This window comes from Lemur catta, chromosome 2, assembly GCF_020740605.2.
Source record: "Lemur catta isolate mLemCat1 chromosome 2, mLemCat1.pri, whole genome shotgun sequence".
NCBI classification, from domain to species: Eukaryota; Metazoa; Chordata; class Mammalia; order Primates; family Lemuridae; genus Lemur; species Lemur catta.
Window position 1 is genome coordinate 75,382,307 of NC_059129.1, and position 280,191 is coordinate 75,662,497.

At 37.1% G+C, this 280,191-nt stretch overlaps 3 protein-coding genes, 1 long non-coding RNA gene and 1 pseudogene across 6 annotated transcripts; 2 read left to right on the forward strand and 3 right to left on the reverse strand.

Annotated features, from left to right (window-relative positions):
• Positions 1–18,059: 18,059 nt before the first annotated feature.
• Positions 18,060–21,892, reverse strand: LOC123633005 (cytochrome c oxidase subunit 7A2, mitochondrial). Its single transcript, XM_045543902.1, has 4 exons — positions 21,682–21,892; positions 20,407–20,496; positions 19,553–19,637; positions 18,060–18,262 (listed from the first exon to the last, which is right to left on the reverse strand). Exons 1-4 carry the CDS (start codon positions 21,697–21,699, stop codon positions 18,204–18,206), a joined length of 252 nt encoding a protein of 83 aa, XP_045399858.1. The 5' UTR covers positions 21,700–21,892; the 3' UTR covers positions 18,060–18,203.
• A 419-nt stretch (positions 21,893–22,311) lies between these two features.
• TMEM30A (transmembrane protein 30A) lies at positions 22,312–64,117 on the reverse strand. Of its 2 annotated transcripts, none has more exons than XM_045543904.1 (7): positions 63,567–64,117; positions 43,956–44,063; positions 41,364–41,471; positions 38,726–38,813; positions 37,393–37,536; positions 36,644–36,766; positions 22,312–22,424 (listed from the first exon to the last, which is right to left on the reverse strand). In XM_045543904.1, the coding sequence occupies exons 1-7, from the start codon at positions 64,095–64,097 to the stop codon at positions 22,327–22,329; spliced, it is 1,200 nt and encodes a 399-aa protein (XP_045399860.1). In that variant the 5' UTR covers positions 64,098–64,117; the 3' UTR covers positions 22,312–22,326. The 2 variants fall into 2 exon arrangements, with proteins under 2 accessions (XP_045399860.1, XP_045399859.1); XM_045543903.1 differs by lacking the exon at positions 22,312–22,424 and adding an exon at positions 30,721–34,098 and having other exon boundaries at positions 36,560–36,766; positions 63,567–64,113.
• Positions 64,118–72,876: 8,759 nt separating this feature from the next.
• On the reverse strand, positions 72,877–240,547 carry FILIP1 (filamin A interacting protein 1). 2 transcript variants are annotated; one of them, XM_045543906.1, is made up of 7 exons: positions 240,501–240,547; positions 175,473–175,754; positions 132,719–132,892; positions 125,324–125,502; positions 91,034–93,839; positions 87,734–87,791; positions 72,877–75,120 (listed from the first exon to the last, which is right to left on the reverse strand). In XM_045543906.1, the coding sequence occupies exons 2-7, from the start codon at positions 175,746–175,748 to the stop codon at positions 75,080–75,082; spliced, it is 3,534 nt and encodes a 1,177-aa protein (XP_045399862.1). In that variant the 5' UTR covers positions 175,749–175,754; positions 240,501–240,547; the 3' UTR covers positions 72,877–75,079. The 2 variants fall into 2 exon arrangements, with proteins under 2 accessions (XP_045399862.1, XP_045399861.1); XM_045543905.1 differs by lacking the exon at positions 72,877–75,120 and having other exon boundaries at positions 87,451–87,791.
• LOC123633009 lies at positions 122,788–132,861 on the forward strand. The gene is made up of 3 exons (XR_006733525.1): positions 122,788–122,824; positions 130,603–130,655; positions 132,741–132,861. It is a non-coding gene; the product is annotated as an uncharacterized LOC123633009 (long non-coding RNA).
• Positions 216,897–217,289, forward strand: LOC123633008 (annotated as a pseudogene).
• Positions 240,548–280,191: the final 39,644 nt, after the last annotated feature.

A 280,191-nucleotide genomic window follows, 5' to 3' on the forward strand; every position in this document is an offset into this window, starting at 1 on the left:
TGTTAGTGTTTTACGGCTGCTATAACAAAATACCAGAGACTGAGTGGCAGAAACAACAGAAATTTACTTTCTCACAATTCTGGAAGCAGAAGTCCAAGATCAAGGTGTCAGTGGGTTTGATTTCTTCTGAGGCCTCTCTCCTAGGCTTGCAGATGACCACTTTCCCACTGCATCCTCACATGGCCAGCCCTCTGGGAGTGGACGTGTCTGATACTCTCTCTATGTTCTAATCTCCCCTTCTTAAAACAACACCAGTCGTATTGGATTAGGGCCCACCCTAATGCCCCCTTTCAATTTAATTACTTCTTTAAAGCCTTATCTCCAAATACAGTCACATTCTGAGTGAGGTACTGGGGGTTAGGATTTCAACATGTGAATTTTGGAGGAACACATTTCATCCCACAGCAGCTGGCCATCATGGATTATTAAAATCAGACAAAGACGGACCTCATTTCAACCAGTGACAGCTTTTGATCACAAAAATTATCAGAAAGAACTATCCAACATGGCATTTCATGACTTCACTTTTGAACTCCTAATAAATTTCCTACACAAGGAAATTTACAAAAAAGAAGGAACAAAAACAGATTCATTTACTAATTTTCTTCTGCTTGCTAAAGCAGAGCCCGTGTCCTCAAGGGCAAAAAAACAGCAAAATATTTCCTGCTTTTATTAAGCACTAATTTTCTCTTCAGCTTTCTTTCGTTACTTTTTGGAACTGGACAAACACATGGCAAATGCACTAAAGGATTTAAAATTTGGGGAAAAAAAGACAAAACTCATTCCTCAGAAGCAACACTATATCAAGTGTATCAGTTGCACTTTTGGCTACCAAATAATAGGAAATTTTACTAACAAGGATTTAAATAATAAGGACGTTTCTTATATAACAAGAAGCCCAGGGGCTGGCAGTTCCAGGTTGGTTAATTCAGAAGGAAAATAAAGATGGAGCTAGTGGTCTCCCATCTCTCTGCCGTGTCAGGAATTGGTTTCTGTCATCTCATGGATGCAGGTAGATGCCTGGCATCCCCCTGCACACAAGCACACCCAGAGGCTAGAAGGGAAGCTTTCATCCTTCCAAATCTTTTTTTATCAAAGAGGAAAATTTTTCTCAGAAGGGTACCCCTTACATCACATGGTCCTGTTGTTTCCTAGAATACCCCTGATAAAGAGAAATGAACTTCATTCCATTGCTTTTCACACTCGTGCATAGCCGAGATGGACACATGCTTTTTGACTAATTTCCTCACAAGGGCACCATCCACTTCAGCAGGAGGCAATCAATTTACATTTTACCAGAATTTTCATGAGAGAATTTGAGTTTATAAGTATCATGATTTGAATGTATCCTGCAGCGATTTAGTGCCTTGTTCTAGTTATCTATTGCTGTAGCTTTTTAGCTACCCCCAAACATGGCTTAAAACAGTTAATCATTTGTTTTTCTCATTGATCTCGGCTGAATGCATTCAGGTAGGCAGTTCTCCCTTGGGGCCTCTAGGCAGTTGCTGTCAGATGGACTGGGGTTATCTTGAAGGCTTCTTCATTCATGTTTGGAAACTCACTCAGGCTGGAAAGATCCAAACAGTTGCAGGTTAGAACAGCTCAAGCTCCTTGGACATTTCTCTCTTTCCTTCTAGGAGGTCTCTCCACGTGGCGACTTCAGGGTAGGTGGACTTTCTCATGTGGAAACTGAGGCTCCCTAAGCAAGTGTCTCATGAGAAACTGTCAGAAGCTGCATGACCTTTCCTAACCTAGCCTTGGAAGTCACACAACATCATTTATGCTACATTTATTCATCAAGGAAGCTACAAGACTGCTCAGGTTCAAGGGGAGGGAATATAGACTCCACATCTTGATAAGAGGAGTGTTGAAAAATTGGGGAACATATTTTAATACTACCACACACCCCTTAGAGGTTGGCCCCCTTGTCAACAACTCAGCTGGACCACTGCTTAAGTTACCTGTGACTCCACTAAACCTGCTTTCCCTGGCCATCTGAACCTCCAGCCCCTCATCTCTCATTGTTCTCCCTGAGGCCAATTCCCACATTCACTTTGCAGACCTCCTTTTCGAGGATGGACTATTTGGAGGTAGAAATCATGGTCTTTGTGAAAAGGGACCAGGTCTTCTAGTTAACCCCTAGTTATTTTGATAAAGCCAAAAATCAACCCTACTAAGACAATGACTCTCAACTCCAGTGTTTCAAACTAGAAAATGTATAAGCCGTATTACCTCTCATACTTTTTGGTCTCCAAAGGCGGAGTAAAGTACAACAATATCCAAATAGTAATGCGGACTATTGCCCTACACCAATGAAGCCCAAGACTACCTGGCTACTGGGTTTGTCCATCCTGTCAGTGGGCATGAGCAGAGAAACAGAAAGCAGGAAGGCCAGTGTGGAAGGAGTTCCCGCCTTGGTAGGCCATTCTGAGCCTGCCTAGTATCCTACCCCTCTGAAGATGGAGGGTTGGTTTTAATATTGTTTTGCTCATCTAGTAAAAAGGATGAGCATCTGCAGTCTTATCTCATTCATTCCTGAATGCCTGAATGCCTCTGCTCAGTATCAGTCAAGCAGACTGATCTTTTCTTGAAGGAAAGATTACAGTGAGAGCCTGCAGATCTGAGTATTCCTCAAAACACTTTCACAGAGAAAAATTAAAGAAAAATTCTTAGCGATGGCTTGGCTATTTAGAAAAAAAAGAAACATATTTTACATAAATTAGAAGAAGGAAAGGAAAGGAACTCAATGATGCTTAATCAAGGGCATATAGTGCACTGTGTGTAAACAAGCCATTCAAGCCCTAGTATCTTTGATTCAGTCTTAAGTTACATTAATGTTATTTTTTTGTTCATTTGTTTGTTTTGTTTTATTTTAAGCAGGAATGTTCAGGGAAACAGGCAGTTATTTTTGCAAGTACTTTTGAGAATGCAAAGGACAATATCTGTAACTCCTTTATTTCAATAAAATAGAATTGAGAATATATACATACTATTATCATAAAATGTAGGTAAAATCTATACTTATTCTGTATTTTGTCATCACAAAATTGAGTTTCTATCTAATTCTGTAACTGAGATGAGGAAAAAGTTTTCCTCTAAACTTTAAAAATTTGTCTTACTAGTTTTAAGTATTTCTATTTGTAACCTTGATGTTATAAATATTTGTTTTTGGAAACTGCATTTGTTACACTGTTGTAGAAAACTGCTCATGAAGAGTTGTAAATTCTGTTTACCAGGGAAGGTTGATTTTATCCACTAAATTTGTGCAATTGGTCCGCTGCTTTTGACTTTGCTGATCTCTCTCTAGCTAACTCAATCAATTAAAAAATAGATAAAATAAAACAAAAAAACTACATACAGTTTCTTAAAATTAGAAACCTTGCTGAAAACATTCCTACTCATAAAAACTTTATTATACAAAATAACTCTAACAGATTAAAACACAGTGCAAAATGTCTTGACTTGCCATGACCATGGCATGGACCATTTTATTAGGGGAGCCCTAGTGGACTCCTCTGCCTCTTTCATTTTCTGACATTCCTGCCTTGCAAATCTCAAATTCTGACTAAGAAGCACATGGAAAGGATGGTTGGAGGGTCAATTTCAAAAAAAAAAAAAAAAATCTGTGAAAATTTTAGAAACATAATAGAAAATGAAAAGAGATTAACATAGGGAACTAAATTGTGAAACGTCTCAATTCTATTATTTTTTATGACTGCATAAAAATTATATCAATATTAAAAGCAAAAATGAAGGGAATCCATAAGTGCCATCTCATGATGATTCCTAACACCACCCTGTCAGAGAGCTCTCCTTACTTCTAGCCCCCAGCACTGTGGTCACAGTGAGGTTTGAGTACATGGCATTAGGGACATTCTACAAGACAACCGACCCAGTGTATTTACACATTGACAAAAGAAAAAAGAGAGGAGGAGAGGAGCACTGTTCTGGCTTATAAGAGCCTTGGGACATACAAACAGATACATTGTGCAGTCTGTGGTAAGATCATGACTTGAAATATATAGAAAAGACATTTTGGGGGTCAATTGGAAACATTTGAATATGGACAGTATATTAGGAAATGGTTGTTCATTTATTAGGAGGGATAATGTTCCTATGATACATGGGATAATGGGCTGAAGTATTTTGGAGTGAAATTTCATATGATTTACAATTTAAAATATTTTACTGAAAAAATACATAGATGAAGGATATGTGGTAAAGTGATAATTGTCAGATATAGATTGTTAGGACTTAAGTGTTGATTATATTCTTCCTTCTAATTTTCTATATGTTTGAAATTTTCAAAATAAAAATTTTTTTAAATGAGTATTATTCCTGACCCCAATTTAAAGTATTCTTAAAATAAGAAGAGAAGATGCGTTAAAGTTGGTTTAAGAAAATGGAACCTGTAACTTCAAAATAGACTTAGCAAATATAGCAAAGTACTTTCCTTCAGATGAAAGGCCCTCATAATTAAAACAAAACAAGACTAGAAATTTTCGATCACCTTCGATTTTCGTGGCTTGGTAAGATCATACCAACAGCACTTTCTTCATGCATGTCAACCTGAAAGTTCAAGATATAAATTATACCCTAGCAGCCAACCAAGTCCACCAATAAAAAATGCTAGACTCTTTTTACTGATTTCAGTGTTTCTCTCTCACAAATTGAATGAAACAATTAGTCAGAGTAAATCTCTGTGGCATGAAGTGAGAACAATGACAATGAGTAACATTATCAATAGTAATAATAATGCCTAACATGTATTAAGCACTCAGTGAAAGGCATGATAAATTGGTAGGGACATTAACAGTGGAGCTTCAGTATCATTGGCAGATAAGGCATATTGCACACACTAAGATATGTAGTAATTACGGATAGTCTTTCCTTAAGCCAGTGTCCAACAAAAGTTTATTAAGTCTCTTTCTGTAATACTTTCTACTTTGCATCAAAACTTCAAAGTTGTAAAATAATAAAGAAAGTTTATGAGATTTATGGGGCAGCATCAAAAGAGCAAATATTCAAGTTGTAGGAATTCAAGAAGGAGAAGAGAAATGGGTAGAAAGCTAAGAATAAAAGTGAAAGGGTGACCAGATACAGCGGTGCACTCCTGTCGTCCCAGCTATTCCAGAGGCTGAGCCAGGAGGATCATTTGATTGCAGGTGTTCGAGGCTGTAGTGCACTATGATCGTGTCTGAAAATAGCCACTACACTCCAGCCTGGGCAACATAGCCAGACCCTATCTTTAAAAAAATAAAAATAAAATAAAAAAGTTTTTGAAAAAGGCAAAGTATGGAGAAGGATATTCCATACAAATGGAAACCAAAAGAGAGCAGGGGTAGCTATACTTACATCAGATAAAAGAGACTTTTAGTCAAAAACTGTAAAATAAGACAAAGAAGGGCATTATATTATGATAAAGGGATCAATTCATCAAGAAGATATAACAATTGTAAATATAAATGCACCCAACATCAGAGCATCTAAATATATAAGCAAATATTAATAAATCTGAAGAGAGAGAGAGAGATTGCAATACAGTAATAGCAGGGGACTTCGATACCCCACTTTCAGCAATGGATAGATCATCAAAACAGAAAATCAATCTGAAAACATTGGACTTAAACTACACTTTAAACTAAATGGACCTAACAGACATATAGAGAACATTCCATCTGACAGCAGCAGAATGCACAATTTTCTCAAGCACACATGAAACATTCTCTGGAATAGATCATGTGTTAGACCACAAAACAAATCTTAACAAATTTAAGATCAAAATTATAGCAAGTATATTCTCTGATCACAATGATATGAAACCAGAGATCAATAATAGGAGAAATTTTGGAAATTTTACATATATGTGGAAATTAAACAACATGCTTCTAAACAGCAAATGGGTTAAAGAAGAAATTAAAAGGGAAATTTAAAAATTTCTTGAGGCAAATGAAAATGGAAACACCACATATCAAAACTTATGGGATGCAGCAAAAGCAGTTTTATTAATAAAAGGGAAGTTTATAGCAATAAATGCCTACATCAAAAAAAAAATCTTAATTAAAACAATCTAACATCACACCACAAGGAGCTAGAAAGAGAGGAAAAAACTAAGCCCAAAGTTAGTAGAAGAAAGGAAACAATCAAGCAGAAATAAGTAAAATAGAGACTAGAAAAATAATGGAAAAGATAAAAAAATTAAGAGCTGGTTTTTTAAAAAAATAAACAAAGTAGACAAATCTTTAGCTAAACTAAAAAAAAAAAGAGGGAAGACAAAAAAAATAAGAAATGAAAAAGAAGACATTACAACTGATACCACAGAAATACAAAGGATCATAAGAGATTACTATAAACAATTATATGACGCCAAATTGAACAACCTAGAAAAAAACAGGTAAGTTCCTACACACATACAATCCACCAAGACTGAATCATGAAGAAACAGAAAATCTGAACAGACCAAATGAGTAAAGATATTAAACTAATAATAAAAAGTCTCCCCTTAAAGAAAAGCCCAGGACCTGGTGGCTTCACTGCTGAATTCTACCAAACATTTAAAGAATAATATCAATCTTTCTCAAATGCTTCCAAAAAGTTGCAGAGGAGGAAAAATGTACAAACTCATTTTATGAGGCTAGCATTGATACCTAGATACCAAAGCCAGACAAGGACAGTATAAGAGCAGAAAATTACAGGCCAATATCTTTGATAAACATAGATGCAAGAATCCTTAACAAAATACTAGTAAACTGCATGCAACAGCAAATTAAAAAGATCATTCACTATGATCAAGTGGCATCTACCCCTGTGATGCAAGGACAGTTCAACATATACAAATCAATAAATGTGATGCACAACATTTACAGAATGAAGTACAAAAACCACATAATCATCTCAATAGAAGCATTAAACATATTCAACAAAATTCATCATCCCTTCATAATAAAAGTTCTCAACACATTAGGTATAGAAGGAATGTACCCCAACACAATCAAGGCTGTATATGACAAACCCATAGCTAGCATCATACTCAATAGCAAAAAGTTTAAATTTTTTTTTTCCTAGGTTAGGAACAAGCAAGGATGCCCACTTTCACCACTTTTGTTCAACACAGAATTGGAAGTCCTATCCAGAGCAATAAGGTAAGAGAAAGAAATACAGGCATCCAAACTGGAAATGAAGAAGTTAAATTGTCTCTGTGTACAGAACACATGATCTTGTATTTATAAAATTCTGACGATACCACTAAAAAAACTGTTAGAAAAAATAAGCCAATTCTGTAAAGTTTCAGAATGCAAAAGCAACATACAAAAATTAGTAGCATTTCTATATGCTAACAACAAACTATCTGAAAAAAAAATTAAGAAAAAAACTCAGCTGGGCACCGTAGCTGACACCTATAATCCCAGTACTTTGGGAGGCTGAGGCTGGAGGATCACTTGAGGCTAGGAGTTCAAGACCAGGCTGAGCAACATAGCAAGACCCTGTCTCTACAAAAAATAGAGAAAATTATCTGTGCCTGGTGCCACCCTGTAGCCCCAGCTACTAGGGAAACTGAGGCAGGAGGATGCTTGAGCCCAGAAGGCTGCGGTAAGCTGTGATCATGCCACTGTACTCCAGTCTGGGCAAAAAGCAGACTCTGTCTCTAAAAGAAAAAGAAAAGAAAAAACCTCATTTGTAATAGCTAAAATAATAATAATAACAATAATAAAATACTCAGGGATAAATCTAACCAAAGGGGTGAAATATCTGTACACTGAAGACCATAAGACATTGATGAAAGAAACTGAGGAAGACATGAAGAAATAAAAAGATATCCATATTCATAGATTGGAAGAATTAATATTTTTAAAATGTTCATACTACCCAAAGCAATCTACAGATTCTTATCAGATCCTATCAGGCACATCCCAATGACATTTTTCACAGAGATAGAAAAAAATCCAAAAATTTATATGGAACTACAAAAGACCCTGAATAGCCAAAGCAATCTCAAACAAAAGAACAAACTTGAGGCATCAATATTACCTGATTTGAAAATCTACTACAAAGCTATAGTAATCAAACAGCATGATACTGGCATAAAAACAGATACATAGACCAATGGAGTGGAATAGAGTGCCCAGAAATAAATCCACTCATTTATAATCAATTGATCTTCAATAAAGACACCAAGAACACACAGTGGGGAAAGTACAGTCCCTTCACTAAATGGTGTTAGAAAAACAGGATACCCGCATGCAGAAAAATGAAATTAGACCCTCATCTCACACCATATACAAAAATCAACTCAAAATGGATTAAAAACTTAAAAATAAGACCTGAAACTGTAAATCTACTAGAAGAAAACTTAGGGAAAAAACTCCATGACATTGGTCTGGACAAGATTTTTAAAATATGACCCCAAAAGCACATGCAACAAAAGCAAAAATAGATAAATGGGATTACATCAAACTAAAAAGCTTCTGCCCAGCAAAGGAAAAACAATCAACAGAGTGAAGAGACAACCTATGGAATGGGAGAATATATTTGCAAACCATATATCTGATAAATATATAAGGAACACAAACCACTCAATAGTAACAAAACAAATAACCTAATTTCAAAAATCAGCAAAAAACCTGAATGGATATTTCTAAAAAGAAGACTTACAAATGGCCAACAAGTATATGGAAAAATACTCAACATCACTAATCACCAGGGAAGTGCAAATTAAAATCACAATATTACCTCACATCTGTTAAAATAGCTATTATGAAAAAGATAAAAGACAAGTGTTGGTAAGAATGTAAAGAAAAGGGAGCCCTTGCACACTGTTGGTGAACATGTAAAGTAGCATAGCCATTATGAAAAATAGTACAGAGATCCCTCAAGAAATTAAAAATAGAACTACCATATGATCCAGTAATACTACTGGGTATACATCAAAAAGAAACAAAATCAGTAAGTCAAAGAGATATTTGCATTCACATGCCCATCGCAGCATTACTCACAATAACCAAGATATGGAATCAACCTAAGTATCCATCAACAGATGAATGGACAAAGAAAATGTGGTATATACACATAATAGAATACTATTCCGCCTTTAAAAAGAAGAAAATTCTGTCATTTGTAACAATGCAGATGAACCTAGAGGACATTACATTAGGCAAAATAAGCCTGGTGCAGAAAGAGAAATATCACATTATTTCACTTTTATGTGGAGTGTGAAAAATGTCAAACATAGAAATAGAGAGTAAAATGGTGGTTACCAAAGGCTGGGGTTTGGGGGAGTAGGGCGATGCTGGTCAAAGGGCACAAAATTTCAGTTATACAGGAGGAATAATTTCAAGAGGTCTATTGTACATCATGGTGACTACAGTTAATAACAATATATTGTATATTTAAAAATTGCTGAGAGTAGATTTTAAGTTTTTTCATCACAACAAAAAAATTATGAGGTAGTGCTTACGTTAAATAGCTTCATTTAGCTCTTCCACAATGTATACGTATATCAAAACATCATGTTGTACACCATAAATAGATACAATTTTTACTTGTCAATTAAGCATAAAACAACTTCAAAATTGCATTTTTATAAAAATTTTCTCAAACATTAACTCAGTATGCATTCAGAGGATGCTCAAAAAATATTTGTTACTTCAACAAATATTATGTTATAGACTAAAGAAGTACAAGATAGCCCTTATACTTCAAGGAACTTGCAGATGAACAGGAGAAATCATGAATGCAAAACATGCTTACTATTACATATATTTGTAAGCAGTGCTATAGGAGTTCAAAAAAGCTCATGAATTCTGACTGGCAAGATCCTGATGTATCCTATTTTCTTTTCTTTCTTTCTTTCTCTTTCTTTCTTTCTCTCTCTCTCTCTCTCTCTCCTCTCTCTCTCTCTTTCTTTCTTTCTTTCTTTCTTTTCTTTCTGACAGAGTTTTGCTGTTGCCCGAGCTAGAGTGCCTGGTGTCAGCCTAGCTCACAGCAACCTCAAACTCCTGGGCTTAAGCGATCCTCCTGCCTCAGCCTCCCGAGTAGCTGGGACTACAGGCATGCGCCACCATGCCCGGCTAATTTTTTCTATATATATTTTTAGTTGGCCAGATAATTTCTTTCTATTTTTAGTAGAGACGGGGTCTCACTCTTGCTCAGGCTGGTCTCGAACTCCTGAGCTCAAATGACCCACCCGCCTCGGCCTCCCAAAGTGCTAGGATTACAGGCGTGAGACACCGCACCCGGCCTTCTTTTATTTATTTTAATTTTATTTTTAAAGATGAGATCTCGCTCTGTTACCCAGGCTGCAGTGCAGTGGCGAGATCATAGCTCACTGCAACTTCCAACTCCTGGGCTCAAGCATCCTCTTGCTTCAGCCTCCCTAGTAGCTGAGACTACAGGATCCTGGTATTTTAAATTTAGATTTATTCAATTATTATTTAAGTCCATGGAATGTGGTTTCCTTTTCCTCCCTGTCCAATACTGCCCTCTAGTGGTAGTACGGGTCCTTTGCCGCGCCTCCCTGCTCCTTAATGGGTACAGAAAGGAATCTGGGAACTTTCACTACATCAACAAATTGTTGCCGAATCTGAATTGACTTGTGAACATAGTTTCAAGTTGAGCCATTTTAAGCCTTGTTTCCCTTAGAAATGACTGTTGTAATCTTCCAGAAAAACTGTGTCTTACCATAAAAGTACCATGGCTTATGGAATCCTTATCACAGGATGCACTGGGAAAAGGCAGTGATCCCTGAAAAACAAGATATAGAAGGAAAAGGTAAACCTTCCATTGCTTTCATGAAAAATCCAATTCCTGTTCCCAGGCTGCTGTTGAGAGACTGCGAAGGGAAGAGGAAGCTCACAATTCCCTGAGTTTGAATCTGATGGAAACATCATCCTAAGAACTTTGAAATCTAGATGCATGTATCAAAAGTCAAAAACCCCGTCATGTCAAAAGTGGAGTTATTTTCCATTTTGCAAGAGGTGGCAACTTAACTACTCCTTTAGCCAAGTATGTGAAGTAAAGGGCAAGCTCTGACCTGCCAAAACCTTCCCACAGGCCAAGGAAAAAGCTGAGGCTCCAGAATTGTGTGAAAGGTTGCCAATGCAACAGGCAGAATTACATCTTTGAATATTGTTGTTCTGTGAACAAAACAAAAATGTGGACTATTTTTTAAGTATGGGTTGAGGCATTGTGTGCCTAGAAATGGTTTCTTCCTTCTATGGCACATGAGGGTTTTATTGGAGAGATGCTGGCAGAGGTGCTAACAAAAGCCCAACGCTGGAACAGTCATCCTTGCCAGAAGCTTTGCCAATACAGTCGTCCCTCAGTATCCAAAATCCACAGATGCTCAGATCCACAGTGCCCCCTGTGGAACCACGGATAGGAAAATTGGGCCCTCTATATCTGTGGATTTCTCATCCCTCAAATACTGTGTTTTTGAACCACCGTTGATCCAGTCCAAGGATGCTGAACCTGCAGATATGGAGAACCGACTGTACTCTGACCTCCCTGCTGAGGAAGCATGGCTCGGAATGTAACTCCCCGAAAGCAGGGACTTTGTCTGTATTGCTCATGGATGTACGCCCCAGGGCCTGGAACCCTGCCAGGTCACATCATAGATTTTTCAATGTTTGTGGAATGAATACATGAAGGAAAAGTGCTCCTCCTTTCTCCATGCAAACCAGTGCTGCCCTGGGACACAACGAAGGGTAGGTTTGGGAGTATCTGAAGACAGAACCTTGGGCAGAGCAGTGCCTGGATGAGTTAATTTCTCCTGGAATTAGTGAAGCAGTGGACAAGAAGGGATGGGGTGGGAGGAATATGGAAAATCATGTTCCTGGGCATTTGTGATGTGCCAGTGACTCACAAAAATGAACTGAGATAATTTGAAGGGTAGCAAAGTTCCTGTATGGACAGATGGGACCTCAGAATCATGGTTGTTTGGATACTAACGTAGATGTGACCTCAACTGGCTCCCAAGCTGATGTGGCCTTCAGCATAACTAGCACAACACGGCATTAACCACCTCATGTTTCCTGAGCCGCACTTTTCAGTTCTACAATTCCCATATTCTTAGACTCGAGTATCTGTCAACTTTCTTCAAGGAAAATGCTGCAAGTGTAAATTATAACTGCTGGTCCTAGATCATCTCCACTGTCAACTTTCCTGTTTTCCTCTGATTATTGTGAAAATTCTAAGAATGATGTAGCCTACCCACTTTACAAATTTATCCATTTTCCTACTAATTTTGCTCTCTTTTGGGGCACTTATTTTGCTTTTCACAAAAAATATAATTTTTAAGACATTAGGTTATTGTTAATATTTTTTTACTTTTATTTTATTTATTTTATTTTTTTTTTACTTTTAATATTTTTAAAAAATCCTTTATTTTCCTCTTTTTTCTCTAAACACTATTTGTTTCCAGTAAATTTGTTAATATTCTTAGTACACCTCTAGCCACCCTAACTTCCGTCTGAACTGACAACTCACTTCCCTAAATATTTTAAAATCTTGCATAATCTATTATAATATCCTCCTCATTAGCCATTTTATCTCCACTTTGGTCCATCTTATATACTACTGCCTAAATCTTAGGAATTTCTCCAGTCATATTTTCTCCTACCCCCCATAGTGTCCTATAAAAAAATCAAGAAATGCAGCAATGGATTTTTGGATGTCAAAATATCATAAATTTCATATACTGTACATTTCAGAATTTCTCTTTCTCCTGCCACCAAAACTTTAGCAGAATATTCTACATTTCCAGAATTAACTTATTTTCCACCTTTCTGTTAATCTTATAAAAAAAGAAACATTCTTTTATGCTTAACTTCTATTCACCCTTGATTGAACATACCAATTGCATAGAGTATTATAAAAGGGGGAGGTTTAATCTGTGGAAAATTTCAGGGTATTAGCTCCTTAAGAAGCCACTGATTGGCAAAGAGTGAGCCCTAAAGCAAATTGTGCCAGCAGTGGTACCCTTCCGCTGACAGATCCTAAGCCAGTCAGAGCCCTTTCTTGAAACTTTTGAACTTGGAACCAGAAATGACCCTCATTTTTTTTTTTTTCACATGTATCCTGACAAAATTCTTGTGTTGAACTCCTAAACTCCCAGTGTGACCACATTTGGAGATAGGGCCGATAAGGAGGAAATAAAGGTTAAATGAGGTCATAAGGGTGGGGCCCTACTCCGATATTATTGGTGTCCTTCTAAGAAGAGGAAGAGACACCGCAGCATGTTCTCTCTCTACACAACGGTGAGGAAAAGCCATGTAAGGGTATGGGGAGAACCGCTGTCTGTCTGCAAGCCAGGAAGAGAGCCTCACCGGGAACCCAATAAGCTCACACCTGATCTGGGACTGCTAAGCCTCTAGAACTGTGAGAACCTAAATTGCTATTGTTTAAGCCATCCAATCTGTGGCTCACCAACCCAACTAATACGGGTGGTGAAGCTGAGAAGTGTGAGTTACCGGAGTTACAATTCTTTTACGCTGAAGAAGGGATTTTGAAAGCAAGAGCCAAGATAAGAGATGGAAGCAGAGTCCTAAAAACAGCCCTGTGCGCTGGTTATTTATTCACAGAACAAGACTAGAACACTACAGAGGCATCCTTCTTTATTTTTCTTTGTACCTACTATATGTATGACTGAATTAGTTTTATAATCAGAAAATATTTCAAAAATAATATATGCATGGAGTACTTATTAAGTGTTCCATAGAAGTCCATTTCTTTTTTTTTTCTCAGCATACTTAATAATCACCTATAATAAAAAGCCATTTTTACCAATTAAAAAGTTGATTTGGAAACCAATTATCACAAATTTATTATTTTTCATTTTTTTTGTTCTTTTTTTATTATTAATTGTACTTATTAACCACTTAGAGATCCCATCAAATTTATTATTTAAACTAGACAGCTACAGCTTTAAGAAACGAACATAGGGAATCTTTCAAGTCTTGAAGAATAAACCGATATTCAAAATTACTTTTTGAGAAATGTATCAGTTTGTTTGCTTTTCTTTCAGTCCTGTAAAGGAATTCTGTTAGTTGCTTTTCGTCTAGACTTTTATTGATAAATATGGACAGAGGTAAACAAAAACCAGAATCTTAGCTCCTCATCCTTGACTTCCTGGTCTACTTTTCTTAGTATGTTCCCACTAAAGTGGAAAGAAATCTTTTCTAAAAATCATTTTGATGATCATTAGGATAGAATTAAGAAGAGACAATGGCACCTGTAAATGTATGTTTTTGTGACCAAAACCGTCAAGATGGTTCATCGCATACTGATTTCCCAAAGCAGATACTGTTTTAGGAAAAAGCGTTGTGGGAAGGGCATCCAAACATTGATGGCCATGGACTGTTTTAGTTAACTTCATTAACTGAGGTAAAATGGGCAGGACAGAGAAATTACAAGGCCAAACAAGGACACTAGTCTTTAACCATCAGAATAATGCCAGAGAATATTCTAAGCAACTCAGGGAAGATGACAGACAGCCTCTTACAAGAGGTCGGTAAAGATCTGGCATAATCTCAGAATTCAAGAAACAGCTCATCCTTCATTATATTAATGGAACACTCCTAATTGGAAATCAATACTCAAGTCCAAAGTTATATATATACATACATATATTCTAACACTGTTTGCAAAATCCAATATTATGTCTTTGCTTTCCTTTAGCTGACTTCCTATGTGCTTTAAAATTATCATTTCAGTAGGCAGTTCTCTACTTTCCAACCAATCTAATTACAAACATTTAATCATGTTTTTCCTTCCAGTGTATTACACTAGGATAAAAATTTAGAAAATGTCTTGGGTTTTGATTGGTTTTCCTCGTTAATTAGATGAGTCCTTCAAAATATCCTTGACTTGTAGAAGCTTTTTTTTTAATGATAAATATCAGCTGCAAAACTATAATTTTAATAGAACTAGGCAAGTGGAGCAAACATAGGGCCAGATTCCTGGGAATCTGAGAGAAGAGAAAGAATAAAAAATTGCCAGTTGTTATGAAGCCAATTCATCAAACAACTAGTGATACAACAGTGTTCAAAGGGAACAAAGTCTGTGGGGAAACCAACCAGCAAAGTTATCCTAAGTACTTTTTTCCTTCTTTCCTCATCTAGGAAGTAACATGGTACATAATAAACAATGGGCTTCAGAATAAGACAGACCAAGGTTTGAAATCTAGTTCAAATGTAATTGTTATGTATTTGATCTCTCTAACTGTATTTTCTCAGCTTCTAATTCTTACTAATAATAGTAACAATAACTGGCTGGGATAGAATGACCATGTTAGTTTATGTTTGGTATTCTTGCTAAATCAACATTATGGTTATCAGATGGTGTTGCATAATATTATGAAAACAAAAGATCAATCTAGACCTTGTGTTTAGGGGCAGGGCGATTTGCTGTGTTAATCACTGGGGAAGAGATAACAATTGCTGTTTACTCCAGCTCCCTATTTTCCAACAACACTGTTCTTTCTGCACTTCAACCATGCAAAGCAATTTCCCTTTCCCTGGAACGCTTTTCTCTTGACTTATAGCTGGCTCCTTCTTTTTTCCAGTCAGTTCAAATGTCACTTACTCTGAGCCCTTTTCTAGCTTGCACCTTACTATTCTTCCTAATAGATCACCTGTTTATCAGCGGTTCCCACTATAGGACATTATCATGCTTGTGAACTAATTTATTTGTTGTCTATTTCCATCGAGAATGGAAGGTCCATGGAGGAGTTTGTTGGTCCACTTCATAGTTGTATTGTGTGAGCCTTGAATAGTGCCGTATGCAAAGTAGACTTTCAATAAGTAATTGTAGGATGGACGGATGATGGATGGATGGATAACGAAGGGTAAGGTCTTAAGGTAATAAAGATCTTACTCTGTTCATAACCTGACCACTTCTCATCACCTTCATGGCTAACACCTGCTCTTAGCTTCAGTCGTCTCTCACCTAGGTTGCTGCAGTAAGCATCTTAATGGGTCTGTGTTTCTACCATTGGTCCCCTATGGTTTAACACAGGAGCCAGGCTAATCCTCTTTTAAGACATGGAAGTCACTCTCAAGTGAGAAATCCTGTGATGACTCCCCATATCACGTGGAGTAAAAGCTAAAGTCCTCACAATAGCCCACAAGGCTCTACTTGGTGTGGCCTGTCCTTGCCTCTCTGACTTCCTCTCCCTCACCCTCTCAGCAGTATCTGCTCCTGCCTTCCTATTCTTTGAACATGCCAGGCACCTTAGGGCATTTGTTCTAGGCTTTTCCCTTTTCCTAGAATGCCTTTTCCCCAATACTGTAAGCCCTCCATATCCATGTGTTCCCCATCTGTAGATACAACCAACCAGACTGAAAATATTCAGAGAAAAAAAATGATCATTGCATTTGTGCTGAACATGTACAGACGTTTTATTGTTATTTCTTAAACAATGCAACTATTTACATAGCATTTATACCTATTACTTAGGTATAAGTAATCTAGAAATAACTTAAAGTATATGGATGTGCAAATATGACACCATTTTATATAAGGGACTTGAGCATCTGTGAGTTTCGCCCCATCGACACTGAGGGACAATTAGATATAATTGACTAGCTCACCTATTGCCTCTATTTAATTCTGACATTCCTATGGAAGCCTACCCTGACCACCTTATTTAAAACTGCAATCAGTCACCTACCCCCAATGGCAGCTTTCCCTTTGGTCTTTCCTTCCATAGAATTTATCTTCTAACAATCTGTACAATTTCTTTCTTTTTTTTTAGTATTAACTATTAATATCTTCCCTGCCACCCCTCATAATATAAACTCTGTGAGGGCAGGAAACCTGTTTATTTTGCTCACCAATGATTCCCAAGCAGCTAGAACAGTGGGTGGTACACAGTAGGCATTCAGTATCTGCTGACTTGAATCATCAATCTTGATACACATATAGAAGGAAAGTCCTAGGTAGTGGTTCACAAGATGGTGCTCTGCACATGGATGCATACCAGGATCCAGCGAGTCCCCAGACTAGACGGTTATGAAATCCCAGCTCTGAGCACAGCTATCTCAGACAGCAGGAAGGATTCTGCAAGCCCTGAACCAAACTGCCAATAGCAACACCATAATTCTTTTTGTGATTTTTTTTTTTTTTTGAGACAGTCTCACTCTGTTGTCTGGGCTAGAGTGCCGTGGTGTCAGCCTAGCTCACAGCAACCTCAAACTCCTGGGCTTGAGCAATCCTCCTGCCTCAGCCTCCCAAGTAGCTGGGACTACAGGCATGTGCCACCATGCCCAGCTAATTTTTTTTTTTTAATATATATATTTTTTAGTTGTCCAGCTAATTTCTTTCTATTTTTAGTAGAGACGGGGTCTCACTCTTGCTCTGGATGGTCTCGAACTCCTGAGTGCAAACAATCTACCCACCTCAGCCTCCCAGAGTGCTAGGATTACAGGCATGAGCCACCGTACCCAGCCTTTGTGATTCTTACATTCTCTGCATCTATTTACATTTTGTATTCCCTAAATATATCTTTTTGAAACATTCCTGTTATGAAAAAACAATAATGGCTACTGTTTTATTAAGTACCTAGCTACCTTTTAGGGTAAATGATAGATTTGTAGTTTCATTAGATGGTATGATAGCTTGGGAACCCAGGAAATCTTGCCTTGGTTGGTTCCTAACTTGAACTCATTATGTGTGGGGGAAAAAAAATACTGAATTATTTTACAGCCATTCTGCTAAAGCCTAATTCTAAGCTGTGGAATATATCCAATATTTAAACGTACTTTCACATAGCTGAGAAGAAAAAAAAATTTATAATTCCAGGAGCCAAAACCAACCTGCTTCCACTACTCACAGGTTCGTGGTGATGAGAACGCAAGATGCTTTCAGGTGTCAAACTCAACTGAAGTTGAAGACTATCCATTATATAATTTTGAGCCGTTAAAAGTAAAATTTCACTAAAAGAACAATAATGACGCTTTATATTTAATGACAAAAGATTATTTTTTTGCTCCTAAGATTTACAAGGCTGACCAAAAGCTGAAATTATTGGTGTCATATATCCTAAGTGATAAAATCAGACAAAGCATGGTAAAGACTGCTTTATTGGAGACAGTCAGTACAAGTCAATAAATATTGATCCCCAAAGAAGAGCTCAGTTATTTAACAGATATACTGGTCCATGAAGAGCTGAATGAAATTGAACCAAGTGATTGCTGGGATGACTGAAGTTAATCCTGCTTCTTGGGAAATGAAGCCATAGCCAGTTGATATATGGCATATGCTGTTCCTGAAAAATAAAAACAATGAAAGAACTTACCAGTAACTGACATTTAATTATATAAATCTAACATTTAAGCTCAAAAGTTATGAGAATGGCCAAGTTTGCATTAAGACTACCTTCACGAGAACACAAAAAAGTATTTTGATAGGTGTTAGCAAAATTTTAAATTTAATATAGTTTTAATATTAGTTCAATTTTATAAAAGTGATACAGCAGAATGATGTATTTGTCAACTTAATAATATATAAAATTTTGAAAAATAAGAATAGAGGTCAAAATATGCAAGCCTTCCCTAAAGTGTATTATTAATGTAAAACCACGGAAGTTAAAATAATGAAATTTAATGTAAAAATAGTTAATAACTAGAATTTTATCTTTGAAACCGTGTACCAGAATGTCTAATAGTCACATTGACTGAAAAGAATTTAGGACTTAACTTATTCAGAAAGCCCAAATATTACTATCTGGTTGTTGTCTTGATCAATAAATACCCCTTCTACTTAACTGTATTCAATTCCAGCCAAACAAGGCACCTTGGTATGAGCAGGGGAACTCTGCAATTAGAGTTCAAATCCCAACTTTTCCACACAGAAGCAATATAATTTAGGGTAATTAATACAATTGCCTCATCTTTAAAATGAGGATACATTACAGACTTCATGCAAGAGTTACAGAAGTGACAGTATGTGGCATTCCTATCAATGTAATCTGCACCCGGTAATCGCTCAAATCTTGCTTTCCCTCCTTCCCTAGAAAGCAATCATCTGAATCCCTAACTATGCTCCTACTACATCAATTTGTGATATGCCACTGCTAATACTAATGGACCTGCTTAACCCATAGAAAAAAATGTCAGAGCATTTTGCATAGGTAAAAGTTAAGTATTATTCGGTACAAGTTTTGTTTCAGTTATGTACAGGGTTTAGATATAAAATATGCTTTTATTATGCATCAAAGACAACATGTTTAAAAGCCCCTACTATAGGAGCTGGGATAGAGTAGTTGTTTTTGGCTAAAAAACAACAGCCTTCAGGGCCACTAGTGGTACACTCAGAAAGCCACCTCTATCACAAGATAATCATCAAACCTTATTGATGTATTTTTTTTAGAAGGATATCAAAATGCTCGTATACAGTATATATCAATCACCCTCTTGAGTACTTATGTGAGATGCAGAGAAATGTCCGATTCTGGAGACAAACTCTGTGTTAAAATACTGGCACAGCAAAAGCAATGAAGTTGTTAGTTATTATTACCATCACTTTTATAAACCTTCAAACATTCCAAATGCCTTACCACCAACTGTAAGAACCATGGTGATTCTATACAGGAGGGCATCAGCTACCCCGCCCTTTAGATGCACTGGAATTCCATCATCTTGCTAGGTAAAAAAAAAAAAAAAAACATTAATAGATGTGTCACTTGTTTCCAACTAAGTTTCAAAAGACTAAGCATTCATATAAAATGAAATAACGCCTTAAACCTCTGAAATGAAAATACTTTAAATATCAAAATTAACTATTTTCTTCTTTCTCTACTCCTACTACTTTAAAAATAAGAACTCCTAAAAGTGAGCAGTCTTCTTTCAAATTTGAGATCCAATAAAGATGGTCTTTCCCAGGAATATATAAATGTTAAAACTATAAAATATACGCATTGAACTCAAAAACTCAAATATAAATTAAATATAAAAGAATCATCACGCTTTAGATTTAGTCATATGGCACACTTTTTTCCCTTAAAAAAGTGAGGAAGAGATTTTGGTTTATAGTCCTAAATTATATCCCTACCATCTAATCCAGCCTCTGCCATACAGTAGATATTTAGTATATCTGTTAAATAAAGTATTTTATTTCTATGTAGTATATAAGATACAACTTTTTTATCACTTGAAATTTTATTTGGGAAAAACTAGAAATCACAGTTTTTTAAAAAAATCACTCATAATCTATTTATAAAGGCATATCGCTCTGCTCCACTAAGTCTTTCCCCAAGAGATAACCAATACTAACACTACAGTACATAACCTCGACTATTTTTTTAATGCCTATGTTGGCATATCTTCTAATTTATACACATGCTTGTTTATCCTATCTCCACCTTTTGGTAATCTAATTGCAAATAACAATCTCCTATAAATATTTCAGTACCTGAAACAGCTTTTGCTTCTCTGGAACTTTATTTTCAAAATGCCTGCGTGAAGCAGTGCTTATGGTCCTCTGGGCAATCTGACGGAGAGCCTGAAATAGAAAATCTATATATATTAAACAGATTTAGAGCCTAAAGAAACCTTCAAAACCAACCATTTCCAACCTTTCAGAGATAAAGCATATGAGATTTGTCAGTAGCAAAGTCATGGACCAGCACCCAAGTTTTTCAATTTGTTATCCATCCTCTGCTCTTCATATTACATTCTTCAGTATCCAAATACCATATCTGAGAAGCAGTTCGTGCACATTGTAACCAAACAGAACCATGATCTTTACCTGAATTGAACCAATAGCATGTTTTATCCTTGAGGAAAACATTTATTGATACACACTATTAGAGAAAAAATAGCAAACGAAAATATACTAAACTCAAATGTTGTCATAATATTCTACCAATGTTATTAAAAATCTGTTGCTTGACAGCAAAATACACTGGCATGATTCCTACTTAAAATGTTTCCCTCATTCCATTTTTTCCTAGGAAATTTTTAATAGAGCATAAATCTTTTTCAAAAGAGACTTGCATTACGTATTTAGTTAAATTAAATAATGAAACAAATAGGCAATCTACTTTCTACAACCAATGATACCGAGAAGCTAAGTAAAACTTCACTGAATAACTACAAAAGAAAATAATCGTCGTTACATTTTCCTTTTCTTTTTCAAAAATTCAGGAAAATATTTCAAGTGCTCAAAGTCGGTGGAGGGGTGAAGGGCGATGCAGAATCGCTTGATGGAAGCAATACTGCACTTTGGCCATGCCTACTTCTAAACTCCCATCCAACTGAATGATGCCAACTGCCTTTTGATGCTCGCTAAGCTCAGAACCATTGAAAACTTGAAACTTCCCAAAACCAGAGATACACAGTTCTGCTTGATGCTTCCGGGTATCAGAAACTTCCCATCTCGTCCTTCGCTTTACTCAAATCAGACCCACACGGTTAGGGGTGGTAGCTAAGAACCCACGACGAGTCAAACCCACAAGTCTCCGGTCACCCTCCTGGCCTCTCCAATCCCAACATCCACCCAGCAACGGCCTGGGGTGAGAGGAACAGATGGAAGGGAAAGTAAGGTCAGGGGAAAAAGAACACCAACCAAGGTGACTCCAGAAAACGCCTTCTGTCCCCGTTCCAGAGAGGGTTATCTGTCGTGGTCCCTCAGCCTACGCTCCCCAAACCCACCCCGGTCCCGAATGCAAGCGGAGAAGCTCCTCACCAACAGATTGCGCAGCATCTTGGCTCAGTTACTGCCCACCAACCGCAACAACGGGACACCAGCAACGAAAGATCGCCACGCCGGAACCGGAACTCCCTGCTGGCCTTGCGCAAGCGTTCGGGAACACAAAAGTTTCCGGGCGGAGGAGGGGCTTGCGCTCCTAACCATAGAGAGCAGCAGAAACAGCGAGAGCGGCGGTACAGCTCGAGCCGCTCTAGCCGGCCCGGCGGTTGTGTCCCGGGATCCCGCCGCTAACTTTTGCCGAGCACTTCTGGCCGCCGGCTCCTGGAGCCAAGCAGGGGGGACGCAGGGGATTTTTCAGATCAGAGAGACGGGGAGTACGTTTTAAGTACTGTTTTAACAAAGCTTAGATAAAAGTAATGTGAGACCAGGCTATCACAGAAAATTAATGTGTTTTGAGCGAGAAGGAGTAAAACTGAGCAATCCCTGAGCCACTGTTTAGAGGCTGAAAGAATACCGATTTGGCCAAACTATAGTTGCGAAGCTGGATGAAATACAGAACAAAAAGGGTAACTAACACCTCTTACACGGATACAGTTTTTTTCCACCGAAGAAACGGTAGAAATTGTTCCTTGTGCTGAGAATATGCTGGAAAGAAATGTGTCGGGAATACCAATTTTTATCTTATACCTTCAGATGCTGCAGAACTCCCCACGCAAGAAGTTCTTCCAGTGTCCCGAAACGGTGGGAGCGGGTTGCTCGATTCTGAGTCCGGGGAAATGCTGAAAAGGGAAGAAAATTTAATTGGGGGACAAGAAATGGGATGCAAATCTGTACTCATAAATCTTGCTGTCTCAGGTCCAGCAAGCCACTACACTACATTCCTTGGCTGGAGTTGCGAGGCATAGCAATTATTTACTGTACAGAAAGGCCGACAGTGTATCTTGCATCAATCTTGCTTAATCTCCAAGTGTCTTTATTCCGTGTGCTCACCCTCAAGGGTGTACAGATATCTACCCTGTATAAATAGCTTTCCACCTTTCTACAAACTTACAAATTATTCCATTGTCGTTTCAAATAGAAGCTAATAATATATGGGTTCAACAAAGGTGAAATGTGTGGATAAAAATTAGTAATGTTGAAATTATTCCTTGTAATTCTTGAGGTTTCCCTCACAATCTACTGTATGTTAATAGGCTCACCAAGTTACCAGTCCCAGTTCAAATTCTCTTCCTCACCAAAGTTTATAAACACCCAATTCATGTCTGACTGAAAGGTCCTAGTTTTCTACCCCCTCTGACTTACAGTTACCAAATCTTTGAGCACAGTTACCACGTGGGAATAGCTGGGACATGGGCATTCTTTTTAAGTGGATTGTCTATAACTTGAATTTGTTAAAAGTTGTATGTGCTCTCTTACTGTGTTTTCTCCATTTAGCCAACTAGATTGTAAATTTCTCAGGAATAGAGATTATGAGAATTTCTTACCAATCCCCAGCATTGCTTAAAGGGGAGTATTCACTAACCAACACGTGAATTAATGACACATTATAAATTGTGTGACAGATCTAGAAAGCTTGTCCTAAGAACCAAGAATTCACATTAAATAGATCCTAATGTAGATGTAGATCCTTATGTGCATGTCACTTTGTTCAGTACAACTTTCCCCTTTTTACTAGATCATTCTATCAATACATTTCCAAATTAAAACAAAAAGACCCTACTTTTATTTCGGTTACCATCCCATTTCTCTTCTCCTTCAAAATAAAACAGAACTCTTATACTTGTCTGTCCTTCTGATCTTTTCTTAATCCTCTTTTGGGCAGGCTTTTACTGCTCTTGTTAGAATCACCAATAGCTTCTGTATTGCTTTAAGTATCTCAATTTTCATCTCCATCTATTAACGTCATTTAACATAGTTGATCACTCCCTCATAATATACTTTTAATTTTTAATTCAGAGATAAGCCATAAATACAATACAGTTTAACATGATGGACAGCTTGAAACACAGTCCTAAGGTGGTTCTGTTTTTACAGTTGCTCCTTTTAATTTCTTTTCCTGGATCTTTATACTCTCAGCCTCTAAATTTCAGAATATCTCACCTTTTTTCTACATTCATCCCTTTTGTGATCTCATGAAACCCCATGGTTTGAAATACCGTTTGTGTGCCGACAACTCTCATTTATCTCCAGCCTGACCTTTCTTTCCTTTTAACTCAAAACGTCTTCAAGTAAATGTCTAATGAACATCTCACACTTACCAACAAAACTGAATTCTACTTTCCACTCTTTATTCCCAAACCTTCTCCTCTACAATTTTCCTTATTACAAGCCCTAAACTTTGATTGTTTTCTTTCTATCATATCATACAGCCAATTCATTTAAAAATGCTGTTTAACGAAATGTTATAGGCTGCACCTTCAAAATATAATCTGAATCGGACCACTTCTCATTATCTCCAACAATACTACTATGCCAGGCCAGGCTGTCATCATCTCTTGCTCAGAGTACTGCAAAAGTCTTTCTAACTGGTTTCTCTGTTTCCACTTTTCCACTTTCACTTGTCTATCTTCCACACAGCAATGACCCTTTTAAGAACTTAAGTTAGATAATATGACTCTGTTCTAAACTCTTGTTGTGTTCACTGGTGTATCTCCAGCATCTAGACTAGTAACTGGCGTACAGAAAATGCTCAGTAAACATTGGTTAAATTAATATTATGCTGCACAAAAGAGGGAACTTATTGAGCATAAAAATTTTTTAAATCTTTCTTAATACCTTCCAAATATTTTTCAGTCCCAGAGTTCCTCATTCATTATCTCCTTGCTCCTATTCTGAATATTGTGATTACCCTGACATAAAAAATATGGCTGAAATTTGCCTGAATGCCTGTCAGACTTCATTGGTTCTTTCCAAGCACACTTGAAATGCGTTACCAGATTTCTAAATTCATCCTCTGAACCAGAACAGTTACTTTCGAAATAGGTTCCTTTCTGAAACATCAATTTGGAGTTCTTTTGTCCTTGTTCTTTTGTAATATTAGAAAATGGTTCTTTTGAAAAATACTTCCTCCAGAGGGTTCTGAAACAGTATAACAGAATTGGCAGTATGCTATATAGAAAGGTAGATAATCTGAGGTAGGCAGTGGTAAATCTAAGTCTTGTTAATAAGATGCACATCAGATGTGAAAGTAGTAAATGAAAACATTTCACAATTACTGATGCAAAGTTACCAAACAAGTTACCCAATCTTTTATTTTTCCTTTAAAAAACAAACAAGATGACAACTCTGATTTTGATCCTGCCTGTAACATCTGTAAATCACAAAAACAGAAGAAAGCCAGAACAGAGTTTTGTGTGATTTGTATATGTGGTATGTGTGTCCATTAATTCTGGAACCATGTTTAATCTACTTCTAATTTTACAAGATCAATATAATAGAACAGCTTCATGTGAACTTTAATGTGTAACAACCACTGGTTATATTAAAAAAGACATCATTTCAATATAATTCCATATTTTCTTTATCACATAGTTCTATGGATCACCTTTGGAAAACAGGAAACATATGCTGTCTATAAATTGCTGTATTACTTATTAAATAAATAATCTACCTAATTGCAAGCCTCAGTCTTTTCATCATTAAAGTTAAGGGGTTAGACTAATGAGCTTTATCTCTGGCTCTAAAGTCCTTATATGTGATAAACAATTTCATAAAACATATAAACACGAGTCACTTCCTGTTGAACAATAATTTATTGGCTACCCATTAAAAATGTAACACTTTGCAATACATTTGGGGGAATATTTTTTTAAAGTCCCTGACCTTTGAAGCTTATAATCTAATTAGGAATATAATATACACATAATAGTAAATGTAATGCAGACATAAATGACATTTCAGGTGACTGATACAACAAAAGTTGCTATAAAAATTTCAAGAGAAGTAGCTAAGGTTTTGAAAGGAAAAAATTTTAGCAGAGTCTGGTAGAATTAGAATAAATGGAGCAGAAAATTAAAACACATTCCAGATTCTGGAGAACATGATTAACAATCTGAATGTGTATCGGGGATTCGCGGAGCCCCCGATATAACCAGGTCCCCTGGCAGTGTGCGCTGCAAGAGATGGGAGAGACAAAGACATGGGCACAAAAAGTAAGGGGAAAGGGTGTGGGCAATTCAGGGGACCACCAGCATTCTCATGAGCCCAGTGGCACTGACTGAAATCAAGCACCCATTTTAATTCTCTTTTTCATGCTATAGATTACAATGATTTCATGTGAAAAGCTCGTCGGTTACAATGTGTACAAGTTTCAAGTCTCCCGTAATAGTCACAAGATGTCTTAGCTAATCACTCTTTTATCTATAGAAGCAGGAACACATAGCTCATTACTAAGCACAACTACACCTTAAGGTAGGTATAGATAGTAGCTCTGAACTCAGCAGCTGTGGCCCATTTGCTTGAGGAACAAAGAGATTGGTACTTCTTACTGGGAGGTTAGCTCCCCATTAACTGAGGCGTTCTACTGAGAAAGGGGAGGGCAGGAGCTCAACCTGGTGTTTGGAGTTGGAGCCTGGGGCCCTTCTCCCAGGCTGACATTTTGCAATCTTCCTTTACAGCCCTGGACGGCTTTCATGTCAAGCAGCTCAGAGGATTTTTAGGCATGAGTCCTCTCAGGCTTTAAGGTGGGAGTCTGCTTTGCTGTACCCCCAGATGACTGGAATGTTGTCCCCCAACTAGACAGTTAACTTCTGCCCTTATCTCCGGCTCCTGCTCAGGCAGCATTCCTTCATCTCCTCTCCTCCCACGGCCTCAGAAATGGGATCCCTAAGCCCTGGTGGTCTTATCCCCATCAAATTTGGAATCGAGCATTGATGTATTGCAGGAACTATAAAAATAGAGGCCTAGATGGAGTGAGAAGAGAAAAAATACTGTTGGAGAGTTAGAAACTTGGAAGTCAGATCCTGAATCTGTCACTTATTAATAGTGATGTGACTGAAGGCGAGTTACATAATCTATTTTCAGTTTCTTTGAAATGGATTTAATAGTGTTCACCATCATTGGGTGATTGTGAATATTAAATGAGATAACTCCATAAATGTTAACTGTCATTATGGGAGAAAAAGGCTGGGTAAGGAGAAATCAAAAGAAGAAAAATCTAGGCACAAGGTACAGCATATGCAGAGGCAAAGAAGATGGTGTGAACAGATGTCTTGGGGAATTGCAAATTGGTTTGACAGAAGATGGAGGATTGAGGTAACAGTGGAAGGCCAATTTCAATGAATTTAAATATCTTGACGATGCCTTAGGACCATTTAAAGGTTCACGCAGCAAACTGTTAAAATCAGAGCTCTATTTCAAAATCACTCTACTAGTAGTGAAAGGCCAAACTGGACATGAGTTACTAGTGTCAAAGAGTCAGTAAGAAGGCGAAAGAAAACCTGAACTAAATCAGCAGCAAAGATGTAGATAACGGGATGGATGAGAGAACCAACTAAGAGGAAGTACCTTCAAAATTCAATGGAGTGTAGTGATTTATCGGATTGGGCAGCTGGAGAGGAGAGCTAGGGTTTCTGGCTTCTCTCAAGGTGTTGCTCTTATCATTCACTATGTTGAGGAATATAAGAGAAATCTCAGGCTAGTGTGAGATAATTCCTGTTTTGGCTTAATAACCTGTTTTGGCCTTATATGGTGAGCATAACTAAGGAATACATAAAGGAGACTAAGGAACAGATGAGTAAAAAGAAAATCAGGGGTTATTCACAGAAGCCAGATGCTAAGGATGGAGAAGGAAGGAAAATGCCTATCAAGTAGAGCAAAAAGATCAAGATAAGGGTGAGTTCACCTGATTTGACAGAAAGGATTAGGACTTGTTCCTGGAGTGCCTATTATTCTATATTTTGTGTTAAGTGCTTTTCATCTATCACTTCCCTTATTCCTCAAAACAAAATCTGTCAAGTGAGCATTGAAATCCCTATTTTACAGACAAGGAAATGGTAAATGGTTTAGGACATTAAGCAATCAGAAGGTACTGTTTGTATGTATAAGAACCATTATCAACCTACTTCTAAAATCTATACTCCTTCTACTGAATCTTTCAGACACAGGTGACGATGACAGTGAACAGTGCAATCTTGACATGAAAGCCTGACTGAAGCTGAAAATGACAATAAAATATAAACATACTGTTTTACAAGCTTTGCTGTGAAAAAGAAAGACAACACATCCCAGGGATTATTTCAGACCACTGATTCTCAAGAGTGTGGGTTGGAGGCAGGGGAGGCAGTTCAGGCACAACTTGACATATATTTGTAAAGCTACTTTGTGTGTATTTCTGGTGTTTGAACAAAGTAGCTTATCAGGCTTAGAAAGGATGTATGGGGAGTTCAATCATCTTCCACATTACCCTGGATAGAAAAGCTTGTGATATATAGACAAGCTCCCATTTATATCACTTAAAGTATATGTTTATCTTGTAAAGATTTTTTTTTTAATTTATAAAATCACCAAAAAGTGAAGGGCATATTTGATTCAAGGTTTTTCTGGGTTAAGACAGTGCATTGGCCCTAAGAATCTCTCTCTCCTCCCGCCCACTGCAGTAAAATGACTGGAAATCAAAAGGTATGAGAAAGACTACTGATAGACACATCATCTTGGATGATTCTCAAAGTCATTATGCTAAGTAACAGAAGCCAGTTTCAAAAGGTTACACATGATATTTCCATTTATAATATTCTAGAAGATAAAACCATGGGGATGGAAAACAGATCAGTGGTTGCCAGGGGTTATAAGTTGGGGGGAGAGGTGACCATAAGGGATGATATAAGGGAGTTTTTTGGGGGGTGATGGTACTTCTCTATATCCTATTATGGTGTTAAAACTGTACACTACAAAAAAGAAGTTTACCATGTGATAATCTAAAAAACAATTTTTTTTTAAGATATGGGCCTGAAATTTGGCAGCAACAGATAAGCAATTTCAACAACTTTCTGGAAGACAGAAAGCAGATAGAATATGGCTATTCTGGACAGAGGAAACTGCAATCTAAAGGGGGATACCAGTGAGAAGTGGGCTGATTGGTTCTACAACCCCTGAGAAGCTCAGATTTGGAGGTAAAAGTTACAGTAGAGACAGGGACAGGCCTGAAAATGACATGTCAAAAATCACATAAAACAGAATAGTCAAATCCCCAAGTCCTCTGCCCTCTCCCTCTCAGTCATACAAATAGGATCTCTCAGCTCCATCACTGTCTCCCACGGGTAGAAGACCAGAGAATTTTTATCTGCAGAAATTAATGGAGACAACTAGATAGAAGGGAGATGGAGGAAGTGGGTAAAAGGGAAATATGTGTGAAGTAGGAATCAGAATGTGAGGTCGAGGACAGGAAGACGTAGAGTTAAAAGCAGTAAGAAACATAAACCCCTGGAACCTCTTTCCTTCTGCAGAAAACTAGAGAATTCTTCCCCAGAGAAACTAAAAATCTCCAGAGAAAAGGTCCTCAGCCAAAGGATCTATTCCCTACCAACCACTCCCTGGCACACTGCGTCTCAAAATGTGGTCTACCTATGGAGGCTGACCTGCCAACTATTTATTACTTGTCTAAGCTTTTTATCATGAACAGGGTAACAAATAATTACTGAATGGTGCTGTGCCAATGAGGCCCATCACTTTTCAAGCACTGCCCACAAACACAGAGCTTTCAAATAGTTTGCGAGGGTTACTCATATGTTGTCGAGACTAGCTAGAAACACCAGGGAAGTTGTCTATGTGAACAAGATAAAAAACAAGTTAAAAATAGCAACAAAAAAATCTTGGTGTTAATAGAGTACGAAACAAAAGCAAAATACATATGCATATCTATATGTACACACACACACACACATACATCCTCAGAAAAATAAGATACTCTGTGAACTAAGACTAGGATACTTTGAAAACAGAATAGAAATGAAAGAAGTCTTAGAAATTAAAATATTTTTAGAAATATGTTATAAATTTAATAGAAGAAAGATAATGTTGAAAGACCAAACTGAAAAATTCTCCTAGAAAACAACAGAGAAAATAGCATATAAACAACTGGAGGAAAACAGAAGAAAACCAAGCATCAGTCTAGGAGGTCCAACATCTGACTAAGATAGGATCAAATTTCTTGAAAACAACAATGGACACTAACAAAGAAGGGAGCAATGCTTTCAAGACTCTGACAGAAAATTATTTTTAATTTGAAATTATATGTGTAGTCAAACTATCAATGAAATGTGAGGGTGGAATAAAGACGTTTTAGACATATAAGAACTCAGAAAATGTACCTTTCATATACTATTTCTTAGGAAACAGGTTATAGGAAGCTATAAATACTTTAGAAAGTGTTCTAGTAAACAAGAGAGTAAACTAGGAAATAGGAGGTCCAACACAGGGGGGCGACAAAGGGAGGTCATGGGATAAGCACTGTATAGCAGGCCAAGAGAGCAACCAGTACAGACTGGCACACAAGGACAACTACAGAATAGACCTCTCTAGTAAAAATGGGGACATTATCTGAGATTTGGGTACAAACACCCTTCAAAACTAGTGATGGGACCATGGCAGATGTGACAGAGAAGCTGAAACAATTCTAATGGGTTTGTAGAAAATTACATGGCTGTTAAAAATGAGGCAATTATTAATTCCAGGAAAAATAAAATTATGCAAAAAAAATAATCATGGTACACTGCTTTGCTCTGTAGTAAACAATTATAAACTCAAAATTAAATAGCTAACACATTTACTAAATATTATGCTGTAACTATATGTGTGTTAGAGAGCTAAAACATCATGTAACATTACCAAGAAGATAATATCTAAAACTGCATCAAGCAACAGAATAGGCATATTACTTAGACATACTGAGATAAATGACAGAAGAAACAACTTTTGGAGTCAAAGTGATTGTGTCTCGGAGGTAAGGAAAGTTCAGGCAGGGACTACTGCTTTTCATCATAAAGCGTTTAGAACTTACGGTCTGATGTTTTAAACTGTGTACACAGTTATTTTGATAAATTTTATAGATATATGAAAGGAAATAAGGCCACCATGGTCTGATTTTAGAGAAGATATTTATTTTGAAATTTCAAATGACATTAGGAGAAAAGTGATTTTTATGTTTACTGAATGGTGTACTAAAAAGGGGTTCTGAAACACTTCACTAGATCATCCAGACTCTACAAGAGACACTTAAGCATCAAAATTGTTCTTGTAATGGCAATACTTCCGTATTCCTTCTATCCTCCCCAGCCATGTTTACAAAGAACAAAACTTTACAGCTTAACCAACAAAGATGTCTTATATAATAATTCTAAGGCAATGTTTCCACAAAGATAGGAGGTAGCAGGCTGAACAGCACTCATTAACCCAACCTTTCCACTGCTCCTCACTAGTCAGGCTTTTCATTTCCTGTGTGTCCCACTTCATTATTTTCATTATCCTTGCCTCTCTATTTATTAGACATTCCCCTGGATCTAATACCAAACTTAGCCAGTCTGTCTATAACTCAGGTGACAATCTGACCACTTTCTGGTAAGAACAGATGGTTAATGTTGTCAGAGAGATCAATAAATATAAATATGGTGATTAATTTAACAATGAATGACATTTTATCAAATCTAGGCATAGAGAAGTCAAACCTGGACTCGTTGACCTTGGGTTAAAATTTGGTGTTAAACATTAGTAACAACACTAGGCATTGTTATTTTAGCAAGATACTTAAACACAGTGAAATTAATTTTATTCATTTTTATTAGAGAACATACTAACAGAATGTTATCTTTTAACATCATCAAGGTTACAAATAGACTCTGTCACTAACCAATAAACAAATAATATTCACTTAATTCTTCTCTTGGTTGAATGACTCTCTATTAGGTAGTACACAGTTATTTTTATCAATTTATTCTGAAACTACCTTATGATTTCAATGAAATTTCTTAGCTTTTATTTATTGAATAATTTCTTCTATTGGAAAGCTTTTCATATGTCAAAATATGTTCTAAATATTAATACATTCTTCAATGCCTTCTACTTAATGTAGCTGCCTTAAAATGCAACATGATTCTTTAGAAGATGAATATGACATCAATGTTTCCAAAAGATGAGCATAAAGCTTTTAAGAAAGAAAAAGAACTGTTTTCCCTTCTCCCACGCTTCACAGGGGTGATATGAATGTTCCATATTCTTCATTTTTGCAACAGGAGTCCCTCAGAGCTCAAATGGCAGAAGATGGTAGCACGGAGGGGGACTTAGGCCATCAGTGTACTTGTAAAATAGAAAAGACTCCCAATACATTTTAAAATCCATCTTCTCCACGAGAAAAGTGTTAGAAGGGCTCTTCAACTTTTCTTTAGCAACACCCTCAGTCCCCCAATTAGAAAAAGAGATGCAGGATGGGAGTCCTCTTTACACAGCACAAACTCAATCTGGAAAGACTGGAAGAAATTCCTCCTTCCCAATGTTGCACCCCCGAAAATAAACTGCCATGTACAAGAGGGACAATTTCAGAATAAATAACATTCTGAAGGACTGACAAAACAAAGAATATTTTTAGACAAAGAAGATGCCCTATGTACTCAAATGTCAGGGTAACCATACATCAAGTACTTCATGCAAGTAATATTTTTACCAGTTAAAAATCATTATGAATTACAAGTTCTTTGAACTGAATTTCATGTTACACAAAACTTAAAAAGTGTGGCACATTTCTACTATTAACTATTACATTGTTGTTTCTTAAAAAAAAAACATATATTAATCAAAATTGATACATTACCCAGACCTTTTGATTTAAAATATAACTCAAAAAAATCATTACAAACACTGAATAAACAGGCATTCTTCTACACAAACATGAGTTACTTTAGCAAAAAAAAAAAGCAATTTCAATGCAATTAAGCCACCTCTGATTAATACATACATTTTCATGCATTTGGAAAAATAAGTTTACATTCACTTTAATAAGTTCCATAGCAAACAAATTACAGCATTTATTCAATAAGGAATATTAAAATAATTCCAGTTAGTAAAAAATAAAATTACTTCAACCATATATATTATAATTTATCATGTACATAATCCAAAATTTCCAGAAATTAGGTATAGAACATCTTTCTAAAGTATGTCTTAGGAAAACCAACCAAAAAAATTGGTACCTTAACTAAAGAGAATGTGCATACATATCTATATTTGACCTATATGCAAAAAATTGAATAAAACACAGAGGAAATTAGGTTACTACTTTCAAAATTTTCTGGAATATAATATTAGTACTTCAGTCAAAACACTTACCTGAAAAATAAAAACAGTTTGAGATATTTCCAATGCTGAATTAATTTTCTGAATGTTAAATACCACAAGAATGAAAATAGTCTCCTTTGAACAATCACATCTGATTTCTAATTGAGGCAGAAGATGAAGATCTGCCAAGCAGTTTTTCCATCTCACTTGTATTTTCTTCCCTTATGAAGTGTAAGCTTCAAGGGAAGTGATCACATTCACTTCCAGTAAAAACATTCCATGTGACTTGGGGTTCCTGACTGTAACATTTGAACAAATGGAAAGAGGAATTTTAAATTCTCCAACCTGGGACCTACCTGACCTTTTCAGACATGAGCATTATTAATTCCTATGCCAGACACAAAGGTTACATATTCTTTGAAATCAATGCTAAGCTTGACAAAGAACTGTACTGGATAAACTGAATGCATGAACCACCTCAACAAAGATGGTACTTTAAGCCTTATGACAACATGAAAATGATGAAGTGTTTTATTTAGATTTGGTCATTCTTCATCTTTCTGTAACTCTGAATCCTGAAAGGTTAGCAAGTCATTATACTCATACATCTTGTAATCCCTTTCTTCACACAATAGGCACACATATACAGCATTATATGTCAATATAATCATCAGTACAGCATAAACATCGAAGCAGTAGACGCATTCACATGAAAGAGGCTCTATGCATCATATGGCCTGTCCCAATAAAAAACAAACATTAGAATGCCATTTCGGCAGTTACAGTGTTGATATAATCAATATAGCTAATTTTTTTATACCCGTCATATATTTTCATAAGTCATCCATAGGGGAGAAGCAAAGGACAAAGACTGTTTTTAAAAACAAGTATGTGCCAACTTCAAAATGACATACTAACCAGACATCAGCATTCGAAAGCTAGTTGAACAGGACTGGCCTTGATGCACATGCAGTAGATTTGTTTTCAGAATATAAAATTAAATGGTAATGTCAGCAGTATTACTACTATTTCTATATTTATGATTAATTACTAGCAGTACAACTCCCAGAAAGAAAGAGATGGATCCAATAGCGATGTAAGCAATCCCCAAAAATGGATTTTTTCCTCCCATCCATGAAATAGTGCTCAAGATCATCCGTTTTCGTCCATCAAAAGAATGTACAGGATAATCTGAAGAGGGTATAGGAAGACTTTTCCATCTCTAGTTATTTGATGTATAAAACACGATTTAAAAAGCTGACATTTAATTGCTTATAATTCATTTGTATAATTCTATGATCCACAGGTACCTTACTCATATGTTGTAAATCACAAATCAAATTATATTATCATGAAAGACTGAGTTAGCAAATTAAATGTTAGTAGTAAAAGTCAAAATATTTTACAAAACAACCAAATTTAAGGGTTATATCATTTCTCAGGTGCTTTTGCTCTCATTACACAGGAGGGGCAAAAGGCCTCAAAGGAAAGTAATGTAAAAAAATACTTCAAATGAACAGCAATGAAGCCCACACAGGAAGAGGAGGTTGACAGACCAGGAGAAAATGGAAGAATCAGGGACTAGAAGTCTCTGTGAGCTCAAAGAGCCTGTGTAGCAAAAGTGTAGTTAGGAGACTATGAGAGGGCTCTGAGCACAAGGGCAAAAAGCATGACACTAATGTTTCAACTTGCTGATTTGGAGCAATGACAACACCCATGCTGTGACACAGCTAAAATGGAGTGGAAATGAAGGGTGGACTGTTAAGGATATTTAAGAAACAGGATACCAGTGTATTGGATGAATTATCTATGTGGACCAGTTCTAGGATTTTGGTAAGAGGTAGGGTAGAGAAGATAGAACTAAGTCCCTAGGCAAAAAGTTTCTAAATTTTTCAAAAGCATCTTTTGAGTCAAGGGTTAAGTTCCATCTGTTTCTGTAGCTTCAGCAACATTTCATCCTCAAAGATGGGGCCCTATGACTCTAAATAGCAGGCTAAGTTCTGCTAACATTTTAAATCAACTCTACCCTGAGGCAGGAATGATTTTTTTAAGAGTTCTAACTAACCCAACGTGTTCTGGGTGATGCAGTATCAAATCACTAGGTATCCCAATCCTTAAAAAAATGGGCTTCTGCCTTAATTCTAATATTTAGTTCATACCTTACATCCAATTTTGATGATTTAACCTTTGATGTTTTGCAGGCCCAAATTCCTGTCTTCTCAATGTGTGAGACTGCAAGATATCCCGCATTCGTCCTGACAGTTCCTTTTTCAGTGCTGGGGCCCTGCTGTAGACTTCCTGAAAGCAAACTGTCAACTAAGAATTCCCGGCACTCCACAGAAGTCCCTCTATTGTGCTCTAGGCTACAAGCTGACATTAGCCCTTACTCTTTACTAGATCCTTTGGGATGCTAATTGTAACAGAGCTGCCCTCTATTTTGGCTATCCCCTCAGGATAATGTTCTTTCTACCAGCACCTGAACTAGGTCTATCTGTTCAAAATTGGTCCTATGTGAGGCTACTTTCAAAAACTTGGTCACTTTCAGTCTGCCACTAGCAGGCCATATTCAGTTGTGTGTATTCAGGTGCAATATTAAGAGACCAGGGTCCAAAAAAACCTTATTTTGAAATTGGGTGTATTAATTTAACCATTTACTAATCCATTATAAAAGCAAAACTATATACTTATGACTCATCAGGATTATGAAAAATAAAAAAATGCAAGATCAGCAAACATTTAAAATTCTAATATTTATGAATCTTTTCATTCACAACATATGTGAAAAATAGGCTAGAGAGTAAAAGATGTAAGGATTTTGTTTAGAATAAAAGAAATTACCCAATATTTCTCTCCTAAAAAAGGACTTTACGTCTATGCAGATATGGGCTGGTCTGACTACCTGAGTGAACTAACTGAAGATGCAGCCTATGTTTGGCAGTTGATGGTAAAGTCATGGCCTATGGCGTCAATAACTTAGTTATGAAGGCCTTCTAATTATTACCTGCATAACCTCAAGCAAGTTACTTAAATGCTCTATTTTCCTGTATTCTTGTCTATAACATGAAGATGTGTTACTGCTTGAATTAAATAGTGAATGGATAGTACTCACACAGTGTTGACATATACTTAGAATGGAATAAATATTTTTCAGCACTGAAAATGAACCCAAGTTATAAATATGGAACAATATAGCTAATGATAAAAATGTTTTGATACTATGATCAGATCAATAATTATGAACAATTATGTTGATGTGAATTAACACATCTGATTTTTAATATCTAAAAATATATATTAAAATAGCCCAGTACCACCAACACTTATTTAGTATTAAGTATACTCACCGGCCTTTGCATTAAGCTCAATTATAATCTTCCCTGTAAAAATACATAGCTTATTTATAAATCAAGCAACTACATTTTAAGTAATTTCACTAAATGATATGCCTGAAACCCTAGTACAAAGTATATACAATTTAAGACATGTCTAGAAGATACAAATTAAAAGATACATTCTCATACATGCACACATACTCTTGTAAAAATGCAGAGATCAAAACTAAAGCACAAAGTAACATGCCACATAACTGAGATAAGGTTGGACTAAACTCCTTTCAAGCTCTATGAATAGAAACATAGCCAGAAAAGGATACTGTATGTGATATTCAAATAGTAGCGTCCAGCTGGTAATGTTGGATGTAAATCACTTTTCCTCTCTATAAGACGATATAACTTACGAAAATTAGGTAAGGCTGCAGTACGCATCCAAACAATAAAATCCTCATTTATGAAGCCATTGTTATCTGGGTCAGAATCCAGCATGTATACTGGGTTAAGCCAGTTCACTGGCTTTGTTGTACCTTAAAAAGGAGTAGGGAAGGGATGAGACAAAATATTCAATGAAGAGTTTCACACTCTACTAAAACAAAGATGTGCAACATAATCTGAGTATTTTTCTTATTTTTCAAAGGTATAAATATATTCATATTCTAAGAAGCCTAAAAATCTAGAGAAAACCATTTCCTCATGGAACAACTTAACAAAAAATTACAAAGACTTGGTTAATATCTCAATTAAAGAATACTAGAAAAGTAAGATATTGAGTATATATCAAAAGGCAGATTATTTAATGCAAAGATACAATGTTAAGAGATATTACACTGTGAAATTAAGGCAGCATAGAAACAAAAATAAATTTAGATAATAAATAACAGGGGCTTGTTCCAAAGGAACTTTTGCTGCAGTTTTAAAAGATTATAGCTGAAATGTTTATAAGAAAACATCAGAAAAATTGTATTCATTATTAAAAGTATACATTTTCTTTAGAATTTTAGTATAACATTTACCTAACTTGGTATGAAGCTGAGGAAAAAAGATTTGTTGTTGTTTTAAAAAGCATAAACTTTTTTAACATTCTAAAGAAAATTTAATGTATTTCATTAAAACCTCTAGTGTATGTTTTTAAAGGATATTAGTAATGTTTTACCTTTAAATCGTTCTTCCAGGCTTTCTTCTCCAGGGGGATTTCTGAATTTTACATTTTTATCTGTCCACCAAGCAATACTTTTCTTTTTCAAAGTAATAGGTGTAGGATAAGAATCATTGCCCATAAGAAACAATTCTAATGTATCTAAACACAAGAAAAGAAAGATCTTACTAAATGTCTATTGAAAACCCATAGCTGCTTAACTCTAGGAGAAATAAGGATCTGGTATTTGCTCTTAAAAGTGGTTGTGACAGAGTATGCGTATGGTACACATTTGTTCTTTATTCATATGTAGATTAATCATGGCAACTTTATAACTCCAGATGGACGTCTCTTGCCTCAGTAGAGTTGTAATTCACTTCTATATATGGCTAACTGATATGTGATAAGATCAAATGTTTTAATATTAACCCAAATATAACTGCAAGGTAAATCTGCCTCTCCTCTCTTCCACTAATGCATTCCTAATAACTTCTAACTTATCCATTTATTTGCACTAATATGGTGGCTGCTAGGCACACATGGCCACTAAGCCCTTGAAATATGGTTGGTTCAAATAGAATATGTTTTATAAGTATATGCTATACATCACATATCAAAAACTAAGTACAAAAAAAGAATATAAAATATCTCAATAACTTTTATATACTATTATACGCTGAAATGATTTTCTTTTTTTTTTTTGAGACAGAGTCTCACTTGATTGCCTCAAGTAGAATGCAGAGGAATCATTATAGCTCACTGCAATGTCAAATTCCTGGGCTCAAGTGATCCTCCTGCCTCAGCCTCCAAGGGTGCTAGAATTATAGGCAGGAGCCACTGTACCTGGCCTGAAATGATATCTTGAACACACTGAGTTAAATAAAATATATTACTAAAATTAATTTCACTTGTTTATGTCAGTGGTTTTTAATATGACTACCAGAAAATTTAAAATTACCCACATGGCTCAAATTTATGGTTTACATTAATTTCTATCAGACAGTGCTGCTCTAAATGATCAACTATAGCTCCTTTTCAATGGTATAAATAAAATCAGTGAAAAGACAGCCTGGCTTTTATTTTATCTTATATGAAATAGGAAGGCTATCAAAATGTTTCTGCTCCTTTCTTCTCGGAGACAGAAATCCATTCTTAAATATGTCTGCTCAAAAGAAAGTGACGAAGCATTATATTACCCCATTCAATACCTAATTGATCTATTTATCTTAAAGTTACTGAATTTCTCAGTTTCATTCATGTTTACTAAACTATCACATCTATAATAAAATTATACAAATTATCCTAATTATATATGTTTATATCTATGTCTATGTTTGTATCTATATCATACCATTAAACATGCTGTTGGCAATAGCTCCACAAGGAGCAATTGGTTTGTCTTCATTTCTTCGATAAGGTTCACATTCCTTACTGGGATTCTAGGTTTTAGAAGGACAAGAAGAGAGAAATTATTACCCAGGCATCTGGAGAGAACTATGAGCTATCCCTAAATTACTAATTAAAAATTCAACCTCTATATTTTTCTCACTTGTAATGCATAAGTCTGTAATGTAAACAGGCTATAAATACACCATATTTAAATACTCAAAATGTGTATTCCTTAACATTACTATTTACCTTTTTAATGTAACCTTTACTTCATGTTTTATCATATATGCATAGATCAAATTAACATCTTTTTGATTTTTATAACATAGAAACCATAACCACAAAGAGTTTTTCGCCCAAGAAAAATTGAGAAATTGTCTATTGTTAGTCCAATAAAAAAAATTTAAACTTAAAGAGACTAGAGGCTCTAGTTCCTTCGGCAAGTCCCTTGATTAAACTGGGCCTCACTTATAAAATGAGTATGTCCAACTAGTAATTTTGGATTAAATCTCATGTCTAAGAAAGGAAGGAAGGAAGGAGTCTAATGAAGATTCCTAGAATATACCACTTTTTAAATTGTGCATCCAGGTCAAAGGAAAACAAAAATGCTATCAAGACAGAACATTTGCTTGTCCTGCAGATTTGGTTTTGACTCAGTCCCTACTTAAGATCTCAAGGAGATGGGGCAGTTACGGGTTTCAACTGAAGATCATACCAAGTCTGAGGTTAGGTATATGTGAGTTGTTCTTCAACTCTCAGGCCACATTAAGCCATGTCTCAAAATACATAAATAGACCACGGTAATCTCAATTTGAAATTAACTAGACCCTAATTAGACCTCTTAAGACTATTTCATTACCAGCTAATCTTGACTTGTATCTACATTTTCTGTTTTAACTGGAAAAAGCATTTGTGTGAATGGAAAAAACAGGAGAAGGCTAAGTAAGGAAACATACGGCAGGGACTTCTCATAACGTCTCTTCAATATTTTGACCTTTCAGCTTTTTGGTCCCTAAGCCATCTATATTGATAAAGTTAGTACTCTGAGACCACGAAAAGAGACAATATATAACTGGCTTATTACTTTCTGAAGGTTTTGATGAAAACTGCGATTTCAAAAAGAAAGGTTATAAAATGTAAATAAACTCACAGTAGGGTTAAGTATATTTTCTAGCCACCAAATTCTTAAGTAGTGTTGAAAGAAAGGAAAAGTATTATTTACTGCCTATGTGTCAGGTACTAAAATAAACAATGCTAGGTACTTTGCATTAACTGGCTTAGGAAAGCTATTTAATGAGTACCTAATATGTACTATGTGTCATGCAAGGTACGAGAAACAGAATCAACCCCTGCTTTTACGCAACTCACAATGTAACAGAGGAAACAGATCAATACATAACTAACTATTATACAAAATAAGAGCCATGATAAAGATGTCTATATTCATTCAACAAATATTTATCAAATGCCTTCCATGTACTAAGTACCAGGCAGGTGCTTGGTAAATAGTGATTAAAGAAAGTCATGCTCCCTGCTCTCATGAGCTTACAGCACAGTTGCAAAGACAGATAATAAATAACTAAACAAATATATAATTACAAATCACAGTGTTATAAATATGCTATGTGAGGGATTAATGGGGACAGGATGGGAAGAGCTGCTTTAGAATCTATGGTAATGAAAAGCTTGACTCTGGAGGAAGTATCATGTGAGACCTAAAAAAGGGTAGGAGCCAGCTGTGTGAAGAGCAAGCAGAAGAGAGTTTTAAGCAAAGAGAACAGCACATGCCACTAAGAAAGAACTTGTTATTCCTGAGGAAGTAAAGTTGAACGTAGCTGGAGCATGACAAGATAGAGAAATAATATGTGATAAGCCTGGAGGATTATGCACAGCTCAGATCATCTGTTCACTGCATTGGCAACAATAATATAAAATACTTAGATACTAACCACTACTATGGAAAGTTGAACAACAGTCAAGAAACTAAGATCCCCTAGTCTACAGATTCCCAAACCAGGATGGGCATCAGAATGAGAGCTTATTAAAAACAGATATTATAGAGTTCCAACCTTACAAATACCGACATATTAGACTAAAAGGAATTCTGGAATCAATTGTTTCAAAAAGCTCTTCAGACAGTTTTTCAGTAATCCACCTTTTGAACTTTATTGCTCAGGTTTCCCACAATGGGGAGGTATGTTCAATTTTAAAACACAACCCCAGAAATTAAAAGCAGCTAGTTTACATGTTCTCTTACCTAGTGCAGTAATAATGAATAAACTCAAGCAGATCATATTTACAAACCAGAATGTTAGACTCATCAAAATTCTATTACAAACAAATTAAAGAAGAAAAAATCCCAATGACACTACTAAAAACAAGCAGGTAGTAATGCATCCTCTGGCTGCAGGAAGTCATTATCTGTGCAAATTCCGGGAAAAAAAAATTTTAACTACAAACCCTCACTATACAAACTATAAATGACAAGTAACACTTTAATTTCATCCTAACATACAATACTTTAACAAGTCTAACCGAACAGTTACTACATGTTCTTATTTCAGAGATAACACATTTTCCTATTTCATCATTTTACTTACAAGCAAAGCACTAGAATCTCCATTTAGTTGACTATCATCTCGAGATTTCACATAACGACGATGGTTTTGATAGAAATTAGATAGTGCATAATACATAAACACATTGCCCTAGAGAAACAGAGAGAAAAAATTTTCATATAAAAACTATTATGTATAAACTTGTTTCATGTATACATAAAAGCTATGTAATTTAGACTTTACTAGTTTACAATTTGTGATGACAGGTGTAGTGAATTCTGTCAGCACTTAGCAATCTAAAATGGTACAATTATAAATAAGGTTAAAGAAGTATGTCATAAAAGTTCAAAAGTAAACTTTGAAACTATCCTTAATGACTTCAAAGAAGTACTATTTATACTAAAAAACAACCTTCTGGCCTAGCACAGTGCCTCATGCCTGTAATCCTAGAACTTTGGGAGGCCAAGGGGAGAGGATTCCTTGAGCCCAGGAGTTCAAGACCAGCCTGAGCAAGAGGGAGACTCCGTCTCTACAGAAAGTAGAAAAATTAACCAGGTATGGTGGCATGTGCCTGTAATCCCAGCTACTTGGGAGGCTGAGGCAGGAGGATCGCCTGTTGCTAGACGTTTGAGGTTGTAGTGAGCTATTATGATGCCACTGCACTCTAGCCCAAGCAACAGAACAAGACCCTGTCTCAAAAAAAAAAATCCAAAAAAACCAAATCTTCACTGAATCTATTAGCCTACTCTGAGCTACTTTCAATTTAAAATTTTCTCCAATTCAGACTGATCTTCACCCAACTAGCACCAACTTTTCAGAGGGATAATAATCAAACTTTCATTTTTTGTCTAAGTAAATTCTGAACTTGAACTGGGATATAATAAATTTCTCAATAGCACACAATATAATATTAGCAATTAAACTAGTAATTAGTAAAGTATCTAAGATAATGAGTCACTTTATAATTAAATCAAGAAAAGTATTTTTATATATTTATTTAGCGGAGCCAACTTCAAAATAACTTGGGAAAGAAGGGTAACATACATACACTATAAATATTTAGAAGATGCTAAGAAGCCATCCGGAATGACTAAAATTTTTAGAGGTAGCAAAAACATTAAGCTATTTTCTTCTTTCTGGTCACGAGCTCTATTTTCTATATTCTTATCCTAAATTAAAAGGAATTCAGTAACATTATAAGTATCCTTTGACTTGCTACCTTCATATACGGCATCATTTACTTAAAGCTTGATTTTCAAGTGTCAAACCATGCAAATTTTCCCACTCTATATAAAGGAAATGTTTACATGAAAACCTTTTGGGGGGAGCAGGGAGTATCAAAATTACATCACACAGAGACAATGAATATGCTTTTTAAAAAAAGTATTATCTCAATTAAGAATCCATACAGTAAATTCAATTTGCAAATTGAAACAGCAATCCTTTCAATGAATTCTGAGTTAAAATAACCTACCCGAAGTTCCCTGAAAAGGCTTTAGTCCAATTTAAAATTTGGGCTTGTGAAGAAACAGAACTCACAAGAAAAAGAATATGAGGTTGATCACCTCTACAGAAGAGAATTTCTGGAATAAGTGTTTTCTGAATGGGGAAGGGGACTAATGGAGCTGCTAACTCATTACAAGTATCTCAGTACTTCAATTTTGCCTTTTTTGACAAAAGCAAAACTTACTGTATCTTTAGAGTTTGCCCATCACATTGAAAAACAATGGACTTTTAAAGATGCTTTACATTTTTATTTTATCTCTGCTGAAACAAAGTTAAATAATTAAATTTCTGTCGTCTACCAAATGTGTTTCCATGTTTTCTTCCAAAGGCAGCATTATCCTGCCCTTTATCTCCATGAAGGAGCATCTATAGCCACTAGATGGCAACCATCTACCAGAGATGAACAAAGTCATCACTGCCTTTAGAAAATCTCAAGAGTAGAAAATCTAAAAAGTTGGTATGTATTAAAGCAGTTTTACTTCCTGAGTAACAACTTTCAGGTAGAAGAGAGTACAAACTGGTTTTTCATGCCTATTCTGAATCTTTATGTCCTTTATCATATGTTCAGTTACCAAGAAGAACGGCAGATCAGTGTGAACACAAAAGACATACACACATGCACACACAGATGGATTTCTAACTACGTATCAAAATAAAATCAATAAGGTTTTAATAAGTGTGTGCATTTTTTATAATTCTTCATATCTCATAAAAATTCAATTAAATGATGGGAAAATTAGTATTTATTTTCTAAGGTAAAATTTGTTTTAGTACTAAAAGTATATAAAACAATTTGAGCAATAATTTAAAAAATAAAAGTATACACAGACATAAAGCTGATACAAAATTGATTTGTACGGTTATAAAATTTTCCAGTGAAAGGATAAAATACGATGTTGCCTTCAATTTTATCTGCAAAGTACTAACTAAACCATTCAAATAAATGTATTTAATTATCAGACAGCAAAATGCAACAGCCAAACATAAAACAATCTTCCTCAAAAGTGTATGGATTCCAATAAATTAAAGTGACTTCTCTACAAAAACACCTAGTAAAAAACATTTAGTATAACATCAGTATTTTCAAAAGTATGTTTTTTTCCTAACACATTACTTGGAAACACAGACCTCAAATGACTGTTCCAATGTGAAGTTGATGGTACAAAAGCAAGGTGTCACATCAGGAGACAAACATTTATTGCAGGGACTAGAAGGCTCTGTTCCGGTATAATCAATCTGCAAGAAAAAAATATAAGCATTTCCTTGAACAAAGTAGATACCTAAAACGCTCTGAAATACCTTGCTATTAAAAAGGAAAATAAGTCCAATGAAGCAAGCTAAAGCCCAGACAAAACTGTTTTTAAGGTCATCTGTTTATTTAGACAGTGTGAGGTAGTAAAAACTATAAAGGGTCATTCCTCTGTTGTTTTACTGGTTGATCTTTCCAAGTAAAGTCCTCTCTCCTTTTTACCAAAAAAAAAAATTTATGCATAAAATCATAAAAGGAAAATTCAAAACTGCATGATGTATAAAGATTTAAATAGCTATAAAGTCTAAACTATTAAAATACTAGAATAATAAATCATCATTTCTTCTTAAATCTTTGAATCTTAAATACTTCTCAGTCACCCTAGCTATCCATGGTAGACTTTCAAATGCAAAAAAAATAAACTCTTAGGTTTTCAAGGGCTACTATTTTTTCAAAACCTGGTGTTGAATTTGTCTTGTCTTCATCTTGGGCTCCTGGCAGGAAGTTTTTACCCTTGGAATTTCCCAGGTGATAGGAGTGTCTTTGTTATTCATAAGCCCCTTGATTCACATCAGTGTTTATGTTAATGAGACGGCTCAGGAAGGCAGCTGGTCACCAGAAAGACCCAGAAAGACCAATGGTATGACTAGAGGCTTTGGCCCAGCCCAATCTCTGGGGAGGAGAATAGGACTGGAAATTTTGTTCAACCAGTTAGCCAATGTTCAATCAATCATGCCTACATCATGAAGTTCCAATAAAAACTCTGAACAATAAAGTGAAGGAGAGCCTTCTGGTTGGTGAACTTATCGATATGCCAGGAAGGTGATGTGCTCTGCATATACAGGGAAAGGGTAGGAAAGCTCTGCGCTGAGGAATCTCCCAAACCCCACCATATGTGTCTTTTCCACGAACCCCCGCTGAATACACAGCCAGTTGGTCAGAAGTGTGGATGACCCGGAGATCCCCAAACTTGCAACCAGCACCTGAGGTGAAGCAAGTCTCATAAGGAGATAGCAAGGAGGGTCTTGGGAACAAACTCCCTGGATTTGAAGTCAGTTGGAAAGATGGGTGAGTGGCCTGGGGACTTGACTTGCAGTTGGGGTCTGAAGCAGGGGCAGTTTTGTTAGATACTATGCCCTTAAACCTGTGGAATTTGATACCGGGTGCTTAGTATCAGAACTGAATGGCAGTATACTGGTTGATGTCACAAGACTTGGCCTGATAACTAAATTTCATATTATGAACATGAAAATTTGTACATAGACTTTATTTTTTATACTTTTAGGATCACAGCAAAACTGAACAGAAAGTACAGAGTTCACACATACCCTCTGCCCTGCACCCATGCAAAACTTCCCCCACTGTCAACATCTCATACCACAGTGGTACACTTGTTATAATCGATGAACCTACACTGACACATCATCACCCAACGTCCAGAGTTTACATTAGGGTTCACTCTTGGTGCTGTATATTCTATGGGTTTTGGCAAATGTATAATGACATCTATCTACCACTATAATATAACACAGAATAGTCCCACTGCTGTAAAAATCCTCTGTATACTAAAAATCCTCATCCCTCTCTACTTGCTAACTCCTGGCAATGACTAATCTTTTTAGTGTCTCCATAGAGATGCCTTTTCCAGAATGTCATATAGTTGGAATCATAGAATATGTAGCCACTTCAGATAAGCTTTTTTCACTTAGTAATATGATTTAGGGTTCTGTGTCTTTTCATGGGTTCATTGATCATTTCTTTTTAGCACTGAATAATATTCCACCGTCTGGATGTTTATTTATCCACTTACCTACTAAAGGATATCTTGGTTACTTCCAAGTTATGACAATTATGAATAAAGTTTATATAAACATCCATGTGCAGGTTTTTGTATGGAGGTAAGTTTTCAACTCACTTGGGTAAATACAAAGAGTACAATTTACTGGATCATATTGTAAGAGTATGTTTACTTTTGTAACAAATTGTCAAACTGTCTTTCAAAGGGGCTGTACCATTTTGCATACCCACCATGATTGAATGATAGCTCCTGTTGATCCACATTCTCATCAGCATTTGTTGTCAGTGTTTTGGATTTTTAACACTCTGCTAGGTATGTAGTGGTATCTCATGGTTGCTTTAATTTTTAATTCCTTAATTGTTAGGTAGATAGCAAGGGATTCCGGGTCTCCTAGGGATGAAAGTGGGTGCTGCTAAAATTCACCCCCCAACAAAGGGCTTTCAGAGAGGCTCATGGAAGATCTGCATGTGCAGTAAGACTCAGGTCATGCAACTCCCAACTGTCCAATCAAAGTGGTTCCATGGTCACGTCTGAGCCATGAGGGAGGTCTCAATCCAGGCACTAAAAAACAAGATGTTGACCATAACCAGGCCCTTTTTGCATCCTTCCTTTTGCTCTCCCTTTGCTGAGACAATGGGTCTGGTCCTCATCTGTGGCCTACGTATCACACTCTGTAAACCTATATCTTGCTCTTGCCCTATAATCCTATCTTTCTCTCCTCAATAAACCTCATTTTCATGCTTGCCTAACTTTGGCATGTCTGGTCATTCTTCAGCCATGGGTGCACCAAGAACTGACATTTCAGACTAAAACCTGACATAATGATGGATGATATTGAGCATGTTTTATATGCTTACTTGCCATCTGCATGTTATAGACTGAATGTTTCTGTTCTCCAAAAATTCATATGTTGAAACCCTAACTCCCAGTGTGATGGTATTTGGCAGTGGGGCCTCTGAAAGGTAATTAGAGTTACATGAAGTCATGAGGGTGGAGCCTCCATCACAGGATTAATGTCCTTATAAGAAGAAGAAAAACCAGATCTGTCTCAATCTCTATCATGTGAGGATAAAGCAAGAAGACAGCCATCTACAGGCCAGTAAGAGGGCCCTCACTATGAATAGAATCTACCAGTACCTTGATCTTGGACTTCCCAGCCTCCAGAATTATGAGAAATAAATGTCTGCTGTTCAAGCCACCCAGTCTATGGTATTTTGTTATAGCAGCACGAGCTGATTAAGACACTGTATGTTCTCTTTGGTGAGGTGTATATTCAAGTCTTGTGCTCATTTTTTATAAGGTTGTTCATTTTCTTATTGTTGAGTATTAAGAGTTCTTTGTATATTCTGGATAATCATCTTTTATCACTATGCCATTTGCAAATATTTTCTCCCTTCTCATTTTCTTGATAAGTAAGAATTTTATGTTGAACAGTACGAATTATCCATAACTTAATAACATAAAAAATTATTCACCTTTATTTCTGAAAAAAAAAACTGAACATATAAACTTTACATCGGTGTTCAATTTCTTGGTTTTGTCAAATTCTGATAGATTCTCCTTAAAAATACTTTCCATCAAAGCTTATTTGTTTACTAGTGAATTTGTTTAGAGAAAATTTTCTTTCACTGCAAAGAATCAAGGTACATAACTAAAACAAACTAATAACACAGGACTCCTAAATGAAGAGAGGCAAAATCTATGTAATTTTTCACTAGACCTACTAGGCCACAACTTTGCATCCAGGGTCTATTCATCCACAACAGTTCACTTAAACATCATGTTTTATGACATTGAAGGGATGAAAGCTGAGACGATTTAGAAGAACTACATTTTTAAGTCTCTGTACATTTTCTCCCTCTTTCTTAACACTAAGGATTTTTTTTTTAAAGTTGACAACTGGGCCTATTTCCATATTGTATACTTTTGAACAAAAACCTCTCAAATCATTCTTTAGAATTAGTTGCTAGGGCAAAGTCTGAAAGAGATCATCAGTTGTGATTAAGCAAGGAGATATATGTTTTATTTAACTGAATAAAAATAATTTGAAATCTAATAAATTATGCCACAGGATAATAAAACTGAACATTTTACTGGAATCAAGAATAATCACTGAATACTAAATTACACTTGAACAAAATCAAAGGATAGTTATTATACTTTCATCACAATCTGCTGATTACAATTTTTTAAAATGTATTATAAAAAAATTACATGTCTTCTGATTCCAGGAAAATCTGAAAAAACTGTCTAAAACAATCATTATCCTTAACATATTAAGCCTTTCTATATGAAAAGCATGACCTAAGGTTCAAGATACATACAAAAGCAATCATACATTAAACAGTTTACATAGCCCTTTCTTTCATATACATATATCATCTGATCCTCACCAAAATCCTATAGTGTTACCTCCATTTTATATAAAAACAACACATTCAGAATCTTGCCCAAGGTCACACAAAAAGCAATAGCTGGTGCTAGGCTAGGACCAAGAATTTCTGACTCCAAGTCAATATTCCTTCAACTAAATTGCCTTTGCCTCAAGAATAGTCAGTTCCTTTTGCCCTCTAGTAGACTACTTTATCAAAGATAGCATATGAATACAAAGAAAACTATTAAAATTCTAAGTGATAGCATAAAGGGACTTTCTTACTGAGAAGAAACGAGGATTTGAACAGAGCCATATATAAAAGAAAGATGGAAAAAAGAGAAAAAAGGGGCATGTGGAGAAAAAAGAAAGTGGAAAGCACAACATACATTTAAGAACAATGAGCATAAATATTTTGGATTTATGGAGAGTTTTCATGTTGGAAGGAAATGAGACAAGGCTAAGAAGGTAGACTGGTACCATAATTACACAGTGTTTCATTGTTGGGAGTTAGCTATGCTCCCAGCAAAACAGGTCCCAGGCAGGATCGTTCCAAGAGATTTGGAAATAATAGAGATAGAGAAACAATAGAGACAGAGAAATAACCGAGACAGAAACAAAGTATAGTTTAAAGTGATGGGGGAGTCAGGGGTCCTCCAGTATTCCTATGAGCTGTGAGGCCCTGAATGAAGTCCCACATCAGTATTTATTGGTTCAGCAATTAGTTGCAGTGGTTACAGATTTATGTGTACAGATAATTCATTTAGGTTTTAAGGCTCCCCCAAAGTTTCTAGAGGTCCCTTATTTAACTCTATCTACGTGAGCAAACTGTTACAAAATTTTTCTAAGATAAACTTCTGAGCCCTAAGGTAAGAATAGATCTAGCTGAGTGTACAAGTTAAAGATAAAATTGTCAATTAGCAGAAAACCTAAATAGAAATATAGAGGGTACATATTTCTTTATCTAGTTTCTTATTAACTGAGACAAGTAGTCAGGAGTGAAGCATCAACTGTCCTTGAGGCTAACTGGCTTTAGCTGCAGGTGTCCGCTGGGCTGGCATTCTTTGATCAGTCCTTAACCTGTGACCCCATGTCGAGCTCTGTCTTACACAAGCATCAGGCACTGGCCTCCAGGCGCTGCTTTGTGTATGTCTCTGACCAGTGAGGTGCCCTCCTGTGGCTAGGCAGCTTTTGGTCTCTGAACTAACATGTTCACAGATTCCTTTAAGGCAAAGCCCTGCAAAACTCCTGAAACCTTTCATGTCTCCTATCTTCCAACATTTCACTGACTGTTTACTGAATGTGTACTAACTGCCAGGCATCATAAGCACTTAATACGTATCATCTCATTTTAAAAGTATAAGAGCCCAACAAAGTATTTTCCTTATTTTAAACTAGGCAACTGTCACTTAGGAAGGTTTAGTAATTTTCCCAAGATCACCCAACTAGTAATTCTGAGAAAGAACCCAGCCCTGCCTATCTCCAACACTATGCTCTCTCATGAAATAGACATGTCCTTTCTGATATACAAACTCAGAATCTTCAGATTGTAAGAATGAAGAGAAACCTCTGATGGATAATTACAATTTGTTTTATTGTTGTTGTTAAGTTGCCTAGCATCCAAACGCAAATGCAAGTATTGTGGAATTCTCCACTGTGAGAGTTTTGAAGGCCCCACCTCCTACTTCAGAAGCCAAAGGAAGAGTTGGGTCCTTTCTCTCCCTAACCTCATGGTAGGTAGCTAGTACAAAGGCACAAGATCTAGACTCAGCAGATACTCCCATATAAATCACTGAATCTTGGGAGACAAAGACAAGAGTGGGTGTGATTAAATTAGGAGCTACAGCAGTAGTTGAGCAGGGAGAACTCTGCAGCAGCTGTGGCATGTGGACCAGATTGTTTGTGCTTTCAAATCTCCCTTGTTTTTCACCTGTCTCCAAACCTCATCCTTTGGACTTCCCACCCATTTTGTGTGAAAGCTAGCCAATTCTCCTCTAATAAATTCCTTTCCTGTCTAAACTAGCCAGAGTTGGTTACTGCTGCTAACAATAAAGTCTCTGAAAGCTAGGTAACCCTGAGTGTTAAAATGTCCTGCAGGAAATAAAGAATTGGAGAGATTTTTGAAGACTGTAACATAATCAAATATTTGCAAATAAACAGATTAAAAGAAAATCTAGGAAATGGGACTTTCATTTCTTCCTGAGTGTCCCATCATGATATACTCTTCATTTACCTACTATTTAGTGAGTGCCCATATATTCCAGGCATTGAGGATTCAGCCTAGTACCTGACCTCCTAGAGTTCAGTGTCTAATACATAAAATAGTTATTAAAATGGAATAGATATTTTGATACAAGAAGTAAAACACATGGAAACACAACCTAGTCTAGTAGTCTGCAAATTTCTCCATGAGAACTGTTGAGAAGATGTTATCTATAGGGAGACAGTACAAAGAAAGACTATATCCAATTGAGGACTTAGAACATGAATAGACCCAAAGTGTACATGAATTTAGGATTTTAAATAAAATTATGAATTAGAAATAAAAATCTGAGAATCAATCAGGGGTTCTCAAGTTATCTAATTTTCTTATAGTATACACCTATAAAACAATTGTAATCAGTAATAAGAAAAATTTAGGTAAAAAAAAAAAACCACAGTGAATTATACTGCAGACTAGAAGCTAAAGGGACAGCTTTCGTGACTTTGAGCCACTATAGGGTAGAGTAGTATGGCTTTGTAGCCCAGGTGACAAAACGTGGAGAGGGCCATTCCAAAACTCTAGAATTCCTGGTAATGGCAGCACTGAAAAGTTCAAGAGATAGCACCCTTCATAGTGACACTGATACCTCGCATGAAGTACAGAAGTGTCAAAGTGTCAAAGAAGCTCGTTCAGGTGACAGCAGGTATTGCAGACATCAGCTGGGGCTAGGAAGATCAAGACATTAACCCCCCTCTAGATGATCAGAGCAGAAAATGTTAGTTTTATGAGTCATACTAGTGCCACTAGTGTGACACCACAGTAGCAAATTTTTCTGCATTGTCAGGCAAAAAGAGAAGGCTGTAAGAACTGAGCAGCTGTCCATGTTCTTGCCTAAGAGGAAGTAATGTAAGTTACACTTTCCTTTCTACCCAAGACTCAAAAATTAGTAATACCACTAAATTTTCCACAGAGGTTACTTAGTGTAGACTAACTAATTTGTATAATCTAGAACCTGATATGAGAGAAGGTGGGTATGGATTTTGAGAGTAAGAGAAGTAAAAGAGGTACAATAAGGCAGCAGGATATCCTGGAGTACTGAACATTTTTTAAGTTTTTTAAAATTAATCCCATGACAGGTTATACATTTAAAGTCTGTAAAATGCTTTCTTTTTATTAAACAGATAATACATCAATGTAGCAAAATACCCTCCTCCCCCTCAATTACAGATAAACAGGAAAGCACCAGATTAACCTAATTGCTCTAAAAAGCAATGATAAAACTAGGATTTGGTAATCTGATAAAGGGAGTAGAAGAAATAAATAACCATATTTAAATTATTTAGAACCTTGTAAAAGTTAGCAGTTGAAATGACTTTTCAGAAAACTCATAGTCACTCTAGATCATTTTATTTTGGAGATAAGTTCAAAAATATCATTAAAAGCTTAGTTCTAAATTTATAACTACAAAAAAGTTTAATCTTTTATATCCTAAAAAATTCTGTGGGTCATATGAAATTTATTGTGTTTCTATAAATTAGAAAATCTAAACAGGTACCATAAGGCAAGGCTCTTATTTCTAATCTAATCAGTAAGTCACAGTCTCAAACTTGGAAATGATAAATGAATTGGGTAATACATAAATGTAGATTGTCTTTGGAAAAGGACAGCAACAGCAAAGCCAGTAATCATTTCCCAAATACCCACTCCATGCCAGAACTGTTCTTAGTCTTTTACAGATGACAAAAGTGAGATTCAGAGGTTAAATGCCCAAGACCAAAGCTAATATGTGACTACATCAGTTTTCTAGGACTGCTGTAACAAATTACCACAAAATGGATGTCTTAGTACAAGAGAAATATAGTCTTTCACAGTTCTGGAGGCCAGAAGTACAAACTCAAAGTGTCAGCAGGGCCATACTCCCTTTGAGGCTCTGCGTAAAAACTTTTGTTGCCTCCTCCTTGCTTCTGGCAGTGGCCAACAATTCTTCGAGTTCTTTGGCTTGCAACTGCATCGCTCCATCTCTGCCTCTGTTATTACATGGCATTCTTTCTACATTTCTGCCTTCCCTCTGTGTCTGTTTCCTCTTATAAGCATACCAGATATACCAGATATGGGCCTACCCTAATGGCCTCATCTGCAAAAACCCTATTTCCAAATAAGGTCACATTCACGGGTACTAGGAGTTAGGATTTCAATCTGTCTTGTAGAGGAACATGATTCAATCCATAACAGTGATAGAATTAAACCTGTCTAGCTCCAAAGTTGCTAGACAACTTTGACTGCACTGCCACCTACCATAATCTTAAATAACATACCATAATTTAAATATGAATGTCAGTTTAAAAGACATTATATTTTAAAATAAAATCAGTACCAATCATTAATATGCTAAGATTTTAAACAGTACTATCAAATATTCATATTTTTTAACCTAAAATAAAGATTAAAAACAACTTTGTCATGATAAATAGCCATCATCCCAGGACCAATTTGACTATTAGAGTTGGAATATAATTTTATATACAAATTTATATACACAAAGTTTTACATATGGCATGTATCTCATTTCTACAAATAAACAAAAAAAAAATAACTTCCATCATGAAGTTTTATTGAATCTTATTGAATTACCAAGTTATAAAAATTGCTTAGGACGCAACTGATTTGAAAAGGGCTTCATTAAGTATGCCTCAGCTATAAAACAGGGTAGATCAAATAAATAAATAATTAATAAGAATAAAGTAGGGCTTCGTATTTAAGGAAATATATGGTCTTTTCCATATAAAACACTGTTTTTGTATAGTCACATAGCCACTGTTCTAATAGTAGTGGCCACAGGGCCAGGCACAGTGGCTCACACCTGTAATCCTAGCACTTTGGAGGCCGAGGCAGGAGGATCGTTTGAGCTCAGGAGTTCAAGACCAGCCTGAGCAAGAGCGAGACCCCATTTCTACTAAAAAAATAGAAAGAAATTAGGTGGACAACTAAAAATATATACATAAAAAATTAGCCAGGCATGGTGGCGCATGCCTGTAGTCCCAGCTACTCGGGAGGCTGAGGCAGAAGGATCGCCTGAGCCCAGGAGTTTGAGGTTGCTGTGAGCGAGGCTGACGTCATGGCACTCTAGCCAGGGTGACAGAGCAGGACTCTGCCTCAAAAAAAAAAAAAATAGTAGTGGCCTTTACCTTTGTATCCAGGGTTACTCCTCAACAATATTCTCATGCTGCCTCATGTCATATGCCACCCATTATATCACCCCCTCTAAATCAACACTGGTCTTATCTCTATATCTAGTCCTATTTTTATGTGCCTAGATGTACTTGGTTGAATACATCTTCCTTTCCACTTGACTCTCCTTCCATCTCTATTTCAAATCCACAGTGATATTTTGAAAGATATACCATACATATATGACGTGAATTTTCTTTGGTTATGCTTCACTAAACACTTGACTCAAAAAAAAAAAAAAAAAACCCATGATAGTTCATTGGATCCCTTAACCTCACAACTGACCTGTGTTTGTTTGATTGATACCTGTAAATGGTACCACCATTGTCCCAAGCACCCAACCTCAAAATCTTGGCATCATCTTTGACAAACCCCACATGCTACTAATTCTTCCTCAGCAATATCCTTACTATCCTTGAATTTCACTTTCATTGCTTCCACCGTAATTCAAACTCTGAGACCTCATGCCAGATTTTTAAAAGGGAGAAGAAAAAGTACATTATGTCTTTCAAAAAATCAAGATGAAACAATTTCAAAACTAAATATAATTGTATATAATGTAACACCTGAAAGCTCAGAATAAAAGCCAATTTGTTCAGTATATTGATGAACAATGCTATTAGATACTATTAATGTCACATATTCATACACTTTAATTAATTTTAGAAATTAAAATATAATTGATGTAATTAGTGGTTAGCCTAGAATTGCCAATTTTTCAGAATTAACAAATATGTAACAGTATTTCCTTCTAAAATAAGCCTCAAAAAATATGTGTTTGGGAGTATTTTATGCCATTTTTTAAATCATGCCCTCCCCATCTTTGCTGCAGTAATTGACAATCAATGTGTTTGTTAAATTTTCAGCAATCCCTCTATTATTGTTCAACAAGCAAATTTGTTTTGCTTTTAGATATAGATGGATATCATAGTTACACAAGTTTGATCTTATAGTATGCAACATTTTCTTTGGCTAATTTTAGTAACTCCTTCAGAGCCGTAATACCATTCAGATGATCAATAAACTCTCAGTAAACTGTTTAACGATGTCTGGATTATATCAAGTTTCTTTCATTAATTCATACTTCAGTCTGTGTTAGGTGAGGCACTGTGCTACAGGATGGGAATACAAAATGGAAAAAATATATTGTTTGTGCCACAAAAGAATTTACAGACCACTGGGACAGAAAGTCACATTTATCAACCATTATAGGATATACTATGATAATGTTATGACAGGCCATAAGCTAGTACCTATAGAACCTGGAAGAAGCACATCTATCAGATGGGGAAAGAAAGGAATCAGCGAAAACTTTCCATAATATTGACAGGAACTAACTTTCAAAAACATGGTAGAATAAGAAAAGGGAAATTATTTCAGGTAGATCTATCAGCATGTCACATTCCAGAAACTAGAGTAGTTTGCTATGGCTAGAGCAAAAGGTAGGGGAGTGACAGGAGATGAGGCCAAAGAAGTAGGAAGTCACCTATCATGAAGAAAATTACATTCGATGTTAAGGGGTTTGAACAGTATTCTGAATGCTAGATGGAGCCAGCCATAAAAGAAATTTTAAGCAAGAGAATGAAATATTCAGACTCACCTTTTAAAAATATCACTCTGGCAGCAATGTGGAGAGGGATTAAAAAGAATGCCAGACTAGAGGCAGAGAAAGTAGACAAAATGCTAGTGTAATAATCTAGGTGAGAAATATTAAGAATATAAACTAAGAAAGTGGCAGCAAGAATTGAAAAGAAAAGACAGATTCACAAAATATAGAGAAGTAGAACCAACAGAATTGAATGTCTAGAGTTGGGATGAGGCAAATACATTTAGGTTGATTTCCAGGGTTTCTGGCATAAAAAAACATGTGGATGATGATGCCATTTACTGTGAGGGTCATCACTGCTTTTAATGTCACTAAATCATAGGTCAGCTCTCAGTCTTGCTCGTCTGTGAACCATGAGCAGCAGCATTCGGCATGATTGTTCACATGTTCTTCCTTGAAACTGGTTTCCAGGATACCATACTTTCCTTGTTTTTCTCCTACCTCCCTGGCTGCTCCTTTTCAGTCTCCTTTGCTAGCTCCTCCTCATCTCCCCATCCTCTAAACACTAGTGTGACTCAGGGCTGTCTTTGGACCTTCTCACTTTTCTTGGATCTGTAAATCACTCTCTCTTGATTTCACCCCATCTTATGCCTTTATACATCATCTATGCTGGTTAACTTTCAAAAAATACTGTATAACTATGGTCTCAACCTCCTCCTGAACTCTAAACTCATATATTCAACTGCCTATTCATTATTTCCAACTTAGATGTCTAAAGGCATCTCATTCTAATAAGTCAAATATTGAACTCTTTGTTCTGGTTCCACTCACAGCACTTTTCACCAGCTAACAAACTTCAGATGTCCTCCTAAGCAGAAGTCCTCATCCAAAAAAAAAAAAAAAAAAATCAGAGAAAACAATGTTACCCTTTTAAGTGTCACTGTATCAACTCGCGTAATGAATGTAAAATTCTTGGCAGAGTAAACTCTCAAAAAATGTTAGTCATTATCAATAGCTTTATTATTAAATAAAATTAAGATAGGATTATTTTGGTTTTTAAGAGGAAAAACTAGAACACATTTCTATGCTGAAGCTAGTCATTATTAATAGCTTTATTATTGAATGAAATTAAGATAGGATAATTTTGTTTTTTAAGAAGAAAAACTAGAACACATTTATAAGCTGAAGAAAGATGGAAAAAAGAGGCTGAAGAAGATAAGACGATGGTAATGATATTCAATATTTCTTCTATAACTTGTTTAAAAAAAAAACAAAAAAACTTGTCAGGTACAGTGTCTCAAGCCTGTAATTCCAGTGCTTTGGGAGGCCAAGGCAAATCGCTTGAGGCCAGGAGTTCAAGACCAGCCTATGAGACCCCATCTCTACAAATATTGTGAGACCCTGTCTGTACAAAAAATAAAAAATTATCCAGGCATGGTGGTGTACACCTCTAGTCCTAGATACTTGGGAGGCTGAGGTGGGAGGATCCCTTCAGCCCCGGAGTTCATGGCTACAGTGACCTAAGATTGCACCACTGCATTTTAGCCTGGGTGACAGAGTGAGATCCTATCTGCAAAAAAAAAAAACCACCAAACCAAACTTATCAACAAAGCCACATACCTAATTTATTTTTCACATTAAAAAACAGCAATTAATGCCTTTTACTATGAAATCGGGTTCAACACAATATTATAAGCAAGGTAAAAATGTAACCATTATTAACTCCAGTTTCTAAACTACTAGATTCTCACATCCAGATGATCTAGCTCTCATCCAGATGATATACCATTTTACCACCAGATAAATATTCCTATAACCCCGTGTTACAGAGACTGCTAACAACCCCCACCCCAATTTCTGTGCTACCTTTCTTTTTTTTTTTTTTTTGAGACAGAGTCTTGCTCTGTTGCCTGGGCTACAGTGCCGTGGCGTCACCCTAGCTCACAGCAACCTCAAACTCCTGGGCTCAAGCAATCCTTCTGCCTCAGCCTCCTGAGTAGCTGGGACTACAGGCATGCGCCACCATGCCTGGCTAATTTTTTCTATATATATTTTTTAGCTGTCCAGATCATTTCTTTCTATTTTTAGTAGAAACAGGGTCTCGCTCTTGCTCAGGCTGGTCTCGAACTGCTGACCTCAAGCAATCCTCCCACCTTGGCCTCCCAGAGTGCTAGGATTACAGGCATGAGCCACCGCGCCTGGCCTGTGCTACCTTTCTTTCACAGTATAAAACTCTCAGTAGCTGAGAACATTGTTATCCAAATAAAGACAATATCTGTTCAGCCTTCCTTGCAGCTAATCTGGCCTTGACATTATGTGGAGGTGGTATGTGGCAACTTTCAAGAACCTTCTTTAAAAGGCATTTATCCCTCTGTTCTTCATCCCTTTTTCCACACTACTGCTGGGAAAAGGCAATCAGAATCCTAACCTCCATCCTGGAACATGAGCCTGAGAGCCAGTTCCTAAGAATGGCAGGGCATTAAACTAAACAGTGAGGACTCAGCAAAACAGAGCCTTCATATCAGTAGCACACTGTGTTCCTAAGGCATTTTACATGAGAATGAAAAATCTTAGTTATTCATTGCTGAACCCAATCCTAACAAATACACACTGTATCAATCATGTCACTTTCCTAATTTAATATATTCATTATCAAATACCCAAGACTATCCACAACCTGGCATCACAGCTAATTTGCCCTTACTCCTATTTCCTCTATATACCTTTTGATTTCCTGCCACTAGACCGTTGCTCATGTTAATCACCTTTCTTGGAATGCACCCAAACCTCTCCTTTAGAAGTGCTTATTTATCCTTGAAGTTCCAGCTCAAAGCCCATTTCCAACACAGAGCTTTCCATGGTCATTAAAGTCAGATGTGATCTCGTCTTCCTTTGAACTACTAAAGGATATTCTGTCTGTGCCACTCACTTAGGAATGATTAGTTTTCCTCTTACGTGTTTGTCTCATCTTCCCCAAAAGATTCCAGGCTCCTTAAGAAAGGCCCTCCGCTTTAAAAAGAGAAAAAAAGAGGTCCCATCCCCAAACTTTTCCTATTGCTTACTATGCCCAGAGATGTACTTTGTACACAAAAAAATGCCCAATGTTGATTAAAATCCTTGATAAATTTAACTCAGTTTATGAGTTTTACCGCCAAATACCCTTTATCTCCTAAAATTCCTAAAGGGTATACCCTATACCCTTTATCTCCTAAAATTCAAGGGTAGCCTGACCTAATGTCAGGATTGTAATAAAATCTTTTGGGTATAACAGCCCATCAGCTTTCAAAAAACAAAGTTCATACTAAAGTAAATAGTTCCTATCTTGGAAAGAAAAAAGGTTACCAAGTGGAAGAGGAGCTACAGTTCCATTATTTTAAAAAATTAATGTTTATTAAATGTCAAAAGCATATGAGGCCAGTGCAGAATACAATGACAGTCTGGAGACGGGCCCATTAGCTTACATCCAAAGACAAAGAATCACAGGCAAAACAGAACAGATGTAGATGAGTAGATTAGTTTAAGAGTTATCCGATTTCTCAGCTTTGTTTTGCTACCACCGTAATTGTTTATCTAAATCAAATTGGTATTTCTTCTTAGTACTTCTAAAAATATATCCTATTCCTAACAAACAGACTAAGAATTTAATGCTGTAGGAAAGGTGAAATTTAAAGGACATGGATTTTTTACACTGTTTAGAAGGACGACTGGAAACTTCCATTTTGAATGTAAATCTGTCTAAAAGGAAATCAATAAGACCTAAACAGGTCACTCAACAAAATGCTGAATAATAAGGTAAATCATTTTAAGCATTAATCAAATTAAGTTAAAAATGGCATTTTAAGTATGCCCTTAAACTGACTACTCCACACTAAAGAATTTACATGGAGTCTTCTGTAGAGGCTCTAACTAAAGAAGACAAAAGGTAACCAAAGTATAAATTTCAAAAGCAACTTTCTTTAGGCTGCTTGAATTTTATCTGACTGTGACAAAGAAATGAAGAATGATGTTACCTGAGCCAAGATTAATCGTAAATTTAGCTAAAGTATTTTGTATCTACTTAATCTGTACAACAATAGAACACAAGTAATTACCAGGGATCATTACACCTATCTTGAACAATTATTGAGGATTAGAACGCATACATTAAATACGGCTATTTTTGTAGCAAAAGTTAAATTTGCTGGTATGTTTCTTTAAAGCTCTAAGTCAGAAGCAGACAATTCTTTTCTCTAGAGGGCCAGAAAGTACATATTTTAGGCTTTGCAGAACAAGAGGCAAGGTCAAGGATATTATATAGGTTCTTATGTAACAAGAGGGAAAATAAATTTGCACCAATTTTAATTGATGAACTTCAAAATATAATAATAATGCATACAACTTTTTTGTAACATAAGTCTACTAATGAGAAGAATGTAATTCTTTTTAGGGGGATAACATTTCACATAATTGAGATTCAAAGTTAGCATTCCCTGTCATCAAATCGATTGCAAATGTTCATCTGTAAAATCATTCTCAGTTCCTGTGCCATACAAAACATTTCGGCCAACCATACTTACTCTGTCATCCCTTGCTCTAAGTATAAAAGTTACTTGAGAAATAAGTTAAAACACCAACACCACAAGCTTTAATTTCCAAACATCTGCTTCTAAGTAACTAAAATCAAGTTGAATATTAAAATCTTCAAACTTCTTAACATAAAGCGCCTAAGCTTTAACAACTGTTTCTACAAAGCAACTTATTCTTCCTTGACTCTTAGCTAAAAGATAAGTATAAACAAAGATTACTAAACACTGAAGAGAAACTTCATCTTCTTAAAAATCTTATAATCTAAGAATTCAGCTTACACAGGAGTAAAAATATAGATAAAAATACATTTTTATCAGAAACTAGGGCAATAGAAAATAATCAGGGTCTAGTAATTGAGAGGCAGTAAATGAAATAAAAATAAGGTAAAGAAAACGAAAGTTAGGAGTTTATCAAGCGTGGGGAGCAGGGAGTTAATCCACTAAGATTTCATGAAAATGTATCTTGAACACTTTTGGCAATATTAAGTTGATGTAAATGTTTAGTTTTTAAAATTTACTCTGAATAACAACTTCATCTGATTTTAACCATTAATTTAAAACTATGTAACTTCACACTGATGACTGCTTTTGCAAAAATTAAGAATAACCTCACTATCTTTTTCAAGTTAGTTCTGTATCTCAGCCTCACCAACAAGGGCCCTAGACTAGAAAATCATTACCTTTGTGGTAGAAAGATGTGCCTGACTCCTACAGTTGCCAAATGAAAGGAAATTCTCACTCCTTGCTCCTAATAATAAATGAAGATATCAAATCTTAATGTTAAATGAAGGTATTAAATATTCAGAATATTTTCTCATGAAAGATAAAATTAACAACTGTAGATTTCTAATAACCTCATTTTATTTAGATTATGGAAAATCTACAAACCAGCCAAACAAGATACATAAACCGTACAAGAGGAGGAAATATGATGCCAAATATAAGCATTAAAATGTAAAAACACCCTTTCTTACACCTTTTTCAAGGGAGTCCAAGATACTTTACAAAAGTAGCAATTTTTTACTATAACATTTTGGGGAGAATGAGAACAATCCACTGATTTTATACTTTAAAAAGTTTGGATTTCTGATCTTAGCACTTTAAGCTATATTACAAAAGCATTTTGATTTGACAAGTCTCCTTTACACTAGTAATTTGAACTAAAATAGCAAGGAAGGTTTTTAAAATCTCAAAATTTCAAAATAAATAAACTAAAAAGGTGTCAGCAACGTATAGTATGGAAGTGAATGTTGGCAAGAACTCCTCATTACCCACTTACTTTTAATAGCATTCAAAATATTTTAATCAAAACTAGCAGTCAACAAAGGGTAGAGAACAGGCAGAAACAAGTATGTTTTGGGAAATCTTCCTAGGTTTTTCTAATAACTCCAGATCCAATTCAGAACCACTTCTCTATATATATAACACCCAAATTTTAAAAATATATACATGTGGATTCTATCCACACAACTATATATCAGTGTTTGTATAAAAATCCCAATTATTCTCAATTTTCATTTCCTCTTGTTCCAAAGGTGATTTGAACATGCAGCACTTTTTTTTAAATCACATTTTAATTTGGAAGTCATAGAATTTTAGGGTTGAACAGCATCTTAGACATAATCTAATCTAAATCTTTTGGTTCTTTAAGTAAAGAAACTGGACTCAAAATTATGCCTAAGATCACAAACTACAGAGTGACAGGGCTGGGACTTCAATTCTAATGCCTGACTCTTCAGTGCCCTTTTAATCAAACTAAGCTGCAGGAGACTCTTCAGGCAACTTGAAATCAGAATTACACATGAGAACTATTTAAGAAATTTCCATTTCATCTAATATTTAGTGTCAAGAACCTTATTTTATTTCAAACTCAAAAGTTTTAAGGAAAGTCAAACATTATTACACTATAGTAAATATTAAAAGAAGTTGATTTCTTATAATTTAATGAATTCTCATTCATGTAAAATTCCAAATTATTGCTAGTTTCATCTTCATATTTGAGAAGTTTATATAAAATGATTCAAATTTCTAATATTAAATTATTTTCTTCTACTTTACTAAAATTACAGTAAAGATCTTAGCGTAGTATGAAAGCTTAAAGCTGACACTCAAAACACCTAGGTTTCTGTCTCGTTTTTACAACACTCAACTAATTTACTGTCAAATCTCAACCTCTCTGACTTATTCTCATCTCCTGATTAAGGATCATCATAATTCAGTGCCAGACATCTTATCTATATTGCTTTTAATTCTCACATCTTAGAAGACACACATTATCCTACCTACTTTACAGATGAGGAAACTGAGGCTCAGAGAGATTAAATTTTCCAAGAAACTAAGGTAGTTAGTGGCTGAGCTGGAAATTAAATCTAGCTCTGCCTGACTCCAGCTAGAGCCCATGTTCCTTGCATGACACCACTTTGCTTGTATCCTGATAATAATGTGTGGTCCTAGTGTGGTAAGGAGGAAGAGAACACATTTGCAGGACTACTATGGAGATAAAAACAATAAAATAAAAATACATGCTAAAACATGTAACTTTCTCTAGTTATTAAATTGAATAAGAATTTTTAGTAAAATATTTTAAACTAATTATGCTATAGATACTATTATCATTGTTATTAACACTGAAGTAAGCACTGTACAATTAAAAAATATATCAATCTTGCTTTTACTGAGATGCCACTGTAAATAAAAGTGGAAAATAGGTACCTCAATTCCTCTTCCTGTAGTTAAAAATAAAATTACTCTGAATTCCCAATAAATCACATACATAAAGAGTATTTATTTATACATATATATCTATATATGTTAGAACAGAAGGAATCAAGTTCCCGCCCTTTCAAACAGATAAAAACACCCTCAGATATGCAAGAAAAGAGAATGAGCAGATGCTTAATATTAGACACCTATATAGTATTTACATTCTACTATCAAACCATCTTTACCCACTGGAGATGGATAATGATACTGCGGTTGCTGCTCTGACAGAAGTATAAATGCTTCTCCAAGACTAGTTTTTCTGTCATGTCTTACCTAATAAGTAAAAAGTTCACTAAAATTATTATCAGTAAAATGTTTGGAAGACTGCCCAACTTATTCCCTGTGTGTAGTCACTGACTCTTTTTGTAAAGTTTTAAAATCTACAAAAAAAAAAAAAATAGGGCAAATGTAAGGTGCAATTATTAGTAAATTCAGCCTAAAAGCAAAACCAGAATTGAAATTTCAGGTTCTCTTTTACCTATATCATGCCCTACAACTAAAAACATCTAATCAGCTCCAAATGAAAGGAGTAACTGTGCACATTTACACAAGAATCTTTACATAAGAATCATCAATACCTCTATGACTCTAGGTTCTTTTCCCAACAATGGCCAAGGTGTCCTGGGATAATCCTAACACGGGTAATGACACTCTGACCCAGTCAATTCCCTCGGAGCTACACCTACCTGGATACAACTTAATTTCCCCCCCACACTTTTTCACCTCGTTGAACCCCCTAATCCCCATGGAACCACAAAAACTGCTCAATGAAGAAGGGTTCTTTACCTGACCCACCTTCTACATTAAGCATTCACTCCGTCTCTAACTGTAAATCGCGAGCTAGGACAAAACTGCAAATTCAGGAAACCCGCAAGGAGAAACGGCACGGAGCGCGCGAAGGTGTGGGGGCGGGCGGGGCCGCCCGTCAGCCCCCCGGGCCGGGGAGGAGCGGGGCGGACGCGGAAGACCCCCGCTCCCATGCAACGCCAACTCCCCCCGCCGTTCCCGCCCCTCACCTCGATCTCGCGGATGTTGTTGGAGGTGACGAAGATGCCAATACCAATGGGGATGAAGATGAGGCCGATGATGAAGAAGGTAGGTAGCACCGTGCCAGCCGTGAGGATGGGCTGCCAAGCGGGAAGCCGCTGCTGTTTGAAGGCCGTGTTATCCGGTTTCGGAGTCTTAGCGGTGCCCCCAGGGGCACACGGCGGCCCGCCGTCCACTTCATCCTTCGAGTTATAGTTCATCGCCATTCGACCCCCGGGTCGCGGCCCCGAGACGCGCAGGTGGACCGCCCCGTGGACCCGCCTGCTGACCCTGACAGGAGACGCGCAGGCGCCGCTGCCGCCGTCGCCACAGCCGCCTCCGCTGTAAAGACGGAAGAGGCGGGGCGCTCTAACGCACAGGGCCGCTGACCGGAAGCGAGAGTCGGCGGGAGACGCCAGGGGGAGGGAGAGAAAGAAGGAGGGAGAAGACTGCGGGACAAGGGGAGGGGGTAGAGGAGGAGGATAAAAGAGAGAGGGAAAAGGCGGACGCACCCTGATCATTTGCCCTGTGACGACAAAGTGAGTGGCTCAACCCCTGGAGCGTGAAGCTACGTCGGCGCATGCGCGGCCCTGGAGCCAAGCGGCCTTGGCGTTTGCGCCGTAGGCGCGTGTTGGTTCCACTGGCCGGTGTCTTTGTTCTCACACACCTGCCTGCTGCGTAGCGTGGCGACGGGCGGTCTAGGTCGCCGGTCTGGCCTCTTCCACCCTCGTTAGCCCTGGAGCTGCCGACAAAGAGGTCTGTCTGGGGTTTCGGCGCCAGACAGGTTTTTCTCGACGCCTTCTCTGAAGGGAATCGGAGCATTTAAAAGGCCACCTTAAGGGGGCTTGAGCTTAGTGGGATTGACAGTATTTGATTGGGTTATAAAACCGCGATTTCTCCAATTAAAATAAATAAATCACTACCTAAGGTGTAAATATAAACTTTAAGATGCATGACGTATGACCCTTTTGTGCTAAAATCAAGAACCAATGAGTTTGTTAACCGTATTATCTTGTCTCTAATTGAGCTGTTATCACTTATTTTTCATCCATTAATGGTCCTCACATCACTTTTACCCTTTTCTGTGTCCACGTTTCACTTTTAGACATTGATTTAGGAAGTCTTTTGTGATAAGCTGTACCTTTGTCTTTTACTGTTAGTGATTAAAAACCTGAACATATATAGCATTACTATGAAATGAGATCCTCCACAGTTTAAAACCACGAAGGGTTTATTGACCCAAGCAAATATGATATAAAAAGTCACTAAATCTGGATACCTGAGTAGTATAGAGACTGTAGAAATATAATATAGAGCCCAAATAAAAAGTAAATAATGGTAACATCTGTTGACTTTTTTTGTTTCTTTGCACTTTCCTGTATTTTTAAAAATTTCTACAATAAGCATACCTCATTTGTAAAATTAACATGATTTATATACAATCCACATTATACTGGCATCTTTGAAATCCAGACAAAAGAGTAAATCATATCACCTGAAAACAAATACCCAAACTTTATTTTTTAAGGCGTTACCTGCTTGGTCCTCATTATTTATAATTAAATGCTTTTTTTCAAAATGACCACAAATCTCAAGAATGTGAGCCAAATATTTATTTGGCAGAGTTTAGAGGAGTACATGGTGCCTTCTAATAATTGACTTGCTTGGGTTTGCTCTTATACAACATTATCTCTCAGATTCTTAGCACTACTAACATGCTTAAGTCTATATTTTGTTTTTGGCAATTACGTTTACTTTCAACCCCAGGTTCAAATGGAAACTATCACAGTTAATGGAGAAGGCATGGAGTCCTTTTATTTTACTAAGTTCTGTTCATAAAAAGGTATATCACAATATGGGGCATAATGCAAAAGTACTGAGGAGTGAACCTTGATCTTTTTCTCTTGCCCAAATTCTTTTCTAAGAGACCTGGTGAGCCATACCCTATAAACCATAAAATTTCATTAAATGGGTTATTAACCCAGTATAATATACCTTACTTCCCAACCTGACTCTGGAATAGTATCACATTAGATAGCAGACCCCCTTATCTTAACTCAGGCATTCTTGCAGACCCCCTATCTTATCTCAAGCATTCCTTTCTACTGACTCCAGGTCTTTAGACAAAGCTTAACTCTTTCAACCAATTGCTGAGTAAAGAATCCCTAAACCCACCTATGACTTATAAGCCCCCACTTGGAGATGCCCTACCTTTTTGGCCTGAACCAATGTATACCTTCCATGTATTGATTTATGATTTTACCCATAATTCCTCTCTGCATGAATATATAAAATCTAACTGTAGCTTGGGCACATTTTCTCAGGACCCCTTGAGACTATGCTCCCCAGGCCATGGTTGTACATATTTGGCTCAGAATAAACCTCTTTAAATATTTTTGCAGAATTTGGCTTTTGCATCAGCTACATGTAAGGCAAGTTGTTCTCCGCATTTGTATCTATATCATCATACCCACTGCATTTGATAGTTAGTTCCCTGATTTGCTATTCCAACATTCTGTATAAATGGTCAATTATTTTGCCTTTGGGTTTTTTTGTTGTCCTGGGGATCTGAATGTTCATGATGTATTTATGTGTTTCCTTTTTCTTTGGTTTTATTTGTTGATAGGAAAGATGAGTTAACTCCTTGTCTCTTTTATTAGAAATTCCATTTTGACGGAAACAGACTTTCAGAACTGAAAGCTTCATTAGATTCTTGCCTAAAACTTGTATTTTCAGATGAGGCACAAATGGATGAAGTTGTTTTTCCAGATCTCTGGATATCCCTCCATTTCTTTTTTCACTACTATGCTCTGCCACCACAATATGCTTCTTTACTCAGCTAACACATTTTTTTCATCTCTACATCATTATCTCAAGGGACTCAGAATTTTATGATTTCCTTGGTCACACGTTGTTTTATGATAGTCCTTACTAGGTAGTTATTCATTTAATCTGCTGAAGTAGGAATTTTAAAAAGTGTTGTTCAGCATTCTAGGGCAACAAAGGAGGATGGTTGTCCTCAAAATGGGTTACCAGTGTATGCATTTGCAAACCGTGGTTGCTAAGAGTAACTAGTGTGTGTGTATGTTGATGATACATTTAGATAACATTTGTATTTTCAAGTGATTGTTCACTTACTGATCCCTGGTAAAAGTGGAATCTATGTGGCTAAATAACATTTGTTGCTATCACATCAACATACTAAATATGCAGTGAATGCATGAGTCCAAACATAAAAGGGAATCCAAAATGATAGAATATATGCAAAACCAACTATCTGAAAAGGTGTATATGTTTAGCGTTTGGAGGGGAGGTTTTACACAATTTTCATTGTTTAGTTCAATTTCTGTGTTATGCCACTGAACTAGGTAATCAGAAAAATAGAAGAAAAAAACGTAGAAGAATAACTGTTGAATTACTTAAGGAATGAGGAAGAGGAAATTGAAACTGTTTTTTGTTTTTTTTTTTTTGCCCAGGCTAGAGTGCTGTGGCATCAGCCTAGCTCACAGCAACCTCAAACTCCTGGGCTCAAGCAATCTTCCTGCCTCAGCCTCTCAAGTAGCTGGGACTACAGGCATGTGCCACCATGCCCGGCTAATTTTTTTTTAATATATTTTTTAGTTGTCCAGCTAATTTCTTTCTATTTTTTTAGTAGAGATAGGGGTCTCACTCTTGCTTAGGCCGGTCTCGAACTCCTGAGCTCAGACGATCCGCCTGCCTCGACCTCCCAGAGAGCTAGGATTACAGGCATGAGCCACCACGCCTGGCCTAAAATGGTCTTTTTACTGTTTGGCCAAAATAGATTTGCCACACAGATTTGCTTGTTGTGCTCTTTTGATGTTGGGTGATGCTTTAGCTCTCCTGCTTCTAATCGTATTCAAACCATTTCATTCACATCCGTAACTTAAGGATGTTTAAGTAAATTGAAGAGGCCTGAGAAATATGTCATAGTTTCTGCCAACATGAGAAAGTGACTGGCAATGGTTCAAATTGCTTCAAGTGACTGGGTTGTATTTTTGCTTGTTTAAAAAGATTTTTTTTTTCTCCTGTTCAGTTAACCATAGCAGCTGACTTTCAGGAGAAAGAGTGGTGTAGGATTTGTATAATTTCCTGTATTTACTGCATCAGAGATCGATTCAAACTGGTTTTGAAAAGTTATTTTTTAAAATTGATCTTTTCCTGATTTTTATGTAGTATATTTATTGAATTCTTTCAGTTAAATATTTAAGAAAATACTTTTGTTCTCACATTGAGAGATTGTCTGATTAAAGTCATTGGCATGATGAAAGATTTTACAAGTTCTTGCATAACCAGTCAGTAATCAGAAATACAAGTCAAACAAGATATTTTAATGATTAGTGTCAGTAGAGGGACAAGCAATGACACAAAAATTCCTTAGTAGACAGCCTAAGAATTTTGTTTTGGAAGGGAAAGAAATCAAGGTTTCATTTCTCATAATTTCACACTTTCTGTAAATGAAAGAATATAATTCTAATGAGACTTCAGACTTCACGACTTCTACCACATAGAATCTCTCAGTTGATTACATCTCCATGGCACCTATTTTTTCAGTAGGTGCCATCAATTATAGATAAGATCTTTTCTTCAAATATGATGTTGCTATCTCTAGGTTGACAGCCAACTGACATCTGTTACATGTATAACGTGAAGTTAATTATTTAAAAAGGGGGCATGGAGGTGGGAAGAGGCTAAGCTTAGTCCGTGAGAATCATCAACAGATAGAGCAAAGTTGATCTTTAAAAAATGCTAGTCCCTTATAAATCATATGTTTGGACTGTTTTTATACTTATTTTAAACTGACACTTTTCTATTTTTCTAAGTTTTAAATTATTGGAAGTCTGGGGAGGCGGAGGGCATTTCATCGTGATTTGTTTTTTGAAACACTTGAGTCACTACTACCTATAAAGTTACTCATTTCTTTAAAATAACTCCAACTTATTCTTGAAGAAGGACCTCTACAAAATGGGCTTAAATGTGAAAGTCAACTTTTGTTGAGCCTCAGAAGTGAAACACATTTTTTAGTCAATGGCACTAAATTTTTACGACAACAAAGGCCAAGACCAAGGACTTCCCTCTGGCCAAGACGCTATGAGGCACAAGGTAGGGGTTCAACAAACTGTTCCACAACATCGTTTTTATTGTCACTGAGTCTTCTGGGAGAAGTAATCTGCACTCACTATGTTCGCTTCCTTAGCCCAGTCACTCAGCAAAGCACTGCTCCCTTACTTGACCCTACCTATGCTGAAACTGCCTTGCTAGCTAATTCCCGCTCAGCCTTCAAGATTCAGGTCAGTAGCCATTTTGGGGAATATTTCTTTGACCTCTTGGGTGGAGGTAAGAGCTGTTCTCTTTGCTCAAGGCAACTTATATGTCTCTGCCCTTTCACTTACCATATATTATTTAAAAATATGTGCTTTTGCATGTTTTTCTGACTAGACATAAGTTCTTCAAGGTCAAAGACTGTTTTTATTCATCTCTAAATCTCCAACACCTGGCCAAGTGCCTACGCTGTAAAATGTACTTGATAAATCTTGTTGAACTGACCTGAGCTACTCTCAATGAATCCACATTTTAGTGGGAGAGAATCTGCAGACAAACAATTGAACTATAATGAGGTCAGTGCCCTATCAGATGTGTGTACAAAGCGTTATAGGAGCTCCAAGGAGGTGTCACACCTCATTCCCTTTATGATGTCAAAACTAAACTGTGAGGAAATAAGAATTATGATTGGAGTGATACTGTGGTTCTCCACCTAGAGGAATAGAGAAAGTTGAGTTTTATGCTATACGTACTACAAATGCTAAGACTCTGTACCTTGGATGTTTGTGTTCTTTTTCTCAAGCAAGATCTTAGCAGGTTGTGGTTGCCATGGAAACAGACGTCTGGCATCCTCCATTTCCAGGACATATTCAGTTTGTTAGTTTATGTAGTCCATTTGTCTCATTGCCTGCTTGCACCGATGCTCCATGTGGGAACCAATGCTCAGTGTCTGTGAAGTGAAAATGAGCACACCTCTCTCATTAAAGTAACGTAAACCGTCTTGTGGCCTGATGAGGCTCTTGTCTTTGTAGAGAGCATATCTTCCTTGATATTGAGTGATAATTGAGGGTCTTGTTTAATTCAGATCATCTGCCTCTGAAACCTTCAGTGTGCATAGAGGTTTCTTCAAGGGAAGCTTCAACAACCAGAACCAGCTGGTGAAAATCTGGCACAGAATACCTTGACTTGTGTTACTGCCCCTGAAGGAGCAACCCTTTGGGATTAGGTGTCAATAATTAGGTGCCTATAAAACACCCTGCCATTTTGACTAAACATATGCCTTGCTGTCAATGAGGAGAAAGAACTGCACTGAGAGCCAGAAAGACCAAAGAAGACAATATGGTTGTAGTCATGGAAAAGGTCTTCAAATACAGGGGGAAAACAGGGTGGTTGAAGGAAGGGTATGAAAAGGCCACTTCCTAGCAGAAATTAAGTGCCTTGACAAACATTTGTCCAGTGCCTTGTACTGGATATGCAAGCACTGCTTTTAAGAAGCTTACAAACCGGGGAAACAGCTTTGTACACCAACATCAGTCGATATGAGGTAGAATGGGACAAATGAGCTCCTGGAAGAAAGAAAAAGGTTTTTTACCTTAGAAATGCTTATCTCTGAAAGAAATACTGGGGATAATGCCAGGGGAAACTAAGGGATGATTGGTTGTCTTTAAAAGAAGAAGAAGAATTATCTGTGAATTCCAAGTAGGTGGATTCCGACACATTGTGGATCGGGTTGTTGTGCCTGCAGCAGCCAAGCCAGTGAGGGTTGCCCCAAGTAATCCACTCAGAGGGAGGCCTCAGTGTTGGCATCTTTCATAGGTTCTTTGTAAATACAGATTTCAAAAGCAGGTTTTAATGACATTAAAAAGCAAAGTACTGTGCATTATGCCCTATTGCCAACAAACATGGGGCCCAACCAAGTTCCTCTGGTTTTGCTACCCAAGGGAAAAGCCTCTTGCTCATTAAAGATGACTTTAGCCCAGGGCTCAAGGGGAAATCCATTTAAGAGCCTGAACTCCTTGAAAAATCATGGAATTAACAGACGATAACTTTCGGCTAGTTTTCTTAAACCATGTGCACGAAAGATTCCACTTCTCCAGGAGGACAGGCCACAAAGCCAACTTGTGGGCAAGAACTCCTAACATCTGCAACTTACCTGCAAAAAGCATCTCGGTTTAGATGGCATCCTTGCCTGCTTTTTTGATAGGTATATCTTTCAATGATAAACAAGAGAAACCCATTCCTTTGTCCCAATTAAGGGTCTGTGGGTCACCACATCTGGCACAGGACTGATAAATATTAATAAAAGGGGTCAGAACACAGCTCCACCCTCACTCCCAGGCCACTTTGTGGAAATCGTTACCCAACTGCCTCTCGAGAGGCTGGGCTGTGGACTGCTGGCAAAACCTCGAGGGCATTTGGTCTGAATGATCTACCTTTAGATTACCAGCAGCAGCAGTGGAGTAATATCTGAATGTTGATTGATGATGCATTTGGTGAGGATAAAGAGGTGAGGAAACCCTTTAGCCAGTTTCCATTTCTTGGAGTCTTACAACTGTCATCTTACTAAAGTATCAAACTGTGGTGTAATGGATAGGAAAAGCATCCCTTGTTTTGGCAGCCCTGCATACCGTATCTGCTTAACCATGGTGAAAGACACCATATTTTTAAGAAAATACGAAATGCAGAAGTGAAAACTTTTAAAGCAAATGATTTTAAATACAAAGATGGTTGTGTACTCATTTCAAATGATTTTAATTTTATGAATATTATGTTCCAACTCAAAAAAGAATATTGCACAATGCTTTAATGTTACAATTGTTATTTTTCTCACACTCTAGTGAGATTTTGATAAACATAGTTGACTTTGGAAGTAACACAGAAGATGCCTTAGTTGGTTAAATAATTTCAATAACCTGTGAAGAACTGAGAACAGGATATTACATTCATATAAAAGACAAGCACATATCCATAAATTCATTTGGCTTCAGTGAAAAATAATAAATTTCTTATATACTTTATGAAATTTAAAGGAGACAAATTAAGAATGGTGTGAAAATAGATATTTCTAAAATTTTTCAATGTACTCTTTTGCTTTTGAAAATCCATTAAACCTGCAAGAACTCTAAGTATATCTGATCACACTGTAAGCCTCTTAGAGAAGCTAACACCTGATATTTTTAAAACAAAATCTAGATTAAATAAATACAGTTCTGCACTATTAAAATAACAAAATCTGTGATGGTAAGGTAAAAGTCCCCCAAATAGCATAAACAAAAAACAATACCAGAAAATAAATGTATCATGTTATGGCATCTACAAACATTTCTGTTCAAATTGATGAATCTACAGCATTTCTCCTAGGTAACAAACAGTTGTCATCACATAGTTATGCAGTAAATGCTGAAAATTTAAGAAAAAAAATTAATGATCACTAGGTCAAAGTTAATTCCACCAAATTCTCTCAGTTTCTGTAAGTTTATTACAGCAATTTTTATTCTTTTCCTCCTTTTCCTTCTAATTAGCATTTTTAACAGAGGCGTAATACTGGGGGACGTATGCCTGAGGTGCCAATTATGTTTTTTTAAACTTCCATTTTGCAGTTTTGCTACTTTTAGATTTGTTATTTGTCAGATTCATTAACACACCCTACTTTTGCTATTTTTTAAATTCATTTCCAGGAAAATTCAAACACAGCATTAGGAAAAAAGGCAAAAACATTATGTTGCCTAATACACCATTTACTCTTGCTCTAGAACTGATTTTTATAAGCTGTTAATTATTTCAGTAGTGTTGGTGTCTTTATTAATGCTTAAACTAGAAATTCCGCACCATGAATTTTTTTTTTATGGTTGTCCTTAGATATAAGTAATTTTTCACATTTTGTGAATATTCCAGGCATCTGATACCTGGTATATTTATTCTATTCATTATCTTTGTCAAACCTGAACATTTTATAAAATACTTGAAAAAAAATCTCTGCAGAAGATACCCTCAGAAAACACTCTTATCAAAAAGGGTAAAATAATGGATTAGTTCAATTATGCCTTTAACTAGAAACACTGATTATAATTATATTTCAGAAAACATTTACAATTATTCCATTCAAAGATGATTCTCGTTCAGATTGATGATTGAGGTTGATTTGCAAAAAAGATATACAAATTATGTGAGTCTAGGATAGTACCAGAATTGCATGTGAGGGCAGTTTTTTCAATTGCATAGGGATGTGAGTATTTATGATCTCGTTTCCTTATTCACTAGATAAGGATATGACCAGTGTTTTCTATTTTCTGCTCATTTTGCATATTTTCTTATTTCAAAATGAATCTGATTACTTATCCTCATCTGTCACTCAGATTGTATTTGGGTTTCAACAGAGGACTCAATCATAACATGGACAGAGAAAATCTCAACATCTATCTAAATGACTCTGATTGCATCATCATCCTCACTGTTCTTGCAAGAACCAAATTTCATTATAAATTCAGGAGGGGAAAAAAACCCTTCAGATCCAAATATACATAAATTACTTGTAATATTTCAATTTGTAGTCAAGAAGTATATAAAATCTTATCCTCTAGCCTTTTCACTATAAGTGTAATAAAATTCCTACAAATGGGGGAAAAGTTACTTGCTTCAAATACTAATCTATGATAGATCAGAATATTTTTGCCATCAGAGGCATAAACATTACCAAATAAGGAACTTAACTGTGAGTCAAAAAATATAACAATACTAAGTAAAACTCTTTTCTAATTGAAAATATCATTACAGTTTCAACATTTTCAGAAAACAAAACCCAGTAACAAAAATTTTAAAAATCTTCACACATACACACTCTAGTTTTCTTGTCAGAAATCAAAACTCCAGAAGATTATGTGATGCTTTCACAATCATTTAAGCTAGGACAAGCCTACTGTAGCATTTCTTTTACTTTGAAAAATCAAAAATAATTTTAACATAAAATATTTAATTGATGATACATGGTGAATATGACTTGCCAATTCCACAAGGCATACCTTAAAATTCTCCAGGGTTAGCTAGGGAAAGAAATCCAGCTTCCACAGACTCAGAGTGGACTCCCCTCTGTGTACCTATAAACCTGGGCACAACCTGTGAACCGGAGAAATGGGCCAACAGTATTCTTTGTGTGGCTTTCAGCTACCCTTGTGACACTCGGAAGCATTCTCTCTTTAATCTCAGTAAAGTTACATGATACTTGATTTCCATATTCAGAAACTATTGTGTCAACTTTTAATTTAACTTTAAAGTTATCTTTAAAGACCTTATTGGTAATATATCCACATTTATAGTCTTCTAAAAAAAACTACATTACTAGGGATTCAAGTAGACTTTGGATGCACATTGTCACATAAACCTGAATTTAACAGCAGTTCTGATGTTGAGATTTGAGTAATGCATGTTAGGCTTTTTATCTTTAAAGAATATAACCTACATGTGGTTATGAAAATCTGTCAAAATCAAGGGAAAAAAGTTATTTATCCTAGGATTTCTCTTATAATTTTTTTAAAAGATGCTGACATATCTAGGTCAGTTGTTTTCAAGCTTTCATTGGGTTAAATTGTGAGAAATATCTTGATATCACAGCTCTTATTTATAAGTCTTGTACATATAAATAATGCAAACAGAAATATAATTGAACTGTCAGTAGAAGCTGTTTCTATTACCCATACTGGTTAAACTGGTACATCTCCTTTTATGAATTTGTCCCATATGAAAATCAATTCATCCAGGGTTTTTGGCCCAAAACAACAGAAAGAGCAACTTTACAGATTGGTTTGAAGTATTTAACATTAAGCTCTTAAGTCAGAGCATTATTTGTAAGTATTGAACCATGATCAGAACCATAGCACTGAACAAGCAATAATAAAATCTCTTCCAGAATCTCCTGCTTCTAAGTTTTACCTCTTGAATTTACAACTGGAAATGCAGTGTTGTACTTTCTTTTCCTTAGGAATAACAAATTGATATAAAGAAAATAATTAATAGATTACCATTTTGAACACAACAATACAAATACTTTGAAGAACTGACAGTGTATTCTACAGATATATGTGCCACAGACTATGAGAAAGGAAACACTTTAGGGAAAAAAAAATCACATTACAAAATGTATTATAAAAATAAATTACATAGCATGTGCCCATGGACCTGAAGGCTTTGCAAAAGGAAGAGAAATTTCTTTTGGCACAAAGATTGAAATGCTCTTGCTACATATTTTCATATAATCAGCAACACCATTTCCACCTTTTACATCATATTCTCAAAAAAAAAACAAAAATCACTGGAACTAGTAAAATATTTCCAGTGGTGATCAGTAGCATGGCGGACTTTAGTGATGATTGAGGGTTGTAGAAACACTATCCATTCAACAGGGATTCAAAGGAAGTACACACACCCAGTATGTGCTTGGTTTACCATTTCATCTGGAGTTCATGCGTAACTGGTGAATGATGATGCTTTCTATAAAGAAAAGAAAGATATGGCATTTTCAATTAAACTGAAATTCAAATCAGTAGTTTATTTAAGAATCAATACCACATCATTTCACTAAAAGACCATAGATGTTAAACAACAAAACAAACAAACAAAAACAACTACATGAACCTGTTAGGGTCTCTTGCAGTATTTTACTGTTCTTGGGTAACTTCTTTACGTTGGTATATGCTTTACCCTCAAAATTCGTAAAGCCCTTTTGAAGCCATGTCTAATATTCTAAAAATATTAGGTCAGTTTTAACCAAGGAAAGAACTGAACACAAAAATAATCATTACCATATACAAGCCCCATAATGGGAAACTAGACTATTTCTAGAAGTAACTCTATTCTCCCAGCCAAACTCATTCTGATCAGAACAATATCCACACCCCTTTAATTTCTTTTTTATTGTGTATGGTTTGGTGTTTTAATAAGGAGATAGTCATTGTTTATTCCTAAGAAGTCAATAAATACAGATGACTCACTTTTGTCTCTAACTGCTTCTTTTTGCATAACTCTATATGCTTTTAAATTTAAATTCATTCTCATAAAAACAAATTAAAAATAGATTGAGACAGTAATTAGAATAGTCCAGCCCCATGGTGAATATGTAATAATTATATTTATTTTGTTGGTTTTTCTTTTATATTAACATTAATGCCTTCATGAACATATGTCATCATCACTTTTTTTATTCTATCATTCAAGCACTATTTATTGAGACTGTATACTGTGCTAGGCATGGAACTACATTGGTGATTATAGTGAAACAGAGTCCTGCCATCCCTGAGATTATATACAGAACAGAGTAAAGAAAGTACCTAAGCCTCAAATAGTTTCTCCACCTGAAAAATTTGTTACCTCCCTGTCAACATATGGCATATGTTTTGAGTGCAAAATGTTATATCAGGGTCTATCGATAGCATGAGGAAACTTCCACTAATTATTTTCAATTTAATTTCAAATGCCTACTATTTGTTTTAGTTTTACTTAGGTAGTTAACATATACTGCCACATAACACATTGACTGCCATACTAGAAAAAAAATTTTCTGCCTTGGGGCCATGGTGCTTTATTATGAAAATAGAATAAAAACTTTGAAAACAAAACGATCCTTTCTAATTTAATGAAAACTTTTTTTTTATTGTTTTCTGTGCATGAGTTAAATGCAACTCGCATGGCAGTTAATGTGATAAGTAAACATAGCTATTAGCTATGTTTTCCCCAAATCACATTATTCCATCTTTTATTATAGATCTATACGTTCATGGTAATTATGCACAGTGGATGATCGTTTGTCAAAAAGAAAATGTTGGTGTGGGGGTTGGGGGGTGGATGATGGGAGGTTGCTTGTTGGGTACAATATGCATTGCTTCAGTGATGGATGCACTGAAGAAACTCTGATATCACCACAAGGCAATAGATCAATGTAGCAAAATTGCACGTGCCCCATGAATATATACAAATAAAACATAAATTTGCCAAAAAATATAAATAAAGGGAAAAAGAATGGAAGGAAATAAGGAAGGAAGGAAGGAAGGAAGGAAGGAAGGAAGGAAGGAAGGAAGGAAGGAAGGAAGGAAGGAAGGAAGGAAGGAAGGAAGGAAGGAATTGTCTTAATTTGGTTTCATTAACTTTACCTCATGATTACCAGTAGGTGGAGATATTTCCATTTTTTTCCCTCAGCCTTTTGGCTTGAATTTGAGATAAAACAGATAAGAAAGTAAAACAAAATATATAAATGTTTTATATACTTAAGAATATTTAGCTATCAAGGTTTTATAAAGCTTTTAAAACATACAGACAATATTTTGCAATACCAGAAAGCCTTAAAAATTATCTTATTTTTTTCATTGAAAAATAGTCCTAGCTTCAACTCCTTTAATGGCTAAAAATATATCAAAATCTTTAGGAAAAAAAATGAAAACACTAATTAAACATTATGTAGTTAATAATTACCATCCAATATTAAAATGCTATTTCTCACTACTTTTTAAAAATTTCTGTAGTAGGTTTTAAAGAGTAAAATGACCTAGGTCTCAAATCCCCCTGGTAAAATTAAAGTATCTTTAATTTCCTTTCCTTAAGAAAGCATAGAAAAAGAGTAAAATCAGACTTGTTCTTACTGTGGATGTAATTCAGAAATCTTGTGCCTTTGTTTCTACATACAAAATAGGGTATTAGAGATCATCTCTAAAGTCTCTTGCAGGGTTGACATGTTGTAGTACTAAAATACCTTCTTCTTTCTCCTTGAATATGCAAACCTGTAGATTCCTGGAGTTGCCTTCTCTTAATCCTAGCATTTTGAAAGCTCCATAATAATAATAGCTTTTTAAAATTAGTATTTGGTGAAAATAGATATGGCAAAAGGGTCCATACATAGAAGAAACAATGTCTTGACTGGACCACTACGTTTAATTATTATATTTAAATTAGCAAACTGGTAATCCATACATGGTATGTATGCTAATGCTATTAATCAAATTATGTTATCATATAGAATGTCCCAGAAATATTTGCTAATGCCAAATAAGAGTTATTTTATATAAATTCTACTTTAATAATAAGAGATGGTATTTAATATTTATGTACATAAACTTTATTTAAAAGAATACTATTAAGACCATTTTATATACATGGAGACATATTTCATCTCATTTCTAGAGATAGTGAGACAAGATATATATGATAATGGGTCTATTAATTGAAACTTATTCAACAGATTTATTAAGTGTATAGTTGCTTATTAGCTAGGTTTTCCCCAAATTTCAGCTGAATTTACTCATATAAGAATCACCCAGCCAACACATAAAATTGTGAGAAATTTTTAATGGCAATATTGCTTTGAGCCATTAAATTTTGAAATAACTTATTATATAGCAAAAATATCTGCTGCACATGGAGTCCACAGTTGCCAGAAAAAATTATTAATGCTTTAGAAATTGATGACAGTATTTGTATTTTTTTTAAAAAGGTTCAGAGGCAGAATTCCCAAGTCTCTTCCTGTTTTTTTATATAAAGTACAATAAAATAGCATTATAAATTTTATTGAAGTTACAGAGTCAGTGAGCAAATTTTATTCCAAATTTTACTGTGTTTTCATTTCCTCCTAGAGCAAGACCCAAATATAGGTCATTTGGGGCCTTTAACATGACCTCAGTAAAATCAGGTATAATCCTGTCATAATTTTTCTTTTTATCAATATCATTTTTCTGACATTAGTGATTTATAGAACATTTAATAGGCAGATTGGAACCAAAGACCATAGTTAGTTACCACTTCTTTCAGCAAACTTAAAATGGTCAAGCAATTAAATTTGGAGCCCTCTGATATGCAGACATTAATACAATTTCCTTTTTTTCTAACTGGAAGGAAAAAAAACTTCTAAATCTTAATGAACATATACATATGGGAGATATTGGGTTTTTATATATCTTTGACATTAACAATTTACCAAAATGCACTTACAGACATTTTCTCCTATATGTTTCTCTCTGGTGTTATCTTGATGGTTTTTTCCTTAAGAAACTTCAGCTAACGCATTAAGTGTGTTATTATAACATTATTGTGCGATGATGTGGCATATTGATTCTTTTATTACACTAGCTATTAAATAACTTCCATGGTAAGGAAGTTCAACATATTATCAATGCCTAATTACACTTGATTTGTGACCTTACTAAGTACTCATCCTCCTTGGCTAATATCCAAAAACTACTGGCCATCCAGATAACTTCAGATCCAAAGCTGTGTGTGTGAGATGGGATTTTGGGAGAAATTTGGGGGAGAATGTCTCTTGAGTGCAGAGTGGGGTAAACTCACAACAAATTGGAATTCTCTTTCCTCCCAGGAGAGCTCCTTGGCTGTAGAGCGGGAAAGACGTACTCCCTGAAAAGTGAATACCTCCCTCCCTAGCAGTGCATATGTTTATACTCTGCCAAACTCTCTGCAAGGGAACACCTGAGCTCTGAATTTTAAAAATCTGCTCTAGTAAGTGAGACCATATCTCTTTATTAGCTAGCTCCTAAGTTCACACACAAAAGACAAAACATAGCAGAAGTTCAACGTGTAGCAGGACGTTGCATCAGCAAAGAAAGACTGCTTCATCTACAGGAAACTCTACACCAAATTACAGGAAAAAAAATATCCTCTTGGATTTTGCCTCAATTTGGCTGGCCTATGTATAGCCTGCCTCCCATGTTCTGTGGCTTCCTACCCACCAGGGCCTCTGCCTAGAGGCTTAGGGCAGTGCTGTTATTCCTCTCCAGCTACCAAAGCTCAGCTTGAACCTGCTCCCCTCAGGACAGTCTATCCACTGCAAAAATGTCCTACATTCCATACACCTTCTACAAATAGAAGTGCCTAGTTATTGTTTACTTTTAAATTTCTCATTTTCATAAACTGCTTCAGGGTTCTGTCCTGTTATTATCACATTCAGAAATTAATCAGAGTTCTGTTAAAACATCTGTTTTAAATAGGAAGTTCAAGAAACTTCCTCTGTTAACTTGGACTTGTATTCCTTCTTTTGGATTCAGCTCAGCTAATTAAAAATACTTCCGATAATCAGTTCTGCCATTTTTTCTAGGAAACTTTTGAACCAGATGATATAAACTCACTTGGGGTTTCTTAACCACCTAATAGTTTATTTGCTTCTTTCCAAAACATTTTCCATTCCACCATCAGCCCAAATCATCCCCTTTCCTCCCCAGGTTGCAGGAGTTACCAATAATCACAGGTATAACCGATAACTTCTTTTTTGGGCAACCTAATCTGTAGCTCTCTGAAATGGATTGCTGATTTGTAGACACAAGCAAATTTGAACCAGTTCTCTATTTTTCAATCATTTAGTTTTTACATAAGTAAAACCAAAATGATGGAAAAATGGGTATTTGAGCCAAGACTGCTCAGGTTGTACTTTTTTGGACGCAGATGCTAACTGCCTAGATTGTTCTAAGTCTATGGCTGGTCACAGAATAGCACGGAAAATAACATTATGTGTGAAAACTGAAGTCATTGCACTTTTTAGGTGGGGACAACTATTCATCAACAATTGTTATAAGAACTTTTTCACATATAGTTTCTATGTAGATATCTCAGTAGCTCAAAATCATTTGGCATTATTATTTTGATCTAATGAGTGTGAATGTTTTAGTCTATGTTTAAATATATTCTTGAATGCTCACTTGAAGTAGTTTCATCATATGAAATGATAATGTACTGGGAGAAACTGAATAAATGATTTTTGATTCTGGCTTAATCATTAAAATGATGGTTAGACATCTCTAAGCCTCGGGTGTTTGTTGTTATTATTGCTTTTGATTCTTATCTTTGGTTTTTTTTAATTGTCATTGTCGTTTTTCCTCTTTAATAATAGAGATAATTATCCCCTTGATCTCTAAGTTCTGGTTCAGTTCTAACCAGCTCTGTGATTTTGTACATACCTAACATTAGCACAAGTAGAGAGGCCAAAAGTGCTTTTACCAGATAAGCAGCTAATCATTCATTCTTAGGAAAAGTGTTGTGGTGGCATCGTGTACATTGCTTGCTAAATAATAGTGAAGCATACCATATTATGACTATAAGAGCGAATGCCAGAATCCTAAAAGATTATAGCTCAATGCTAGACCATAATCCAAGATAAAGTGATTTGCCAAAGGGTACCCAGCCTTTTTGTGGTGGAAGAGAGTCTCCTGGTTTTCAGTCCTCTCGGGTATCTCGTCCATTGTTCAGCAACCCTCCTTCTCTGGATGTTCACTGCGGTGTCTATCCTAAATGTAAATCCTGCCTGTTAGTGCTGTTTGGTCATTTAAAATGAGAGCCTCTCTGTTCTATTTTGAGGGTGCTACATGAACTTGAAGACTATGACAAACCCCTGAAACTTTGTTCCCTAAAGTACCTTTCACACTCCTCTGTGGGAGTGAGAGAGGGTGAGGAAAGGGCCATTTGTAATTCATGAGTGTATGTCATGTTTGCACTTCACAGAAAGCGCTCAGGCCTCCTTCTTCACACATGCAGTTCTTCAGAGGCAAGAACTCCCCAATCCAGGCTTCCTGACTGTTGCATCCACTACTGCTATTGTGCCTTTGGAGGGAAATAGAAGTAACTTTCACCCTCCAAAATGACAGTACCTGGATTCCCTCTAATTCCATGATTTCCCTACCTCTGTGTTCTCACACATGACTTGTTAGTTCCTAACATGTCATTCTCACAAGGTCTGTGTGGCAAGGGGAGAAATCATGAGCACCTCTTTCTTGCCCAACTTTCTGCCATTCTTTAGCTGCTAGTTTTGTTTTTCTACAGGGAATGCCAAGATTTTCACAGCAATGGAGAGGCCTTTAAACCCCAAGATAGATTCTGAAATAATAGTTTATCTTCCTAGAGGAGGCAATGTTTGTATAAGAGATTTTGAACAGAGAAGGATGCAATCAACAGAAAGAAAAATAGGAGAAAGTGCAATTCAGGGAGAAGGAACAGATTAAGCAAGTCAGGAAAGGTGGTATGGCTTGATATTCAAGCAATTTCAGAAGCCTGGAGTGCTGTGCTTTCACCAAGGGAAAGGGAAAGGTGCTCAAAAGATTGGGAGGTGAACAGCTCAGTCACAGGGAACCTTGAGTGCCATTCTAAGGAGTTGGCATTATATTCTGTAGGTAATGAGATTTGGGGGCAGAGGGGAGTTCAAATAGAAGAGTGATATAATCAACTTGCACTTTGGAAAATAAAATGAAAACAGATTTGAGAGTTTTGAGTCTGGAGATTATGAGACCAGTTAGGAGTGTATGAGAGTAACCTAGATGAGAAATAATTAAAACCTCAATTTAGGCCACAGTGAGGGAAATGGAGAGGTGGATTTGGCGACTAGAGATGTTAGCGGGTTAGAATAAGCAGGACTAGGGCTGGCACGGTGGCTCATGCCTGTAATCCTAGCACTCTGGGAGGCAGAAGCTGGAGAATCACTTGAGGCCAAGAGTTTGAGATCAGCCTTAGCAAGAGTGAGACCCCATCTCTAGAAAAAAATAGAAAAAAAATCATCCAAACATGGTGGCACATGCCTGTAGTCCCAGCTACTTGGGAGGCTGAGGCAGGAGGATTGCTTGAGCCCAGGAGTTTGAGATTGCAGTGAGCTATGATGACACCACTGTACTCTATCTCCTGCAACAGAGCAAGACCCTGTCTCAAAAAAAAAAAAAAAAAGGTTTAGTAGGACTTGCTGAATGAATTTACTGGAGGGCTGAGGGAAAAGGAGAAGCCTAGATGGTTGCCAGATTACTAGCTTGGGGGACTGGGTAGATCAGGATACCCCTGCTTAGGTGGAGAATCATAAGAGAAGATTGGGAAGAGGAATGGGGAGGTATTCAGAGTGGTTTTTAGACAAGCTGAGTTGGAGATAATATAGTACAAAGTTGGATATACAGTTGAAGATAGAGGTTTGGGAGTCATCAGATATGGGTGCATATGAAGTAACCAGAGCAAGCATGCAGAGTGGAAAAATTGCTTTTGAAAGAGATGTGGGGAACATCAGTCCTTAACATGTATGCATAAAATAAGGAGCCAGCATGGGAGACTGAGGCAGAGCAGGCAGAGAGGTGAAAGGAGAACCAAAGAAGATTAGACGTCTTGGTCACTGAGGAAGAAGAGCACACCCTAACTCTACCTTCACCCTTCCCAGCGATGAGAGGCTTATTTTCTAGAAAAACTGACCTTAGAATCTAGGCACAAGAATCAGCAGCATAGACTGAATGCAGGGGAGTAAAAGTTTAAACCCTGAACTAAGAAAGTCTCATATCACCCCCCTGACCTATTCCCAGAATGCAGAAAGCCTGCCCCAGGAAGGTTATTGGAGGATGGTTCCCTTTAGAAACCACTGGAAGATGTACTTCAAAACATAGATATTTAGATAGATAGATAGATAAAGGAAGTAGAAGATAAGGAAACAGAGGCTTAATCACAAGCAAAAGGACAGTGACTGTGCAGCAAGCCTAGAGGACAACCAGGCCAGACTGAGTAAGGAAGCAGAGGGTTGAACTAAGAAGACCTTCAAGGAAAAATATGAAACTGATGTGCTTAAGTGTTTGGAAAAATTACTGATAGGTGTTTGGCAGATCTAGTGGAGCATTTGGAAAAGCATATAGACACATAGAAAACCAAGCAGATGAAAAATTAAGGCAATTATTCTTTTCAAGGGGGAAAAGTGGTAAGAAGAGGAGAACATAATCATAGTATACTACTTGGCTCCACAGGGAACAATATTTAAGTTTACACTGTAAACAGAAACATATATAAATTTATAAATGCTGGCTGCTGATTTCTCAAAAAAAATTTTGGTATAATCATATTGGGAGAATAGGAAAAAGGGAAGGGAGGGGACAAGTGAGAGGGCTGAATCTTCAACAATCAAAATGATAATGGGGGAGAGGCAAGGTGGCTCATGCTTGTAATCTTAGCACTTTGGGAGACTAAGACAGGTGGAACACTTTAGCTTAGGAGTTCGAGACCAGCCTGAGCAAGAGAGAGACCCGTCTCTACTAAAAAAAAAAAAAAGAAAGAAAGAAATTAGCTGGACAACTAAAAATATAGAAAAAATTAGCCAGACATGGTGGCACATGCCTGTAGTCCCAGCTATGCAGGAGGCTGAGGCAGAAGGATTGCTTTAGCCCAGGAGTTTGAGGTTGCTGTGAGCTAGGCTGACACCATGGTACTCTAGCCAGGGCAACAGAATGAGATTCTGTCTCACAAAAAAAAAAAAAAAAAAAAAAAGATAATGGGAAAACAAAAGCTATAACTCTGGAAATAAAAAGTCAGACTACAAGCACATTATTTAGAAATATCAAAATAAATCCCAGAAGAAACAGCTAAGATTTGGAACTGGTTTTTCTCTAGGGGAAAAAAACTGAGGAAAGGGATAAGGAACATCTGTTTTCATTGTCTTTTAGCAGTGGCTGATATGTAAACTATGTATATGAATTTTTTTAATAAAAACAAAAAGTAATTAAAGAATAAATGAGAAGTGTGAACATGGAGGCAGGAAATATGTTGTGTTCGTAGCTTACCTGGGCATGGAAGGAGACAGGGCAATAGCTACAGAGGACTGCACAGTTGAAGGAAGAATTTTGCTAAAATGGAAGAGGTCAGAGCATATTTATATCCTGTGTGGAAATGGCAAGTGAAAAGGAGAAGTTGAAACAGAAGAGAACAAAGACATAACTAATGAGGAGACCCAGGAGGAGGAGGTAGAGGGGAAACACTAAACTTTATCCAGGTTGAGGAAATTTTGCAATCATACATTCCCATTTACTGGGAAATCCTCTCTCTGTTCATCTCCTCACCCTCTTTCTCTCGCCTTCCAGCTTCCAAAATAAATGTGCTCTTCTTATCTATATCCCTGCGGTTTTCCCAGTCAGGAAAGTCTCACTCTTCCTTCAGTATTCTGACTCTATGAGGGAATGAGAAATTATAATCTTTTTACATCTTACGTTCTTGAACTTGTTTCTACATCCCTGAAATCATACTCTTTCCACACTACACATCAAAGCTATTTCTTCACTTCTTTCTTGAAGACATTCTAGTAAGAGACCTGGTAACACCATCAATGAATACATTAAAATCTCTAGAGAGAGCCCAATTGCCACCCATCAACCAATCCTTACTGGAAATAAAATAGTAACGCCAGTAGAAACTGAATACAATCCTTTTTAAGCAAGTGACCTAGATGTAAAGCTGACATTTTCAAAAAATGATAAACACTCCTAGAGCTGTGTCCCATATTGGAACATTTCTGGGACCATTCCTGGGACCAGTGTCTTCTCTGTAGTGGTATAGATTATGCCCTGCATGTCCCTAGAAGGCACCATCACATTGAAGTCTGTGGCAATGGCACACACCTCCCACCCATGAGTCCCCCACCCACCTGGAGTTTTTCAGGGTGAGACCTGAGCAGCAGCGTACACATCAGCCATGGTGAGACCCCTTTTACTTTACTGAACAATACATTTCAGGACCAGAAAAGATTCTAAGCTTTTAATCCCATTTACTTCTACAAAAGCACATTAAATTCCATCTTAAAAACAGTATGTTCACAAATGGAAGCTAGAGTTGGAATGCATTTAATGCTCCACCTCCTATCCCCAGTGGATTTTATTTGAATATGTGGTTTAAAGCAAAGCTATCCAATAAATGTAGAGTTGGTTCTAAAATTACAAAGAAAAACTGCCATGGTGGTTACTTTTTATCATTTCTGAAAAGTGAATATGCGCTGTTCTGCCAAGTTTTCTTAGCAGTTGTACTTTATAGGTGGCTCTCTTCCAAGATCTAGATGTCTAAACCTCCTATACATGCACTTAAGCCTTCAGAGCACTCTCCCTGCAGATGGTATGGACTTCCAGGAAGAAACAGCGTAGTAAGCATGGTGTGAGCAGGTAAAAGCAAAAACAGCAGCAGTGGCAATGAGATTATGATAAAAGTTACTGAAGAATGGCAGGTAGAGTCAAAATGAATGCAGTGTTTGGTTCTTTTGACACCTCATTTGTTCAAATGCATTATGGTATGGTACAGTAACACTAAATACTTCACAAAGGCCAAGGAGGCATTAGTAAAAACAGTGAATGATCTTATTTTTGAAAGAGTTGGATGTCCACTTTATGAAAGAAGAAAAATTCCCTTTTTAAAAAAATACAAGTCAGTACTCTAAGTGGCAAGCTCTCTTGTTTAAACTTGTCCAAAATTGTATTTCATAGTCTTTTTTCTACATCTCTCTCTCTCTCCAATCTTGAAATCTCATTATTATGGCATGTCTTTAACATGGTTGCTCAACATTTTTTCGTACATATGCTAAGAATTGATGAGCAGTACGCAATAGAGATCTGATTAAAGTGAATGTGAATACTATAAGGTATCTACATCTACCACCACCACATACAATTCAAATCCAAATTCTGCAAGTGATAAGAAATATGGTGTGGAAAATAACTCAGAGAAGAGCTTCTTTATTATGAAACGTTAATTCATGGGCTAAAAACTAAGCAAACATCTTTTTTTTTTTAATCTGCCTTTTCCCAAATATCAAGAGAAGGTGCTGTCCATGTAATTTGGGAGCCCTCATGGTTCAAAAATGGGAAAATAAAAAATTGTAACTTTGTTATTATTGTATTTTTGTAAAGTTTACTCAATTGGCTCAAAAATTTTGGCAAAGGTGCAGCCTACATGACACCTTATATGCTAAGCTGGGGGTTACCAGCCTTGAACTCATTTGTGGTTCTGTGACTATGAAGCACAATGTCCACTTTAACATGGTTAGTGTCACAAATACACCTGGCATTTTGCATTCACACTCTGTTTCATGCTTGTTAAAACATGCTTAAAAATTAAAGAAAATTATTCAAACGTGAATAAAAGTGACAGCAATAATAATTCACTTCTCCACACCACACACTCACACACACACACACACACACACACACACACACACCCCAAATCATGAACTGGTTCTATAGTTGCAAGTAAAGTTCACACTTAACTGAGGAAAATATTTGAATTCAATTAAGCTATGCATCTTGTCATTTTTTTCTTGGCATTAACGTATCAAAATTTACTTTCTGCTATTTTCTATCCATCACAATCTCTGTTGAGCTATAAAAGGCCATTTGGCAGCTCTATTCGAACTACTCCACAATTTAAATCAATTGTACATTTGAATAGAGCATGAGTCTGACATTAATGGTTCTAAAATTATTGCTAAAGAAATTTTGGGAATCTTTTGGAAGGAGCTAAAACTTCTATAATACACACAGACACACAAATAAGTAAAACTCTGTTTTTAGGATTCCATATTTCATTTCCACTTTATTTCACATTCAAATTATTATCTGAAATCATCTCAGAGGCTTTCGTTTTTGCAGAATTTTAGAGGTCCAGGCCTTGTGATAGCTACGTGATTTTTTTTCCAGCACATAATGCAAATTCAGGATTTGATAGAGGCAAATGAGAATTGTTAAACTATATCTTATTTCATAATAGAATTTTTGAAAAATAAAGTACTTTTGAACGAGGTCTATTAAATTTGGCTTATAATTAGGAAATATGGGAACCAGCCTTGGAGAGCATGTGATCCAGCCCCCACCTCTTACTGATGAAAACACTGAGCCTGCTCAGATGGTTAACTGATGGGTACAGTTGCTAGAAGCAAAACTAGAACTAGATAGAGGCCAGGCCCTGCCTCAGGCCCAGTGTCTTCAACAAACCACAGCGGCAAACAGTAGTTTTGCAAATTAGTTCTGTTCCCCAGCATCAAAACAAATGCACAAAATAGGAAAGACACATGGCTATTAGTTGGTTATTTTATAAACAAGGTATTTAAAACTTAAATTAGTACACGTAAAGAGTTGGCACGAGCAGACGAAGGTTGGTTTTCACAGCAGCGGTAGCATCTGCACGACATACCCCCTCAGCCACTGCCCTCAGCCCTTCCCCCCTCCAAGAGAGGTAGCGCTGCTGGCTGCAGATTTCTTCAGCTCTATTTTCATAGACTGAGTCTCAGCTCGAGGCTCGAATTTGGTCAGATTTCCTGCTCCTGGGGCTGCCACTACTGGCTTTCCTGCTTTCATACCTTTTGACATAGGAATGCGGGTGGGTGTAGGCCGCTGGGATGACCCATCTTGTCCTGACTGTAAGAGAGAAAACACAGAGACAACAAGGGAGATGTTGGTGAGTTTCCCCTGGATATGCCACCAATCTGAACATTAGCAGGACTCTTACCACCCGAAGACCTACAGACAACCCTTCTGCAGATAAAGGAATTGTAAGAAATTTGGAATCGGTATCTAGTCCTCTCAGATTACCTCCCTTTCCCTTCTCTTGAAACATCTTTGCTTGAAACTTCCTTTCCTTCTCAAGCACTAACCTACCTCCTCTACTCTTACTGAAGATGACCTTGACTCTTATTTCACAGAGAAAAATATAGGCCACCAGGCAAAAACTCAGGCCGTGTTACTCCTACTGTCCCCTGGTTACCTCCACTCTTCCCCCTTTCCTTCATTTCAGATGAAGCAGCAATCTTTTCACCTGCGAATGACCTCAGACTCTTCTCACTTTTTATTGTCATTGCTGACCATACCCTCTTTCTTAAAGGCTGCAAACACTCTCTTGCTGTAATTTCTTACCTGAGTCTCATCAATTCACCACCTGTCTCTGACAACTTCTTTTCAATCACTTTCTGACTCCTTGCTGCCTTCTTAATGTGAGGGTCACTATGTTCCATTCTCAGCCCCCTTTTAATTTTTTCACATTCACCCTAAGAATAGCCTTAGTTATTACACCATGTGTCCAAGCCCCAGGACCTCTAGGCTTCAATGCAGATCGTATTCCCAACTACTCACTGGCCATTTCCAGTGTCCCCCAGATATCTCCAATATAACATGGTCCAAACATTACTTACGCTTTCCCCAGCAGTTAATGCTCCTAAGATTTTCATCCTGTCCACCCAGACATCCAGACCAGAAACCCCAGAGACACCTTCTATACTCAATTTGTCATATAATCTTTTTGATTCTATCTTCTATATATCTCTGTCCTCATTTTTACTGCCATAGTTCAAGCCTACACCATCTCTAGCCTGGAAAATTGCAACAGCACCCCTGTCCTTAGCCTCTGTGCCCTCTCATTTATCCTTTAAATTGTTTTCTAGACATATCTTTCTAAGACATAAATAATGTAATATTTTTCTCATGATCATTACCCTTTCAATGGCTCCCTTTATCTATGAGATTAAATATCAATTTCATAATAAGACATGTGCCTCCCTTCAATACCTGACCCCAGTTTGCTTTTCCATTTTCTGCTCTGGCATTTTTTCCCCATGCCCAACTGCAGCAGCACAAGGGGATTGCTCACCATTCCCTAAACACTCCACACTCCTTCACATTGTCATGCCTTAGCACTGCTGTTCTGTCTATATCTCCTTCCCTTTTCCTTTTTGAAAAATCTCTCCTTATCTATGAATACTTCCTCCCCTGTGAAGCGTTCTCTGTTAGTTCCTTTGTACACACCTCCATCATGGAACCACTAAGTAGGTTCCAATCCTGCCTCTCCCACTACATCAAGAATTTCTAAAGTCTTCTTTGTATGCCAGCACCTAACCCCATGCCTAAAGTATAGCTGACACTCAACAACTACTGAATGCATAAATGCACAGATGAACTAGCTTCACCATTTAAATTCTAAGAGGGATGTCCCAAACCTTTTGTTGTCCTTGCTTTTGTAGGATCTAATATACCTGAACTAAGTGGGCCGTCGTTCAAGCCTTAGAAATCTTAGACAGTGGTTCTGAAATCCTATTTGTGTCTGGGGTTTAATCAGTAGTTAAAAATGTTGCTACAGAGGGTAATCTGAACCTTAAAATGCAAATAACATGTTGTAGCAGAAAATCTACTCTAAGTTACAGTGACTTAACACTTTCACTATCGTTTGATAAAATGCAGCAGAAAGAAGCAAGACCCTACACAACCAAGCTACGCTCTGCATTGACTAAAAAGCAGTATGGAACCATTTGAAAAGGCTAAACAATTCCAAATGCTATTTGGATCCCGTAGAGCCAATAACTAAAAGCTGTAGTGGCAAATCAATTAGTAAGTCATAGTTTGACTTCTGTCTTGAGTATATGTTTGTGCATGGAGAATTAAAGCAAATTATATTAAGGATATGGGAAAATAAGCCACAGTTTCTATTTAAATTAGGAGCTTCCTGTCTTTCTTAAGAGATTTCAGTATATGCCATAGGATTTGTTCAGAGTCTAGGACTCATAATTTCTAGTCTATTAGCTTAAATTAACATCTAAATAGGACATGCACTTCTATAATTACATTTACCAATTTGCCTCTAATAAATGGAGACCATTACTGGAAGTATTTTGAAAAACGGAATTTATTTTTAAGCTCTGGTTTTTGTACTTTAGACGTGCTTTTTTGTAATCGTTCATTTAGCCTTCCAGCTAGTTATTAAATAAATATTTATGAGCAACTGCTTTTATAAGATATTAAATAAAATAGTTTTTAGGCATATAAAAATCATTTCTTTTTTACTTTAAAAAAGTTTTGATATTAAAATATTTTAATCTTATTTTTGGAATAAAGTATGACTATTGCCATACCTAACCACATATTGAACATTTTAGATTATAAAAATATAACCTAGGAATAGTTTTAATTCTTCCTGCATATTGACTGTTTCCCCCAGTCCCCATTTAAAAAAATACTTTGGGCTGGGCATGGTGGCTCACACCAATAATCCCAGCAGTTTGGGAGGCTTAGGTGGGACAATTGCTTGAGGCCAGGAGTTTGAGACCAGCCTGAGCAACAGAGCAAGACCCCATTTCTACAAAAAGTAAAAAAAAAAAAAAAAAAATTAGCCAGGCATGGTGGTGCATACCTATAGACCCAGCTACTTGGGACACTGAGGCAGGAGGATCGCTTGAGCCCAGGACTTCAAGGTTACAGTGAGCTATGATTGCACCACTGCACTCCAGACCCTATCTTTACAAAAATAAAGAAGTAAATAAGTAATAAAATAAAATGTTTTTAAAAGTATTTTAAACATAAAACCGAATTTCAAAAATTATGTATACTGTATGCTACCATTTCAAAGAGGCCATCTTTGCAAGTATTTTGAGGTCTGCATAATTTCCATGGATAAGTGAAATTTTCTCTCAAAGTTGGCCCAATTTGTCAACATATTAGGTCAGTCACTTTTAAATTTCATTTCTCATTGTAGCTTGTCCTCTAGGAAACATCTGTTGGTTGGTCCAGGTAGAGTGAAAGACATATGCTATGTTTTATTGTCAGTGCTGTGTTAGTCTCACTACTCAGTTCTCCCTCCCTCCACTGCCCTGCACTTTGGAGCCTCTTCTACTCACCACTGACTGGGTTCCTCGAGCAGATGAGGTTGTGACCGGGGTTATGGTGATAGTGCTTGTCACTTTGCTTGCACCAGGGCGTGAAGAGAGATGGTTCCTGGGAGAACGAAGGACAGTGCCAGTGGAAATTTCCTTTTCAGCTGTCACATTGACTGGTCGGACAGTAATAACTGGACTTACTCCTTCAGCTGAAGTCCCAGGGGATCGTTTATACTGAGAACCTAAGTGAATGTGAATTTTATTGTCTTCTGTAGTTATAATATTGGCATTGGAGTTGTATTTCCGTACTGGAGTCGGAACAGTCTGTTTTTCTGGAGTGACTTTGAGGATAGTCCTTCCCATGGGCATTTCCTGGGATTCAGGTGAAACTGCAATCTCAGCTGGTGCTGCTGATGTTGACACTGTCATGATCTGGATGGGGGATGTGGGCCTGTCCACAAATGTGCCTCTTCCACTTTCTGGGGTCTTCTCTCTGGAAAATGTAGTAATCGTGACAGGGGACATGGCTCGTTCTGTGCCAAGAGTAGTATCCCCACCTTTTTGTTTTTGAGACATAACATTTGGTGATGGAATAATGGTTATCCTTGGTTTCTGATTTCCTAAGGTAGGAATGACGGTGGTACTAGAAAAAAATTCTTCAGATGTTGGGCTTGTTATCTCCAGAGTCGCAGTACTGTTCTCATGATCTGGTGTCACTCGGATATGCAGGGGCTGGCCCTGCTTTGGAGAAAGGACTAGCTCTCCTGGGTGCCCTGGACTGGAATTTGTTCGAGGCCCTTTCTCATGAGCGATTGGGGGGCCATTTTCCCTTTTTCTTGCCCATGGATTCCAAGACCTTCTCATAGTGAGCTCATTTGCTGCTGGAGGATACCTGTCTAGAACAGAGGATCGTTCCATAGGTTTTTTCAATCCCACCTGTCGAAGATTACTCATGATATGATTTTCTTCCTGAAAGGATTTCCGTATGAAAACAGCCGGCGTTTCCTCCTCTGCTGCTTCACTGCTGACTGCATCAGTCTGTATTCCAGTCGATGTCACAGGAACGTCCACCATTCTTCTTCCATTCATGCTAGGTCTAAGAGCTCGGCTATAACGCTTGGAGAGCTCCAACTCTTTGGTCAGATTGAGGACCTCCTGCCCCATGTTTTTGTTCTTATTTTCTTCTTCCATAAATCTTTGTTGAAGGACAGAATAATCTACTTGGAGCTGAGAAAGCTGATCTTCTTTGTTCATTAATTCGTGAATTTTCTCTTTAAGAGCTTGTACTTCGGCTTTTAAGTCTCGACTTTTAGCTTCTTCCAGCCGAAATCTGTGTCTCAGCTCAGCTTCCTGGCTCACAACCTCTCCTTTCTCTATTGCTTTATTCTTGGCGATCTGGTGCTTGATCTCTTCCAGTTGTTGGGAGAGGAAGTTAGCCTTATCCTGCTCAGTTCTAAATTTCTGCTCCAGCTGATCATACTCATCCTCTGTCTTCATCAAATCTCCTTCGACCACCTCCAATTGTTGGAGACGTTTCTTCAGTCTTTCAATTTCAAGTGTTAGTTCCTTAATCTTATTATCTTCTGGGCAGGTGAGCTCAGGTCCTTTTCGAGATCTTCCTCTTGTTATTTCTCTTTCCACTTCCTCTATACCATCGAGTCTCTTCTTTAATAAGTCAACACTGCAGCTTAATTCAGAGGATCTTTCCTCTTCACTTTTCAGTTTGCCTATCAACTCATCTCTCTCTTTTGTCAAATTGTATACCTTTTCCTCCATTTCAGATTTCAGTTTTAAAAGCTTCTTACTTTCTTCAATTAGTTTTTCAGTTACATCCATAACCTTTCCTTGTTCCACCTTAAAATTTTTATTGAGTCCATCCACTTTTCTCTCTTCTTGCTTTATTTTTTCCATCATATTTTTCCTTTCATCAACCAGCATCACAGTAAATGACTTTAATTTCGTAAGATCATCTTTTAGGTTTAATTCAGCCTTTTCCAATCTACTTTCAGAACATTCAAGCTCTTTAACTCGACTCTTGACCACTTCCAATTCATTTAGCAGGTCTTTGGTTAAGTTCTTTTCTTTCTCCAGATTTAAATGTAGCTGGGTGCATTCAGATTTACTCTTGCTAAATGCTTCTTCCAATTTCTCCAGTTCAGACATTCTCTTCTGTAGCTTCTCAACTTCAATTTTGAGCTCCTTACTATGGTGTTCTTCCTCTTGCAGCTTCTTCTTCAATTCCCTGCACTGGGATTCCGTTTTAGTGATCTCCTCATCTTTCCCCTCCATTTCAAGCACACGCTTTCGGAGATTTTCCACTTCTGCCATGAGGCTGGAGTTTCCACATTCTCCTTTGGCAATTTTATCTCTTAATTCCTGAAGTTCTTCCTCTGCCTTTTGAAGATTTTTGTTGGTCTCTTCTAGCTCCTCGATTCTTTGAGTTAAGCCAACCAGCTTGAGTCTAAGTTGCCTGTTGTGAGACTCTTGATTAGCTAATTTAGCATTCATCTCTTCATGCTCTTGAGAAAATCTTGAAGCTTTGTGCTCAAAGTCCACTTCTAACTTGAGCAATTTCTGTCTATCTTCTTTGGATTTGGAAGTAATGGCTCTGAGCTTTTCTTCTTCTTCCCTCAGTTTCTGAGTAAGATCCTGTACTTTCTGGCTTTGCAGGCCAAGTTGCTCAATATGCATTTGTCTTTCATCCACCAGCATGAGTGCAAAGGACTTGAGTTTGACAAGCTCATCTCTTAGTTTATTGAGCCGCTTAGCATTTTCCTTTTCTTTACGGGCTTGGTATGCCTTTTCTTGTTCAAGGAGCTTTTTCAACCTAGAAGACAAAATATAACTGTACGTTAAAAGAATAATCAGCAGATAGGTTTAAGTCTTGATATTAAATAAAAAACAAAATGCTACTACAACAAATCTCTTATCTATTGCTGTAATATCAAATTTTAAAAATTGCTATTAATGACACTAATAAGAAGTCAGGATATTGGTTACCCTTAGAGAGGGGTAGTGAGCAAAAGCAGGCATGAGGAGAGCTTTTGTGGTGCTAGTTTCTATTTTGTAATTTACATGTTGGTTATACAGGATTGTTTAGCTTATGAAAGTTCAGTAAGCTGAGCACTTATGTGTACCTTTCTGCATGGCTGTTATACTGTAATAAAATAACTCTTAAGTAAAACTTAGGTTGTTCAATAATAATGACTATTTATATGGTGTTTTCTGTACTCTAGGCACTAGTATTTATTTTATCCTAACGGCATCCCAATGAGATATGTATTGCTACCATCATCACAATGAGGAAAATGAGACACAGGGATATTACATAACCTGCCACAGATCACAGAGCAAGTAAGTGACAGTTCTGGGATTCTAATTCAGCCAGAAGGGCTCCAAAATCCTTACTCCTCACCTCTGCATCTTATGATTTCAAGAGAAGTTTACTTTAAATGAAATGGAAGGCCCAACAAGAAGAGCCTTTGGATTTTCTTATTTTGAACACTTGAAATAAAGTATGCAAATATCACCTGATATGGAAAAGATAAGATGGGCTTTTTGATACAAAAGCTGATCTATGTAAACTGATTTTAGTTGATGTCAGAACTGGCACAGGATATTTTGATTTAAACATTTTTTTTTGACAGAGAACTAAGTAGAGAAGAAGGCTGTATTACTATTAATAAAAAATGTGGCAGCCACAGGAATGATTATGTTTCACATTCATGAATGCATTTTCTCTATAGTGTTTATGTACAGCTTTAAAAAGTAGAAATATAAATATGCTAGGATAATATTTACCATTCTTGCATTGGTCAGTTAACTTGTACCAATTTTTAATAGTTATTTTTATATATCCATAAAAACAGAATTAAAATTATAATCATATTCACCATATATGAATATATGAATATTTTAGTAATTAATAAGTTTAATAGAGAAGCACATTATAAACAACCACTAACAAGCACTTACTTAAGTACATTTTATTCTTTCAATATATTTTGTACCTTTATTATTCTGACTGATTTATTTCATATTTATGACTAGATTGTTAGCCAAGTAAATAGACTTTAATAGTCTCACATTTCATTGTGCAAGAAATGATTGTACATACATATAGAAACTATTTTTAATTAAATCTGGTGTGATATAATTATGATAGAAATGTCTCTGATGATATCATTAAGGTTTTTTTCATAGAATTTGTTTTTATAAAACATATTGTTTTGTCTAAGCATCTCTAAACTAAATGCATAGCTTCTAAAACCATTATGCCATTATGACTTAATCCCTAAAATGGGAGGAAAAGATCGTTTTCAATCCCTACCGAAATTGCTCTTGCTCTCACTGTAATAGCTTCCTTAAATGTAGCCCTTATATGTGTAAAAAGGCATTTTACTGACCATCTTCTCTTGGAGTCAAACAGAAATAATGTCATGGAACCACAGGGTAAGAGAGACTTCTCAAGATATTTTCAACATAAAATGCCACTTTCAAATTTCTTGACCTTAACTTGACTGACAGAGATGAATTCATTGAAAACATCACTGCTTTCAATTCTAAGCTTAAAATGTTAAAGCTTCTAAAATTAATTTTTTAAGAATGCTATGCCTCTATGCTGTTGGAGGCAGTGGGTTGGAGTAGCTTTGGAGCCAGAGAAAGCCAAATCTGAATTCTGGCTCTGCTGCTTTCTAGCTATGTGATCTCTGGCCAATCACTGAAACTCTTTGACCCCCAGTTTTTTCACCCGTAAAAGAAGGAGGGAGGGATGTGAACACCTACCTGATAGGATTGTTCTGAAGATTAACTGAGATAGTAGAAGTACAATGACTGACACATAGCCTTAATACATGGATATAATAAAACCCCAAAACAAATATAAGAACTAGAGAGTATGCTATTCCCTCCATCTGGAAAGACTCTCAATGCTTTCTGTGTTTAATCAATAAATATTTTTATGTCACTATCCTGTCTTTGACGGTAAAAACCTGGGGCACTAATGCTTTAGCCAGAGAAAGGCGGAAGGTATTCTGACCAGTAGGAAATCCCATGAGCTAGAGCATGACATTGGCATGAATTTAGCTTCCAGGAAACCACATTTTTCAGGTTCTCTTCGCTGTGATTATTTCTGTCTTTCTAGCCCCATTAGCTCTCTCTCCTAGCTCCTTTTATCACATCTTAATCCATTCCCATCTCATAGTTAAAGTGGACCTCACAGCAATACAGGGTCCATTCTCTGTATGCTCCCAAAACCCACTTTCCCAGTTGGTGCAGCTGAGTGTCAGACCCAGGACCAAGGTAAAGTTGCTCAGTTCGGTTTGGAAGGTCTGCCTTCAGTGCAAATAGACCTACATTCAGACTTCTCACAGGCAAGACACTGGGGATGGGAATGATGGAATGAACTGTGAGGACTTTGCAAAAAGTAACGGGCATGGGCTTTGTGACTGCTCACTTCTTGGCAAGAAAGGAGAGAGAGAGAACGAAAATATTTCTACAGCCAGGTGCGATGGCTCATGCCTGTAATCCCAGCACTTTAGGAGGCCAAGGCAGGGGGATGGCTTGAGCCTAGGAGTTTGAGTCAGTCTGGGCAACATAGTAAGACCCCATCTCCACAAAAAATAAAAAAAGAAAAGAAAATATTTCTAGGCTTTAGGTTTGAATAATTGCAAATAATGATACCATTAACAGAAATAGGAAATATAGATGGGAAAGGGTTTTGGTAGAAAATTGACACAAGATAGTCAAGTTGAAATGTATAAGAAATTAGAAATGTAGTGCTTTGGAGATAAGTTGTATGCATTTTACAGCTCACGTATATCTTAACTCTATTGCCCTCATGCCTCCCCACTGACATTACCCCAGTCCAAGCTCTAGCATCTTTTGCTAGTAATTCTGCCAACAGCCTCCTGACTGGTCTCCTCACATCTCAGCTCTGCTACTTATTAGCTGTATAATCGTGGACGAGTTACTTAACCTATCTATATACCTCAGTTTCCTCATTTCTAAATTGGACATCAAAATAGTACCTAATTCACAGGGTTTGTGTGAAGTGCATATTAGTTAATGTATGAAAAGCACAACAGTGCCTGGCCCATAAGAAGTAGATTTAGCTATCATTATTATTATCATCATCATATACTCTCACCCAAATATAAGTATGATCATGTCACTGTCCTGCTTCCTATGGCTTCCTGTTGCTCTAGGAATAGAGGTGTGAAAGCCATAACATGATTCAGCATGATTTAATTCCTGACCTCCTTGGCCAGTTCATCTCAAGTCAGTATCTTCCCTGTAGTCTAACATTCTTTGCATATGCTGTGCCCTCTGCTTAGTGTTTCCTCCTTGCTCCTCCTTGCATTCTGACACACACACCTAAACATGCCTGGCTGGTTTTTCATCCAAGTTTCACTCCAATGTCACTTTCTCCGGGAAGCCTTCCCCAACCAACTCGATTAAGTCACATCTTCTTACTGACTCCATAATACTCTGCAGTCTTCCTTTATCACACTTACCAACTTGTAATTTTTTCATGTCTGTCTACCTCTGTTTATGCAAGTTCCATGAAGGCAGGTGCCATGTCTGTCTTGTTTACACCCTAACACAAAGCCTGACACACAGGAGGTGCTGAAGAAATCTTGAATGAATGGATAAACAAGAGGAAGAATGAACAAATAAGCTTGAGCTAGAAATACAGATTTGGAAGTTACCTATATAGAGATGTGCTAACTAAAGTTCCTCACAATGCTGAGCTGAGTATAAATTTTTGTTGAATGGATATCACAGTTGTTGGTAGGCCAGTAATTTGATATTATTAGTGGTCATTAGACAATGGGTGTCTCTGATGTAGTGAGAATGTGGTCATTCTAGTTGTCAGTCTCCTAGACAAGAAGAATGTCTCTCAACTGCGAAACCTCAGATGAGGGAGGGAGCCCTCTCCATGAGGATGGGCAAGTTATTCTTTTCTATCTACTTTAGCATTGGAGGTTGAACAACCTCTGTTTAACCTATAAAAGGACTATGAAAATATTAGAATGCAAACAAGAACAGGCTAAGTTAAAGCTTTCTGTCTCTCTCATTGGTTTTGTGTTCATTTTATGTCATTTTTGTTTTATTTGCTGGTTTGTTTTAGTTTTTTTTTTTTTTTTAATTCTAATCGCTACTACAGAGAAACTAAGGAAGGGATTTTGATCCACAGTTGGACCAGAACTTTAATGTTGGAGCAGTACACCCTGGGATCCAGTGGGAGGAACAGTGGAAATTAAAGTGAGAGGATGTGAGGAAAAGTGAAGAAAATCACAGGGAATTGTGGGGCCAGTTTGTCAGCCATCCCTCCCTATGTAGAACTCTTACAGTGGTTTAGCTGGTTGATTCTTGGATTTTTATTTCCATAAGTGAGGTGATATTCCCTTAGACTTGGAAATAAATGTGATCTCCAGAGAAGAAAATACGTAAAGAGAAAAAAAGGGAGAGGATAGAGAAAAAAGTTTGGGAAATGCCCCAAAACAAGGGGCAAAGAGAATAAGGAAGAGCTATCAAAAGCAGAGAGAGAAGACGAGAGATAAGAATGAAGGAATCATGGAGCACAGGAGCACCAAAGGAAGAGGATTTGGGGAAGGCAGGGACAGGCTCCTTCTCACTTTATCTCACTCCCATATCTAGAAATCCTCATTTTACATTAAGCAAGCATTCAAAAGCATTAGCATGTGTCTATCCACAGAACATAATGCCTATGGCATATTACAGCTCTTTTTCTAACAATTTTCTAATAGTTACAATTTCATTTTGTACTTTAAACAATTAATTTGTTCAACATTACTGGGCACCATTTCCATGTAATTATGCTATTTAAGGAGAATCGTAGGTTTAAGTGTTGCTTGTGCCAACTGGTCTTACTGCCTCCTCTCCACTCTCTTCTCTGTTCAACTTCCCATTCTTCAACTGCACCCTGATTCTAAACATATTTGCATAAAAAGGAAACAAACCAGAAGACCAAGACTAAAAACATGGATCAAGTACCCTGATTCTCATCCGCAGTTACAGGTAGAGCCCTAAATATCCTAAAATAAAATTTATTCTTAACAAGTTTTTAGTTTTCTGCAAGCATTTCATTTTATTTAGTGGATAAAAGATCGAATAGATTTTTTAAGAATTTTTGCTTTTCTTAATAACTATTCTTAAATGTATTCTTCATTTCTTATTTTATACTCAATAAAATTGTATTTTTTAACTTGCAAATTTGTCATTTATAAGCATGTTCAGAAATTTATTTCCAGCTAGAAGACTTTAATAGTGTAGACCCAAATATTCTATGATTGTCGATGGTGTATACATTGGTCAAGACTGATCAGATTGTATAATTTAAATTGGTGAATTTTATTGTATGTAAATTATGTCTCAGTAAAAAAATTAAAAAATAAAAAGCCCAGAAAGTGTTCCAAGCTATCAGATAAAGAGAGAAACGTTGTAAACAAATATTATTAGAGTGACTTAAAATATGATAGAAAATATAAAATTGGTTATTAACCTTAAGGCAGAGAGAGGTGAAAGCAGAGATGGGCAAGATACAGAGATGGGACTGACATTTTCAGGTGGGATTAGGGGAATTGACAAGAAAACTTGTTCTCGGGAAGTAAAGTTTCAGGTCCCAGAAAATCTCTAGTTATAATATTATTTCAAGAGGTTCTTAAAAGCCCATCCCAAATGGCAATATTTGCTAATACCTAATTTGAAAAAAAAAATAAGGACTAGAAGGAAAGGTCTTCTAGATAGGGTAAGTGCTTAATTATTTGATTTGTCACAACAACTGTTTGTGCAAGGCATTACTGTACCATTTTACAAATAAGGGAAGTTATTAGACTTAATTTTAAGAAGAGGCACGTTGGGATTTTGAGCCAGATATGTTTGCACAAACATTGTCTTTAATAACAATGCTATTCCTCAAATAGATATTGCCTGGACAGTTCAAATTTGCAAGACTTTATTTAGGTTAACTTCATTTTGCTTGATTCAATCTATCCTAGAATTGTCAAGATCACCCTTTGACTCTGTTCTGTCACTCAACATAGCAGCTTACCTAGCATTGTGTCAATGGCCAAATGACCCCAGTTACTAATAAAAAGGCAGGTCAACGCACAAAGCTCTTCAAAACACTCTCCAGATCTCCCTCCTGCTGACATCAATCCATTCAGTAACATGGACATTGTCATTCAATTAGCTATGAACCCACTAGGCTGTCATTCTTTATCTCCTCTAAGCTCCCAGTCCTCCCCTACGAACCTGTTCCAACCATATCTTCCTCATGTCAGTCAACTACAACTACTCTTTCCAGATGCTTAGGCCTAAAATCTAGATTCATCCTCAAGTCCTCTCTTTCTCGCACATCCCTACATTCAATTCCTCTGCAAATCTTGTCAACTCTACCTTCAAAGTATATCCCAAATCCAATTACTTCTCATCTCTTCCATTGCTATCACCCTGGCCCAAGCCACCATCATCTTGTATCTGGATTTTGCAATAGCCACTTAATCTGACTCCCAGCTTCCACTCTTATTCTCTCCCCAGAAGCCAGAATGATCCTTTAAAAAAGGATAAATCAGATGATATCACTCTGCTTGTAAAAGGAAGGAGAAATGGGGAAGTGGACACAGAAAACAGGTAGGGCAGGATCAATACTTTAATATTTAAAAATATATATTTTTTATATATATCTTATATATATAATAGAGAGATGTTAACATGTCCCTGCTTAATTTAAAGCTCTTTGTTTTTCCTTATAGTGATAGTCCAGCTAATAAATAAAGAAATGATTGCATGCCACTATTAATAAAGAATTATATTAATAGAATACCACCATTTGTAGTCTCCAGTGAAATAATGGATGTAGGTAATGCTCATCAATGTCTCTCAAAAAGAAAGACAGCCAGACTGTATACATATTACATACCTCCACCCATGACATTTTCTTACCAAAAAATTGAACCTGAATCAGATCAAGCTCGTATAATTACCAGTTGACAGGAAAGATGGGCGAGAAATTGCTAAGTGACATCATTATAATGCAATTGGAAAAATCCAAAATGTGAACAATTATGTAGGATAAACAACCTAGTTTCTTCAACAGATAAATTGCAAGATGAAAAGAGAGATGAGAGGGGAGCCAACAGATTAAAAGAAAATTTAGAACCAATTGTAATCTTTTGGATTCTTATTCGAACTGTTTTTAAAATGAGACAATTGGAAAAGTTATGTTGTTGAGGAATTATTATTAGATTTTAGGTTTGATAATGGATTGTGGCAGCATTTTTAAGAGTCCTTATCTTTTAGAAACACATATTGAAATATTTATGAATGAAATGATGTGTCTGGGATTTATATCAAAGTAATTCAGGGAAGTGGGAATAGATGAAGCCAGACTGGCTATGAGTTGATTAATTGTTAAGCTACATAATTGTTGCATGGTGGTTCATTATACTATTCTCTTTATCTTTGCAAATGTTTGAAATGTTTCATAATAAAGGTTTGTTTTTTTTTTTAAATCTCATTTTGTAATCTTTAGCTTCTCCCTCTCCTTTCAAGTGTCAGCCCCTGTGGTCCCTGGTCATATTTTTACTTCTCTTACAGTGCCATGTAACCCTCACATTTGTCTGTGATTGTGTGTGATTATTTCATTTCTTTCCATGTTTATATAATTTAGTTTGCTGGAGATTTTTACTTTTTCTTTCTTATTGGGATCCATTTGATGCCTAGTCAAACTTATGCTAAAGAAAGTATTGTCACTTTGTTCTGTTTCACAGATATTTGTTAATTTATCTTTCCTTTTATTTTTGTGGGGGAAGGGTGAGAGGTTTTTTTAACCTTATCCTAATTATCCATTCTTGCGATAAACACCATCCTCAGAACAGCTGTCAATCTATGTTCCTGGAGACTCAAGGGCACATCTGCCTACCTTTTTCCCAACTTTCTTGACACCTTCACTTTTCAACCATTTTTCTAAATTTATCAGCATTAGCCCCAGAACAGCAATTATTTCTTTGTTTCCTTAAGATGTTGTCACTTTTCCTTATCTGACTCCATCAGACCCCATTTTAAAACACTGATATCACCTAAAAGTAACCCTAGGCTTGTTTCTCAGCCATACCATGCTAATTTCCCTTCTCAGCACAATGTTTTTGCTTTTCTTCAACTCTCCCCTGTATGTATGCCTCTCTGTCTTTCAAGAGAGAGGGCAGGTTAAAACTAGCAAGGGCATGATAGTAATTAAAGATGAATGAACCTCAAAAGAGTCAAGCTTGCATGTAGTTTGAGTTTTTAATTACAATGCATTTTTTCCCAACTAGAGCATAGTATAGGACTCAGCAGCTTGTTAACATGATAGGGCATGGTTTTCCCAAATGATGCAGGAATAAGTGTTACTTTTTAATAAATTACTCCAGTCCCTCATGATGGTGACTATCATAATAATTATCTAAAATTAATCTAATGTCCCTAATATACTACATAGGGCTGAAATTACAGAAAAGTGGATGAGGCTGGGTTGTCCAGCTGCAGTAAGATTCTGTCCTCATTTGAAATTTTGATATTTTCTTCATTATGGATTTTTGCTTTAATTTTGATTTTTTAAAAATAGTGCATTAAAATATAATATATCTTGATTACTGAGTTTTTGGCCTTAAATTTTGCACTCCAGGCAAGAGCCTTCTTTGCCTCACCCTCATCCCAGCTCAGATTACTGAATGTTAGAGAATCATTTTTTATAGGGAGATATGGTAGATCCTTCCTCGTAGGGCACAAACTTTTGAGTTTTGTTTTTGTTTGGTATTTCTTAGTAGTAGGGATGAGTTTACAAAAGGCCTCATACACTTTTTTCTCTTCCCTTCTTTTGAAGACCAGTAGTATTTTAGAGCATCTGATCTCAGACTTCTTGACTCGAGCTCACTACAATGGGGCAGAAGGCCTACCTCACCCATTCCCACCCTGAAAAAGAACTTGAGATAAAAAATTGAAAGAGAAGAAAATAAAATCAGTGAACTATTGTAACAGCTTTTCTGAACTGCTTTTACTTCATAAGAGAAGACCCTGGAGTTACATTCATGATTTTATATTATAAAACTATATCCCATAAATTTAAAAATAATCTAGTAATTTTATTACATTTACTTTGCTAATGTAATACAAGTAATTAAAAAACACACACACAAATCTCAAGCAAATTATCACTAATGAACTTTTACTCTTCATCAAATTTTGAGAGGATTATGTATAATTCTGCTCTAGAATAGGCATATTGTTGATGTGCCTTGAAGTGTAGTTTTTGAAAATTACAAACCAAGGATATGCATTATCAACTCTCTTGGGTTAGGCCAACAACCCATAACAAACTAAACTGATTACCCATAGTAACTTATCTTTAAAATGCATGGATGGCAAAAACTGAAAACCATGAAAAGTTTATGACTGATAAGTTATTCTTCTTGAAGATTATGGGATTTCCTAGTACCAGGTGAGCACATATTCAGTGAGTGCTTACAAACAGTGGGTAGCAGCCAGACTCCATTGTAAAATACCAATTTATTCTTCAAGAAAATCTACTAACATGTTAATTTAAATTTATAAGTGCTATACATATTTAACACATTGACTGCTACACTAGGAAAAAAAATTTTCCCTGGCGCCATGGTGTTTTATTATGAAAATAGAATAAAAACTTCAAAAACAAAATGATCCTTTCTAATTTATGAAAAAATTGTTATTTTTTTATTGTTTTCTGTGCATGAGTTATATGCAAGTCACTCCATGCTAGAATCTGTTTTTACACTGTACACTACTTGAGATGTATGTGACTCATGACATACTTATTGAATTTGTTTCAGAGAATTGAGTCTTCATATGCTTCATAAGGCCCTGGGCTTGAAACTAGCATGAGTTAAATATAACTTACATGGCAATTAATGTGTTAAAAATAAATCACTTTCTATGTTACTAGTAAATAGCTCTCAGTCATAGCAAAAATTAAAGTCTAGGGAATTATTAGTTGTTTGCTCATATGAACCACAATAAGGGCTGGCGTTTTCTGCTAATTATGCTGCCCATCAGAAGGCTTGTATTTGAGATCACTGAGCAGCAGCTTTCTGACTATACACTCTAATATGAAGCTCCCTGCCTCATATAGAAATGTAACTATGATTCATTAATTCACTCAATAATTCAACAAAGATGGGTTGAATGCCCCCTCCCCATTGTCAGTGTTTAGGCGCTAGGAATGAAAATATATATTGCAAGGCTATGAAAAAGTGCCATTTATGCTAAAGAGGGACACCCAAGGGTAGGGCTGTGGATGGAGGAAATCATTGCTCAGGGCTTTTGCAATTGTCCTTCCCAATACTCTTCCCCTGCTATCAGAGGTGCAGCCCATATGGCACCTTTGTGAGAACTAGAAAAAGGTCTACTTCTTCTCTATAGAACCAGTCCCATGCTGAGTGAACTGGATTTCACCCCCCATTCTTTCACTGGTCAGATGCCCCTGCAAGCTACAACCTATGCAATTGCAATGGATTGAATGTTTATATCTTCCCCAAATTCCAAAACGCATATATTAAAACCCTAACCCTCAACATGATGGTATTACGAGGTGGAACCTTCGGGCGGTGATTACATCATGAGGGTGGAGCCCTCATGAATCAGATGAGTGCCCTTAGAGAGGGGATCCCACATAGCTCTTTCTGGCTCACAGGTGAGTGATACAAGGAAGACAGCAGTCTGCAAGTGGGAAGAGGCCCCTCACCAGAACCCGACCATACTGCCACCCTCATCTCGAGCTTCCAGTCTCCAGGACTGTGAAAGAAAAATGTGTTATTTATAAGCTACCCAATCTCTGGTACTTTGTTACAGCAGCCTGAGCTAAGACAGCAGGACACAATAGTCCTGTGGGCTCTTTGTCATCCTCCAGGTTTCAGTTCATATGTCCTCTCCCCAGAGAGGACAATATGGCTTTTGTTATGTTTTCACATTTCCTAATTGTTCAAAACATTTCTCAAATCACCCTCTCAGATTGGTCAGATAAAATATTTTTTAAAACAAGAGAAAGCAGACATTCTTTCTTTTTGATCATGTTTATAAAGACTCAGCTAGGTGAATAAATTGACTAGTAATTTTCACTAGGAACTGAAAACACCATGAACCATAGAAGTTTGTCACCTAAATGTGTGGCCTTCCAGGTGGCCCCTTCACCTTCCCTCCCTACCTCTCATTCCTAAAGAATGTGTTGCCCATGTTCATCATACCTAATTATCGGATGATCCATCTAGGAAACGGGGTGCATTGCCCAAAGAAACGTTCTCCCTCAGGAAATAAGTTAAATGAAGAGATTTCCTTAGGGAAGCCAGACAGTGAGGAGGACATTTAGAGGCAGGTAGGTTTTTCGGTCCCTGAAATCACTGTGTGAGGGTGTCCTCCCACAGGCCTCTCCCCTGCGGTTCACAGAACATGAGAGGTGGAGCTGGCAGCATGAATGAGATTTCCTGAGACTACCGAAGCAAGTTGAAGACAATCCACAAAGGTACCATATACCTCACTTTACTCCATACGTGCATGTACAGAGTGCTGGACAAAAGCCGTGGTATTAAGTTTATACATTATGGGAGCTCACAATCGAAAACCATATTCTACTATAAACCTTCTCATTAAGATACTATTAATCTAATTTGTCTATTGGGTAAATCTATTTTCATAAATAAGATTTTTTAAAAATCACAGAGATGTGAATTAAGTAGCAAATTAATTTAAATACATAAATCACTTATAGTAGTATATTTTCATGCATTCATTTCTTTAGAAAAGTAAACCTCTCCTTCTTTAAAATGGTAGTTGAAGTTATTGCCATTGTATTTAAAGGTCTTTAAAAAAAGCTTTAAATACAAGGTTATGTGAAATTTATTAAATTTTTTTCAAATTATTATGTTAACATTTATTTAATAATTATTTTATTCAGTTTGGGAACAACTTTAAAGCTAATGCAAAAATTAAAAAAGTTAAGACAATAAACAAAATTCCAAAATCCCAGACTTAATTTTATATTGATCTTGATTATTGTTAATGCAGGAAAAAAAGAAATATGAGCACCCTTCTGTTGTGGAAAGGATATTTAGTTTTACAAGTAAACAGAAGTTCATTCAGTCACATGGAATTAAGAATTCAGGAAGATCAAGGTAGTGAACCCTAGACTTTCATCACAGTTGAACTCAAGATTTTCATCACTTTAAACACAGAGACAAAACGTTATTAACAACCAACATTACACAAATTAAATCTACAAGAATGAAACCATACCATCTGCCCTTATTTTAAATCTCTATAAAACAGGTCGTGTGAATCTGAAATCACACTATAAAAATTTGGTTTTGGCCAAAGGAACTTTTGTGAAAGACTCACAGTACCCTCCACCCCTACTGAGCACTAAATACAAGCTGTTTACTTTGCTACACTCCGCTGAAGTCAGACAATGTTTTTTTGGCATTTTGAAAAATTACTAAAGTTGAACTTTTAGATAATTGTTTAACATAGTCCAAACTTTAATCTCATTCCCACTTTGAGATCAAACCTCCTATTTGATTTGTTATTCTTGTTATCACTGCCACACTGAGTGTTTCAGAACAAACACGGCTTTCTTTGGATTGCTATGCATTCTAATTCATTGCCAACTTTTAGAAGCCTTTTCCACACATGCAAAGAGAGAACTGCAGAAAATCCACATAACAATAACAACAAACCTTTGAAAATAATATTTTAGCTCAATTTAGTTTTTTGCTCATTAAGAAACCATAAATTAGAAGATACATTTACAGTACATAGAAGGGCTGCCTGTTAAATGCCTTCAGAACACATTACTAGGACTGATGGTAGTAAGATAAGAGATTTTTCAGTTCTGATACAAACTCCCCAAGGTTTCTGTAGGATGAGATTACTTTTTCCCCTCAATAGAAAAACAGGATCACTCCTCATACCACAATGGGGTGCATCTTGGCCAGTTCTCATCAAAGATTCTGAGGCATCAAGGCAAGTCGCAATAAGCTGGTAATTTTCAAGGATTGTCACCATCCACACTCAGTGAAATCTGTAGCCGCAAGCTGAAAGCTTGTCGAGTTCTTACAGCCCTTGTCAGATTAGCCAGGGCTCTACAAATGTCCAAATGTCCAAACTCAACTTCCAAGATGCTCTTTCACTTAGAAATGAGTTTACTGCCAAGTAAGCCTATTAACAAATGAAATGCGCATGGACAAGAGTAACTAACATTGTTTAAATCAAAACAGATCTTGACTTCCTTACCTTAATACTAGGAAGCATAGTAGCTTTTGTTTTTGTTTTTGTTTTTTATAAGGGGGTACTGAAGTTTGTTCAACAGCAGCAGGCCCTGCTCAGCCCCCTACTCCACAGGGAATTAACCGTCACATTCCAGTCCTGTCATCAGAACAATGAAAGGTGAATGTTGTGCAAAACAGCTTGGGACCACTAACTGATGATGTCATTCCTCCCTTATATGGTTCATTATTGTGTAGATTTACTTTGGTCTGTGAGAAGGGGTGGAGCTGCCCAAGACGGGAAGGGAAGGCAGCTCTTAAGAAGCAAAGCGAGTGAACAGGAATTATGCTCCACACCGAGGGAAACGCGCTGGGGAGAGGGGTGAAGTCGAGGAGGAAGAATGAGATAAAGAAAAGATATGCATAAAATGTCAAATGGACCTCACTCCTGATTTCTCAAACTAGCTAAATTCTATACAGTTCTATTCAGCACACGCTGGAATTTAAATAGGGATCCCACTAGAGCCTAATCTATGATTCAACCAATAGGAGAAAAATTCACATTTCAACCAAAGTGCCTGTTAATTTACGTGTACCTAAATGAAAACACTACAGTGTGGGCTACAGAATGCCAAGTACTCTGTGGTTTAAAGATCATTTCATCTTTACAAAATATTTTTACCTGAATATTTTTCCCTAAAAGTGCTTTTAAATGGAAAAAAAACTGCTGTCTATACAAACAAAAGCGGGTGAATACATTCAGCCAAATTTCATCTATATGATCATTTATACAAAATGTTTTCAAAATCTTCTATCACCTTCAAATTAACTTTCTCCTCTCTTTTCTTCTCTTGTCTTTTTTCCCCTTGTTTTCTTTATTCTTTCCTTTCCTCCTTCTTTCCCTCCTTCCTTCCTGATATAAATCCAGTCAAAAAGCCATTAGGTAAATTAAAAGTTCTCGTATAATTTTTTCTAACCCATATGCATTGAATATGTATGTCATTTATGTTATGAAATTCCATGTCAATTACAGGATAAAAGCATCATGCCAGATAAATTAGTCAAATTAACTTTAAGGTTAATAGGATTAAATGTTTGCAAAGCATTTTTAAGTCCTCATATATCTTTTATATTACATAAATATAAGTCATTATGTTATGGCATAGAAAAGAATATGAAGAGAAAACAATTTTGAGATCATTGCTTTCCTACATCCCTAATGTTCAATCATGACTTTTGCTTTAAGAATATGTCTAACTTTTTATTAGCCTGAACTGAGTATAAGACTTACTGCATGTTTCAAGATCACAGTACAGGATAAATGTGTTTTGATTAAAGAGTTATATTCAATATATGTAACTTTGTGTAAAAACGTAAGCAACATTCATGGTTAAGGTAAAATTACCGATACTAACCAATTGGTTATTATTTTGGTTTTTGTCACTGTTTTGTTTTCTAGCTATTTTAATATGGGGGGGAACTGAAATTGAAGAAGAAAAGAAGAAATTGCTGCTACCACCTGGTGTCTGTGAGGCTGCCCTAGTGTGGGGGAAGGGGCATCTTGGCGACTTTTAGACTGAATGTGGGCTTGGCAACTACTTGGAAGACAGCTGAGGGTATGATTTATAACTCCTCTGGTTTCAGTTTACTCAGCTGTGTAACAGAGATATGGATTTTAACTTGCAGGGCTGTTATGAGAATTAAATGAAATAATGTAAGTCAAGGCCACAGAAATGAACACATAGTGGGCCCACAGTAAATAATAATAGGTTTAGGCACAGTTTATTCATTTTGATGATGGTAGGCACTTTGCAAAAATACAAATTTGGGGTCTAATTTTGTCACAGACAACATAAACCTATTTGAAGAAAAGGGAATCAAGGGGTCAGGACTAATTAAATGGTCAAGTAGCATCTTGTATTCAGTCTGTTTCTGGTGATTCAAACTTGAGTTATAGTCCCAGGGAGGCATAGATTACATTCAAACCATATTAAATCAATATTTAGAGATGAATGATAATAGCAAGAGGAAATGTTTTATTGCCTTTAAAAAATCTTTTTTAAAAAAATACCATGAATGTTAATCACAGTAATGTTTTTTTCCTCCTTATTAAATACCACTTAAACAGCTACATTCAAAATTAATTTAAAACTCCACTATTAAGACTTATTCAAAATGGCTGTACTTATAATTAATTAATACTCCCTGGCTAAATGATATTAGTTATTAGAAGCCTCTTGGAACCTAGAGATGTTTATTTATTTACTTGTTTATTATATTTTTTTATTTTTATAGGTTTAGGGGATACAAGTGTAGTTTTGTTATATGGATATATTGTGTAGTGGTGAAGTATGGGTTTTTAGTGGTACCCATCACCCAAATAGTATACATTGTACCCAATAGGTAATTTTTCATCCCTCACCCCCCCTGCCACCCTCCCACTTTTTGGATTCTCCAGTATCTATTATGCCACTCTGTATGACAATGCATGCCCATCATTTAGCTCCTACTTACAAGTGAGAACATGCGATATTTTGTGTTCTTTAGTTACTTTGCTGAGGATAATGGCTTCCAGTTTCATCCAAATTTCTACAAAAGACTTTATTTTATTCATTTTTATGGCTGAGTAGTATTCCATGGTGTGTATGCATTTTCTTTATCCAATCAGTAGTTGATGGACACTTTTTTGATTCCATGTCTTTGCTATTGTGAATATCGCTATAATAAACATGCAAGTGCAGGTGTCTTTTTAATATAATGATTTTTTTCTTTGGGTGGATACCCAGTAGTGGATCAAATGGTAGATCTATTTTTAGTTCTTTCAGAAATCTCCATACTATTTTCCATAGAGGTTGTACTAATTTACATTCCCATCAACAATGTGCAAGCATTTCCTCTTCTCTGTATCTGTCTTTTTAACAATGGCTATTCTGACTGGAGTAAGATGGCATTTCATCGTGGTTTTAATTTGCATTTCTCTGATGATTAGTGATGTTGAGCATTTTTCATATGTTTTTTGGCCATTTGAATATCTCCTTTTGAAAAATGTTTGTTCATGTCATTTTCCTACTTTTTAATGGGTTATTTGTTTTTTTTCCTGTTCAGTTGCTTGAGTTCCTTGTAGATTTTGGATATTAGTCCTATGCCAGATGCATAGTTTGCAAATATTTTCTTCCATTCTAGAGGGTGTCTATTTACTCTGTTGATTATCTCTTTTGCTGTACAAAAGCTTTTTAGTTTAATCAAGTCCCATTGGTCTATTTTTGTTTTTGTTGCATTTACTTTTAAGGTCTTAGTCATAAATTCTTTGCCTAGGCCAATGTCCAGAAGTGTTTTTGTTAGTTTTTCTTCTAGAATTTTCATAGTTTTAGGTCTTACATTTAAGTCTTTAATTCATCTTGAGTTAATTTTTGTATATGGTAAGAGATGGGGACCCAGTTTCATCCTTCTGCATATGACAATCCAATTTTCCCAGCACTATTTATTGGAGAGGGTGTCCTTTCCCCAGTGTATGTTTTTGTCTGCTTCATTGAAGATCAGTTGGTTGTAGGTACATGGCTTTATTTCTGGGTTCTCTATTTTGTTACTTTGATGTATGTGTCTATTTTTATACCAGTACCATGCTGTTTTACTATGTGTTACTATGGCCTTGTAGTATAATTTGAAGTCAGATAATGTGATGCCTCCAGCTTTGTTCTTTTTGTTTAGGATTGCTTTGGCTATTCAGGCTCATTTTTGGTTCCATATGAATTTTAGTTGTTTTTTTTTTTCTAATTATATGAAAAATGACATTGATATTTTGATAGGAATTGCATTTAATCTATAGATTGCTTGGGGCAATATGGTCATTTTAACAATATTGATTCTTCCAATCCATGAGCATGGGATGTTTTCCCATTTGTGTCATCTATGATTTCTTTCATCAGTGTTTTGGTAGTTTTACTTGTAGAGATCTTTCACTTCCTTGGTTAAATATTTTCCTAGGTATTTTATTTTATTTATTTATTTTTACAGCTATTATAAATGTGATTTAATTCTTGATTTGGTTCTCAGCTTGGCTATTATTGGTGTATAGAAATGTTACTAATTTTTGAATGTTGATTTTGTAACCTGAGACTTTACTAAACTCATTTATCAAATCTAGGAGTCTTTTGGAGGAGTCTTTAGGCTTTTATGGGTATAAGATCATAACATTAGCAAACAGAGATAATTTGACTTCTTCTTTTTCAATTTAGATGCCCTTTATTTTTTTTCTCTTTCCTAATTGCTCTCCTAGGACTTCTAGTACTACACTAAGTAGAAGTGGTGAAAGTGGGCATCTCTATGCCCACGAACTAGAAAACCAACAGGAAATGGATAGATTTCTGTAAATACACAATCTCCTAAGCATGAATCAGGAAGAAATAGAAATCCTGAACAGACCAATAACAAGTAGTGAGACTGAATCAGTAATAAAAAAATCTCCCAACAAAAACAACAACAAAAAAACCCCAGGACCAGGCAGATTCACAACAAAATTCTAACAGATGTGCAAAGAAGAACTGGTTCTAATCCTACTAAAACTGTTCCAAAAGACAGAGAAGGAAGGAATCCTCCCTAACTCATTCTATGAAACCAATATCACCTGATACCAAAGCCAGGAAAGGATGAAGGAAGGAAGGAAGGAAGGAAGGAAGGAAGGAAGGAAGGAAGGAAGGAAGGAAGGAAGGAAGGAAGGAAAAAAGGAAACTACAGACCAATATTCCTGATGAACACAGACACAAAAATCCTCAAAAAAATACTAGCAAACTGAGTCCAACAGCACAGCAAAAAGCACCACAATCAAGTGGGTTTTATTCCAGGCGATGCAAGATGGTTCAACATATACAGATCAATAAATGTGATTCACCACATAAATAAAATTAAAAACAAAAACCATATGGTCATCCTAATAGATGCAGAAAAGCATTCAATAAAATTTAGAATCCCTTCACAATAAAAACTCTCAACAAATTAGGAATAGAAGGAACATAACTCAAAATAATAACAGTCAGATATGACAAACCCACAGCAAACATCATACTGATCAGGAAAAAGTTGAAAGCATTCCCCCTAAGAACTGAAACTAGAGGAGATGTTCAAATGGTTATATAACCCTCCTTAGAGTCACAGTAACTAGAATTTTCTCACTATTAGATCCTAAAGAAGAGGGACCACATCTTTCTGTGTCTTTCTGTATTCAGGAAACATCTTGTATTCACTCATTCAGCAAAAACTTAATTGGTTGCTCAACAAGGACCAGACATTGTCTTAGGCACTGGTGCCTATTTTTTTTTTTCTATGAATCATATACAACCAAATAAGAGCTCTTCCTCTCTTAAACTCCTTAGCATGTATTCACTGAAATGTGTACTGAAATGTAATATGATACACGTGGAAAGTATTGTTATTATGGGTCCCTAGGTCAAGTCCTAAGTGTACTATGGGTGGGGATCTTCTAAAACAATCATAACTTTTTAAAGTACTGGACCCTAAAGATAGACCAGCCAGGTTCCTATCATCCTTTGAGCATCCAGTTGCCATTGAGCATCATGACCTGACCAAGTGACTCTTGAAACCAAGTCTTCTTACAATTGCTCTTTGTTCAAGTTGATCAGTAAAAGAAGAGATAAAGAAAACATGATTCCTGAACTTTTATGAGAAAGATCTAGTCTAGCATATGGCAAGTTGGAAGTTTCTCAATGTGTGGGCGATCCCTGGGCTTGAGAATTCAATGTGCTTTCACGTCAGGATACATTTTTTACAGTAGAGGAGGCTGTGCTACAGAACTTTGAAAAGTGCATTCACTGAGGGGCTGGAGTGAGCAGGCAGGAAGACCATAAGAGATGCTAGAAGCACTGCACTTGCATTTCTTGGTTAGGGCAGGGGGTGTACTTCCTGGATCTCACCCTGGAGGCTTGAGCAATAGTTCTGCCCATAGTTATGCCTCCTTTCTTGAGAGTAAGATAGTCAAAACTTATAGTATGTTACAGATTCCAGAAGTCAGACAACTCTGAGAGCTGAACAAATCAGAAAGTATTGGAGGGAGGAATGGTAGTGTAGATAAGTGGATGAAGTAAGAACACTTCCTGGATTAGAATACAGGATTTGGTGACATTGTAATAAATGACAAAGAATAGGGTATAACAGAGTATTCTTTCCTTCTAGCACACTGGATGTGAAGCAGTCATAGTCCACCATTTCCTGTTTCCTTTACACTTCAGATCAGCTGAATGTGCTTCCTTAAGCAGTTAAGAATAAATAAATAAAAGTAACTCTCAGTGAATTCTTATAGAATATTAGGGGCTATGCAGAAAATATATAGAAAATCCTTAAGGCACAGTATTTTTGAACTTCAGAGGAAGGAGTTAAGACTAAGTAAAGTTGACCTCTAGTTTGTTTGCAGTTGAAGCTCACATTTAGCCCCTGAATATTATTTGAATAGTTTCTTGGCTGAGAGTTCACATCCAAAAGCTGAATATGTTATGCACTGAGCATGAAAGACCAAACCTTTGATTAATCTTTTCTGTTCAAACTTTTCACCACCATGAAGTACTTTCCAAACACAAGCATTCTTGGAAAAAGAGTGCACACACAGTCAAAGAGCCAGAGAGGAGCAACCCCCAAACACTGAAAACACCACCTTCCCAAGTTCCAGCTACCTCTCTGGAGTCCAGGATTTGTAATGCTAATCTGAGTACCTTCTTCCATCCTGGAAAAAAAAGTAAAAATATAAAAGTAATGCAGTTATTCACTGTGGTGCTGAGAGACAACACATTTTTCCAGCACTTTACTTTCTTAATTCTTTCTTGGTGTATGAATTTGTGCAAAAACAGCATTTACCTGGTATTTATTTTGGTGACAAATGACTGCCAATGCAGAGCACCATTGTCCTGAGTTTTTCATTCCAGAAGTATATTCTCACTTATCACTTTTCAATACTTGATTTTGTCTATGATGCTGAGATAAGCCATAAACTCAATTAAAAACTCAATCTAACTAGTTTGGAATTTGGGGAACAGAAACTCCCACTTAGTTGTTGGACATTTTCATTTTTAATCCAGTTGCTTTTACAACCTGGATTCATTTATTCTCTCTGGAATTTATGTATTTCACTAATGCTTCAGATCCATTAAAAAAAATCTATAGGAGACTTTGGCTTTGCATTTGCTGACATAAAGAATGTCTATCAGAATTGATCAATTGCCTGGCAATACAATTGCCTGGATTACAAGTGATAGTATCAATGTATTGATAAACCAGAAAAAATTTTAAAAAGCTATCACCACAAAGTACTAGTTATTGACTGTCTGAATGTTTGTCACATGGGTAGACTCTGAGGCTGTTATTATTAACTGAAAATGTGTCTGTTAAAGGGCCATTCTAGCTGGACTGCTTATTACTTCCTAACGGTCTTCATTGTGTGTTTCTTAAAACTTCTCAACTGCTCTGGTTCCTGAGGACTCTCTGGTTAACAGTGAAAAATATGCATGAATTTTCATTTGTATACATATATTGTATCACTCACAATCAACTGTTTTATCCAAAAATTATAATATATGTAAATCTGTACTAGACTTTGTAAATAAGTGAATTTGCATCAGTACTCCACTAAATAACACACAATAACTTCTGTGAAAAACACATGCCTTTAAATCCTTCAGTTTGGTAGACTATTGGGTACTGCTCTTGTGATTATTCTTTTTTTCTCATTTAAAGCAGTTTGTTTTATGCAGTTGTTGGGAAAAGAAAATTATTATTCTCCAGGTTATTCTAATAAGTCAATCCAAGTTGTACTTAATCTTGTGTTCTTTTCAAGATATAAAGTGTGTCCTGTCACTTCTTTCTAATTTATTCATTTTTTAATATACAAAGTTATAGAAACACAGCAGTAAACTTATGACCTCAGCAAAATTACTATACCAGTTTTTCTTCCAAAGGATGCTTATATAATAGTTACCACATATTTTACTTCTCATAAAATTTTATGGGGCTGAAAATCATAACATTGTCTTTTTTTAATAGAAAGACATCAGTTTTCAGCTCTATATTTCATAGTTATACTATTTTCCTCAAATATAATTTTATTACATAGTATTTATCTGTCCTTTGGAAACTTAAAATGTAAATGCTAAATTTTCCCCTGACACAAACCACAACTGTTATATGAATCGTTCTCCTGAAATGATAGAAACCAGATTAGGCCAGAGGGAAATGACCCTGATTAAAATATGGTCACTTGTTCCCTGTGTTTACAAATTAATTATCTGCACTATACATAAAAATGATTATAGTAATAGCTGTTACTAAGGGACGCAACTTTTTGCAACTGATTTGGAATGTCATCTTTAAAATATATTGCTTCTATATCTACTATAAACTATTTCCAGAAATTCTAAGCTCTGTTGATCTGTCTGCTCATGTATAATACTATACTATTTTACAAATTGTAGCTTTAAAAATAGATTTTGTTTCTGGTAGAAAAATTTTGTTTCTACTACTTTTCATTTTCAAAATTTGCCTTATTCCTTGCACTGAACATCAGAAAATTAAAAAGAAAATTGACTATTCTTGCTTATGTGTTTTTATATGAAACTAGTATCCCTTCATTTAGTCCTCATAGTTTAAAAAAAGTATTTTTAGGATAACATTAAATTTGGTATTTTTATTAGTATCATGTTAAATTTGTGGGTTAATATAAGGATAGTTGACATCTTTAGGATGTAGCATCTTTTAGTTCTAGAATATAGTAATCCTTTCCATTGTTCTTAGTCTTTTTGTCTCTAGGTAGCATTTAAAATATTTCTTTAGGTAGATCTTTCAGATTCTTAAGTTTAAGATATTTTATATTTAATATAGTTTATATTATTTTGTCATTTGGAAATATGAAAACTATTGATTTTTGAATATTGATTCTATGTAGTTTTGTGCCTTAGCACTTCATTTTATTGAATTTTCTAATTGTTTGTAGTAGGTTTTCAGTTTTCCTGAATCTATAGTACAATTAAATACCAAAACAAATGCCCCCCAAACAATAAAAGAGTTTGCTTTTCCAGTTCTTTGCATTGTTCTCAAAATGTCTTAGTTTGATAAAACATAAATTGTGATTTAGTGAAACTTGTATAGTTTTCCTCCAAGTGTTAAATAATATAGGTGTGCAGAAGAAATGATCACTTTTAGATGTTATATGCTGTGTCTAGTGGATAAGGCTTTACAGTCATCTCACAAATATAAAACTCTTGTGAGTTAGGCACTAGGTTATCCTCATTCTGTTGAAGAAAGAAAACCAAGAATCAGAGAGGTTAAATAACCTATCCAAGGTCACAGACCAGTGGCAGAGTCAGGATTTGAATTCAGAATTATCTGGCTCCAAATGAAATGCAGGAGACTAAGAAAACAACTGTCTATAGGTTACAGATTTTGAGGGGGGTCTGGTACCATGTAGCTGGAGTAACTTAGGGAATAAATTGACTGCGGTTGAAGAGGTTAGATTTAGCACAGATGATCCTCTGAAGGTCACAAGATATTTGTAAGCACACTATCAGTACTCTGGAACCAGCCATAATACCACATCATTTCTCCTTAGCACATATATGGATTACTTTACAAATGAAGGGGTACTAAATGCAGGCCTCAAACTTACAGGTGCAAGAAATACAATTATCTTCACTTTTCTGCATTTCTTATCATTTCTATTATTGGCTTCTATTCCACAAGTGATGTAAACTTTAACTTAGGTAATTCTGGGTAAACTCACTCAAGCCCACTTTCTCTTAATAAATTCAAAGACTTTTCAGTCAAGCCAGGATCTCCTGAGTTAATTCTAGGCCTTCAAGACTTCATTTCTGGAAGTTGGGACTAAGTTCTGGGACCCTTAGGAAGAGATAAGAGGTTCTCTGGTCATCATCCTTCCATACTGGCACCTTTTGAGATGCACACTGTGGTCTCTGATCTCAGCTGTCAGTCTGCTCAGGTTGCTGATCCAAATCGGTCACAGTTGTGTCCTCTTGTCCAGCCCTGCCTCAGCAATTCCCATGGCCTTTCAGGGACGTAGGAGAAATGAAGATGTTCTTTCAGAGTTGCAGGATACTGAAACTATATTAAAGGTCTCTCCAGCTGAACATATCAGATACTATTTTTACTCTATTTCTCCTGAACAATATTCCAGTTCTCTCTGGGCCTGTTTGGCTGGAATATTGTTCATCATTGTTTAGCACACACCTACCCTTCTAGTAACACAACAGCAATGCTTATGACCTAATGCTTGTCATCCCCTCACAAATAAGTGTCCATTGTAACCTTAGTCTTGTGATGTGGCTTTACTCACTCTTAGAATTTCTATGTGCCAGTGGTTTTTTTCCTAGGCTCCTGTTGTCTTTCCTTCATTCTGTTTCATATGCCTCAAGAGTGTCTCAATGTGTTAGTTGGTCACCATCAACCAGGGCACATGATTTGTTAGGGTTCTTGTGCCAGGCCACTGCACAGGTCCCATTCTCCTTGATACCTAGGCTGTAAAAGGTCGGAAACTAGCCATTTTAGAGACAAAATAACAAAGAGATGGGTTTGTTCACCACACATTGCTTTATAAATTTGAGTCAACATTGGAAAACTGGCATACCTTACTAAAATCAGAATTCTCTTCCTGAAAAATCAGAATCGGCAACACTGGGCCCACAATCAGCCTGAGCTACCTTTTGGCTTTTCCTGGTAGTCAGAGTGTGTTCTCTCCAGTCCAGCAGTCCCCACCACTTACCCCATGTAGGCTGAAGAACTGGGTCTGCTTCATTCCCTGCTGCCTGCCTCTGGAGACACTTGAGTTTGAGACCTCTGTGACCTTTGTCCAGGACAGTTGTCAACTTCCCTGTCTAATTTGTTGTAACCAGCATTTACAGGGTCACGTGACAAAAAGAATGACAGCTAAGGGAAAGAGCTGCCTCTATTTGTCTTAGTCAGAAGAGGCCCCTTCTGTTATGTAGGAACTTATGAGTTTCAGGGACTATCTATAATAATAATGTCCTGAAAACTTCTTGAAAGAGATCAATTTTCTCAATGATTTGTTCATATCTAGAAACATTCTGCCAACCTGACTATTTCCCCTTACTGAGTTCTCACTATCTCTCATATTTAAATTCCAAATACCATCCTCCATTCTCATGTCTCTTAGGACTTTTCTAGAATAAGGGATATCAAATACCAGGACTGAGGCATTCTGACATAGCTTGTTAAAATTTTGTACAGTAAAGTATGTTTCTTGCCCATTTTCTCTCAAGCCTTCTCTTTCACCACTTTTCCTCTCATTGCCAGTTTTCTTTAATTATTTTTAATTTAATTTAATATTTTCTTTAATTTCTTTTTCTCACTCCTTTGTACAATATCATTAGGATTCTTTCTGGTCCAATTTCTGTTATTGTGGTCATGGTAGCTATAAAAGCCCAAATATATTGAATCTAATTAACTAAAACTCTCAGCTTAGTTAAGCCCTAAGATCCAGATAACATCTTCACCATTTTTATCTATAGTAAAATGTAATCACAACTGACATTTAGATTTAAATATAATCTAATAGACTCTGAGGTTTTAAGGTACAGTCACCCACTTAGCAGCACTATAAGATCCTGAATCATCAAGTATGACTTAGCTGGATTTTATAGTATATTAAAACAATTTTAAGGAAAGGAAAATGCATTTGTCAAATATTTCCTGTAGGAATAAAAGTAAACTAATTCACAGCATAACCCTTGGTCAGAAAATTTTGTTAATCAGAGAACTCATTTTCCTAGGCATCGCTATAAAAGTTATATTACTAAGACTCTAAAGAGTCTTTAATCAGAGGCCGTTAGCCCATTGACCTTGAGAATAAGAGTGCTATGAAGTTTTGGGAAAAGATCACACCCACCCAAGACCCAGCATTTTTGTACTGATACACGATGAAATGAAACTCAAAGGCATTTTTAATGGGCTCTTTCATATTTAATCCAGGAGGTGCCTGGATAGATGAATGACATGCTCCTAGTTCCATAGTGCTGTTAGTAGATATATTTTGATCCTCTTCTAACTCCAAACTTCCCAACCCTGGGAAGCTACCTTTTTGAGTTGCTATGATTGCCTGGTCCCTTCAAGTAAGATGCAACATCACTTCCTTTACACCATCTGCCACCCAGCCCACCTCTCAAAATTTACACCCAAGCTGTGCCCTAGGGGCAACACAACATCAGCTCAGCCTCCTTTATTGTAATTACATTTTCCCGTAGGAAGTGAGATGTGCATATTTCAAGGGTAAGAAGAATTAAAAGGTGGAGTTTGATCCTGCATTATTTCAGAAACTGTAAAACATATTCCAGCTTAGTCATTAGGCCTCTGAATTATAATTCCTCTCCTTTCTTAAAAACTGTCTATTCCCAGCAATTTTAGGATACTGATAGTACGTGGTATATCTCATGGCCATGTTAAGGTCTATGAATGCAAATCTTAAACCCACAAAAGAATGGGTCCAAGTCCAAGACAGTCCAAGTCATCGGCCAACTTTCCAGATCACTTTTCATTCTCCATGCATTGGGGAAAGAGGCGTTCATTTTAATCAGAAGGTAAGAAGTCAAAAGTAGAAAAAGTTGTTTGCTTGTTTGTTTATTTTTATTGAAAAAACTCAGTTCAAACCCTGATTCTGCCAAGTAATTATTGGCAAGTGACTTTGGGGGAAGGAGCTTCACCTCTCTGCTTCTCCATCTGCTGAATGGAGATAATAATTACACATCTCCTAGTTTTGTAAGGATTAAACAAGATGGTATATGGGTCCAGCTTATCAGGGGTTCAATAAAAGCTACCTCTACTACTGAATAGCCTCTAGCAGAGTGCTCAGCGCAGAGAAGAAGGCTCAGCTGTTTTCTGCTGACACATTTCACCTATTGATTAACTTTCTGCTTGATAAGACTTGAGTATTTACACAGCATCAACAACCTTTTTCTACAGAGTGCTTTGTTTTGATTCTCTGAGCTACCAGTGAGAAAAGTCAATTTTGACACCATGTTTTAGAGGTAGGGCAACTAAACCTAAGAAACTTAAGGATATTGTGCCAGGGAACCAGACATGAATCCTTTTGTGTAAAGAAAATCAGGAATGTTTCTGAGGATACCAGTCCACTAGAGCAAGTTTACAAAACCAGTAGGTTCTGACTGGTCATTCCCTTGCACAGGCAAGTATAATAGTACAGACTATCCAGTGGAACACCAGGCAAATGCCCACCGCCCCCTCCACATTGACTTAAAGGAATAACACCAAAATGGAGCTGGAAAGGCCCTTCAAGCCCCTGCTCCTACAGTCTCTGCTTCACAGGTTAAGAGATTTCTCTTGAGATGCTGATTCGTACTTGAAAAAAATGAACTTATACTTGGAAGCCTTGCTGCAATATTATATGATGATGTAATTATTTATGTAGTCCCAGTTGAGCCTATAAAATCCAAAAGCTTTAAAATCTATATCTACCATGATAGAGTTAGACAGCACTCCCCATATCACTCTCTCTCACACACACACATATATCCCGACCCCCAAATATTTCTTTAAGTTCCAGACCACTTTTTGATGTAACTGTGTTCTCTCTATTTTGACATTCTTGGAGCAGCCCTAATGAAGCTTAAGATTAAGATCACAAGTTTTGAAGTTCAGACAGGGAATAAAGTACAAACTTCGAAGGTGATCTCATGTGCTCAGAATTATGCCTTTAAAGGTCAAGTTGACTTGAAATATGGACGAAACCGAATACAGCATTTAGATAAGGGAGCTTTTTTTACCTAATCTTAATGCAATGAAAGATACTCTCAGCTTTATTATTAACAATGCTAATTAAGCCAATACATTTTTTTCATGCTATTTTATCTTTTTAATTTGGGACTATGACTATTTTAAAAAATAGATATGTTGTAAATGATGGTAATAAATTATGAGCACAGTCTGTTGACTTAGAATAAAAGAAGCCCAGAACATATATTACCCATTTACATACTTAATTTGTGCAATTTTTATACAAAATATATTTAACAACTCCTGAAAAGTGAAAAACAATTTCTATAGTTTTTACACTTACATGGCCTAGGTCAGTGGCAATAACAAGGGAGTAGTTTGGAAGAAGGCTTTATTTAGCTCCTCTATAAACATCATCAGCCTCCTATCATAACTACCCTGAAGAGAATGCAACCCAAGGAAAACACTGTGTATGCTATTCAAACTCAACTTCAAAACAAGTACCCAGGCTGCTCCTTTCAACAGACCACTGTCTGGAAACTTCAACCTTGAAGGTCTAGAGACATTGTTGGTCCTAAAAAATCTCTGTGGTTGTATCTTCATGATAACCATCATTCTGCCTTTTAAATTTTTGTGTGGGGAGCCTATCCACAAAAAATAAAACATAAAACAAGCCTTTTTGCACAAAGGTGTTCATTTGCACAGAAGTGTTAGACCAGTGGCCTGAGCTGTGTGATCGTGGTTGAGCTACATAATTGTTCTGGGCCTCAGTGTCTCCACATGTAAAATGAGGGACTTGAAAGGGCTGATCTCAGAAATCTTTTGCAATGCTCAGAGCCTCAGATTCCTGGCTTCATCAAATACCTGAATCTGGATGACCTATCAACACTTGCTACTGATTCTGTATGCTTGAGTGCATTTTTATTATCTTCAACCATTTTTCTCCAGAGGAAGTGAGGAACCCTTCCAGAGCAGGACAGTGTGGAGAATGGAGCTTAGGTGCTCCTGGTGCCAAGAGAGAGAGAGTCCCTTGCTCTGCCCACCCCGAACTTTACACTTCTACCACCAGACCGTAAGCGTCTGGGGCAGAGACAGCCTGCAGAGTGGCGCACCCAGTGGAAGAAGCTGAGTGAGGGATTATAAAGAGACCACGTAGGCTTATCCCAAGCTTCACTTTCAAACTTCTCTGCTCAAGCACACAGTGGAAACAAAGGGAAATGTTTCTGAAAGAAAGTTCTTGGCTCTATTTTTTGTTTACAAAAGGGACTTTTCGGGAGAAGGGGAAGGTAGTGCAAACCAAAGAAGCAAACAAAGGACTTGGAACAGTCTGCAGGAAGACTCCCACTCGTGCTCAGAGGTGCGGCTTCTTTATGAGCCGCAGCTCACCGTGCCCTGCAGGCGCTGAGCCTGCGCCGCGCCCGCGGAGCCGCACGGAGCGCCGGGCCTGGCGGAGCCCCTGAGCCGCGGCGGCCGCGGGCCGTGGTCCGCGCTGGGGAGGGGCTGCCCGGCCACTCGGCCCGCGGGAAAGCAAGCCCCAGTGTCAGCCTCCTGCCAGCTCCCATAAGTAGATCTAATTAGGACCGCTAACTTCAAAAAGAGGATTTAACCCAAAGCAGATTTAGCAGGGCAGTTTCCAAAGGGCGGCAGGAATCTAAAGCTTGACCTTTGAAAAATCCTACAGACTTCACTGCCCCAGGAATTCGTTGAGCCAGTCACGGTGGACGCCTCAGATGGCAGAGAAATTCAGAGACGCCAACTTAAGGTATCAGGGTCTTCGTGGGGATGTTTAATGGAGAATAAAGTGTGTCTGTCAGAGTGTGTCCAGGGCGTGTGCACTGGTGGTCAGTCAGGGTATTGAGCTGAGAAAAAACATTAACAGAAAAAAAAAAAAAGTTTAAGCATTAAAGTATAACCTGTTCCATCAAAAATTATTTTAAAACCATAAAGTGGATTGAAAATTAAGCAAGAGTTCAAAGGTCTCTTAGTGAATTCTTATCTAAATCATGAAAGTCTGGTGACATATCCCAGTGGCACTGATCAAAGTATCAAAAGCATGTTAAGGTAATTAAAAAAATTTTTTTTTACTTTGATTTTTAAAACTTTCTACATAGCACTTTGCTCAGGAGAAGCTGTTGTAGTTGTTTTAATAAAATTAAACAACTTCAGAAAAAGAGCATTGGAATTGTTCATCTAGAGTTGACCAATGGGAACCTAGTGGATAAACACATCTGGCATAGGCTCATTGTGTAATGAATGTAAGAGTACTCTGTGAACTGCAACCCTCTCTGTTGTACGTGATTATTTCAACTATTCTCACAGAACACAAAATTTAGGAAAACAAAAAAGAAAGAAAAAGAAACAGCCTGAATAAGTACAGTCAGTCCATCCACACGCCTCAATTAAACCAACACTCTGTAAGCGATCTTGTGTCACCTCAGGCATTTAGCTTAGGTGGGAAATTACAGAAAAGACAAACATCTGGTTCTAAATGAAATAAGTTACAAAGCAATCAAAAAAGGTGCTCTTTAAAATAATTTGATTTCAGATATTGTAAAAAGTCAGTATCAAGTTGCTACTTTTTTACCTGACCACATTCCAACACAGGAAACCTAATCAGATGATCGTTGTAGATATAGTCATGTACTGCATAATGACGTTTTCATCAACAAAGGCCATAAGATTATAATACGGTACTTTTACTGTACCTTTGATATGTTTAAATATGTTTAGATACACAAATAGTTAACACTGTGTTTCAATTACCTACAAGTCAGTAGAGTAACATGTACCTATTTGTAGCCTAGAACCAACAGGCTATCCCATATAGCCTAGGTAAATAGTAAGCTATACCACCTAGGTTTGTTTTAAGTATGCTCTATAACGTTTGCACAAGGACAGAAACAACTATTGATGAATTGCTCAGACTGTATTCCAGTTGTTCAGCGATGCATGACTGTATATGTAATTAATACTATTCTTAGAACCTTGTTTGAAATATCTGTAGCGTGAGATTGGGAAGTTCTCAGAGATTGAAGAGGTAGGGTTTATTCTCACTGGTTACCCCAAAATGTCAAATCAGATTGTCTATTTGTTCAAACATGAAGCTGGTAAAATTAAGCTTACAGGAGCTTAAGATAAGCATAAAGAAAGCATAAGTTAGGGATATACTACCTACCACTTCAGCCATTGTTCTCCTTTCCATTTCTCCTTCCTCAAGGGATATGCCAATTCCAATAATAAGTAAACATTACCAATAATTTTTCAAAATGTTTAACATAAACCTGTTCTGTTTCATGCTTTTATTTACTCTTATTGTGATAGTTTTTTTCTAGTATGTAAGCTAATCTGAGAAAACCAGATCTCTGTCTGTAACTGAATCAATAATAAAGTTGGATAGCTGTTCCCTAGTGGCTCTCAATATGCAAGTCCTAAACACAAAAGCAGACATGCTTGGTAAAGCAAAGCATCAGGATTCAAGGTCATCAGTTTCTAAGACTGACTTTCACAGACATCACCATTCAGCTGAGAGACAGGAAGGGAAAAAATAATTTTAAATGTACTAGAAAAAAGACTAGATAATATAGAAGAGTTAAGAACAAAGCTTTTCAATTTGAGGCCTCTGCTTCAAATGTGGCGATCCCTGGTCTGAAAAAACTAAATAGCTACAATAAATACAGAGAGGTTCAACACACTCAGTTTTTATTTGGTTTGGTTTGGTTATTATTTTATACTGAGTTTCGAGAGTTATGTAACTCTTTGAAAGTTAAGCAGGTGGTTCTAGTCATTAAATAATTTCTACTCAACCAAATATTAAGATTTTCTACATGAGTATTAAAAATGAATAGGATTCATTTATAATGGTTAAGTTTAAGAATTTGTCTTCCTGAAAACTGGATTTCAACTCCAAAGAGAAAAGCTAGGTTATTTCAAACAGAAGGCAATTAGTAGAGGCTTTTCAAATGTAGGAGCTTCACTGATCAAGTTCAAATTTAAACTCCCTGGGTTTCTTTCCAGCTATAAGGTTTTATGACTTTTAACATCCTTGTCAGAATGTGGGACCCTACTTATATGCACTCCCAAGCATATTCATGTAATAATCTCAGGTAAAGTTTATCTCACTCTCTAGGGTCACAAACCATTTAGAAACCAGAATTAGACCCTGGACACCTGTCTGTGGTGTCCCTGGACAGAAGAATGATCCCTGGACAGACAGGGATGCTGCAGGCAGCCAGGCGTGCCCGGGGCCATGTGTGCACATTACCTCTCCCTCTCCTGCTCCAGCAGGTTGGTGAAGTCGTCGCTCTTGTTCATGTAGTCAGTGTGCTTATGCTTCTCGTTCTCTAACTCGTACACAGTGCGCCTGTGACACTTCTCTGCCAACAGCAGCTGCTCTAGCATGCGCCGGTAGGTTTCTTTCTGTTTTTCCTCAAGTCTGTCCAGCTGCATAAGCAAACATAGGAAAGAGCTTGATATTTTATTTCATTTGCATATAACTAAATAATTTGCCTACATTGTTCTAGTGACTTATTACCTGAAGGAGAGAACAGTGAGTCTGGTATTCACTGCCATTTTCCCCATTCCATCATTTTCTCTATGCTGATTGCCTTTATAAACTAGCCATAATAACACTGCAGTAACTTCTGGCCTTCTGGCCTTTTTTTTCCTGTAAACATTATGTATGGTTCCTAAGCTTTCAGGAGAACAAACTCTTTTATAGTTTTAATGAGACCACACAAAGCCCTATACTCAGAAAGAAAGAGGATAACATCTCTTCTGATCTCAGAAAAATTAAGATCTCAGCATGTGCATATAGCAAACTTCTCCCCTGGGAAGTAATTATCATCATCACAATCTTTTTTTAGAGCTTGCAGCTATATGCATTTCTAGGAAATGTATATGAAGCATCCAAAGTCCTCTTTTTTCAAGAGATGCTAAATATAGGAAGGATTTAAAAACTTGTAGAGAATCTATATCTCCAAAAGAGGTCTTATCAAATATTACAGGGTGTTTTTTGTGCTTCTTTCTCTGGCCAAGCTATAAGAATTTCAAGGGATCGTGTCTTGATAATCTTTTTAGTCCCCAGTGCCTAGGACAGGGCCTAGAACAAAGTAAATGTTCAGTAACTGTTTGTTAAATTGGACCAAATCTTACAATATTGATATTTTCCTGTCCTGCTCACTATCTTACTCTCCCTTTCAAACTCTAGTTCAGGGTTTCTCAACTTTGGCACTGCTGAGACCAGGTGGTTCTTTGTTGTGGGGTACTGTGCATTGGAGGATATTTAGCAGCATCCCTAACTTCTGCCCACCAGATGCCAATAGTACCACCTTTAGTTGTGACAATCAAACTATCCTAAATTGCCAAATGTCCCCCAGAAGGAAAAATCCACTACCACCGCAGTTGAGAACCACTGATCTAGTAGAAACAGACATATTTAAAATGCATTCTCAGGCTGGGTGAGGTGGCTCACACTTGTAATCCTAGCACTCTGGGAGGCCGAGGCAGGAGGATCGCTTGAGCTCAGGAGTTTGAGACCAGTCTGAGCAAGAGTGAGACCCTATCTCTACCAAAAATGGAAAAAATTAGCCAGGCCCGGTGATGCACACCTGTAGTCCCAGCTACTTGGAAGGCTGAGAAAGCAGGATGTCTTGAGCCCAGGAGTTTGAGGTTGCTGTGAGCTAGGCTGATGCCACGGCACTCTAGCCTGGACAACAGGAGGGAGACTTTGTCTCAAAAAAAAAAAAAAAAAAAAGATGCACGGAAAACCGTTCATTTAATTAAAAAAATGTAAAATAAAATACATTCTCAGTTTCACCATGAACTCCCTAAAACCCAGTGGGGTAGCACCACATGGTCTGAGCCTCAGAGCTGTTCCCTGTTCCTTTTCTGTTTGCCTTTCCATTACAAGGAGGACTGAGGCTCTCTCTATAATGCATGATGTGTTCATTGGGAATATATCATTTCTGGGGCCAAAAATAAAAGAGAAACTGCTGCTATTATCCTTGTTATCTTCTTCCCAGATTTCTCTACTCCCTTTACTTAGGAGCAGGTGAACAGAAAGAGATTGGCAAAGAAGCCCACGTTAACTAGTGGCTGATAATATCTGAGATCATCAGGAATTGGCAACTTGTACTTTTTTGTCTTCTGATAAGTTTCTGTAGCCTTAAAGAGACAGACTATATAAGAGGTTTTCCCATTGGTATAACTCCCGACTACAAAATATTCTCCCCAGTACTCCCCATTTTTACAAGTGTGGTTTTCACCATATTTTATACAACTTATCAAACATTGCTGAAACATCATCATCATCATCAAAAATGTAGAAAAAGCAACTTTTTCCCCTTTTTGATCCTTCCTCCTTTATCATAAAATAGGACTCTCCATCCTTTGGAAGGTATTTGAAGATCAACTTCTGCCTATTTCTTCACTCTCTCCCCCATTCCTCCCTAAGAAAGGAGAGTTGACTTATTTGAAGGTTGTATTTGGATTGGGAATTAGAAATGTACAGCTCAGCTTTTTAATTTCCTATTTTTCACTCTGCCTGTCATAGGATGACACATTGTGACATCTTCCCCAGGATTTCTCAATATATCCAAAGAATTTTAGAGGGAAAGTGGTGGCGTTATTAATTGGATGGCTAACTGAGAAATCCAAAGAGATAGTCACTGCATGTATATCTGGAGGAAAAAAAAAAAAAAAAAAAAAAACACATGGAAATACCAAATGTTCTGGGGCAGCCTAGGCAGGGGGCAGACCTCAGCCTTAATACATTCTGTCCATATGGGCCTTCGAAACTGGTTGTTTGCAGGAGCTACAGTGCTGGGTTAGGCCACTGAAGTAGGTTTCTGGGGTCTCTGTGGGTAATGTTCATGTCATTCATGTTAGCACAACTTTACCCCAGTAGTAATTCCATTATCAAGAAGGCAGTCTTTTCATCGCTTATTGCATAAATTGCTAAATTTATTGGTGTGATTAGTATGTTTCTTAGGCAGAACTGCAGATCCAGACTTTAAACTGTAGAGGCAGTAAATTCTTCTGCTATAAAGCATTAATGTGTGAAGATCTAGCTTTCTATTTTAAATTTTGGATATAAGAACTAACATAAGTAGCAATAGGTCATCTCTGCCACATGCTGTTTCTTATTATTTTGTTTGGAACTACATCAAACTGCTAGGTAAGAACTGAGGTGACCTATCTTCTTGGCTCTATGTGGCTTGTCCAGAGCCTCTGAAGACCACTTCCCATAACTATGAATTTTGTAGATTCATTAATCATATATCCTGTGTACATGGCCTTTGGTTTTCAGGATCCAAGCTGTGGCTCAGTATAGAGGAATGGCTTTTATTAACGAATAGTGAAAGTGGAATAGGCACCTCTTATTTTACTTTGGAAATATGGATTCTACTTGGACAGAGGTGGAAGGAAAATTGAATGAGATCATCATAACATCAAAGGCCAAAAATTTACTAAGGAAAAAGTGTACCTGGAAGTCTTATCCTAATGTATCATGTTGGTGGAGAAGTGCAAGAACTTGAGAAGAAATTTCAGCACATTTTAGATAAAAGGATCATGGTTCAGGAGGTAGCTTTAGTATTGTTGCCTGCAGAGGGCTAATTGAAGAAATATTAAGGAATCGAGGAAGAGATAAATCTACTTAAGAGGAAATATGAGGTCTTAAAGACCAAATTGGATTTACACAAAAGGGGAATGGATCTAAGTGCTCTCAAAAATAGAGCTATTAAAAAAGAAGGTATTTTGGTCATTGTTGGATCATAATAGGTGCCAAGAGAAGATAGAGACATGAGAGCCCAGAGAACAGAGCAGTGTTACTCCCACCACAAAGAAGGTGTTGGGATTCAGGAAACAATTGAGGAACACCTGTAAATCTGCAGATAGTCTTTCATGAGATCAATTGGGGGCCCTTCCCTTGAAGACTGTGGCAGCTATTCAAAGTGGTTATATAAAATATGACCAGATTTAAGAATTATAATCTGGGAAGATTAGGGTAAGATATTTGAAGCATAATTTGTTGAGTTTCAGGGTCTCGGCTATTATAGATGGAGTTGCCAGTATTGCCTGGTCCCTAAGTGAACACACTTAAGAAACTTTGGGATGTAATATTTGAAGAAATCATGAGAGAAACAAAAGAGGAATCAGGCAGAACAACAGCAGGTAAGTCCAGACATGGATGTGGTGCGATGGAAAAGACCTCTTAGTGAGGATTATCCAACTCCAACTCAAGGATATGAAAGTAGGTAAGATTTATGTTAAACAAAGAATACTTTGGGCAGACTCAGAACTCCTTGATTTTTATGTCTCTCACTGAGGGAGACCACACAATGTAGAACATGGAAAGCAATGTTACAAAAACAACTGTCTGGGTCTGAAAGCATAGGGGAAACAGAAGCGAACAAACAAACAAGTCAAAAAACTCTGAGATCATAGAACAATAATAAAGAAAAGGACCACTTGAAGAAACTGGTTAAAATGGTAAAACAACAAATCAGCTGAGGCTTCCTACTACAGAAAAAATTGTGGCAGAAGAAAATATTTTTGTTTCCTTGAGTTGGACAAGTTACTCAAGGCTCAGAAAGTTCACACATGAGGGACAGCTATGTTTTAAAGAAGAATAGCACCTGAATAAAGGTATGATCCCTTCTAGGCCCCAGATCACACAGGCTTCAGAAGGGTTACCTTCTGAAAAGATGGGTTTCCTAGGCCTGGGCGAAGGGCTGGTAAAAGAAAAGGATCGAAGGAGTTTTAAATATGCAGGTGCAAAAATTGAGCACCTACAATTAGACCTAGGCACTGAGGAAGTCACCACTGCAAATCTCCAGACTTTGCAAAAACACAGGTGTGTTGCCAATGCCACTCAGTAAAGACAAAGACAGTACATACAAACAGGCTCTTCCACCCTACCTAGAGTTCACCATTTCCCATAATTATTAATCTTTTGATGGTAACAGGCTTTGTCTTATGTGAACAACTGCTCTAGACTGACCACAATTCTGTTGTAGCTGAAGATGTTCTCTATCTATTCACCTTCCCTTGGACATGCTCCAAGTCTCTGCTTTAATGTGTAACACTAACATGAGCCTGCATTATACTGAGTCCTAAGGTTAAGGAATACAATTTTGCTTGAGGTAAATTGATCTTGGAATTGTAGATTTTCTTGTATTCTTTAAATTTATGAGTATGAAGTTAGTACTATGGTAATTGCATGTGTCCCAATAATTTTTTGGATTTTTGAAAAAACTAGAATCTAGGGAATTGGGATTTCAGGATATATTAATGCAACTTTGAAAATGTTAAGAGGTCCAGGTCATTTTACTAAATGGGAAAAACAAAAACAAACTCTATCTAATCAATTGAGATCCCTCTAGCTAAGGTTGAGCAGAATAAGAAATTAGGAAGGAAAAAAATAGAGACCTTAAATTTTTTTTGGAATTTTGCTTAAAAATTATAAACTTTTATATTCTGGACTTTAATTTACAAGTAAGTGCAGGGGGATTTAATATTTGCTGTTTAATTTCTCCCCAGGTATTTGGCAAGGGAAAGAGGTCCACCATATAGGGTTCACTGCTTAACTTCTGGTGAGTTTTATTGGGTAACCTAACTGAGCCTAATTTGGTATAGAAATTAGAATGAGCAGTGATTTTTTGGCTTAAGGTGCAACATGGCTTCTAGGAACAAGAGCTAGAATACTTGCTCATAGCCTCAAGTGACTAATGAAACAGTGGTGTATGAGGGTTCCTGCCTCATGAATTTGAGAGTGGTACTCCTGCTCCTAGGGAAAAAGACTTGATGTTAATCCCAAAGAGTTAAGAGACCAAAAATCTATATGTGGTGGAAGAAAATCTTTTCTCCTCTATTATTTTATTTCTCTCACAAAGCAGGACTTCATTTTAGCAGTACTGGGAAAAGTATTAATCATTTCGGTCCTTCTCTCTCTACCTCCTCACTCATTTTCCCCAAAGAGAGGAATGACTCTTCATATTGTTGAGTCAAGAAGAAAAACAAACCAAGAAGTATGCCCAGCTTGGCCAATTCCACAAGGACAATTCACAGAATGGGTGCTTTCTGCTCTGCTCCTTTGTCTACAAGGCAGGAATATTCAGGTAGGGCCTACTTTCTAAAGGCAGGTCAGAAATTGCTCTCTCTGTGTTCTGTCCATGGAATTCAGTGGGGATTGGAAGCAATGATCCTGGGTAAGTGTTGTCTGCTCTGCAGGCCTACCTCTTCCTTGGGGGTCATCTCAAGCCCTACACTTGGGAGAAAAGAATTAGGAATCCCAGATGAGACCATTTATCTGAGCTGAGTTCTCCCATCTAGGTTATTATTAAAAAATATATGTTTTTGACCTCCATATGTACTTTACTGCTCAAATCTTCCCAAGTATGGAACCCATTAAGGATATGAGCAATTATCATCCTCAAATCTCAGCAAATACTAATGGCTAATATTTGTTGAGTACGTAGTATGTTCCAGCCATTATGTTACTAGCTTTATAGGCGTTGCTTCATTAAATACTCACAACAATTCTATGAGGTATATATTGTGGTTACTCCCACCTCACAGATAAAGAAATTGAAGTTTCAAGAACTTATGTGATCTGCCTAAAACCACACACAGCTAGTAGTGGGGGATCTCAGACATAAAAGTAGATCCAGCCTGTTGACTGCATCCTGTCATATTCTTAACATTTTAAGAAACGATGAGAATAGAGCTCCAGTTTATCCTTGTTGCAAAAACCAGAAAATTATAGGACCATCAATCTGTGTTGTGAATGCTGTCTAGAGCAGACCTTGCCTCTGAGATCTGTCAATCTGTCAAACTGAGCTGCTCCGAAGGCTTGACGTAAGTTAAAAGTTAAATGTATAATAAGTTGCTTTGGATTTTTAGTTTCTGTTCTGTTTTTCATTCACAATATTAATTTCACATCTATAAATTTTTTTACATGAATTCCAAAGAGTCAATAGGGCTAGATCCATAAACTGGTGCCCTAATTTGGCATTGAACTTCTACTACAATGTTACAGTATTTTTAAAATGTGGTACCATGAACAATTAATAATAATACTAAATAGTTCCTAGTACAATCTTATATAAAGGAATTAAATATAGCCCTATTAGAATTCCTTTCATCTTAAAGAATGTCCCTAAGCATTTCATTCGGATTTTTCCTCAATTACTATATTTTAGTTATTCATATAAGACCATTTTAATTATGACAGAGGCTATAAAATATCAAAAACCAGTGGCTCTATAACCATTAATATCAATAATAAAATCAATTTAATTTTAGGTTACTAATTTGATAATAATCCCAACAACTCAATGTTAAAACTGATAAGCATTTCAAATTTTCACACACATCATTTCTTAGAGAGGTAAAAGAGTAATATGTGTAACTGTCATAATCACATGGAAAAATATATTTCTGGCTCTAAGTATATTTAAGGAAAAGCTTCTAAAATTCTTGTCATTGAAACTTATCCGCTATAACCCTTGAATGATTTAATTATGCTTTAATTCTATATTAGTAAATCATAAAAATTTTGCCTTTGAAAGCAATGTTAAAGCATGTCAATGGAAGAATGTGGAGACAGCTCTGGGAGGCTCCCTTCCAGGGGAACTTGTTGGTGGTATGTTTTTACCTCTGAAATCGGTTTCTCATAGACATCCTCTCCTATGGACTTCTCCTGGGCAAGGATGGCATCTCGGTGCAGGACCCGAAGCACTTTCTCTGGCTCTGCAGACCCGTAGTGAGCCTCCAGAACTTCAGGCTTGGTTTTCTCGGTCTTCAGCATGTGGATCACATCTTCTCTGGCCTGTGGTAGTAAGTGCAGCAAGGTCAGATGGTTGATGATGTAAATCACATACTGGGCTCACAAGATCAACACGGAGCTTATTGAATACATCCCCATCTCTTCAGGGCTACTGGCAAATTCACTGGGTATTCTGTTGGTATATTTTTTATCAAAAGCAGATTGGCAAGCAGATCCTCTGCTTCAGGTTGCTAGGAAGCAGGCAAGCAGGAAAGAGGGTTTGTGCTAATATTAACTACATAAAAATTGCTTTATCTAAGCAGCAATTATTCGGGGGGTTGGGGAGGCAGGTAGAGATGGTCCTGGGATACTTAACCCATTTCAGTGCACATGAGGTCAGTAACAGTCTAAAAATTTCTAGTTTTCTATGTATGCTCACAATGTAGTATTCAAATCTGGTTTAAAATAAAACCCCGCTGCCTCCATTCTAGTTACAACTTCACGTGTAATTACCAAACAGCCTTTATCGGTGAATTCCTGTTTCTCATCAAGTGATACATTTTGCATGGAAACATATGGTTGGGAACTCACATAGTGCTAGTCTGTCCTTTTCAATCTAATGTATTCACAATAAAGGTGAAATTTTATCCCTTCAACACCCAGACTGTCAGTCAGATGAGTCAGGTTGGTGGGTCGGAGTTGTTCTTTTGGTTTCTTAACACAACGTGTTAAGAGTGTTGAAGCTCTCAAGAAAACCACGATTATAGGTTTTATATCGTATTGTCTTTGATTCTCATCACATATTGCAAATACATCTGGATGGTATTTTGTACTGATTAGTAGGGATGATCTTGCTAGTTATGATGGAGCTGACATTTGCTAAAGGTACTCCCATCTGGGCACACACTTGGAGCAGTTTTTCCAGTAATGGTGATGGGTAAGAAGTATCCTGACTTTATTCCAACTTGTGCTAAAGAACAAACTGGTTGGGAGCAGAGTTTCAGTCTGTGAGAATAGAATAGAGTTTTCTCCTGTATTAATGCTAATTGTGGGCTTGAAATTATAAATCTGGCTCATGGTATTCTATTTTTTTCTTTTTCTTTTTTTTTTTTTTCACAGCAAAAATTGAGCAGAAGCTCATGGTATTCTAAAGAAAGATAACTAGTCAACCACAAGTATTCACAATAGGACCATTATAAAGTTTGTCTTTCTTGAAGTTTCTCACTTTTATTGCTTTTTAGTCTCTAAATTAATCTAATTCCAGATGGCTAAAGACTAATTTATTACTAAAACATCAATGAACTTGAATTTGCAGATTTGCAGTGTCTCTGCTACATTTACATGTACTCATTTCCAGACAAAAATGGAAAATATTTATTTTGAAGAACCTAGAAGTTTGGAATGTTAGTGAGAAAAAGTCAGAAAATAGTTTAATGGAAAGGCAATGTGTCTCTACAAAAGGTAAAAGAGCATAAGTACAGCTTCAGTGTCAGGCTAGCCTGTACATTATGCTAATTAGAAAAAACTGCCTACTTCATCCAGGAGATACAGCCCTGAGTCAAAGGGCAGCTTACCGAGTGAGTGAGGAGTGGGCTATATTTTAGCTCCTGTTCATCCCCTCTGCCAGGCACCCTTGTGCAAGGCATAACTCCATATCTGACCTGAAGGAGCCTTAAGTTACATAGATTGCTATTGGTCTTCAGGCAGGAAGTGCTCCTATGTTCATCTGACACAGGTGAATACATATAGCATCTTCTAAAATAATAGTTTTCCAACCTGTGTTGGAATCACCTGAAAAACTTTAAAAAATCCCAATCCCCAGGACATTTCAGCCCAATTACATTCAAATTTTTTTAGAGATGAACCCATGCATCAGTACTTTTTAAATCTCCCAGGTTATTCCAGGGTTGAGAGTATGGTGCCACACTAATAGGTTCAGAGACACAGCAACCAAAGTGAATACAAACGCTTGGCATTATGCAATCTAAACTTTCCTACTCTGATGCAAGTCCATTTCCTATGTCTCGTCTTAGAAAGATATCATCACCTTTCTCCTTTAAATCACCCTCTCACCTGAGGTCAAGCTTTTGCTTTAGCCAAAGCTGAAGGAAACAAATTCATCTTGAAAGAAGAAGCACGGGACTGTGAATTTAGTGACTTACGTAATGACACGGAAGGAAAATTTAGAATCACATTTAAAAGTGAAAAAATGGCGATGATAGAAGGTTGGCAAGCTGGAAGTCTCGATAACAAACTACTGTCTCTTTTCCATCTTTAAATCAGATGAAGTAAAAGCTGTTTTCTAAAGCTCACATTTTTATCATGTGAAATATAAAGACTTATGGGGCAGACATAGAATGTACTGTCCTATTACCCATGTGATGAGGGTTCAAAAAAAAAAGGATGCACTATCCTTTGAAAAAATAAACAAAAATTTTTTAAATGTAAAAATAAAAACACAGTATACTGTCATTTGTATTATACATTGAGATATCAATTCAAAATGAAATGTAAATATTTCAAATGGTCTTCTCCCCTGCTCTTTTAAACATATTACAGTGGATATTTAAGAAAAGAATAGAATAAAAGCAGAACTCAAATTCTTCAGAAAGAAAATCATTATAAGAGCTTAGAAAATAGACTTGATCATATAGTACTTGGGTAATTAAAAAGAAATCTAAAAGACTAAAAGAAAATGGCTTAGAAGACAGACACTAAAATTTTGAGTAGTAAGATTAAGGGCTATTTTTAATCTCTTCTTTTTGCTTATAGAGGTATGTATTTTCTAAATTTTCTACAGTGAATATGTAATTAATTTTATAAAGAGAAACTTTATAGTTGTAAAGTTGTACTTTTGTAAAGAAGGAAGAAATATTTCATCATTCCTATTTCACTCACATGAAACAAAGGCAAATAATTTAACAGAAAGTTCTTTTCCATATTCCCAGTGGAGAGAAAGCCGCCTTCATTCTAGTTATAGACAACCCTATGCACGAGTGTCTCTGGGATTTAACACAAAGGAAGATGTAAAACAAAAATTGCCCAAAGATTATTCTATACCCTCTTTTGACACTGGCTTGATTCCTTTTAGGATTATTTCAAACACAGCAATAAAGCTAGAGATAGAACAGTCACTGAGCTGGGTAAGAGTACTGAAAACAGGGTGGTATAAGGATTATAGGTTTTCCTGCCTAATATTTACTCTGATTTAGTCTCATTCTGACTAGACAGCTGAAGGAATCACAGCAGAACCATTTCCATATGGCATTTCTATAAATGACTTTCTGAAAAAGTGGTTGTCCTTAATTATGGATAAAAGTAATCAGAAAGTGGCCCTCAAATGTAAACTGTATAAAATAATCTTGAGAGCATAAATTGTACTGCTAGTTAGCACAAGTCTACATGACCTGAGCATAAAGAAAATAAAAAAAAATCTTAAAGTTATCAGGCACATAAGAATTTGAAATAAAACATGGAAATAAAATTCACATGATGGTGTAGTAGAATGAACCCAGCTTTGAAGAGACTCAGAATTAGTTTCCAACCACAGTTATGCCATGTGACTTGTGCAGGCTGCTAACATTGCTTTGACTTAATTTTATCATCTATGAAATAGGATCATAATAACTTCCTTATATAATTGTTGTTAATTTGAAATCAGACATAAATATATAAAATGCCTAAGTTAGAATTTGGCACACAGTAGGTGCTGAGTCAATAGTAACAATTTACTATAGTTTCTGTTTGGTCTCTATCATTAGATGATTTTTTGCTGCATGAGGAGAAAAGGAATTTTATAATATATTTTTTTCCCTAACCAAATATACATATAAGACTGATATAGTTTAACTGTCTAGACAGTTTACAACCTGCTCTTAAGAATAGTTTTTCAAAAAGGAATTTTTAAATCAGAGCAGCCTCTTTCCAAAAGTTATTTAATCTCCCTGACTTAGTTTCCTTGTCTGTAAAATGAGGACACCAACACCCCTACTTCATGAGAGCTTTGTTAGGTTCTAACAAAATAGCACAAATGAAATGCTTTTAGAACTGTAAATAGGGTCAGGCGTGGTCTACCTGTAACCCCAGTACTTTGGGAGGCCAAGGCAGGAAGATTGCTTGAGGCTAAGGAGTTCAAGACTAGCTGGGCAACATTAGAGGGACTCCCCCACACAAACACACAAAAAGAAGAATTAGCCAAGTGTGGTGACGTGCATTTGTAGCCTATAGTCCTAGCTACTTGGGAGGCTAAGGCAGGAGGATGGCTCAGGAGTTTAAGGCTGCAGTGAGCTATGATTATGCCATTGTACTCCAGCGGGCAACAGAGCAAGACCCTGTCTCTAAAAAAAAAATAATAAAATAAAAGTGTAAATAGGCATCTATTTCAGTTTAATAGTTTAAGCTATTTAGTTTAAAAATATGTAAATATTATTGGTATTTATCTTTTTGACCAAATATTCCTAATTCTCCTAAAAGATATCATCTTTTCTTCCAACTGATATGAAACACCTATTACTTTTCTCTCTAAAATGCACTTGTGCTTGAACTCTATTAATCATGATATGCTATATATACTATACGTTTCCTCTTAGATTAATTATCCTACATGCTAATTACCAAAGAAAAAGAGGCTATGGTGATGTAGTACTGTGCATTATATATTTAGAACCACACTATTCATCATGAACTTACTAAAGGCTATTTAATTGCTGTAATAATAATTCTGGAAGGAATAAAAATGTTGCCTATAAATTACTGCTATTTAAAAGAGCTTAATATAGTAAGTGAATAATTAATATTGTGGTATCGGTCTAATCAATGGATTAAGAAAGATGACTGTGATAACAATAAATTTTTTTACTACTTCAAATATATGATTCAATCTATATAAAAAAGATCCTACATCTTGGGGATAAAACTACTTTACATCTCCATTTTTGAGAAATTTATTAATTTTTCTATAAAGAAATAAAATTCAAAATGTAAGAAAGCTTCTGTTCTTGAACATTATTATTGTCACACAGCAGTTTATCAGAAGCAAGTGGCTACAGTTCTAGGATTCTGGACCACTAAATAGACCACTGTATTTAAATACTTGTAAAATGACCCAGAGAGATGAATGCTTTGAAGAAGACTCCAGAAGAGTTGCTGCCGCCTTCTGTTTGAGGGGACTAAGGGATTTGGAGGGGGAAGAGATGTAATAAACATATTCAACTTGATTACTCCTGATGATAGAGTAGAACCAATATGAGACTTGGGGACACAGAGACAGTCATATAGTTTTCTTCCATCAGACATAGGTCTTCTGTGCCAGTGAAGGCGTGGGGAGGTAAGAACAAGGATGTCCCTCAAGAACTGAACTTCACCAGGTGGAGCAAGGGGTTGTCTCATTTGGCTGCATAAGGGGGCTGATTCAAAACATGTGGGGGCAGCAAAGAGCTACTCTGCGCAGCCCAGGGCCCACAGGTGGGTGTGTGATTCGTCTTATAACGTCGAGGGAGCGCATCTGGGCTTTGCTGGGAGAGCAGGGGTGGGTAGGGGCAGAGAGACAGAGTAAAACGCAGGGCAGGGGGAACCCACACAGGTGGCACAGGTTCAAAAGAGGGCTGAATCCAATCATTCATTCAATAAATATCTGTACACATTTACTTTGTGCAATGCACTGTATTCAGTATTGAGATAGAATTGCATCCTCAGCAATTCAAATCTGGAAGGATAGAAAGAATTGAAAGTCACTTGCAATATGGCAGAGTAAGCCTCATGACAGAGAAGATATAGGGGACTAAGACCTTCATCTAGAAGAACACTTGACTTGAATCTGAGCTAACAGAAGAAGCTTCCTAAAGGAAGTGACCTCAAATCTCACCATGAGTCCTTGAGCCAGAGAAAGAAGAGGAAGTAAGGTGAAAGTGTTCTAGGCCCAGGGAAGACTATGCAAAGGCCAAACAGATTTAGATGCATGGGATGGTGCAATATGAGGCTGGAATGAGAAACTCATAAAAAGCTTTGTAAGCCAAGCAATGAGTCTGCATTTTGTCATGAACAGCAAGAAGCTTTGGAGTTTTTAAACAGCAGGAGAGTGACATGGTCAGATTTGTGTGGTGGAAAGATCATTCATCTGCTGTGTTAAAGACAAAGAAATTCTAAGTCAGCCAGTCTGTTGGGGCAGCCCAGGAATTGTGTTTTTAAATATCTCTGCAGGGGATTCTAAAGCACAGCAGCATTTAGAAACCACTGCTGTGGGACAGATAGACCAATTCAGTATCAAAAGCACTTAAAACTTGTACTGTGTTAGCTCAAGGTTCTTGACAGGGTTGTCTGATTCCCAGGGACTTGCTTGCCCCAGAGATTTCTTGATGTTCTCCATGTGTTATCAGTCCCTGACCTTTCTGTACCAAAAAATCATGGTCACTTCAGACAAGTAGCCTAAACCAGGAAGGTCCCTGGAAACTGTTGAAAGCATTTGCCAGTTCTAGGCAAATGAGGGTGACCAACTGTCCCACTTTGCCTGGGGCTAAGGGGAGCTGAGTTTTATGAAGCTGGACTTTTGAAAACCAAGACAGTCCCAGACAAACTGGAACAAGTTGGTCACTCTTTGACAAACACCAAGTCAGAAGGAGATTGGATATTATATAATATTCCTGGCATCTAGTAGGACAGCCATAAGTCGCCTTACTATGCTCAGGAACTGAATTTTATTGATCATGTTTCCAAAACTTAGCTTTCTTTAAAGGCAAAATGCTATTATTGATTACTATGTCTGGTGATATTTTTAACTATATTTTAAACTTGTGCAGTTTTCAATCTTTTTTTAAAGAAAACTATAATGTTTAGGAAAAATGCTTAGTTCTTATGACCCGGTGACACAGCTTTTTGCATATTTCTAAAATGGGGATGTATGTAACCCTGAGAGCACAGGGTGGAATGACAATGAGCCTTGCAGCCTGAAGATAAACATGGTACGTCCTCCTGATGCACTAAGGCTACTGAAAGACTTGAGGCGGGTGGTAAGTAGTTTAAAACTCTTTCAGAATATTAATACAATTTCAATAAATATTAATACAATGAATACAATATACACGTGAGTGTTCAGGACAAAACCCAAGACATAAAAAAAAATTTGCTTGTGTCAGACAGCTTGGGACAGACTCTTAAACGATGTAACCATGATCACTACCATGGTGGCCCACTCACTTGGCTGAGAGGAAACATACCCAGTGGGAAGTTTGAAAAGCCTACCTCTAAGGACACTGTACACTTTCAACAAGGCACTCCTGCCAGGAGCTTCTGGCTTTAAATGAGGGATCCATTTTGTGGAAAGGAGAAACCCATTACTATGCTTGTGGAAGAACTAGAACATGATTCCCCACTACTATCACTTCTTTGCATTATTTAGATAACTGCTTAAATGTAGTCCCATTGCTGTAGTGAGCCAAGGAGCCCTAGAAATGATGGTCCTGGAAGATCAGTACATGCCCATTCTGTGTTTGCTTTCCCATTCTGGGGACTGGACCACTCTGTATCTATCTGCATAAAGTAATTTATTAATTTACTTTCCTATTTCCTTCTTAGGCTGTGAGCTGCTGTAAGCACAGGGACAGTGTTTACAGTGCCTAAAAGAGCATCTGCCATGCAATAGACATTCCGTAAATATTTGTTGAAATAAAGAAAATTAAGTGATATGAACTCAGAGAGGCATAAACTGGCACTGAAAATCTCAGAACAACCTTAAATACTTAGTTTTGTTCAAAAGATCTAAATAATTACATTTTGTCAACCTCTTTACTCTTTCATCTGACATCTTTGTCTACAACTTAGGAGTCACTTTGTTCTTCTTAGGTTTATTCCAGAAAGTAAATATGTAAACTGAATGAGGAAAAACAGTACATTCCACCAAAATGTTGCAATAGGAAATGCACTATCTTTAAATCTCATACAAATTGAATTATACTAGTTACCCCAGTTAGGTAAATACTAGTATTATAAATAGATTGAAAAAAAAAGCTATGTAATTTATGTTATTAGCTATTACTATAGAGATTAAATCCATTTTTTTCCTCCTTAATTTTAGAAAGTAAAGTTAACATGATGAGTAATACAACAACATACAAGGAGAACATTCAGACATGGTTAGTTTAAAGGGTCATTGGGGCTAAACATGTGACTTTTGGTTTCTCTGGGGAAATTTTTCTCCACAACTGTATGGTCAGTAGTAGCATAAAAGTCTCTATAGAGCTTGTTCATTAAAGACTAGCACTTCAGACTATCATCTAAAAGAAATTTTTTATTAAAATATCAGAAGCAGATGGTATTTATCACGTTAAAATTTGCTTTATCTATCACCATGATAGTTTGAATTTTTAAAAGTAAAATTCTCAAAATCCCCATGATGTTTTTCACAGAAATAGAAAAATACATCCTAAAATTCATATGGATTCTCAAGGGACCCTGAGTAGATAAAAGAATCTTGAAAAAGAACCAAGTTGGAGGTCTCATGCTTCCTGATTTCAAAACTTATTATAACGCTACACTAATCAAAACAATATGGTACTATCATAGAGAGACACATAGATCAGCGGAATAGAATAAAGAGCCCACAAATAAATCCTTGCACATATAGTCAAATGATTTTCCACAAGGATGCTAAGACCATTCAGCGGGAAAAGGAGAGTCTTTTCAACAAATGTGTTGGAAAAACTGGATATCCACATGCAAAAGAATGAAATGTGACACTTACTTTATAGCATATACAAAAATTATCTGAAAATTAATCAAAATGTAAGACCTAAAACTATAAAACCTTAGAAAAAAGCACAGGAGAAAAAGCTTTATGATATTGGATATGGCAATTATTTCTTGGATATGACACCAAAGCACAGGCAACAAAAGAAAAAATAGATAAACTGGACTACATCAAACTTAAAAACTTCCAGGCATCAAAAAATACAATCAACAGAATGAAAAGCAATCAATGGAATGGGAGAAAATATCTGCAAATAATATGTATGATAGGTATTAATATCTAGAATATTAAAGAACTCCTACAACTCAAAAAAAAATTTTCAAATAGGTGAAAGACTTGAATACATATTTCTCCAGAGAAGCTATACAAATGACCAACAAGCACATGAAAAAATGCTCAATATCACAAGTCATTAGGGAAATACAAATCAAAACTACAATAAGGTGCCACTTTACACTCATTAGGATGGCTATCATCAAAAAACCAGAAAGTAATTGGTGTTGGTGGGGATGCAGAGAAATCGGAACCCTTGTGCACGACTGGTGGAAAAGTAAGAAAACAGTATGACAGTTTCTCAAAAAGTTAAAAATAGATTACCATATAATCCAGCAATTCCACTTCTGGGTATATAACCAAGAGAATTGAAATCAGGGACTCAAACAGATATTTGTACACCCAGATTCATAGCAACGTTATTTATAATAGTCAAAAAGTAGAAGGCTAGGAATGATAAGTAAGAGGAGTTAAAATCTGGGGAAAAAAGTGGAAGGAACTCAAGTGTCCATTGACAGATGAATGGATAAACTAAATATTGTATATAGATACAATGGAACACTATTCAGCATTAAAAAGGAAGAAAACTCTGACACATGCTACAGCATCAATGAACCTTGAAGTTGTTATGCTAAGTATAAGTCAGTTACAAAAGGACAAATACTGTATAATTCCAATTATATGAAGTGCTTAGAGTAGTCAAATCATAGACATAAAAAGTAGAATGGTGGGTACCAGGGCAGGGGGCAGTATGGAAGAGGGGACTATTGTTTAAAGGGTACAGAGTTTCCAGTTTAGAAGACGAAAAAAATTCTGGAAATGGATGATGGTGTTGATAGTTTCATAACAAGGTGAAAATGGTTAAAATGATAAATTTTATATTATATATACTTTATCACAATTTAAAAAACTTAAAAGTATCTTGTTCACCCAAAAAAAATTCAAATAAGAAAATAAAATAAAAATTATCCCCAATCCTCCATCTAGAGATTACTATTTTTAAAAAACTTAAATTCTATGTAATAAATTATAAAACTGTAGCCATATTTTTCCTGTGATTAGTCATCTCAGTATCACTGTCATCTGTGGATTTAAATACATTTTTAGTACTTATGTGTTTTTCTTGTTTTTTCTTTTTTTACACACATTGGGATATTAATAGTATGACAGCTGCTGTGTCCTGGATTAGAAATTAGATAAGGTCACAGGTTCCCCCATGCGGTGCTATGATCCTACAGTGTATAATTTCTTAAATTCCAAAAGACTGCAAGCTTTTTGTTCTGTGCTAATAAAGACCTTCAGCAGAGTCCTTAAACTGCCTATCTCTGTTTATAATCAGCAGGTAGGGGTCAGCTTTCTGTAAACCAGGTGAGAAGTTGAATTTTTTAGAACATGGGGGGAGTCATTTTTAAGAAACAACTAAATGATATTTTCTTACTCTGGTTGTTTATCCAGTTCAGTAAATTTAATCCCCTCAACATAAACCAGCTAGATAAGACACTGGAGAGCTCAAGCAACTGTGGTAGACACCACTTTGTTTATTAGGTTAAATTCTCTTCACCTCCTTCCTATTTTTTCCTCTGACTGCCTCCTTTTCAGTTCATCTCTAGAAGTTATTTTTCCAGTTTGAGTGCAACCCTTCTATGTAATTTCATCTGAAGGCCTGACTGGCAGGGTGGCCTTGTCACAGAACTATTTGCATGGGGGACCAAGGCTTCTCCTGGGAAAAAACTCATCCCTAGGGAGGAAGGGCACCATTTTGGCTGAAGGACAATGGAGCAGGGTCAGAGGGGAAGGGTGACTCTGAGTGCAGCCCAGCTCCTGTCACTCAGGCTCCCATCCAGCCCACCCCCCTCAACCCATGCCTGAGTCCCGGGGGAGGGATTGCCATGAAAGACTCAAATAAAAACTAAAGGAATTGGTAGATTAGAATTCAAAGCATCGCAGCTTCAGCAGTCAGGGGGGAAGGTGGGGAGCAGTCCTCTTGTATCTTGCACTGTGCTCTCAGTGTAGACGTCCTCCTGAAGAGCCTCCAAGTAGACATCAACTGACATAAACAGAAGAGAGAGGCTTTGGGGCACAGCAGCAGTGTTGGCTGTGCTTCCAGCAGGCACTCACAGGGGCAGCCATCAAGACCACGGTGTGTGGAGGAGGGAAAAGGGCAAAACAGCAAATGCCAGTGTTGGCCCAAAGGAGCATACAGAACATGTGTGGGTCATTCTCTGGCGCCTTCTAAGACTTATGAGAGAAATCGAAAGGAGCTTGGCATTTCCCTCGGGCAGAAAGGGGCAGAGGCAAGAGAGGGAAGAGATAGCTTTATAAAGTCTTTGATCTTATTTTTATCCTCAGACTGGTGAGGGCTGAGAAACATGGGTAATACTTTTTCAAAAGAGAAATTATTTCAAGCAAACAAGATAAGACTACATTGTTTAGATAGACTGTATACATGAGGTTTATTTGAATCACATAACATTGAGTTCCTATATTTTCCGATCTATTCATTTCAGCCTCTGACCTAAGTGAATTCTGTATTGATAACATACATCTGGCCAACTTAGCAATGCTATAGCAGAATTTTTTTTCAACAAAAATACAAGAAAATCTCAGACATTCTGAATCCATGGGGAATGTCACACTCGATATCTACTTTTACAAAAAAAAAAAATAGAGTTAGCACTTTAAATACTAGAGTTTTTCATTTTAAGAGTTTGGGCATAGATACATCCTCAAATGTATTATAAAGTCCCTCTCTACTTGAAAAGAATATAACATACATAAGTTAATGTCAAAAACTCAGGGTGGTCATTACAAGTATCAATTTTCTGATATACTGAAGATGAATATTGTTATGTGGTTACTGAATCCACTTGCTTTGTGCTTTTCTTTTTTAGCAAGTTCCTGATGTAAACTTAGAGCTAATTTTTTGCTTTTACTTCTATTCAGGAGGTGCAATGTGGTAAAAAGAGCATGCACTTGGGAATTTTGTGTTAGAAAGATGCATCAGTACTAATGCTAGTGTGACCCTGCGTCTTTGAACTCAGTCTCTTCATCTGTAAAATGGGCATAGCAGTAGCTACCTCACAGATTTTACATGAGCTGATATATACAAAATGCCTGGTAAATTAGTTACCTCACACCTTGGGAGTCAAACAGACAGATTATGGCTTTGCTGTTTACTATAGCTACGTGCTCTTGGGCCAGTTGGCTCTGAACTTCAGCTCCCCAGCCTGCATGAGAATGAAATACTTGTGAAGTGACTAAAATAATGCCTGACACACAGTAGATGTCCAATAAAAGATAATTTCCTCTTTGTTTTTTCTTGTTGGAGTGAATTGCTGATGTGGAACAGCTGGATCTATTGGGCAACATAACCAAAAGCCTTTCCACGAACTGAATCAATAGGTTAAAGGCCAAGGCAGTTTTCTCTTCCCATATGCTGCCAATATCCTGTGACTGTCCAAACCACTCATAACAATATCTGTGATTCCTATGCCACGAACCTAACAGACCACTGGCAGCCTCACATCAGCTTGTGCTGCACTTCTGAGCCTCTTGCTCTATTTATTGATGTGATTTGAAGAAGCATCTCTCTCTCTCTAATTCAAGAATTTAGACTACACTGTTTACTCTAGAGCCAGGGTGGGGAACCTGCAGCCTTAAGACCACATATGGCCTTCTAGGTCCTTATGTGCAGCCTTTTGATTGAATCTAAATTTTACAGAACAAATCCTTTTATTTTATTAATACATTTTTATTTATCTTTTATATTTTTATTTTATCTTTTAAATGAACATATTTCAAATACCAAAAAACAAAATAAGTTTCAACAAAATAATCCTCCCAGATTGACTGGCACAATTAGAACATTTGTAAGCCATAAGGGTTAAATTGATGGCTGCTACCCTCATGATTTAGTTCTAACCTCCCCTGCCTGACTGGCACCACTGCTGCAGAAGGCTGGTTGTTGAGAGTTTATGGGGGGTCAAGTACGCCAGTTTGTTATCAGTTTTTGACAAAGGTGCACTGTGTTTCTCTTTGAAGTGGAATTTGTGAATAGTTGCACAGCTTGACAGTATTTTTTAATTCTGTCTGCTTAACAGCCCCATCGTGTTAAAGAACAAGAGAATGCTGAAAGAAGAAAACAGATTTCTTAGTGAGGATCGGGAACTGCAATATTATCTTTTTTCTGCTAAAGACAAGGTAATTTGCTTGCTTTGTGATGCTGCAACATCAACATTGAAGAAATTCAATGTTCAGCATTATAACACTCATAAGGACCACAAATATTTTAAATTAGAGTGAGAGGTGTGAAAGGTTGTATTGCAGAATTAAAAGATGAAAAGCAAAAGCAAAAATAATTCTTTTAAGGAGCAATAAGACCTGGAAATAATGCCACTGAAGGAACTTAAAAAATAGCTTCTAACTCGGGAAAAAAGAGAAGCCATTCAGGGATGTAGAAATTGTGAAACAATGAATTGTCGAAACTGTAGGATGCTTAAACCCCATTTCAAAATACAAATGGCGCCTCTTACAAGGAGAACCATAACTGATCAGCAGCATGAATTAGGCTTTAACTTAACAGAACAACTTCATGCAATACTTCAAAAGAAAAAAATATACATCATTCAATCGCTTTGGATGAATCAAGTTATAATACTGACTCGAGGTGGGTTTTTTTACTTCATTTGGATCATAACAGAAAATTTCCTTTGCTACAAGGAGTTACTCATTTTGGGCACTCTTGTAAACAGAACATGGGGAATAGAGTTCTTCAACAACTTCCAAGATAAATGTCATGAACTTGGAGTGAATTTGGTAAATTTAGTGAGTGTATGTATAGATAGATGGTTCACCTTCCAAGAAAGAAAACATGAAGGGTTTACTGCACAGATTAAAAAAAAAGTATTAACAGATCCAGATGCTCTCATTTCTTTTCATTGTATCTTGCATCAGCAAAATCTCTGTGCTAAAGTTACCATTTAAGTGACACTTTGCAACAAGTTATAGAAATTGTTAACTATATCCATGCAAATGCAACACAGCATTGTCAGTTCTGTAACATACTAAAGTTGAATTCAGTGTGGATTTTCTGTATCATTCTAAAGTGCATTGGCTATCACAGGGACAGGTGTTAGCCAAAATTTTATCTCTGTGAAAACAGATAGTTAAATTTTATGAAGAACAGAATCAGCACTGTGAATTATCGAAAGAAGATTTCTATAGGAATGCAGCATTGCTGTGTGATGTCATGTCAAATCCAAACAACTTAAATATTTCTTTGCAAAATAAAACTAAGTCTATATATGATATGTGGCAAAAAATCTAAGCATTTCAAAAAAAAAAAAAGCTAACTTTTTTCAAAACACTTCTTCAAAAGGAAATTTCAGATGAACATTTTCCCCCAGTTAGCAAAGGTCATTGATGAGCAGGATGATATATGTGAATCATTTGAAAAATACCCAGCTGTTATGGACCTATTAATTGGAAAATACAATGAAAGTTTCACTGACTTTGAGAATCATGACATCATGCTCAAATTATTATAGCTTTTCAGCCTCACCTAGTTGATATCACCAAGACATCTAAAGAACTATGGATGGAATTGATTGAGCTCTCAGTAGATGACATTTTAAAGTCATTGATACTAAGAAAGATCCAATTGAAATATGGAAAAATTCAATAGAATACTCACGCCTTTAGCAACATGCCCGAAAAATACTTTCTTGCTTTTCAACCACTTATTGCTGTGAATCTATATTCTCCTACCTAACCCAAATCAAGATACCCTTAAGATCACAAATGACTGATACCCATCCAGAGGATTGCAACCAAATATTCAAATTGTTTCCAAGAAAAGCAGACACAACAGTCATTAAAAGGTCAGCTAACTTTAAAATTAACAAATAGTTTTCATTTTTTGAAATTATTAAGTAGTTATATTTTTACAAAATAATGTACATTTTTAGGTGTATCTAATTGAATTTTCTTGAATGTAGCCTTATTTGATTACAGCTAAATTAATGCAGACTTCCAACATGAAAAGGTTCCCCAGCCCTGCTGGAGTCTGCAGTTCTTTCATTGCCACTATCAAAAGATTCTATTATGGCAGAAATAAGACCAATTTTTCTAAACTTTTCTTAGTATTCTGTTTAAAACTTAGAGTCAGTAAAAAACGTTACATCTTGCTAGCACTCATGTTGAAAGTAGACACTGCTTATAGATGAAGGATGCAACCAAATCAAGCCCTCTGATTTAGGAAAGGAAAATAAAAATAAGTACAAAAATTAGAAATGTTAAGTTTTTAAAAAGTTGCATCTTTAATATTTAACAATATGCCTATAGGGTTCCTATTTGGAATGTCCTTGTTTAAAGAAAGGAGAACCCTGAAAAAGCCACAAAACTTCTGTATGATTTATGATTTGCTAACTGCTTTTCATGGGCAATATTTGGCCTTAAAAGGCATCTCCATTTGAAATGCCAAACCTACTCTTTCAAAGAGAAAATGTAGTCAATTGCATCTGCTTATAAAATTATCTTGCCTTTTCAGTATATTGGACCAGAGATGAGCCACATTAAAGTTTTTTTGAACAAGAGCCCTTCATGTGTATTGTTACCTAAGTGCTATGGTTTAGGACACATGTGATGCTCTGTGACTTGAGAAAGGGCATAAAATTTATAGAATTGCCATTTCTGATTCTCGATACTTTCCTAATCAAAACAGTCAACACTTTGTAATTATAATTGCTCCTTTTCTCCCTGCCTGCAAGACTGAGAACTCAGTGAGGGCAGGAGCCTCTTGTTGTCTTTTGTGTCCCTAGACCCTAGCACAATGACTGACACAAGTGGGTGCTCAATAATCATTTGTTGAAGTGTGTGTCTCCCATTTATCCATCAATTTCTTGTGCTTCTCCTTTTCAAAGCACATACGTTTTCTCCTTTGAGGACGGAACTGCTTTTTAAAAATCTACCTTTTACCTTTCACTAGAGAAAGTTTAGATTCCAAAAGATATTGGCTTATTAGTTTCATTTATGTTCACAAAATCCCTGTCAAATCTCCCTGTGATTCAGGTTCCTTACTGCATATGAGGAATAAATAGAAATGAACTACAGCTGATTTTCATTATTCACAGTAGCAGTTATGCTCTAGAAAGTTCCCACAAACGTGAAATTCTCGAATACTGAATCATTGCTCTTAGGGGAAACAGGTTCCTGCGAGCTGCTTTTCACAGTATTTTCCTCAACCAATCAATACATTCCCTTGTTTTATGTGTTTTTCTGCTTAAAGACACCTTATTTAATATAAATTGTTGATTAACATTGAATCCATGGCCAATAGCACTGTAATGCATGTCTGAAGGAAATTTATCTAATCCACATATTTTCTCCTTAAAGCACATCTTACACTTAGGAACACTAGGCAATACTTCAGCACTATGCCTAGGGGCCATTTTATTTTTTTTCTTTTATCTTTTATTTCTCTTTTTAAAAATTAAAATATTTATCAAAAATTTGTTTTTCTATTTTTAGTAGAGACAGGGTCTCGTTCTTGCTCAGACTGGTCTCGAACTCCTGAGCTCAAACAATCCACCTACCTTGGCCTCCCAGAGTGCTAGGATTACAGGCATGAGCCACCGCGCCCGGCCCCTAGGGGCCATTTTAAATAGCAAAATCACCAACAAAAAATACAAAAATGTGAAAAATGTAGTACTAAACAGGCCACAAAAAGATACTTATTACAGTATGAGAACTGAAACAAGACGGCAGAGCATAGCCTGCCTGTTCAGCCTCAGTTGGGAATATGCACATCAGGCAACTCAAATTTTTTGCTGTTCTGTGAATGCAAATGGTCACAAAAATGCCACAAGTATTGATTTTGGGATTATAGATAAATTTTAGCATCCACCAACCCAAGTTGGACAGTAAAGTAATGACAAAGAAATTGGCTGCTGGTATTTAGGGATTAATTTATTATTGCAGCATGTCCCAATCTATCTTTATTAATACTGTCATTGGGACCTAAATAGGGGTACCAAAATAGGTCCTGCCACCACAGAAACCTAAAACGTAGAGCTTAGTATGACACTCACTTGAAAGACCTATTCCTGATTTAGCAATTGAATTCTTTGTTTATCTATACATAATATCTAAAAAAATTGCTGCTCAGTTTTGCTACATTCTTCACACTTGCTAGTGTGGTACTCCTTAAAGACTTTCTTCCTAAATACTAGTATGCATGATAATGGATTATTGACACATTAATATTATTTTAGAGATCATCAAACTTAATGCCCTCATTTACAGATGAGAAATCTGAGGCTCAGGTAAGGCAGATGACTTAAATTATCACCCTTGAAAATGAATTAAATATTATGCATTTCATAAAAGTAAATTGTAGTTATTGCCCTCCTCCCCCAACGTTATACAGTTAGTTAACAGCCAAGTCATGACTAGAACACAAGACTTTTATTACTAGGTAAAAATGTAGTTTATTACTCAGTTTTAGAAAATATTGAAATACACATCATAAGGAATATTGACTGGGAGTTGCTGATGCTTAGATACTTTTGGTATATAGAAATAGGCAACACTGGTTTGCATCTACTGCTTTACATAGGAGATAAAGATCCTAATGGAGAGAAAGAGAGAGAGAGAGATACCTACCACTGGGTTTCAGACTTATTCAAAGGTATTACACAGATTACAATGGTCAAACCAAGGCAGAATTATTGGGAGAAACAACAGAGACCCTGAGAAAGCTGATTCTTGGGGAGGAAGGGTCTGGCACGGCCAGTCAAACCCAGCAACAGGACCCAAGTATTGGAGAGGATGTTGGTGACTTCATACGCTCCCTCGCACAACCACCACCTCCTCTCCCCTTTATTTTATCTGCGCTGTCCTCCTTGCTGTGCCTCAAACTCCCAGGCTCACTCCCTCCTCAGGCCTTTGCTCCTGTGGTTCTCTCTGCCTGGAACGCTCTACCCCCAAATATTTGCTTTGTGTGCCCTCCCACCCCCTTCAGGCCTTTATATAAATGTTACCTTTTTAGTGGAGCCTTTCTTGGTCCCCTATTTAAAATTGCCACCATTAACACCTGCAAATAGTAGACACTCCATAAATATTTACTGAATGAGTGAGTGGACATGGTAGTTATCTGACTTCTGCATGGGGGAAAGATTTGCTCTGAAATGACAAAGAAAAAAGATTAGAGATTCTATCTGTTAAAAAAAATCATAGCCAATTAAATGGCAAAAAAGGAAGGAAATATTCGTAACAACTGTAGAAGATATAGGTAACTGCTTATCCTTAATTATAAAGAGTTCACAAATATCAGTGAAAATAACTCTGAGGCTCAATAGAAAAATGTCTTAATGGGCAGGTACAATGGCTCACACCTGTAATCCTAGAATTTTGTGAGGCCAAGGCAGAGGGATCACTCAAGCCAGGAATTCAAGACTAGCCTGAATAATGTAGTGAGACCCCCATCTCTACAAATTTTAAAATTAAAAAAATTAGCTGAGCATGGTGGCATGGTTCAACAAAAATTCTACCAACCTGAAAGAACAATTATGAATATTTTGGTGCGTATTTATCTTCACATGCACATGTATTTTTCCACAATTGTAAGCACAGTGTATATGCAACTTTGAGTATTTATTGTAAGCATTTCTCACTTCATTCAACATCCCTTGAAATATAATTTTTAAACCCTGTATAATATTTTATTCTATGGATATACTATATTTTACTCAAACATTTTCTTATTGCTGAATATTTGTGGTTTTTCATTTTTTACTGTTATTAATATAAATCATATTTGTGCAATAATCTTTGTCTTTCTTGTTATAATACTTAATTAAATTTATAAATATTTTTATTACCAACATCATTTTTCACAGATTTAGAAAAAATAATTATACACTTTGTATGGAATCAGAGAAGACCCCGTATAGCAAAAGCAATCTTAAGCAATAAAAACAAAATGGGAGGTATTGATTTGCCAGACTTTAAACTATACTACAAAGCTGTGGTTCTTAAAACTGCCTGGTATTGGCACAAGGGCAGGGACACAGACCAGTGGAACAGAACAGAAAACCCAAATATAAAACCATCCTCATATAACCATCTAATCTTTGACAAAATAGACAAAAACATACTCCGGGGACAAGAGTCCCTATTCAATAAATGGTGCTGGGAAAACTGGATAGCCACATGTAGAAGACTGAAACAGGACCCACAGATTTCACCTCTCACAAAAATCAAATCACGGTGGATAACAGATTTAAACCTTAAATGGGAAACAATTAGAATTCTAGAAGAAAATGTAGGAAAGACTCTTACAGACATTGGTCTAGGCAAAGAATTTATGAAGAAAACCCCTAAGGCAATTGCAGCAACAACAAAAATAAACGAATGGGACCTGATTAAATCAAAAAGCTTCTGCACAGCCAAAGAAACAGTCACGAAAATAAACAGACAGCCTACAGAATGGGAAAAAATTTTCGCATACTACACATCAGATAAAAGACTGATAACAAGAATCTATTTAGAACTCAGGAAAATCAGCAAGAAAAAAATCAAACAACCCTATCAAAAAGTGGGCAAAGGACATGAATAGAAATTTTTCAAAAGAAGACATAAGAATGGCTAAAAAAAGTATGAAAAAATGCTCAACATCCCTAATCATCAGGGAAATGCAAATCAAAACCACAATGAGATACCACTTAACTCCGATGAGAATGGCCTTTATCAAAAAATCCCAAAACAACACATGTTGGCGCGGATGTGGAGAGACAGGAACACTCATACACTGCTGGTGGGAATGCAAACTAGTGCAACCCCTATGGAAAGCAATATGGAGATACCTTAAACAGATTCAAGTAGACCTACCATTTGATCCAGCAATCCCATTATTGGGCATATACCCAGAAGAACAAAAGTCATTCTTTAACAAAGACACCTGTACCCAAATGTTTATAGCAGCACAATTCACAATCGCAAAGATGTGGAAACAACCCAAGTGCCCATCAATCCATGAATGGATTAGTAAACTGTGGTATATGTATACCATGGAGTACTACTCAGCTATAAGAAATAACAATGATATGACATCTCTTTGGTTCTCCTGGAGAGAGTTGGAACCCATTATATTAAGTGAAGTATCCAAAGAATGGAAAACCAAGCATCACATGTACTCACCAGAAAACTGGTTTCCCTGATCATCACCTAAATGTACATCGGGGAAGGATACCAATTGGATATCAGACTGGGATGGGGGATGGGGGGAGGGGATGGGTGTATGCCTACATGATGAGTGCGTTGCACACCCTCTGGGGAATGGTCATGCTTGAAGGTGCAGACCCGGGGAGGTGGGGGGGGAGGGGATGGAGGTATGACTACATGATGAGTGCCAGGCGCACTGTCTGGAGAATGAGAATGGACGCGCTTGGGACTCTGACTCGGGGGGACGGGTGGGACATGGACAATGTATATGACCTGAACTTATGTACCCCCATGATGAGCTGAAATAAAAAAAAATAATAATAAATAAATAAATTTATAAATATTTTTAAAGACTCATGTATCTATTGCCAAATTAATTTTTAGAACCATGTCTTCCCAGCAAGATTATGAGAATGTCCATTTATCAAACCCTCACCTGTAATAACTACTATAGTTCTAAAATTTGTCCTGATTTAAGAAGTGAGGAATAATATCTCATTATTGTTTTAATTTACATTTCTTTAGTTATTAGTTAAGTCAAACTATTTCCTAGCGAACATTTTATATCTCTTTAGTGAACTGGCTATTTATACCTTTCAGGCATTTTGTCTTTCTTTTTTGAGACAGGGTCTCACTTTGTTGCCCAGGTTGCAAACTCAAACTTCTGGGTTCAAGCAATCCTCCTGCTTCAGCCTCCTGAGTAGCTGAGACTACAGGTGTGCACCACCATGCCTGGCTAATTTGTTCTATTTTTGGAAGAGACAGGGTCTCACTCTTACTCAGGCTGGTCTCAAATTCCTGACCTCAAGTGGTCCTCCTGCCTTGGCCTCCCAGAGTGCTAGGATTACTGGCATGAGCATATTTTTCCTGTATTACCTCCCTTGTGAAATTTTAATACCTCAGATTACTGTATATAATTCATGTACCGTGGTCCTTTTGAGGGCCATAAACCATCTAAATTTTCTTCACTTCTAAAATTTCTTCACCCTCCCCTCCACCCTCTGAACCAGTTTTCAGCCTCTTGGGAAAAATGGTGCTCTCATTAAGAATATGTGTTCTAAATAATCTATGTTGAACTGGTTTTACTATGATAATTAAATAATATTTTTAAAAGAAAGTTCTGAAGCAGGTAGTTTCAACTCAAAGGAATACATCTCAATGGTAGAATTTCTGGTACTCTGGTACCTGAAATTTTGAAACAATGATCTTTCTATTATGCCTAAAATTGCTTGTGTAAGTAAACATCTGTTCCAGCTAACACAAGTCTGATTCTAGATATGTAATAGGAAACTAATATATTTTGCAAGGAAGGACAGAGTTGAATTTAATAACAACCAATACTTACATTGCACCCTAGTGTGGACAAAATTCTTTTCAGGAGCATTATTTAATTTATTTTTCTTAATTCTATTCTACAGATGAAAAAAAATAAGGCTCAAAGAAAATTAAATAGTTCATCCAAGGTCACATCATTAGTAAGAAAAAGAGTTATCTGACTCCAAAATATTTGTTCTTTCCATTACATGCTGCTTGTGGGGGTTGGTAACAGTTTTCTGCGAAAATATGATGTAAGCACAGAGCAAAGGAAGGACCGGGAATTTAAAGGCTCTGGGTAATGTTTCCCGTACTAACATTATCCACAAATGCTGCCGCCACCATCTGGTGCAATTTCCCCACACTACATAATTTGATTGGCTTGCCATGTTCTCGCCAACATTTGTCGAACATTGTCATCTTTTTAGTAACTTCCTTAGGAACGCCACACTTCTATCTTCAGGCCAGAGCACGTAAGGCAGTGAACCCGATCCTGTAAACTTACTTCTCCGACTCTCCAAGACCCCTTGCCAAGCCACTGCTGCTGGGAGACAGCCCTGCAGCATGACTTCTTGCAATGTACTTTGAAGTAGATAAAATATGCACTCATGGACATCTGTCTGTTATTTCCTGCACTCACAGCTTTGTTCTTCTTTATTGCCAGAGAATTCTATGGGTGATGTCACTTTTTTTCTGAAGAGAACAGGCCATCAGAGCTTTTCACTGACATAATTAATTATCTGTAGCTTGATTCTGGGCCAGAAAATTCTCAAGGCACAGCCCCCAAAAGAATTAACTCTACTGTGCTTGCTATTCTTAAAGTTTTAAAGAGACAGGGTGCCATATCTTTTTTTTCTCAGGCGCTGATAATGGTATTTTTGTTCAGTGATATCAAGTAACAGAAAGTGAACTGGGGCACTATTCTATGATTTCACAAGGAAGACCTTCGGTTCAATGGGCAGCAAACTCTAAAGGTCGCTACAGATCAAGTATACAAAGCAAAGCTTTTAGGGCTTAGTCTTAAATGCTACAGGAATGCATCACAATTACTGAATAGACTCTTTGGGGGATCTTGTGAATCTGCAGGCAGAAAAATGAGATCTCAACCAAAGCTAACCATGTTAAAATTAGCCACTAGGTGAAAGACTTTGGTTTATCAGCTACAAAAGCCTAAAACATCAATACATGTAAACGTTACGAGGGATAAGAAATTACAAGAATGGGGACCACATATTTTGAGAGTTTTCACCTATGTTTTTATATGGATCTAAAACAAATAAGCCAGTTCACCAGAAGACTTGTTACCCTCCACTCTGCTGGGCTTCAGGATTATGTAAATGAGCTGCTCCTTGTCTCTTTAAAACTGGGGGGTGGGGGCAGGGCATGAGCTACACTAGATGCCACAAAGTAGTGGAGGGGCATCAGGGCGCTTGAGTCATTTCTGGCCCTGCTTTCCACTAGGGGAGTGGTAAGGTAAGATACAGGAATTCTCTCAACTTTCTCAACTCTGGTGGAAATAGCAAAGTCCTACCTAATGCAAAAGATTGACTGAGACCATAGATTTGAATACATACAAATATTGTCCCCCACAAAGGAATTGTTATTTATGATCTCTTCCACTGCCTGATTCTGCATAAATGAGTCTGAATTGTGCTCTTTCTTGATGAATTTAGGTTGGTAAATTATCGTTTTAGATCTACTATCAAAATTTTTAAAGATTTAAAATTATGATGTAAAAATGTTTGTTATACAAAAAATCAACGTTACAGAAGTGATTTTAAAAAAATGAAAGGTGTATGCCACATCCTCCCATATTGCACTTGCTAGGGCTAATTCTATTAATAATATGAAGTGGATCTTTTCAAATTGTTTTTCTCTATCACTATACAAATATAGTAGCAACACACACATTCTCCCTCTCCCCCATTCTCTCCCCCAATATTATCAAGCACTTACTATATGCTAGGAAATGTACAAAGTGCTTTGCAACATTATCTCATTTAAACCTTACATAACCTTATCAGATAGACACTATTATCATCACCATTTTGTAAATGAAGGTTCTGAGGCAGGTGCAGAAAAGTTCTGTAATTTGCCCAAAGTCACATAACTATTAATAATAAGTGGTGATGTGAGGATGCAAAACTAGGCAATCTGACTTCAGAGTCGGCAATCTTATTATACCTTATGAATTCTCCATATAGATACAACCTCTCAAATATATACCACTTTATTTTTTTATTCAACAATAGAATGGAAAGGTCAAAAAATGAAATTCCATTGATTCTAATACTCATTTCACCATCACTAACAGTTATGTCTTGCTTTTTCTTTTTCAATAAATTGATTCTCTTCTATTTTTATGTCCATCTTTCAATAGAGATTTTTTCAATTTTCTCAATTTATTTTTAATCTGAATCTATAACCCAAAGTTTAGATCAAACTTTAATACACAAAAAAATTCCAAGGAAAATATCGATTGTGTTGGACTGGAATACCACCGTGTATTAAATTTGTTTGAAATAACAATCTCCACTGTGATTTATGCATGCAGTAATCAAATCAAAACCTTTACCAAACATTTCTTTAATTAGTCCTGCTCTCTTCTTTCTTTCTTTCTTTCTTTCTTTCTTTCTTTCTTTCTTTCTTTCTTTCTTTGAGACAGAGTCTCACTCTGTCACCCCAGCTTGAGTGCCATGGCGTCAGCCTAGCTCACAGCAACCTCAAACTCCTGGGTTCAAGTGATCCTCCTGCCTCAGCCTCCTGAGTAGCTGGGACTACAGGTGTGCACCACCACACCCAGCTAACTTTTTCTATTTTTAGTAGAGATGGGGTCTTGCTCTTGCTCAGGCTGGTCTCGAATTCCTGACCTCAAGCAATCCTCCTGCATTGGCCTCCCAGAGTGCTAGGATTACAGGCGTGAGCCACCATGCCCAGTCCTGCTCTCTTTTTTAGATGGAAGTTGAAGAACATGGCTACTTCTTCTCTTTCCTTTAGTACCTACACATCCTAAATGGAGCAGTTAGTTATCTCCTTCCTCACTCCCCACTCCCTCCTCTTCCTCTCTTTCTACCTTCCTTCCTTCATTCCATCTACTAACTTATTTATTTGTTCATTTAGCAGCTATGTGCAAGATATTCTGCTAATTGTGGTAGATCCCACAAGAGTAAGACATACATAATCCTATGCTTATATGACTTTATAATCTAGTAGGAGTGAGATTTTGGAAGGTAACTCCTACAGCTAATTGTTCATCAAGCCACCTTTTGGAAGGAAGGGTTGGAGGAAAGTTCTAGAGGATGAGATAGCATTAGGAAGTCATCAGGAGTGATTAATCTCAATTCCAGTTTTTTTACCAATGTAAATGATTCCAAGCTTCAACAGGCCATTTGATTCATATATTATAGGAATTTAGAGTAAGAAAGAACTTTAATCTCTTAATTGTAGCTAGGTAAACAGAAGTTCAAAGAAGTCAATGATTTGCCCAAGCAACACAACTTAATTGGTTATTTATTATATATTAGAATCCCAAGCTCCTGATTCTCAGACCAGAGATCTCTCCATTGTGCTAAATCGCTAGTAAATACATTGCACCAATCTCAGGTAGGAATTAATTAATTAATTTTAAAAATATAAAATGAGCATTTTTAGGGGCAAATCAATATTTTAATAAGTATTTGCCACTGGGCACACTTAAAGGAATGCTGGCATACATGTCAATGGTAGTTTATTTACAATAGTAGTGTATTTTTAATGGTAGTTTTTACTCTTCACAGTAAAATCAATGCCCTAAAAATAGTAATTGACATTTCACTGAAATTTGACTGTGCTCAAATACATTATTTGTCTATTAGCATAAGAATGGGGTTCCTGAACTCAAAATACTTGATGTAATGTTTTTACCTTAATTTTCAGATTAGCACATGTATAAAATGTTATTTATATCATGCTTTCCTCCCATTCGCAGTTATTGTAGTCAACCAGCAAACAGTTGATAAGTCTGATACTCTTCTTGAGGGAAGATGTTGGAAAAACTAAATTTTGTTATCAACAACTACCTCCAATACCAATCATCGGTCAAAGTTGGGAACACTCGGGTTAAGCATATTACATATCATGGTCCCATTACTTGTAACCCCTTAGGATTTTTTTTTTCCATGATAGACTAAGCCTGAGCTTTATCTGGCAACATGACATGACTCTAGTGTTGGGAAACTTCTGCCGTACTAGCTTGTATAGTGTTTCCAATATATCCACTTTTTCCAAATAAATGACCAGGAATAACTGGCTAAGATTTATAGTAATAGCTGGAAACTTTCAGGGAAAGAACTTCCTTGATTATGATAGAGTCAATAAAGTAGCTCAAGGTCCCCCTTGTTTATTTCAAACTCCTGCTGCTTATTTGTAGTTATCAAGTTGCCAAACATTATTGTTTCAGACAATTGATGTGCATTGACCTCTACTGAGTTTTTGTGGTCGGGAACCTTATCTGAGCTGTCATCATCATGCTTCATCATCCACAAGCAAATGGTTAGATAAAAGCATGGTGAAGATGACTAAATAGAAGAGGCAGGTGGATGAGATCAGTCAACCAGTGTTGCCAGATTTCTCAGCACTGAACTCATCATTTCGTGTTCGACAGTGGCCAGTCTTGTTAAATAACATTATGGGAATATCCCTAGACTTCTTTCAAATTTCTTCGTGATCTTCAAGGCCAACAAATATGTAGTCTGAAAGCTTTCGTTCTACAGCCTTTCTTCACACATGCTTAATCTCAAAAGCTAATTTAGCAAGATACCACAGAGCTGCAGCAATGTGGGCACATCTGTTCCAGCTGAAGTCCTGGTAGCTGTTTCACAGATAGCTTTCACTCGTGGGGATCCGATCTAAAGGCTTACATCTCCAGATGACTTAACCACAGCAAAACCATGCAAAGCATCTCTTCCTGAGGTGGCTGGCATTGCTTTTTCAAGCCACACCTAAGCATTCACCAGAGCCACAAATGAAGGAAATAATCATGTACTTCTGACATTGCAGCTGCTAAAGTGAAGGCTCTTGGTCCTTTTGGCACCACCAGTAAAATCTAGAGAAAACTCATCCCCCTCACGCTCCAAACTCAAATTTGTATTTGACTCTGCCATCATCTTTTCTATTCGTATACCTCACCTAAGCCCATCTCCTGAAATACTTTCACTGTGCTCTCTGAAACTCACATTCAACCACAAGTAAACTCTCCTGAGTTCACAAACTCTTCTGAGAATGTTTCCTTCACCTCCTTGTTCTAATGGCAGTGATTCTCAAATTTGGCTGTACTTCAGGAATCACCTGAAGCTTTACAATAAAATGCTGATGCCTGGCTCCTACCTCCACAGGTTATTATTAAATTGGCCTGGGATATGGCCTGGGCATCTGCAGTTAAGTTTGAGAACCACTGCACTAAGGGAACCCTGGCTGTCTCTTGAGAACACTGTTTGCCCACAAGCTCAGAAGAAGTGGATAGTTTCTTTACTACTCCTTGTACCAGTAGGCATGGAGGTGGGGTAGATTACCCACTTGCTCCTCGTCACTGCTTCCGTATCATTCTCTCTCCATCCTCCCTAAAATGTCCTAGCTTTGAATCTCATGTCATCATAATATCAATTAGTATCCTTTCTGTTTCTAGCCATGTGCCACTCAGACGCCCTGAGTCATTCACCTCCATTCTTACCTTGAAGATTTTAGCTTCTGGATTGCTGTTATTCTCTCTAACACTACTTCTGTCAAATTTCTTGGTGATTTAAATATCTCCTTAGATGATTAGACTCATATCCTGACCTCCTGGTTCCCTGAGCTTCTCTCCTTTAATGATTTTGTCCTTCACACTGCCTCAGCCCTTGCTTCTATGGCCATAGCACAATCCTTGTAACTATTACCGAAAATTGCCACCATCTATAATTTCAGCTCCCCACCACCATCTTCTATATTTCCAGCTCACTCCCTCTAGAACCCCAAATCGAACAACCCTGCGATGGCAGCAAAATCTACCATCCATTGATTTTGCCATCTTTTCACTGGCCTTCACCATTCCTCCCTCCATGTGCTCATTTCTCTTCAATTCCCAAATTCCCTTCAATTTCAATTTTGTGTACCCTGAATGCCATGCCCCTTCTTGCACATGATTATGCTCTAATACCTAATATATGGAGGTTCTGATCACTATAAACAATAAAAAATATCCAAAAAGAAACAAATATCATTTTTTGAAAAAAAATGGCTCTGATTTTTTAATTCTTTCAAAAATCCTTTAAGTGTAAAGTTATGTTTTTTAAAAATAAATAATATTAGCTGGGAAAATTCACAAAAAATGTAGTGAAAAAGGATGGGCCTTTCCACTTATGAAAACATTTTATAGTGCTACAATAATTAAAGCAATGTGGGACTAGAGCAAGGAATAGCTTAAGAAACCTATGGAGTAAACTAGAAATCCCAGAAACAAACTTAGATATTATATTATAGGACAAAAGTGACATTTCAAATCATAGGGGAACATAGATTATTCGATTAAGAGTTATTTATTACCTGCTGGTTTTAAAGCCATTTATCTCCATTCTACTCTGTGATACTAAGTCTGGGATTCTGCAAATTACATTTCCCAGACTCCTGTACTAGCTGTTTCCTGTTGCGTTCTGCTAATAAAAGTCATTAGAGGGCTATTAGAAGGTAGGAAGGGAAGAAAGGAGATTTCCTTTCTGGCTTGGCCTGTTTCTGACAGTGCTGCTCCAGCAGTAGCAGTCAGCTCCAGCTCCTGGTTCTCCAGATCTCGGAGAACTAGCCTCAGCAAGGTCCTTCAGAGGTCCTGGCAGGGCTGGGCAGTAAGCCCTCTGCAGAGGGATCCTGCCTCTGAAGTCTTATGTTCTGGTACCCTCACGTCTTCCTTTGTTTCCTCAGCCCCAGAGGTGGTAGCTGCTTCTTGCAGTTGTCGCTGGTTACCTCAGCGTTCTCTTTCTACTTTTTCAACCTTCTGACATCTGTGTAACCAACTCCCTTTATGGATTCCTTTCTATCTGAAATACCTAGTATGCTTTCTGTTTTCCTGACTAGACCCTGACTGCTACAATAGCCATTTACAAAAAAGTAAAGTGGCTCACTTTAAACAGATGAATTCCAGAGGGATTAAATATTTAAATGAGAAAACTAGGGGGAAAAGTATTAGAAGAGAATTTGAAAGGCAGTTTTCATAATCTGAGAGTGGGAAGACCTTTCTAATTTTGAAACTACATCTAAAGCCATGCAAGAAAAGATTGATGTCTAATGAAAGTAATAATAAATTCTGTATAGCAAAAGTGCGAAAAGCAGTTAAAATAAAAATAGGACAGGAAAAACATGTGATTTACAACTGATATCACATAGAATTAATTTTTTACTATATAGAGCTCTTATTAATCAATAAAAGACCAATAAGCCAATAGAAAAATGAGCTAAGGATAAGGACAGACTAGTCACAGGAAAGAAAATACAAATATCTCTAAAAACATTTGAAAAGATGCTCAACTTCACTCATAAGAGAAATGTAAATTAAAACAACTAGGACATACCCATTTCACCAATGAAATTGGCAAAGGAATTACAACATCAAATTGGTAAAACAATTCATAATGTACTGTGTTGGCAAGAGTGTGAGCAAATAGACCTATGAAGGGCAATTTAGCAAAATCTATTAACAATTTACATACCTTTGACCTAGCAATTCCAATGCTGTGAATTTAACCAAGAGAAATACTCTTACACGTGTGGTAAGATACATGTATAATGTATCCATGTAGCACTGATTGCGATAACAAAAAACTGGATACAGACAGCTCAAATGTCCACTAACAGGAGACTATACTGTGCATTCAACTATCATATCCTCTACTGCCATTAAAAACAACATAAAATTTCCATAGGTACTAATAGGGAAAGATTTCCAAGGCATATCTGATATCTGAGAAAGACCAATTTCAGAACAGTGTATATAATATGCTCCCATTTGTGTAAAAAACAAAAAAGATTATAGTATACATACTTGCCGACATTATATCCTTTTTTAAACTTTTCAACGCTATGTGTGAATTAATCATTCAAAATCTTAAATATTTTTAACATAAAATTTTTAAAAATATATAAATTTTACCCCTAGAATTATATTTTCATGTTTTGCCTGATTTTTGATCTCAGGTTTACTACTGAATCAGAGCATGTCTCCATCCATATGCTTGCCTTGTTTTATAATTATGACATGATTCCTGAGCATGTGATTCCAATAAGACTCCACCTTGGAAGAGATACAGGAATGACACTTTATGAAAAGATAAAAATCTCTGAACACCTGGACAGCACATAAGTCCTCTCCCATGAGCCTTTGAAGACACACATGAGCAAGTTACAACAAATAATGGAATACACTTTTAAGCACTAGCCTAACAGTAGGTGTTTGTATGGAGAATTGCTTTCCCTGCCTAATATCCTTCACTTAATGTGGAAACAACATTAAAAATACAGTAAGATAAAAATCAATGAAGAGAATCAAAGCACTGCACTCATCAGCCAACCTTGAACATGTGGAGCCTTAGTGCCTTTTCTTTCCAATCACTTGCATTATACATAATGAAAGAGAATAATCTCCAATAACGAGGCTCTAAACACTATCTAAGACAAGAAATATTCAGAGCACTTGCAGACAGGTCAGTACGACAGGACCACAAACTGGGGGGATGCAGTGAAGGATGATGCTGGAGTGGCACGCAGGGGCTGGTCTTGCCTCTCAAGACAGTAGACAGCCTCTGAGTGTTTTAAGCAGAGGAAAGACTGGATCAATTTTGTATTTTAAAAGTCTAACTCTTGCTGTGATATGGAGAATTAACTGAAGAGCAACAAGAGCACAGGAAGGGCATGCCAGTTAGGAGCCTTTTGCAATAAATGCTGTTGCAATAAACCGTGAGAAAGGTGGTGAGGGTGCCTGAAGTGAAGCAATGGAGGTGAAGATCATGTCCCTCCAGCTGTGTCAGGTCAGGTACTCTGTGACTTATTCTTCCCCCACATTCTCTCCATTGCCTAGCTGGCATTCCATAATTGCCTGTCAATTATTCCCTTGTCAGTTGAATCAACTGTCACGTGGTGGTAGATAATCACAGTAAAAATGACCAGGCTGTTGATCCCCTCTGTGCTATAGGTAGATGACAGAGTGATACATGTGAAGATAATTGCAGTGAGGCAGTGACACTCAGGAGGGGATGGAATCCTACATCCTGTCTCACAGGTGACAAACGGAAGCCTATATATATCCTTCCCCACTTAAGCAATTACAGCTGCAGAGAGAAGGAAAGGATGTGCAATGTTCAGAGCTTCCCATGCTCAATTCTTCAGTGACCCTAGAAGTATCTCCCAGTCAGGATGTGTTTCTTTTAAAAAGAGGTCTTTGCCCAGGTATTTTGCAGTCAGCATACTTGGCACTTCAAGCTGACATGTTATGCCACAACCGTCTATGAACAAGTCATGTCAGATATTGCAAAGAAAATACATACTTAGTGCTCGCACTTTGTATGCAACATTGACAAAATCTGCACTCAAATGCTTGTCCTTTGTAAACTCAAAGCCAGGAATTTACATCCCATTAAATAAAAAGAAGGTATGCACATTTTGATTGTTTCAGAACACAGTTCATCTTATACATTGTTTGTTTTCAGGTTAAAAAAAGTTTTCTAATTGAATATGTGTGTGTGTGTGTGTGTGTGTGTGTGTGTGTGTGTGTATACACATAAAGCCTATATATTTTTTTTTATTATTCCAAGATGGCAGGAGCTATAACATGCAATCTCAGGGAAGACTCGTTTAAAGTTGGACATGAGAAACATCACTGTTCAAGGGTCACTCACTTCCATTCTTCGTGCAAGAATGGGTTTTGAGCCTATGAGACTGTTTTCTACATCTGCTCAGGAACATACAAACCCTTTGTTTACTGCTGCTTTTCTCATAAATTAGCTAAGCCCCATAGAACTATGGACTTGCAAATGTGCTTTTATCGTTACTATTTAATATTTTTAAAGGGCAGAGGGAAGGCAGAGAGGTTGCTACAATTTGTGCACATTGTTTTATGTTTCTTTTCAGACCCCCCATCAGGAAATGTTTAACATTGGAGTAAGTATTCCTAGAGATTGTTGGCTGCTGTTTGGGAAGGTCAGTAAAAGTCCTTGCCAATACAAATATATACATTGTTGAAGCACAAGACTATGTCCACAGATGGGATTACATGTTAGCTGAAAGGACCCAAGTGACAACACTCGTCTTTAAGCCGAGTTTAAGTCCTTTCTTTTGATTATGTACTAATATCACAGTGAAAGGATTTCAACAATTTTCATCAGTGCCCTGCTTTCTCTCTTAAATAAAGTTTGAATAAAAATGTTTCTCTGTTGACAGCCATATGACATGAGTCTCTTTGAGCCCTTCTTTGTTTTGAGGCTGGTCTGTGACAGGTTTGCTTATGAAGTCAAATTTCAAATCCCAGCTAGGCCAGTTACCTTTGCAAAGCAAGACATTCCACCACCTTGTCTGCAATTGTAACCAACCCACCCCCACCCCCTGGAAAACCCAAAGATGCCACAGGTCACACAAAGTTCAGAACAAACCCTCTACCACCACTGCCCCAGGAGGTCTCCTGAGGATCACTCAGACCCCAAAGAGCAAACATCACGAGGAAGGAAATATCTAAGAAAGGGCCATTCTCTACCTACTAAGTCCTTGCGCAGTGACTTTCAAGAGTGTCACTGGAACTGTTCAGAAAAGAGAAGGAAATAAAAAAGAGGTTAGGCCAGGCCAGTGGCTCACGCCTGTAATCCTAGCACTCTGGGAGGCCGAGGTGGGAGATCACTCGAGGTCAGGAGTTCGAGATCACCCTGAGCAAGAGCGAGACCCCGTCTCTACTAAAAATAGAAAGAAATTAGCTGGACAACTTAAAATATATAGAAAAAATTAGCCGGGCAGGGTGGCCCATGGTTGTAGTCCCAGCTACTAGGAAGGCTGAGGCAGTAGGATTGTTTGAGCCCAGGAGTTTGAGGTTGCTGTGAGCTAGGCTGACACCATGGTACTCTAGCCCGGGCAACAAAGTGAAACTCTGTCTCAAAAAAAAAAAAAAAAAAAGGAGGTTAAAGGCTGGCCCAGGCACTTATAAACAATGTCAAGGTGCTAAGAGTTGTAAGTGGTGTGGTATAGTGACATCTTACTAATTTGGACACATTTTATTCTTAAAAACATCTGGCAAACAATAGGCCCTCTATATACATTTGTTGATTTGATGTGATTTAAAATCATTAGCTTTCAGTGTCTAGCACAAAGTAGAATTATTATAAAGCAAAATACTAAAACAGTGTGACACCATAGTTTGGGGGGGAAAGAACACTGGCTTTTGGATCAGAAGAGTATGGCACACCTTACAAGGAAGTGCTCTTGGGGGAGTTTACTGAAACCCTCCGAGCCTCTGTTAATGCCCCATCTAACTTCTTAGGGTTATTGTGATTATTCAATAAAATAATGAAAATCCTGGCATATACAAGGCAGCACAGGAAGGACAAATGGGCAATATAAACATTACTATTTTTCTTTTGCCATTTCATACCATTTTTTTAACTTTGTATTATGGAGAAGTTATAAACATATGCCAAAGTAAACAGAATAGTACAATGAACCATCTATCTACCTCTTCATATACTTTTTTTGAAAGGAAGAACTGGAGCATTTTAAAGGAATCTCCAGGCATCCTATCATTTCACCCAGCACTCAAGAAATTATGTTCTCAGGGCAGGGTTCCATCTGGTCCCTGGTTGAGAGAGACACCTCTGCCACTAATGTTGGCCTAACACATCCAAGGAGAAAATACATAAAATGATGCAGAGGTTAGATACGGTGACAGGTAGAAAACAAAGCCAGAGTGTTCACCATGACCTGGTGTTTCCTTAGATCATCCTCACTCTTGGTTACTATGCTGAAACTTCTGCCAAAGCCAAACACCTATATTTAACATGTAATACTTTTAGAAAAATTAAACAAGTAATCCACTTTTTGCTTCAGAAAAAAAAACCCTTTATATTAACCAATAAGTAATTTTCAAAAACCATTTATCAAAGTGCTTTATAGACACTGTTGATCCTTAAGGAGTTTGTAATTTAAAATAGTTCTTAAAAAGAAAGACATAGACAAGTAGAAATCTCATTTAAAATAGACAAACAAGTTAGTAAAAGATGGAGATGGATCAACCTATGTGAGGATTTCGGTACCTGAATAGGATGGAGGAGAAAAGAGGAGTAAGCATGTAGTCAGGGGAAGATTAGAAAAAAAAGGGACCTAAATAATTTATGTCCATATTCCTTGGGGGAAAAAGACCTTTCCAACAATAACCTTTCTGACAATAATTCTGTGCCTAGAGAACAGCAGGAGTTTTGATCACTCTATCTCCCTATATATGGAAAGTTTCCAGCCCCCACTCTGCACCCCCACCCCCCAGTAAGCTGGTGATAAAAACCATCAGGACAGAAGACAGGGAGATTCAGGGACGGGGGTGGGAAGGGCAGGAGAGGTGTAAGTCAGTCTGGGAAGGCAGCAGGATCAAGTCAACAGAACTAGCCTTGACAAAAAGGGATACTTTACTCTTAATGAAGGGGGAAAAGGAGGAAGGACAGGCAATGAATGGAGATTTTTGCTATGGAGAGCAGAAGGAGCCCTCAGTCTTTGAGGAAAAATACTTCTGCTCATACGCCAAAGAGAGCAAGGGTAGGACTGGGGATTAGGAGAAGGGAAGTCTATATTTAACATCTGTAAAGCTTTTAAGTGTCCCTTTAAAAAGAAAACAAAAAACAAAAACGAAACAAAATGAAAAGCCTTTCCCTGCCTCTACTATTCCCTCCGCACACTGCCCTGCCCCCTTTTTCTCTGTCCACAAACTTGTCAAAAGTGGAGTATGCCCAAGCACTTCTGGATACCAGCAGTCTGGCATCAATCCTCTCCAGTTCTTTGAAACCACACCTTCTAAATGCCGATCAATAGATGGCCTGGTCTCGGTTTTCATCCTCCAGCTTTGCAGCAGCAGTGAGAACTATAAATGTCTTCTACCTAAAATTCTCTCCTCCCGTTTATCCATGACACACCATGGTTCTAATCTCACTCCTTTCTCTTTAACCACATCTTATTTTCCTCTTTGGTCAGTTCTTTTCCCTCTCCCCACCTTTACCCGTAGGTATACTCTAAGTGTCTGTCCTTGGTCTTACTTTTTCTTTTTATTCTCTATCCTTTGGCTTCAGCCATGGTCTCTTCAGATGAATGTCTTGTTTGTTTCCTCTATATCCATGCTGGTCAATACAGTAGCCACAATAGCCACATGTGGCTATTTAAATTTAGATTAATTAGCATTAAACCAAACCAAAATTCAGTTTCTCACCCTTATTACATTTCAAGTGTTCATAAACCACATATAGCTAATGGTGGACACATAGAAGACAGGGTATATACAGAACATTTCTTTCTTCAAAGAAAGTTCTATTGGACGGCACAGGTCTAGATTGTACCTCTTCCCTGAGCTTCAGATCTGGCAATGTTCTACCTGACATATCTCCTGGAAGTCCTTCTGGAATCACATATTCTTCATACCCCAAGTCCTACTCCATCTAACATACATTTCTCGTAACACTTATCTGTAGAAACTCTAATATTACTTCAAAATGGCTCCATGTAACAAGAGCACGTGCACAAATAATTGGGAAATATGTGCCCAGATTAGTTGGAATATTTAGATACAGTTTTGTTTGCTGAAGTAATAGAGACCATTTTCACTGAGAAAAATTCAGGCTACAGCCATTTGGGGGAAATCTCCTTGTTTCACCTATTATCCTTATATAGTATTTTCCTAAGTCCAGAATCCCTTAAAATAATAAAAAGTTTTATTTTATGAGATTTTCCTTTATTAATATGCATTTTTTTTACATTTCTCAGTAAAACTAAAGTCCCCTTCTATAATGCCAATGGATACATTATTCTCACTGCAGAGAAGCCAACTTTCTGATTCTATTAAGAGCGCTAACATATTCTGCCTGAAACAATGAAAATCAGACACCAAAGCTCTTTGCCAAAATACTGACAATCCCACGGACACATGAGATTCTGAAGCATAGTATTCAACAAAGAATCAGATCTGGTCCTGATTTCAATCAGAAAGCAACCTGTCTCTCTGTTGTCTCCTAAACTTAGCAAAGACATACCATTCTCAGCACGCTGACCATTTTGGTGGTATGAGGTTTCACTGGGCAGCCTTGCTCAGGGTGACCTCAGCCTGAGATTCTAAAGATGGAGCATATTAAGTGCAGGTGAGTCATCAATTTAAAAAGCCAGAGAGGCTAACTAAAAGCCTCATTCTTCAGAAGCACAGGGATTCTACTGGAGGCCTTCCCATGTGACAAATGGAACTCATTTAGGAAAAGAAAAGCCATTTTTAAGGAAAAACAAGATAAATGGCACCCCTGTAGGATAAGCCTATTGTGCTTGGATGCACTAGGTAATTCCATCTGAACTGATTATCACCATCCCCAATGGAGTTATGACATCTCTTATTAAAGATGACAGAAACATAGAGTCATGTTAATGTAGGAATATCATTGTAAATATTTGTGACCATTACTGTTAATTCAATAATATTATATGCTATTTTTACTTTCTCTATGTAGTTCAAAGTGTCTTGCAGACATTAAAAAATTAATCTTCTGACTGCCTCATAGGATGTACAAATATTAGGACATTCTGAGATTAATCATCAATTACCAATGGACAAACAATGACACACCTAGCCCTTTTTTAGGTACAATAAGGCATACGGAGAAGAAGAAGAAGACATAGCTTCTCTAAGGAAATTGTTCTGGCAACAAGATATAAGTACATGAAATACTTAGGGAACGTGTATATATGAGATGCTATGGTTCACACTTAGAACAAAATAATGTAGGATTTCATAGCAGGAGAGAGAGAAGAGTTGGGGAGCAAAAAGTTAGAAAAGACTTCACAAAGGAGGTGAGCCTTCAGTGGTCCCTAAAGAAATATTGACTGGTATAGGAGGGACATATGGGATAGGACAAGGACAAACACATGCACCGAATTTTCTAGAGAGCCCCATTATCTGTCGTGTAAGTATTCTCAAGGTGGAAGAAATATAAAGAAACATAATAATAAGAAGAAAGCCACTGGGATGGTGAAAGTGTTTGAGTTTGTATGTATGAGTGTGTGTGTCAGGGCTGGGGAAGAATGTAGAGATTGCCTGACTGGATAGGAATGGTCATGTTAAGGAACATTAAAAGATGAGCTTTCATAGCTAAGGGGGAGCTTTTGTTGACCAGTCTAAGAATTTAGATTTCAACCTGATAAGATCTAGGGACCTCTTGTAAATTCCTAAGCAACAGAATGACATGATCAGGGAAAAGCTTTGGAAAACGTCGTCTGGCAGCAGTTATCTACTGACCTTCTTGTCCTCAACCCTCATATTTGTTAAATGATACAGACTTGCTCTCCACTCCAAATCCTGCCAACATCCTAGGAGATTTCAACATTTAATGGAAGATTTAGCCAATGTCCTAATTTCACCATTTTTTGACCTCATTAATTCCAGTTGCCTTCACTTCCACTCCCAGGACCGCACCCAAGAACTTACATTAGTTAAAACTGTGCCACACAGAAATCTTAAATGCAATGGCCCAAATCCCACTCTTTCCAGCCCTCTGTTTTCTACCCTCCCATTTACCTGGTCACTCCTCCCAATAGCTCTTCCTAGGTGGGCTTTGTCTCACTGACACACTTTGCTTGTTTGTGCCTCTGTCCTTTCACTGCACATACTTGGACAACTGCAACCCTAGATCCAGTGCTATAAAATATGTCTCCTCCTTTACACCCAGGCTTCTAAACAGACTGGTGCCACAGCAAATGACCCTGCTGAATCCTAAATTCTACTCATCAGTGCTCATATTTGTCCATAATCATGTTCCTCTAACATTACCCTCAGTAATGATTCAGCATGTACATAATCATGCCCATGACCACTGCTCACTTTCAGCAGAACATAACTTTGTCTTTTCCTTGATGAGAAAGCTGAGGCTTTAAAGTGGTCTCCTTCAAATTCCCGCCTCTCACGTACAAATGTTAGCCCCATCCCTACCTATTATTCCTTCCTCCTTCCCTCTGTCACAGAAGATGAAGGGCCTCCCTGCTTTTCAAGGTCAAAACCAAGGTCAACCCCCCAAACCAAACTTTTGATTCTCTTCCTCTCTCCTCCTCCAAGACTGTGTCATAAAAAATCTTTTCTCTTTCCTATATCCTTGACCTTGCTCCTTTCTTGTCTTGTAACCTCTTAACCCATAAACACACTTAGGTCTCTTACACCATTAAAAACCCTCAGTTGACCTGAGTTTCCCTCTAGGTACTATCCTGTCCCATTCTTAAAGGTCCAAATTTTTAGGAAAGCTTTCACTCATCTTATGAGATACTCATAATCTTTTCTCCTTTTGTACTTGTGTAATTTGTGTTGCATTTACCCTATAGAATACTCATTCCTGTATGTTCTCATCTACCCTACCGGGTCATAAGTTGTTTCATTTTGACTGCTGTAATTAATACCTAGTGCCTAAAAGTACACTTGGCACATAGTAGGGGCTCATCAAATTTTAGCATACGTATTATTTATCATTGCCTTCCTCAGACCTCTTGCATAACAATGTTTCTTAAATATTGCAAGATCAATCAATTTTGAACTAATTAATTATTAATTAATTAAAGCCCTATGAATGAATGAATTCTCTTGATGAGAAAGAAGCATAGACAGAAGGCTCACCTATAGTAGGTGGTAGAGAGGGAAAGAGAAACTAGTGAACAAAATTGGAGAAAATGGCTAGGAACCCCAAAAGAATGTGTTTATGGGGTAAGAGGTTAATCCACAGGCATATTATCTACTTCATATTACAAATTATCTTTAAAACGCAACATCTTTTTCTGCCAGTCACCAAGGATGAAGACAGATTTCTCAGACTGTCAATGATGTAGTCTGGAGAACACAAAAGGCAAATGGAATGATGGTGCATTACCTAGTTGCATTATCTAGTTTTCTCTGTGCCTCCTTATGTACAGGTAGAAGAGACTAATTATAACAACAAAGGGAGAAATTTTGAAATACAACTTGAGCTTTTTTTTTTCTAAAATGTATTCAAGTGAATATATTAAGGGAATTTACTATATTAAATGGCTTACTTTTTTTACATAAAGAAAAAGAATTAATTTGTGTCTTGATCTTGAATCATTTTACAAGAATACCCTTTTGCCAAGTCTTCTGTGTTATGGCTTTTTGATGTGAGTATCATTTCTTTTGAACTTTTGCCGTTTTTAATACAGCCAAGATGACTGGTTTTTTAAAAGTGCTATTTTTGGACAAATACAGGGAGAAATTAATCATGGTGCCCAAGTGATGGTCCGGGTATACTATTTCATTACTTTCAGCTTAGTCTGGGAAATATGCAACCAGTTTTTCACCCAGAGTAAAAATTTTCCAGTTTATTAGAAAGTACTTGTTATTGGAAGCAGTCAATGACAGAAGTGTGATAATAGAAACCATCTCCACTACTTCTGTGCAGGCAACACCGGCCAGTCATTGTGATGAGGTATGGCTTGAAAAATCTGGAAGATGTCCCTCTCCAAGATAAAGTTCATGACATTACTGGTTCTAGACAAGACACTTTAAAATGCAAAAATCTCTAGGAGGTGCAACTCCATTTCTAATGTATGTCCACTAAAGGTACACTTTAAGAGTTCGGAGGATACTTAGATTGGCAAACAAAACAGCAAATCTGCAAATTTTGCAAAGAACCAATGCCAACAATAAATGCTGTTTATAATATTGATTCAACAAATTCCCATAGATAACTCAACAGATTCCAAAGGTGGCAAGACATTGGTGTACCAGAAAAGGCAGAGAATTGTCTCCAGTGTTCAAAAGGCTGGATATGGATTTGGAGAGAATGAGAGAGACCAAAAGGGAGTCTGAGAAGGAGAAAATTGGCATGAAAAGCCTGAAAGAGCCTCCATCTCCTCCTTTTTTCCCCAAGTCACTTCCAATATATACCACCTACAGGCAGACTTGATCTTACTCTTACCTCCCCAATGCTATAAGACCTTTTCTCTGTGTGTCACCCTATTCTTTTTGGCCTGTAGATGCAGTTCCCCAAAGGCTGTACCACTTATAAAGTAGTGAACATGAAGTCCCCAGAGTTGTACAGTGCCCAGCCCACATGGCCATGTGGCATCCCTGCCTTCCGCCATTGTTCTCACTATGTAAGCTGCACCAAACTTCAAGGCTCAGGTCCCATTCCATCTCCCTGATGTGAAAGAAACTTTCTTCAATTTCTCTTACCTAAAATGTCTCATCTTTTCACAAAATGATTTTGGCTCATGAGTTTGTAATGTGAGTCTATTTGTAAGACATTCTGGAGGCCAAGAGAATACATACAAAAGTCCTGGAGCCCAGCAACCCCTGAACATCCTCACAATGCAAGTGATGTAATAGGAAAGACATTGGACTGAGAGACGGGGAATTGGGATCTAAAGCAACTCTAACTAAATTGCTATGTGACCACAAGCAAGTCACATAAACTGTGTGTCAGTTTCACATTTGTAATATAAAGGAGGTAAGGTAGATAAGACACCTCAAAGGTGCCTAACAATTCCAATATTTTGTAGAATCTTGGAATACCATCTCCAGATTAAGGGCATTTGAGTCACTTGTAGCCACTGCATAAAGGGAGAACTATAAGAGGCCTTTGGGGATCTGGGAGACAACTCACCAAATGTTCCATATATGTCAATGTATGTCAAGCCAGATAACACATATGAGGGTCATTTACCTCACAAAGCATATTCCTGCCTCTCCTTCCAGCACCAGCCCTTCAGATAGATTTTTTTTTCCTTATCTCTAGTCTAGGAAACCTAGCACATAGCTGTCATATTTTCACCAGCCTACTCACATTTGCTAATGTCAACTGCCTCCCACTCTCAGCTACAACACCCCCCCCAATCCATGACAATGCTAATAGAGGACAAGCATCTACTACAATAACTTATATCTACAGCTCTAAATATAGGAACACTCTCATTTTAAACAAATCTAAAATGTAAAATTTATGTTTACATGTGTGTGCATATACATGGGACAGATTATTTGCTTTGCAAATGAATTCATCATGGAATTCCTTAAAATACCAGGTCCTTCATTTCTCTTTCTACTCACCACCTCCCCCTCAAGTAATGTCTTACACTTTTTACTTATTTATAGCTGCTCAAGAATACATCTGTTGTGTAAAGTAGGTATCTTGTATTCATAAAGATTAATGGAAAGCAAAATGCATTTCTTTGGAGCCGGAAATTCCAGCTAATTTCTTTGATGTCTCAAGTGCGGAGTTTACATTTTGCATAGCTGTACCTGAAACTATATCTAGCAACACTATGAACATAAAAGTCACATGAATCTTAAATACCTTCCAGAGTCCACCATGATATAACAGCCTTCTACAGAAATTAGAGTCTGCAAGAGCTCCTGGCTTCACAAGATCCACCAAGGCTAAGAGAAGTGAGCTCATGATGTCGTTTTGTGAAGGTTTCTAAGGCAACAGTTGTACCTTTCACTCAGACTAATAGCTGTCAGCTGGGGGCAGCTTAAAAAGTTGGAGTAATTCTGTCTCCTTACGCAATAAATGTTAATAGACAAAATATTAACTACATATCTGGGAGTGGTGAAACTATTTTTAGTAATGGTGGTGCTCTGGAAAATTTCATCTTTTGCTGTGAAAAGCAAATGTGATTTTTCTCAGTCTGCAAATGGTAAGCTCAATCATGTTTGTTTGTTTTCTTAAACTTGAGTTTTGTGTGTTTTATGTTTCTCTTTGCCCCAGGGACTTCCTTATCTGTAGGCACACACAGATGAGAACAGGAACACAGTGGCCCACCCTAGTTTAGGATAGGTTGCAAATTACCTCCCTGCTAACAGCACAAGTAAGTCAACAAAGGTTTTATTTTATCCAATTGTTGGTATTCCCTGAGAGGTTCATACAAGCTAAGAACCTAACAAAACAAAACAAAAAATAGCAACTCTCTCACTCTTAAGTTACTCTCTTCTAAAAAAAAAAAATATTTTTCCCCTATTTCCAGAAATACAATTGTTCAAGGCTCAGAAACTCAGAAGAATCCAACTATCTCCTGGATCCCTAAAAATACAGACTTAATGGGAAGAACCCAGCTCATGGTGGGAGTGGGCAGAGGAAAGAGCACTGGACCAAGAATCAAGAGGCCTGAGATGGAATCTGAACAAACCATTTAACCCTTCTGGCCTCAGTTTCTTCATTTATAAAGTACAGATAATGATACCTATACTTTTATTATGATCATATGATATAATAAACTTGAAAATGCTTGGGAAACTATTAGGTTCTTCACAACGCAATGTTTTGCTTATTTGTGTACATCTCAATCCTATGACATTGTAGAAAATTGAGGCTGAATGTTTCCCCAAAATGAGAAAAGACTGAACAGTAAGGCTGGTTTCAACAAAGCCTTCTTTCTCTATCCCTCACTCCCTCTCTCTCTCCCAATATCTCTCTATCTCTCTTTTACTTTACCTTCTGGAAAAACACAAAAGTAACAATTGACCTTAACTCTCTAGTCTAATAGTCATTACTTTTCTACATTTTTCAATCACAGTCAATATTGAAATTAGATAACTGATTACCTACTCAATGCAGGGACTTGTATTAAATTATTATCAAAATCATATCATGAAGAAATTTTCTGCTTCTAGAGAAGCTTAAAGTTTAAATCAGCACCTTTTTGTTTGCCACTCATTGAACAAATATTTATGTAGTGCAAACTTGTGCCAGGCACTAGCAATTTAGAAATGAACAAGGAAGACATATCTCCTTTCCCCTGAAGTTCACAATCCAGAGAGGGGGATAGATTTATAGTCTCTTATTTTATAGCTTGGGAACTAGAGACGCAATAGTTGAGAAAGTTTGACTCTACCTGCAACTCCCCTTCCATTATACTGAGTAGCTGGATGAGGTCTTCTTTGGATAACTCCAGGGATTTCTTAGTCTTTCGTTCACTGTCTCCAGATGTTTTTAGGTGTCGTTTGACAGTTCCTGAGGCCATGACATCATCCTCCTTCCTATTTGCTTTGTTCTTCTTTTTTGCATCTTCTGAGAGACTTTTATCACCAGCATTGCTGATGATGGAGGACTTGGGGCAGGAGATATGCCCATTAGCTGAACTTTCACCACCTTGATTTCGGGACCTCATTCCCACCTACAACACATGAAAAAAGATAAGATGTTATTTACTGCCACTGAAATTATTTTTGTCTAAATACTTGGAAACTTATGGCAGCTTTATAACATAATGAAAAACCAAATGCATACATCATTAAAGTCCCCAGGAAACCCTTCTGATGGTCTTCAGAGAAAAAATAACAACATGATTTTAACCTGACAGACATCTCAAGTCAAATGATCAAGACCAACATCAACAGTGCTCAGTCATGTTGATGGTATGTATCTTTGATGCAATGTGATGAGAATGGCACTTTATTTACCCTTGTGGTCTTTCTCCCCAAAACATTATACTAGTCTAATAATGAGATGCCAGACAGATCCCAATTGAGAGACGTTTTACAAAATTCCTAACCAGTAATCCTTAAAAGTGTCAAGGTCATCAAAAACAGGAAAAATCTGAAAAACAGTCACAGCGAAGAGAAACCTAAGGATACATGACCACTAAATGTAATGTGGCATCCTGGATGGAATCATGGGACAAAGAAAGGACAGTCAGGAAAACTCAGGAAATCTGAATAAAGCATGGATTTTAGTCAATAATAATGTATCAATATTGGTTCATTAATTATAACAAAGGTAAGATGTTAATTATAAAGGACACTGGGTGTGGCGCATATGAGAACCACCTGTATTATCTTTGCAATAATCCTGTGAATCTAAAACTGTTCTAAAATATAAAGTTTATTTACAAGAAAATCCGAACCTCAAACCCTGCCAGGAGCCAGTTGGGTGTCACAATGTGCAGAAACATCCACCTAGGGTGGAGGGGCTTGGATGGAAAGAGGAAAAGGGAAAAGCAGAGGGAAGAAGAGGACGGTATAATTTTTAGTGATATGGAATTGTATTTTTCCGTAGCTTATTTTTCAAAATCGAGCCTTTTTATGTCAGTCATTTCCAGTAATAAGAGCACAAAGAATTGGGAGAAAATAGACCAATTTCAGAATCAAAATTTAAAACAATATTTTGAGGTAAAATAGAGAAAAAAGCCAAAGCAGCAGCTAAGATACTAACTTGTCCCATGGGAAGCACATTTGAGTCATTGCATGACAAATGCCTTACAGATTCTCCTTCAGTCTCTGAGCAATAGAACTCAACCAACAGGTATGTTACAAGCAAACATACTGAACTCAAAGGCTAGAACTCAAAGGGCTCTGAAAAGAGCTCAAATATCCTGGGGGCTGCACTACAAAATTTGCCTAATATTAATACTGTAGTTTAGCTCATGGCCCTATTTAAAACCCACAGTATTATTAAATAACAGCCCTTTCCCTAAACAGCTAAACAACAAGATTTTCATTATTCATTCCAGATAAAATACAAGGACTTTGTTATCTGAAAGCAAATTTCTTTTATGAACTTAATCATACTTAAGAAAGTAAGGAAAGTTTTTTGTTTTTTTTAAATTAGGTTTATAACAAAAACATAAACACAGTATGATGTTTCCATTCAGATAGTAAATATTCAATTCTTCAATGAATCTTGAAATCTATATTCATGCTCTTCTTTTGAACTGAACTCTTACAACCAAATGGACCCTTTTATGTGTGTGTGAACTTTCTATACAGCACACTAACTTTGAACAATATAAACCCAAGAAGTGGTTCTTGACACTGGCACCCTGTTTTCTGGTTCATTCAGTGATTAGTTCTCAATTTTAGAGCATCTTTTGTGCTTCCATGATGAACAAAGACTAGATGTTTCTTTGTAACAGAAGCCAGAGCACTGTAGAGCAGACCTACTATATCACAGTTTATTTGTGGGCAGAATGGGCTGACTTAAGTCTCAAGTCAAAAAAAAAAAAAAAAAAGGAGAGATGATGAATAAAGAGTTTCAAATTTAACTCATGACCTGTTACACATCACAACTAAGACACATGGGTTTTCCAAATTGCATCGTGATTCCCTACCACTCCATACCACATGTGAATTCCTTTTATCTGAAATAATTTTTCTATAAGATCTTAAGGCTCTTTGAGATGATGCACCAATATTGATCTGACTTTAATTTAAATCATTTGTTAATAGAGATCCCAGATATAGTTACCAAAGCACAGGAAGTGAGGTGGTAATGTTTTAAACTAAATCATACACAGCCTAAATCTTATACAGTATTTGTATCTGACTGTATCATTTATTTGTGCCTCATCTCCCTGAATCTTCTATGTTTTTTATAGCTGCAGTCTCTAATCCCTGGGCCATAAACCGGTACTGGTGCATGGCCTGTTAGGAACCAGGCTGCATAGCAGGAGGTGTGCAGCCACGAGACAGTGAAACTTCATCTGTGTTTGCAGCTGCTCCCCATCGCTCGCATCACTGCCTGAGCTTTGCCTTCCCCTTTTTCCCCACCCCCCATCCTCCCACCCCACCCCTGGCCATGGAAAAGTTGTCTTCCATGAAAATGGTCCCCAGTGCCAAAAAATATATATAGAAAAAATTAGCCGGGCATGGTGGCGCATGCCTGTAGTCCCAGCTACTCGGGAGGCTGAGGCAGGAGGATCGCTTAAGCCCAGGAGTTTGAGGTTGCTGTGAGCTAGGCTGATGCCACGGCACTCACTCTAACCCAGGCAACAAAGCGAGACTCTTTCTCAAAAAAAAAAAAAATCCCCAGAGCTGAACAACAGTAAACATTTCATCGGAGTTGGCCAAATCCTGCCTATTGTGATTACAGGGGTAGCAGGCAGGTAACAGGAAAGGCATCTGGATCTCCATAGGCTTCTTAATAGTTGATTGCATGGCTGCAAGTTTAAGACATGTAGATAACAGACTTACTGAAAGAAGCCAAGAATGCCTTTGCTTCATCCCAGTATACAGCTTTGAAGACAGAAAAAGGTATAAATAAGCTGAAAATTCATATCAGATTTTATAACCATTTTTTAATCAGTGTTATTTGGGGCACAGATTCTTCTCTTTAATAAAAGAAACTATCTTAACATGAAATATACTTACTTTTCTTTTTTAATTGTCAGTCAGCAGTACTTGTGTGGAATTTGCTGACTAGAGTGTGAAAGACCGAATGTTATTCCAAACCTCCCTCTTTTTTCTCCGGTCATCTCTCCTCTTCTCTCCGCCTCCCATATACACATACTGGGCAATGCCAGAGCATACTGTTTGGTGAATAATATCACAGGAACCAGAAATTGTAAAGACTTTGAGTCCTTTATGCTGAACTAACAAGTATTTCTAGAGCATTCGAACAGGAAAAAGAAACAATAGTCTATAGCAATTCTAGTTCCCATGCTTCCTTAATTCCGACAAATTTTGACCTTGAATTTTCCCTAGTATTCTCACCCCTGCTCTTGCCTCTTTTCAGATTTGTCTTTTTCTGCTATGATTCAACATTAGTCAAATTATTTCCCATCCCCACCACCAACAAAAACATCTTTTCTGCATAAATTAGGTTTTGGCATCTTTCCCGTGCTTCTCAAGTATCCAATTCCTCTCTGTTCCTGGTTTTATCTATTTGTAGTTATTTATAAGACCCTACCTAGCACAAAGGATAAGGTGCCACAATAATTTAATATATTTAATTTCTATTTTTAAAGTACTTTATAGAATCATAAGAAAAAATTATAATATGTAATAAAAAGGAAAGCACATAATTACAGAAAAGCTGACATTTTATAGTGTGGCCTGGCAAAAGGCCTGCTGCAAGTAGGGCTTCCAGAACATTACCACGGAACTGTCCTGCTTCTTTCTTTTACACTTAAATGACAATACCCAAAGCACCCAAAACTGAAGGCAAAAGAAAACATCTGTTTTAGCTTTATGTCATCAGTAAATTTTAAGATGCAAAAGACCAATTAAATCAACTAGTTTATTCTCTATCAATGCCAGATTATTTCCTGTGTGTGTATCTTGTTTACTTGGTTCAATCTGCTTATAAATATCCCAACTCATGAAATGTTCAAACACTTCTCATGAGGTTACCATTTATTCTAATAGGACATATTGTTCAGAAATGTTCCCAGGTTTTGCCCTAAATTTCCTTTATAATTTTCTTTTGTTCTCTTTATCCTATTGATGCAAGAAGCCATGTTAAATGATTCTTTTCACTTCTCATTATCTACGCTCATCAAATCCTCTCAAATAACTAAGGTTTTTGCTCATTTAAAGTATTTTTTATCCCACTAGGGCAGATATATCCAAATTGAAAATTTCTTTAAATAATTTCAAAAAAATGCCCATCAATCCACGAATGGATTAGTAAACTGTGGTATATGTATACCATGGAGTACTACTCAGCTATAAGAAATAACGATGATACGACATCTCTTTGGTTCTCCTGGAGAGAGTTGGAACCCATTATATTAAGTGAAGTATCCAAAGAATGGAAAACCAAGCATCACATGTACTCACCAGAAAACTGGTTTCCCTGATCATCACCTAAATGTACATCGGGGAAGGATACCAATTGGATATCAGACTGGGATGGGGGGTGGGGGGAGGGGATGGGTGTATGCCTACATGATGAGTGCGTTGCACACCCTCTGGGGAATGGTCATGCTTGGAGGTGCAGACCCGGGGAGGTGGGGGGGGGAGGGGATGGAGGTATGACTACATGATGAGTGCCAGGCGCACTGTCTGGAGAATGAGAATGGACGCGCTTGGGACTCTGACTCCGGGGGATGGGTGGGACATGGACAATGTATATGACCTGAACTTATGCACCCCCATGATGAGCTGAAATAAAAAAAATAATAATAATAAAGTATTTTTTATCCCACTAGGGCAGATATATCCAAATTGAAAATTTCTTTAAATAATTTCAAAAAAATATTAGAATTCAGGGAAGGGGATTCTCTTGGAGTTAGTGCAATGATGTAATCAAAGGCCAAGGAAAATATTATAACTGTGGCAAAATAGAAAAATATTATTCTACCCCAGCTTAAAGCCATGGTGAAATATTTTAAGAAGTTGAAATATCCTTCAAGGATATTATCAATAGACCTAGAAAAGTTTCCAGAAAAAAAGACAGAAAATGACAAGAGAATAGATCAGGAAACTACCATGAAACAAGAAATATTTTTAAATTAGCATGCCTGAGTCTGAAAGAATGTATAATTTGAGTTCTAAACTTTGAATGGTAATATAAGGTGACCTCTTTTACCAATATTTTGATGAAAATCCCCAGATTTATTGACTCTTTTATCATAATGTCTGCTGCAGCTGCCTTTGACTTTCCATTCCACCAGCCATAACCTAGTATTCAAGATCCTCCATTTCCAGAAAAGTTGTATTTCCAGCCTTACCTTTCGATACCTCCCATACATTTACCATGCTTATTTATTCACCGACTAAAAATTATGTCTGGGGCCAGGAACGGTGGCTCACACCTATAAACACTAGCACTTTGGGAGGCTGAGGCCAGAGGATCACTTGAGGCCACGAGTTTGAGACCAACCTGAGCAAGAGCGAGACCTTGTCTCTACAAAAATAGAAAAATTAGCCTGATGTGGTGGTCCCAGCTACTCAGGAGGCTGAAGGCAGGAGGATCACTGGAGCCCAGGAGTTTGAGGCGGCAATGAGCTATGATGACACCACTACACTCTAGCCAGAGTGACCGAGGGAGACCCTGTCTCAAAAAAACAGATTATATATGGTATATTTTATTTTTGTATCTTTGCTCATGAGTTTCTTTCCTAAAATGGTCTATTCTTCCCCTGCACTCTTCAGGCCTCCTCTGACTATTTCAACAGGTATCATTTCTCCTTTCTTGGCAATTTTATATATTTACTTGTTCTTTATATTAATTATTTGGCACTTTTTTTTCATGCTTATATAATTGCTATTGCCTCAAACATATAATCTCCTTGAGGAGACTTAATAAGACTTTTTAAAATCATCAAAATACAAATTGATAGACATCATTTGATGGTTTGAACTTGTAACATTTTAGATATTAGAATATCTAAATGAACTCATTGTTTATTTATAGAACTTATTGTTTCCAATTAAAATGACCAGACGAAAATATAATTAGAATCAAGAAAGATTTAGATACACTTGTGGTCAACAGATGCCAAAAGCAATTAGTAATATTTGGCAAAATTTCTAACACTAAAAAAATAAAATTTTTATTAAATTAACATATATACTTTGTGATAAACATAGTGAATTAAATACTTGCATTTATTTCTAATCTCTCTTGAAATACACTGAAATAAAACTTAAGAAACAAAAGATAACAGAGAAAATAGGAGTGCAAATGACAGCTGATGAGAGATGTCAACATAATTTCAGAGAAAGGAAAGTAGATGCATGAGTGGGTACTGACTTTGACACCTCAGTACTGGCAGAGTGGGAAATGACAGAGATGCAAATGGCTCTAATTTTCCCCCCAATTACCCTCAAGCTAGGGAGGTATCAGCTCCATAGCGCAACAGGGTAACCAGGATGCCTGAAGTCACAGAGCCTGGGTGGTTGGCAGGATTCAAACCAGATCCCTCCAAACTGAAGCTGGAACTTCTACACTACATCTTTGTCACTGAGCCTGACATGTGGTACATGCACAGTCATAAGCACACCTGTTGGCCACCCCGCCACAAAATCTCTCTTCCCTATTCTAGCTAATACTGATGCTTCCTCTGCTAAACTCCTGTAGCACACCTCATCTATACCACCCATTTAGCAACTAATTATATACAGTCTAGTCTGGGTCTTGAACAGCTTCTGGTGTTAGTCTTGTTGACCCATCTAGAATAGAAACTACTATGCATAAGAATAGTGTTTCTATTTTATCTCCCTGAAATAACTAGCACGCAGGCACCCGTACTCCTCCCATTTTACAACTGAGGAAAACAAGGCTCAGAGTTAGAGCTGGTGAATGGAATAGTTGGAACTAGGACCCATGTCTCCTCATGAGCATTTCCTACATAAACCATGACCGAAGGATGTGTGACCTTGCAGGCTGGGTATTGTGCTTCCCTCCTTATACTCATTTCCAGCATCTATAACAGGTTTTTTGTTTGTTTGTTTTTTCTCTTTTACTTCCTTCACAGAAATGAGGCTACTGTCAATTACATGAAAGACAAAAGCATTTAACTACCTAGCAATGTACTGTTATATACAGTTGTGATGACATAATGACATTTTTTCTGACATTTTCAATATCAGTGACTCATTCTTGAACCTCAAATACATTTTTATACTTATAATATTTTCTTATTGTAATTCTGATGTCACTGTTCCACTGGACATAGTTTATAATATGCAATCATTGATTACATGAAAAGAGTATGGACCTCAAATTTAGGTGATTATGATAACTCTTTAGGTTCCTGGTAAATTTTACCTATATTTTTCCTACTTGACCACTGTAATTTTTTCAGACATTGTAATAGCATTGTATGGCCTCTGAAGAAAAGGGAATGTCTCCATTTACTTTAATTAAAGTTGCTAAACATCTGGAAAATTACCAGACTGTTGGTTAGCCAGGACTAGAATTCCTTCCTGTATTTCATCATCCCTAAAAAGTCCCAGGCCCAGAATTGAATAAGAATCAGTCATTTCTCTCCCACTAGCAAAACAGCTCTATCTGTAGCAAGAAAGACAAGTACCTTAGACTTTATCACAGCAGTCTATATTTGCTGAATTATTCTTAAATATTACCTTCGTTCTCAAAAACAACAATGATAACCGATATTTAGTAACCGATATTTACTAAAGAGCTTTTTGTGCACTGAGTAGTGGGTTAAACACTTGACATATATAATATCATCTCATGGAATGCTCATAACAACCCAGTAAAGCAGATATTATCATTGTTCTTCATATAAAGATAAGAAAAATGAGGCATAGTAGCTCACACCTGTAATCCTAGCACTTTGGGAGGCCAAGGTGGGAGGATCACTTGAGGCCAGGAATTTGAGACCAGCTTGAGCAACACAAAGAGACCCCATCTCTACAAAAGACAGAAAAATCATCCAGGTATGGTAGTACATGCCTGTAGTCCCAGCTACTTGGGATGCTGAGGCAAGAGGATCACTTGAGCCTAGCCCAGGAGTTTGAGGCTGCTGTGAGCTATGATGATGCCACTGCACTCTAGCCCCAGCAACAGAAGGGGACTGTCAATCAATCAATCAATCAACCAGGAAAATGACAGAAAGGTGTATAGTCATTTGCCCAAATAATATGGCTAGTACCTGGGCAAGGCTGAACTAGAACACATTCTGAATTTTCCATGTGCAAGGAGAAGTCTGAATAGAAGCTTTTACCACTGAGTCAGGACTACTGGAATACAAATGCATTCATAGACATCCTTTCATGGGGCTGAAATAAGTTTAGTCTCAGAGTATAGCATCCCCAAGCAGTCTCAAACAACAATAACCAGTATGAAAAATCCTGCTATTCCAGTAGATTTCTTTCTTTAATTTCTGTTCTTGTAATGCCTTTTTCTGCAAAGATCACATTCTCTTCCCTCACCGCTCGCCTCACACTGCCTTTCTACTCCTTCCTACTCGAGATTTTCAAAGGAGCTAAAGCGTAACTTTGCTCTCAGTCTTGACTTTTGACTTTTTGAATTGGGAAAGTCATTAAGACTCCAGAAATATAATAATTTTATGACAACTGGATACGAGTTAAACTGATTTTTTTAATTAGCTGAATTAAGAAAAATTCTAGTTTGTGGATTAGCTAATTCTTAATTCTGTTAAGCCAACTGTACAAAATTTTTTAATAGAAAAATGTTTATCTTTGTACAGCGAGTATTCTCAAATGATTTTATCACATTTTCAAGAAATGTGAGGCCAATCCCAATTGATAGTCAGTGTGAACAAGACGAGTTAACCTCCACGGGGAGAGAGACATGCAGTGGTTTAGATGATATCACTGTTTCATGCTGACAAAAGAGAAAAATGAAATACTGCACCAATTGCCCCATCTGTGTGCTGGCAATGACTTCATGCACTCTAATTGCCTACACACATGTCAACTGTATTCAGGTGTTCTTTAAATGCTTTCCTTTCAAAGCCCTAGAGCATTTCTTAACATAAAAGAACAACTTAAAATCAGTTGTAATGTTTGGAGTCGGGTTGTGTTTTGCTTTGAACTCCTCCTGACTTCTGTCTCTTCTAATTGGCCTTAAGCATCTTTTGTCTTAGATTAGATCAAAGTATAGGGAGCCTAAATTGAAAACAGACCATAGCTACTTCATAAGCCAAGAAAGGAGAAAAGTAAAAATTATTCCTATTAAAACATGTCCGATGAATGCAACTGAAACCATAATCGTCAAAGATGCTTATCTGGTTTTTAAAGATGTTTATCACTCTGATACTGTGTTCAGAGGCTGTAGATTCTTTATCAATCTGTAAATCTGCATAAACTTCGTTGCTATATGAATGCAAAGTCTGGCAAGAGCCATAAAGTCTGAGAACTTTACGATGAGCTGATTAATGTGCACTAGGAATTTATTTTATCTAAAATGCCATGCCACAAAGCAGAAGTTTCAGACTCAATGTACAGGCAGAAAGTATATAAGAAAATGAGTCACGGCTTTTTGGAATAATTTTTGCAAACATTTAATGACCCCTAGTCACCTCTCTTCTCCACCCTCCAGCAACCCTACCCTAGCACACCAACCCCTCAGTGGACCTTAAGGTGTCCCATGGCCTCAGACATCAACATCTTTAGCATCTGTTTTCCTAACAGGCTGAATCCTCCTGGAGATGCTTGCCGTTAATCCTGAGGAAACAAAAAAAGCTGCATCCCTAACCCCACACACTTACTCCATAGCGCTGGACAAGTCACTTACCTCTCCAACCCTGAGTTTCCTTGTCTGTAAAATGAGGACAGTAATGCACAGATGTACTACCTGTTGTACATATGTGAAATCACAATGCCTGTTCTACTCTCCGTATGTATGTGAAAGTATTTACTAGCAGCATGAAGACAGGAAGCATTAACCTATGGCCAGGTCATCAAACACCTCGCAATACCCCCATATAGGTAGCACCAGGGAGAAAGTGACTTTACTTTCAACTGTGAGCATCCAGCACAAGGGTTGGTAAACTTTTTCTACAAAGAAGCAGATAGTAAATATTTTAGGCTTTGCGGGCCATGTGGTCTCTGTTGCGTCTACTCAACTCTGCCGTTGTAGCACAGAAGCAGCCACGGACAAGACATAAATGAATGGGTGTAGCCAGAGTTGACCCTTGGCCCTTAGTTTGCCAGCCTTGATCTAGACTATGTGACAAAGATGATTGATGGGTGCATTTAAACTGGTAAAAATAGAAATGGTTTCTGCCACTCCCCACTCCCCACCCCACTTTACAGTAATTAGAAAACAGCTGAAAAGAAGAGAGAAGAAAAAAAAAAGTCTCTCCTTCTCTTTCAGATACATTGAGGGAAGTCATGAACATAAAACGGCTACCCCACAAAGTTTGGGGAATCTAAGGTGGAAGAACCTGACATTCTGTTTCATGGGTAAAATTTGAGGGCAAGATTCCCACTGACATTAGCTGTGCCATGGGATATGCAGACGGACCATACAGATCTAACACATGTGCCTCTGAAAAGGAGTTGATGGAGACTAATGCCCTCTAAGTATACGGAGGAGATAGAGAAGTGGCCACGTGCCCAGAGAGGGTGGAAGGTAGGTTGGAAACGCAGCTGGCATGACAACAGGAAAGTCACCAAGGCAGAGGGCTTCAAGGCTGTTCACCTAAAGTGGGGTTGGAATGGAAGGCATGGCTACCCTTGAGGGATCATGCTTCCCTGGTGTGAGTTACAGGGGGGTTCCAAGATAGCAGGAGAGATGCATTTCACCAGAGAGTGACATGGGCACTACTGTCACCAGGAGCCAGGCTGAGAGATGACAACAGAGAACACAGGCAGGATGCGCCTCATAGGCACATGACCTATGCAGTTACACAGGATCCTGCACTAGGCTCAATGCTCTGCTGTTGCTGTCCTGAAATTCTTAATTATTTTTGAACACGTTTTCATTTTGCACTGGGCCCTCTAAATTATGTAGTCAGTCCTGACAGCAGCAGGGAAGCCACTTAAACCAGATACTGGATGTGCTTCCATCCTGCTACTTCCACTAAACTAATCATTTTAGCAAACTTCTCTCCCACTCCCCACCACTGATCCACAGTGTTTCTGTGATATGCCAAGACATGAAGGGGGGAGCTTGGAAGGGGGGAAAGGAAAGACTACAATGGAATCTTGATTTGGTCTAGGACTGAATTATGCATAGTGAATGTAACTGGGGAAAAAAATCACCAGATAAAATTGAATTTACCAGGAAATATCCAAGTTCTCTATCTCTGGTGGAGATTGCAGGGAAGGAGCATAGGAAGGGTAACTAAAGAACAAAGTTGAATTCAATCATACAGAAATCGAGTATTAGAATTGTGTTCCAGAGTTCTATGAGTGTCTTAACTTTGAGATACAATGTTGATTACAGTTTTACAAACCCATAAAGTACTACAGAACTTTAAGGCTATGTACCGAAAGGAATGTTCCTTTAAACTCATCACTATTCTTCCTGCTCTAACTTTGAAAAACAAAAGTCAAGAAATAAGACTCTTATGGGGCCTGGAGACAGCCAGAGCTCAGGGACTATTCAACAATGAAATCACTGTGCAGCACCTCAGAGGAAGTTGGTGAGGAGCTTTCGGTAAGAGCGAATGGTACAGGGGTACTCTGCCTCGATGCGATCCGTTGCCTTTCTCTTTCCTATCACTTCCTTCTTTTAGGCACCTTTCCTGTTTTCCCATCTCTGTTCCTTTTCCATGCCTTTCACTGAAATTATACAAATGAGATCTCAGTGATCTCATTCAGCTCCAGAAGGGGCCTTCCCAGCCTTGACTTCTGTGAAGTGTGCCCCAAGCCCAAACATGACCCCTTACCTATTACACTTCCAGAATCTAAGGATGGTGTTAAAAAATCAAGTTGGTTAAATTTTTTTTTCTTTTTCTGAGACAGAGTCTGACTCTGTTGCCCAGGCTAGAGTGCCATGGCGTCAGCCTAGCTCACAGCAGCCTCCAACTCCTGGGCTCAAGTGATCCTTCTGCCTCAGCCTCCTGAGTAGCTAGGACTACAGGCATGTGCCACCATGCCCGGCTAATTGTTCCTAGTTTTAGTGGAGATGGGGGTCTCACTCTTGCTCAGGCTGGTCTCGAACTCCCGAGCTCAAGTAATCCTCCTACTTCAGCCTCCCAAGTGCTAGGATTACAGGTGTGAGCCACCACATCAGACCAAGTTGGTTAAATTTAAATCATGTAGCACCATCACTCCCTTAACTCTATATTCCTCAGAGTCTTTGTTAACCGCAGTGAATCTTTGAAATTAAAACAGAAGTAGCCATTTGTAAGACACTAGGTCGAAGGAAGGATGAAGAAGATATTTCTTTAAATCAAATCACTAGCCTATTTTTTTTAAAACAAACCCTGTGAGAGGGAGGGCAAGAGGAAATCTGCAGACAAATATTTTTCCTCTTCTTCCTTCTCAACACACTTAACTCACAAATCCCCTTTTCTCTGCTACTAAGTGCCAACTTCCTCTTTTGAGTCTCAGTCCAATATTCCTTTCTTGAAGAGCCAAACTGAACTCACGGTTCATGTATCAGACATACCTTGGGTGTTTAAACCTGGTGTTGAGGGTGGAGTGGCAGGAGGTCCAGGGTCATCCCAGCCTGCCAGGGCTCCAGGAACATATTGCAAGTGGAAAATCTCCCTCTGAAAGCCTAGGGCAATGGTGCTCAAACTTCAGTGTACATCCCAGTCACCTAGAGGGCTTGTTAACACAGGTTGTTGGTCCCCACCTGCAGAGTTTCTGATTTTGTGAGTCTGGGGCGGGGCCAGAGAATTTGCAATTCTAACAAGTTCCCAGGTGATGCTGATGTTGTTGGTCCCAGGACCACACACTGGGAAACAATGCTCTAGGACAAAGGAGGACAAAGTGAGGGCCAGAAAACTGCAAAGAGGCCCCAGAATTCTCTACCTATTTCAACCAGCAATTCTCTGCCCTTCCCACAATTAAACTAGAAATACCTGGCTTAGCCAGATGAAAAATATTATAATATTAATATTAACTGTAACCATTTATATGAACTGATTATATACTGCATTATTATTCATCCTCCAGCAGGGTTCCTGTTTGAGGTTTTAGACTTGTGGATTACAGAATGATGATGGTTTCTGTGTGTGCATGTGTGTGTCCATGCATGGGGTATGTTTAATAAGACTTTTCTAAAATCAGATTTCATAAATTATCTATTTAGATTTTCCCATCCAAGTACTAACCAGGCCCGACCCTGCTTAGCTTCCAAGATCAGAGGCGATGGGGAGCGTTCAGAGGGGTATGGCCATAGACATTTAGATTTTATTGGAAAAAATCAGAAGATTTGGCACCACTGGGCCCATAGTCCCGCATAGCTGATTTAGCTGGATTGAATAGTAGCTTATTCATTTAGATAGAGCATTTACTAGCTAGTTTACCACAGTCCTTATCACTCTTCATTACCTCGTGAGCATGGAGACCGAGAGTCAACTGCTGTGTATTTATTACTATATTTGCACTTTTTTTTATTGTAGAGAAACTCTTTCCTGTACCTAAGGGGAAATACAAAAGCTACACCAAAAGAGTTTGATGTTTCAGTTTAAAAAGGAGGAAAAAATATTTAGTTCCTAAGGGTTTAATACACAACTACTCTGCTTCACCTGTTTATTATTTATCTATCCTCTGAAACCATTTGAGTTTAAATCCAGTCTGGACAAGCCTGGATGTCCAACAGACATGAATGAGAGAAGGGATGGAGACAAGAGCAGACTGCGGGCAGGGTAGTCAAAGAAACCTCCTGGAAAGGAATTGTCCAAAAAGAAGAAGCTGCACTCCATCCACAAGCTTGATCTAAGAACAATGCCACTTTCCAAGGGGAAAGGAAATGTTATGCATAGCAGAGGATGTATTCTCAGGGGACTTCCAGAGGCATATAGCTAAAGCTGAGGCCTACGGAGGATGCAAATAGAATAATAAAGCCGTAAAGAAAAACTGAGGCACACTAGGAAAGGCTCTGTAAGGAGAAAATTATTGGCTATGCAGGAGACAGGAAGTGGATTTGGGGTACTTCTCTGAATGGTCACTGTTTGAACCAGCAGAGGTAGCAGAGGCATCGATCGATCTTCAAGTCAGCTCAGGAGCAGGACAGTGTTTGGAGGGCTCAGTGGACACCCCTGGAGATCACCTCTTAAAATAACCAAGAGGAGGCTGGACATTAGTTCAGGTAAAAGCGAACACAAAGAAATACTATGATGATCTTTTACTATTAACCCCCAGGCTTTCGCAGCTTGAAAATTATGGGTTATATTTCATTCCACAAACTTTTTTGTGGTACCACTCTACTGCATAACAAGTACGCCAGCACCATGCTGGATGCAAGGACACACAGAAAAATAAAACATACTGCTTCCCTCAGGAATATCAGTCAAAAAGTCATCTTCAATTTTTTTTAATAGTTCAATTCATCAATAAAAATGTAATCACTTATCCCAACATTGCATATTTATTTATAAATTATAAGTGCTGTGCTAATCTATTATTTTAGGTACATTATAAATTATATCCAAAAATAGAAAAAAACAAAATAAATAAATGGTTATAATAAAAATATTATATGTACATAGTTTAATGAACATCATAAATATAATGAAAGCTCACACCCCAATGACTTCTCATGTGAAAGTTGGTCTACTAAACAGACATTTAAACAGATTAAAAAAGTAAAAGGATTGTAGCACTTGGGGAGGCTGAGGCAGGAGGATTGCTTGAGGCCAGGAGTTCTAGACCAGTCTAAATAAGAGCAAGACCCCATCTCTACAAAAAAAAAATAGAAAAATTAGCCGCGCATGGTGATGTACACCTGTAGTCTCAGCTACTTGGTAGGCTGAGGCAGGAGGATTGCTTGAGCCCAGGAATTGGAGGTTGTAGTGAGTGATGATGACACCACTGCACTCTAGCCCAGGCAACAAAAGTGAGACCCTGTCTCAAAAAAATAAAAAAAATTAAAAAATAAAAGGAAGCCTCGGACATGCTTTAATAGCAGTCTCATTGCTAAGGATTAACTAGACCTGATCCTGAATAACTCCCAAAATCATAAGAAATTGGAAACATGCAGAGATAAATGGCTGTAGATTAGGACAGAGGTGCAGGCTTTAAGGACTGAGCATTTCTCAGATGATGGTACTCCTGCTGAGCCCTAAGGGATGAGTAAGCTTTTTCCACGCTGAGGGAAGGGCACAAACAAAGACACAGAGTTGTTCAGTGGCTTGATGTGGACCTATGAGAAGAAGTTCAAAATGGAGGACGAATGCAGCAAAATAATAATTATGTGTATTGCAAAGCAAATGGATTAACTCAGGGAAGTTGCATATTATAATAAGACTATATTCTGAGTTTGCACATTCAGCCTTCAGTTTGTTCCTCATATGGCACTGTTATCCTTTCACATCAGAAAAAAAAATAGTGAGCCTCAGTGGTAGCCATGGTAACTAAATACTGGGAGTGAGGGCAGAGGAAGGTCAAGGAATGTTCTATAGTTATGCATCAAGAAAGTACAAAACACAGGTTATTTTTAATTTTGGCTACGTTCCTATAATTTTTAATGTCTAAAAATTAAGATGTACATAAATAGTAAAGTCTGTTTCTCATGTAGCCATGAGAAAAAATACTTTCCCAGTAATTCAATACTACCTTCTTACTTTGTTGACATTTTATTTTCATCATCTGCCATTCAAGCCAACAAAAATGCCCAAAGTGAGTATTTTCCAAATTTGTAACCAGGGAGGGTGTCCTTTACCCTTCTTCCCCTTGTTTTCTGTTCACCTCAGTTCTTAGTATACTAACATGACTCACCATCCACAGAACACAAATGGAGAATTGCTTTTCTAGGAGTGCTGATGTGTTTGCCTTCAGTCTTCCCTATCCTGTCATCTAATGACACTTGTGGCCAAGGACAAAAATTTGCCAGGCAGCTGACAAACCAAAGAGAGGGTGTGGCATGGCCTGCAAACAAAGGAGTTTCCCCACACTGTGCACAGCCAGCTGTCCTAGGCCGGGAATGAGCCTGCAGTACTGGACTCCTGGGCCAACCGAGGTAACGGGCTAAGCACCCCTATGTCTTCTCTGCACTTCTGCTCTAAGGGAATGTGCCCAATGATGGGTGGGAAGATAAGAAGAAATATAAAAGAGAAAAAAATCAAAACCTCAGAATATAAGAGGAATGCTTTTTAAAAAATCTTTACAGTACCCTATGCAAAAGATACCGACATATATGAAATGTGTAAAAATAGAGTTTCTCTTGCAAGGATTATAAATAGCTGGATTCTGCGCGAACCAAGTCCTAGCCAGGACCACAGACTTACAGGTTTTCTGTTTCTCTATTGGTTTAGATTATAAACCAGTTTTTACCCTGTATTTGATAGACTGTTTCAATTTTACTGAACAGTTCCACTGTTTTCATTAGTTTTGTCACTTGCATATTTGTAAATATCATACCCTACATAGGAATGTGTCATTGAAAAGGAAATTTTGGAATAAACTTTTCCTTAGTATAAATCACTTTAAAATTTATTACTCAAAACTAAATTTGAAGATAAAATTGATGTGACTGTTATCTGTGAAACTATTTTCGAGATCTACTTAATTATTCTCATTCAATATGTACTTATTGAGTGATTTCAAAATGCCAGGCACTTGATAAAGAAGAGAATTATACATGGTTTGTGTCATCATGGACCTCACAGTCTAGTGAAATTGTCCCAGTTGAAAAGATAAGTCATGGAGAGAGCTGGAGAAACTAGAAACATCTTTTGTTTATGCCAGCTGATTGGATAAATGACTTATTAATAAGTTAACATCTATTTTAGTTTATTATAGGAAAAAAGCCAGTATTTCATTCACAAATCGAACTCTACAAAAATGTTACTGAGTACCTTTCCAATGCAAGGCAGTATAGATTTTATCCACAATTGCTCAAAAAGAGCGAATTTTTAATGTGGTCTTTTAAAAAAATTGAAAATAAATAAATAAATAATTTAAAAAGTTCTGTATTCTTGCTGTTGATCTTCTTTTTTTTTCTTTTTTTTTTTGGTTTGGAAAACTTTATTAATTTACTTTTATTTCAGAATATTATGGGGGTACAAACTGTTGATACTTTCAAAGAACAAAATTATATCATATATATGACGACAAGTCAGAGGCCCATACAACTTTGTTCTCTTTTCTTCAGAAGAGGATTTTAAGTCATTAGAGATTTCTTTGCATTTTTTTTAATCTTGAAATATAAATGAATGGCTACATTATTGTTACAGGCTTAACCAATAGTTAAATCATGTCCGATTAAATCCAAATTTCACATTTTTGTGCCTGTGCTGTTTCACAAAATGAGAACTGGAAGTACAAGTATGGGCTCTCAAACTCTTCTCTCATCCATGACTGGGGACCAAGGGGCTCTCCTCAAAGACCCTCACTCAGCTATTTCTAGAAGTCCCCAAGGGGGAGAGATGAATAACTGTGCTCCTAGATACTGTTCTGACAATTACCAAGAGACGTTCTTACACTTCCTTCTCTCTTGCTCTTTCTGCTAAGTGGCCTCTTCTGTCATCATTGAAGCTGCTGAGATGTTATCAAAGGTGCCAAAGAAGAGAATCTCAGGAAGGTGCAGAGCCTCCAGGGTTTAACTCCCAATGCTCAGATACCACCCAAACTTCCCACACACTAAAGGCAATCATGGGGCCAGAATCCCTGATGCTCTGAAGCCATTAGGATCACAGAAGCCACAGGAGTTGCAGAAGTCACTGCTGCAAAAAGCTTCCATTGCAACTGTGGATGTCCCAAAGTTGGGAGTAGGGGTGGCTCCTGAGTTTCTTCTGGGGACAGGAGATCTAGTGGGAGTAATCTGGCTGAAAATGGGTACAGTGGAATCATAGATTACCTGGAAGCTGCATTTGCTTAGAAAGCACATTTTTGTCATATATCAATATTGATTTGGTGGAGGTTTGCAGGGTTACTTATGGAGATTATAGGACAGATAATTCCCTGCCCCCAAGGTATCTTTTGATCATGACACAGGTGGAGAGAATTCATCTCTTTCTGACTCACTTTGGGTTGTCACTTTGTGCTGACACTATGTCAGAAGTTTGGTGAAGTTTTACTGGACACTGGCAGAAATCCTTTAGGTATAGGTCAAGAAAAACAAAGGGCAATGATGTGCTGGTAAGCCAGCTCTCCAGAAAAAGAAAAAGGAAAAAAAAGAAGTCTTGATTGGTAGCATTTGCAGATTTCCATGGTGTAAATACCCCCTTCATGGCCAATTTCAAGCTACCAGCATGACGTCACTGAGTGCAAAGTTGAAAGGACCTGAGCACAACCAGCTCCTGCAAGCCAGTGCCAGTTGGCTCTAGCACACCACTGAGGATGGGCCAAGGGACTCCTGCAGCCTCAAGTCCCTGCTCTTACTTTTCCATGAAGATGGAGTCAGATTGGAGACATTTCCCTTCATTCCTAAGTCAAATATTACGAAGACAGAACTTGGAAAGACAGATATGCCAGATAAACCTGGCATCACTCACTGCTTTGTTCATTTATCCCTCCGTCTGCCTGATAGGGATAAAGCACATTCTGCCCAGCCAGGTCCCGGGCCACAGTATTGTGGCTGCTTCAAAGCAGACAGAAAACCATAGAGAAGGAGGAAAAAATCAGAAGGAAATCATTTGTCTTCTTAAAGTATGTGACAATAAGCTAGGGTGAAAATGTGTGTTTGTATGGACAAACTTAAAACAAATGGCCTCTGTAAAGAAAACAAGCTGGATTTTGAACTGTAGTCAATGTTTTGTTCTTGTTTTTCTTTCTTTTATTAGAAATAAAGCTTAGTTCATAAAGATATTGGCTTTCTCATCTTCCTCACACTCCTCATTTCAGCAATCCTCTTGGCCAGAGACGCCTCATGGGAGAGCCTGGGTCTGTGATATTTCGGTAACAGTTACTGATGTGTTGATACAGTCAGGGATCTCTCTGTGCTCACTATGAGGTAACTGCCTCAAGTAGAGTCCAAAAAAATGATGTCAAAGATATATACAAACAAATGGTGACCTTAAAGACTTCCAATGCATCTCTAATGGAACAAGCAGAGCTGTGCTTATTGGTCAGGGTCCTTCATGATTTGCTGAGAACATGTTTGAGCTGGGGAAGAAGTGTTGTCAAGAACAAAGAATTAGTCATTAGTAATGTTGGCTAAGAAACTAACTGGGCATTCCAAAGAAATTAACTGCTAACTGGACATTTTAAAGAAATTAACTGCTTGCTTTATGTCTTAGTATCTCTAATGTAAGGTGGAAAATCATGAAATGTTGTCTTTTGCTTAGGAGTAAACTGTGAGGTTTCATGAATTAATTTATTGAAAAGAAAGATTTTAGAGAAAAGACCATGCATATCACAAATGTCTCAGCCATGTTGCATTGCAACAATTCTTGCATTATCTCTGTTAAACATTCTGTCACTGTGGCACAATGACAGTTGAAAGACAACCAGTTTTACTGTCATGGATTTTAGGATATGCTTCTTCCAGCTAGGCATAGCTGTATGCCTACTAATGGAGCCTTTTGGGCTAGAAATATTAGTCAAAGAGGGTTAATGCTTTTTCATAGGTTATGCATAAACAGTGAAGCTATAAAAGATACAGTACTATTAATATGATTTTTGTCATTCACTGAGCTATAGTATAAATCCAACATCTGGACTTCATACTTTGGAACAATTCTATTCACAGCTGATGAATATATTCAGCCTGGGAATTTTGCTTTTTTCTTCTTGTCCTCCTTTATTCCACAGGGCTTTGATTAGAAAGCTTTAGATAAATTTAACCCAAGTAAAATATAAAAATGGAAACAAAAATTATATTAATTTTTGTGTGCATATTACAGCTTTGGTGTATTTACCATTTCTTTCATCCCACAAGATCATAAATTGCTTAAGATGAAGAGCCATCTAATTTATTTTTGTAACCCCTGCAGCAATTAGCATAGGGCTTACACATAATGTGCAAGCACTATATCTTTGTGGAATTGGATTAGGCTAAAGGGGAAAAAAAAGGCAGGATATGGGAAAATGCAATGGACATCAGCATATTCTACTCGATCTCCTGGAAAAGAAGGCCCCGTCCCATTCTGGCCCAAATAAATTGCAGAATGTAAAAAATGTGGACTGATCTCTCAAAAGTGCTCAGAATCTTAAGGCCTAGAATACTAGAATGTAGCTAGTAGAAGCAAGGTTCTACTCATGGGCTCTTTATTAAAATGAAGAATTTGCAGAATTTCTGAGAAATTACAGAGTAATCAGGAAAGCCAAAATGTGACTAAAAGGTTAAGAAACTAGATAAATTTTGAATGACTCCAATGGGAAAGACTAAACTCTGCCAGAGACAGAGGTTACAAACAGGCTGCCGACCAATTTGATAGGCCAATATTTCATTCTCCCCAAATAACCTCTAATGAAATGTCTCCAGATCTCTGAATTCTCCCCTCAGTATATTAACACAGAGATTCTACATTATAGCGATCCCCCAGTTTGTTGAGAGGAGGAAATCTAAGTCAGTAAAAGTTCTGAGAAAAAGTTAAATGGATAGTAAGCAAATATGGTCACAAATGGAGTATGCAAACCCACGTTCCCTATCTCTTGAAGTGCAGAACAACAGTTATAGTGTACAAACATAAGTAGAAGTCCTTAAAGTATGCAGGAGGGCAGACACAGGACAATGAAAAGGAAACTATTATTAACACTGTGGAACAAATGAATTATATGCACCTCTTGGGATGAGTCAAGCAGCTCAGGTTTGAAAGGATTTAGATAAATAAATAGATGATCAATTTACAGTAGGATACTAAAAAGAAGAAATATTTATGCACAACCCTAGCCTTTGAGTATAATGTCCTAAAAAGCAACCGCCATTCTCTTCCAAAAAGATCATTGAGGACCCCTACTCAAAATAAAACTGGGTTAGAAATACCACACATTTGAACTAGCGCACAGTAAGTTCACATTTGTACTATTAAAAGCCACACAGTCGGTAATAGGGTAACACTTAGACCCGTCTACAAAGTGGAATGGCCGGCAAAATTGGCTTCTTGTGATCGAGGATCACATGACTCCATGAGACCAGACGGGTGAGGGCCCACTGGGAAAAGCCCCCACTGTAGTCTTTGACTCTACTGAATTCTCTTACAAAATGGGTATGAGAGGATGACGCTTCTTTTTTCCAGCTCCATTTCTCTTATGTTCTTTCCCAAAATACTCATCCACATAAATCCAGTTAGCAGACATGCAGGATGCCAGGCCAGTATTATCAGTGGAGTAGCCCTTCCTGGTTCCTTTACACCCTTGTTAATGAATGGAGGACCAAGGAGTTCTCACAAGGGCCATCTGTTTACCATTAGAGAGGAAACAAACAAGGGAGAAAATGGTCAAAGTTAAACTATGGAATTCCCCTAAAATCATGGTCCACGGTGAAAAAGCTTGGCGTGAAAGTAGAATGTTTGTTAATTTTTGGGGAAAATAATTCCGTAACTTATTCCTCCAATTTTTAGATCAAATGAAAACTGAAGAGTATTAGAAAATTTGTAGTTAGAATTCATTCTGCTCCTGAACCATCTATGACACAAAAATAAAAAGTCAACTCATATATCTTTTTTCTTTGGAAATTTTATTCTCCAGATTATACTATTTGTTTAAAGCTCTTTATAAAATCATTGAGCTAAACCAATCAGTAGAAAGAAAAATATATATTTATAAATGTTTATGTCAAAAGCATAAGCATTACAAGTATCAATCAATTTTTAATAAAACATATCAAGGAAGTAAACAATTTTTAAATACTTAAAATTTTTAAAAATCTTTTTGAAAAGCTTAAAGAAATATTTTGGTAACTTATAATCTAACATGATTTTTGCAAACTGGTTACCTACTGGCCATATCCAGCCTATGGACATATCCTGTTTGCCCAGTATGTTTTATATGTTGGAAAATTTCGTATTTAAATTCTGGTTTATTATTATTTTTTTATTTTTATTTATTTATTTATTTTTTTTTTTGAGGCTGAGTCTCACTCTGTTGTCCAGCACTAGAGTGCCATGGCGTCAGCCTAGCTCACAGCAACCTCAAACTCCTGGGTTCAAGCGATCCTCCTGCCTCAGCCTCCCAAGTAGCTGGGACTGCAGGCATGCGCCACCATGTCCAGCTAATTTTTCTATATATTTTTAGCTGTCCATGTAATTTCTTTCTAATTTTTTAGGAGAGACGGGGTGTTGCTCTTGCTCAGGCTTGTCTCAAACTCCTGAGCTCAAAGGATCCACCCACCTCGGCCTCCCAAGTGCTAGGATTACAGGCGTGAGCCACCACGCCTGGCCCTGATTTTTTATTTTTATTTAAAAAATATTTAAATATTTAAAATATTTATTTAAAACATTATTTATTTTTATTTAAAAAATTATAAAATTGTCAACACTGGGCCTACATTTTCATGTAGTAACAAAAGGTAGAAACTGAATAGCAGCTGTCCCCCTTAGATAAGGCATGGACCCCTGATGTTATGTTATCTGCCCGACTGCTTAGGCATCTAAGTTTTTGGTAAAATAGGTTACCTCTGAATTTTCTTTCAGCTCTAACATTTTCACATTAGGTTGAGCCATATTGCAAAAGGGCCATTTAACCTCTCTAAGCCTCAACTTTAATTGAATATGGGGATAACAATATCTGACAACCACTTGAGCTTTGGGGGGACAAAATGAAATAGTGAGTAGTGACTACTTAGCACAGTGCCATGCATGTAGAAAGTACGTAATAAATGGTAGAGGTAACCATAAAGGCAAATAATGGTGAACATAAGACTCACATATAATTCTATGATGGTCAATCCACTCTAAGTCAAAATTAACATGGTGATTCTTCTCTTCCAAATGCAACATTTATCTCATCAAAAAAAATCAACTTTTTGCCTCTAATTTTCAGATACGCTTTGCTCAGTTAACACTCAACAGGTTGGATTCCCAAATGAGATTCAGCCAATTCAAAGAAAACAGTGCTCTTTGAGCATCTCTGGTTCTCGTATTCTCCACTTCTGGTTGAAACCAGCTATCAATATCTGATTTGCAGTAAGCTTTGATTCTACTTATTGCACTTGCTAAGTACATAGTCTACTACTGGTTATTCTTATTGAATACAAATAATCAATTTAACAGAGAGCTCATGCTGGGCTTACTTCTCATTCATACAACAGCCACAAACGAGCTCACAGTGGACCTCACCTTCTATCATAGGTGTCTCTCTCATTTCAAACTGCTCTGTGGTTCGTCTACAGTTGCGACTCACTAGCTCATTTCCTCAGCCGCACCCTTCATACACAAGGTTGCTTTATTAATAATGGAGCTTAAATGGACCTGTCCCAGTATGTGATCGGCACAGATGTATCCATACTTTAAAACTTTCATTTTTAAATTAACTTTGACTTGCACACACTGCTGGGTATATGTATATTTGCAGGAAAAAAAATTTGTATGTTCTAGCCCAATAATACTCTAGGTGATAACATTTCAGATAATTAAAATAATTTATAACCCCCTTGGAGTTTATTTTATTGAAACTTTTACCTGTAATTGTGTAAATGTTACTTCTATCGTCTCAGAACTTGCACTGATTAAGGAGGACCACGCCAGCGTAAAGGGTGTGCCCTTGACTTTCAGTCTAGCATAAATTTGAGGTTGAGACAAGATGGGAATGGAACTGTAGTAGTCTATGTAGCCTGACCTTCACCCCTACCCGCACCCACACTCCTCCCACCTCTACAGTAACCACTCTACCCCAAGGGAAGCTCCTCCAACTCACACTCTTCAGGGCTCTCAGAAAAATATGTTTAACACAAAAGTATTTTTGTGTCAATCCTCTGCTCAAGATTCATAAGTCATTTGCTATTCCCTAAAATAAACTATATATCCTACATGACCTAGGTTTGTGAAGCTTTTTACAGTCTCTTCCCACACTTCCCCTCAAAGAATCCTATACTCCAACCATGCACTACTGATCTCTGTTCCCTGAAGAGGACAACACCTTCTCAAAGCCTCTAGACCTCTGCTTCTCTCCTTCTCCTCCCAACACTACTGGTCCCACTCTTCTTTCAAGTCCCAACTCAAGCATGACTTTCTCTTCCCTGGTTTCCTTAGGAAAACTTAGCTGCTTCTTTCTTTACTCTCCCTGAGGATCATTCACATGCAAATATAACAGCTACCATGTTTATTTGCCTATATGTGAGTTGCTTAAAAGCTGGAGCCACATTTTTTAAGTTTTTTTACTCCCAGCACCTAATATAGTGCCTAGCACATTGTAAGCAACACAATATCTGTTAAATATTGAAAAATGAAACTGCTGAGTTCCTATAGCCTATATATTTGTAGATTCCATTCTGCAACATCATAAGACTATTCTTATTATCACTGCAACTAATTAATAATATATTTTTGCACAACTTGTTCACTACATTTTGCTTTATTCCTTTGGGGGCAGTCCATCTGCTTGTGCTTAATAATACCTATTAACAACAACATTTGCAACCATTAAAGTACAAGAAAAAACAACAACAACAACAAAACTATCTGATCTCACCTATATGGTAAGATCATTATTTTGGGGAATCCTACAAATGTGAAACTTTCCAAGTATTTCATAGCATATTTGTTGTGAAATTTATGGGGTAGCCATGCCACAGACTACATTGAGAACTACTTTCAAAATATATCATCATGCAGAGATTAAAGAGATAAAAAATTAAGAGATTTTTTTACTTATAATCACCCAATTTTCAAAAATATCAAAATTTCCATTTTCTGAAGCTATCAATATAATTAGATTCTCGTGAGAATAAATGGCCCCGCCCTTGTTCCATTCACTGTTCAGATCTTTCTTTTCATAGCCAAAGGCATGTACTCTGCTAACCACTATAGAGAGGTAGTGTTTGCAGCTGCAATCATTTTAAAATATGATAAACTCTTACACTAAACAAGGCAAAGCCCAAATTCTCTACAGTGACATAACTGTGTTTCTTATTAACTGAATGCTGTAGATGTGACCACTACTCATCTTGGTAAAAATCTCCTTCTTGCATGTTTAGCCCAAAACTTAAATGAGCTAACCTGCATTTCACAGTCATTCACAGAGAAGAGTGTGGCTGTATAGAATGGCATGCTCCCTTTCAATGCGCTACGAATCTCAGTGGTTTCAAATCCGTGGTGGCTTCTTTAGTGGTAAACATTTCATTTACCTGGGTTCACACCCCTTAGCTTTCACTTGGACAAACCTGAAAGCTCAAGGAAGCTAGAACTGCCAACTTTTGCATAGTTTCTTCCCACAACCATCAATCTCTCCCTGGCAATAAAAGGAGACTAAACCTTGGTTTGCCCCAGTTCACCTGGGAAGATGATGACTCTTTCAGTGCATCTGAGCCAAGGATGACGTTCCCTAGCAAATGCAAACTGGGTGCACAACATTCTACCAGTGTTATAATTTGGGGAGTCAGATTCTTTACACACAATGTGGCACATTTCCTAGACTAGCTAACTGTGCCAGTTACTTCTAAAAAGCTAATGCCAAGAGTCTGCCCAGTCATTTAAAACACCTTCCCTTTGGATTTTTAATATTCAACATTCAATTCCTTGGTTAACATTGACGTCATATCAAATGAAGTCACCAAACCTCAGAGAGGAGACAACTTGTCTCCAAAAAAGTAGCATATTATTCAGAGGAGATGTTTAGTCAAAACCAAAAAAGAAATGATTAAGGCACAAAGTCGGTATGAACAAGTCTACAAACTTCTGTAGTATTAAGAGTTTATACATATTTTTTGCTAAAACAAAGATAGGGAGAAAAGAGAGTAAATAGCTATAAACATAGATTTTTATTTCTTTTAAGAATTCTTTTTTTTTCCTTTGAGACAGAGTGGGTTCTTCATAGCTTATTGCAGCCTCAAATTCCTGGGCTCAAGTGACCTGCCTGCCTCAGCCTCTCAAGCAGCTGAGACTGCAGGCATGTGCCACAACACCTGGCTAATTTTTCTATTTTTTGTAGAGACAGGGTCTTGCTATCTTGACTAAGCTGGTCTCCAACTCTTGGCTTCAAGTGATCCTCCCACCTTGGCTTCCCAAAGTGCTAGGATTATAGGCATGAACGACTGGCCCTACCTAAAGAACTCTTTTTCTTTTTTTTCTGCAAGAAACACTGGCAGTAAAGCTTAAAACTTAATTCTCTGAAAATTGGTTGTAATATACATTTATCCTCTTCTTTTGTTTTTAGTTGGTAGGAAGCATTTTCGACGAAAACTGTAGCTCATCGCACATGTTAGCTTGAGCCAAGAACTGATTTTTTAAATCTCAGAAGAACTTTGGATTAGGTCAAGGTCGCGTAAGGGAAACTGTGCAGGGAGCCCTGGGAGTCCAGTGACCATCTGCAGAGGAGCGGAGATCAGCACTTTGCATCACTGGGTTTGTAGACAGGAAATTTACTTTACCAAGCTGAGATTTTCAACATTCATCAGACAGAAGGAAAGATGGAGGCTAGTTGTCTATGGAATAAATAATAGTGAATTTTGAAAGCTAATGATAAAGACTAAAGGAAACTGAAGTTATTTTGCATTCCAGGTATGTGGGGTTTTGATCAAGAAAACTTTGACAAGATCTTTAGTTTTCAACTATGGCTCCAGATCTTTCTAGTGTGCCCTCAGCTAAATATCCAGGCAAAGCTACATGTACTAAATCTTCATCTTAAAAGTAAACTGTATTTAAAAACTTAAACACACCCACAGGTCGTCGCAAATGCAAAGTCAGGCCTGTTTTCCTATTCTTTGAAGATTGAGCCCTTGAAGAAATCAAACCAGGTGTCAATATGGAAGAAAGGGAATTCTTCGTTGGCATTTTTCAAGTAGGAAAAGGTAAAAATAATTGGTAGAAATATTTAACTATTTTTACAGAGAGCTATTCCCTACAAATAGAATAACACCTTCCACATAAATGAGGGAAAAGAAGTCTTTGTAATTTTGCTTCAAAGGTAGCTTACCAGACACCAAATAAGTTTGAAATTACTGTTTGTATTTGAACTTTCAAATTAATTACATTTACTTTAACTTGGGTGGTAAACACATAGCATGCATTTTGTCACACCCTCTTCCTACATCGCTAATTAGCGGTGGCATCCTTTGCCTGCTGAGACTGAATACATTCTCAGAATCCTTCTCAACACATCACTCCAGCTGCCTCCTCTAGTCGATCAGAGTTCCTGTTCACAGGATGTGCTTGGCATTTCTGCTCTCAATTCTTTTAAAATGAAATGTGATTAATTCTTATGAGCTACTACTATATAAATGAGATCACAAATTAATTCCTTTAAAAATAAATGCCCAATTAGCCTGGTTAAACACAAGCTGATTAAACTTGAATAAGAATAGAACACTGCAGGAAATAAACTCAAAAAATTATGATGCTTATTTGGCTACTGTGGAAAAAATTCTGAGACGTTTACTCCCAGCTTATATCTAACTTTAAGTGTTTAAGTTATGAGTCTTTATGACTTATTCAAAATAATCAATGGAATCTGGAATTGCACTCAGTAATATAATAACCAGTTAGAAACAATTACTTCAGGTTAAAATACACATAATTCTGAGTACCAAATTGATATATCTGATTATTCTAAAAGAGAATTTATTGGTGGGCTTATATTAAACAATCACAAAATATTTATAGGACATCTCTTGAAGTCAGGAATTAGTTGATATGAGCAATGTAATCAATTTGCACCACTTTGGAAGTGATGTAAGTCCAAATGCTGTGGACTTCTCATTTCATGTTGGGGCTACACGGATAGGGTTGGGTGGCAGGGAGTGAAAGAAAACCACATGTTCCAGAACAGTTTTGAAACCACAAGCCATTGATTTGTCATGATGTTTAGGTTGAGGTTCTGCTTTGAAATGTTGGTCTGTATAAATATTATAAATAAAATTCAAAGGCAAGCTACAGAATAGAAACATAATTTGCAAGTACTATGTACAAATACGTGTCAATATACTTATGATTAAGCATTAATATAATAATCAAAATATCAATAATTAATGATACTATAAAAATAAGTCTTCTAAATCAATACAAAACACTAATTGGCAAAGGGTATCGATACGTGGTTCACAAAGAAGATAAATTTCCACTCTAACACGATAATATATTTAACCTCATACATGTACAAAGTTGCACTTAGAAAAATTAGTGAAATTTATAGCACAAGAACAATATAATATCATTAACAAAGAGTTACAAATTAAATGCTTGTAAAGATATGGTGAGATAAGGACTCTCATACACAACTCACAGAAATGTCAATTGATAACAGGTAGTATGGAAAACAAATTCCTCCTTTTCTTTCTGCAAAATAATTTAACAAATTGATAAAGAGCCTCAAAAATAGTCATTCATTTGGATTCAATAATCCCAATTTCTGGGACTTTATCCTTAAGATATAATCGATGCAATCAGAAATTTATTGATAAGGACTTTTACCAGTGTTTTAATAATAAATAGTATTGGATTTCAAATTCAATCATTGGAAACAACTTAGATGACCAATAAAAGAATTATTAAATAAGTTATAGTTTATTCATTTTATGGGAAATTATACAAAAATAAGAATTAGATGTAAAACTGCATCAGTGTAATGCTAATTTTGTGAATATAATGTCCAAGTTATTCAGAAAGATAAAACTTAGAAAATACATCAAATTATTCAACAGACATTTATGGGTGGTGAAATTGTATATGATTTTTTCTGTATACTTATAGAGTATACTATTCTGTATCTCAGGTAGTCTATGGTGAACATATATTACCTTTGCATGAAAATGCTTGTCAGGTGGTGCAAAGGCAATTTATGTAACCAAAGTGTTCCTTTCCCTGTAATACTCTGAAATAAAAGATAAATAAAAAATAACTAAGGGATGCCACGATTCAATATGAAGGTGTCATATTTTTATGACAGAAAGAAACAGAAGAATGAAAGAACTGATAAAGAATATTGATAACTGAAATCTTGGTCCCTAATGGTAGGTGTTATATACTATAAATTGCACGCCATAATTTTTAGCAAGGCAAGTGCTGCAGTCTCATCAAGACACTCAAGCCAAGGCTAGGGCACACACCAGCGGGTCATCTTGGATTACCCTGTGCAGTTTGGGGGCTGTCTCTCTTTACCCTGTCCTTCTCCCTTTTGCTTTGCTTCCTTAAGTCATCTTCTTACCTGATAGGCCTAACTCCTCCATGAATCTATCTCAACCCACTGCAACCTCTATCCCCCTAGAAAACTAGACTATGTATTGTCTATACCTCTCATTTGGAACTTAACTTAAATTATATCATCTTGTTTTGGGGATTCTGTTTTTATATTGAGACTTTGATGCCCCAATTGGATTTTTAAACTCCCTTAGGGAAGGGATAATATTGAAAATTCTTTTGTAGCCCTATTCAATCATTCAAGGAATATCTATTGAGCACATTGTGTATGCCAGATACTGTTTGAGGTGCTAGGGACATATAGGTGAAATTTTTAAAAGGGAGAGAGAAAAAACCTCTGCCCTCAAGAGCTTAAAATCTAGTGGCAGAGGCTGATACTTGGTGTCACATCATATGCAATACAAATACAAAACAAGTTATGACAATGGTGGTGACAGTATTGAAGACAGAAACAATGACAAAGAACATTGTGCTAGTTTTCCATTGCTGCCGTGACAAATTACCATACATTTTGTGGCTTAAAACAACATCCATTTATTATCTCACAGTTTCTGTGGGTCAAAAATTCAGGTACAGTGTAGTTCAGTTGGTTCTTCTGCTTAGGGTCTCACAGGGATGAAATCAAGGTGTTGTAGGGCTGTGTTCCTTACTGCGGGGCCCTGAGAAAGAATCTGTGTCCAAGCTTCTTCGGGTTGTTAGCAGAAATCAGTTCCTTGTAGCTGTAGGACTGTGGTCTCTGTTTCTTTCTGGTATTAGCTGAGAGGATCTTACCCTCCAGAGTCCTCTTCCTTGATCCTCATACATAAACCCCAACATCTCAATATAAGCAACAGTGCAGTGAATCTTTCTCATGTTTGAAATCTCTCTGACTTCTCCTTTTGCTGCCTCTCTCTTGCTTCCAGCTGGATAAAATTTTCTGCTTTTAAGGATGCATGGGATTAGATCGGGCCTATCTGCATTATTCAGGATAATCGTCCCATTTTCAGGTCCATAACCTTAATCACATTTACAAAGCCTCTTTTGCCATGTAACATAACATACTCACATGAGCCACAGATTAAAGTGTGGACATCTTTGGGGGTCCATTCTGCCTCCCACAAACAGTAATAACAACAAATAACTATATGGAACACTCCTAACTAAAATTATGTGCTCAGGAAATTTAACTGGATTCCATGAAGCCGAATGTCTTTTCTTCTTATGATAAACATTTCCACAATAGGCTTGATTTCATGATGGCCAGATGGAGTGCACATTGATAATTTTTAGTTAGTCAGTGTTTCTAATTAGCAGAAACCTATTTTAGCCATAGTTGAGTTTTCTCCTAATTACCCACTCCATTTTTGTTGGATCAACTAATTTATTCATCTTTGTCCTAACATCAGTCAGACATTGAGAAATCCAAGGAATGAGAGATGTTTGCTTTGCGGGGGTAGGGGAAGAAAAAGAAGAGTTGTGCATTACCTCATAACAACCAAAATTATGTAACTTGTCCACAGGACAAGATCAGATCCTGCAGTAAATAGAAAGAGCACCTAAGAGGTGGGCACATTAGAAAGAAAGCTGTCTGGCCTCTTTGCGGATGGAAAGAACAGAGTGGTCAAGGACTAATCCTGTGGCACCACAAACAGACTTTCAAGAGATTGTGGAGGGGACAATGCCAAATTCATATGACAGACAGCTCTTTTAATGCTTGTACAGTGCCACTTATTCATCTGAGGAAGCAAAAGGAAATGCTTTTAACCCGGATCCCAGACACAGAAAGAAGCCCAGGTTTAAATGCCCCTCCCTGCCCAGGACAGAGTGACACTCTGCCCAGGAGGAGAACCAGTTGCCCAGGCCCGCCGATGACATCACATCTTGAGGGATGAAAAAAATAAATTGTGGGGTTTTTTTTCATAGCATGAAATGTATTCAAAGGTCATTTCTACGGTAATATCCAAGCACCAATGTCAGTTGGGAATATAAATGACTAAAGAAAAAAATTTTATATGTAATTGATGTAGGATTTCAGGGGCAACCAAATTAGAAAATTCAGGCAAAGGTGCATCATAAATTGTGAAAGAAAAAGATTTTTTTAAAGGTGGTTGCTATTCCTACTCTCAATTCCAACTCCTTTCTCTCACCAGTGAGAAAATTGACCCCAGAACAGCTTGACTTTCTCAAGATCATGTCATTTCCTTGCTCAAAAAACCTGCAAGGGTTCTCCATTATGCATCAGAAAGTTTCACCTCTTAGACTTTTATTCAAGGCTTCCTCTTCTTGATACATTTATCTTTCAAATCAAATTACCACTTAATTACTGAACAGCTACTGAAATCAAGACAATATGCTTCCAACATAGGCAGAGTAATAAAATATGTTCTATTTCTTAAAGAACTTTACAATCCTACTATTTCCCATATGGACAATAACTACATAATTAAACTTATCTGTCTACTACACCTCAAACTTACACTCAACTTTTCTACGTTGGCATCTTTATTCAGGTCATTTCCCTCACCTTACATGCTCACCCTTCACTACCACTTCTTTCAAAATCTTACCCATATTTCCGGCCCCTCTCAAATGCTATCTATTCTAAGGAAGTCTCCCCACACACTAATAGACCAGTGGTTCTCAACCAGGGAAATTTTCCTCCACAGGGGACATTTGACAATGTCTGGAGACACTTTTGATTGTCACAAAGGGGTAGGGGGTTCTAATGGCATCTGTGAGTAAAAGCCGGAGATGCAGCTAAACATTTTATGATGCACAGGACAGCCCCCGCCACACAACAAAGATTTATCCAGCCTAAAATGTCAACAATGCTGAAATTGAGACATCTTACACTAGAAAGAAGCAGTATCTCCTATGAACTGTTAGAACACAAATGTGTGAACAATCTTTTGGCATCCAGCATATATTTTAGCCTATATTTATTTGTCAGATTTAGCAAATTAGTATATAGGATACTCAGTTAAATCTGAATCTCAGATAAAGAACAGATAAATTTTTAATAGTATTTTCTATTCAATATTTTAGACATACCTATGCTAAAAATTATTCATTCTTTATCTGATATGCTCTTTGCTACTTTTTCCCTGTCTACATGTATTCTTTCCCTAAATGATTGGGAAGTTTGTAAAAGAGAGGAATAATTTTATGCTGTTCAGCCTTCCTTCAGAGTTTAATTCCATGCCTATAGGAAGCAATGAAAAAAACCTTTATCAATACAGTGATAAAATATTTTTCTATCCTTTAGTACCTATGAGTACTCAAGGCTTACAGTTATCATGGCCATATTTTGCCAGTTTCAATATCCCAAGACGCCCTCATCTTTATGCTGAATCTTCAAGCCCCCTGCTTTCATGAAGACAGAAAGCCCCAGTGGGGAAAAAAAATGCCAGATCCTAAACTGGTCAGTGAGTTTGGCTCAAGTTGAAAAATCAGTGTGTCAATCTTGGCACAATACAAAGACATGTACCTAAATCTGTTTCATTTGATTTCCATTTCTCCACATGCACACTTCTTTACAGTACTCTGCTCTTTATATGTAACTTCTCAAGAGGTTAGAGTAGAAGGAAGAAGGAGTCAGCTACCTGTGGCAATCCCTCCACTTTCTGTTATCGCTGATGTGGGGTAAAATGTCCTAAAATTGGAATAGGGTTCAAAACTCAAAATACCCTAAGCACTGAAGATTATCCTTCACCCTACTCCAATATGGAATTCAAAATAAGTTCAATAAAGTTATAACTTCCCTCATAGTGTCTATTACACTGGTGCTTTTTAAAAATATCTAATTCTCTCTCTTTCTCTCTGTCTCTCTCTCCTGTTTTGCCAATGCTCTCAGCACATATTTAGTCTTCCCAGAGGGAAATCAACAGTAGCTAAAATGAATGGTCATTATCTGACACCTCTATCCTAACAATGTTGAATATATTCTTTTTTTGAAAAGACACTAATATTTCTATGAATGCAAAATTAATAAAATAGAAACATCCTCAAAAACCTGTTGTAATGGAAGTCTGTCCTATCCTTATAATTATTCTAATCTGGAAAACTCCAGGGAGAACAGAACCATGTCTTCCTTAAAATTTTTGCCTAGGACAATGGTTTTCAATGGGGTGGAGGAGACAGCGATTTTGCACACCCCCCACCCACTATCACCAATAAGGCTGCCAGATTTAGTAGATAAATATTCAAGACGCTCAGTTAAATCTGAATTTCAGATAAAGAAAAATAAACTTTTAGTATATGTCCTGTTAAATATTTCAAACAAACCTATACAATAAAATTATTCATTCTTTATCTGACATACAAATTCAACTGGGTATCCTGTATTTTATGTCGCAAACTATCCCCAGGGGACATTTGGCCACAGCTAGAGACATTTTTGGGTGTCAAAACTAGAGAGGATGCTACTGCATCTAACAAGTAGAGGCCAGGGATGTAATTAAATATTCTACAAGGTCTACGAAAGACTACCACAACAAAGAATAATCCAGTCCACAATGTTGATAATGTTGAAATTCAGAAATCCTGGTCTAGAATGGCCTTGGAAAACATTTCATCTGCCCTCTTCTTTTTATCAGAGAGGAACAGAAGGCATGGAGGAGTTAAAGTGGCTTGCTCTAAGCCTCATAGCTAATTAGTTTCAAAGTTGGTCAACTTAGAGGCAAACCCAGAAAACCGGTTCCATTTCTGTGTGGCCTGGAAATATTACCTACTAAAGCAGATACACTTAAGCTATCCAAAAGTGGATTCCTTCAGATTTCTCCAATAGAAGACATCAATCAAGCCCCTGGGTGGCCTCTGTCTGGGAAGAAAAGAAGGTATAGGGTTTGGGATAAAATTTTTGTTCAAATATTTTTCCAAATCTTTTTCTCCACTCCTAATTTTATTTATAGGAAAGGAAGGAAGGGAAGAGCGAAAATGCTGGCTTGGCATGAGCTCCAATTATGTCTACTCTGTTCTACTCCCGCTTTTTCTCTGACCTACAAAGATACATTGTTTGGGTCTTTGGGAGAGCCTAACTTTCCGTATTTAAGGATCACCCTGCTCCTGGATGCGAGAAAATTGCTTAAATAAAAACCACCCAAAGAAGTTATTAAGCATTACAAAAGGAAAATGAAGGCATTGATGAAACCTACTAGAGATTATCTGGGAGACAGCCAAATGTCAGAGGCCTGTGAAATAACATGAAGTGGTGTACTGAAAATGTATTCATACGTCAATTCTTGCCACGTACGGTTTGCTTGGAGGCCCCAAAGCAAGCAACATGGCTCATCTAAGTTAAGAGCTAGCCAAGATAATCTAATGACCTAAGAATCTAATGACACTATACACTGTCTCTGATCCTGCTTGGTTTTATTTTAACAGACCAATTTTTATTGCTTCTTTTCTGTGTCTGCAATGATTCTCTGCCACTGCTTACTGAAATATTTTTTTAAATTATGAGTTGAGTTTTTTAAAATGCAGTTTTCAAAATATTCATTCAGCATGTTATTAATTACTAGTATGAATTTTTGGCAGGACTGGACTAAAGAGGAATAATTGCTTTAACCACATTATCTAACTAAGGAGGTACTCACCCTACTAAAAGAATTTTTGCATAAAACATAAAAATGAATTTAGGAAGGGCATATTCTTTTGGAGATGTTGAAAAAGAGTTTCCCACTTCATTCTCAGTCCCCTTAAGCCCTATCATTCAATCATTGTAAAATTTTCAAAAGAAATAGGACTTTGCCATTTACAATGCTCTTACCATGCCTGATACAAACAAGCTCTGAATCAATTGCTTTTTAATATCCCCTTGAAATATCCACCCTGTCATTGTTATTTATATTAATGTCTACATCCCTTATGGACACATAATTTTCTGTTGTTTTTTTGATACACTGATTTAACAGGAATGCATTTCAATTAGTTTTTCCAATTGTCAGATAGTTCCTCTCTCTTAATATTTAGGTTAGCCACACACTCTGCGTTCCCAAGAGAATTAGAAGATAATTTTTAGAATCCTCAAGTCACTTATGTGTTTCCTGGGAACCAACTTTCCTAAATATTTACACTAATCCCTTCAAGTAAGTTAAATAATTATAAGTAATTCAAATCAAATGTTATTTTGAGAAAAGAAATGCTACTAACTCCTGGCTCTAATTTTCATTTTATCTGGGAAAGCACTTAGACCCCAACATAACCAATAGAGACAGCAGCGATCCTGTGACTAGGAGTCCCCAGAATTCCTTCTGCCATTAGCTCTTCACCTAAAAGACAACAAAAAATCTCCCCAGCCCAGTCAGTTGGAGCATGTCTAAGGACTCTTTGGTTGGAACGCCTTCAAGTATTTGGTGTGGTCTCCACAACTGCAACCTTCTTCAGGAACTATGAGGCACCATCAAGCTAACTAGAACCCTCAAGATATCTTTGCTAAGTCTCAACAAATATATGAGGACTAAAAAAGGATAGACACTCTCCCCAGAATTTAGTTAGCACCCTTAGGTGAAAGTCGCCTTTCTGCTATTCTAAAGGTACCCGGCACTCATACACCTTTTTGATGACTTAAAGACATTATATGTACATTAACATATTTTAAAAAACGATCTAAATATTGTTTGGGGGAAAATTTATCACGTCTTAGACTGAGTTTTACCTAGGAGTAATGTTGGATTTCAAATCATTTCTGTAGTTTATAGTTCAGGATCAATAAATTATTTTACAAAGTAAATATCTATGAATTTCAGCTGTCTTAGAATGAAAATAATGTCAGAATCACTAATAATGATTTTCACTTGCCACTGAGGCTTGATTTAATACTGAGATAGGAAGTTCTCCTTTTGGAAATAGGAATTCATCCTCTATTTCTGATAGTTCAATGTGAGCTCCAGTCCCAATTATGCTTTTGTACATCTTATCCCAGAAGATAACCAAGACAATTTGGCCAACAGATACTGTAAAAGACTGAGCTTTTCTGAGTGTTACAAAAAAAATCTGTTGAATTAGAATACTTGTTAGCATTTTTTTTCCAGCTTTGGTGGACATGATTTGTTTATAAGAGAGATAAGATATGCTGATAAAAATAGAACTGGCTCAAACAAACTGATTTATGAAGAAATATTTAGTACTTTCAAATTTTTCTGTGGCAAACATGTTATGAGTTATGTAGGTACATAACTCATATAGGGTTTACTGTTTACTGTAATAACCCCCACAAACCTCCGTCTTTAACTGAACTTTCACTTTTGTACAAATCGTCTCATCAAATCTGACTCAAAAGAAATTGAGTCTCTCCTACACTTTATGTTTTTTTTGTTTTTTTTTTTTGAGACAGAGTCTCACTCTGTTGCCCAGGCTAGAATGCCATGGTGTCAGCCTAGCTCACACCAACCTCAAACTCCTGGGCTCAAGCAATCCTCCTGCCTCAGCTTCCCCGGCAGCTGGGACTACAGATATGCACCACCATGCCCAGCTAATTTTTTCTGTATATATTTTTAGTTGTCCAGCTAATTTCTTTCTACTTTTAGTAGAGACAGGGTCTCGCTCTTGCTCAGGCTGATCTCGAACTCCTGAGCTCAAATGATCCGCCCACCTCAGCCTCCCAGAGTGCTAGGATTACAGGCGTGAGCCACCGCGCCTGGCCTCTCCTACACTTTAAATCTAAACTGTAGAAAACCTCAGCCCACAAAAAATTATGATAATAACAATAATTAACACATGCTGCCCTACTATGTGTTGGCATTGCTCTAAGCTAAATCATCTTGCATAACTATCAAATCTACCCTATAAGATGGTACATTAGTCCCATTTTACAGATGAGGAATCTAAGGCACAGAGAAGTCAAGCAATGTGTTAAATATTTCTCTGCTAGAATTTGAGCCCAAGCAGGTTAGGCTCCAGAGTTTATTCTGTTACTGCCTCTCATGACACCATATTGGCTTAGACAGAGAATTTTTTCCTTGCCTAAAATTATGTTTATATATATTTTTAATGGTGTCATATGGATTTTTCACTTAACATAATCTTAGGACTATTTTTCTAAGTTTTCATAAAGAAAAAAACCAAAGTTCATTGTTCTCAAAGCACAGAACCAATTGAGAAGTTTGTTCTGATTTGTAACACAATTTCCTTCAGGAAACTTACAGCTTGAGACCCACAGTATAGTAGGAGCATTATCCCTGGATCTGAGGGACATAAGGCAATTATTTAATTTCTTTAGACTCCTTTTATTATCTCACTCACAAAATGAAGGTGATAAATTAGGTGGTCTCCAGATTCTATGCGCTATGCCTAGACATACAAAACATTCAAAAATTCTTACTGAGCACCACTTTAACAAGGGTAAAGTTTGTGCTTGCAACATAGGTGCTCAGCACGAGCAAGGACAGGCTGTGAGTGTTCGTATGGGGCAAAAGGAAGTATTTTCTCAAAGGCACCTACAAGAACTTTGAGGTGGGGATAAGGGCGAAGGTGTAGCCACCCAGGGGCCATCCAGATGTAGGATACACTGGTTCCTAGTGCCCGTCTCCAGCAGTGTGTCTTTACCTCTCTTCTCATACTCTCCCTGCTCCTTTTTCATGCACCATATTTGTTTCCACACTTTCTATCCTTTCTCTTTCTTCCCCTACCAACTGTGAAGCCCACGTGGACCTGCCCTTTCTAAGTATCTCATCTCTTTAGGGCCCAGCCCTAGATATATTACAATCAGAGGTGATATTTTAAATATTTGACAACCAATAAGAATGGATGTCAGCTATAGTGCTAAAGTGAGGTTCTGAGGCCCCCTGCAGTGAGAGAGGCCCAGAAAATCCCAGGGGATGGACCACATGGCTAGAATGGCAGGGAAAGCGGCCGAGCAGAAGGGACTGACCCAATCAGAGCAGATAACAGCTGTAAACAACTACCGTGCCCATCCTGGTGGGTACCACATGAATATAAATCGTGCTTATAATCAAAAATAATTACAAACAAGATTAAACTTTATTAAGTCTTATCATTTAAATCTCATGTGTGTATATACATATATGTACATATACATAGATATAGTTACAGCTATGCACAGCAGCTGCTTCAAAAAAAATCTTTTCTCTCTCACCCTATTTATTTATTTATTTATTTATTCTGTAGAGACAGGGTCTCACTCTGTCCTCCAGGCTGGAGTGCAGTGGCTTGATCATAGCTCACTGTAAACTTGAGCTCCTGGCCTCAAGAGATCCTCCTGCCTTGGCCTCCCAAAATGCTAGGATTACAGGCATAAGCCACTGAACTCAGCTTCCTCCTCAATTCTAAACTCTAAAAAATTCTGCCTCGAACTCAAGCCAAGCCCACTGCCCAGTCTGCCTTTACTCCCCTGGTACCCTAGGCCTCTCTGGGATGCAGAGATGGGTCATTCTGTACAAGCGGCCCCCATCCCTTTACTCATTCCGAAGAAATCACTTTCCTATTATCTCTACTTCTCCACTACCCCCATCAGGACCACAGGCCCAAGAGCAGTTTAGGTGAATGTGGGAAAGTCTGTGGTAGGGAAATGGGGGCAGGGGTGGGGGTCAAAGACTGTGGCTACTCAGACATTTATTTATTCTTCACTGCCACACGATTTCATCTGTACCTGAGATCTTCACAATGGCCACAAAATAAAAAGTGAGCACACTATATATAAGAAACATGAAGTTAAAATATTAATACTTGGCTGTTAGTAGAGAAAAAAGAAATTAGATCAGTAAGAAAACAATATGCCTGGGAGCAAAGGGTCATAAGGCCAGGGCCAGAGTCTGCATTCAGTACCATGTCTCAGGGCATGTGTGTATTTTAGAATTGCTGTTCTCAGGGCACAACAAAAACTCACTGTTGTGCCGCCTACATATCCCATACTTCCTTTTTCTAAATTTTAATCTCAGGGAAAGAAAAAAATTCACTTACTCAACATAAACACTTCTTAGTACTCAACATTCAATATACAGAATAAGAAGCTAAATCATTTAATTATCTTGTGCTATTTTAACTGGTTACTGTGTGTGTGTTTGTGTGTGTGTGTCTCTGTGTGTGTGTGGTGGCAATGAAACTAAAAAGAAAGAAAAATAACTAGCTAATTATGTCCAAGTATAAACATAGCAAAATATCTTTTCTTTTACATAAATATTCAGTTTTGGATTACTCAATTAAGAAAGCAAATCAGCCTAAAATAAACAGACTGAATGAGTTTTCTGTTAACTCACATGATTCCTCTGAAACTTCCAAAACAGTTTTCTGGGTATCATAAACTAAGGGTCCTTTGCATAGCATGGGCCACATAATATATTTGACCTAGAAAACAGCCAGAAAGCCTTAACAGGGGAGAAGTATAGTAAAAGAATTATAGTTAAAAGCAATATAAGTTAAACCTAGAATAAGATATCTAATGTTTCTTATGTTATTCATATTAATTCCTCTAGATTTCATGACCTTAACTCAGAGTTGGTGAACTTGTTGCTTATCACTCTATTTCCTTATCCAGAGATGTTTGAAATGGTCATATTTCTGAAAGAAGGTGCTAATTTAATTGTTCATAGTTAAGAGCTAACAGGGTTAAAAGCAAGGTAGAGAAAGGAGAGGACGGCTGAAAGAATTGCTATGCTTCTGTGGCTTTTTAAAAAAAAAATCCGTGCTGTATGAATTAAAACCATGGAAAACTATCATGATGTCTAAATATTTAAAAGGAAATATTATGCTTCACAGAGGTCATTCTGGCACAGATGTTGGACTGTTCCATGTCTGCCCTTACGAATCCAAGACATCAGACCCTTGATGTCATCCTTTTAAGACTATAATGCTCCGCAATTTTGATTAACTTGTTTTTATGAGACTCAAGGCCTGATGCTCAAGTACTTACATTTCATTATTTCATTTTTTTAAATTAACATCAAGATTTTCTTTCCTGTGACTAAAAGGAAATTATTTATGCTGCAGTGGTAAATTAAATATATTTAAATTATAGTAATTTGTGTTTAACTGCTAAAAATATTATGAGGGTAGGAGGAAGTTAATACCAGTGTATGTCCTAACACAGTATTGATATTAATATTAACAAAAAACATGAAAGAGCTTTCTGCAAAAATCACAGAGAAAAACCTGCACACTAAACATCTATACTTGCAGGAAACATTTCCTTTTTTAAAGCCAAAATTAATGCCTGAACATTTTGTAAATGTTTGCAAAGCAAAATTTATGAACAGGTCTCCTAGCTTATGCTAAGAACAAAATGACGATATTTTTACCTCACAGCCGACAAATACAAACCTTCTGATGTACAAAGACTTGCAGTTCATTAACAGAGAATATATTTGATTACTTATAAATAACATTATTTTCATCCTATATTATTCTCCCTAATCTGCACTTGCATATCCAGCAGCCTATTCAACTTCTCTGCTTTTATCTTTAATAGACGTCACAAACTTAACATGTCCAGAACTTAACTTCTGGTCTTACCCTCAAACTGCTCCTCCTGCAGCCTTCCCCACCCCCACTAATGCCAACTCCATCCTTTGAGTTGTTAGGCTGAAACTCTGATTACCCCCCTTCTCTCACATCCCCATCCAATCCATCCGGAAATCTTATAGTTGTACATAGAAAATATATCTAGAATCTAACCACTTTTCAGCATGACCATTGCTACCACCCTGAACCTGGTCACCATTATCTTCCCCCTGAATATTGCAACAGCCTCCAACAGGTCTTCCAGCCCATTATCTTGTCTTCTTAACACAGGAGCTAGACTGCGCCTTTTAATACTTAAGTCTGGGAGCCACTACAAGCTTGGGAGTAAAAGTCCTTTGCAATTCCTGCCCATTGAAAGAACTTGACGGTGACCAGAAAGGAGTAGGAGATGGCACAGTTGTTAGCTGGGGTCTAGAAGATGATGATGACATGACACTTATGAGATGGACAGAGATGATAATTGGGCTTCCAGGAACAACTTATGAAAATTGAATATATGGCCTTAAAATAGAATGTGGACCTAAATACCCAGAAGTACCCTCCCTTTGTAAGATTTGTAACAAAAATTAATATGAATAAAGTTAATAGTTCTAATGGAGTGGAGATCCAAGAGCCATATTAGTCCTAGCAAAATGGCAGCATTCCTATAGATAGCATCAAAGTTGTTCCGCAAGAGCTTTGGCGCCTAATGATGTCTAAAAAAAATATGAACTCCTTCAGCCACCTGAAAGACAGTGTTACAGCAGTTAATCTAAAAGAAAAACCACAGGCCTTTCTCTTTCCCTCCCATTTAATATAAACAGTCTTCATTTTCCATAGTAGTAAATTTCCTAGATATGTCTTGTAGAACTCAAAGTACTGGAAAGGATGCTCCCATTCAAAGGCAATTTATCTTACAGTGCTGCAAATGATACTAGTTTTTTTGTCCATTTGAAATATATAAGTTGCGCTATAACAACAACAAAAACCTTAAGTCAGATCATTTTCCTTTGCTGCTTTAAACCCTCTTAAGAAGAGTAAAAATGTCGAAATTCTCACAATGGCCTATAAGACTCCACTGGATGTGCCCATCTGTCTGTCACATGTCAGATCTCTTCTGCAGCTACTCTCCCCCTTGCTCATCAGCTCCAGCCACATCAGCCACCCGCTGTTCCTTGAGCACCCAAGCACATCTCTGGCTTAAGCCAACCCAGGCTGTGCTCTCTGCCTGGACTACTCTTTTCCCAGAAATTCATATGGCTTACTCCTCACCTCTTTCAAGTCTTTACTCAAATGTTACCAGCTCTGCAAGGCACAGCCTGACTATCCTATTTAAAATTATAATCCTTATTTCCCTACAAACATCCAGCACTCTTAATTCCTCTTACCTTGCTTTACTTTTTATTTTTCATAGCATTTATCACCTTAAAACTTAAGATATTTCAAACTTATTTATTATGTGTGTTAATTACAATATCTCCCCCAGCCCCAATATGTAAGCTCCACTAGGGAAGTAATCTTTGCCTGCTTACTGGTAGATGTATCCCAAGCACCTAAAGCAATACCTGACATATGGTAGGCACTCAATAAATACTTGTTGAATTATGAATGGATGAATGAATGCAGGGGTTTATCAAATAGGGGGAATTCACTGCTAGTCTTCATTCATGTATTCATTCATCAACAATTTTATCAATTACCAAGTACCTATTCTATACTCAGTATATATCTGTACTCCATCTTCCTGTTAAACTTTCTGACAATTAAAATCTGGAATTACATTTGATATAGTAACCTATAGAGATAAAACTATTGGTATGTAAAGGACCTAAATTAAGAGATCGACTAGGTCAGTGCTGTCCAATAGAGCTTTCTGTGATGACAGAAATGGTCTCTATCTGTGATGTCTGGTAAAGCAGCCACTAGTCACAAGGAGCTATTGAACACTTCAAATGCAGCTAGTAGGATTGAAGAACTGAATTTCTATTTTATTTTATGTTATATTAATTAGCTTAAATTTACATAGCCACATGTGGCTAGTGATTACTGTACTGGACAGCACAGCTCTAGTTCATCCCTCTGCCTCTACCTTCAGCTTTTCTTAAGGTACCCAAGGTAGGTTGTTAACCATACCACTTTGTTTCTCAGAAAAGATGATTAACAACTAGTTACCATCTCCTATTAACTCAGGTTGTTAACTACACCACTTTGTTTCTCAGAAGAGAGGATTAACAGCTAGTTACTGTTTTCTATTAACTATGCTTTCTGCGGTTCATGAATGTGTCTTCTTTTAGAATTATTGTTACTTTGTCAGCGGAGGTAAAGCTTTTATATTATCTCAACCAATTTACAAACTATGAAACCTTCAAAATTTACCCTCTAAATCCAACAGCATACTTTACATAATATAATTTCTTTGACTTTTTTCACTTAGTTTTCCAGTTTTATTAAGGTATAGTTGATGTACAATAAACTGTGCACATTTCAAGTGAATAATTTGATGATCTTTGATATAGGCACATGCCTATTGAACCATCATTATACATAATGTATTTCAAAGCTCACATGACCAGGGCCACTGCTGACCCACAGGACATCCCTGTGTAAATTAGAAAAAAGGGCCCCTCCTGCCTGGTGGTTGCTTTTCTCTGCAAGGACACACACCATAGTGAGAAATAGTGAGCTCGATCTCAGTGCTCAACTACCTCCTCAGTGGGATGCCTTCCTACAGTGAACGACATTCGCAATCATCAATGGCAGTCGTGCAAACTGGTCTGTTAAACTCATTTTCAAAACGTCCTCCTAGGGTTTTGAATGTTACACTCTGGTTTCCATTTCAAGGTGGTAGAAGGGAAATAGATTGTAGTCTCCTCTTCCCACTGGAAACCACTGAATTTTTAGAAAGGATTTTTTTTGAAATTCATATAATTGGAGAACATTATCAACCTTTGGAGGACCATGAACTTCGAGAAGACACTGGAAGGCAGAAAATAGATGGTATTATAAGGATGATTTAAAACCACAAATCAAAAAAAGAATAGGAAAGTGCTGCAAAAAGTGCTGGGAATGGATACAAAGGACAAGAGGGCGGAGGACGACAGACAGTGTGATTATCAGAGGACAGCAGCAGGAACAGCAAGGTTGAACCATGAACTTTCTCTCCACCAACCTAGGCTACATTGTGAATCAAAGAGCAGCAACAGGAATTGTCTCCAGCTGAGAGCTATGGGTGTGGAAGCTTGAGTAGAGAAACAAAGTGGCATCCTGAATGCCCTGGATGCTTTGGATGGTTGGAAGCACCAATAGGAATGAGACAACTCCTCTCCTGCCAGAAGCTTGGGCCTCTTAGATACCCTGCCCAGTGGCATTCTCATCCCGCCCATACACTCTCTTTTTTTGTTTTTTTCCAAATCTGAAGAATGGGTTAAGTGTATTTTTTTATTTCAAAATATTAATTAAGGGTTTACAAGTGTTTCTGTTACATGGATATCCCATATAATGCTTAACTCAGGGCTTTTGGTGTGCCCCTCCCATACATTCTCAAAACAGACTGAAATACAAGTTGCAGCAGCAAACCCTTCCCCTCCCTCTAAGCAGCCTGCAGGGCACATAGAACAGAGAGCCTAATAAGGAGTCTCAGCTACAAGGATGAACATTCAGGAATCACTAAGCATTGGAGGAAAGCCAATACTATTAAAAAGAGATTTAACAGAGTTCTTTGTTTTTAAAACATGAAGAACTTATACCCAGAAACCAAAATTAATATAGAAGTCAGAATAGGACTTTAGAATAATTATAACTCAGATCCACAGAAATATTTAAGAGAATATTAAATCCATAGAAAATAAAGCTATTAAAATTTTTATCTTTTAAATACTCAATAAGTAGGTCAAATAACAGAATGAACACAAAGAGCAAATTGCTTGACTGTAACATTAAGCCAAAAATTTCTTCTAGAATGCAATAAAAAGTGATGAAGGGATATAAAGTATAAAATAAAAATTAAGAATCATGTAAAATAAAGCCAAGTGTTCCATCATCCACCTAACTGGAATTACTAAAAGAGATTATTAGTGGGAATAAAAGGAAGATAATATATACATTAGTTTAGTCGGTGTTTAAGGACCAATCAAGTTCTGAGTAAGATAAATTTAAATAAAAATCCATACCTAGATATTATACTAACATTTTAGAAAATCAAGAATAAAGGCTAGAAATGCTAAAATCTTGGGAAAGAAAAACAGAATCTCTTTGATAACACATGAATGAAATAAAAGGAACAAGAAAAAAATGTTAAGCCTGTAATTTGATACCCAATAAAACTATCATTCAAGTATGAAACATGAAGGAACCAGAAAGTTTACCATCTACAACAATTCTTTGATATAACTGTGCCAGCCAAAATAAAAGTACATATAGTAATAAGGAGGTTCTGAGAAGCAGAGTGAACAAAAAAATCCATTAAATTACATTATTAACCCTAGATAAGTGTTGATGTTTTTTAAACAATAGTGATTTTTAAAATAACAATATAGAACTAAAATTCCAAATTATGTCCATATGGGAGGAATTGGAATAGGAGGGAATACTTCAAGAAAGATTGAAGCATACAAAGATTTTGGGTTTGTTTAATGAGCATAGAGACACTGATTAATTCTGGATTTTAATAGAAAATATACTCAGTTATATGTGCTAAAAATTGAATAGGATTTACTAGAAAAACACAAATACAATTTATTATTTTTACACTATCAGAAAAAAAGCAGAAGAAAATTAAATCAATCCAACAAAGGCACAGAAAACTTGAAGTAGTGTTCAAATATATAACCCCCACCCACCAAAAAATTTATCAGGTCCACAAAATTTTATAAGCAACTTTTACCAACTCTTTAAAGAAATGGAAATTTATATTTTAAACAAACAAGCATGGAAAAAGATGAGAAGCTACCAAGCCTCTTAAGATTGTGTCATAAGCTTTCTAAAAATTTTAAACAAGACTACATAAGGAAAGAAAACCATATCCTCTTCCATGTACAAAGATGGATGCAAATTGCTAAATAGCAATCATTAAAAGAATAATGTGCTATGATCAGGTAAGGTTTATCCCTGGAATGCAAAAGATAGATTTTTAATAGTAAACAATGAATGTAATTCGCTAACTTAGTCATATGATTTAGGAGAGAAATAATTTCAAGAGATGCCCCGAAGACTCAAATGTGATTATATATGTACACATAATGTATAAGTGTGTGTGTGTATATGAAAACAAAGAACAAAAAGAAGCTTCCTTAGTTTGATAAAGGGTATCTACTTCAATATACAGCAAGCATGATACTTATTAGAAATATTATCTCTAAGGTCAGGAACAAAACAAGAATGCCCACTGCCACTGCTACTATGCAACATTAGACTGGACATCTTAGCCAATGGAATTAAATAAGTAAAACCATATTAAGTGGTATAAACATTGAAATGTAAGAGACAAACTGCTCTTATTTACTGAGGAAATGATAGAAAATTCAAGATAATCAAATGAAAAATTACTATAACTAAGAATAGAATTCAGTAAGATGGCAAGACATAAAAAATCAACAACTTTTCTGTATATTGCCATTGATTGTTTTTAAAATATAATTGAAGGAAAAAAAATCACATCCCCAATAGCAACAAAAATAATAAAGTCCCTAGGAATAAAATTAATAGAAATAAATGAAGCCTCTGTGGAAAAAAATTACAAAACTTAACTGAAAAATCTTAAGATGACATGAATAAGAGAAAAAATGAAAACCTAAACATTTTTAAGATGTAGGTTCTATCTCAAATTATAAATATAATTTCAATACAATCATATTCAAAATACAAATAAAATTTTTCATGAAATTCTAAAATTTATACAGACAACTGAATGAACAATGGTAACTAAAGTCATTTTTCAAAAAAGAAAGATGAAGAGAGAGAACTTGTCCTAATAGATATCAAACAGAAATTACATGTTTGTGGTAATTAAAGCCATGAGATATTGATGCAACAATACACAAGTAGTTTGAAGAAACACAATAGAGTCCAGAAACAGACCCACACACAAACAGGAATTTTATAGAGAGTGTAGTCACTATGATCACAGACTCTACTCAACTCCTGGGTTTGATTTCTTGCTCTACCACTTCTTGACCATGTGTTGTTGGTAAGTCACTTGATATCTCTCTGCCTAAGTTTCCTTGTCTGTAAAATGGGGAATAATCATAGAACCAACCTAATATGTTTACTAAAAGTATAAATATGTATGTTTGTATCTGTACATGTACGTAAACAACTCATTTATGAAATATGAACTTCAAATCAAGAGAAAAAAACGGTATGGTAGTTCAAATCAATGAGAAGAACTAACTAAACATTTGTAAAAAATAAAGTTAGACTTTATATTATATCACTCACAAAAGTATAATCAAGACTTAAATTTTTTGAATGATAAAGAAATTATTAGAAGAAAATGCAGGCAAATATGTATTACCTTGGAGGCAGGAACACTGTCTGAAATAATATACAAAAAGCAACAGCCATTAAAGAAGATGAATTTGGCTGGGTGTAGTGGCTCATGCTTGTAATCCTAGCACTTTGGGAGGCCAAGGTGTGTGGAATGCTGGAGGTTAGGAGTTCAAGACCAGCATCAGCAAGGGCGAGACCCTGTCTCTACTAAAAATACAAAGAAATTAGCTGGACAACTAAAACCTAGAAAAATATTAGCCAGGCATGGTGGCGCACACCTGTAGTCCCAGCTACTCAGGAGGCTGAGGCAGCAGGATCACTTGAGACCAGGAGCTGGAGGTTGCTGTTAGCTAGGCTGATGCCATAGCACTCTAGCCCAAGCAACAAAGCAAGACTCTGTCTCAAAAAAAAAAATGATGAATTTAACTATATCAATATTTAACACACCTTAATGACCAAAGCAGTATAAAACTGAAAAGGCAAGTAAACAGAAGAAGATATTTCAACGTAAATAACAACAAAGGATTAGAATCAACAAATCATTTAAAGAAAGAAAAAAAATCAATCTAATTGAAAAGTAGGTCAATGATATAAACTGGTAATTCACAGAAGAAATAATAAAAATGGTCAAGATTTGTCTAAACTGGTACTCAACCTCACTTTAGTGGAGGAAATTCAAATTCAATGAATATATTCATACACAGCTGGAGGGAATACAGGTACAAGTATAGCCCCTTCAGAGATCATTTTGTATACTCCATCACCCTGAAATTCTACTGTTAGTATCTACCCCAAAGTCACCTAACCATGTGCCCAAGGAAGCAAGTACAAGGATCTTCATTGCAATGCTATTTTTTAACAGTGAAAAATTCAAAACAACCTAAATATTCACAAAACCAGGAATGGCTAAATAATTTTGCATCCTTTTTAAGGAAAACCACATTGCAATTTTCTAAAATGAGTGGATCTATTTGTACTAACATGAAAAATTGTCTGAGCCATATTGTTAGGCGAAATAATGTACATATCAATTATGTTGAAATACACAGAAAAATATCTTCTCCATGGCCAATTCCCTGGAGAAGTCTGGAAGCATATACATTACATTGTTAATAGTGACTATATCTAGAGTGAGAACTAATATGGGGGTACTGGAGAGGGGAATAATCAAATGGTACCTTAGCTTGACCTATAAAGTTATAATTTTCATAAGGAAAATCTATTACTGAGGTAATTTTAAATGTTTTTAATGTACAAATTATTTTTCTATGTCATAAATGTGGAAGATAAGAAAAGTGATGAAGTTACAAAGTACTGTAAGCAAAATTGCTTTAAACTGGAGAAATTGGGTGCCAATAAATAAATAAATAAATAAAAATAAACTGCAGAAATCAATGAAACAATAGTCTTTATAAAGTCTAAGCTTTTTCCCCTTCATTTATAGCACTAGAGAATCCAAACATGCAGCATACCATAGGTATAATCCTTTACCCTCTGGCTTTACAAAATGAAAGATAATCCTGGGTGGGGCTTAATTTTTTGTGGCCATTTTTTGGATGAAGTTTAATTTACTCTCTCAGGCTGCTGTGACATAAATGCTCCTTAATTTCTAATATGATTACTCTGGAAACAAGTTGCTCTCTTAACACAATTGTAACATTTGAATATTAATTCAACAGAATAGTCTTCCTCGAGTCTTAGTTCAATTTTCACTGGGAGAACAATTTTGCAATCTAAGAATTATCCATTTTTTAACATTTTGATTCCCACATTGACTGGTCTGTGATAAGGTGTTAAAGGACTAATTGAATTTAGCTTTCAGTGTAAAATGTAAGACTGTGAAGGCCAAAAATACAAACATTTATTTCTTGATAACCACAAATGGCCTATGATTAAGACAGAACCTGATAATTTAAGGAAAATTAACTTGTCTAAAGTGAGAACAGAGAATAATTCATGAATGTACTAATTTTTCTTTCTCCTTCCCCATTAGTCTACATTGGTCTTTAGCTATGACATGTACAAACCAGTGGGAAAACATTAACTATGGTTAATGGACTGAATGGATTTATTTAAGAAGCAATATTTAAAGAACTAAAAGCATCAAATTATCTCCACAACACATATATTGGTCACAGAGACATAATATAAAGTACGTCATAAATTTTACTTCTTCCAAAAACCGCATGTTAAGCCCCATAGAGATTGAAAGAAACAGCACATTTCCAAATCTCAAAGTCTCTTAGCTATATTTTTACTTTTCTTTTCTCATCACCTATTTCAATATTTTCCTACCTTTCTAATTAAGGTCTATACCCTAGAGGGAACACTGTGGGCATGGTAGAGCATAGGCTTTTTCAGTCATAGTCTGGATATGAAATCAGGTCTGAATACTTTCAAACTGACTAAACCTGAGAAGATCGTGTGTTGTTTTTTTAACTTTACTTTATGGACAATCCCTGAGGAAGGATCATTTGCTTTGATACCATTAAAGTGCCTATTTACGATACAATAACATTGTAGGGCCTTAAAAATATATGTCAAATAAATGAACAATGAAAGTAAAATCCAAATGAAAATTATTAAATATTCAATGGAATTTAAAAAAAAAAACAAAATTCTTTATTGGTAAGTGGAAAAGTATTAAATAGAAAATTGGTTTTTAAAATTCAAGGGGAAACACTAAGTTCATTCCATTCCATTCAAAGGGAAATAATGGAGGCTCTCTTGAAAGCCATTTCCATGTATAACAGACAAAAGTCAAATATGATATAGATAGAAATAGAATCTTGGGTGCTCTCCCTGACTTAATGCAAGTTTCTCAGAAAAATTTTAATCACTACAAAAGCCTCCAAATGGTGAAGGCAATAATAGTGGAAAGATCCCAGTAAGTACAAGCAAAGGATTCACAATCCTTTAACCTCCTTTATATAAGTTAAGAATCCAGGAACTGAGCATGAAGACTGCAGTGCGACGAAGGGCACCCAGGAGCTCTCCCAGAGACTGCACCAACCTTCCTGGGCTTTGGTCCCCACAAAGGCAGCCAGCACCATGAGGATCATTTAAGACATTCCCATTTGCTACTTTTAAAGGTGTTTCATACCCTCTTGCCTTCTCTCCCTCTTTTTAGGACTATACACTTATTTTTTTTTTTTTTTGAGACAGAGTCTCACTCTGTTGCCCGGGCTAGAGTGAGTGCCGTGGCGTCAGCCTAGCTCACAGCAACCTCAAACTCCTGGGCTGAAGCGATCCTACTGCCTCAGCCTCCCGGGTAGCTGGGACTACAGGCATGCGCCACCATGCCCGACTAATTTTTTCTATGTATATTTTTAGTTGGCCAGATAATTTTTATTTCTATTTTTAGTAGAGACGGGGTCTCGCTCTTGCTCAGGCTGGTCTCGAACTCCTGACCTCGAGCGATCCACCCGCCTCGGCCTCCCAGAGGGCTAGGATTACAGGCGTGAGCCGCGCGCCCGGCCTATACACTTTTTTTTAGATATGATGTCTCGCTATGTTGCCCAGGCTGGCCTTGAACTCCCAGGCTGAAGTGATCTTTCCACTTCAGCCTCTCAAGTAGCAGAATTATACACTTTAATTAGAAAGGTAGAAAAATATTGGAATAGTTGTAAAGAAAAGAAAGTAAAAATACAGGCTAAAGACTGAATTTGGCAATGTGCTGTTGCTTACAATCTTTATGTTGCAAAGTTTTCAATCAGTACTAACTGTGTACAGGTGTGATTGGTAACACACGGGCATGTTTTTCTAAGTTTGCTGTAAGGTGGAGGGAATGGAAGTTCAGTTTTCCCGGAATAACACTGGCCAACAGACCCAAGCCCCAAGCCTGCCTGAGGCATATTTCTGCTAGTTTAGCTTCCATTTGCTTTATGAGAATATTAAGGCAAATGACTAATATTAATTACTAGAAAATTTATATATTTTAGTGAATCTCTTTTTTGCACTTTCTGAAGTTAAACTTGATGGGAATCTGGCATATTTTAAAATACTCAGTTTTCAAACACTTCCAGTATAGGCAGTTGAATTGAATCCAGTATATATTGAGTATCCACTGTACTTAGTTTAGCCATATTTCAGGGTTGTAGGGAACACAAAAGAGGTATGACTTTCTGCCCTTCAAGAGCTTCCAATTAGATAGGAATACAAAACAATAAGGTGAAAATGAGCAAACATACAAAAAGGTATGAAATCAACTGCTACTTGGAAAATAACTACTTGCCAAAATATATAAACCCAACAATGTGTCCTTAAGGAACAGAAAGAACAATGGAATCAGAAAATTATATTTGTTATTGAGGAAAATGGGAGGTACCTGGTTTTGATTTTAGTTTTGTTTTTATAATGGACTTTGCAAGATAAACACCAAAACACCAAAGTTTTTGTTTTTTTTTTTTAAAGTATTCACCAAGACTGGTGCTTGCTAGTAAAATGGATACTGCACCAATTGGGCATATTTAGTATTTAGAGGAGATACCATTGTTAGAATGTGATGGAAGAAGATAGTCTTCCATCTGGTTATATTTAAAAGAAGATTCCATGTAAAAGATAGAACTCAAGTGGAAGAAAAGATAGTGCCTAAATGACTCTATCTGTTTCATGAAGAGTTGAATTCCAGTAGTTCAGATCAGAAAAAAAAAAAAAAAGAGCTACACCAGCAGTTCTCAAACAGGGGCAATTTCACCCTTCAGGGGACATTTGACAAGGTCTAGAGACATTTTGATTGTCACAGCTTGGGGTCAGGGAGTGCTAGTGAGTAGAGGCCAAGGATGCTGACAAATACCCTACAATGTAGAGGACAGGGCCCCCACAACAAAGAATTAACCACCCCAAAATGTCAATTGTGTTAAGGTTGAGAAATCCTGAGCTAGACCACCTGGGCAGTCAAAGGCAAGACTTTCTGCTACAATTCATGCAGCAAAACAGGCTGATTAAAATAAAAAATGATGTGAAAGTTATAAATAATGGAGTCATATGAAAAGCCAATTGAGATTACGGCCTTCTTGTGTCAATAAAGTTATACTTCTGGTATCAAAAAAAGACAGTTTTTGGTATTAAAAACAACTGCTTTGCCAAAGATGCATAATCTAAATCTAATCATGAGGAAATATCAGACAGACCCAAAATGAGGGACATTCTACAAAATAAATGGCCTGTAATCTTCAAAAGTTTCAAAAAAGGACTAAGGTTATGTTACAGACTGAAATAAAGGAAAGAGACACAACTAAATGCAATGTAGGGTTCTGAAATAAATTCTTTTGCTATAGAAGACAAATTGAGAAACTTGAATAGGTTTTGAGGATTAGATGGTAATAGTGTATGAATGTTAATTTCCTAATCTTGATGTTTGTGTTGTAGTTATATAAAAGAATATCTTTGTTTGTAGGTAATATTCACCAAAGAAATAATGAGACAAAACATTGAAAATTACCCTCCAATGGTTTAGGGTGGAGGTGGAGGAAGAAAGGTTTTTGTACTGTAGTTCCAATGTTTCTATAAATTCATGATTGTTTAATTTTTAAAAAAATAAACAAATGTATTCTTAGGAAAGCAAAATGTACATGCATATGTTAATCAAGAAATTTTTTACTTAAAAACATAGAGACATGGTTTTATTTGGGGCAATATATAATAATCCCTATGAAATCTATGAGTACCTTTTAAAATCTTTTATAGAAGAAGGTAGGGTATAAGTAAATACATTTATATATAATATTAATACATACAATTTTGGCACCATGACCTCCAGAGGATATCTTAATAAATTATGAGTTTAAATGAAGTATTCCTTATCTATTTGGCCATGTGAACTAATCCATTAAATTATTTTACAATAATTCAACTTTTTTCCGTATTAAATATGATTCATGCTCGCTGTAGAAACAAACTCACACATTTATCTCTCCAAACGGAGATAACTACTGTTAGTATTTGAAATATAGTCTTCTAATTTTTCCAATAGAATCTTAAAGTACTTTCTGTAATGCATTTATTTTTACTAAATATATTATTTTATTAAATAGTCATTTACTCTCTCAAATTTTGTCTGCAAAGATTGTCCTTATGTGAATGTACTGAAAGCAACTCAAAGTCTACCTTTTCTTAACAGTACCCTATTATTAAAACATATGTTTGTTTCTAATTTTTCACTTTAACAAAAATGCTGCACTCTTATAGCTGTGATTCCTTAATTGTTTTTAGTTAACACCTCCCATGCTGTATTTATTGCCACCTCCAATTCCCGCAACCCCAGGACAAGAAGTAAAGGAAGAGGTAACTAGCCACATGTCAGACCCAACAATCTCATGAATTTAGGAATAGTCAGTGTATGCAAACAGAGGGAAAGAAAGTAGGACCTCTTCTCTGTAACTTGTGCATCCCACTGAGACGCTAGTGCTTTTTTTTCTTCCAGCAGTGTTTGCTCGGGGAGGGGTCTGCAGTTGACATGGTGACAGTAGGTGAGCTGTTCACTGGGTTCCCCAGAGGGAGTCATTCCTCTTTCTATTAGAGTATCGCACTCATTAGTTATCTAAAGAGGATAATATCAGACAGAAGTATAATGGATCTCTGTTTTAAAGTGAGCATAATTAAGATTTCTCCATAAAAATGCATCTCAAGTATAAATCAATGTTAATTTGAATTGCAAAAAAAACACAGTCTGGGCTGGTCAGTTCAAGTAGCTCTAGAGATGCCAATGAAGATTGAAGATTTGCTCTCACTAAGAGCAGATAGCTTTCAACAAGGACAAATATAATTTATAACCTGAACTAGTCATTTGAGGAATCTGGGATGAAACAATGGATGGCTCAGAGCTAACTCAATTCCTCTTCTGAAACCAGCCCACAGTCCTTGTTGTATTTATGGTGGCCAGGCACTGTCCATCTTCCTTCCATTCCCTATGAAGGACAGCCCAGCACATCTTAATAATATAACATGTTATTATATATTATGATGATACTATTACTAAAATAATAAAAGATCTTTTCTGAGGTTTAAAAAGTTAAAATGGCTCTGAATATGGCTTACATTCTTGACTCTTCGATAGTATCTTTGTGGGTAAATTTTTTTTCATGGTGAATTTTATATACAAATCAAATGTATCAAATATTAGAAAATCTATGAGGTAAAAAAATTATTTCATGAGCTTCACTGTGTTTTCTAAACTCTAGTTATCTGAAGTTCAGATAAGCCCAAATTTTTGATGACAATAGGTCAGATCATGTCTTAAGAAAGAATTCAAAAAATAGCATGATTATATCTATAAAATGGGAATAATAATTATTATCCTATGCACATAAAGCATTTAGCATGGCTCCTGGTACATAGGAAGTACCCAATAAAAATAAACTGTGATTATTATTATTATGTCATTTTTTTCTTTCTAAAGTCAATAGCTATAATAGTTATATTAAAATTAACAATAATGATTGTCATATTTACATGACACTTCATAGATTGGGTCTATTGGCGTCATGATTCCTAATTTGTCATTCTGTTTAATTGGGCTCTAAGTAACAGACACTGGGAAAATTTTTAGATAACTGTTTCTATAGTTAGGGACAGATCACACACAACATAGGAGGTTACATGTAACCTTCTGTTTGGTGTGATCCAAACTAGGCAAATAAAGCAGCCACTATTAGTGAAGAAATAAGTTGAGTAAGAGAAAGTAATTACACAACAACATTATGCAAAATCTGTTCAAGAATATTTCAGAAAATGGTGCCCAACCTATTCTACATACACATTTTAAATATCCATTTATAACTCTCCTTTTAAAGTTAAGCTGTTGCTCCAATGCACTTCTGAAAAATTTCTGGAATTTAGCTGAGGACTTTAGGTAACAAAGATTCTGACCTTTTAGTATATTAAATACCCTTTACCATCATTGTACTCAGGCCATGTTCTCCCAATATCTTAGTACAATAGGTACTATTCCCCTTCAAAGCACCAAATTCCAGAAAAGAAAAACAAATATCAAAACCTAAGAAGAGAGGCACGTCAGGCCATCTTCTATTCCCAAGTGTCCGTTTTGACCCCTCATTGAATGGTAACTTGTTCTACAAACTCAGTTCCTTCCTCCAAGATGGATATGTCTCAGAGAATGACTGGGATTAAGAGTTTTAAATGGAAATTGATAATAAATCTTGAGGTTGAAGGTTAATCATTGATAAGAAATTATCCTTTGTGAATAACAATTTTCTCTACAACATTAATAAGTCTCTTGATCAGTGTAGTTTTCATAAATACTGATATTGAAAGAGGATCTAAGACTGGCTGGAGCAGAAGAAATAACAGAAAGAGGGTTCTTGCATGATCTTACATATATGTGAACTCATAAAAGTAGAAAGTAAAATGATGGTTACCAGAGGCTGGGGCAGTGGGGAGGGAATGGGGAGTTGTTGATCAAAGGGTACAGAATTTTAGATAGACAGGAGGAATACATTTTGAGATCTATTTCATAGCAGGGTGACTACAGTCAATAATAATGTGATATATTGCAAAATAACTAGGAGAGTAAATTTCAAATGTCTCACCTTTTAAAATGATAAGTAATCGAAGTGATGAGTATGTCAATTGGCTTGATTTAATCATGCCACATTGTATACATATATCAAAATATCCAATTGTACCCCATAAATGTATATACAATTCTAATTTGTCAATAAAAATAATATGAATGATTTATTTTCAAATTTTTTAAAAGAAAGAATTTCTGAAAAGAAATAGGAGATAATAAGGAATAAGCCCAGAAAAGCATGTAAAGTTGATTAAAAAGCCTGATCAGAAGGTCTCCATGGCAGGGAGGGGAACAGAATTGCACTTATCAAGGGTTGAACCCAGAGGGAAAGGGAAGGTGGGAAACAATTCCCACAAGTCACAGTGTGATTATGTGAGGGAGACTGAAAGATAATATGAAACAAGGACACGAGAATGTTATTGGCTAGGCTGTTTAAAGAAATGGGGGCTACATATGGACAATGTGATGAATTCATTGAAGAAATGCACTGTTAGCTAAATTACTTGTTCTGGCAATCACTAAATAGAAGTTGGAAATAAAGCACAGTTGTTGCCATTATTCAAATTTACATCGTAATTAACAGAATTCTATATGATGCCTGGGCTCGCTCCTCTTTACCTGTGGGTATGAGAGAAGTAAAGAGATCTCATTCACTTGTGCCCAGTATGAAAAAAACACTTGCAAGGATAATTGACATGGCAGGGCAACACTACTCATCTCAGCACATGCTCTGCAGGACCAAACAGCAAAAGATGATCTAGACGGCCAGTTTGGCTTAAAATGCTTAATGCTTAGCTTCACTCTGGGTAACCTTCTAACAGTGGCTTCTTCCAAAACAGGGCTTCCCCAAAAGAAAGCAGAATGTTAGCACATGAGGTCTTGAGTGAGATTTTACTCACATCACTGCTTCTTACCCATTCACAAAATGTCCCTGCTCTCAGTGCAGCAAGAAGCAGCTGAGAATCATGTACCACCCTCACAGGACCCCCCTCACAGGATGCATTCACCCCACACACCACTCTGTAACTAGGACCGAGGTTAGCACCAGCCTCTCTCCATCCCCCATGCTAACAGGCAGGATCGATGGGTAGACATCCGCCAAAAAGTCCGTCATCCGGGGTGCCAGAGGCATGATGAGACAGAGAAAGCATGAGCTCTTATACAACAGGTACCTTGGGAAATACCGCAAAACAGGCGGTGTTCTGGATTCTAGGAAGATGTGCAACACGATGCTGTGGCTTGTCTGTGAATTCATATATATGAATTAATAAACTATATGACCTTGAGAAAATTAAACTGTCTGAGTCTCAGCTTCATCTCTCATAAAAAGAGGTTAGAGTCAAACACCTCTGAGCATCTACCAGTATCCACAGATGTTATGGCAAAACAATTTTTTTTCAGATTTTTTTCAAAATCTTTTGAACTTAAAAGATGGCCCGGAACTTGTGCTTTAGTACCCCTTTCCTGGATCAGTCCAACCCTAATAAGCCTGAGTAGTTTTCTGCTAAGTAGTGATCAAAGGCAAGGAGTTCCTTGGTCCAGTGCCACATTTTATGCACTTGCTCCATAGTCCCTCACCCTCAGGATTTAGTCATAAATGTATCCATTTTGGCTATCGGTGTATGTTTTGATAATAACATTACTCAGGAAATAAGTTGCCATCAAGATGTACTTGACATTTCAGTGATTAGGCAGAATGGACTGTGCAGCCTTGTTTCAACAACTCTAATCCAGCAAGGTCCCTCCTAGGAAATCCTATTAAGCAACTAAGGAAGAAGTATGTTGGCTTTTCTTTTTAAAAGAAAAAAATAAGAGTCTCTAGGTCTGCCAAATTTTTAGAAGTCAATAGGCAAGATTTGAGAATAGGAGGAAGAGAAAACAATGCACTCTCAAAAGCATTGCATGTGTTTAGGCTCTTCTAGTTTTCAAAATGGAAGTGCCCTTATTTTTCTTCTGATTGTAAGGATTGTTGCCACATATTGTTGAATTGTTTTTCAGGAAGCTTGTCCCAGCTGATTTTCCCACCAGCAATATATAGGGACCATTTCCTCATACCATCACCATACTGGGTGCTGAATTGTTTTGTCTTTGCCAATATGTTGGGTAAAATAATACTACCTTCTTTTAATTTGAACTTTTAATTATCAGTAGGGTTAAACACTTTTGCAAATTATTTATGTCATTTGTCCATTTTCCTGTTGTGTCTCTTTTTCCTTATTCATTTAAAAGAGTTCTTTATATTAAGGATATTTGTCCTTGATTATTTTTGTCACAAATTGCAGTTTGAATTTTAACTTTGTTCATGAGGGTTATTGGAGATTTCTTTCAGTGTAAAAGTTTCATTCAGTTTTTCTGGAGTCAAATGCTTTAGTCTTTTGTTTTACTATTTTTTTGTCTTTCTTAGGAAGGTCTTCCCCACCTCACCTATATACTTTTTTAAAATTTTTATTTATTTATTTATTTTTACTATAGTATTTCATTTTCATTTTTTTACACTTAAGTTTCTGGTCCATCTTGTACATATTTTGGTATAAGGTGTAACATAGAGATTTAATTTCATTTTCTTCCAATTATTTCAACCCTGTTAATTGAGTAATTCATATTTTCACTACAGTTTTGAAATGTCTCTTTTTTCTAATGCAAAATTCCAATATATAGGTGCATATTTTTCTGGACTTTCTACTATTTTCCCTTGATCTCCTTATCTGATGTGAACTGATTCTGATACCACTACCAAAGTACTTGAATTAGTGTGATTTCAAAATTCTTTTCTTTTTTCAGAGATGGTGTCTCACTATGTTGCCTAGACTGGTCTAGAACTCCTGGGCTCAAGTGATCCTCCTGCCTCAGTCTCCTGAGTACCTGGGACTTCAGACATGCACCAACACACTGGCTCAAAATTCATTTTAATATGTGGTAAGACAATACTCTCAACTCGTGCTTCAAAAACTTCCTGGCTATCACACAGGTTCACTGCCTAAGCAGCAGTTAGGCAGTTGAAGTGGAGTGTTGAATATATGTAAGTATTTTTTCAAAGTGCATAAAACTGTCAAAGTCCCAAAGCAAATACTTTCATAGGAAGAATTCATCACCTGTTTCAGACATATCGAGAGTGGTCACTGTTTGGAAAGAATGCTCAGCAATGTGGGTGGTGAGGGTAAGGAATTTTCCAGCTCACGAGGTGCATATTTGGCTGGCTCATTTATGGCCACTAAAGATTTAAGTATGGTGAACATATATGTATATAGTGGATCCTCTTCATCACATTATTTTTATTTATTTTATTTTATTATTTTATGTATTTATTTATTTATTTATTTTTGAGACACAGTCTCACTCTGTCGCCCAGGCTAGAGTGCCGTGGTGTCAGCCTAGCTCACAGCAACCTCAGACTCCTGGGCTCAAGCAATCCTCCTGTCTCAGCCTCCCGAGTAGCTGGGACTACAGGCCCGTGCCACCACGCCTGGCTAATTTTTCCTATTTTTAGTAGAGACGGGGTCTCACTCTCGCTCAGGCTGGTCTCGAACTCCTGAGCTCAAGCAATCCTCCCACCTCAGCCTCCCAGAGAGCTAGGATTACAGGCGCGAGCCACCACACTCAGCCCATCACCTTATCTTTAAAAACATTAAAATTATCATGTAAGTGAAAGAATGCAACTTACTAGTTCTTCACCATTTGTAGAGCTATGTGGACTTGTTGCAACAAATCATCCTTTCAATCACATTCATTTCTGTTGCATTCCCTTAGACCTTGTTTGTCAGGCCCTATCTTGTTTTCAGCCTTTGCAGTTCCCTTTCCCACACTGAGAGTCACTTTATCCCATCTATGATCTCTGGACCAGTCACTGACCTCCCCAAACCAGGTGAGTGCTCCCACTTCTGTGCTCCCACAAAACCATTTACTCACTAGTCACATGGCACTGAAATTGCCATTGTTTTACCTGTAACACCTGTTAGAGAGTAGAGATAATATAATATGCACCGTTGTATCTCAATCCCTAGCTCAGTGCATGACACATATGAGTCTCAGTGAATATTTAGTGAATGAGTGAATTATGCAGACTGACTGTGAAGCAGGAGAGACACAGAGCTCTAGTCCAGTACTGGGATTTAGTATGCCTTAGTTGTTTTGATGTTGTATTACAATGCTGGCATCTCACTCACATCTCACTCTTGGCTCTAGGAAGGCTCCTCCTCCACAGCTATTTTATTCCTGAATTCCATCTCCCTGCTCTCCTTCCTGTTCCTGCTGACAAGCTAGCCCAAGCACGGACTGACTCCCTGCCTGTGTCAGAAGGCAGCCATCCTCCACCCGCCATCCTCCACCCCACACCTGCATGGTAGACCCTCAGGTGCCAGCTGCTAGCTTGGACCACTCTTTGCCATCTAATGCCACACCATTTGGATCCTGTGTTCTCCCAGTCATGCTCCCAGTTCAGCACCAGTCCAGCCCCTCTTCCAGCTACAATTGCAGGGGCCTTGCCTGACTGAGCCCCAGGATGTATTCTTCAAGATAAGCAGACTGAGGGGACCTTGTTCTATAGTCATGTGCTTTCACACAGCCCACATCTTATTTAATTCTCACACAATAATAGCGATAGCACTACTGAAATCCAACTCTTATGAAAGCGTCGGGGAACAGAAATTGAAATAACAATACAATCCAGATATAAATTGAATTGGAGGTCTTTAATCTTGAATACTGTGTAGAAAACAAGAGCTCTGCTTTTCTGTAATCTCTCTCTCAAAAAGACAAAATTTTTCACTTTCTGAGAAACTGCAAGTCACTTTCATCTGGTTTTCCCCCTTGTCCTCTCCTCTGTTTGAGCTCAGTGTTTCACGTGCTCGTTTTGGTGAGATTCCATGGCAATACATCACCAGGAACACATGTGTTCCACTGGGACTTTATTCCCTGGAAGATGTGAATGGTGATGTAAATAATGGCATCATTGGAATTTGGAGGAAGTGATGCAAGAAAGAAAGCTATGGTGAAATAAGGAAAAATCAAGCAACAATAATCAATATTTCCTTTTAGAGTAGCATGGATAGTATTGATGCTGATAGAGAAATTTAATGGTGTTCAGCCGGAACTGTCAGCAGAAACATTAATTAAATGGCAGCTGTTGCTTTACCAATTGGAGAGGAGCAGAGCAATCCAAACTCCAAAATAGATTTCCAAGGATGGGGGCATTTCCAGCTAATGAACTACAATAAGAGCCTGGTTGTGGCTTTGGGCAAAAAGTTGCAAGTAGACTTTTGTCAATAGTTATGTTTTATACCATTGTATTTTAAAGTAAGAGTTCTAGTCAGTTAATGGAAATACATACATATATAATATTATGCTAATTAAAGCTACTAAGTCCAGCTCCCATTCAGTTATGCATTGGTTATTCTGTGATACTCTAATGAACACTTAAAACATTTGTTGATTTTTAATTTATATTGTTAAAAAAGCAATATGTGACCATTAAAGGTTTAGAGAAAACTGAGAAACAGCAATAATTACCCATGGTCACTAGTTATCATCACCATGTTTATCAAGGAAGAAATTACATTCAGTTCAATCAATGGAAACTGGTCAGTGATGTTTACTTTCTCAATTTCATGACATTTAATGGATTCAATTTAACAAACACTGAGCACTTGTTTTGTGCAAGGTGATTCTAAAAACGGTGCCATGTCATAACTGAATCTCACATTAAATTTTTTGAATTTACATGTAAATATTCCTTACAGAATAATTATTTTTATTAATCTTTCACTTTTTGTTTACTTTCTTTTGCTTAGAATATTCTATGCTACAGTATTGTCATGGTTATTTTCATCTCAGTAAGGTTCATCTAGCCAAATAATGCATACAGGTTTTCTCCTAGGTGTGAAAAAGTCTGTTCTGTAGAATTTCAAAGTAACAAAATCAGTCAGAAAATTAATTCCATACGTGCTACCTAAAAATAAAGATTTTAAAAGTTCTTCAGAGTACATTGACCCACTGACCTGGCAGTTTCACAGAACATACCAGCTTGTTTCCAATACACCTGCTGCTGTAGGAGAAGCAAAATGATTAATCCCTTCCTGTTGTTGCTGATATTATGAGAGAAGTTAGGGAGTGGTATAAAAGTCCAGACCGGGGAATCCCAGGGAAAACGGGGAACACAGCCAAACTCACAGCACTAGGGGAAAATGTCAACGGTCTAAATAGGACAGTAGAGTTTGTGTTTAGAGCATCTATATACAGGTAAAGAGAACATATGTTCAAAAGTAAGGCATAAAATATTATATTGGTCCACAAGGGAAAGGAAAGACAGGACTTAAGAAACAAAGTCACTGAGGGAAATAGAGCACCTTAAAACAGTCTTGAAGAGAACAGGTTGCCGCTAACCTGGTCACTCATTGGGAAAATAGAGGGGAAGGCAAGGACTCAATCTCCAGTCAGGCAGAAAACCCAGTTAGTAGGAACTAAGGGCACCAAAGCCAGGTGCCATAAGACCTCTGATGCTGAAACAAGGAAGCAGCTGCCATTCAGCACCTTACATACTCAGAGTGGCTCCAGAATAGCAAAGTGATTAAGAGATTACCAGCACAGGCTGAGGAGTCCAATTGTCAGGACTCATCCTAGACTTGCCACCTGCTTGCTGGGGGGAGGTGGAGGGGAGATGGGCAATTCCCTGAGATTCTTTATCTGTAAAATATAGAGCATAGGAGTATCTGCCTCATATACTGGATTTGTTAGTGCCTAATATACAAAAGTACTCTAACATATTAATTTATTGTTCATTATAATCATGTGATAGAAAGAGCAGTAGACTGGGACTCAGGGGACGTAAATTCTGGTCCTTGCTCAACTACATGTTCCACCTCTTATACAGACAGAACTGAAGTGTGGTCACAGAAATGGACCCAGGAAGCAGTCAAGGATCCTTAGTCAAGATCATAAAAGCAAATTCAGGCAATGATCCTGAGTGTCAGTTCACTTGAGACAGAAGCACAGCCACTTGCAAGGTGTGGAAAGTGCCCACTAGTAAGTGTTGGGTGGGCTCAATAGCAGACCCAATTCTACCTGCAGAGGACTTTGTATCTTCGGCTGAGTGACTGCTCTTCCCTCATTCTAGTACTGTCTTCTTCAAAATGATGAATTGGTACTAGAAAACTGGTTCTCAACCCTGGATGCACATTAAAATCACACAAAAGCTTCCAAAATAGACCAGTACTTGATCCTCTCAGGACCTTAAATCAGAACCTTGGGGGCACAGCCCAGGCATCTGTATTTTTAAAGCAACTCAGGTGACTGTGATGCACAGGGCATGTCGAGAACCACAGGACTAGATGATCTGATGGTTCCAAGTCAGCTCAGAGTCTAAAGGTTTCTACTCTTTTTGGTTTCCTGCAGAGTATAGGTGACCCCAGGACCAAGCCATGTAATTATTGACAGTGTGAGACTCAGAACCCTCCTTCCTGCTCGCAGTCAGACCAGGTACAGAAGTGCCAAGAGAACTAGGAATTCTTAAGAAGTCTTAGATAGCTCTTGAGTGAATATGATAAATTGCTAATATCTTCCTTTTAAGAGGCATTAGCTAAAGACTATGTGGAAATTATCACTCAGTTTTGTGCCAAGAGAAATTTAGAATAATTGAATGAGAAAAAAAAATACTTCCAGAAGCCAACCAGTCAAATCCTTTGTCTTCAAAGGATAGAACACTAACTCTTTTCTTCCTTTGACACTGTTATACATTTTTACATAAAGACAGGAGAGGACAAAAGGGAAATTCTGAGTTTATTGCAAGGAAATCAAGAGATACCATGTCAATGAAACAGAGGGCCTTGGTGAAGTGTAATATATCTCTGTCTTTATTTTTTTTGCCATTGGTTTGGATTAAATATGTCTGTGCCACAGATCAAAGAGTATACTTGCTTCAGGAAGATGTTTAGCCTGTCAGGTAAGCAGCAGTACAAGTCTTGTGCATTGACCAACAATGAATGTGTATGTGTATGTTAGTGGGTGCTGGGGTATGTTAGCATAGTTGTGACAAGATACTGTTTTCAACTAATTAGAATTTAATTTCTCAGAGGGTAGAGATCCATTCTGTTATATGCATTCATTCCATGTGAAACATTCACCTTCCTGGGATAATCAATCCCATTACCTGGGATATTTGATACACTGGAAAATAGAATATTTATGGCCACTGGCATAAGAGAAAGCAAAGCATTATCTGCTCCATCAAAGTTTTATTAGAACTATTCTCCTTTTACTTCAGACAATCTGGAAGTTACATGCCAGATATGCAAACAGAAACTCAAAAATTCCAATTATTTCTAAATAGACATTTAGACATCATGCAGGCAAATCTTGGTAAATAAAGATTAAAAAATTAAATAAAATAGCCAATAAAATATCTTATGCCACTGCTCCAAAGTAGCAAACCACTGGCTGAAAAGTGTTAGGTGGTTTTCCTTAAACTATAACAAGCTGTTTTATTTTTTCTGAAAGCACAACACGCTGCCAGAATGGCAACTCACCACCTGAACAAAGTCACTGGGAGCCAATAAGAAGCTGTTCTGTGGAACAAAACTTTCTGTCCCCTTCCTCACTACCTCCTCTAACAAATACCCATACGTACATACACACACCTCCTCCACCACCACCACCAAAGGCTTCTTGAAGGAATATCGCTACCAACGGCTGGGATAAGTATTTGGTAGAACTCTTGACCCCACTTTACAAACTGAATGATTATGACCAAAGCAGAGACTAGCAGAGCATTCAAATGTTACAATAGAAGGCAGGGCTCTGAATTGTCAATAGGAGCAACAGCAGACCAAAATTCCAATGGTATCAAACAATGTGGCTACCACAGTAGCCATAATATATCATAAAGTCAAATGCTCCATGGCATCTTCTCCTCGGGAATCAACTCCACAGTGTAGAAACCAAGAACCACATTGCCCCAGCAATAACCGGCCTACCTCTTCCTGAGTTTCCCAACTCCATTGGCCACTGAAGCTTCTGGTTCCACTTTGGGGCCCTGGAAGAGAAACCCTGTTGACTTTTTGACTCTAAATCTCTTTATTCTTTGCTCTTAGTGTGTCTTTCATACTACAGGGGCAGCTGAGCCCTTGTGGTGTTACATTCTACACCTTTCATTGAAACATCTCATAGTCATCTAGGTGGGGGTCTTCCTTGAATGACTGTCTCAATTGCAAAAAAGTGATTGAAAATATGGGATAAAGAAGGTCACCTTGCCTGGGTTTGAATTTCAAATCTACTACTGGACAAGTTATTTTACATCTATAAACTTTATTTTCCTAATCTATAAAATAGGGATTAAAAATAGTACCTCATGGGGTTGTTATGAGAAAGAAATAAAGTCATCCATGTACCTTCTAAGGGTGACTAAGAAATTTTTTTAAAAATTGTTTAAATCATCCAAGTAAAGTATTTGGCATAATTCCTGGCACATAGTAATCTTGATTATAAGCTAGCTATTATTATCATCATTTTTATATAGTAAATTTATTATTAAACACATATAGATATATATATTATATAGCTGACCTACATTACAAATAGATATTACCTATGGAATGAGCAGAATGTCGAAGGTAGGGATGTGTTACCTAAAGTTGAGGGGCCCCTGAGTAAACCCTACCAGTGCAGCTGGCTTCCTTAAGGACCAGAACAAACAACAGGTTATGGCCAAAGCAGTTGGTTTGGTGGTATCCAAACCAGAAGATGATATCTATCAAGAGAGCATGTGAAAGTTAAGCTTATATGTAAGGCCACTCCCTGATCCAAATACCAGGCTGCTCTTCAAGCATGTGTCACTTACTAAACAGTTAATGAAACACAAAGAGCCTTGAATACCTCCCGTGTCACATTTCAAGGCTTATAGAATAATTAGGAAAAATCTGAGCTGGCACAACTCTTCCTGGCTCACCCTAGGGAGCAGACCCTCTTTGTTTTCCATTAGTGTGTGTTGTCGTCACAGTAACTGCAGAGCTCCAAATACAGGCCCGGGGCGTCATTTCCTCATGTACACTTAGGCTGCCACACTGAAATAGCATTATGAACTCAGCAATGCCTCTTCCTTTCCTGTTGTGCTGTGGTGCCTCAATCAAAGAAGAAAGGCCTAAAATGAGTTACTTAACGCACAAGTATATCAAAGAAAAATAAAGTCCATTTATCCCTATTACTGTACCACCTGTGGCTTGCGTGTGTATGTGTGTGTGTGTGTGTGTGTGTGTGTGTGTGTATGTGAGAGAGAAAGAGAGAGAACCTTATATTTGCAAAGATCTTTTAGATAAACAAGACAAGTTGGCAGCAACTTGATTGTCCAGGTGATGTCAGTGGTCTACTATTATCAATCAAATCATCTATGGGCCTTAAATCTTTAGCAAATTATTTTTTAGAGAATGCATTTTGCCAACTCTGATAGGTCCATTTTATAGATTTCTTACACCTTTTCCTTACAAAGATAAACAGCGGATAATTCATGTCTTCAAAGTAACTTGGGAGAATTGCAGTTATAATTACTACAAAAACAAAAGAGACTATTTTCAAGCACAGACATATTAGGTCCTTGGCCAGTGAAGCAACAAACATCATTTTCATTTATGTTTTGGTGAAGGAGGTAGGCAACAGCTTTTAAGCAAGAAACTAAAAACAGAAAAATCCTTAAACCTTAAGGGCTTAATTAAAGTCAGATCGCTTAAGATAAATTCTATAACAGCTTAAAAAAAATTTTTAGTTTGTCTTTCACAGGCCTCAAAAACACATAAATCACCCAATATTATGCACGTTGACACCATTTCCCAAAAATGGGAAAAAACCCAAACCTCCTTTTGCCTTCTCAGTTTGCTGTGGCTTAAGCAAAGCTCTCAGGGGCAGAGAAGCGTGAGGGTATTGGTTAACGTTGTGTTACTTCATTTCTCTGCTGGGAGTTTCTCAAGTTCTGCAATCAGCTGGTTAACAGCCAGCTAACGCTGCTCAATTCATGTTTAACTTTCTTTATTCTAAGTTCCTCCACAACAGGCTGCCTGGCCTTTGAAATTAAACTGCCTCAGCTACTACCACAGAGAAAGCTGTATTCTGCCTGCAGTCTTTTCCCTTCTCTCATTACCTAAAGAGTAGAACTGAGCATTTAAGGAAAAAGAACATAATCCAATACATTTTCCTGAGGTTCCTATATTTTTGTCCTGGTAAATCTCTAACACTTTCTTAAAAGCCAGGAAAAGTTTCTTCCACCTTTTTTTCATTTTACTTTTCTTCCCTTCCTTCCTTTCTTCCTTCCTTTCTTTTCCCACAAGATTTTCATTAGAGAATGATAATTTTAAAACTCAGTTGCCTCAACTTTTTAAAGACTCAGCTTTTCTTTTCTTTCTTTTTTTTTTTATTTCAGCTCTTCATGGGGGTACAAAAGCTCAGGTTATATACATTGTCCATGTCCTGCCCATAAGACTCATCTTTTAAATTGAGAAACATAAAGTAAAATTAACAGATCTAAACCTGCATTTTATCCTGCATAAGATTTGTTATTACTAAAGCTACTAAGAAACTTCCCTACTTATAAGAGTGCTTTCTATATTCTAGTTAAATTAAACATACAGAATATCAAGCAGAGTATATGTGCACATCTTATGATATAACAATTTTTTTGATTGTCTTGGAATATACTTTTCTTGTTTTGTTTAAGAAGAATGAATAGGATTAAGGACAATGAATAGCAAGAATTCATTTCCATTTGGTAAGGTTGAAGTTAGCTTAAGATGACCTTTTTTGGGCTTTTCATTTTTATCTGTTACTAGGTTAGTAAAACAAAACAAATCATCTAAGGAAAGAAATAAAAAATGATAAATTTAACAATGTGTCCTTCTACGGAGGAGGAAGTCTCCATTGTTATACATTACCCAGTATAGTCGGCTGTAAAAGAGATACCCAAGCACTATGTATAAACACACTTTATCTCCAAGTGCAAATATAGAAACCATAGGACAGTCTATGCTGTGGGTGATTTCTTAGGCTTTTTAGTAATGGTTCTATAAGACAGCAGACTGCTGAGTGATAAAGGAGGGTTTGAAACATAAATTCCATACTAAATTATTGGCTGCCATTCAAACTGTGTCTGCTTAGAGTACCCAGCAGCAAAGTATGTCCCAAACAGGATTCCAAATTTAAACAATACATTCTTCTGCTTTTCCTATGATCTATGAACTTGAGTTTCCAAACTATCTGAATCTAAGAATTTTGTTTGCAACAAAGATTAAAGTAAACAAATAGCTACATTTAAGGTAATGAAGCCATAATAGCCTAAATTTATTGAAGAATAGATTTTAAACTATAAATTTTATTAAGTCGTTTAATTTTCAAAACAACTCTTGAGGAGATAGCAATATAATCCTCATTTTATAGGTGAGGAAACTGAGGCACAGAGATTAATTTTCCCAAGGTCACATTGAAGTGAAATCTGAATCCAGGCCACCTAGCTTGCCTATGCTACTAGCTTTTTTTGACTCCTCTTTTTAGAACACATCCTTGTTGTTATATCTTCAACTCGGATTTAAGGCAATAAAATGTATTTTTATTAGCTTATCTTTCTACTGATATACATATATTAAAAATAATTAATGTATAAACAAATTTATGTTTCAGGCTTTTCTAACAAGTTGTTACCAATCTTTTTCTCTTAAACCTTCCTATTGAAATAGATCTCAACCTAAGTTTGCCTCCTCACTCCTCATGGTGCTGCCTAAAACCCACAAATTTAAAGAAATGGGATTAAATAAATAAGTGACAATGGGGATTACACAAACGGTTAAATTATATATCTCAAAGTACCTGTTTTATGAAGAAGTGCTCATCTGCTAAAAAAGAAAAACACAAGTGGCACTATTTAGAACGTGTGAACCCCGAAGTTTCACTTCTAAAGAATAAGTAAAAATTATAACCAAAGGGAAACCATTGTTTAATGAGTATATTAAATATTTCATAGATTTCATTTTAAAAATTCCATAATGATTCCTATTGAATACCCATTTAGATGAGTAAGGTTAATCTTTTGGGGCATCTTAAAATATAAAGAGAATGTTTTTCTTTTGGTGGATACAAAATAGATTGCTTCAAAGGCATGATTCATGCTTTATCTCACAATGTAAGGCTACAGGTTTCATGAGTGATTAAAGATAATACTTAGAAATGTCTCTTTGTTTTTAAATATTTAGAGAAAAAGAACAGAAAATGGATCATAACATATTTAAATGTTTTAATGTTCAAGGCCAGATGTTAACCCATGACCCACAAATAGAAGGAGCCATAATTTAAATGAATTGTACCAAAGGTAACCATAAATAGAATCTGGCACCAAAAGACAATAAAAATGTATGAGTTATGGTATTTAGAGGTCTAGGTACATACCCAGGACATGCATATACGTGTGTGTGTGCATGTGTGTATACAGTCTTGTTATATCCCCTTCCTTCTATTTCATTCTTGAGCGATACAACATCATCTTCACAATCAGGTACATGATTATGGTTAAAATTACTTATAATTTTTCTGTGCATGGCAAAACTTTTAAGACTTCCCTTGAGAAATTTTTGAGGTAAAAAGCTATTAACCATGCTTTCAGTTGCTTTTCTTGATTTTATACTTATCCATACTTTGTCATGTACTCATCATCAGAAATCTAGAGCCACAAATGTTAATAGAACATCCACATTGTGCATGGAGCTGAGAAGTTCCAAAGCCAATTGATGCTTTGGAGACTGCCTTGCACCTAATAGACTTCATAAAATTGTTTTGAATTTGATGGGGCAAACCCTACTCAAAAGTACCCTAATTCTAACAGAGCACCAAACTGTCTGAAGGAATCACCTCTAAAATGTATGATCCAGAAAATCATATTGAAAGTGGAAGACACTGATCTGAGTCTTAAAGAGTAGGTAAGGTTTCTACAGGAAGAGAGAATAAAATGTGTTCCAGGTAAGGGGAATAATACGGGCAAAGGTAGGGCATTATTAATAAAATGTTCACTGTATACAGAAGGACCTTGCTGTTGAGTAGTGGTAGTGTGACTAGAAATGTTAAGTAGGTGCCAGATAACTGAAGGTTTTCAAAATACCCAGCCTAGGTGTTTGGCAGCAACTAGGAGTCCCAGAAGATAACTGAAGAGTGGACAGACAAACATAGCAGTGCTTTGGGAAAATGAATCTCGTGGTCATGGGCAAGATGATTTGGACGGTAATGAAGGGTGGGAGGGGAGAAGTACTGTTACAATAGGCAGGCTGAAGAGAACAGGCCTTAATGTGGTGGAAGACATGGCAAAGGAATCTAACATTTCTCATGGCAAAAGAGAAAGGGAGGGTTCCCAAATGACACAGAGGTGTGAACTTCAGTGCACAGGTGAACAGATCTGCATAGTTATGGAGAGCCTGATTATTCCTATAGTGGAGGAAACCATGTGGTTTCACCAGAGCTGGTCTTGATTTTCAAGAAGAAACTTACTCAATATCAATCTCTAGTGTTTACAGAAAAAAAAAAAAAGAGGAAACTTAGAACCATGAAGAAAATTAATGATACTCAAAAATTCACTTCATCAGCAAACATAGCAAACAGGGCCAAATGCTGTGCCTAGTTATCTGTATACCGTCCCACTGACTTTAAAAGAAATTACATGCCTAGGACTAATGGTAGACTTTGGCCTTACACATACATTTGTAAGCCAACAATGTGACCCTTCTTAGGATAAAAACAAGAAAAATGTAAAGTATTTAGTTCTGACTTATCAAAACTCTTTCAAGACAAAGATACTTCATCTCCACTAAAGCACCAGGAGTTTAATTCTCTAATAGCAAGGTTACCACAAGTGCATTTGCACTATTATTTGTACAAATTCAATATATATCATTAGCTCATTTACTTGTAAACTTATCAAGTAATCAGAATTATGGAACATGATACATACTGAAATGTGGGTCCTATTTCATTTTCCTGAACATACAATACATAAGCTTTAATTGGTTTTTCTTAAAATAGGAACACTTTTGGAAATGGCTGATACATTCTTACTTGTCAACAATTTGTTCGAAACTGGTCTTGAGTAAATTCTTTACATTGACAAAATAGACTCAAATAATTTCTTATAAAAGATGTTTCTGTATATTCTTTGATATTAACCTTAGATTAGAACATGCATTCAAATTATCATGTTCATTTAAACAAAAAATCTTTTTATGCAAATCCAGCCCAACTACAGATCATCAGGTGTCAACACTAACCATATCACCAATTTACAACCACAGCTTGTCAGATTGAACATGAAATCGATCACTCTAAACAATTCTGATAAAACTGCATGTCAGCTCATGGAAGGGGAGCCAATATACCATCAGATAGAAGGAGGGTTTCCTTCTCACTGTAGTAAATACATTCATACACACATACATGCACCTTAAGAAAGGATTTTTTTCCTAATTTTTTCAGTTTAAGTTTTTAAAAACAGGATTTGTTCTATCTAAATACAACCAATTACTTAATTTATTTAAAATACACACAATGCAAATAACATTCTCCTGAGTAGTTATATTTAACAACTGTAAAAGTAGTGATGTAATACCAGGCATATTTTGTGCCTAGTCAGAAGCATTTGGGGTGACTATAGTGTAACAAGGTCAGAACCAGCACAAGGTGTACCAGTGTAATCAGAGAATTAGGCAAAAGGAGACATGTAAAGCAGCAAAAGTCCAGCAATACCAACACCATGCGGGACTTTCCTCTCATTTACCACAGAAGCTTAGTCAGTTTCAATAAATGAAAGTTATTTTGCTTCCAGGGAAAATATCCTTTTTATTGCTTAGCCATTCCAATGTGAAAAGAGCTGCAAAATTGTCCTTTGTCATATATCTATTACCTGCCGAAGAGTGATAGCTTGGCAGAAATATTTTGATGGCTATTAAAACATCATAAAATTCTCTGTGTTTAAAAAGGAATCAGTTATATTTCTCAGAAAGAGATGATGTTTCTGACTTTTTTAATCATTCACAATGATTATCATAATTTCTACATGTGTTATCACGCAGTAGAGCAGGAAGAATCAAAGGAAACAGACAGAACAGAATCAGAGAGAACGCTTTCCTTGTGGAAACAGAAATTTCTTGAGAGTAAGTAGCTGTTTATTTTGGTCTTACCTGACGGCAGCTCGTTTAGCCAAGGGTATGTCCTCTATGGAGGTAGTTTATCCTTTGAAGAACCCAGTGTCTCGTCCCACAGCCCAAGACAGGCTCGAGTTCTGGAAAACTATCCAGCCCAAAAGAATACAGAGGAAAAAGCTTTTCCCACTTTCTTTCCTAGGACTAGCCAATAGCTGAAGTCATGCAGGAAACTGAGTAGAGAGGGGGGAAAGCAGCTTCTTCTCCCTGAAATCCCGATCAGCAGAAATTGGAAGTTGTTGTATATCTCCCACCCAGACTTTTGTTTAAAAGTTTTTTCAACTGTTGCTAGGTGTTGTTGGGTTCTGCGATTAGGTTTCTCCTCTTCTGCTCCCTTCACAACACTGTCAGAGCAATGACTTTGTTGAGGAGCTGAGCTCGCGCGTGCTATATTTAACCAGTGTTCTCAGCAAGTCAAGCCTGTCAACAGCTGAGAAGTTTGGAGCCGGCTTTACTCAGTTCCTAGGCAGCTGGGTTATCAGTGGATATAGCTAGCGCTGCTCGCCCCGTGAAAGATTGCGGGGAAATCGGCAGACCCTTTTAAGGACTTCTGCTCGTTTCACAGAGGTAATTATTGTTTGAAGCTCTTAACTACAGACTGAGATTTGTAACTTAGCTTTTAAAATCTGAAAAGAAACAGAGCAGCAGTTGTCTTGGGCAGAGCAATTTACTAATGCAATATTCTTCTCAATTAAGCTCTGTCAGATAGACGTTCTGAAATAAAAAATGCTTTTAAAAGTATATCGCAACTGTTAGGAAAATTCACAGTAAGAGATCATTTCCAACAGCTTTTGACATTGGTATATTATGTTTATAGCTAGATCACTTACCCAGTCATATCAGACTTGACCACCTATATACCTGAATGTTATTAAAATAAGGTTACCAAAAAGGAATGTCTATAACATTGTGATTCTGAAAGGAGTAAGATTCAGAAGAAAAAGCTTAGCATTCTCACTCAGGTCATTCATTCAAAGTAACACATGGTGAACAAACACTCCGGGAAAACCAGGATTGGAAATACCTCTGGTTGTTGACAGGCTTGTTTCATCATTAACCCTCCAGTTTCCACAACCAGGGAAGGGTCATTTCTACCCTGAACTCCAACATGAAGAATGTCTCATGATATTTTATGTGCTTCATTCTATATCATAAAAGAGTATGAATCTGCCAAGATTAAAACTCATAAATAAATATGTGTTTAACTGCCTAGTCCTTGGGACTGCTAATTACATATGTGAAATTAACAGTAAGGGGAGCTGAGAGAGGTCCTTTCAGCCACAGGTAAAGTGGTAAGGCAGACACAAACCCCAGAGAGAGAGAGAGAGAGAGAGGGAACACACTGTTGGTTAACAAACTAGAATATGGCCCTGACAAAAATTTCACGAACACTATTATAAATGTTCACCTCCCCTTCCTGAGATCAATTTATCAGTTCAAATATACTCTCTTTTTGACGTGCAAACTGAAGAAGAACCAAGGAGATATGCAAAGGCTTAGATTTAACATTTTAAGAGTTGTATACTTGCAATATGTAGCTGATGTGCTGGGTAACCTTAATGTCTCTCTGAGACAGCTTGCCACTTTACACAGGAGTGTGTGTAGTGTTAATGTGTGTGTGTGTGTCTATGTGCGTCCTTCTTTTTAAAGAAATGATCCTCACCTCCAAAGTTAGCTGACCCCACACCTCAACCCATTAGAAAACATCTCAGTTCTTCCCATCTCAGCCAGCACACTGACAGCATGCATCCTTTCCCCTTAATGTATTTACTACCATACACATGTAAAATTGCATTTGCTCAGATAAGTCTTTCTCAGTCTGAGCCAACTTTGATTTAAACAACAAAAAAAAGGCTTCTATGAAGATGAAAGAGCTTTCATGTAAAATTAACTGACTCTCAGAATACTAACATATCTTTTGGAAACTTCATCTTTTCACAGTCCCTAAAAGCGGGTTCTGATAGGGGAGAAAGTGCGTGACTGGGCTATAGCCTAATTCAGAATCACCAGAAGAACTTTTAAAAAATTACAAAATGGTAGGTTGTAGGGAGGTTATTGTTTGAAAAATACACACACTTCTCACACATACCACATGTAACAGCTCCAGGTTGAAAACCACTAAAGAGAACTCTGAGAATGTACCATTGCACCACTACTAAGGGTTCACTTCATGGATGTCTCCAAACCAAAGTGAAGCAGAGAACAGTGTAGCCAAATGTTGAGATAACTGGGGGGAAATAACCCACTTTGTCTTTATGGGCCTAGATAATTCTATCAAAAGGGCGATAGAGTTACTTCTTCTGCAACTATCCTGGTAATTAGAGTTTTCAGTTTTGTTTTGTTTTATGAAAGCCTAGTCCCCCACCATTGTTTTCCTTAACCTTTGGATTAGCTGTCCATTGTTGCTATTAGTTTATTTTTAAACAATGTGCTGACAAGAAACAGCATACAGAGTATTTCATATAATTAAATACTGTTGCTACTGTCAAATTATGTTCTTTAATTATACTAGGCATATGTGCTTGGCTAACTCGGTGCTCTACAATAATCAGACTCTTTCTCCCATTCTCTCTCTCTCTCTCTCTCTCTCTCTAACACACACACTCTATAAAGTCAATTTATTTTGAAGGCTTTCCTCCCCTGGGAATGATTATTCAGACTAAAGCATTTCCTACATAATCCACAGAGGAAGTAGTGCCGTTGAGAACTATTAGAAATTTGTGTTTTGTATACAGTCAACAAGGAACTGATGTTTCAACACATATTGTTAATATATTACTGTTCAGCTGCATCCTTTCCCACAGTCTTAAGTGTGAGCATTCTGAGAACCTCTGGTAAACTAACAACTAAAGCTGAATTTCCCAACTTCAAAAATGAGTCATGAGGAAACTTTTTAATAAGAAGATAGATTAATGCTATCAGTGGGGAAAGGCAAATGAATTAAGAGCATTGAGCCTAAGCGAAGTATCACAAGAATGGAAAAACAAACACCACATGTATTCAGTACTAAACTGGAACTAATCAATCAACATTTATGTGCATGTGTGGAAGTAAAGCTCAACAGAAATCAAGTAGGTGGGGAGTGGGGAGAAGGGAATGGGTAAATTCACAACTAACAGGTACAATGCACACTATCTGGGTTAAGGGCACACTTAGAACTTTGACTCAAACTGTACAAAAGCAAACAATGTAACCAAAACCTGTGTATCCCACCCTCCCCCTAATATTCTGAAATAAAAAAAAGAGGAGTGGTGGGTGGGATAAATGAAACAATATTAGTAAAATGTTAGTAATTGTTGAAGCTGGTAACGAACACACGGTGTTTAATGTGCTACACTCTCTGCTTTTGCACATATTTCAAAATTTTCATAATGAAGATGTTAAAAAAATCACGTATCTAACTATACATGTTCACTGTCTCATCTCCCTGAATTATATCATTTACAAAAAGAAAACCAAAAAAAAAGAACATTGACCCATTATCTCTATACTCATTTCCAAAACCAAATTTTCCCACCTTGTTCATTTAAATAAGCATAGTGATTTTTAAAAGCAAAAATAGGTTGTTATTTAATAAGTTATTTAACATTCCGGTGAAGAGAAAAGTGGACATTTGCTTCAGAATGATGTTTTGAATGATGAGGAAGGTGCCATGAGGCGAGTTTCTAATTAAACATGCCCTGTTAACATTTATTGCCTGCCCCTGAGATTTGATTATAAGCTCCCTGTTTGTTCCTTGCTGACTACCCAAGCACCATGCTAAGTGTTCAATAAATAAGAATGACTGAATGAGCAAATGAACATATAAAAGATTAAAGAAAAGATGAAGGAAACTTTAGAGCATACAGAAAATGCTTCCAGGCTCTCTGAACAGAGTTGAGCCATCATTAGCTACATATTAAAGATTGTACAAATTCTTCAATTATGAATTAACTATTTTGAATTTTTTTCCTTTAAATTATATAAATATTTCAAAGGAAAGTAATAGATTTAATGATAATAATAAAAATATCCATGCCACACTTACTTTAAGCCAGGCAGAGTTTTAAGGGCTTGACATAGATTAACCCACTTAATTTTCACAATAATCTTATGAGGTGTGTATTATTATCCCTCTTTTTACAGGCAAGAAAACTGAGACACAGAGATGTTAATGAGTTGGCCAAGGTCACATGTTAGTAAATACGAGAACCGAAATTCAAACCAGGAAATCTGGTTCCAAATTTATGTTCCTAACCACTTAACTGCCTCTTACATTCAATAGTCACAGTAGCCTGTTCTTAGCAACCACTGAGAGTCAGAGTGTATAGACTTCACTATCCCTGAATATATTAATATATGCTTCTAACCAAAAAAATACATTTAAAATTCTACAGCTTTGGAGGCAGATAGAAAAAAAAGGTGGAGTAATTTCCTGATCAGCATGGTAAAATAAAAATTCATTGGAACTGAAGTCTTGTTGAATACCAGAGAAGAGAAAATTGGACTGAAAAGAAGATAATTGCTTTAAGAAAAAAAAGAAAAAGCCTATTTTTAAGCAAACGATATGAGCTGTTCAGTATTCCCTCTAAAACAAGTAATGCATGATGTTTTATGATGAATGAGTTTACTGCTTAATGAAATTCTAAAATTACATTCTAAAAATATACTTTTGGTCTATGATTTGATAAGCAATTTTAAAATGTTTATGAGCTATGTAGGTATCTCAAAGATGTAACAAATAACAAGAAAAAACAAAAAACAATGGAGAGGAAATCATGCATTAGCTAGTTCTTAGGCAACAAAATGATATTGTGAGGTACAGTGGCTCATGCCTGTAATCCTAGCACTTTGGGCGGAGGCCAAGGCAGGAGAATTACTTGTGGCTAGGAGTTCAAGACCAGCCTGGGCAAGAGCAAGACCCCATCTCTACAAAAAAATAGAAAAATTAGCCAGGTATGGTGGCTCACACCCATAGTCCCAGCTACTCAGGAGGCTGAGGCAGGTGGATCTCTTGAGCCCAGGAGTCTGAGGTTGCAATGAGATATGATGACACCACTGCTCTCTAGCCCTGGTGACAGAGCAAGACCCTGTCTCAAAAAAAAAAAAAAAAAAGACATTGTATTATATTTGATAAAATCAGGTTTTACAATTTGCAAATACTTGAATTTTCTATTAATCTAGTTATTCTTCTATTTAGATTTTACAAAATTTAAAAAAAAATAGTGCTAACACTGTAATATCTATAAATATTCATAATAAAATAAACATTGTTCTGTTGATTAATAAAATAAATACCGTCACACCTAGAAATAGTCATAAAATAGTAAATTATTTATTTTTCCAACTGCTTCAGAAAAAAAGAAAGCAAGGCTAGGTTTAAAAAAAGTTATAGGATAATATTATTTTTGCATTTGCTTGAGAAAAGTAAGCATTTATATGCATGTGTTAGACATGCATATAAGTATAAAATTCCCACTTCCCTGCCTATAAGCTTGAAAGTGGGTTCTTGGAACTTAACCCTGAAAGTTATTACAGGACCATATTCTACACACACTTACAGATCACAAGCATGCTACCTTTCAACAGGGTCAGATAACATTCTCCTGCACATATTTCCTGCTTCTTTTCCTATGCCAGAGTCTTACTCTACTCTTGCTCAATACTCTGATTCTTAGCTGTAATGGGTGACTTTTAACAAGTTTTTAAAACAAAGTGGGACATTTACTCTCCAAGAAATATACACAGAATCAGAAAGCCAGTGATTGGTTATAGAGCCATGCAGAAATGCATTTTCTCCACAAAGCTTGTAAGTTTATATATATAAACACTGTATAGATATATACAGTTAACTCTTAAAAAGGGGCTTTCTTAGCCAGGTGCAGTGGCTCACACCTATAATCTCGGCACTTTGGGAGGCTGAGGCAGGAGGACGACTTGAGGCCAGAAGTTTGAGATCAGCCTGGGCAACATAGCAAGACCCCCATCTGTACAAAAAAATTTAAAAATTAGCCAGGCATGGTGATGCATGCCTACAGTACCAGCTACTTGGGAGACTGAAGAGGAAGGATCGCTTGAGCTCAGGAGTTGGAGGTTGCAGTGAGCTATGATCAAGCCACTGCATTCCAGCCTGGGTAACAGCAAAACCCTATCTCAAAAAAAAAAAAAAAAAAAAATTAGCAATTACTATCTGTCACACAGTCAATAAATGTCAGTTGCTATTTCAATTATTAATATTATTATGACTATCATCTCAAAATATCTGTGAACTGAGCTCTGGATCCAACTGAGTCTTTACATGGAAATCACATGGAATTCCACTGGTGTCATGAGATAACTAAGAAAAGAATTGAATTTACAATATTAATGTATACTATTAGCAATTGAGATAAAAAAAATTCAGTAAGGATCACAGCAGGAGGTGGAGAATAAATAAATAAATAAATTTTAAAATTTGAGCAAGGAAAAAAGTAAGGAAACTATTAATAGAAAGGCCAGCATGAGGCAATCAGTTCAAAAACCACTGGAAAACTGGCTTCATCTTTGCTTTCATTAATAAAACTCATCAGCATGTGGTTCTTGCCTATCTGATAATTAAAGGGAAAAATATAAAGAAAGTAAGGCACCCAGGCAGCAACAGCTGAAGGCCAACACAGGCGGTAACAGGAACTGCCATCACAAAGGTCAAACACTCAGGATGAAAAATTCAAGGTAAGAAATGTTCAGAAACACTTGAACTTGGTATCCATTTTACAGCTGAGCAGGCCCTCACATGCTTAATATTTGCATTCTGTATTTCCTTCATCTGAAAATGGGGTAATAATTCACCTCCTGGGAGAGGTGGAGCAAATAAGCAGGGACGGGAAAGTGTTTTTGAAATGATGAAATATCTGAAAACTTTGTGCCTCAAAGCTTTCCTTCCAGTCACCTACCTTGAGAACTATGATGTAAGTCAATCACATGGTGAAATGATGGAGAAAGTTCTTTAAAAAGCTATATGTTAAATAAATGTAACATAAAAATGAATGTGGAAATTAGAATCATTAGGTAGAGTGAGACAAACTATTACTAATACAAAGCAGTAATTTTTTTAAAAAAGAAAATTGACCTCCATAAGATAATTACAAGTTCTTTGTTGACTCTTCAGCCATTAAAAATAACATTAGAGAAGAATATTAAATTATTTAATGAATTGGAAAAAAATTCACTGAAAGCTAAGTGAAATCAGCAGGTAATAAAACATCATTAAAAGTATTATATTACCTTATTGGGACATAGATGATACAGATATAGCCATAGACATAGATATGGAAATAGAAATAGATAACGATATTCCCTGCCTCATCATGGATACATACATATATGTATGTATGTGTGTGCACATGTCTGAAATATGTAAACCATAATCATTACAATGGTTATCTTTCCTTATGTTTTCTAAATTTTTTATATTGACATTTGGTTTCTATAGTAGGAAAATAAGATAATTTAAAATCATTTCTCATTGGGGTGGTTTTCCAATATTTTGCTGAGGTGGAGACTCAAAGATACATATCACTTGCTTTTTTACTCAGAATTTCAATGAATTTGCCTCAGGATAATATAATAATTAAGCAAATGAACACAGTTGAACTTTGTGTGGTGTGGGTCTGGCATTCAATTTCAGTAGCTGAATTCCTCTTAATATTTGCTCACAGGAAAAAGAAAAAAGGTGATCGAATAATTGTTCAAAATGAACTAAAGTTGCTTTGGTTTCTGTGCTGTATCTGGGTTTTTTCCTGCTCTTTCATCCTTACAAATGTCTTAACAATTTATAACATTATATCATTGCATTTACTTACTGTAGCTTTCTCCTGTGACATCTTCCTCTGAGCCATTGATTGTGTTTGGGTCCAACTGGAAATTCTGTGTGATGCAGGGAAGAAATATTTTCTCCCTTAGGGCTTACCTGAGAAAAGGTTCCAGCCTTTCTAAGGCTGTTGATCTTAAGTGATAGGAGCCAGAGAAACACTTTTTGCACTTCCTTAGCAATAGCTGGAACATGACATCACTATCTGAATATGTCTTATGGTAGAAAGAACCCTGGGAAAAAGGAGACTTTGCTCTGACCCCAACTAGCAAGATGATTTTTAAAAATCATTTAGTCCCTCTGAGCCTATTTTCTCAATTGTCAAGTGGGGATAATGGAGTTTAATCTATCACCCCACCACCACTCTGTACCCTCCACCACCACCACTGCTCCCAGCCACAGTAGCAGAAATGACAGGGAGCCAGTGCTGAGAGTGGGAATGGAGGGTGAGAGGAAAGAGAAGGCAACGGTGCTGCTGGGTTCACCCTAGTCAATTTCCATTGCCTAAAATTATTTTCATTATCTAAAATGTGTTCCTTGTTATAAGCTTTGTTTCCAACATAAACATCTTTTTTACAAAACATATTTTACTGCTTAGGTTTTTATACATAATTCTAAACTGTTGAAAACATTGTCAAATATGTGAAAATAAGAAAGCAGAAATTCTTTTCAAAAGTTGCTGATTTAATTAGTTGTAGCCTTGCTAAAGAAAAAAAAAAGTTATGATTCTGAGGCCAAATTTTGCTCATTTATGCCAAGAAATAGTAAGTATTCTAAACTTTTGTGTCTATGCTTGGAAATTCTGTCGTCCGTAAAACAGGTGCATTTGAATGTAAATTGACCGACAGCATTTGTCAGAAAATGAATACATGCATTATGGAAGCAACAGACTTAAGCTACGCACCAACACCATAAACCTCCAGATGTTTTCAAGCTATAAATAAGTAGATGAGAATGAGAGGACAGGCTCTGAGGGGGAGTTAACCATGAGTGGTGACAGGAGCGTAGCTTATCTTAGTGCCAGTTCAGACCTGCAAACAAGAAGGCTGGCCCAACACTAGACCAGTTTCCTTGAGAAAATGTAAATCTCATGTTTCCCTTTATGGGATTCAATCAAAATCTGCTGTAGAATTTATGTAAAAAACAAATGTGGAGCACTTGCTCTGTGCCAGGCCCCCTAAAGCAGTGGTTCTCAGTTGAGAGAAATTTTGCCGCCCCGCCCCCAGGGACATTTGGCAATGCCTAAGGACATCTTTGGTTGTCACAACTGAGGGTTGGACCGGCATCCAATGGGTAGAAGCCAGGGATGCTGCTAAATATCCTACAATGCACAGGACAGATGCCTGAAACAAGAATTATCTGGCCCAAAATGTCAATAGTGCCAAGGTTGAAAAAACCTGCACTAGGAGATTAAAAATAATAATAATAATCAGACAAGAACTGGCCTTAAGAGCTTAGAGTCTGGCAATGGAGATGAGGCAAATACATAACAAAATAGGCAAAGCAAGAAGAGCTATAAGAAACATACAGAGGAAAAATTACTTATAGCTTCAGGGATCAGTGAAAATGTTGAAAAATAATACTGTAAGTATCCAACTTAACATTCCCAAAATAACTAAATTTAAAGTTGCCATTGATTTTTATAATTTCTTTTCAATATAAAGATAAATTGAGCAACAAACACTTCTAAAAAATACCCACTCTATTCCTGCAACTGTATTAAATTGTCTGGAAAGACAAAGCTGAGTAAAACAGAGTCACTATCCTATGGAACTCAGAGTTAAATTCCAAATGAACGTTATTGAGATTCATTCTTTTGACATATCATGAGTGCCAGTTATGTGCCAGGCACTTTGTAAGACACAGGACTTAGGCAAGATTCCTGCTCTTGTGGAGCACACTGTCTGTTGGGGCAGACAGACCAACAAGTGCACAATTTCAGTATGTGATGTCCGTTTCCAAAAATATTGAACTCTGGTCGAATAACCATGAAAATCTCCTCAACACAAAACACCTAGAAATTCTAGCTAACATAACACAAACATTCTTTTAGAAACCTAGCTGAGCATGAAAGAAACTAGAGAAAACCTCTAGGGCCCAAAAACAAAGAGGGAAGAGAAAACCAGAGCAGTGAGTATAAGCTGACAATGAGGTTCCTGGGGTGTGAAGAGTGTGTTAGTCTCAGAAACCAACAGATTTTAATGGCCAGACAGGGATATGATACTAAGCCTGAGGCCTATAGAGATTAGGATCTGGAACTAAGACCCCTGGATAAAGTTAGAACTCTTGAACCTAAAAAGAGAAAAGAAAAAACCAACCAAATAAACAACAGCCACAAAAACAAACACAAATTACAGGCACAGGAAAATAAGAAGGACCCTTATCCATCTTAGACTGGATCTGGATGACCAAAAAAAAAATAGCCTGTGCTGAGAATTCCTTACCACAAATCAGCTTTCAGTGGGTTTAATGAGCAAATATACACCACTCATGTTGTCTAAGAATCCCCAATCCAAGTTGTTACGATAAGAAGCTCCAGATTGGTAACTCTCACAGAATACCTAAGAGAAGAAAATGTGTATTTATACAGTCAGTACCTTGTGACCAGCTGTGTTTCTTCATGGCTTAGAAGATGCTTCACCTTGCATTATTTCCCATTCTTCCATCCTTCTGCATTTCTGTTTTTTCTTAGTCTTACAGCTCTAGGATTATATCTCCCAAATAAAGCTTAGTGCATAACCCTTGTTTCAGCTTCTGCTTTCTAGGGTACCTGAGCTGAGTTAGGGACTTCCATGAGAAGGCCTATTTGAGGAGCTGCCACTTTAAACTGAGACCTACAGGATAAGAAGACTGAGAACTATAGAGGGGAAGAGTAATCCTGGCAGAGCAAGTCCAAAGGCCCTGGTGTGAAACAGAGCACAGAATTTTCAAGAAACATAAAGAAGGCAATGGCAGAGTATGGGGAAGAGAAGTTTAGAAAGCTACATGAGAGCCCAGTCATGCAGAACAGAGGTCTCAGGCCTAGATCTGGTTCCCAGCTATCTGTGGGCTTTCTTAAATTAGTTGCCAAAAGTTGAAAATAAGGAGCTATCATATCTAAATGTCTAGAGTTTGAAAATTTTTTAAATATCTGTCAGTAATGGGCCTGCATTCTTACCTGGCAACAACCAGCTGGATCCACCCCTCAAGACAAGACCTGTGACCTCATGCTCACCACTGTCCCAATCCAGTCTTTTCATTCATTTATGTTGCCTATTTGGTCTCCATGGGCATTTGAATTTCCAGCTCCTGATTTAGGACCTCATAGGTTACAGCAAAAAAAAAAAAAAAAAAGTTGGATTTTATTTTAAAATATAGGATACCTCTTGAAGTATTTTAAGCAAGGAAATGATGTGATCTGATTTATATTGTACATACTCCATTCACTATGTTAAAAAAAATAGACTGGAGAGGACCAAGAATGGAAATAAGGACACAAATGAGGAGAATCCAGGTGGCTTGAAATAAAGTGGTAGCAATGGAAATGGAGCGAGGTAAGTGGAGTCTAAGCGTATTTTGGAAGCAGAAAATACAGTATTTGCTGATAGATTGGATATTGAAAGTGAAGGAGAGAATTTAAAATGAGTTTTATTTTATTATCAACAACTAGAGCCTTCTATGGTCAACAACGTGAAGGGACATTTATTGATAATCCTTAGTACACAGAGAATTTAATATATGTGGGTTACAAATAAAAGAAACTCTAATGCCCTCAAGGAGCTTGACTCCTATAGGTAGAGATGAGATTGATACAAATACATGAACTATAAGTGACCAAAAGTAAAAAGATACACAAATGCAACCATAGTAAGTAACAACAGCTAACATTCATTGAGCATATAATACATATCCAATACATACATCTCATTTAACTCTCACAATATACAGAATTGGACATTATCATCATCTCCATTTTGCACATAGAAAAATAAAATTTTAGGGAAGTTAGGTTACTAGTCCAAACAGACCGAGCATATTGCCCATTTTTTAAATCAGTACACTAGACTACTTTTGCATACATGTAGTAGGGTCATAAATTTACCTACATAGTGCAACTTACATATTCAAAGAAAAACGTAGCTCCTTTAATTTGACTGAAACTGCTCTGATCTTCCTCACAAACCTCCATCAGATGGTTAGAGGGGAGGAAGTTAACTTTCTTCAATATTGCTTAAAATTTAGCCCAATTCAATAATTGAAACAGTCCCTTTAGGTAAGATTCTGACCTGTCTAGAAAATACAGATTTCTCAGCCTTCCATCACGTTGATATGTGCAGCACACAAGCACATACCACATCTCTGCACTTCAAGACGGTATCTGAGCATATGGGGAAGGCCTATGGTTTATGTGTGGGCCAAGAATGACTAAAGTTCCCCAGAATACTTGCTGGCATTCATTATTAACTCCGTTTCTGGAATCCTTGATCTGGTTTCTAGTTTTAAAAGCCTGGTAGCATTCCCTGGTTAATGGAGCCTCAGCTCAGTTCTCAGCAGTGCTGTGGGGCTCCTCATGTCTGTGACACTTCCTACATCCAACCATCTGGCCCAACAGTCCACCTCCTACCTCTGCTTCAGGAGGTCCCCCACCTCAGCAAGACTGCTTGCTAGGCTGACAAAATAATTTATCACCCATATAGAGATACTTGTGAGAGAGAGAGGAAGGCCTATTATAATTATACTGAAACAACAGGTGTAAACTATAACAATCTCAAACTGGGACACAGGGCAGCCCCACTGGCTCTCTATGAAGCTGCCTTACAAGTTCCCCATGAAGAATTTTCTCTTCTTTTCTTTCTTTCTCTCTCTCTCTCTCTTTTTATTTATTTATTTGTTTGTTTGTTTGTTTGTTTTTTTGAGACAGGGTCTTACTCTGTCACTGGGCTAGAGTGCAGTGGTATGATCATAGCTCGCTACAACCTCAAACTCCTGGGCTCAAGCAATCCTCCTGGCTCAGCCTCCCAGGTAGCTAGCTGGGACTACAGGCACATGACACCACACTGGGATAATTTTTTTATTTTTTGTAGAGACAGGGTCTCACTGTGTCACCCAGGCTGGTCTCGAACTCCTGGCTTCACGTGATCCTCCCAAAGTGCTAGTATTACATGTGTAAGCCACTGCATCTGCCCCCCTTCCAGAATTTTCAAGAACTCTTGGATCTTTAGTACAAGGGATGGGAAACAAACCCAGGAAAACTAAACTTTAAGGGCTCCACCTAGCTACATTGCATAGTCAAGTTCAGTTTATTGTGGTTGAGTCCCAGGTTGGTCAAGGTTAGTCCAAAAGACAATCTTTTCCCAATCCAAAATGAAACAGCCTCCCACACAAATGTTTAACACAACTTCTCCTCTTCAGGCCAAACTCCAGAAAGGGAAATAGCTCAGTCACATGCCATATGGGAAGGGATATCTTCTCTTCACTATGGGAAAACTCTGTGACCCAATTTCTCCAGAATTTCCCTTTGGCAGGTAAAATCAAAGCTAAAGGAGACTGGGAAAAAACTCTCAACTTCACAAAGACTTGTCTTTCAGTTCTTCTGTCTTGTTAAGTCCATTACCTGTTTTCTTATCCTGAACCTGTAAGCCTCAAGACCCAGCTTTAGAAGTAGAAGACTGCAAAGGAAAAATGATTTAAGGGAGAAGGAAGAAATAAAATGCATTGGTTTAATACTTGCAAATTAAAATAACTATAACATATAGAAAGTTGTTCATTCTTAGTCACGTTCTGACTATAATGAGAAAAGTATTTAATGTCATTCAAAAATGAAGATTCTTAACACAGACTTGATAAGCCAAATAAACAGATGCCCTTTCTGAGATACTCTGTCAGAATGATTAGATCTTCAGAGGTCAAGGTTCAGCTGTTTTTAGACCCTGTTCTAAATATTCTATGGTTCTGTGATTTTATCTTTGAAAGGCCAAAAAGTATGATATATCAAGTTTCCACTCAGGGCTTTGCTTACTCATTCAAGTGTCTCAAACCTAAACTGCAAGTCTTAATGTTTTAGAGTGGCATTAAATGATTTTCCAATATTGAGTAGGGACTGCTGAGAGGTCCCCAAAGCTTGTGATGCTTCACAAGGGCATTCTAATGGGTTCATTGTTCCACTTATTCCATTTAGTACCAGGCAGTGGCAACAAATGCATCTCTCAATGTATATTGTTACTTTAGTTGATTTTGAATAATCCTAACCAAAAATGTTCCATGTATCAATGTGCAGTTTTCCAAACAAGAGCAGAAACATACACAAATGTTGAGTAATCAGGATTACAGAAGGACCAAACAAGAAGAGGCCAGGTGGAATTTGTCTGGAAAAGTTTTATAATGCTTTTATGATTAATAAACCTAAGGAAAACATCTGAAGCTTCTTTGAAATGTTAAGAATGAACTATTGGAGAACAACTGTGCTTCAAAGAGTAGCAAAGTATGCAAGGCAGTATCTCACTGAAGGGACGGGGGAAGGGGAGAGAAGGAATCCTATAGCCCCAATAAATTATTCAGAAAGGAATAGAATGTTGAGTTCTACAAGTTTACAAGAATTTCTACTAACTCATCAAGTCAAGCTACCCCCTCCAAACTCTAAACCCCTGAATTTCCAAGATAATTTCTTGAGAATTTGTGTTGCACTACATTTCCCAGAAATGCCGCTTCCTGTTGCATATCCAGATTAGATAAGACTTAGCAAAAGGAAACTATATGGAAATATGAACAGTTTTATAAAATATCTCTAGACACTTTATTTGAATAAAAAGAGGCTTAAGAAGCCAAATAAAGAAGACACTCAGCTTTATAAATTATATCATCATCAATATATATTCATTGAGTACCAACAGTAAACAAAGTTTATTCTTAGTGATAAAAGTGTTATAAGTTTGTCCTTCCCTTCAAGAAACTTCATCTAATTAATGTTAATGTGATATATATAAGTAGAATATACATAATTATAATTAGGACTACATAAAATAGGATTAGAAAAAAGAATCATAAATATTCTTCTCTAATGCAGGAGTTTGTGAGGAAGAGAAACTCTTTTTGAAAGGATCTAGGTAAATCAAAGATGCAGATAGATGAATGTTAGACAAAGAGTACACCACATACCTAAAATGAAGATTACCCAGTTCTTAATTACTCATGATTATAGACATTATAGACATAATATAGATATTATGTAGGTAATTGAAATACATCTATGAGATCCTCAAGTTTCATACATTTAAATTCTAAATATCCCATGTTTTCATACATCATGTGTCAATTCCCCTAAACCACAGGACCTCAATGAGTGTTTTATAATTTACTTGACCAAAAATTATTTTAAGCTGTCACAAGGTGTTACTACATGCAGGCTGCTGCTGCTAGGAGAGAAGGCTTGATCTCCACCAGAATGGCAAGTAGAGGGTCACTCTCCGGCCCATGTTTGTGGGAACTGGCCTATGAGCTTAGAAGCACCTCCAGCAGTTCCCTATACCCCAGGCCTGATAAAAGTCACATATTTCCTGGATTAGGGTTCTCCAGAGAAACAGAATCAATAGGATGGATGGATGAATATATATAGACAGACAGACAGATAGATAGACAGACAGATAGCTAGAGATTTATTATAGGAATTGGCTCACACAATTATGGAAGCTGAGACTCCCACAAACTGCTGTCTGTGAGGTGGAGAACTAGGAAAGGTTATATAATTCAGTCTGAGTTCAAAGTTCTGAGGACCAGAGGGATGGGGCAACAATGGGGTAAATCCTGGTCCAAGTCCAAAAGCCCAAGAACCAGAAGTGCTGATGCCTGAGGGCAGGAGAAGATGGATGTCCCACATTAAACAGAGAGAATGAATTCACCCTTCCTCCGAATTTTTGTTCTATTCAGGCCCTCAATAGATTGGATGATGCTCACTCACACAATAGATTGGATGATGCTCACTCACACTGAGTAAAGCATGATCTTCCTTACTCAGTCTACTGATTCAAAACTGGAAGCACCCTTACAGACACACCCAGACATAATGCTTTACCTATCTGGGCATCCCTTAGCCAGTCAAACTGACATATAAAATTAACCTTCACAAGTTCACCCCTTGTCAACTTGGCACTCATACACATCTCCCTAAACCATATTTAATCTTCAAATAAAGGCAAAAACAAAGTCATAATTCTACCTAACATGACACAAGTATTCTATGTACAACCGAAAACACACTAATCCCTTCCCCAGAAAAGGAGGTAAAAAGTCCTTGAGTGGTGTTTAGCCTTTTCTTGATATCCCATAACTGACATACCATGATGTAAAATTAACAATACTTAATTACACTTAAATACACTGATGTTACATGATAAGGGAATAAGAGAGGAAAGATATTTACCATACATGTATATATTCACATAACCATATTCATAATAAAATAAGGAAGAAATACTCATGACAATTTTAGTCCTTGTTTCTGTCAATGGTCCTATTGTCATAGTTGCTATTTATAACTATCTTCAACTACTCGTTCTGTATTCCTTTTGCCTTCATCAAGCACCTCAGCTGGTCATAGTTCTTTACCTGGCAGGGTGACCCAAATCTTCATTACTGAAGAATCTGGGCCATTAGTAGTCCTGCTTGGATCAGGTTGTTACAGTTTTCCACTGACCTTAATCACAGGGCATGATAATACTAAAGGACCTAAGGACCTCCAGACACACTCTTCCTCACCTCCACTGTGAAACAATAGTCCAATTTCCCTTTGGTAATCCGAGATCAGTCACCCAGCCAACACCATAACTTCCGTCATTGCCTATTGAGTCAGAGGCATGAGAAGTCCAAAGTGGCCAGGTGGCAGTTTTAATCTCCCATCCAATTGAATCATTGTTGTATCACCTGATAAAAGCATCCTTCCCTCTGGAACTAAACCTCTAGGCCAGCAGAACATAAAGTTGCAGGAACGGGAAAGGTCACTAGGGATAGTAGTGAGTGGTGCCACCCCTTTTCCATCCCTTGATTCCTGGACCCATGAATCCTGGCTATTGAAGAAATAATACCATATATTAGACACTGTATATTCAGAGCATATACAACCTTCTAGAGAATCTTGCCTCCTCACTGGTGCTTTAATGGAGTCTTCAAAAAGCTATTTTACCACTTCGTCAAGCCAGCTGCTTCAGGATGGTGGGGAGTATGGTTAGATCAGTGAATTTCTTGAGCAAGGGCCCACTGCCACACTTCTTTTGCTGTAAGTGTTCTTGGATCAGAAGCAATGCTGTGTGGAATACCATGACAATGAATAAGGTATTCTATAAGTCCATGGATGGTATTTTTGGCAGAAGCAGTGCATGCAGGGAAGACAAATCTGTACTCAGTTAACTGCCTATTCCAGAGATTAGCATTGGAATTGGTATTAATAGACTAAATAAAGAAGCAGTTCAATATAATCAACCTGCCGCCAGATAGCTGCCTAATCGCCCCAGGGAATTGTGCCATATTGGTTGGGGGCGTGGTCAGTGTTGGTCTCTCCTGCTGGCAGATTGGGCACTCAGCAGTGATCTTAGCCATGTTGGCCTTGGTGAATGGGAATCTGTGTTGCTGAGCCCCTGCATAACCTCCAACCCTGCCACCGTGGCCACTTTGTTCATAAACCCATTGGGTGATGACAGTGGTGGCGGGGGAAAGAGGTTGACTGGTATCCACAGAATGTGTCATCCTATCCACTTATCCTATCCTCTGCTGAGATCATCTTTTGGTAAGGATTCACATGGGACACAATATCTTCACATATTTTGCCCATTCGGAGAGGTCTATCCACACACTTTTTCTCCACATTTCTTTGTCACAAATTTTCCAGTCATGTTCCTTCCAACTCCCTGACCATTATCCAAACCATTGGCTATAGCCCATGAATCAGTATATAATCATATGTCTGGCCATTTCTCTTTCTAAGTAAAGTCCACAACCAGGTGCATTGCCTAAATTTCTGTCCACTGGGAGGATTTCCATTCACCACTGTCCTTCAGGGTGAGGCTGTAGTGCTACAGCTATCCACTCTGAGGTGATGCAAAGCTATCTGTGAACAAGGCCTGAGTCATCTCTTCCTCCTTCAAATGATCATAGAGAACTCCCCATGAAGCCATACAGGCAGGTTGGGAGACAGAAAGCAGTATAGCAGGAGTGGGGGACCATGGGCATTTGGACTACTTCCTCATGTAATTTATTTTTGCCTTCAGGGCCTGCTTCCATTGATGATGGTGTAATGCTGTGCATGCCCAACTTTATGGCTTGATGGATCAGATAACATCCAATTTATAATGGGGAGCTTAGGTAGCATGGTAACTTGGTGGCCTATGGACAAGCATTCAGCTTCTACTAGGCCCAAGAACAGCACGATCTGTCTCTCACAAGAGTAGTTACCTGCAGAGGGTGGCAGGGCCTTCCTCCAAAATCCAAAAGGCCTACACTGCAATTCACATATAGGGACCTGCCAAAGGCTCCAAACAGCATCCTTACCTGCAGTGACACTTCAAGAGCCATTGAATCTTCTAGATCATAAGGCCCAAGGGACAGAGCAGCTTGAATAATAGCCTGGATCTGTTGCAGAACCTTCTCTTGTCCCGGGCCCCACTCGAAACTAGCAACTTTTAGAGTCACTCAGAAAATGAGCTGGAGTGGCACACCCAAATGAGGAATATGTTGCTTCTAAAATCCAAATAGGCCCGATAAGGATTGTGCCTCTTCCTTGATTGTAGGAGGGACCAGATATGACAACTTATCCTCCACCTTTGAAGAGATATCTTGATATGTCCTCTACCACAGGAATCCTAGAAATTTTACTGAGGTAGAAGGCCCCTGAGCTTTAGTCAGATTTATTTCCCATCTTCTGACATGCAAATATCTTATCAATACTTCTAGAGTAGTTACTACTTCTCACTCAACTAGGTCATTTAGCATAATGTCATCAATGTGATGGGCCAGTGTGATATCTTATGGAAGGGAAAGGCAATCAAAATCCCTGTGAACTAAATTATGGCACAGGGCTGAAGAGTTGATATACCACTGAGTTAGGACAATAAAGTATACTGTTGGCCTTTCCAGATAAAAGCAATCTGCTTCTGGTTGGTCTTATGAACAGCTATAAGAAAAAGGCATTTGCCAGATCAATATCCATACCAGGTACCAGAGGATGTATTAATTTGCTCAAGCAATAAAACCACATCTGGTGCAACAGCTGCAATTGGATCACCACTTGATTAAGCTTACAGTATTCCACTGTAATTCTCCAAGATTCATCTGTCTTCTGCATGAGCCAAATAAGGAAAGTTGAATGGGATGTGGTGGGAATCATCACCCCTGCATTTTTCAAGTCCCTAATGGTGGGCATTAATCTCTGCAATCCTTCCAGGAATGAAATATTTCTTTTCTTTTCTTTTCTTTCTTTCTTTTTTGTTTTTCTTTCTTTTTTTTTTTTTTTTGAGACAGAGTCTCACTCTGTTGCCCTGGCTAGACTGCCCTGGCATCAGCCTGGCTCACAGCAACCTCAAACTCCTGGACTCAAGCAATCCTCCTGCCTTAGCCTTCTGATTAGCTGGGACTTCAAGCAAATGCCACCATGCCTGGCTGATTTTTTCTATTTTTAGTTTCCTGGCTAATTATTTTTTTCTACTTTTAGTAGAGACAGGGTCTCACTCTTGCTCAGCCTGGTCTCAAACTCCTGACTTCAAGCGATCCTCCTGCCTCAGTCTCCCAGAGTACTAGAAGGCATGAGCCACCACACCCAGCCCTGAAGTATAGCTTTTGATTTACTATTTTCCTACGTAGAGGCAGTTCTAATGGCTTCCACCTGATCTTCCCCATCATCATTGCCCGTACTCCACAGGTAAGGGAACCAATATAGGGATTCTGCCACATTCTTAGTATGTCTATTCCAATTATGCATTCTGGAACTCGGTGAATACTCACAGGACAGATTCGGGGACCCACTGGATGCATTGTGAGATGCATCTGAGCTAAAATTCCATTCATCACCTGACTTCCATAAGCTCCTAATCTGGAGAGCCATAGTGATATTTTCGGTTTCCTGTAATCAGTGTCAGTTAAGAGCCAGTGTCCAACAATCCCCAAAAGGTCTGATTATTTTTTCCCCAATGCACAGTTACCCTGGTAAAAGGCCATAGGTCCTTTTCAGGGAAGGCTAAGAGAAAGACTAATGCTATAAATTTTCGGTAGCGTGCCAGAATTCTTCTTCAAGAAGACCCAGCCTCCCTTTCATTCAAAAGGTTCTGGAGCTATAAACTGGCTCAAGTGTGTATAAGGGAGTAAAAATAATTTTCATGAGTTCTTAACTGGAACTCCCCATAACAAAAAACAGACTAACAAAAGAAAAACAAACCAGAACTTTAATAACGTGAATTTATATACCTCCTATATATATGGGAAATAACCCAGATAAATGAGTAAGTCTTTAGAGTAGATCTCAAAGGGGCAGTTTACACTTCAGGTTTATATACTATCATTTGCTGAAACAAAGAAATAAAGGTGTGAGGAAAGGCTAGTTAAAATGAGGTGATCAGAAAAAGTATAGTACACAAGGTTGAGATTTGCTAACTGGATTTAAGTCAATGCCTTCTCCATGATTAAGAGTCTCTAGCAATTTAGTCATCTCTCTCTTCCTCATATAGAGGGAGAGACACCCTTACAAATGGAGTTTTCCTTTATAGATATAAATTTCTCTTACAAAAGAGTAACTTCTACTTTGTTTTCAAAGCTTCTCCTGTATCTAGAGTTTCTCACAATAACCAGTTCAAAATAATCCTTATGCCAAAGAGGCATATTTGGGGTAGCATATTCTGATTTCCTGCAGTCATATTTTGGGGTGGTGAGTCTTGAACCCCAGCATCTGGGAATTGATTAAGGGTCCAGTATTCTCCACTTTTACGATTAAAGTTAGACTTTTCTTCACTTGACCTGTAACTTTTCTGCTTATACAAATAAGTAAGAACTTAGTAAGCTTTCAATATATTTCACTTCTAAAAATACCATGATTAACTAGCCAATACCGAAAGTCTGAGCAAGTCAGATTATTCTAATTATTGCTTTGACGCTCCTGTTCATTATGGTAACTGTGCCCACCTTGTCTTTGGCAGATGAGGGCCACCACTTGGCCCCTCTCTCTCCAGGATCCAATTACTCCAATTGCATTTGGGATGTCCAATTGAGTTTCTATGGTTCCCACTGTAAAGTCTGGCCTACAGAAAAAACCACCATTGATCTCTTCAAGGATGCTGGGAGTCTTCTGCCAAATTTACTTTTCAAAGTATTGGCGAAAGGTATGTCTTCTGTACCCTCCCAATATAGGTGAGCAGGTGTTAAGAGACAAATCCACTCTAACAATCCAATTTCTCTAAGCCTTTGAATCTCTTCCTCTACATTAAACCAAGGGCAGTCAGGCATTTCCAATTTACTCACAATGAGCCTTTTCTCTGGGATCTAGAGAGATTTAATAGTCATCAGTATGTAGCAATGTTTCTCAAAGTATGGTCTTTTTTTTTTTTCTTTTAGAGATGGATTCTCACTCTGTCACCCAGGTTGGAATCGGTGGTGCAATCATAGCTCACTGTAACCTCAAAGTCTGGGGCTCAAGCAATACTCCCGCCTCAGCCTCCTGAGTACTGAGTAGCTAGGACTACAGGAATGTGCAACCATGCCCAGCTAATTTAAAAAAAATTTTTTTTTAGAGACAGGATCTCTGCTATATTGCCCAGGCTGGTCTTGAACTCCTGGCCTCAAGCAATTCTCCTGCCTCAGCCTCTCAAAGCTCATCTTTGATCTGTGTTTCAGCCAGCCAAACAAACTATTAGAGCTCTTTCTGACTCCCCAAGCTACAACATTAAACACAGAATCTCTGCTTAGTAAAGGCCGATAAAAATAAATTTGGCCTGAACCAACTTTATGTCCTTCCCTCATTATCCCACACCCTTAATATCCATTCCCACATACATTCTCTGGATTTCTACTTGTATAAATTAGAAAACTCAAGTGGTTCTCTCAGAGTGTAACACACCTCCTCATGGGTCACACTTTGTACCTCACCTTTAGGGGCCTGCTGGGGCTTGAGTTTAAACTTAAGGATCTTATTCAGTCACTTACCTCCTTGAGTATAGGTCTAGAAGCAAAGAGTGATGTGGGGGGTGGTACTGAAAAGAATCAACATTGTTTTTTATGGCAGCTGCTTTCGGGAAGCCATTACTATTTTCTCAAGCAACGCAGGGTTAACACTCTCAGATGGAAGTGAAAAGGCTGATACCACTGTGGATGAGGAGGCTATTTCCATGGGAGATGAGGACACCTCTTCCACTGGCAAAGACAACTCATCAGAATGTAGGGGCTCAATGTCCCCAGCTTCATCAAAGTTGTCCCGCACATGCCCATATCAACTTATAGAATCCCATTTTTCCCAATCAATGCCCTCACTTTAACATCAGACACCCTGTGAGACTGGGAATTCAAGTTGCATTGTAATTCAGCCAACAGAAGGATGAGGTTCTGCCACTGATTTTCAGCTACAGGCAACAAGGCTCTCCTTCAGAGCACACCTACAAGCTATTAGCTTTGTGCAAAAGTAATTGTGGTTTCAGACGGTGAATTTTAAATCATTATAACTCAGCTCAAACACATCTTTATTAATCAAAATAGGAACCATTACAGTCAACATATTTTTGCCAATGAGGAATAAGTTTGTTTATTTCTGTAGCATAAAAATATATGCTTCGGGATTCAATGAACTCTTGGAAAGCATTTTCTTTATCCTGCTGGCTGTGGAAGCATTTTCCCTGCAAAAAGTTGTCGAGATGCTTGAAGAAATGGTAGTCAGTTGGCAAGAGGTCAGGTGAATATGGCAGATGAGGCAAAATTTCGTAGCCCAATTCGTTCAACTTTTGAAGTGTTGATTGTGTGACGTGCGGCGGGGTGTTGTCATGGAGAAGAATTGGGCCCTTTCTGTTGACCAGTGCTGGCTGCAGGCATTGCAGTTTTCACTGTATCTCATTGACTTGCTGAGCATACTTCTTAGATGTAATGGTTTTGCCAGGATTCAGAAAGCTGCAGTGGATCAGACAGGCAACAGACCACCGAACAATGACCATGACCTTTTTTGGTGCAAGTTTGGCTTTGGGAAGTGCTTTGGAGCGTCTTCTTGGTCTAACCACTGAGCTGGTCATTGCCAGTTGTCATATAAAGTCCACTTTTCATTGCATATCACAATCTGATCAAGAAATTGTTTTTTGTTATTACGTACAATAAGAGAAGATGACACTTCAAAATGACTTTTTGATTTTTGGTCAGCTAATGAGGCACCCACTTATCGAGCGTTTTCCACCTTTCCAATTTGCTTCAACTGCCGAAAGACTATAGAATGGTCAACTTGAGGTCTTCAACAACTTCTTATGTTGTAAGAGGATCAGCTTCAATGATTGCTCCCAATTGGTCGTTGTCAACTTCCGATGGCCGGCCACTACACTCCTCATCTTCAAGGCTCTTTTGGGGTCTCTTTATTACAGCAGCTTAGCCTTACATTGACTAATTCAGAAGAGGAAATATGTTATGAAGGGAAAAGAATAATACTGAATAACAACATCATCTAACAAGAGGAAAATTTAATTTTTTTATTTTGGTAGCTATCTTTTTTTGAACTCTGGGCAAACACTGTGCTAGTGCAGAAGACATATTCGTGCCCATTCCACTTTTCTTGGGCCTTTCACTGTGCTCTGGTGAAATCTCAACTGCAACTATCTGCATCTCTGTGCCTTCATGCTCTTCCTCCAGCTCTGTGTAGGTATAGACTAAAGTGATAAGTAGTCAACATCCCCAGGAGCAGCCCTCAGCTAATGACCTCATTCCTTTGTTGGTGCAAAAATATCCCAGCTCCCTCACCCCTTGGGTGGAATACTGCTAAAGTATGTGATTTGGGTCATTTTTCTAACATTTCCTTACAGAACTAAGCTCCAGTTGCCCCTTGCAATAGCTGGCTTACCCATGTCCTCTCTATCGGTTGTTTCCCTGTCACTCAATCACTTCCTCTGCTTCCTTACCATAGTCTCTGAACCTCTCAAATAAAGTAATTTGATTCAAATCCTTGCATTGGGGTCTGCTTCTGAGAGAACTCAAGTTTAGACAGCCAACTACTTTATATTCACCATCTCAGCCTAAGGCAATTCTCCAGTATAGCCATTATCATTAGATAGTACTATGCTACCTTAATGAGTAAAGAAATTGAAGTTCTGAGTAGTTAAGTAACTTGACCAAGGTTAGTGTCAAAACTAGAATTAGTACCCAGGATTATCTCACTCAGAAGTTTTTTCACCTTCCAAAAAAAAGTGGACCTTTTTACCAGAAGTAGAAGTTTTCCATTTTCTACTGATGAAACTTTCAGTAGATGGTGATGGAAGTTGTATGATTGGAAGATATATTTCAGGGAAGTTAGATAAAATCTACTCTACATTAGCCCATAATATTTTGTGTTAAATAAAATATCTCTAGTAACAGTGTTTGTTAAGCAGAATTTTTTTTGCCTGAACAGGCCAGAAAAAAGAGGCATATTTAGGATATTGGTTAACAAATTTGTTTAACGTTATTTAAATTAGTCAAATCCTGACTAAAACTAACTGTTGAATAAATCTACTTCTTAAGATGATCTGCACATATTCCTTCTGATAGGAACCTATCTCTACTCACTTCCCTATTAAGACTTGCATAAAGAAAAGGATAATAGGTTAATACTCATCAAGGTATAAATAACTCATAGGCTTAAAAAACTTGAGAATTTTTGAATGGGAAAAAAGAATTCAATCTATCTACCTATGGAACTAATTGAAATTTTATTTTAGTATTTCAAAAATCAGTCAATAAATAAAATTTAGAGATATTTGACAAGACGAGATTACCTGTCCTATACTTTTTAATTCTATAGCAAAGCAGGCATATAGAGAGAATAGTCAAAATCTTTATCCCTTTGGATCAGCAATTTAATCTGTGCATTCTTTTATATTGTATGTTAATACTCTGGCAAGAAAAATCCTGCAAAGTTGTCAGACACAGGCAATACATCAAGTTAAATAATGATATTTCAAATAGCCTGGAAGTATTACAAGATCTTAGAGGGAAAAAAAAGCTGTTTACTCTCCATTGCCACTAGATATAATCTAAACATTACATTCCTAAAAGGATATGCAATATCACTCACATTCAGTCTAGGCAATTGCATTCCTCTCCTGGTCTGGGCTGAACTCTGCGGCATGATCTTAAGCTTTGGCTATTTGAGGTAAACGAACCCTGTGGTCACGCCTGCTTCGGCTGAAGCTAATGTCAATATGTACGGGCATGGAGGAGAATACTAAAAGCCTAGAAACACTGATTATCTTCAGAAAATGTAATGAGTCAGTTCCTACCCTTATTGATGTCAGATTTTTATAGGGAACATTACATCACATAAAGCCAGAAAAAGAAAGGAAGCCAGAATAAGCAGAGCTGTGCATCAAGGTCTTAAGTCTCACAGAGACACGGTTTAGCTAATGTAGTCGTATTCATATGATTTTTATTCAGACAGACTAAGGTAATAAAAAAGAAACATACATATCGGAACCGTGCTGTTATCTAACTTATAAACAGAAATATGCACTTTGGAAATATGCACTTATATAACTGATATAAGTGTACAAAACTTTATACACACATGTAAAGGAAAGGACTTCGCCTAGCTCCAGAAACATGAAATGTACATGCTTTTCATCTGACCAATGACCCACACATGACATATATAAAGATATATAAAGTTTAATTAAATAATGAAATGTAGAACATGTATATACTAAATGCATCTGATCTTAAAAATCTTTCTGCCTATTGTTTAAAAACTCAATATTCATTCAACATTCTACAGCATATTGTCATTTTAATCTCTCGAGAATTAAATATTATTTCACTAAGGATGTCATACTGCCTGACTGAGCTTAAAAGCAAAGTTACTCATCAAGGGCTCCAGTAATGGGGCAGTGGTATTGTGATTATATGGGTTTTTTTTTTTTAAGTTCTTATCTATTAGCAATATGAACCTATGTATTTACAGGTGAAATAATATGATCTATTGGGTTTGGCTTAAAAATACCTCAAATACTTCAGAAAAATTAAGGTTAGAGAGTATAGATGAAACACTGATGCAGAATGTTGGTAATTATTGAAGTTGAATGATGAGTACACAAGGACTCGTTATATAGTCATGCCTTGATATGGATGGGGTGTGAAGTCTGCACACACTCAAGTACCACACTCTGCCCTGCCAAACCCGGCCTACAGGAAAAGTCGGCCCTCCATATATAGTTTCCTCATCCCACCGGATCCCCGTTTGGTTGAATAAAATCCATGTATAAGGAGACTCATGCAGTTCAAACCCATGTTGTTCAAGGATCAACTGTATTTTCCTCTCTTCTTTTGTATATGTTTAGAATTTCCCATAATAAAAGCATAAAACTAAAATAAAATAAGGATGATATAAATTTGATTGTGTGCATTCAAATTACCATGTTAAGTATATTCTGTCATTGTATTAATTCAGCATGGATCTAAAAGGGGTTTTTTTTTGGTGGGGGGGGTCTCCTCTGTCACCCAGGCTGGAGTGCAGTGGCCTGATCATAACTCACTGTAACCTCCAGTTCCTGGGTTCAAGTGATTCACTCACCTCAGACTCCCAAGTAGCTAGGACTACAGACTCATGCCACCAAGCCTGGCTAATTTTTTTTATATTTTTGTAGAAATGAGGTCTTATTTTGTTGCCCAGGCTGGTCTCGAACTTCTGGCCTCAAGCAGTCCTCCCACCTCAGCTTTCCAAAGTTCTGGGATTACAGGTGAGAGCCACTGCACCCAGACTAAAAGATTTTAATTACATACAGAAACTTTAAATTTGTCTTCAAAATGTTTAAATGCTATATTAAAGTACACATAACAAGTTAACTTTGAGAATAAAAATATGATATTCTTAGTAAAGTAGTATATTCTTATGTTCATCATTTTCCATATTTCTAACAGGGGTTTGCAAAGTATGACAGTCCCTGGGGTGAAGGGTAGGCCAAAGAAAACCCAGGGAGAAGAGCATCTTAACAGCTCAGTAACCCTGTCTGCAGTTCCTCTCTGCATGGGCATTCTGGCCATTTTTTCTGACAGAGAATTTTAGGCACTATTTATTGATACATGTTTTCAAGCATCTGGTCAATTAAAATATGATAGTTATGAACCTTCTCTTTTTGTTTGGCAGTGTGCAAGAGAAACAACACTGTATTCATGGCAGACAAATGATACAATTTTATCTTAGTTGACATGGATTTTTATAATGGAGTTTGTGGTTCATCCACATATGAGGAAAAAGTTCTTAAAATTAAGTACTTTTGTTTTCCAACAAAATCTGTTCATAAACCTGAATATGTGTTCTAACATTGATGAATGGTGTTTGAGTGCCACCTGGTGGCTCTCTTCCTCCATATAGCATGATTATCCTCCTCTGATCCTCTGGCATGAGGGAAATCCTTGCACTAGCCTGGCACTTCACATGCCAAATTAAAATAAGACATTATTTGCCAGATAAATGGATCATCTGCTCATAGACTGTAGAATCCTGAACCTCATAACACAATAAGATCCATATTTTGAAATGTATAGATGACTCTGTTCTATTATGGCCAAATACTCTAAACAATACAAAAATTGAAAGGCAAAAAAAAATTAGTAGCATTTGTTATTTTAAATAACATATCATGTTGTAACATCCTGTTGAGTATCATGAGTCATTCTCACCTCTTAGAGGGAGCTTGAGATTTGGAATAAGAAAACCAGAAAACCGTATCTAATGTGATCTTTGGGCCAGTGAAAAAATTTTCCGTTTTGAATGAAACAAAAAACTTTTGAAATACTCTCTTTTTCTCCATACTTTTTGTATCCTCCCCATAATCAGTAAAAAAGGTTGTTAGTGAAGAGAACAATAAAGAAACAAGCCTGAGCAAGATTGAGAACTCTGACTTTACATAAAATAAAAAAATTAAGGCCGGGCGCGGTGGCTCACGCCTGTAATCCTAGCTCTGGGAGGCCGAGGCGGGTGGATCGCTCGAGGTCAGGAGTTCGAGACCAGCCTGAGCAAGAGTGAGACCCCGTCTCTAGTAAAACTAGAAAGAAATTATCTGGCCAACTAAAAATATATATACAAAAAAATTAGCCGGGCATGGTGGCTCATGCCTGTAGTCCCAGCTACTCGGGAGGCTGAGGCAGTAGGATTGCTTAAGCCCAGGAGTCTGAGGTTGCTGTGAGCTAGGCTGATGCCACGGCACTCACTCTAGCCCGGGCAACAAAGTGAGACTCTGTCTCAAAAAAAAAAAAAAAAAAAAAAAAATTAGTGGGGCATAGTGGCGCGTGCCTATAGTCCCAGCTACTCAGGAAGCTGAGGCAGGAGAATCACTTGAGCCCAGGAACTGAGATTGCAGTGAGCTAGGATGACGCCACTACACTCTAGCCCAGGTGACAGAGCAAGACCCTATCTCAAAAAATAAAATAAATAAAATAAAATAGTCCATATTCAATGTAGCTTGGGTTTGTTTAATGACTTACAAAATAGGTCCCCAGGGGAGCAGTACATAAAGATTGCACCATATCAATATATTGGAAGACTAATGGAAGGAGCCAACAAATTCTTGCTTCTGCCCAGAAAAGGGAATGTGCGGGTTTTCAGGACTATAAGGGAGGTGGGCGGGCAAAGTCAGGATCCAGAGGTGACCGACACCTCCAGTGCTCAAAAGTATGGTTTGCCGAATTCCTTCTGTTGATTACTAGGCTTCTTTCTCATTTCCAAATCAGAAAATGTAATAGGGAGATTAGGACAGATCATCTTGTCAGATCATCTTGTCAGATCATTGCTTTCTATTTCTGAAACCTCAAACAATCTTTCTGCTGACCCATCATCTGACGAAAATTTTTGAGGTACATATATCACAATAAGCCCCAAAGTACCTATCTTCATTTTTCACCATACCTCTTCCCACGCGTCAGCCACAACTCGATTGCTCACTTCTATGTCTTCCTCCTCTCAAAGTCATATTCATCCTCTGAATACTAGTTTAAACCATGCATGTTCCATGAGTACAAATATTACCAGCCTGAGAGACTTTTTCCATCTCCTACATACCCGCCGACCCAGAACCACACAGAGTGAGGGAGGGGCAGATTTCCTGAGAAGAAGGGAGAAAAAGAATTCTGGGCAGACAAAAACAAGAGGTAACCACTACAGTTACAGTAGGAACAAATTGTATAGGTAAAAACTGTTCTCTAAACAAACTGTTCAGAGAAGTACAAAAGGTGAGTTCAGCTAGGGATGTAGGGAATAGAGAGAGTAAAAGTACTTGGAGCTATAATGTGGAAATTAGTGAAATGACAGGCTGAAGAAAAGGGTACTTAATTAGGCAGAAAGTGGAGAGCCACTGATTTTTCTCTTAAAAACACAATGGCATGATTTAATCTGGGATGTAGGATGATTTATTAGTCATCAGTGTGTAACAATGTTTCTCAAAGTGTGATTCTTGGCCAACCAATATCAAAAATTACCCAGCTACTTGGTTTAAAAATGCAAATTCCTGGGTCTCACCTAAATTTACCAAATAAGATTCTCTGAAGGTGGATCATGGGTATCTGCATTGTAAATATGCATTACAGGTAGTACTTCTACATTATAAAAAGCTGAGAATGCATAAGGTAGAATTTTAACAGGAAAAAAGCCTTTAACAGTAAACCTACACAATTCATTTCCAAAATGTTTTAATTGGAAACCTCCCGCTTAATCCTCATGCATTTTGTCTGTCACTAGCTGTGTGATCAGGAAATAATTTAACTGCTATGAGTCACAGTTACCCAGACTGTAAAAAAGTAAAATTTGAACTAATTCCTCCTCCAAGTCTTTTAAACATTATGACATCATGATTTGTCAATTCTGCTTTTTGCAGCATTTTTATACCAGTATACAGTAAAGAGTTAATTCAGCAGGCATTGGTTACTCAAACTCTGCACATACCAGAGAAAAGACTCTCGACCCAGTCCTGGGAGAGAACTTCTGAGTCCTTGGACTATCCTTCCTGATAAGAGTGCCTCAGGGTTTGGGCCATTCTGTATGGGTCCGGCCTTTGTGCGGCTGGAGACTGAGTAGCTAAGGTCAGTCACATGGCCACCACATAACTATGTGACTGACCCTCAGTAAAAATCCTGGACACTAAGGCTCGAGAGAGCCTCCCTGGTTTGCAATACTCCACACATGCTGTCCCACATCATTACTGGGAGAATTAAGGGTGTACCTGTGCCACTTCGCTGGAAGGCAATACCTGGAAGTTTGTGCCTGGTTACTCCTGGACTTCAGCTCTGCACCTCTTCCCACTGCAGATTTTATTTTATTTTTTTTTTTTTTTTTGAGACAGAGTCTCACTTTGTTGCCCGGGCTAGAGTGAGTGCCGTGGCATCAGCCTAGCTCACAGCAACCTCAGACTCCTGGGCTTAAGCGATCCTACTGCCTCAGCCTCCCGAGTAGCTGGGACTACAGGCATGAGCCACCATGCCCGGCTAATTTTTTTTTTTTTGTATATATATTTTTAGTTGGCCAGATAATTTCTTTCTATTTTTAGTAGAGACGGGGTCTCACTCTTGCTCAGGCTGATCTCGAACTCCTGACCTCGAGCGATCCACCCGCCTCGGCCTCCCAGAGCTAGGATTACAGGCGTGAGCCACCGCGCCCGGCCCCCACTGCAGATTTTAGTCTGCATCCTTTCACTATAATCATGAGTATAACTGCTTTTCTGAGTTCTGTGAGTCCTTCTAGATAATCATCAAGCCTGAGGGTAGTCTTGGGAACCCCTGACACAACAGCATTTCAACAGTATATTTTCAATGTGATTTTCAACTCCAGTAAGCTTTAAAATTAAGTATATTTTATATTAATTTTTTATTTTGCTACTGTTTGACCCAATATCTACTAGAAATTTATCCTAAGGAAATCATATAAAATAAGAAATGAACTACATGAATTAAAACGTTTATTATAGTGTAATAAAAGATTGAAAACAAACTAAGTTTCAAACATTATAGGAATGGCTTAATGAATGATGATATGTTCATCTAGCAGAATAGTATATAGTTATTAATAGTTATTAAAATGCTTAATTAAAGAACATAACTCTGATCAAATTATGTATGTATGTGGACAAAAACTAAAACAGAATATTGACAAATAAGAGATGATGATTTATGGTGGCATTTGGATATTTTTAAATTTTTATTATTGTTGTGATAATATTGCTTTTATAATAAGTATACATTTTTAAGCACCAAATTGTAAATTTAATTCTGTGGTTTATAATACTAATTCAATTTTTTAAATTTGAACTTCTGAGAATCACAGATCACTGATATATAGACCATCTATTAACTAAAATACAAAGTCTAGATTCTATGTGGAATCAGATCCCTTAAATATAGGATTAGAAAATAAGAGAATGGAACAATGTGGAGACAACATTATGTAATGGAAGACGATTGGAATTTAGAGCCAAACCTAAGTAGGTTGAACATCAGCTTTACCTGCTATTAGCCTTGGGCAATTTCCTTCACCTTGCAAAGCCTGAGTTTCTTCATTTGTGAAATGAGGATAATAATAACAACCGCATTGTATAGTTATTGCAACAAATAAGCAAAGCATTTAATACAGTGCGTGGCACCAAAAAAGAACTGAATAAATGTTCAGTCCCTTCTCTCTCCCTCAATTCTAATCTCAAAGATTCTAGATGTTAATCTGTATATATTTTAAAGTTCTTTTCGTCCTGTAATACCTAGTTTCAATATCATATTAATTACAAAGCAATGTAGTCTTCATGGCATAAATAATGATGACTCAATAGATCTGAAAAGAAATCTTAATTTTTAGGTGATTGATTTAAGGGTGGATAAATGCATACATTACATTTGGGCTTTTTTCCACTAACCTAAGTCATAAATCTAATTTTGAAAATCAAATGATCTTATTTAAACATCTGTTACTAATTTTCAAATCCAAAATAGAGCAAAATTAGCATAATAAATACTTATCAGAAGTCATTAATGAACCAAAACTACCAGCAACAATAAAAAAATCAGAGAAATAATGGAATAAAATAATGGATGGAAACTCTTACCACAGCCACTGTCACTGCCTTCCAAAAGCTTCTGGGCATTGTATTTTGCTAAGGAATTCAAAGATGGAAAATTGTAGAAATCGCTTCTCTATTTTTAAGTACACAACAGAAAATTGTGTTCAAATTGTCTTTCCTTGATTAGTTCAAAAGCAAAATTAAAAATGAGAGTGTACAAATATTTTCCTCCAGTTTGCAATGTTTCGTTGTACATCTAGCCTATCTGATATGTTGCTTTAATTATGTTTCCGTGTGGGAAGTATTGTCTCCTACCAAAGCAAGCTCTTTATTTGGTCAGACAGGAGATTCAGAGAAAAACAAGTAAGACAATTTTCATTTTCTTACTAGTAGGAGTCAAGTATGCATTGAGGAAATATTTGTCATGCTC

What these genes read in the sequence shown, in the direction of transcription:
- LOC123633005 (XM_045543902.1), bottom strand. An exon ending in AGAAGCAAAAGCTGTTTCAG is followed by an intron (nt 19,638 to 20,406) that starts GTACTGAAATAT and finishes TTTTTTACCTAG; the next exon opens with CAAGATGATGGAATTCCAGT. An exon ending in CATGGTTCTTACAGTTGGTG is followed by an intron (nt 18,263 to 19,552) that starts GTAAGGCATTTG and finishes TTTATTTTTCAG; the next exon opens with GAACAGCATATGCCATATAT.
- TMEM30A (XM_045543903.1), bottom strand. Translation starts at nt 64,097, where the DNA reads ATGATCAGGGTGCGTCCGCCTTTTCCCTCTCTCTTTTATCCTCCTCCT. An exon ending in CATTGGAACAGTCATTTGAG is followed by an intron (nt 41,472 to 43,955) that starts GTCTGTGTTTCC and finishes CTGTTTCTCTAG; the next exon opens with GGCAATGTGTTTATGTATTA. An exon ending in TGCCAACAGCATGTTTAATG is followed by an intron (nt 37,537 to 38,725) that starts GTATGATATAGA and finishes TCTTGTGTTTAG; the next exon opens with ATACATTAGAATTGTTTCTT.
- FILIP1 (XM_045543905.1), bottom strand. Translation starts at nt 175,748, where the DNA reads ATGAGGTCCCGAAATCAAGGTGGTGAAAGTTCAGCTAATGGGCATATC. An exon ending in TAATGGAAGGGGAGTTGCAG is followed by an intron (nt 132,893 to 175,472) that starts GTAGAGTCAAAC and finishes TTACTACCACAG; the next exon opens with GCCAGAGAAGATGTGATCCA. An exon ending in CTCGAGGAACCCAGTCAGTG is followed by an intron (nt 87,792 to 91,033) that starts GTGAGTAGAAGA and finishes TCTCTCTTACAG; the next exon opens with TCAGGACAAGATGGGTCATC.